Source organism: Poromitra crassiceps, assembly GCF_964638095.1.
Source record: "Poromitra crassiceps genome assembly, chromosome: 6".
Classification (NCBI taxonomy): domain Eukaryota; kingdom Metazoa; phylum Chordata; class Actinopteri; order Beryciformes; family Melamphaidae; genus Poromitra; species Poromitra crassiceps.
In genome coordinates this window covers 58740265-58965264 of record NC_139627.1, presented here as the reverse complement: position 1 = coordinate 58965264, position 225000 = coordinate 58740265, and the positions used below count along the sequence as shown (strand labels likewise).

The 225000-nt window shown below is 43.4% G+C and overlaps 2 protein-coding genes across 2 annotated transcripts; both read left to right on the top strand.

The window, feature by feature from the left end:
- Nucleotides 1-16768: 16768 nt before the first annotated feature.
- Nucleotides 16769-107243, top strand: LOC310777997 (uncharacterized protein; the record flags this gene model as incomplete). The annotated part of the gene is made up of 7 exons (XM_083638321.1): nucleotides 16769-16825; nucleotides 32848-33025; nucleotides 77946-78050; nucleotides 78746-78808; nucleotides 84503-84664; nucleotides 98216-98334; nucleotides 107238-107243. The coding sequence occupies exons 2-7, from the start codon at nucleotides 32848-32850 to the stop codon at nucleotides 107241-107243; spliced, it is 633 nt and encodes a 210-aa protein (XP_083494447.1). The 5' UTR covers nucleotides 16769-16825.
- A 6028-nt stretch (nucleotides 107244-113271) lies between these two features.
- Nucleotides 113272-118587, top strand: LOC310777996 (uncharacterized protein; the record flags this gene model as incomplete). Its single annotated transcript, XM_083638320.1, has 3 exons — nucleotides 113272-113302; nucleotides 117422-117568; nucleotides 118442-118587. 3 exons carry the CDS (start codon nucleotides 113272-113274, stop codon nucleotides 118585-118587), a joined length of 324 nt encoding a protein of 107 aa, XP_083494446.1.
- Between the last annotated feature and the right edge of the window lie 106413 nt (nucleotides 118588-225000).

Here is a 225000-nt window from a genome sequence, read left to right as displayed (position 1 = left end):
CTATCACCAAATAAATTCATTCATTCATTCATTCATTGAGGGGAAGGTGTGTGTGTGTGTGTGTGTGTGTGTGTGTGTGTGTGTGTGTGTGTGTGTGTGTGTGTTGGTTGCTAGCTTGTTGACTCAACCTCTCTCTCATGAGAACCAACTAGGTCACCTTGCCACAAACACACCTGAAACCACACATGCGCGTACTACACACACACCTGAAATGACACACACACCCCTGAAACCACGCGCGAACACACACACCGGAAACCATGCACGAACACACACACACACACACCTGAAACCACGCGCGCACACACACACCTGACACCACGTGTGTGCGCGCGCATGCACACACACACACACACCGGAAACCATGCACGAACACGCACACACACACATGAAACCATGCTCGAACACACACCCCTGAAACCATGCGCGCACACACACCTGAAACCACGCGCGAACACACACACCGGAACCATGCGCGAACACACACACACACACCTGAAACCACGCGCGCACACACACCTGAAACCACGTGTGTGCGTGCGCATGCACACACGATGTATAAAGTAAAGCTGTATAAAGTTTCAGCATCCGTAACTTCGTAGTGTAGCTATCTGTCTAGCTGTATAACATTTCACAATATTTTATAAATGAGACCAAATAAATGCATTTAGATTTCTCATCAGTGAAACAATATCCACAATTTAAATAAAAGAGTGTGGAAGAAATTCTGCACATTTATTTGGTGACCCAAATCAAATCTCGTGCGACACACCTGTGGGTTCTGACCCACCTTTTGGGAAACACTGTAACCTATGATGCCCCCCCGCCCCCCTCCTGAATGAAAAGTATGCTGCGTATCAGGTTTGGTTGACACAGCAACTAAGGCACATCAGCACATCAGTGTAAGCAGGGGTGTAGTGGATAGTAAACGCAAGTAAACACAGTTTATCCACCTCTTTGAAATGATGCAGATAGTTTACTCACCTATTTTCAGATCACCTATATAAAACAATGAAGGGACACAAGGTGGGTAAACTACTCACCTTGGATAGTTTACCCACCTCTGTATTTACCACTACACCCCTGAGTGTAAGTACTGTAAGTTATTTCAATTCATCTTCTGCCAAGTAGCTAGCTGAGCTTGTCTAAACTTTTCATCACTCATTGTATTGAACTATGCTGGCTGACAAACACTGATCTGGCACTCCATAGCAGGTTAAAAACCAGTGCAAGTTCAGTTCAGGTCAACTTTATTATGATCCAAGAGCACAATTTGTTTGACCCAAAGCGGCACAGCAATAAACAGCACAAAGAACAACACAAAAACAATACAAAAGTTAAAATAATGCAGTGCGTTGTAGTCAGGGGAAAGTACAGTGCATTACAGTAAAGCATTACTACAGCAAAGTGTGAGCGTGTATCTATTTAACAACAAAGGAGTGTTTCCCTCTGTGTTAATCCTCAGTGTCTTCAACAGGAACCTGAGGGAGAGTCTAGAACTCTGAATGTATGGGGTTGTCACATCAAGAAGGATGGCATAGGCTTTCTGCAGGGCTTTCAGTCTAGAACTCTGAATGTATAGGGTGGGCATTGGTCAACATCAGTGTTGGGGGTAACTAATTACAAAAGTAACATATTACATGTAATATATTACTTTTAGCACTAACTCAGTAATATAACTTATTACTTATAGGATTTCAGTAATATTATACCAGTTAAACTCTCGTAACGGGACAAGCCCCGTCTTTTATTGTCACACGAACACCACAATACATGCATGCGGCCACAACACACTCATGCTGACGGTGGCCGGTGAAAAGTGTCCTCTGCATTTAACCCATCCAGGCATGTCCTTTCCTCTGAGGGGCAGGCCAGGAGCAGTGGTCGCTTTCTCGTACAGCGCCCGGGGACCAACTTCGGATGTTGTCGTCACTGGTCGGATGACGATGACGATCTGATCTTCTGCATGTTTTTAGTGGGGGGGTTATATACGGAGGAACCCCCTGGGGGAGCACGGGGAGAACATGCAAACTCCACACAGAGAGAAAGGCCCTTACGACGAGATACCCCACCTGGGCAGTGGGCACTGAAGATATGGGGGGGAACACACAACCACAGCGCCCACAGTGTCCCAGGCGAGAATCAAACTCAGGACCTTCTGACTGTGAGGCGACAGCTCTACCACTGAGCCACCGTGCCCCCTTGAGTTACTTTTTCAAGTAACTCAAGTTACAAATTGAGTTACATTTGATTAAATGAAAGCACAAATTAAAAAAAGATACAATAATTTTCTAATCAAACTGTGTGTTTTTATGCAAATAACCACTATAGATGACAATAACAAAGAAAAAGAATAACATTTAGAATTTTGGATTGTTTACACGGATTTCAAGGCTGTTGAAATTATTTTTCGGGATGGTTCCGGGGCGGCGATGTCATTCTGCTGCTGCTGTTGTTTTGGTAAAAGTAATGCAAACGTAGTGTAATAAGTAACGAGTTACTCTACACAGAAAGTAATATTGTAAAGTAACGTATTACTTTCAAATGAAAGTAACTAGTAATATGTAGTAAGAAGATAATATAAGAGAGGGCTACGACGCTCTGGATCAAAGTTGATAAATTTAAAAAATGTAATTACAGTATAATTACAGTGTAGTATATTACATTTTGAAAGTAACTTGCCCAACACTGGTCAACATCAAGCTTTCTGCAGGGCTTTCAAGATTTCAACATGTTTATTGTCACTCCAGTTACACTCTTGTGAAATTCTCAGGCCAGGAGGCTCCACAGGACATGAATATAGCAAAAGCAACACGCAATGAGTATGAAACATAGCATAAGATAGTAAAAGCACACAGAGCAATAATAATATAAATTTGAAAAGAGACAACAATAAGCAATAATCTTGGTTAAAATTGGCTAAGTGGGTGGCTGTCTGTGGTTGGTGGTCTGGTTCAGTCACGATTGTGATGTCATCAGTGATGCCGCTCTAAGAAGCATCTAAGAAGCATTTTGTCAGTTTGCGATGGTGTTTACCTCTGGACAATTATTTGGGTTAACAAGTATAGGCTACAAGCCACGCCCCCACCCCATCCTGAATTAACAGCACACTATCAGGTTTGGGTGACAGCAATTACTAAGGAATTGTTTGTGTTAGTTTGAGATGAGTGGCGTTTACCGCATCATCAGTTTCAGGTCAGTTATTTTAATTAAAGGCTATTGATCTACACACACACACACACACACACACACACACACACACATATATATATATAGTGCAAACATACATCTGATAGATGTGCCTGGCAAAGGGGGGGCCAGGCTTCACTGTGCAATATGCCATAACCCGACATATTGCACACTACATCTTCTAAATGCAACTGGGATACATCATCAGTGATGTAACCTGGGGTCTTTGGGTGTTTCGGGTCTCACAACATCATACACACTCGCCCAGGTGACCCAGCCGAGGCTAATTACGCCTCTGCGTTTATTAACTTTTCGAAATAAAATATGCTTGGATAAGAGTCACTGATTGGTCTGTCAGGCTACATAGGTGCAACTAAGGTATTTCCCAACATTTGATAAAATTGCCTTGGAAATGATCCAAAAATGCCCCCGAAATATATTTCACAGGGGCAAAAATAGCCCTTGTTTAAAAAAAGTGAATTTCCTACCCTGATATATATACATATACCATGAATCCAACGCCACCATCAGATACAAGGGTACGGCCCAAATTAAATAGGAATAAATAAATAAATAAATAAATAAATAGATAAAACAAACAATTTAACAATTAAAGCATATAAACAATTAAAGCATAATATATATATATATATCACTGATTCTTGAGAGTCGGGACAAAACATGTCCTACATAGAAAAGTCTAATTTATATTAAAAATCCAGAAATTCATCATGATTTACATACTTACAAAGTTAAATCTAAAGGAACTGTGTATACCTATGTTATTTTTTTAGCACAAATTTGTATATTTTTTTAGGTAATTTGTTTAAATGTATGGTCTGTGGTTAGAAGATCCATGTTATTGTACTTGTCCTCAGCAAGAGGTCACAATATTGACCAGCCCAAACAAACTACAAAAAACTCTATAATTGTGAATACATATATATAAAATAAAAAAGAAGGGGTATACATATATAAAACAATGCATGAAATGAATGTCAAACAATATTTTCCGTAAAAATCTCCCTATCAAAGTTGTGTCCTCAGTTTCTGTCAACTCCGTCAGACTTTTTCGTAAACCTTATTAAATCAGGAAATAGCATGGTCAGCTATATCCCTGAGGACCCCTTTTCATCTCCCCACCTGTGCTGAATGCAACACTACCACACATGCTCTGGTAAGTTTTACATTTTTTGATATTTTAGACAAACAATGTCAATATTCCTATGGTCACAGCTGGACCATGTCAACACCATCTCTCCGTTATAATACGTTTTTTTTTAACCATAGTGGATTGAATTTAAGCATTTTAGTGAGGTTATTGAGACAGCTAGCAACTGATGAAAAACCAGCTTGCTGCTGTGTACAATACATGTTTTGGAGGGAAAATACATGCCCTTACGTCAACTCAGTCAGACATCAACTATGTCAGGTTCTACGTCTGACAGAGTTGACGTGTAAGTTGATGGAGTTGACAAATCCACCTATAACCTCTTATGTGCTAATATAATATTATTTGTGAACATAGTAAAGGATTAAAATGTTATTTCAGGGTTTTATTTACACATAAATGTACATTATATAGCATGTATTACATGATTTAACCATACTGTATAACCTACACTTCTGACTTGTAGAGCATGGGTAGGCTGTGGTCTGCTTATTATTGTGTAACTTTCCAAGCACTTATAATACAAAAGCCAGTGTGTAGATTTTTGCAACTACTGGTTGTGAAACTGAATATTACATTGAATGGTGGCCTCTGTAGAGGGACCCACTTCTATGGGCTAACTCTAATGTCAGGAAAATGCAACATTTCTTATTTTCATGGAATTATACTGGAACATGCTTATGAATATTAGCCTATATTCAATTTCTGCTAAATCCATTACGTTTATTTTCATCACTAGATGTCACCAACTGCACCTTTAAGATGTTACATCAATCAATCAATCAATCAATCAATCAATCAATCAATCCAATCTATCAATGAATCGTGTCAAGTAAATTGAAATCTGATTCCATAGTCTTATTCTAATACATTTTTCATTCCTTCAATTTGTATTGTAGGAAAGCATGGCCAGACAGAAATTGTCAGTTGAGGAGCAAAGGAGAAGAAATAGAGAGTACCAACGAAAGAGAAGAGAAAAATTAAACGGTGACCCAGAGAGCAAACATGACATGCAAGAGAAGGAAAGACAAGGTGAAAGAACAGAAGAAAAAGTTTTCAATTAGTTTGGAAGATACACTTTCTCATGCAACCTCTCAAACAGGTTCCCTCAACATGACAAATACACCAGGTCATTGCACATGAGAACAGGATCCACCACAGACAACTATCCTGCTTTTGCAGCGAGATGTTGGTTTGCCAGTGCTTCAGCTCAGCTACCTTCTATTTCCATGGCTACCCAGAGGAACAGCAAAGTGATACAAGCACGGCAAGGAAGAAAATACCTTTGGCCATGTTGATGGAGGATAGGCCTGCACGATATGAGGAAAATCTGCGATGTGCGATAACATTGTTCAATATAGCAATGACGATACGACTTGCGATAAATAAACAAATATTAAAGTAGGCCGCATATTAGCTATACAGTTCCTATGTCTTTCTGCTTTAATAATGCTATTAATTAATACACGGGCAGCTTTAGCTCAGGAGGTAGAGCGGGTCGGCCAATGACGCAAGGGTTGGCGGTTCGATCCCCGCTCCCTCCCAGCTGCTGTCGTTGTGTCCTTGGGCAAGACACTTAACCCTCCTTGCTCCCGATGGTGTGTAGGCACCCTGCGTGGCAGCTTGCCGCCATCGGTGAATGTAGACTATCTACTGATTGTAAAGCGCTTTGGATAAAAGCGCTATATAAATGCAGACCATTTACCATACACAGGACAAGATGTTACTATCCCTTGTGCCAAAATCCGAGGAAAAACACATTTAGAAGCCCAATCCAGAATAAAACAAGCTAACAGGCTAACAAACTAATAAACAAGACACAAATCACCAGTTACCTACCCTAGCCAACAGCAGTATGAAGCATGTCATTGGGGTTTTCAAGTGGGCACCTTCCTTCACCGACGTTTCGTTAAGTTAGGCCCACGACACCTCAAGAAGGCTTAACGGTGTAATCCAGCGTCCTGGAAACACCCCCCTCCATGCTACCACCGCACAACTGCATATTACAGTACCTCACTATCTAAGCCTAGGTATCCAGGTCGGTTCGGTATGACATTCCTGACTACACCACCACTGTCAATGATTCAGCCCTGTTGATGCGGACCGTTAATCATGACCAACAACAAACAATCAATCTGACCTTAGCGAGCTCCCCAGCTAGCATGTTTCCTCCTTATCCACAGCCATTCACTTGCTCGTTCTGCTGCCTGAGACATGTTGCTAACCGCAAGTTTCAGGCTCCGTCCCCGAATGCCCAACTCTGTTAGTAAGGCAATAACGGACTTTGCCACAAAACCACGGCAGCCCACCTCTACAGGCCGCACTCGAGCCCTCCAACCTCGCTGCTCTGCCTCTGCTGCCATTTCAGCATACCTAGCTTTCTTGCGCTCATAAGCCTCCTCAACTCGATCTTTCCACGGGACTGTGAGTTCGATAAAATAAACTCTCTTCTCTACCTCAGACCACAGTAACAAGTCCGGACGTAGCCGGGTGCTAACTATATATGCTGGGATGACTAGCTGTTCATTCAAGTCAACCCTCATTTCCCAGGCTCCACCTACACTTAGCTGCCCTAACTTGTGCCTGACCTTAATAGACTCCAAACATAGCCTGTGCCCACTGAATAAAGAAATGAAATACACACTGACTCTAGCTGAAACTACACACAGCGTGTTTGGGCTTTGGCAGAGGGGCAGAGCGCACTGTTGTAAGGGAAAGGTGTATGCTGGATTTACAACTCAAGACAAAATGATCAGATGCTGAGTGGGAATGCATGGCGCATGTAAATAAAACCACTTTTGTTATTCATTGCGTTTCAGGCAGTCTTTGCGATGTGTTTATTGTGCATGTTCATATTGCGATGACGATGAAAATACGATTAATTGTGCAGCCCTAATGGAGGAGCTGGACAGATACGGAAGGGGAGATGGAGATGGAAGATGTGGAGGAGGAGTTGGATAAGGAGCCTCAGAAAGGTCCTGAGCATTAAGACGTGAAAGTGGAGTTTCTGCATCCCCATGGTCCAACTGCAAAGGTTCGACCTAAGCTTGGCAGGAAGGATGTCTGTTTCTGCCCAGTTGAAGACATCATAGTGAAACTAATGGGAAATGCATCACCAGTCCAATCACGAACACAAGAGATCTACAGCATCGCCCCTGATGTGATGGACTTCATAGAGCGTGAGCATGTCCGACGCCTGTTGCTCAAGGCATGAGTGCAGGTTAGACAAAAATGAAATCTTAAATAAGCTAATTGACACACACCCACTCTCTCTCACCCCCCATACACACACACCCCTCCCCCACCCACACATGCATGCCACTTTAAAAAATAAAAATCACAATGAAGACCAAGCAAATGAACAACTGACAGTATTGAATTGTAATCTATCTGACACTTTTCATTTATCTTTCCAGTTAGTCACAGGACCCACACCAGAAAGGCACCAGAGGACCCACACAGGCTAAGAGGTGGAGACGGAGGATGTGGAGGAGAGGAGAGGTAGACAAGAGGAGAGGAAGAGTAGAGGAGGAAGTGGAGGAGGAGGGGAGAGGAACACAGGTGGAGAGGAAGAGGAGAAGAGGTGGAGGAGAAGGAGGAGGTGGTAGAGAGGTAGATGAACACAGGGGGAGAGGAGGGAAAGGAGATGATTGTTCTTTTGATAGTTGGAAATAGTGTTATTTATAATAGTTGGAAACAGTGTAATTTATAATAGTTGTAAAATGGAGAAAAGGCCAGCACTCTAGAATGTCCTTTATGCGTTTAATAGGTTGAGTACTGCACAGCCACAACGTACGCGTTTCAGCAGGTAGCCTTCATCAGCGTTCCACAACACCTGCTGAAACGCGTACGTTGTGGCTGTGCTGTACTCAACCTATTAAACGCATAAAGGACATTCTAGAGTGCTGGCCTTTTCTCCATTTTATGTTTCTACCTTGGCCCTGCACCTTGATTTACTTTATTTTGGAGTGTGCTCGCTACTGCTGTTTTTTGACATCTATAATAGTTGGAAATGGTGTAATTTACTTATTCTTATGTTTATTATAATTACATTTTTGTTCAAGTTCTTAATCTATTGTCACCTCTATCTGTTTAAAAACCCATTTGTTCGTTAATTAGTAATGCACACACATTTTTTGTCAACACCGTCAGTTTTTCGTCAACACCGTCAGTTCTTTGTCAACACCGTCAGATGTATGTTTTGGTTAATTTTTGAAAAAAATGTTTATTCTTTCTTCAGTTTATGTTGTTTATGTAATAAAGGAGCATCTGATCTACATCCTCTTATGTCTTATTTATTTAAGGAAATTGTTTTTATACTATTAAAATTAAAAACAAAGTTTGAAAAATGCAGATTTTTAGAAATCTGGGTTTTCGGAATAGTGTGAAATCACAACTTAAGTTTACATATTGTATTTTATTACATATCAGAGTAACTAAGCATTATTACAACATACTTCAGAACTTTAGATTCTTGTTGGACTGGGATAATTAAAATTGTATACTTTTTAGTGTGTCTGACGGAGTTGACACAAATCAAGTTCTAAAGGGAAACATGTTTATTTGTAAAAACGTTGTTTTTATTTAGAACCTGTTCCTTTACATGGTTAAATAGCTAAGACTTTTCTCTACAGAAATATATAACTCTAATGAATATAGTGTGGATTAAAAAAAAAAGATTTTTAAAACCTGTTTTGTCCCAACTCTCAAGAATCAGTGATCACTGATTCTTGAGAGTCGGGACAAAACATGTCCTACATAGAAACGTCTAATTTATATTAAAAATCCAGAAATTCATCATGATTTCTATACCTACAAAGTTAAATCTAAAGGAACTGTGTATACCTATGTTATTTTTTTAGCACACATTTGTATCTTTTTTGAGGTAATTTGTTTAAATGTATGGTCTGTGGTTAGAAGATCCATGTTATTGTACTTGTCTTCAGCAAGAGGTCACAATATTGACCAGCCCAAAAAAACTACAAGAAACTCTATAATTGTGAATACATATATATAAAATAAAAAAGAAGGGGTATAAATATATAAAACAATGCATGAAATGAATGTCAAACAATATTTTCCATAAAAATCTCCCTATCAAAGTTGTGTCCTCAGTTTCTGTCAACTCCGTCAGACTTTTTCGTAAACCTTATTAAATCAGGGAATAGCATGGTCAGCTATATCCCTGAGGACCCCTTTTCATCTCCCCACCTGTGCTGAATGCAACACTACCAAACATGCTCTGGTAAGTTTTACATTTTTTGATATTTTAGACAAACAATGTCAATATTCCTATGGTCACAGCTGGACCATGTCAACACCATCTCTCCGTTATGATACGTTTTTTTTAAACCATAGTGGATTGAATTTAAGCATTTTAGTGAGGTTATTGAGACAGCTAGCAACTGATGAAAAACCAGCTTGCTGCTGTGTACAATACATGTTTTGGAGGGAAAATACATGCCCTTACGTCAACTCAGTCAGACATCAACTATGTCAGGTTCTACGTCTGACAGAGTTGACGTGGAAGCTGATGGAGTTGACAAATCCACCTATAACCTCTTAATGTGCTAATATAATATTATTTGTGAACATAGTAAAGGATTAAAATGTTATTTCAGGGTTTTATTTACACATAAATGTACATTATATAGCATGTATTACATGATTTAACCATACTGTATAACCTACACTTCTGACTTGTAGAGCATGCATGGGCAGGCTGTGGTCTGCTTATTATTGTGTAACTTTCCCAGCACTTATAATAAAAAAAAGCCAGTGTGTAGATTTTTGCAACTACTGGTTGTGAAACTGAATATTACATTGAATGGTGGCCTCTGGGACCCACTTCTATGGGCTAACTCTAATGTCAGGAAAATGCAACATTTCTTATTTTCATGGAATTATACTGGAACATGCTTGTGAATATTAGCCTATATTCAATTTCTGCAAAATCCATTACGTTCATTTTCATCACTAGATGTCACCAACTGCACCTTTAAGATGTTACATCAATCAATCAATCAATCAATCAATCAATCAATCAATCCAATCTATCAATGAATCGTGTCAAGTAAATTGAAATCTGATTCCATAGTCTTATTCTAATACATTTTTCATTCCTTCAATTTGTATTGTAGGAAAGCATGGCCAGACAGAAATTGTCAGTTGAGGAGCAAAGGAGAAGAAATAGAGAGTACCAACGAAAGAGAAGAGAAAAAATAAACGGTGACCCAGAGGTGACCCAGAGAGCAAACATGACATGCAAGAGAAGGAAATACAAGGTGAAAGAAGAGAAGAGAAAGGAAGAAGGAAGAAGGAAAAAAAAACTAATGCTGCTGTTGTGAAGTCAAACAAACTGGATGACAGTTTTCAATTAGTTTGGAAGATACACTTACACTCATGCAACCTCTCAAACAGGTTCCCTCAACATGACAAATACACCAGGTCATCGCACATGAGAACAGGATCCACCACAGACAACTATCCTGCTTTTGCAAGTGGCACAGCAGCTGCAGGTGCTGCCATGGTGTATTGCTGCAGCTTACAGTGTACCAGATGAATAAGGTTATGCATGATAATGGGGGAGGGAATGACATCCAGTTCGTCCAACATTTCCTCAATGTCAATGCACCAAAAAATGGAAGAAAATAAAAATAAAAATTGTTCACAAGTCCCAAATCTCAAGTCCAAGTCAAGTATAAAGTCTTTGAGGACAAGTCTCAAGTAAAGTCACTTGAGTGTGCAACTTAAATGGATAGTTCACTTTTTTTTTTTTTTAAGTTGAGCCCTATTTGCTACTTACCAATGATGATGTTGATTGATTGAGTTATTTTTTGGTACATTTTAAAGTAAAAATGAATCAATCTGGTGCACTTTGAGAGCAAAATGCAGAGGCTAGAGAATAAGAAACGCATGTGACTACTTTAAAATAATAAAGTGCATTAGTTCAAATTTCCCCAAAACACCACCTCATGACCTTGGGGGGTAAAAACGTGATGCTGTGTAACACCTTTTGAGATTTGTGCAATTTTGACAGTGTTGACGATTGGATGACGAGCACTATTTTCTGAAAATAGCTCAGAAAAACACACTTCAATGCACCTAGACATCCCATACAATCTTATGTATCTATACGTTCTGGGTCTAGACTAGAGAGTTTAACAAGGCTGTGATTATCCTAGAGCTCAGCTCACAATAGGGCATTTTATACAGTATAAGGTCAAGGAAAAGAAAATGCTGCAGTCCTGCAGCATTGTAGAGCAGTTCTGCTCATTGTCATCAACTGTCTGCTCATTGTCATCAACATTGTCATCAACTGCTCATTGTATGAGCAGTTAATTAAATTAACAGCTCAGCTCACAATAGGGCATTTTAAGGTCAAGGAAAAAAAATGTATTATCACATTTTGAAATGGTTACTATGAGGCCATATTTCATCACACATGAATGTGATTTGTCTGTTTGGCTTCACAAGAGCTTTGTAGCAATAGAGACACTGCGTAACGCGTCATCATTCAGAAACCACGCCCAAGACGGGGGAAAACGGAATCCCCCCCTCCAATCCTGGCGTTCTCCTATGTCACGTGCATGGTTGCGTGTTGCACAAAAAGGATTGTATATACGGAAGATGAACACTCCAACTTACTTCCTTGACAGCTAGATCCACATTTTTCTTCTCGCCAATTCTCAATGGCTTCCTTGTTTTGCTCAGGAGTACAAAAAAACTTTAACTGGCGATTTTTTTTTACATGTGTTGTCTGCGCAGCCCCACCACACAACAGCTTTTAGCTATGTTTAATTCAAGGAAAATGACGCTGGTGTGTGGAAATGAACGGAGCTTTTCCCCCGTGATGGGCGTGGCCTATTTCATGCAGTGTCTCTATACCAAATGTATACAATGCCATGACTGTTTTGTTTTCGGTACCACAGTGTGCAGAAATAGGAAACAAATCAAATATAATGAGTTAGTCTAAATGGTCGGGGGAGCCACTAGGTACCCAATCGCGGGCCACATCTGGCCCCTGGGCCGCGAGTTGAGTATCACTGGGTTAGACAATTCAGACAATACACACACACACTCACACACACACACACACACACACACACACACACACACACACACACACACGCACACAACCACACACACCCACACACCCACACACACACACACACACACACACACACACACACAAAGGAAAAGGAATTCTGATTCTGATAGTTTGAGACGGGTGGCGTTAACATGACACAATCCAAAGTTTGAACCCCAACTTCTGCCAAGTATGTGATCGGCATCATCTAACAGTATGTTGCCTATCAGGTTCAGATGAAAGAGCAATTATGATGAAATAGTTTGTGACGGGTGGCGTTTTCCACATCAGGACAATTGGTTCCTATTTTTATTATCGTCATTATTATTATTATTATTATTATTAGTACTAGTAGTAGTTTAGTATTATTATTTAAGATTTATTTCCCCAGGGAGGGCCATTACCACTATAATCCAAACTATTTCAGCACTTTACCTTGCCGGCAAACCATCATGTGAGTGAAAATCATGCGGTGACCTCAAGTCAACAGTGTTTATCGTGGAGGGGGCAGACCAATGTTCATATGCACAAGACCATGGCTGACCAATTTGGGGCCCGCGGGCCAAGTATAGCCCTCGCTCTGTTACACACACACACACACACACACACACACACACACACACACACACACACACACACACACACACACAAAGGAAAAGGTTTATATTACATGCAGCATACCGTCGTGATGTTACTTATCCTTATGGAATGAATGAATGGATATCATCTCCCCCGTTTCTCGTTTTGACATGACCATATTCAAGTAGCCTAGAATTGTCAAAACATGTTGTACAAGATTTAAAATCTAAGTAGCCTATAGGCTATTAGCCTAATTCATTCCAGGTAATGGCCACGGGTCAGGCTGGCCAATGAAAGAGGCGGGGAGTGGACAGGGATTGAGTTTAACCACTGTGTGGTAGCCTATAGCCTACAGAAGATTGTGGGTGATGTAGAGAAGAAAAAACAAAACAATAAAAAGCTCATATTAGGAAAATTATTTTCGCAGGCTTAACCCTCAGATGGTCTTCGTCTTTTGGTCACACCGAGGGCCTTCGGGTCAATTTGACCCGGCTCATGTTCAACCATTCTAAAGTCGTTATAAACCCCAAAAATCCTACTAATCATAGTTTGTTCTTCATTTTAATAAAGAGCTACTCAAGTTTATATATTATCTCCGCGAGGAGATTATGAGATTGTCGCTGTCAGTGCGTCTGTCTGTCTGTGCGTCTGTGCGTACGTGTGTTCCTGCGTGCGTGTGTTCCTCCCGGATCTCGAGAACCGTTGGTCGGATCTACTTCAAACTTTGGGAGTGTACTAAGGAGTACGTGATGGAGTACAGTGACCTGTTTTCGTGCAATTCGGTATAGCGCCACCTACTGGCAACACAGTGCGTGTGTTCCTTGTGTGTTCCTCCCGGATCTCCAGAACCATTGGTCGGATCTACTTCAAACTTTAGGAGTGTACTAAGGAGTACGTGACGGAGAACAGTGACCTGTTTTCGTGCAATTCGGCATAGCGCCACCTACTGGCAACACAACAAGTGGTTTATCTTGAGAACCCCTCGTCCGATCAACTTCAAACTCGGGGAGTGCGCTTAGGGGGACCCAACGGAGTGCAGGGAGCTGAATTCCAGGCAATTCGGCATAGCGCCACCTACTGGCAACAAATAAAACTTCTTGCAATTCGCCTTAGCACCACCTACTTGCAACAAAAAATGCTTATCTCAACAACTCTTTCCCGGGGTTTCCACCCACACAGGGTCTATGTGCCGACAGGCCGCAGTGCCGACAGGCCGCAATGCCGATAGCCCACAAGCAGAACCAGCTCATGAGCGAGGCGGCGTGCAGCGTGTCGGTGGACCGGCTGGAGCTAACCTCTCCCAGCCCCCACGCCAAACCTAACCTCCCCTCATGCCTAAACCTAACCTCCCCCAGACCCTAACCCAAAACCTAACCTCTCCCACCCCCCACGCCTAAACCTAACCTCCCCCAGACCCTAACCCAAAACCTAACCTCTCCCACCCCCCACGCCTAAACCTAAGGTCGGCATTGCGGGTGGTCGGCATAGCGGGTGGACACCCCACACAGGTGCAAGAGAGGTGACCTGTAGCTAAAAATAGCAAAAAAGTATCAAAACATACTGTCAACTCTGAGTGAACTTTCATTGTGTGCGTGTGTGTGTGTGTGTCAGAATGCAATGTTTACTAGAAAATACCAATATGTCTAACATTTTCAAAGAAAGAAATTTCACTTCTGACCCCTTTTAGCCTCCACTTTCAATGGCCGGGTCAAATTGACCCGAAGACCATGGGTGTTATATGTTGATGCAGGGGGGGGTAGCAAATGCATGAAATGTATCATTTTCATATCACATGTTTAGTACAGTAAATGAGCCAAGCAGAAGAAGTTTCATAGAGAAAAAAATATTTTAACATACTTTTCCTTGATGTTGAAATTCTAAAACGGGTCAGATTGACCCGAAGACCATGCGAGGGTTAACTGTTGCCAAAAAGACCATAATTCACTCATGGTTCACCCCCGACCCCCCATCAGCAAAAGAATGGCTGAATCATTTAAGGGACATTGCCCTCATAGAAAGGTCCTGTAACTCATAAAGCGCGGGCATCAACTGTAGAGGCCTGGGACATCCTTATTGGTTCTCTTTCAAACCCAGACTCTCTTGTTTAGATCTAAGGTGTCACTCTGATAGGATATAAGATCTACACATATACACATTTCTAGTGTCCATATTTTTACTGTACTTGTACTTTTTTTTTTTAATTATTGTTTTGTTTGTCTGCTTCCCTCATGTTTCTTTTTTTTTCTCCTCACTCCTAACATTTATTTTTAATCTTTTCTTTGCAAGGCATTGGTGATATAAATATAGCCCGTCAATTGCTATTTCTATGCATATGACATATGACACTGTCATGATCTTCATTTGACAAAATTGAATAAAAATTTGATCACATAAAAAAGCTCATATTCATAGATTCAAATATTATCTTAAATCAAATAAGCATATAATGCAGGTCATCAAACAACACAGATTTCATAATTGTAGGCTACATATAGGCTATATTTATAGTTCACATTTCTTCATAGGCCTACTTAATAACTATTGTGAGCATCATCATAAATTAAACTGCTCCTATTATTGTTTATTGTTTATTTATCCCCATTAGGTGCCGTCGAAACGACCGCTATTACAATGGTAAATATAAACAATATTCAGAGCATAAATCCAAGTCCATTTGCATAACGTCTCGCGCATTTTATACCTAAATGGTGAATGGAAATATCGATTGCCTTGTTCGGGTGCACTTGTCGCACTCTGTTTCAACAATATTGGATTGGCTCTCCTGCGCCTGGCTGATAGCCTACAACTTCATTCATAACGTTCCACTTCAACGGAATTGTACTGGACTAACGTTTTATCCTTGAAATGGAGTTTGATGAGCAGCGAGATCGGGATATATGGCAGCAGGCATGCAGGCTTGTTTGGTCAGACTGATCGCCTAATCAGCAGACAGGACATGACTGAAATCCTCCTCTCCTCTCCATGCGCAGCGCACAGGACGCACGGAGGCACATTAAACATGGACCTGGGTATCCTGATAAGATTTTTCTGCTATCAAAATTGTGGGGGGATTTTCACTGCACTCGCTGTCCTTTATACGCGCGCATGTGAGAGAGAGAGAGAGAGAGAGAGAGAGAGAGAGAGAGAGAGAGAGAGAGAGAGAGAGAGAGAGAGAGAGAGAGAGAGAGAGAGAGAGAGAGAAAGAGAGAGACGGGGGGGGGGGGGGGGGCAGTGACTGCTGCAGTCACGCTGTGTAACAGTAACACTGACTGATTAGCCAGTCAGTGTTAATTGGCGTGAGAATTGTTTGGGCAGAGTAAAAGGTGAAAGAGTGTGTCACGCCAGAAACGTGTGAGTTGGCAACCATGTAAAGGCCCAGCAAAATAATAATAATAATTGAGCAAAGGCACTTGCATTGATCAGAGGTGACAACAACTAATCAATCCATTGCAACACCAGTGCACAGCAATACTGCCATTTTGGCCTGGAGGAGACACCTCTGATTGGCTGCCACGGTTCGTGTGCTGTTGTCCCATTGGCCAACAGCGGCGCTGTCAAAAGTAAATGTGTCAACTCTTACCTCTTACCTTCAACACTCTTTCAGCCGCCCTAGCCTCCCTCCACCTCCCCCAAAGTGTTTAGTGTGTCAATGTGTAAACAGTAGCTACACGTTAAGTCTGCTGACTGACTGACTGACTGACTGCATGAAAGATGAAGTGGATTTATCCCTCTCTGGCAGTGAAAGAAGAAGAAGAAGAAGAAAAACGTGAAAGTGAACTGACACAAACAGCGGTCAGGTAGGCGAAACGTGTTCACTTCACTCACTCAGTCACCATTGTTGCACTGTCGGTTTGTTGTTGTCACTTCTGCAACGTAGCGTTAAGTTGACGCGCTAACGCAGCTTGTAGGCTATGCATATCTCTCTAGTCTGTCAGTGTTTGCTTTTGCTAACCTAGCTAGCACATGTTTCGACTGCTATACCACGTCAAAATGACAAAATGACACTAGCATTTAGCAACTTGTGGAGATCAGGCAGAAAAAAATTAGACTGGATCATTGCACGCTTGATGGATGGATGGATAGACAGACAGACATGCAACAGATAGATAGATAATGGACAGACAGATAGATAGCCTAAATAGTCAGACAGACAGACAGACAGACAGACAGAGAGACAGACAGAGAGTCAGACAGACAGACAGAGAGACAGACAGACAGACAGACAGACATGAAACTGCCAATTTTCGACTGCTAGCTAATTTTCACAAAAAACACAAAATAGCTTTATTCCTCCATCAATCTCGGTCTAAAGGCTTCAAATCAGTAGTTTGCACCGGAAAATCCGGGTTCCAAGCTTATCTGACATGTTGCCATGACGATCACTGTACTGTATATTTCATGTCAAACTGCATGCAATTGGTTGCTGTGCCAACACTGATCAAATAGGGGGGTGGGGGCAAACACAATAGAAGCTACAAATTTGATGTCTTGACTCGAGCTGAGAGGTGTAAGATCAGAAAAATAATTATTTTTGGGGAAAGTACCTGGGAGTCAAAAAAAAATGTTGTTTCTTTGCAAAATTTACATTGAAACCAATGGGAAAACTATGCAATGGATTTTGAAGGCTTGTAACTCCACCAAATGTTCAACCAACTCCAAGGTTAGATATTAAGGTCAAATTTAAATGTATTTGGTCCAGGACTCCTGCTGAAAAAAATTAAATAAATACATTTTGTAAAAATTTCCTGGAGGTCTCAAAAAGGCGGTTTTAATGAAAGTAATACGGAAGGAGGCGCAATCTGAGGACATCACTTTCTGGGTGTCAGGATGATCTTTTTCTACTGGTGGAAGGGTGAATTACCATCATAAACCAAAAAAAATACCTGGGCTGAATTTCAGATTTTTCCATCCAAGACTTCACAAAAAAACCGACACGTTCCCCCCCTTTAGATCCATCAGCCGGGCCAGGGGGGTATAATGACCATCAAGTATTGCAGCCAAGTCATATAAATCGTATTGGTAACCCTTTATTTTACAGGTACCCTAGTTACCTAATATGAACTATTTGTAATTACACATGAACACCAAATGTATACTGTAAATGAAGTTCATATGTAGTTACATTGTAACAGACCTGTAAAATGGAGCGAGTCTGTTCAACTGTAGTTCATATGTAGTTACATTGTAACAGACCTGTAAAATGGAGTGAGTCTGTTCAACTGTAGTTCATATGTAGTTAAATTGTAACAGAGTTGTAAAATGGAGTGAGTCTGTTCAACTGTATGTAGTTACATTGTAACAGACCTGTAAAATGGAGTGAGTCTGTCAACTGTAGTTCATGAACTTCATATGTAGTTACATTGTAACAGACCTGTAAAATGGAGTGAGTCTGTTCAACTGTAGTTCATATGTAGTTACATTGTAACAGACCTGTAAAATGGAGTGAGTCTGTTCAACTGTAGTTCATAGTTACATTGTAACAGACCTGTAAAATGGAGTTAGTCTATTCAACTGTAGTTCATATGTTACATGGTACAGGACCTGTAAAGTGGATTGAGTCTATTTAACTGTAGTTCATATGTAGTTACATGGTACCGGACCTGTAAAGAAGCTCTGGCCTGGGACAGAGAAAACTACTGCTAAAACCCAGTGGTGGATTCGAACCACTGAACTTCAGATTGCAAAGAAGGCAGCTTTAACCACTCAGCCACAAAGGCTTTCCAACTTTCTTAGTGGAGTTTGAGAGGATAACTGTATGTCAGTCAGATGTAGTTGCCACTTCATAGCTTTGTTATTATAAACAGAGACTTGGGAAAAAATAAGTTAGTTGTAGCTTGAAAGACAGGCAATATTGATTAATATGAATGCATTTCTGCAGTGTGACTGTGTCAGCCCCCCCCCCACCCCCCCCCCCCCACACACACACACACACACACACACACACACATGAGCTGTAAATGGCTCATGTGACTATTTACACCCCAATTCAAAAAATGATTAGAATGTATTAAAAAACAAAAAATAACAAACATATCAATAAATGTTTCTAGAGCACAGTGCATACAATTTATTTAGCAAATTTGGGGGAGTTCCCCCCTTATGCTTCACATCGGGGGGATTTATAGACTTGGGGGGGGGGGGGGTGGGGTAGACTTTGGGGAGAGATCATCCAGGGGTCTGGTGACCACAGGGGTCTTTGAGGGGCTTCGACTGGATCCACAACTAATTGAGAAATTGGGAATTTGATGGGGAAAATGACTAATTTACAATAAGCTAACAATTAGAGAATGTATAGAAGAATGGCTATTTTGATTATAGTTTCACTGTTACCTCTATACCTACAATACTTTTATTTTAATTTCTGTATGGGAATTCTGGACAAAATCATATCTACAACTAACAAAGTATCAATATTTTCCCCAAGTCTCTGTTTATAATAACAAAGCTATGAAGTGACAACTACATCTGACTGACATACAGTTATCCTCTCAAACTCCACCATGAAATTTGGAAAGCCCTCGTGGCTGAGTGGTTAAAGCTGCCTGCTTTGCAATCAGAAGTTCAGTGGTTCGAATCCACCACTGGGTTTTTCACCTAGATCCCTGAAATTACTGACCAGCCTGAAGTGCACTGGTGTTGAACGCCCTCCCTTCCAGATGGGAGACGGCGGTGTGTAGCCCCTCCCCTCCAGATGGGAGAGGGCGGTGTGTAGCCCCTCCCCTCCAGATGGGAGAGGGCGGTGTGTAGCCCCTCCCCTCCAGATGGGAGAGGGCCGTGTGTAGCCCCTCCCCTCCAGGTGGGAGAGGGCGGTGTGCAGCTCCTCCCCTCCAGGTGGGAGAGGGCGGTGTGCGGCCTCTCCCCTCCAGGTGGGAGAGGGCGGTGTGTAGGTGTGTAGCCCCTCCCCTCCAGGTGGGAGAGGGCGGTGTGTAGCCCCTCCCCTCCAGATGGGAGAGGGAGGTGTGCAGGAGGTGGTCGATGGCGTCTGCTGTGCTCCTGTTGGGACTTTATGCAAATTGCAGGGGGTTGAGGGTGGGGGATCATGGGGCAGGTGAGGGATTTAACCAGCCTCTCAAAACACTTGCTGGCTATGAGTGTGAGCGTTATGCGGCCCCAGTCATTGAGAGTTGCCTGGCTGTTGTAATGGTCACTCTACATCACACATACTGTAAATAGCAGTGCCTTATGTACCTTTGATCCCTGCCCTTGTTCGTTCGTTTTAGCTTGTATGTAGAACTTTTCTTTTTCCTGTTTAAGTACATTGAGCGCAACATATACCAGACTCAAATTCCTTGTACTTGGCCAATAAAGCTGATTCTGATTCTGATAGTTTGAGACGGGTGGCGTTAACATGACACAATCCAAAGTTTGAACCCAGGAATCCAGGAAATAACAGGGCCCGTTTCAGAAAGACTAAAACAATAACCAGTTACACTTCGCCTGTCATTCTGGTCTGAGGCCCAGTCAGCATCACAAAATGCAACAAGTTTGAGATTCACATCATGTTTCCTGTAACATAATTCTTGATCCATAGTACCTTTTAAATACCTTAAGACATGCTTTGCTGCCACCCAGTGTTGTTCTCTTGGTTCAGACAAATGCATAGTTATCATCATATTTTACTCCACACTCATAATCTCTGTAACGCCTGGGAGGTCTCCTCTCCCTCTTTGGATAACGTGTTGCCCCACTGCTCTCTCTTTCACCTATGCCTAGATCTGGGGCAGGGGCACACACTTCTGTTTCCTGTTTTATGATCTCAGCCTGTGGTGTGCTGCTCTCCCTACGCAACAACACATCCTCACTTGTGTCCTGATCTGTCTGAGTGTGAGATTCACTGACATGCTTTGTGACAAATTTCACCAATCTGTTCTTCACCACTTTTCCTGACTCTGGGTGAAAAACTAGATATGCCGGGCTCTTGCACAAAAAGGATTGTATATACGGAAGATGAACACTCCAACTTACTTCCTTGACAGCTAGATCCACATTTTTCGTCTCGCCAATTCTCAATGGCTTCCTTGTTTTGCTCAGGAGTACAAAAAAACTTTAACTGGCGATTTTTTTTTACATGTGTTGTCTGCGCAGCCCCACCACACAACAGCTTTTAGCTATGTTTAATTCAAGGAAAATGACGCTGGTGTGTGGAAATGAACGGAGCTTTTCCCCCGTGATGGGCGTGGCCTATTTCATGCAGTGTCTATACCAAATGTATACAATGCCATGACTGTTTTGTTTTCGGTACCACAGTGTGCAGAAATAGGAAACAAATCAAATATAATGAGTTAGTCTAAATGGTTGGGGGAGCCACTAGGTACCCAATCGCGGGCCACATCTGGCCCCTGGGCCGCGAGTTGAGTATCACTGGGTTAGACAATTCAGACAATACACACACACACACACACACACACACACACACACACACACACACACACACACAAAGGAAAAGGTTTATATTACATGCAGCATACCATCGGTGATGTTACTTATCCTTATGGAATGAATGAATGGATATCATCTCCCCCGTTTCTCGTTTTGACATGACCATATTCAAGTAGCCTAGAATTGTCAAAACATGTTGTACAAGATTTCAAATCTAAGTAGCCTATAGGCTATTAGCCTAATTCATTACAGGTAATGGCCACGGGTCAGGCTGGCCAATGAAAGAGGCGGGGAGTGGACAGGGATTGAGTTTAACCACTGTGTGGTAGCCTATAGCCTATACTGAAGATTTTGGGTGATGTAGAGAAGAAAAAACAAAACAATAAAAAGCTCATATTAGGAAAATTATTTTCGCAGGCTTAACTGCTGCCAAAAAGACCATAATTCACTCATGGTTCACCCCCGACCCCCCATCAGCAAAATAATGGCTGAATCATTTAAGGGACATTGCCCTCATAGAAAGATCCTGTAACTCATAAAGCGCGGGCATCAACTGTAGAGGCCTGGGACATCCTTATTGGTTCTCTTTCAAACCCAGACTCTCTTGTTTAGATCTAAGGTGTCACTCTGATAGGATATAAGATCTACACATATACACATTTCTAGTGTCCATATTTTTACTGTACTTGTACTTTTTTTTTAATTATTGTTTTGTTTGTCTGCTTCCCTCATGTTTCTTTTTTTTTCTCCTCACTCCTAACATTTATTTTTAATCTTTTCTTTGCAAGGCATTGGTGATATAAATATAGCCCTTCAATTGCTATTTCTATGCATATGACATATGACACTGTCATGATCAAGGCCGGATTAACCATGGGAGACGGCGGTGTGTAGCCCCTCCCCTCCAGATGGGAGAGGGCGGTGTGTAGCCCCTCCCCTCCAGGTGGGAGAGGGCGGTGTGTAGCCCCTCCCCTCCAGGTGGGAGAGGGCGGTGTGTAGCCCCTCCCCTCCAGATGGGAGAGGGTGGTGTGTAGCCCCTCCCCTCCAGGTGGGAGAGGGCGGTGTGTAGCCCCTCCCCTCCAGATGGGAGAGGGAGGTGTGCAGGAGGTGGTCGATGGCGTCTGCTGTGCTCCTGTTGGGACTTTATGCAAATTGCAGGGGGTTGAGGGTGGGGGATCATGGGGCAGGTGAGGGATTTAACCAGCCTCTCAAAACACTTGCTGGCTATGAGTGTGAGCGTTATGCGGCCCCAGTCATTGAGAGTTGCCTGGCTGTTGTAATGGTCACTCTACATCACACGTACTGTAAATAGCAGTGCTTTATGTACCTTTGATCCCTGCCCTTGTTCGTTCGTTTTAGCTTGTATGCATAACTTTTCTTTTTCCTGTTTAAGTACATTGAGAGCAACATATACCAGACTCAAATTCCTTGTACTTGACCAATAAAGCTGATTCTGATTCTGATAGTTTGAGACGGGTGGCGTTAACATGACACAATCCAAAGTTTGAACCCCCCCTCCCACACACACACACACACACACACACCCTGAATGAATGACACGCTACAGAGAAACTGTTGAAGCTGCCATCTCTAGGGCTGGAGCGTCGTGGATTAGTCTAGCACGGAGGAAACACAGGTAGCCATCGGTTTGGTTTGACCGGCATGCTCACACTGACGGTGCAGGGGCAAGAGGCCATTTATTGAATGAAGCACACACGACATAACCACGCCCCTCAGACAATTGGCCTGAGAGCACATTCAAGAGCAATAGTGTTCAACAGTGTTCGTTTGTTCAACAGAAACAATACACACTCAGGTTTGAGTGAAACAACAATTACTAAGGAATTGTTTGTGTTAGTTTGAGATGAGTGACTCCATCAGAACATCAGTGCCAGTGAGGTTATTTTAATTGATCTTCTGCCAAGTATGTGATCGGCATCATCTAACAGGCTTATCAGGTTCAGATGAAACAGCAATTATGATGAAATAGTTTGTGACGGGTGGCGTTTTCCACATCAGGACAATTGGTTCCTATTTTTATTATCGTCATTATTATTATTATTATTATTATTAGTACTAGTAGTAGTTTAGTATTATTATTTAGGATTTATTTCCCCAGGGAGGGCCATTACCACTATAATCCAAACTATTTCAGCACTTTACCTTGCCGGCAAACCATCATGTGAGTGAAAATCATGCGGTGACCTCAAGTCAACAGTGTTTATCATGGAGGGGGCAGACCAATGTTCATATGCACAAGACCATGGTTGACCAATTTGGGGCCCGCGGGCCAAGTATAGCCCTCGCTCTGTTACACACACACACACGCACGCACGCACGCACGCGCACACACACACACACACACACACACACACACACACACACACACACACACACACACACAGGCTCAGACTACATGAATAAATAGGATTTGCTCGCAGGCGACACATTTTGAGCGTGGGGTCTCTTGTAGTGTGACATCATCAAAAGAGCAGCGCCGGGGCATCTGGGACACCTCACGACACCCCGACATAAACACTGCCAAGTCTTTTCTCAAGAGTCAAAGAGAAGAAGACACTGATGAAGGCTGAACGCTGAAACGTCCGTTGTGCTCTCTGTCCAATGGTGTAATGTAACTAAGTATTAATACTTAAGTACTTTATACACCACTGTCTCTGTCCCATGTGACTGTGTGCTCTCTGTCCAGTGGCGTAATGTAACTAAGTATTAATACTTAAGTACTTTATACACCACTGTCTCTGTCCCATGTGACTGTGTGCTCTCTGTCCCAGGTGGCTGATGAAGGCTTGACGCTGAAATGTCCGTTGTGCTCTATGTCCAGTGGTGTAATGTAACTAAGTATTAATACTTAAGTACTTTATACACCACTGTCTCTGTCCCATGTGACTGTGTGCTCTCTCTCCAGTGGTGTAATGTAACTAAGTATTAATACTTAAGTACTTTATACACCACTGTCTCTGTCCCAGGTGACTGTGTGCTCTCTGTCCAGTGGTGTAATGTAACTAAGTATTAATACTTGAGTACTTTATACACCACTGTCTCTGTCCCAGGTGACTTATTAAAATAGTGAAAGGACATGGTGGAGTGCTGACCTGCTTCTTCCTTGTTTTGGCCCTGCAGCCAAGGTGAACGTTTGCTTTGAGTGTCGCTCGCATTCGCTGAGTTTGGATGAATTCTTTTCTCGCCTAGTTTGACAACTATTATGACGAGTTTCGTTTGACTTCAGCTTGAAGTGCGGAGAAGCACAGAGCGTGCCCTCCCCGTAACCATAGCAACTCACTCAATCTCTACCTGTCTGATAAGAGAGAAGAGAGAGAGCTGCAGCAGCAGCATGCACGCACAATGTCACAATGCATACACGCACAGGTGCGTACGCGCACGCACACACACACACACACACACACACACACACACACACACACACACACACACACACAGCTGGCCCAGAGATCTTAACTCATCACATCGTTTGACAACCTGTTGTTCGTAAGAAAAGTGAATTGGGCAAGGAGATAAGAGCACAATGCATCTCTTGTGTGTTTGCCAAAAGGGGATTCCATTCAACCGCCTCATTGTCTCTGTGAACAGGAAACATCTTCATCGAGTTCCTCATAGTTGACTTCACAGAAGTGAAGTAATGCAGCAGGCTGTTATGGTGGTGTCAGTGTTTTCCAGGTGGCAGTCTTATCTTTTCATCAAACACCGCCATCTTCCCTTGAGACGACCAAATGCCCTCTGCACTGACATCCGTGCCCTGCTGAGCTGGCAGTTCAAGGTTTCCTGTTCAGGAGTTGCATGGCTTTCAGGGTATGGTTTCATCAACCATGTGAGGAGCAGGTAGGCAGCATGGCCTAACACCACCACCGGCACATCTACACCCACAATCCTCTCGGTGAGATTGGGGAACAGTGTGCCACTCTGACCCCTGTCCTAAACGCTGGAATTCCCAAACACTCTAGCGTCATGCACTCTGCCTGGCCGACCCACATTCATGTCCCAGAACCTGAGTCGATGGTCTACCACACCTTGCAGAATGACAGAGTAGAACCCCTTAGGGTTGAAATACCCTGCGGGGGTGTCTGGAGCTAAAATTCCAATATTCAATATTCCAATTGATGGGATATTCCAATATCCGATCAATTGCACCTCCACATTGCGGGAAACCCCAACGGTCACGGAAACCTTGCATGGCGATCTTAAATTCATGAGCAGATGGTGTTTTGATGTAGATAGAGAGCAACTTGTCCACAATTCCAGAGGCAACATGGCTGGTGATAGACCAATACCAAATAAATGGAAAATGGACCTATACTCCACATTGGTGGCCAATCTCCAGATGCATATGGCCACACATGCACGTTGTTCCACAGGCACTGGACTTCTCCACCTGGTTCCATCTCTTTTGAGATGTGGCCGAAGGATGTCAGACAGCTTCAAGAATGTGGTGTTCCTCATACGGACATAGCCATTCTCCATCTCCCCAGGTTGTGATGACATGCTGCCACCACACACCAGACCTCTGTCGAACCCATATGCTCCTGAGATAGAATATAAAGCACACTATTATATTTTTCTATTATTTATGTATTAAGTTATGTATGTACAGGGTCCCTACACATTCCACAGTCAGTGTCAGTATCTCTGTAGTGTGTCTGTCTGTAGTGTCAGTATCTCTGTAGTGTGTCTGTCTGTAGTGTCAGTATCTCTGTAGTGTGTCTGTCTGTAGTGTCAGTATCTCTGTAGTGTGTCTGTCTGTAGTATCAGTATCTCTGTAGTGTGTCTGTCTGTAGTATCAGTATCTCTAGTGTGTCTAGTCTTGTCTGTAGTGGCAGTATCTCTGTAGTGTGTCTAGTCTTGTCTGTAGTGTCAGTATCTCTGTAGTGTGTCTGTCTGTAGTGTCAGTATCTCTAGTGTGTCTAGTCTTGTCTGTAGTGGCAGTATCTCTGTAGTGTGTCTAGTCTTGTCTGTAGTGTCAGTATCTCTGTAGTGTGTCTAGTCTTGTCTGTAGTGTGAGTATCTCTGTAGTGTGTCTGTCTGTAGTGTCAGTATCTCTGTAGTGTGTCTGTCTGTAGTATCAGTATCTCTGTAGTGTGTCTGTCTGTAGTATCAGTATCTCTGTAGTGTGTCTAGTCTTGTCTGTAGTGTCAGTATCTCTGTAGTGTGTCTAGTCTTGTCTGTAGTGGCAGTATCTCTGTAGTGTGTCTAGTATTGTCTGTAGTGTCAGTCTCTCTGTAGTGTGTCTAGTCTTGTCTGTAGTGTCAGTCTCTCTGTAGTGTGTCTAGTATTGTCTGTAGTGTCAGTCTCTCTGTAGTGTGTCTAGTATTGTCTGTAGTGTCAGTCTCTCTGTAGTGTGTCTAGTCTTGTCTGTAGTGTCAGTCTCTCTGTAGTGTGTCTGTCTGTAGTTTCAGTCTCTCTGTAGTGTGTCTAGTCTTGTCTGTAGTGTCAGTATCTCTGTAGTGTGTCTATGTCAGAGCACTGACCTCTGCTCCCTAGTCTTCCTGTGGGGGCCTTGAGGCCAAAGTTTCCTGCCAAAGTCTCCTGTCAATTACACAGCTGTCTCTGGTTCACTCATCACCAGCTGACACGCATTGACTTTGATTGCTTAGCTGGGTATATACTGTAAGCCCCTGTGCCACACTCAGTGAGTGTTGGATTATTTTGTTTGTACCTCCTTTGTTCCTGAGCAATACTGAAAGTAAACTTGATTTCTGAACTTCAACTTTTCTCCTGAGTCCTGTCTGGTTCTGCACTTGGGTCCCTTCTTTTTTTTTTACATTATTTTATTTTGCAATTTTCAAAACGTAAAACCGAAACAACAACAAAAGGCTCAGAGAGAGAAAGAAAAAACAAACAAACATAATTCACATTCCAGTATTACAGCTTGACACTACCAGCCACGTAAGGTCCCCATGTGCCTGCAAGGGATGTGTGTGGGATCCCACGCAAAGGCTCCATGAGAAGTCAGTTATGCGAGTCACGTACTGCTATTAACCTCATCCAAATAGGCCAGAAACGGGTCCCAGATAACCAAGAACTTCCCAAGAGAATTTGTCCTAAAAAACCGGAGCCTCTCCATACGTCTAACCGAGATCATGAACGTCAGCCACAGCTGAAAAGAAGGTGTAGAGGGAGACTTCCACTCCCTCAGAATAAGTCTCTTGGCGACAGTTGTTCCCTGAGACTGTTGTATAGCCGTAGGGAGGAGCAGAGAGGATTCCGAGCAGCCGAAAATGGCGAGTTCCGCCTACGGCTGAAGGGTTGTTCTATACAGTCCCTCCAGGATTTTTTTTTTAGGTTTTTTTGTGATTATTGCGATCATAAATGCTTGATTTTGCGGCTGCTTTTCTCAAAATTTGCGATGCAATTTGCGACATTTTATGTGTTTTTTTGCGGTAAAATTGCGGGAACTGGCAAAAATTGTGGAGTTGAGGAAAAAAATGCAATTTAATTTTTTTATTTTGTATAAAAAAAAATATTTTCCTCCCTTCATCATTTCTCTCTCCTTTCTTCCTCATCCTCAATAATGCTATTAGACGTTTTCTCATACTTTTTGCTTAGTGCTTTATATATTTCCTCTTATCCTTATTTCCTCTTCATGCCTTCCTTTTTAAATATACTTTATTCAATTATTCAATCAGGGGTTACAAACATTTATAGTAAATACATTTTTATTTTTTATAAACAGTAGAAAGAAATAGTTATCAAAAATAAGAAGTCTGTTAGAAGGTGAGCAGGTGCCAGGGTGTGGGTCTCTTTGTTCTGATGTCCAGTGTTCTTTGTCTTTTCAGTTCCGTTATGATTTGTTTATAGACCACTTCACCTGGGATGACGGCTTGGTGGATAACTATAGCACACCTCGTCTTCCACAATTTTGTCACGACCACACAAACAACTGTCCAGAAAAAGTCCTGGTGTGACCCTGGCATTGTTTCATTAAAGACACCATACATCACAGCAACATTAAGCCAAATACTAACCATTTTCCCCCAAACATATTTAGATCGCTCACATTTTATGAGCAGATGTTATAGTCTCATCCTCCTTGCAGTCGTCCATAGGACACTCTTTGGTTTTAACAAAGCAGCTCCACTTGACGACTGCTCGGACTGCTAGTCTGCCAACCGAGACCAGCCACATGATGTCTCTCTTGTTTTCTGAGAGACACTTACTAAATATATTTTTAATACAGACCTGAGAGCTTGCTTCATCTAAATGTTTGTAGGGGAAAACATCACCATACAAGTCATTACACAATTTTACATATATATATTTGCTGGACCTTACATTTCATTCCAAGCAATATTCATGTGTGCAAACTTGTTCACAAAGTCACCGTACAAAAGTTTATAATATGGAACTGAGCTCCTTGCTCGTCCAATTTTTTTGGTCCAGCTCAGGGCCTCACCTATCCACATGGCCTTTCGCTCTATGGCTGATGCAACGTTCTTACAAAAAGCGATGTTTAATTTTAACCCCAGATCAACAGCCCCAAGGCCTCCCTCCTTTTTACTCTTATAGAGTAACTGCCTTTGTGTGACCTCCCTGGTGGTTCCCCATATAAAGTTCACTATAGATTTACCAATTTTCTTTAGTGTCTGGGCTTTGGGGGGGAAAACGGTTGCTAAAAACAATAATTTGGATAAAACAAACATTTTTATTATTAATATTCTAGTTTTATAGTTATTTAATTTATTACCCCATTTCTCAAGTTCTTCCTTTATTTCTATTTCTTTGCTGTCCCAGTTTTCATCGTAACAATTTGTATGACTTATTTTGATACCCAATCATATACATCACCTTCATGCCTTCCCTGTCCTCCTCATCCCTTCCTTGTTCCTTGTTCCTTGTTCCTTGTTCCTTGTTCATTGTTCATTGTTCATTGTTCATTGTTAAATATTCAAACAACTAGACCCTAAGCTAAATATGCCACCTGTGTGTGTGTGTGTGTGTGTGTGTGTGTGTGTGTGTGTGTGTGTGTGTGTGTGTGTGTGTGTGTGTGTGTGTGTGTGTGTGTGTGTGTCAAATGCTTCGCCCTAGCAAAGTGGCTGTCCAGTGACGATTTCCGTTTGTGTTCCTCCACGACAGTGTTGCACGGAGTGCAAATTAGTTTGCCTCCACTTTCATGCAAAACATTTGGTAATTGCTGAGCGAAACTATGATGTTGGGAACCGGGAGTTGTTGGCCGTGGTGCTGGCATTGGATGAATGGAGACACTGGCTGGAGAGGGCGGCTCATCCATTTCTCATCTGGATGGACCACAAGAATCTCACATATATCCGGTCAGCCAAAAGACTTAACTCTAGACAAGCCAGGTGGGCATTGTTTTTTGATCGGTTTCAGTTCACTCTGTCTTATCGTCCAGGTTCGAAGAACATGAAGCCCGATGCCCTCTCTCACCAGTTTGGGTCTTCTGAGAGGGATCCTGAGCCCATTGTGCCCAGTGCCTGTATCGTGTCCCTTGTGTCCTGGGCTATTGAGTCGGTGGTCCAGGAGGCGTTGCGACTGGATCCGGGGCCCACCGGGGGGCCTCCAAATCGTCTGTTCATCCCCTTGTCTGCCCGGTCAGGGGTTCTCCAGTGGGGGCACTCCTCCAACCTGGCATGTCATCCGGGAGCTCAGCGCACTCTGTCTCTCGTCCGGCAACGTTTTTGGTGGCCTACCATGAGGGTGGATGTCCGCTCTTTTGTTGCCGCCTGTGCTCAGAACAAGGTCCCTACACAGAAACCTTCCGGCCTCCTTCATCCCCTGTCTATTCCTAAACGTCCCTGGTCTCATATCTCCATAGACTTTGTTACAGGCTTGCCTCCCTCCAGTGGGAACACTGCTATACTCACCATTATAGACCGGTTTTCCAAAGCTGCCCACTTTGTGCCCAACCCTAAGCTGCCGAGACGGCTCAACTCATGGTCACACATGTGTTTGGACTACATGGCCTGCCACAGGATATTGTCTCAGATAGGGGTCCCCAGTTTACTTCTCGTTTTTGGAAGGCATTTTGTTATCTGCTTAACGCCTCTGTCAGCCTGTCCTCAGGTTATCACCCTCAGTCCAATGGCCAGACCGAGCGGCTCAACCAGGACCTGGAGACCACTCTTCGCTGTTTGGCATCCACTAATCCCACAACCTGGAGTAGCCAGCTGCCCTGGGTGGAGTATTCACACAATTCCCTGCCATGTTCTGCCTCTGGTTTGTCTCCTTTCCAGAGATGTCAGCATTAGCCTATTTCACTTACAAGAAGTTAACACAATTAGAGAATGTAGAAGAATTATTATATTTATATAGTTTCACTGTTACATACAGGTAGAAATGGATTTCTGCACAAAACTAAGTATGTCAAATAATACAATCATAGGCGATTCTAGGCTTTCCAAACAGGGGTTGCACCACCAAGAAGGTAATAGGACTCTGACTGGGGGGTATCTAGTGGGGCTGTGGTCCCCCTAGACAAAGACATTTTTTAAATTTTAAAGTAAAATGCATTAATCTGGTGCACTCTGAGAACAAAATGAAGAGGCTAGTAGATATGATATAACTTGTCGCAGACAAACCAACATCAGGACATCCAAGCAAGTTCTGACAGAGAGCAATGCCATTGGACCCATTGGACAAATACATAAAGTGACCACAAAGTAAAGTAACCACATTAAATAAGTGGTGAGCGGAAATAATCATTAGCCTATTCTTAATTAAACATGCAGTTTTGGAACATTCAATAAAGACAAATAAAAAAATAAACTATGACTCGACACCCTAAGTGATACACACGTTATGAGAGTGGTACACAGTATATACCCATCACACTAATATCCGGTTTAGTGTAGAATGGTTAGTTCCTTGCTCTGCTCTCCCCTAGAGTGAGTCACAGTAATTCTTTACATCAGCAGCAGCAGGTGACAGCCAATCCCAATTTAGGTCTCCAATTAAAATCATGTCTTTATTTTTTAAGTCTGACAGTAGAGTTGATAGTGACATCAAGGTGTCTTTAACAGCAGATGGAGGCCTATAGCAACCAACCAATACAATGTGACAGTCAGTAGCAAAGTCAATATCTAATGCAAGTAGTTCAAATTGTTTGGGTATAGATACAGATTTGATCACTGTTGCTCTAAATTTGGTTTTGACATAGATAGCTATACCCCCTCCTTTACCTTGTCTGTCTGAACGAAACACATTATAACAACTCATTGCAATTTCACTGTCAGGAATGCTTTCCTTTAACCAAGTCTCAGAAAATACCATGAAGTCTGCATCTGTTGTTTGAGCCTATATCTTAATCATATCCATTTTAGGAATGAGGCTACGTACATTTAAATGGAAAAAGCCTAAGCCTTTCCTTTGTAGAAAGTCATCTGGAGTGAGCAAACATTTTCCATCAATACGACCTGGGTTTGGTTGTATGTTACCAGCCAACATCAGTAACAGCATTACAATACACTTCAACCTCATGGAAGAGGTGCCCTCCTTTGATATCATGCTTCTCAAAGAGTGAAGATGGGAGCCAAGTGGAGGAACTGTAAAACAGTCTTACGATACAGTACTAGCAAATACTGCAGCTGTGCAAAGTTACAACGTGAATTTGGATGCAGATATGCCATACTTCGACTGTGCCATGTTAAAGGGAAAGCACAGGTTGATTTTATATGTGGGTGTGCAAATTCAAGGGTGTCTGAGAGAGTAGAATTGTCAATAGACCAGTTTGAATCATTTTCAGGATCACATGTCCCTGAAATACTACATAAGAATGATATGATATATAACACTTGTAACATTGTGCTTGCTTTTACCAGAAAAACTGGAATCGGAATCGGATCGGATCGTGGCTTAGCCAGATGGGAGCACCCCTATATACAACTGTATATTATTATCTGTATACTCGCTCTGTGCCTCCATATGTCCACAGAAGAGCTTGATTAGCACAGAGCATTAGAGGTCGTTTTCAGTAGTTAAAATTAGTAAAAACTGGTTAAAATTAGTCAAGTAAAGCTCACTAAAACGATAAAAACAATCAAAACTCAGAGTCAGAACAAACGAATGATGGAGGTACATTCATCATTATCTTGCTCAACAGGTACACAAACATTTCCCCCTCTTGTGTGAAAAAGCAATAACTAAGGAATTCTTTGTGTTGGTTTGAGATGGATTGACAGCATCAGGAAATCAGTGACAGCCAAAGTATTTCAATTCAGCGTCTGCCAAGTACTTTTGATACTTGAGATTGTTTGGTTAAAGTAGAAAGTTGGAATCTTGTCTTCAGTTGGACGTCCCAGCTGTGGGACAGGACACATGATGTGTTCTCAAGGGTGGAGCTAGGAGGGGGAGAGGGGCGGAGCCAGGAGGGAGGGAGGGAGCCAGGTGGGTATTTAACGAGGTGAGTGTCAAGAGAATGATGACCATGAAGATTATGATTGTTGTGTCTCAGATGCTGCTGCTGCTGCTGTGCTGTTATTTCGGGCCGGGGGCTTTGGCCGGGCCCCTGGGCGGGGAGGTCGATGTCAAAACCACCACCGAGCCCGATGTCTGGATGGAGCTAAAAGTGCTGAGAGAGAACTTGCATCTGATGGGAGCCAAGGTGGAGAGGGTGGAGAAGCAGAACACAGGTATGGGGGAGGGGGCGGGGGGGTTGGCGTTTGACAGTTTCCTCACAGCCCCACACATTTTTGGGGCTCATGCAGGGTTAGCGTGAGGTTAAAGCAAGATTCCACATACAGTAGTTTCAACATGGGGGTTATTTGGCTCGTGACCGACATGAAAACCATAATAGAGTTAAACATTAAATAGTTATTTAATGAGTAGCTAAGGAATAATTTGTCATTAGTCAATCACTAGTTAATCATAGTTAATGAGTAGGTAGTCATTAGTTAATGATTAGTATCTAAGTTCCTGAGTAGAGTAGCTAATCAATACTTAATGATTACTAAATGTCAGCTTGTGAATATAGTAGTTAATCATTAGTTACTGATTAGTCGGTCAGTTCCATGAGTAGAGTAATTAATCGTTCGTTAATGATTAATACATGTCAATGCATGAATATATTAGTTAATCATTAGTTAATCATTAGTTAAGGTCGCATTATGAGTATAGTAGTTAATCATTATTAGTTCATGATTAGTTGTTAGTTCCTTAGTAGAATAATTACTCATTAGTTAATGGTTAGTCAATCGTCAGTTTGTGAGTATATAGTTAATTGTTAGTTCCTCATTCTTAATTATTACCTGTCCATTAGTTACTCTTTTTGTGTACCCTATTGTAAAGTGGTGCATCATACTCAGTAGTTTATGAATACTGAATCATTACTTAATTATTATCTGTCAATTAGTTAGTCTTTTTGTGTACCCTATTGTAAAGTGGTTCATCATACTCAGTAGTTTATGAGTACTGAATCATTACCTGTTCATTTGTTACTCTTTTTGTATACCCTAATATAAAGTGAAAGATATCCTTATCAAATACACACTCCAGGTGAGATTTGAACCCTGAACCCCAAGATTGTTAAATTGTAAGTCTGGTTCTCTCTGAGCTAACCAGCCTGTTATTTGGTAGAGCCATACTAGGGGTCTGTAGAGTCAGAGACTAAGTAGTATGTTCTATCCACATACTACTTTCTGTTCAAGTACATATAGTTTTTAAGATATATTCCACCCAAATACTACCTTCTCTCCAAATACTTATAGTTTTAAAGGTATATTCCATCCAAGTACTACTTCATGTCCAAGTACTTAGGTATGTTTCAGCCAAATACTACTTATGTCTAAGTACTTGTGTTTTAAAGCGCAGAATATACCTTCAAAACTATAAGTACTTTGACAGAAAGTAGTATTTGGGTGGAATATACCTTCAAAACTATAATACTTGGTCTCCGGCTCTACATATCGATAGTAGCAACAGGCTGGTTAGCTCAGATGGTAGAGAACCAGACTTACAATGTAAGAATCTTGGGGCTGAGGGTTCAAATCTCACCTGGAGCGAGTGTTCATTTGATAAGGATATATTTCGCTTTATATTAGGGTACACAAAAAGAGTAACAAATGGACAGGTAATGATTCAGTACTCATAAACTACAGAGTATGATGCACCACTTTACAATAGGGTACACAAAAAGACTAACTAATAGACAGATAATAATTAAGTAATAATTCAGTATTCATAAACTACTGAGTATGATGCACCACTTTACAATAGGGTACACAAAAATAGTGCCTAATGGACAGGTAATAATTAAGTAATGAGTAACTAACAATATACTCACAAACTGACCATTGACTAACCATTAACTAATGAGTAATTACTCTACTAAGGAACTAACAACTAATCATGAACTAATGATTAACTACTATACTCACAATGTGACCTTAACTAATGATTAACTAATGATTAACTAATATATTCACGCATTGACATTTATTAATCATTAACGAACGATTAATTACTCTACTCATGGAACTGACCGACTAATCAGTAACTAATGATTAACTACTATATTCATGAGCTGACATTTAGTAATCATTATGTATTAATTAACTACTCTACTCAGGAACTTCGATACTAATCATTAACTAATGCAAGGCCGGATTAGGCATGTTTTATACTGCGATATTTAGGGTTTAGTTGAAGACTATGAGCAAAGCATGTTATTTTTGAGGTTTGGTTTATAATAATAAGATAATAAAATATAAGACTAAATAATTTCAGTGTTTCTGCCTCTGTTGCTGTCTGTTGTAGTGTAAAACGACCTAAAGGGAGCGCAGGTGGTGACATGAAAGTGAGTGCACTGGCGATTATACGTTGGTGCACCGGATGCACGTGCAACCCCTACTGGCCAGATTATTTTTTTATTTTATTTCTACGTAATAAACTATTTAGATGTCCCACATTTGCGCGAGATAGAGCGCGAGAGACCGAAGCAGATAGAGAGGGAAAGAGAGATAAAGAGAGAGAGAGCGAGAGACAGAGGGAGAGCGGGGGAGGGAGAGAGAACCACGGCTGGCACCCAGCTGCTTGTTAACTTAACTTAACGACACTACTGCAGCCTGAAAGACTCGTGAGTAGGCTACTCCCAGTAAAAAAAAATATATAACAATACCAATAGCAAATATAGGCTACTTAACCATAAAATAGGATACCAATATTAATGCAACAGTATCTTCTTTGTACAAAGCTTACCAATGTTGTTTTAGCACAATTGAAGACAGCCTCAAATATTTCTCAACAGCATCCTGTCTTTGAGATGTCATTTGCAGATATTTCTCTACACTGCTGTTACAAAGGACATTTATAAATTCCATAAGCTGCTCTTATTCTTAAAGTCCCTGGAAACCAGAAATATTTCTTTATTATTTAGCATTTTGAGTTCATCACATCACAGGACCCTATGTTAATAAGCCACCAGCCAAATTTGAACGATGATGAACGTCGCAAAGTATATAAATTTAGGTTTGACAGTCATGGCAAAACTCATGAGAATCAATTATTTTTTAGAGAGTATTTTCTCCCGCGGACTGTGTGGGCGTGTCCCGTCTGCAGCAGGGAAATTTCTCTCTGTCTCTCTCTCTCTCGGAGAGAGAGGGAGAGAAGGAGAGAGAGAGAATTTAAGAGAGATTGGGTGAGTGTGTGTGTGTGTGTGTGTGTGTGTGTGTGTGTGTGTTCGCGCGTTGCTCCGCGGCTCTGAGAGGAAGAGATCTCTGTCCGTTCTTTGCCCCCACAGCGCTCGCTGAGTGTCTGTCTCCCACTCTGTGTGCTCCTCTCTCTCTCTCTCTCTCTCTCTCTCACGTCCAGAGAGAGAGATAGAGAGAGAGAGAGAGAGAGAGAGAGAGAGAGAGAGAGAGAACAGCATAGCGCTCGACACAGCCTGGTGACGCGAGGTTACTCACACACACACACACAGTAGGGCGGGTTGCGCGCGTGTACAAAGGTTATATAGAGCTTATGACGTCATAAGCTCCTGCATTTTAGCACCTCGCGCACTGCTCTCTTCAATGAGGAAGTACCTTGTAGAAGCTTGTAGAAAAGTGTCGATTTTAAGGCTTTGGGTTAGCCTAATTTCGGAGGCACACAATTACTAACATAAGACCCTAAATAACATAGTTAGAACGTTTTTGTGGATTTTGGTTTCCAGGGACTTTAATGTTTTGTTCAAATGAACCAGTAATGTAGCCTACTACAGTTACAGTATGGTTCTACATCAGTTTAAGCTATTAGTACATTGTTCTACTAGAAAAGATTGACTAACTTTAATGCTATGGTTGGAAGGCACAAACATGCCATGCGTTTCATATCTGAACAGAAGCCATGAATCCCATATCAGCAACCTGTCTGTTCTGTTTTATTGTAGCCTACACACTTTAGTCACATGTGTTGCTTACTGTTGGCTATTTACATAGCCTGGGAGTTGGGACAGTATCCTTCTCACGGGGTCTTTTTTGTCGAAAAGGCAGGGTTAACACAGGTGCAAGCAAAACACTAATGAGGGCTTCAAACTTCCATGATTGGAAGTTGGAAACCCTCATTAGTGTTTTGCTTGCACCTGTGTTTATTAGACAATTCTTTTTTCATCATTGTAAACCCACAGCACAGTGAAGAAGATATTAATGTGAAGATTAGCCTCTTCCTTTTGCTCTCAGAGTGCATCAGATTCATGCATTTTACTTTAAAATGTACAAAATTTTGTTTCGGGGTAACTAATGCTATTTTATTATTAGTGATCAATATAACAGAGACATGGGAGGATTTAAGCCAGTTTGCTCGACCAGCTTTAGCAAAGCAGAGGCATAATGGAGGGTATACACAGTTTATTCACCTATTTTCAGATCAACTGTATCAATCAATGACTGAGTGAAACAAGGTGGGTAAACTACTCACATTGGATAGTTTACCCACCTCTGTATTTAATACCACTACAGCCCTGTCACATAACGTTTTAGGACTTGCTCAGCTGATTACTATTACTGTAAACGCTACATAGCCAGCTGAGAGCTAGCTTACGTTAGCAACCAAAGTCGCAGCACCTTGGTAATTCAGATTATGCTATGTGCTGTAGCTTGCTAACCCAGCTAGTTAGGTAGCTGTTGGTGGTGAGAGTAGAGTGAGCATGTCCAAAAAGATTGTTTTAATAAACGAAAGAGTGGAGTTTACAATCTGTGGTTAAACAAAGCTAACTAGCGTTAGCGGTCTCTACCTACGTTACGTCAGTGACGATGGCTAAAACCTATAAGCAACTTACATGTTGATGTCCTGATGAGACGTCGCCGTTTCTTATGTACTGGAAGCGTGGGCTGAAAGTGTGTTATCACTTTGTGGACATTAAAAGAGGGCGACTGAAGGTGTTTATCAGTGTGTTCCGCCATTGTCAAGCCAGAGCTCGCCTCACGTTAGACTCCCCCCAGCCCCTGACGCTATGACGTAGCGGTTCTTTAATCTGATCCAGGACAGAAGTGGAGCCACTGAAGCACCAGTTTCCAGCGCTGAGAGCCAGTGTTTAGGCTGTTGAAACACAAAGAACTGGTTCAAAATTAGGCTCTGGCCCAGAACCGGTCCTGAAACTAGGTCGGTGGAAAAGGGGTATCATTCATCCAGTCAAAAGATAGTTCAAAACGACCAATATCTAAAAACTGACAGTCATGTGACTTGAAAAAGTAAGAAAATAGTCTAGAATCAGACAATTGGACTCGAGTCATAGGGACTCGGACTCGAGTCGACTCGAGTCGCAAATTTGACGACTTCTGACTCGACTCGGACTTGGAAGGTAAATACTTGAAATTCGACTCGGACTTGGAAGAAAATGACTCGAAACTCGACTCGGACTTGTGACAAGATCAGCCGAGTGCACCAGCTGGGCGTACGCCTAGGTTTACACGCTACGTCCGAGCAACAAGCACGTATTAACATGAACGCGCACGTCTGCAGCCTAAATAATCTCTGCCTTGTCATTTTTTCTAACCTGTGACTCGACTTGACATAACCTGTGACTCGACTCGAGACTTGACTTGAAATAACATTGTGACTAGGGATGCAGGGGTTAACCGGTTTGACTATTAACCGCGATTTAAAACGTCACGGTTATATAACCGCAGAGGCTCCGCTACACCGAGTGTTTTGTTTCACAACAGTTCGTCAGTTTAAAACTCCCGTGAAGAACCTGTCTCTCTCGCTTCGTTTACGCACGGACTATTTAGCGGAGGCACCAAACACAGGCAGCTGCCATGTCTCCCAGTAGTAGTCAGTCGGTAGCCTAGCCATGGACGCCAGCACCAAAATAAATGTTGCAATACATGTCCCGCAAGGTTTCTGAGATTAGGGGAAAGTCTGAGCTGGTGTTACGTTAAACCAAACGTGGGTAGGAGGCAGCGGATTTGTTTACCGTTAACATACAGTCAATGACGTTAACGTTAGCTGTTGTGGCTAATGTTAGCTAGCTGGCCATGGCCTAGCGTACATAGTTCAACAGGCAGCGGTCCTCGAGCTCGTTGTGACCAAACATCCCCGCATTTAAAGCACTTCATGCTCCCAGAGCTGGCGTAAACCATAGAGAACCTCATGCTTTACACAAAAAGAAACATCAAGGGTTTGTGTCAACTCCAAAATCAACCCGCTAACGTTACATGTAGGCCTAATAACGTGAAGCTAACGTAGCTAGCTGCTTGGCAGTCATGATCTGACTGAGACAACGAAAACAAATGTGCACATTTACATAACAAACACCAGTCAACACCACAGAGTGTCCTTTCTTTAATCTAGAGGGAGCATTTTCCAGTAAAAAGTGAAACGACACATGATGGCTTATAGTGAGGCTTTCCATGCCTGCCCCATCATCACTGCAATAGAACTGACCGCAATACAAAATTCAGACGGCCCATTTAGTTGCCAGTAACATGCCAATAAGAGTCTAAGTTACTATGCCTTTTGTGTTTTTTCTGCAGACTAAGCAGCTATAGACTTTCGCTTATAATAATAAAATATTTTTTGTATTGACTATTGAGTGATACACTTTACTAAAACAATCATATATCAGAAATGTTGTTTGTTTTATGTTCACAATAGTGATGTCAGTTAGATTTGATTAGGTCAGAGCCATGGGATATTAAATCATCCATCTTTGCTGAGTACATCTGCCCTTTCTTTCTTCTTTTTTTAATCCCAGGTGTGCATAAAATACAGGTTAAGAACTTATTTTTTTAAATACAAAAATGTGAAAAAAGTAACATAGTATGTTTATCGTATCGGTTATTGGCCAGGATAATATTTATCGGTTAGCGTAAGGGACCGTTCGTTATTTAGGGAAGGAGCCACTGGAGGAAAATAGGGGAGGGTAATCTTGTTTTGAATTTAGTTTGAGGGAGGGTACATTCTCTTTAATTTGAGTCCAGGGGAGGGGTATACAATTTTGATTAGATAAAAATATATAAACTTTTTGTTTGTGTGTAATGTTTGCTTTTCGGACTTCAACAACTACTGAGTTGCTTCATTTACACCCCTCCTGTCCAAACTGTTTGGTATGTCCCGGTGCATTGTTTCTCTTTGGCGGTCTGATCTGTCGATCTTTGTGCTTGGCCTATCCAGACAGTAGGCGTGTACAGTATCTGGCCAATCAGTGGGCTCTGTTTGCCTCTACGGAGGGCTGGGGTCTTGTACGCACTGCTGGGGTAACCTATACGTTCATATCAGCGAGGCTGCGACAGGCTGGTGTGCTGTTGCTGCTTTCTTTCGGGAGTGCGAGTGGCTGACTCATTGTGATACTAATAGTTTGATTTGATTGTATAACTTAGTGTAAGACCACCATCCTGCGGGAGCCCTTACACGTAATTATTGTTGCTGCGTGCTATCATGACGTGGTGATATGTAACAAGTGTCAACCAACCTGTGCTGTGATGCTATGAGCTGTTTTAATTAAAACATATATATATTTTTTTGTCGATAATAAAGATTCCTATTTTAATATTAAGCTGCTTCTTGGTGTGTGTGCCTTAACGGCGTTGGAGCCTGTGGCTGTGGTCTCTAGGTGCCACAATATGGAAGTAGGCTACATTTCCAGCACGAAAAGTCGAGCAAACAAACAGACATGGCATCACAAAATATATATGGGCTCTATCGTTAGGCCAGATAAGTCTAGGAAGTCACAGTAGAACCGAGTTACGGCTCACTCATCTCCTAAATTACGTAAAGTCTACAAGGGATATTTATACCACCAGGATGACATATATGTTTCACATAGGGTTGTGTTTGATTTCGAGATTTTATTTTGTCCAATATTGAAATGTTCGACAATTGCATGTTGTGTTAACATTATTTCTATCTACCTTTCTATCTATTTAGGCTAATTTGGATGCTATTTGTTATCGAAATGTACCTCAATGGATGCTGGGAGATTTTACATGTGTGGCTTTGTGCCTGTCTGCTGAGGGAGTGAGAGAGAGAAAGAGAGGGGGGACAGAGAGTGGAGAGTCCGCCACATAGAACCGGCTAACTTTTTTCCATCAGTCATTCACTGCTATTTAAACACAAATATTGATATACACAGACTGAAGATTGTTTCACAAGCGAAAATAGCATTATGTAGCGACCAGAGGAGGCGGTCGCTCTGATTGGTGACAGTTCTGCTCTTAAGAAGCGCAAAGGATTATGGGAGTTCATGTTCTTGTGGGAAGCTTCTTACTGTACAGTTAAAAACGTGGTTTAGTGATGTTGTGCTCATGTTTTGATTGCATTATGTGGTATTATGGCAATGTTTGTGTGGGATATGTTTAGTTTTACTATCAATGTAGCCACCACGACTGAGACTGTTAGTGTGTTTGATCACCTCTGGCCGGAGTTTCTGGAAATGTTAGGTTAAAAGTAAGATATCTGTGTCAGTCTGCATTCTTCCACGCAAACTTGCCACAATATTGTTTGGGGAGGGTTAATTATAATTTTCAAATCGCTTCGGGAGGGTCAAGGAAAAATATATTTTGATCAGGGAAGGGGCACAGCTTTTTATTTCAAAGCACACCAAATTCCTCCAGTGACCCCCTTTCTAAATAACGAACGGTCCCTAAGCCTATACTATCGGCTGTAAAAAATCCATATCCTGCATCCCTAATTTTGGTTACTGTATTATTAGTCTTCCGGAAGGCAGCAACTGTTAAGATTGTGGGGGAAATACAATAAAACCTCTATTTAAAGAATGCTCATGTGATTTTTATACGTCCATAACAATAATCGTGAAACCGTGATAATCGTGGTTTTTTCTCAGACTATAATCGTACATCAAAATTTATAATCGATGCATCCCTAATTGTGACTTGACTTGACTTGACTTGCCGACAAAAGGAAAGACTTGGGACTTGCTTGAGTCTCGGGACCAATTGACTTGAGACTCGCTTGGGACTCGGATCAGAGGGACTTGGACAATTGTCTGTCTAGAATTGCCCGGAGAATCCAAGTAACAGCTGGCTCTGTGATGATGACATCGACAAAAAGCGAGTTGTTCTAACTGTGAAATATATATATATGACTGCTGGTGTATTATAATACAAGTCTGGCCTAAGTCTCCTGTTAGAAAGACTGCAGCATTCAAAGTGTTTCATTAACCGTCTTTAATGTCCAGTATGAATAAACATTCAGCCATCCATGTGTGGTTAACGTGTGGTTATCTGGAATGATATAAACAAAAATATATATCCTTGAATAAACAATATATCTACATATATACACATACATATACACATAAACATATATACATACATATACATACACATACACATTTATTCAGAGGAATAAAGAACAAAACACCAGGGCCATCTGCTGGGAACTGTCAATTAAACAGCTATTGCTGAACAGTACTCGAAATGTCCCCATGAGGTCGCTATAGACCGCTACTAAACCCAAAGCACGTGGAACATGGCGAATGATGCAATACAGGACAACGCAATAGGATCACACAAAGCCAACAGTAGCACGTTTACTGTGGAGTCCCGGATCTGCTATATCAATAAATAAATAAATAAATAAATAAATAAATAAGCAGATAAATACATATATATGTATCATAAATATATGTAAAAATAAATGTAGGCACACATTAATTAATATGAGTGACATAAATGTGTATATATATGTGTATTTTTCTATTTTTGTACGTTTTATATATTTATTTAATGATTTATTTGTTTATTTATACATTTATTTATTTATTTATAATTTTATTTATTTATTTATAAATGTATTTATTTATTTATGGCATTTATTTATGTCTGTTTTATTTACCTCCCATTTATTTCTGTGCCTTGTATTTAGTGATGTCTCCTTTGTATTTAGTGATGCCTCCTTGCTTCCTTTCCTTTTCTGTATGCATTTCTGCCTACTCAATGCAAATTAGGGGGCTGGCCGTCATGGGCTCAAGTCTTTGCCTATTGGCTCGAATGCACATTGTCCTATCTGCTCAAAACTTGTCATGCATGATAAGTGTCCATGCCTGAAGATATCTGCACATCAATATCCATGGCATTTACACTCATAGCGCCACCTACTGGCAACAGGAAATGACATGTTTTACACTTACATGAACTGCTGAGTGGGTTGAACACATCCACCTCGGATGTGGTCAGAAAATCCTTTACCACCCAATGCAGCTTCATTGTGATGATTATGAGTGCTCATTGACTGGCATGGGCGTGGCGCCATGGCGAATGTTGATGTTTCGCCATCACACAGGAAGTTGGAGTAACTTCATTGTAGATTGTCCAATCTGCTCCAAACTTGTCATGCATGATAACTGTACATGCCTGAACACATCTAGATGTCAATATCCATTTATAGTCATAGCGCCCCCTACTGGCAAGACAGAAAGTGCTTTGTAACTTGGCCCTACATGCTCACACGTGCACCAAACTTCACATGTTTGATGAGCATCCCAGCCTGAAGACATCTAGATGACCATTTGGAGTTAGAGGCAGAGCGCCCCCTACTGGCCACACAGAAAGCGGTTTGTAACTCGGCCGTACATGGTCACACCCGCAACGAACTTCACATGTTTGATGAGCATTCCAGACTTCACACATGTACATGCCAATATAGCATTATAGGCAGAGCGCCCCCTACTGGCAACACATGAAGTTGATTGTAACTCAACTGAACGTTGTCCTATCTGCTCCAAACTTGTCGTGCATGATAAGTGTCCATGCCTGAAGATATCTGCAGATCAATATTCAGTGATAGTTACAGCGCCACCTACTGGCAAAAGGAAATGACACAAGTTTTACACAAACATGAACTGCTCATAGTGGGTTGACCACATCCACCTCAGATGTGGCCAGAAAAGCCTCAAGCTCTCGATTAACCGTCATTGTGAGGATTATGAGTAAGACATTGATATGTCAATATCCATTTATAGTCATAGCGCCCCCTACTGCCAACACATACATCGTTTTGTAACTCGGCAGGACATGGTCCCCCGCGCACCAAAATACACATGTTTGATGACCATCCCAGCCTGAAGACATCTGGATGACCATTTGGAGTGATAGGCAGAGCGCCCCCTTCTGGCCACACAGGAAGTTGGAGTAACTCCATTGTAGATTGTCCAATCTGCTCCAAACTTGTCATGCATGATCAGTGTACATACCTGAAGACATCTAGATGTCAAGATCCATTCATAGTCATAGCGCTCCCTACTGCCAACACAGACAGTGGTTTTTGTAACTTGGCCCTATATGCTCACACGCGCACCAAACGTCACATGTTTGATGAGCATCCCAGCCTGAAGACATCTATAGGACCATTTGGAGTTAGAGGCAGAGCGCCCCCTACTGGCCACACAGGAAGTTAGAGTAACTCCATTGTAGATTGTCCAATCTGCTCCAAACTTGTCATGCATGATAAGTGTCCATGCCTCAAGCCATCTATATGTCAATATCCATTTATAGTCATAGCGTCCCCTACTGGCAACAAAGAAAGTGGTTTGTAACTTGGCCCTACATGCTCACACGTGCACCAAACTTCACGTTTGATGAGCATCCCAGCCTGAAGACAGCTAGATGACCATTTGGAGTTATAGGCAGAGCGCCCCCTACTGGCCACACAGGAAGTTGGAGTAACTTTATTGTAGATTGTCCAATCTGCTCCAAACGTGTCATGCATGATAAGTGTCCATGCCTGTACACATCTATATGTCAATATCCATTTATAGTCATAGCGCCCCCTACTGGCAACACAGAAAGTGGTTTGTTACTCGCCCCTACATGCTCACACGCACACCAAACTTCACGTTTGATGACCATCCCAGCCTGAATACATCTAGATGACCATTTGGAGTGATAGGCAGAGTGCCCCCTACTGGCCACACAGAAAGCGGTTTGTAACTCGGCCGTACGTGGTCACACCCGCAACAAACTTCACATGTTTGATGACCATCCCAGACTTCACACATGTACATGCCAATATAGCATTATAGGCAGAGCGCCCCCTATTGGCAACAGGAAATTACATATTTTACACTTACATGAACTGCTCATTGTCCCAGCCTGAAGACATCTATATGTCAATAGCCATTTATAGTCATAGCGCCCCCTACTGCCAACACAGAAAGTGGTTTGTAACTCGGCCCTACGCGGTCCCACACGCAACAAAATTCACATGTTTGATGACCATCCCAGCCTGAACACATCTACATGACAATTTGGAGTGATAGGCAGAGTGCCCCCTAGTTGCCAGTAGGGGGCGCTATGACTATAAATGGATATTGACATATAGATGTCTTCAGGCTGGGACACATATGAAGCACGTGCAGTTTGGCAGAGATTGGACAATCTCCAATGGAGTTACTCCAGTGACGAGTGACGGCGAAACATCAACATTCGCCATGGCGCCACGCCCACGCTCAATGAGCACTCATAATCATCACAATGAAGCTGCATTGGGTGGTAAAGGATTTTCTGACCACATCCGAGGTGGATGTGTTCAACCCACTCTGAGCAGTTCATGTAAGTGTAAAACATGTCATTTCCTGTTGCCAGTAGGTGGTGCTATGACTGTAAATGGTTATTGACATATAGATGTCTTCAGGCATGGACAGTTATCATGCATGACAAGTTTGGAGCAGATAGGACAATGTGCATTCGAGTGACAGCGACTTTGTGTGTCATGGCGAGACATCGATCTTCGCCGCGTAGCCACGCCCACGCCGTCCATGGTAAATGCAAACTTTTAATAACTATTCATCATTGGGGTCTCTTCTATCTGCTGTGCAAGTTTGAGGGTGATCTGATGAACCCCGTAGGAAGAGTTTGTTAAAGTCTGACCCCTGGAAATGGGTGAAATGTCTGAAATATTGCACAGTAAATTCAAAATGGCTGACTTCCGGTTGGGTGTGGATCCTGGCACCAAGAGACTTTTCCGTCAGTCTGGCCATGATACATGTGCCCTGCAATTTTTGTAGCTGTAGGTGAAACTTAGTGCGAGGGCTATTCCGTTTATAGATTGTAGGAGGCACTATGGAGGCATTTAGCCACGCCCCTGGCCAAAAACCTTGAAATCTGACATTTTTCGCCACCTGTGACGGATGTGCAAAGTTTGGCCACTTTTTGTGCATGTTTAGACCCTCAAAAATGTGCGCAAAGTGTAAGTATAATAAGAAATATAGCCGCAAGCGGCGATGGCCGGGGTTCAAGCCTTGCGCAGATGACAAAGCTTCTGATTCTGACTAGGACATCCTCCTTGATACAGCTGACAAGTTTCGCGATCATTGGACAAACAGTTGTGGAGTTACAGCCTTTTTTATGTTAAGCCACGCCCATTTCTGGCGTTTATGGCGCCCCCTTTTGGTCGAATTGCACAAAATTTGACACACATGGTCTAGGATGGTCTCCGAAGACCTCCTGCAAGTTTCGTGAAGATTCCTTAATCGGTCATGAAGTTATGACAATTTAGCTGTGAGGCCACGCCCTCTCACAACTTTAACGATCAATATCTACGAAACTAAAGTAGATTTCAAAAATCCACCAATCACGATTGTAGAGCTTGCTCCATAGATGCTTCCTGGCGATTTTGGTGCAAATCGGTCCAACGGTCTAGGAGATGTCAAAAATGTGTTTTCCAAACTTTTCCAAATATCCCAAAAAATTTCCAGACGGACATTGAGGGTCCTTATGGCAAACTTGTAGAGCAGGTTCACCTGAACATCTGGAAAAAAAAAGTTTGAAAATCGGACCAACGGCGTGGAAGTTATGGCCTTTAACGTAAAACCGTCGATTATAGCGCCACCTTCAGGTCGATTCGAAAAATCTTTGTTGAGCAGCTACCTGCCAACAATATCTGTCATTGGACCAAATTTCAGGTCTCTACCATTTACCAACTCACGGGAATTTGCGTTGAGGCAGATGAACAACAAGAATAATAAACCGGCACAAAAACAATAGGGTTTCAGCCCCTTCAGGGCTTGAACCCCTAATAAATATAGCCGCAAGCGGCGATGCGGGGTCCAAGCATCCGGTGACTTGGGGGATATATGATAAATAAACACAAAATAAGGCACATTTATTCAGAGTTGGTATGTGCACAAGTAAACAAAATTTGGTTGAGATCCGGTGACCTGACAGTTTCCAAGCAGTAGTAGTAGTAGCCTAGTAGTAGCAGTAGTAGGAATAGTAGTGTTGGTAGTAGTGGGACTGGTAGCAGTAGTAGCAGCAGTAGTTGTAATTGACCGGTGAATGAGTTGTGGGCAATTTAGTGTCGGGGTGTGTTTCATTAAAAGTTTAGAGATTTATCATTTCAAAACTGTGTGATTTGGCCAAACGATCTAGGAGGAGTTAGCAAAAGTAGGTTTTTGATCAAATTCAAAATGGCGGAAAACTTAGGCAGACGCAAATGGGCACAGCCTACATAGATAGATGCATATTGATCCAAGGAATCCCTGAGAAGTGAAATTTTGAGTATAGGACACATGGTTCAGAAGATATGGAGCATAACGCGAAATGGTCTGTTATAGCGCCACCTCCTGGCCGGTATGGGTATTTTTTTGTTTCTGAGTAGTGAGGCACATTTCCAATCTATGTGCCCAGTCTGGCTACGCTGAGCAGTTTCTGCTGTACATACAGTTTTACCGGAGAAAATATATATAAAAAAAAAAAAAAAAATCAGAACAGATACAATAGGGATCCATGCACTTCGTGCTTGGACCCCTAATAATCGGAACAATTACAATAGGGATCCACGCACTTCGTGCTTGGACCCCTAATAATAATCCTTTGGAATACAATAGGTCCTTCGCCAACTGACCATGCCGGTGCTCGGGCCCTAATTAAAGCTGCAGGCAGCGTCGTGGGCCCTCGCACCCACCGCGCGTCAGGGTTCGGAGCAGATAGGACAACGTTCAGTCGAGTTACAATCAACTCCCTGTGTTGCCGATAGGGGGCGCTCTGCCTATAATGCAATATCGGTGTGTACATGCGTGAAGTCTGGGATGCTCACCAAACATGTGAAGTTGGGTGCGGGTGTGACTGTGTACGGCCGAGTTACAAACCGCTTTCTGTGTGGCCACTAGGGGGCGCTCTGCCTATCACTCCAATTTGTCATCTAGATGTGTTCAGGCTGGGATGGTCATCAAACATGTGGATGTAGGAGCGCGTGGGACCGTGTAGGGCCGAGTTACAAACCACTTTCTGTGTCGCCAGTAGGGGGTGCTATGCCTATAAATGGCTATTGACATATAGATGTCTTACTCATAATCCCCACAATGAAGGTTAATCGAGGGGTTAAGGCTTTTTTGACCACATGTGAGGTGGAGGTGGTCAACCCACTATGAGCAGTTCATGTAAGTGTAAAATATGTAATTTCCTGTTGCCAATAGGGGGCGCTCTGCCTATAATGCTATATTGGCATGTACATGTGTGAAGTCTGGGATGGTCATCAAACATGTGAAGTTCGTTGCGGGTGTGACCACGTACGGCCGAGTTACAAACCGCTTTCTGTGTGGCCAGTAGGAGGCGCTCTGCCTATCACTCCAAATTGTCATCTAGATGTATTCAGGCTGGGATGGTCATCAAACATGTGACGTTTGGTGCGCGTGTGAGCATATAGGGCCGAGTTACAAACCACTGTCTGTGTTGGCAGTAGGGGGTGCTATGACTATAAATGGATGTTGACATCTAGATGTCTTCAGGTATGTACACTTATCATGCATGACAAGTTTGGAGCAGATTGGACAATCTACAATGGAGTTACTCCAACTTCCTGTGTGGCCAGTAGGGGGCGCTCTGCCTCTAACTCCAAATGGTCCTATAGATGTCTTCAGGCTGGGATGCTCATCAAACATGTGACGTTTGGTGCGCGTGTGAGCATATAGGGCCGAGTTACAAACCACTGTCTGTGTTGGCAGTAGGGGGCGCTATGACTATAAATGGATGTTGACATCTAGATGTCTTCAGGTATGTACACTCATCATGCATGACAAGTTTGGTGCAGATTGGACAATCTACAATGGAGTTACTCCAACTTCCTGTGTGGCCAGACGGGGGCGCGCTGCCTATCACTCCAAATGGTCATCCAGATGTCTTCAGGCTGGGATGGTCATCAAACATGTGTATGTTGGTGCGCGGGGGACCATGTACTGCCAAGTTACAAAACGATGTATGTGTTGGCAGTAGGGGGCGCTATGACTATAAATGGATATTGACATATCAATGTCTTACTCATAATCCTCACAATGAAGGTTAATCGAGAGCTTGAGGCTTTTCTGATCACATCTGAGGTGGATGTGGTCAACCCACTTTGAGCAGTTCATGTACGTGTAAAACTTGTGTCATTTCCTTTTGCCAGTAGGTGGCGCTGTAACTATCACTGAATATTGATCTGCAGATATCTTCAGGCATGGACACTTATGCACGACAAGTTTGGAGCAGATAGGACAACGTTCAGTTGAGTTACAATCAACTTCATGTGTTGCCAGTAGGGGGCGCTCTGCCTATAATGCTATATTGGCATGTACATGTGTGAAGTCTGGAATGCTCATCAAACATGTGAAGTTTGTTGCGGGTGTGACCATGTCCGGCCGAGTTACAAACCGCTTTCTGTGTGGCCAGTAGGGGGCGCTCTGCCTCTAACTCCAAATGGTCATCTAGATGTCTTCAGGCTGGGATGCTCATCAAACATGTGAAGTTTGGTGCACGTGTGAGCATGTAGGGCCAAGTTACAAAGCACTTTCTGTCTTGCCAGTAGGGGGCGCTATGACTATAAATGGATATTGACATCTAGATGTGTTCAGGCATGTACAGTTATCATGCATGACAAGTTTGGAGCAGATTGGACAATCTACAATGAAGTTACTCCAACTTCCTGTGTGACGGCGAAACATCAACATTCGCCATGGCGCCACGCCCACGCCGGTCAATGAGCACTCATAATCGTCACAATGAAGCTGTTGGGTGGTAAAGGATTTTCTGACCACATCCGAGGTGGATGTGTTCAACCCACTCTGAGCAGTTCATTTAAGTGTAAAACATGTAATTTCCTGTTGCCAGTAGGTGGCGCTATGAGTGTAAATGCCATGGATATTGATGTGCAGATATCTTCAGGCATGGACACTTATCATGCATGACAAGTTTGGAGCAGATAGGACAATGTGCATTCGAGCCAATAGGCAAAGACTTGAGCCCATGACGGCCAGCCCCCTAATTTGCATTGAGTAGGCAGAAATGCATACAGAAAAGGAAAGGAAGCAAGGAGGCATCACTAAATACAAAGGAGACATCACTAAATACAAGGCACAGAAATAAATGGGAGGTAAATAAAACAGACATAAATAAATGCCATGAATAAATAAATAAATACATTTATAAATAAATAAATGTATAAATAAATAAATTTATAAATAAATAAATAAATTTATAAATAAATAAATACATTTATAAATAAATAAATAAATGTATAAATAAACAAATAAATCATTAAATAAATATATAAAACATACAAAAATAGAAAAATACACATATATATACATTTATGTCACTCATATTAATTAATATGTGCCTACATTTATTTTTACATATCTTTATGATACATATATATGTATTTATCTGCTTATTTATTTCTTGATTTATTGATATGGCAGATCCAGGACTCCTTAGTTTACATCACTATCTCCCATCACCCATCTGTAACATTGTACCTGGCATGCTATTGACATCAAATTCGGTGGGGCAAACTAAACCCACAACAGACATTACAACCGGGTAGTCTTATTATTAATAATGAATATATCTGGACTGAACAGTAATCTATCTACGTTTGGTCATTTCCCAATTAACATGCATCAAAGTAAACTGAACTATAAGTGACATTATAGTGAGGAAATAAACACTGACTTACAGTTGCATTCACGCACAGTATACAGCACACACAAGATGGAATGACTGACGGACTGTCCAACTCCTTCCTCGAATGTTCTGGAAGACTGATTGAGTGTTGCGCACTGTGGTTGCGCAGCGCACCTGTTGCGTAACGTAACAGTCCTGTAAGTGCGCTCGACAATTACACCGATAGTCCCCGCGGGGCGGGGGGATTCGGACTAGGGAAGTTTGCACACTAACCGTCTGTGTTATTTGATATAATATAATAAAATTCTGGATTTTGAGCACTTTTGAAAAACATTTGGGATAATGTAAGTTCATAAATAAAGAATATATATAACATAGGTCTACTCGTTTTTAGACATTTTAATGCTATAATAATATAATGATAATGCTAAAGGTTACATTTAAAGCCCTCCTCCACTCAGTTTTTCCTACCTGTTTCACGTTGATGTTAGATGAAAACGTACATATAATAATGCACGCGCTGTAGCAACGCATTGGAGCCCTAGTGGATGCTGCTGTGCGCGATATGCATGGCCTTCAATCATGCGTGAGCGAGCTTCTCCTCCCCTCTCCCACTGCTAAACCCCCGGTCCCTGCAAACCCTACTCCCTCCCCCCCCTAGTTTGTTTTCAACGGATGTTAATTCCTTACATGTAACAACAAATGTTTATGTATTGTATAATATTCAAGCGTGCCATTATTCCTATCAATCTAGAAATAATGTAATAGTCATAATTCGAGTATAGAAGGTGATTCCCATTCGTGTGTGTTTTTGTCTCTATGTTGTACGTTGAGGACCACAATGGAAATAAGCCGCCAGGCTTTCTTGTGTTTTTATCCTCGGTGGACTGTCTGTTCCCTGTATCTGTGTTGACTTTTTCACCAAAATAAATCAATCAATCAATCAAACGCACGTCACCATTTGTGCCAAAAAGCTTACATTGATAACAACCGAAGACACTTTGTTCCACTGAAGCAGAAGAGCGTCTCCTCTTGTCTTCAGTATACTCTTTGTCTGTGATAAAACCAGTGGACCAACAGAATGGGGGAATTTCTGAGGCCCATCCTGGAATTCCATTAATTCCAAGTGACGACACGTACATTGGCTTCAATTGAAAAATGAGCCAACTTCTCTCTCGGTCTGTATCTTAAATAAACATTTTCCGAATGAGTTTATGGTCTGAATAAACAATTTCAAGTATTTTTCATGCTCTCCTGGGCTCCGTTTTCTAAATTATGGTCCCATTTCGAGTAAAAGAGACGATAAAAATGATAACTTTGGGGGCGGGATTTTCCTTGATTGACACCAGCCACAGGAAACCAGATGATCCCAACCACAACACAACCAGTTGCCAAGGCAGGCTAGCTAGCTAGCAAGTAGCCATAGATTAAAAGTAAACTACCAGAAACAGCGTTACCTTTATGATCTTTTAATGATGTTAGTAGACACAGTAACAGTATAGATTCCCGTTATGAGGTCTGTTGATCAAAATAACACCTACAGAGGTCTGCAGAACCAGGGGGAGGTGACGTTGCCTTTTCCGGTGTGCCGCTTTGATGAAAACAATTAGGCTGCAGTAATATTTATTAGACGATAGGTGGCAGCAGATCACCTGAATCTGCTGAATCACCTGAGAAACGATACACTGTGTGACCACAACACGGTTAAAATGGCAGAGTGGCGCTGTCCACTATTTCTGTTCATTGACTCCACAGGTGCCTGGAGTGAACCAAAGAAGAAGAAGGCTGTCTAATAACGTTAATAAATAAATAAATAAATAATAGTATTTTATGCCACGCAGCGCTGTGGAAATAGGCTACAGTGTGTGCTCATCCCTTTACAAGTCCAGTCACTATCCATCAACTTTGTAACACAACAGTGAAGGTAAGACATCATTTCTGATTATGGTAGTAGCCTAACAGAAAGGAGATGATGTATCATGGGCTTGTTATCATTTTATAATGTTAAACTCAACTACATGTACAGGTTTGTATAGACTCGCATATGCTCCCCAAACAAATGAATCTCACGGCAGTTTAACAAGCGTGTGGCAGGGGCTTTGAAACTACGGTATGCTATAACAACTTTTTATTCATTGGTCATTCATTGTGATCTAAATTAGTGACATTTTCCCCAAAATACTCATGGTTCTGTGCTGTTGGTAGCCTATCTGATGCCTGCAGTGCGGCGCCGCGTCAATTAACGATAATGGCTGAGTTTCCCAACAAAGAAGCTTCTTAAGAGTTAAGAAGCTTCTTAAGGAGTTAAGAAGGCTCCAAAGAAGTGTTTCCCAAATGCCTTCGTAACAGAAGAGAAAAATAAAAAAAATAGAAGGCTCTTAAGAAGCATCTTAACTGGAGCTGTCCACCATCGCGGTGCTGAAAACAAATCAATCTATGCCAGGCTAATCGATTGATCCACATAATGACATGCTCCCAAATGAAGTGGCGTCCTACTCACCCCCATCAATAAATAATGCTAAAAATGAACAAGCGGGGAAACGAGGCGCCCGAACGCAATTAGAATACTAACTGCGGGCTGAATCCCATTACCCTGCTGTCCTGCCTACCTATTCCAAGTAGGATAACGTTATGTACCATTAATTTGCAATGTGTATGTAATGTGCTAAACAAATTAAATAGCCTTGCTCGCATTGCCCATTACAAATATGAAACATCTGAAAACGTCAACTAACTGACGCAAATAATGACCAATGACCTGGATAAAATCAGACAAATTACATACCTATAACATAACTTGGAGGCGTGCATGGGGAAAATAGATATGCAAGGATAGCAGTAGTTGAAGCAGGTAGGCTAGAAATAATAGGCCACAAAGGACATTCAAGATGGCACAATAAACTGCCTGCATGTATAAGCAACAAGGAAACCCAGGTTATTATAGGGCGTGGTGTGTGCCAGTGGTGGAGGTGTGGTGCAAAACACAATGAGCAGGACAACAACTTATGGAATAACAAGTGAATTTATTAACCAAAAAACATAAACCACAGGGAACAAGGTGAACTTAAAGAAAAAAAACGTAAATAAAGTGGTGGGACCCCTCCCATCAAATGGGTCCTGCATCTGCGTCACCTGCAATGGAGGGAGGTTAATTAGTGAAATGGAATGAGATAGATTGTGGATTCTGAGAAACATATGGCAAATGTCACCTACCCGAATCCTACGGAAGGATGATGGGAACGGAGATGCTGGGTCGGTTGAACTGCGCCTCGGCCAGTACCAGTTGTCTCCGCTGCATCTCCAACTTCTCCCGCTTGATATTCAATGCCTCCTGCTGGAGAGCATTGGAGGCTGGCCAGCATTTCCTGCTGGAGGGCACCAGAATGCTAAATTTTTGCTGCAATCCCCCGCAGCACCGTCAACTTTTCCCTCTCTGAGGAGACCAGGTCCTGACTGCAGGAGCAGGGAACTGATCGCCAAGGTGGCCGACTGATGCCTCCCCGCATACGAACACCAGGCCGGCCTGCTAGTGCATGGCGCCTGGTCAAGGGTGGGGGGACGTCTCCGCTGGTCAAACTGGTGTCGCTGGGGGCTGGGGAGGGTGGTTGCGCTGTCGTGGCCCCGCTCCCGGATGGCTCATCCTCCTCCTCCTCCTCTTCCTGAAAACACTGTGATGGAGTGCCCCCAAACCCTTCCAACACCCCCTCAATCCCTTCAGAGGCAGTCTTGCCAATTATGGACAAGACCCTCTCTTCATCAGGGGTGATTTTTGTGTCGCCAGGTGCACCGCCACCCGTGCCCTGGCTCTGTCTCCTCACAGTCGCCCCCTTCCTTTTTGTCTGGCTGGCGAACTCCTGCCACTTTTTGCGGACTCCCTGCCAGTCTCGCAGCCCACAGGGACTGGAGGGGGGCCATGCTTTTGGCAATGGCCTGCCAGATGTTGTTCTTGGCCACAAGGTTCTTGGCCCCCCTGGTCCCACCAAATAAGAGATTCCGGTGCCTCTACACCTCATCCAGAAGGATGGCCATCTCTCCTGGGGTGAAGGGTGGCGATCGTTTGGCCCGCGCTTTCTTGGTTGCCATTCTGTCTCAATGTGTGCAACTACCCAGGGATCCTTATGTAGTCTGCATTAATCATAATTGGATGTGATTGCCACTTGGGATACACCTGTTGTCTGTCATCACACACAAATGAGCAATGAGGAATTGGTGCATTGGTAGCAGGCTACCATGTGTTGGCCATGTATTCATACTCTATCAACTGGACCATTAGTCCACACACTATCACTCACACACTCTCTCTCACAGCCACTCACTCAGTGTGTGAACTGTGTATCCGCACACTTGAGCCAACTCACAATCAGTGCAGCACCCATCAACTCAGATGTCATGCTTGGGCAGGAGAAAGTATGCAGCTAACCAAATCTGAGCTTTGCTGCTAGCCTGTTCCAGCCCTAAGCATAGCTGATATGATGCGTGCTGCACTGCACAGTGGCAGTGGGCTTATTTCATTTGTTTATTTGGGGGTGGTGGTGGTTGAAGGGGGCGGGGTGGTGTTCAGGTGCTCAGTAGACTGCTTGGTGACTGCAAGGTTGTAGTAGTTTTCCTTTTTCTTTTTTTGTGACTGCAAGGTGAAAGGTTAGGGAAGTGAAGAAGTCTGAAATCAGAACAGGTTGATGAGCTCCTGTCTGGCCTGGAGACCGGCTTGGTGGAGTGCTGCTCGGGGTTCGTGGGGGAGGGGAGGTGGTGGTGGGTCATCGTCCTCCTCCTCCGACGAGTCGTCCTCACCATACACATCAGGTGGCTCTTCTGCACCAGCACGCACAGCTATGTTGTGTAGCATAGCAGTCACAATGATGACATTGCTCGACTTCAGAGGTGACATGCGCAGCGCACCCGACGACCGATGGATGCAGCGGAAGCGGGCTTTCCACCTGCCAAACACCCGTTCAACATGTGTCCTGGTGTATGTGTGAGCCTCCTTGAACCTCTCCTCCGCTGGTGATGCTGGGTTAGTGACCGGGGTTATTAGGTAGCTGCGCAGGGGGTAGCCACTGTCCCCGAGGAAGAAGCTCCTCCTGAACCCTCCCCTACCAGCCGCCTGCCCCACACGAGAGTTCGCCCAGACAAAGCTGTCGTGGGTGCCTCCTGGCCACCTGGCAACGATGTCGGTGATCAGGCTGTCATGGTCCACCACCACCTGTGTGTTGATGGTGGAATAATGCTTGCGGCAGATCCAGCTTGGGTCCACCAGGGATGGGTTGTGGAGCGGGATCAAGGTGCCATCCACCACACCTATCACCCGGGGGATCCCAGCCATGGTGTAGAATCCTTGGTGGACCTGTCGGACTTCCTCCCTCGTGGTGGGCATGTAGATGTGCCGATAGGCATGGCGCAGGAGGATCGGTGTCATGACTGCCACACTCCGTGACACAGACGCCTTGCTGAGGCCGGTTCCGTCCCCAACCACCTCCAGGAAACTCCCCACTGCGTAGTAACGCAGCGCAGCAAGGAGCTGCACCTCTGGGCTGAGGGCGAAGTTGCGGCGGGTTGCCCTCCGGATGTGTGGGGACACAAGCTGGATCAGGCGCTGGATCTCAGCGCGGGGCAAGCGGTACTTCAGCTGGATAGCGCGGTCTGACAGCACGTCGAGGGGGCTGAAGTGCTCACGCAGATATGCATTTATATACACAGTTTGGCTTCGCTCACGGCGATGCTGTTGGTTTCACGCAATAACAATATGCTGTCTAGCAGCCATGGTATCTCATACATGTGTGACTGGGAAACTGCTTTATATAGACTAGCAGGTAAAGCCTCCCTTCATTACTTTCCAGCCATGTTCAATGAGGCTACATGTGTCGGCCTGATGTAAATCAGTCCCTGATTGTCTCTGTCAAGTATCCTGTCTCTCTGTCAAGATTTGGAGAGTGCCCATTTGTTGATGTGATTTGTTTGTGTGTGTGCATTTGATGGGGATGAACTACTGTATCTCATACTCTTTGTACATGCAGAGATGTGGGATGAACTACTGTATCTCATACTGTTTGTGCATGCAGAGATGTGGGATGGTTGTAGAACAGGAGATTCTTAACCTTTTTTCATTCAAGGCCCACTTCTGATTGTTAAAAGATTTCTGAGGACCACCTTCCCAAATAAATGATAGGTTATCATTGTGATATCTTGATGTGATGTCCTCTGCGGCCCACTAGATGGCACTCTGAGCCCACCAGTGGGCCACGACTCAGTGGTTGAGAAACACTGTTGTAGAATAACCTAATCATGGTCATGTTAAACTTTATTAAACATTATTTATTTCAGACATGGACTGCAGTTCAAATTGCTTTATATACACAGCATACAACAAAACAGAGAAACACTACAGAATTTAAGCGACCTTGGGTTCTGTGAAAGGTGCTATATAAATCCACAACATTATAAAAGGAATCCATTCTGATTAGAGGAATATAGCCTACGGTAAAACATTTAAAACACAAGTAACCATACATAGAGGGGAGATTTTCAAGTGTTCCCCAATTTTAAACACTAAAGGGTGCATGAAAGAAAGGAAAAAGGGAAAAACACAAGAGGAACAGTGGACACAAGTATCTCCTTTTGCCTGACGCGGCTGGATCTGCCAGTGTTTTGTCATTAAGAAGGTGTTAAGAATGCCCCAGACCCTTCTTACAAAACCTTCTTAACGAAAGATCATCTTAGCGCTAAGAAGCTTTTGGGAAACACAGCCTTCTTAACGGAAGATAATTGGAAGATCATTTTAGGCTAAGAAGCAATCGGGAAACACGTTGGCTTCGTACGGGAGCCTTAAGAAGGGTCAAAGAAGCTTCTTAGCGCTAAGAAGCTTTTGGGAAACGCATGCCTTCGTAAAGAAGCAATTGGGAAACGTGTTTGCTTCTTAAGGGGGCCTTAAGAAGGGTTAAATTAGCTTCTTGGCGCAAAGAAGCTTTTGGGAAACCCATGACGGGAGACTTGCGCAGATGTATTCGCACAGATTTTCAGTCCTAAATATCAAACATGTTTGATATGAAAGCATTCATATTGACTTAAAATATTTTGTTCATATAAAAACGTGTAGGCTATGTTATGAAAAAAGTATCCATCGCTGCTGTAATTTTAAGGAAAATAAAATATATATATCTATATATATATAGCTATATATTTCCTATCTATCCCTTGCTGCCACTGGAAAAAAATAAAAATAAAAAAATAAAATAAATTCCCTACCGACCATCACCTCAACTGACAACCAACAGGAACCAAACTTTATTATTTTTTAGGCCTAATCGGCCTCGGCTGGGTCTACTGGGCGAGGGTGTATGATGTTGAGAGACCCGAAACACCTTACAACCCCAGCTAACATCACTGGCTATTACAGTACATGCACACAATATTCCGCTTTTTGCCCATATTCGGAACATGACAAGATTCTGACTAAATGAATAATCCACTAATATTTATATGCAGCTGTAGCTGTGAATGTGTAAATGTGCCAATTTGAAAAAACCTGCGTACCTGTGAGTAGCCTACTGATTCTACTCCAAAAACGCACTACATTTTCCATTTTAATGCATTTCCTTTTCATTTTAATTGTACAAACACCATGTAATATCCACCAACAAATATACTCTGAGATCATAGTAAGGCAAATCAAAAATATTTTTATTATGCCAATGCGTTATGATACATACTGTAGCGAATCAGCAGTACACACATAGTGGTGAGCAATGGTAGTGTCTCCGCTACAGATAGGAACTGTGTGGGGGAGTGTTATGTTGGGGAGCACTATGCTGTGGGACCACTTCCTGAGGGAGACTGAGCATGCGCATCAGTCTCCGCGCACTGCCTGAGGGAAAGCTGCTATCTATGAGCATGACAACAGCGGAGAGTTGTAAATATGAATAACTGTGAATAAAGAACCTGTACCAGCAAGAAGCCTCTGCCTCGTGAAGTACTAAGAACGTTACATTGGCGTCAGAAGTTTAAAACGGTGAATTACCTCCAGAATCGGCAAGATGGTTAACAAGTTCCTGAAGAAAGAGAAGCAAAGACTCAAACGGGAGGCGGGAAGAGAAAGAGCCGGGGCGGACTACCAAGCATCCGAGGAGGAAGAAGACTGGGTAGACGCGGCCGCTACCACAGAGATCCAGGCGGGGATAGCAGCAGCAAGACTGGGGTTTGTGATGATAAAATCCGAACTAAACGGCGATATCCCCGTAGCCACGGAAGCTACCCCGCGGCTCAAAGAGGCTAGCAGGCAGGCTAACGAGGCGGCGGAGAGAGCGGAAGAGCCGAGGCCGGTGAGAGTGAAGATCGAGCGGGTTGACAACACCGCTGTAGCCATGGAGGCTGTGCCACAGCCCGGTGAAGCTAGCCGGAGAACCGGAGACAAAGACGGGACACGGGTCGAGGAGACAAAGGACGGCGGGCGGCGAGGAAGAAAGGAAATCACCCCGCCAAAATTCAACGGTAAAGGCGAATGGGAGCCATATTGCACAATGTTCAACGTAGCAGCGGAAATGAATGGCTGGTCGAGGGGAGAGAGAGCCAGTCATCTGGTAATGTCACTCGAGGGTGAAGCTATAACATGTGTAGCAGCAATGGCAGATACCAAAGACTTAGACGTGGTGATGGCGGCCCTGAGGAGGCGTTTCGGACGATGCAAAGAAGAAGGCATTATGGTCGCAGAACTGTGTAACAGGCGTAGACGACCAGGGGAGTCGCTGCGGGCGCTAGCCACAGACATTGAGATCCTCAGCCGGCGTGTATACAGCCGGCTGCCGCCAGAAGCACTGGACGAGCTAGCCCGAAACTACTTCGTCCAGGCTATCGCGCCGCGAGGGCTACGAGAGCAAGTAATGCTGCAATGGCCAAAGACACTAGAAATAGCGCTAGAGCTGGCGTTTGAAAGAGAGACAGTGGAGGGCTGGGCCATGAACAGCGAAGAGGGGAGAGCTGTCCCCGTAGTGAGAATGGCAGCGGAAAGTCCGATACAAGAAGAGCCAGCGTGGAAGACGGCTTTGGCAGAACAAGGCAACATGGTGAAAGAACTGTCCGAGTCAGTACAACAGCTCAAAGAACAACTGCTCCGCAGAGCGACCCTGCAGCCCAACCCCGCTCGACAGCCCACCCAGCGGAACAACAGCTGGGCTAGAGGGAGCATGATCTGCTGGGGATGTGGGCGTCCCGGTCATCGGGAAGCAGACTGCCGCCGGAGAGCGTGGAACCAGGGAAACGGTACGGGGCCCGTCCAGATGGGGCGAGACGGGTCTACGATGCCACAGTCCCCGTAGCCACAGCGTCGCAGGAGGGAGCCCACCGACAGCAACAGAGAGGTGGGGCTCCGCCGTGCCCCGAAGTAGACGACATCGCCGGAGCTGTCAACATGCAGAGCGGGCCGCGCGCGATGAACGGCTGCCATGTTCCAGCCTACCTACAGGGGAGATACTGCGCCGCCCTGGTGGACACGGGGTGTACGGCGACGCTGGTGAACGTCAACATGATGCCCGAGGGGATGCGCCTGGAGCAGCCAGCAGCACAGCTGCTAAGAACAGTGTCCGGTGAGTTAATGCCAATGAGGGGGAGGGGACACGTAATGATAACAGTGGGGGGACAGACAGTGGACTTTCCGGTGTGGGTGGTAGAAATGGCGGGGCCTTGCATCCTGGGGGAAGACTACTTAACGATGAACAAATGCACAGTAGACCTAGGAAAAAGCACATTGACATTTGCAGAAGGAACGGTAGTCCAAATGAGCCACCCGCCCACCGTTCCAAGGGAACGGCCTAACGTTAACAACATCACCGTGTACCGCGTCACCGTAGAGCATGAACCCCACCTAGCAGGCCAAGCCCCCCCCCAAAACCACGCCCCTAGCCCACCTCCAAACACTTGCCCTCAGCCAATGCAACAGGCAGAGGGAGAGAGAGAGAGGTTAGAAATGCTCAGGACACTACACCAACGTCAGAGCGAGGGGTTAGAACCACAACAGAGCGACGAACTGTGGAGAGTACTAGAAGAGTACAAAGACATTTTCGCGATGTCGGAAGATGAACTAGGCTGCACTCACCTGGTAGAACACCAAATAGACACTGAAGGGGCGCGGCCCATCAGATCATATCCCCGTCGAATTCCAGCAGCAAGAAGAGATATAGCGAACGAAGCTGTAGAAAACATGCTGAGGGCAGGGATCATCGAGCCGTCAGAGAGCCCATGGGCATCGGGAGTAGTGTTGGTAAAAAAGAAAAATAGCGCAAAGATGCGATTTTGCGTAGACTATAGAGGGTTGAACAAAGTGACAAAAAAAGACGCGTACCCGATGCCCGTCATCGAGGAGCTACTAGACATAGTGGGGGAGTCAGCCTGGTTCTCCTCCCTAGACCTCCGCAGTGGGTACTGGCAGGTGCCCCTCTGCGACGATGCCAAGCCAAAGACCGCCTTCCGCACCGAGAGAGGACTGTGGCAGTTTCGAGTACTCAGTTTCGGGCTGTGTAACGCACCCGCAACGTTCGAGCGGTTAATGGAGAAACTGCTGGGGGACATTCCCCAAACAGAATGCGTCGTATACTTAGATGACATGTTGACACACGGGGGCTCGTTTCAGGCAGCGGTGGGAGCATTACGAAAGGTCCTACAGAAAATAGCAGCGGCGGGTCTAAAGCTACACCCAGATAAGTGCCACTTCCTGAAGAAGAGGGTAGAGTTCTTGGGACATGGCATCGGCGAGGGGGGCATCCGCACTCTAGAGGAAAAAACACGGGCAGTCTCAGAATGGCCCACCCCCAGAGACAAAAGTGAACTCGAGAGCTTCGTAGGGTTAGCATCCTACTACAGGAAGTTTGTAAAAGGATTTTCTGACATCGCAGAGCCACTGTTCCGGCTTAAAGAAAAGAACACAGACTTCAACTGGACAGCAAAATGCCACCTAGCGTTCGAAACCCTCAAGAAAGCGCTGACCGAGACCCCCGTGCTTAGAGCACCAGACCCCGCACTGCCGTTCCTACTAGACACTGATGCCAGCAATGGAGGTATGGGGGCCGTGCTGTCCCAGGCAGGGCCGGAGGGGGAGCAGGTGGTGGGGTACTTCAGTAAGACGTTTGATAAGACAGAAAGAAACTACTGCGTCACACGCCGGGAGCTCCTAGCAGTCGTAGAAGCACTGAGACACTTTAGATACTACCTCCTGGGACAGCCTCAGTTCACCATACGGACCGACCACTCAGCGCTGCAGTGGTTATGGTCCTTCCGGGAGCCGGAGGGACAGGTGTGCCGCTGGTTAGAGAGAATGGCGGACTATAACTTCACCATAGAGCACAGAGCAGGGAGAGACCACGTAAATGCAGATGCCCTGTCACGACGACCCTGCGCGGAAAGGGGGTGTGTGTACTGTGAGAAGAGAGAGGGGAGAGAGAGAGAGCTCCAAGAAGACGCTAGAGTCTGCCCTAACCACACGGGAGATGGGCCAGTGTGTAAGACACTGCGGATGGCAGAAGCAGCAGATTGGAAGGGCCACCAGGAAAACGACAGGGAGCTGTCACCAGTGCTGCAGTGGGTAGAAGCGGGCCAGAAGCCGCAATGGGAGGAGGTGGCGGGGGCCACCGACACAACCAAAGGGCTGTGGGCAGGGTTTGACACCCTGAGATTGAACAGTGGAGTGCTGATGAAGTGCTGGAAAGAGCCAGCAACGGGAGAAAACAAGTGGTGAAAAGTAGTGCCAACGACACTGAGAGATGAGGTGTGCAGGAGCTGCCATGGGACAGTAGGGGCGGGCCACTTTGGGGTGAGCAAAACCCTCCGTCGCATCAGACAAGGCTTTTATTGGGGGAGGATGAGGAGAGACGTACAGGACTTCTGTCGGCGCTGCGACCTCTGCGCGGCGTACAAAGGGCCATTAGACCAGTCTCGCGCCCCGCTCCAACAGCTAGCAGCAGGAGCCCCCATGGAGAGGGTAGGGGTAGACGTGATGGGGCCGTTTCCACGCTCAGAGAGTGGAAATCGATACGTCCTAGTAGCTATGGACTACTTTACAAAATGGCCAGAGGCATACGCGCTGCCCGACCAGGAGGCGGGGACGGTGGTCGACGCACTAGTCACAGGCATGTTCAGTAGGTTCGGAGCACCAGAGACCCTACACAGTGACCAAGGAAGAAACTTTGAGTCACGAGTGTTCGCCACCATGTGCGAGAAACTGAACATTAGAAAGACACGGACCACAGCATTGCACCCCCAGAGCGATGGCCTAGTAGAAAGATTCAATAGGACACTGAAAAAGCAGTTGGCCATCCTCACGGAGGAGCACCAGAGAGACTGGGACACGCACCTGCCTCTCATCCTCATGGCCTACAGATCCGCAACACACGAGTCCACCTCCTGCACACCCGCCCTGCTCATGTTAGGTCGAGAACTGCGGACACCAGCAGAAATGGCGTTCGGCAAGCCACCGGATGCACTGGACGCTCCCCCGGGGAGAGAGTACGCCAGGAGGCTACAAGATCGATTAGAGTCCGCTCACAACTTCGCTCGGGACCAGCTAGAGAAAGCGGGCATGAAACAAAAAAGGAACTATGATGTGAGGGCAAAGGGAAACCATTTCCAGGGGGGGGAGTTGGTGTGGGTGTACACACCCCGGAGAAAAAAAGGGCGTAGCCCTAAACTGGACTGTCACTGGACAGGCCCATGCAGGGTGATGGAGAGAATGGGGGAGGTGGTGTACCGAGTGCAGATGCCACTTGGTGGCAAGAAGGTACTCCACAGAGACAGGTTGGCCCCATACCGGGGGGGGTGCACCCTTCCCCCAGATCTCGGCCGCCCAGCGGTTTCACTTAGACAGAGTGAAAGAAGGAATCTGTTTCCACAGAGAGGGGCGTCCGGCCATGACCGGGCGGGCCCCACTCAGAGACTTGAAGCACCAGAGACACTGCAGGTGGGGTCAGGCCCACCGGCAGATTCACAGAGACTAACACGGCCACGGAGAGAGCCAAGGGCTCCAGGACATTTGAGCAACTTCGAGTTGTACTAAAAAAAAAAAAAAAAAAAAAAAAAAAAAGGAGGAGATGGTGGTTGGAAGTGTTATAATGGAAAGTGAATGGATGTGTATGGCATGAGATATTGTGGGGAGGAGACGTGGGAAAAGCCTGAGATGGAAACATAAAATGTGGTTAAAAAACAAAGAACTGTTAAAAAGAAAAAAAAGATGCTGGGAGTGTTGGTACAGGGGAGGTGTGATGTGGTGTCAACGTGGGCGTTGACCTTATTGTTGGGCGGGGAGTATGTAGCGAATCAGCAGTACACACATAGTGGTGAGCAATGGTAGTGTCTCCGCTACAGATAGGAACTGTGTGGGGGAGTGTTATGTTGGGGAGCACTATGCTGTGGGACCACTTCCTGAGGGAGACTGAGCATGCGCATCAGTCTCCGCGCACTGCCTGAGGGAAAGCTGCTATCTATGAGCATGACAACAGCGGAGAGTTGTAAATATGAATAACTGTGAATAAAGAACCTGTACCAGCAAGAAGCCTCTGCCTCGTGAAGTACTAAGAACGTTACAATACAATAGAAAAAGGTAATAACTAAGCACATTCGGTTAGGCTACATATAAAACTAAATCCTGATCCAAAATTATTTATCCTAGGAATTCCAACAGAAACTCAAATGGAAAAAAATAAATTGTATTTAGTGAGGACCATGCTTTTGATATAAGAAAAATATTACAGAACTCATTCTATGGCCGGCCGAGTTGTAATATATTGTCATGTCATGATGTCTTTGGGTAATTTATAAACGAAATTAATTCAGCTTTTTTTTTTTTACATCTATTTGTTTTTGTACTGCTATTTTACATTGAAGTCAGCGGAGTGGCCGGGCACACTAAATACATTCATTGGTGAGAAGCATGACAGGAAAAAAAAAATCGATAGCCTACAATGGCTACGTCGGATTAGGTGTCAAAAAATCAGCAGAAACGAATATAAAAAGATCAGAACGAAAATGTGCTCATGGCAAAAGGATTTACACTTTGAAAGGCGCATAACTGGGCCTCCAGTGCAGTGTTTCACTGAGTCTGTCTGCACCGAGGCTGCTGCGACAGTCCCGCACGCAGCCTTAATTGATTAACTGAGAGGCAGAAGAAAAATACATCTCAACAGCGCTCACATTTTGCAATCTGTGGAAGCATTTCTATAAGAAGAAGGCTATATTGTCGTTGTGGTCTAGGCATTGGGCACAAGACTGTACAATGAAGCCAAATGTCAGTAAATAGCCTAATCCCAAGCCACACACAGGTTTCCCTGTGCTTCCAGGCGAAGTTTTGAGGGCTCATTATGCTATTGTATTGTACAATGGTAGCTAATAGTGAGAACACCTGTGAAAAGTCGCAATGAAACACTATTATGTGCAGTACTGAGTGTGCTTTCACTCTCAAACGACCGTACATCAGCACATGAATTAATCACCAAACTTGTTTTTACTGAAAGCCGTTTCAGTTCTCAGCCCTGATAGCCTACTGTGGTAACTTCTGCTTGAAAAGACCACTTAACAACTTAATGTGCTCAGTTGTACTTTATATAAGAACGGCAGAAATAATATTTATACACAGACAGTGGCACGTCTTGTATATGCAGGGAGCGGACCTGCAGATCCCAGAACAGCGGAAGTCAACCCCGTATCCCCAAAATAGGATCTGTTTACAAACAGCTACCCCTAGCGGGCGCACAACTGTATTTACCATTAGCAATACATTAATATAATGCTCACATTATAACACCTACTCTGTGCTGCTTTTAATCTCTCTCAATCATCCTCTCAACACAACACATTTACTTGGTGAAATGACTAAAAACGAACAGTTGCAAATCAAAGTTTAGCCTAGCACATGCATGGGTCAAGAAATGAGTTGAAAACACAGCTCAGTGTTCAGGGCTACAGTCTGGAGCTGAATCAGGAAAGGTTATCATGTTAATGTAGATGCATCTATCGATTTTGTCTTCAAATATTGCCATTTTATAATGCATTTATTTATAATATGTAAGCCTTTTATCAATTTTACCAAAATTGTACGTGCCTGATAGTTAATAGATAAGCTACTATAATAAAAAAAAATGTTTTATTGTTTCTGGCTTGTTGATGTATTCAGCCCCCATGCATGATTCATTTTTTGTTTTTATGTAGGATTGTTTTACCGCATAATGGCTATTAGAATTAGTTTTGAGGCAGATGCAAATAATATAGGCTACTGAAAAGTAACTAGAAATTAGCATGTAAAGCAAATATCTTTAAATATTTTGTCCTGGGCATATACATTTTTTATTTTTCTTAATAAAAAAAAAACCCTGTACCTGTTTGCACCCCTGAACATTATTTTGGATGTGGGGTTGTATGATGTACTTGCTGACAGTCAGTGTACTACATGCAGTAGAATGCAGTATGAGGTACTTGCATACAGTCAGTGTACTACATGCATCGGCGCTGTCCCAGTTTAGAGTAATGGCCGCGTGATGTGAGTAAAGCTGTTTGCTGAGTGTGAAGGGGGCCATGAGGTAAAACGGAAAAAACAACAGAAAAAATAGATAAAATGCTTCCATACTGCTCACCTGGAGTAATCAAAGTCTCCACAAGCCCTGAGATGCCAAGTTGACATGAAAATACATCATTTACACCCTGTTTTTAGCTGAAATCCATGCAACTGTCACCACACAAAATCTTCCAAACAAATCAAGGTCTGGAAAAGTTATGGAATTTTATTTGAAATTATTGTGAACCCTGTTTAGTCATTTTAGTAGGGGATCTAACATTTTCAGCCTGGGACCTAAAATAAAGCCTTACCCTCGAACCCAGCCTATTTCATAATACAGTAGAATTATTTTTGATACAATGACCTGTTAGTGTACATACTGTAACCAAATAAAGCTGTGTGTATTGTCATTATATTACAAACAAAAGGTGAATGAGGTGTTCATGTAATATCCACCAACAAATATACTCTGAGATCATAGTAAGGCAAATCAAAAATATTTTTATTATGCCAATGTGTTATGCTACATACAATTCACCTTATTCTTTGCTCACACATGGACGCTTCCGCATTACGTCATTTTGTAATAGTATTTCCGTTTTGACTTGCCAAAAACTCTGCAGGCAAGATGGCTGCGCACAGTCCGCATTTAAACTGGCAGAATTACTCCGCCATAAACTAACATATCTTGGCCAATACGTATGTAACATGCAAAATAAAACAACCCGTAATATCTTAATTTTATGTAGAATGCAGAGGATATGTAACTGTTTAGTTAAACTTGCATTCCAGGAATATTGTGCTCTTAAGACGACGTTAGTGGAGTGGACGTTAGGTTGCGCACCAATGTTAGGTTGCGTAACCTATGTGCGATTCGAAATAACGCATCCGAGATAGAAACGTTATGAATATAGCCACGTTATAAACAACAAACTAACGCTGGTGATCCGTATGGAATCAGTGTTACTCGAAATGGTTAACGGTTATATCAATTTGGTCATTCAGTGGCATTTTACTGCCATATAACATAACTAACTAGTGGCTAATATTATTAGCCACTAGTGGCCTTCGCAACTAGCACTGAACCGGAAGAACAAATACGTTTGCGTTGAACGCGGAAGAGAGAAAAAGTGGGCGTGGTGAATAAGGTGAATAGAAAAAGGTAATAACTAAGCACATTCGGTTAGGCTACAGTATAATCACATTATTTTATAACCACATGCAGACAACCACAATAGAATCGGGTGTGAGTAAAAAAATATATATATATGAAAGTGGGCCCCTAGGATGGAAGTTGGCTACATAGCAGTGGCATATCCATTCATCCGAATGACCTGCAGGGTGACAAAATACATTAAAATATAATACTGTATACAGAGAACTGGTAAAAACTCGCCAGAGCTCAGAGATGTTTTGTGTCTACTCACCATTGGCATAACTTTATTCAAATGGTTAATGTAGTTGTTGCAAGTCTGTTGGGTGAGTTTATCTCTCCAAAACGTTTCTATCTCCCGGATTAGTGCCTCCCTGTTGTGTGGCTGAATGTCGCACGTGCTCCTTCATGGCATGCCAGACAAGCTCGATTGGGTTGAGATCAGGTGACCTACATGTACAAATGGGAAAGTTAAATGTTTGCCTTCACACAAAACCACACGTCCAACTGTAATAAAATCTTACTGTAAGTTACTTACTCTGGTGGGGTTCGAACCCAATTAATTCCCTCCTGCTCGATACTGGCTCTGGGTCTCATTGATGTATGTTTCAGATCGTTGTCTAAAAGAAAAAGAATAGAAACACAAAGAGAAACTTTGTCAAACTTACAGCCAATGCTGTCACGCTTTGTATTTGTGTTGTAAACATGTGGTTTCTCACGTTGGAAAAATTGATGCGTTGGCAGGTGGAAATGATCCCTCAAATATGGCCCAGCTACTTTGCAGATGATCTCTTCGGCATAAAACTGACCGTCCATAATTCAATCATGAGAGGCCAGTTGGTAGGATTTAACAAGCTTTATTTAGCAATCGGCATGCATGGCAAATACTTTGGCGCATGACTCCATTAGCCAGTGGCGCTGCTCTTGAGGCAAGAGGACGGCATCTGCATAGGCTAGGAGATCCCCCCCCCCCCCCCGTGGGGGATCAGGAGTCACGACTCGTTGGTGGCGGACTGGGGAGGTGGGTGGGGCAAAACAATGCTTCGGAGGACGGCTTCAGGGGAGATGGACTGCCGTGAAGCTAGCTGCTGCTATGATCGGCCAGAGAGAGAGAGGTGACGTAGAACCCTTGCTATATATATGAGAATTAACTGACGTCATATCTGACGTCATTACAGACGTCATACTAAGACTTTGACTGACCACGTCATACTAGAACTTGACTGACGTCAGGGGGTGATCGGATTAGATTATGCACGAATGGCCTTCTGCTTGAAATATGGTCTAAGACCTCACTTCAATCATGAGAGGCCAGTTGGTAGGATTTAACAAGCTTTATTTAGCAATCGGCATGCATGGCAAATACTTTGGCGCATGACTCCATTAGCCAGTGGCGCTGCTCTTGATGCAAGAGGAGGGCATCTGCATAGGCTAGGAGATCCCCCAAAAGGAAGATCTGATTACCGGAGGTTAATTGAGATCTGCGGGCACCGGTAGTTGATTGTACTTTTCTGGCCTTCGACCTTTTAGCGACTTACAGCTATTTGCGGCTGGCGCTCCCAACTCGGTCGGGCCTTCGATCTTGGTACATTAGTAGTTGATTGAACTTTTCTGGCCTTCGACCTTTTTTAGCGTCTTACAGCTACTTGCGGCTGGCGCTTCCCAACTCGGTCGGGCCTTCGATCTTGATCCCCCAAAAGGAAGATCCGATTACCGGAGGTTAATTGAGATCTGCGGGCACCGGTAGTTTGACTGTACTCTTCTGGCCTTCGACCTTTAGCGACTTACAGCTATTTGCGGCTGGCGCTTCCCAACTCAATCGGGCCTACGATCTTGGTACATTAACGTTTAACTTGGCGCTTCCCAGCTTGGCCTACTTGGCACCTCACGATTTAACCTGGCGCTTCCCGGCTTGGCCTACTTGGCCGCTTTGGCGCCTCACGATTTAACCTGGCGCTTCCCGGCTTGGTCTACTTGGCAGCCTTGGCACCTCACCATTTAGCTTGGCCTCCTTGGCCCCCGACTTGGCGTGCACCGCTCAACCTGGCCTTCTGACTGACCTTGACTCTCTCTCTTTCCTCTCTTCCCCCCCGGGGAAATGAACCGGGAGATTTACTGCGCCTTACTGGGCGCCGTGCTTTTCGGGGAGCCACCACCAACGATACATTTTTGGCACGGAAGTCCGGGACACTGTTCGTTGCCATGCTTGCCAATGAAGGGAGGAGGGTTCTTTGGGCCGCCGGTATGGCCGCCCGCTCCGGGCGGATGTAGCTGGAGAATGCTGATGAAGACCGGCGGCCCATTTGCTGGAGGGAGGCGGAGGACACTCCTTACACGGCGGCTGAGGTGGCCGCCCCGATCCCGAAGGAGTGGCTGGAGTAGTTCTTCATCGGGAGGTTGCCATTCTGGAGCGTCCGCTTGAGGTGCAGGATGAACCAGGATCTTGACGTGTGGTGACGAGGTGCGATGAGGAACAGGGGAGCCGGGGCCAGTCTGAGGCCTGAGCCTGATGTAGCGAGCCATGGGGAGTAGATTGTTTCCAGGAGTTAGGATGACTTAGGGGTTGGTGACTTAGTGACTTAGGGGTAGGTGACTTAGTGACTTAGGGGATGACTTAGGGGTTGGTGACTTAGTGACTTAGGGGATGACTTAGGGGTTGGTGACTTAGTGGCTTAGGGGATGACTTAGGGGTTGGTGACTTAGTGGCTTAGGGGATGACTTAGGGGTTGGTGACTTAGTGGCTTAGGGGATGACTTAGGGGTTGGTGACTTGGTGGCTTAGGGGATGACTTAGGGGTTGGTGACTTAGTGGCTTAGGGGTTCCCAACTTGGCCTCGGTGACTTAGTGACTTCCCGACTTGGCGCTGGACTTGGATGACTTAGGGTTGGTGACTTAGTGGCTTAGCGGATGACTTAGGGGTTGGTGACTTAGTGGCTTAGGGGATGACTTAGGGGTTGGTGACTTGGTGGGTTAGGGGATGACTTAGGGGTTGGTGACTTAGTGGCTTAGGGGTTCCCAGCTTGGCCTCGGTGACTTAGTGACTTCCCGACTTGGCGCTGGACTTGGATGACTTAGGGGTTGGTGACTTAGTGACTTAGGGGTCCCCGACTTGGCCTGGGTGACTTAATGACTTGACTTGGCGCTGGACTTGGATTACTTAGTGGTTTGTCTGGTGAACCGAATTGTGCGATGAGGAGTCCAGAATCCGAATCCGGAGCAGTCATCACATGATGAGATTGATGAGCTGAAAATAAATATGACACATGGACAGGATCGCTAGGTGGAGAGGCAGACATGATTCACCCGATGCGAAATTCTTATAATAATAGCTTCAACACTTTTTAGCCCTTTCAAGGACAAATTATTTCAAGATTACATGCCAATAATTCATGGGAATGCAAGCATTATTAGTAGCTATTTGCATGAAAAAGATACGGTGACGGCCGGTGATGATGTCATCAGATAGCGACCATCTCCCCCGGTTATATAACGGTGGGTTTCGCAGCCTCTTGTTACATGACTAGCATGTCACTGTATTAACTGTTTTAGCTTTGGTATTATTTATGGTCAACAGGAACGCCAAAGGCGTTTTACCTTGAAATTCGTTAACAGGAAGTGGTGAGTTAGGACTGGGTAGCTTGACGCGGAAAAACGTGAAATAAGACAGCCAGCGTGAATGTAGACGAAGACGCTGTTACTGTCAGAGTGGTGATAAACAACACGGCCTCAATGCAAACGTTTCAAGCTTTGCTGTTAAGAAAAATTATGATGATCTGTCAACATCCCCTGGGCCGTCTGACTCGGTCTTAAGGTTATGATTAGCTAACACTCAAACTGATGCCCAGACGTGCTCCATGAGCCAAGTTTTTTTTTTTTTTTTTTTTTTTTTTGATGATCTCAACAACATGCTGACAGAATTATGGATGAAATATACAATGTGCGGTGATAACATCACCGTCATCAGGCAGCGACGTGACATCTTTTACTCACGCAACCTCCCGTTTATTTACGGTTAAAGTAAAGACTTAACTGCCCGGTGATAGCAGAGGGATCCGCGCCTGCCGTGCAACTGACCACAAGCGACGTGGAATGGAACGGCCTGTGATGCCTGCTTGGAGAAGAAGCCTGGGTGCGGACGCAGCTGGACGCTGACGCCTGAACACCTGGGACAGGATCGGCTGCTGAGCTGTGGCGCGGCCCGTTGCAGTGGCGCGCCCCGTGCCTTCTCGTCGTGGCTAGTCGGTGGCCTGTGGCACGGCCGCTTCGCCGGTGTCGTCAGGCGTCTCGGAGGGCAAATACGCTCCGTGGCTGATCCGGAACAGGGTATCGTTGTTTAAGCTGTCGTCACTGTCCATGGACTGCTCTGGCTCGGGATCCGACATGCCAGGAGTGGGGTGGGGAGCGTTGAGAGATCCGCGGGGATTATCCACGGGTAAAGAGGATTTGGGGGTGCTGATTCGGTCTGCAGATGTGGTGCAAAACAGCCGCAAAACAATGCTTCGGAGGACGGCTTCAGGGGAGATGGACTGCCGTGAAGCTAGCTGCTGCTATGATCGGCCAGAGAGAGAGAGGTGACGTAGAACCCTTGCTATATACAGTATATGAGAATTAACTGACGTCATATCTGACGTCATTACAGACATCATACTAAGACTTTGACTGACCACGTCATACTAGAACTTGACTGACGTCAGGGGGTGATCGGATTAGATTATGCACGAATGGCCTTCTGCTTGAAATATGGTCTAAGACCTCACTACCTGCGGGTGAAATAACATGTTGCCAACATTACTCAAAATGTTTGAGAAGTTTTTTTATGAAGAAGAAGAAAAAACATTTGCTCCACTCAACACAGTAGCCTACACACCATCAAAGATCAGAAGAGGCCCCAGTCCTCCTCGTGATATACCTCCCCACACGTGGAGCTTAAGGGGGTGCTTGGGAACCTGGATCATTGGATTGAAGCCTTTTTTGCTGTAGCTGCGTTTTGCAAATGGCTCCAATGCCACTGTGGATTCATCTGTGAACAGCACGTTATCGAACTGTTCGCCAGTCTCTATCCATTCTTTTGCTTGTATCATACGCAGCTCTCGGTTTTTCTCTCGGGTCATTGGAACTGTTCTGTAATTGGAATATGAAAATCATAATGTTATGAAGGATAATAAGGATACATGTTTTCTTTAATCAGGTGGAAGCATTTCTCTATTAAATGTGAAACGAGTGTGTGTGTGTGTTTACTTTGTCTCGCCATATTTCCATTTCAGGCTCTGCACGATTTTGCTCACTGTGCGCAAACAGACGGTGATGTCGTGCTTTGACTGAAGCAGCAGTTTCACCTTATGTGCTGGGAGTGCCATGTTTGATTCCAGGATCTTGTCCACTGCTTCCACCACCTGACTGAATAGAAACAGATACATTTTTACACCAAGCATTATACAGCCAGGTATAAAAACTGACTGAATTTAACGTTAGTGCGTTTACATGCAAACAATAAACGGATAACTGAGAATAATCAGTTTATGGCAATAATCTGATTTCTGCGTTTACATGCACCTTAATAATCCTACAATAGGAAAAAACCAGGTTTACATGATTCTAGCTGAGTAGGCTACGTTTTCTTCATATAAATCTTTTTAATCCGTCATCTGAAAAAAATCGTCACACACAGATCACGGCTTGCACACTGTGCACACAATGCGTTTGTATTAATGCGTCGTTCTATTCGCAATTCGAGACAAATATTCGTTTGTTGAGTTTATTGAGCAGCGCGAGTCTCCAGCTGCCTGCTCTCCCGCAACGTGTACATGCGCAGATGTATAAACCCGGAAGAAAGCTGGTTAATGCTGTGCAGTATACTGTACATGCAGAGAGAAGACCGATTATTGGCCAGAAACCTAGGTGTGTTAATCGGTTTTCTCTTAACCCGTTTATGACTATAAACAGATAAAGCTTATCGGTGTAGGCTGTTTACATGACCACTTGAATAATCAGGTAACTCCAGAAATCCGCTAATAAACAGTTTATTGTGTGCATGTAAACGCACTCTAGATGCCCGCAAATATGACCGTAAACACTAAACTGGTAGCTTTATACGGCTTTCGGTTCCGCTTCACCCAAAGATCATTTCGGCTTCCATGAGTGCGGACTATCTTCATCGATACATTAATCAACTTTCGCCAAATTATCAACGATGTATCTCGTGGTATGGCCGGCTTTCCACATGTCTCTGATCATTTGACTGGTTTGCTGATTGATTCGCTTGCTTATCCGTGCCATCCTGTCTTCAGTCATGTGCAGCAGTAGAATAAAAGATGCTGGCTACTACTGTACTGCTATACAGTAGGCCTACTTCCTTCCGCCTGCTCAGTCTGCTCACACGTGCCACCTGGCAGCTCTTTTGCGCACTGCAGCTGCTGGTGAAAAAAAAAACTCCGGGAGGCCGCGGCAGGCCACAGGAGGCCGCTGCAACGCCGCAGCGTTGCGTCTGCCTGGTTCTGCAGACCTCTGTAACGCTATGTCGAAATCGGGTTTTAGTGGACGGGCAGCGACCATACAAGCTGGGGCTTCAGACCTGATCTGCGGCTAGCTAGCAATGGAGCCATAGATTAAAAGTAAACTACCAGAAACAGCGTTACCTTTATGATCTTTTAATGATGTTAGTAGACACACGTAACAGTATAGATCCCTGTTATGAGGTCTGTTGATCAAAATAACACCTAACGCTATATCGAAATCGGGTTTTAGTGGACGGGCAGCGACCATACAAGCTGGGATGATCACCTTTGGACACATTTTACGGCAAAATTATCTGATAAACTGGTCTGCAGCTCTGTGGTGATCAGCTAATGTCTTCATAGCATTGTGATTATGATTTAATGCACTATCGAAGATAAATGCTGGTTTAACATAATGAAAATAATTCCCTACCAAACATGTAAAGTGACGCTTCTGGGCAGTAGACCATTTGAGTATAACGTAATGTGACTTGTGACATGATCACCACATTTCAATAAATATAACGTTTTTGCACATTTTAATGCTGCTGGTCGTTTGTTTAATGCTGTATATATTGGACATTTAAAGCTGATACACAATTGTGTTGAGGTAATTCCACAAAGCTCAGTTAAAAATATAACGTGTAACACTTGAAACAATCAAATGTAACTTTTTCACAGCAATACATACAGTCAAGCCCACCATGGTATGGTGAGCTAATTGTTTGAATTATATCGAAATATATTTGCATGGTGTAGCATAATGCAGTCTGTATTCAGAAGTTACAATAATATGACAATATAAGCCAGTTACCCTAGCTAGAGAGAGTAATTTCAGACCACCAGATATCACCATATTTCATTTCAATAAATATAAAGCATTCATTGATTGAAGCAGACTGCTGGTCGGTTAAGTTTCTCCGTCGTCATGTCCTCTGGTCCAATCTTCGGTTCGTAGTTTGTGTTCACTCGACATCAACAATCTTATACATGATAATATACAACAAGGCAATCTTTGTTGACAATGTTTATTGACAAAAGCATTAAAACAAGCAAATATTCTCCGGTCACTGGCAGATACTAGCTACAACTTGTTCAAAGCAAATCTCTCATGTCAGCATTTGGCTTGTGTGTTATTGCAATTTCCTATGTTGAAACAACTGATCAGCAGTAACATGTAGTTTAGCGTTAATCTCAGGAGAACAGAATATTATAGCTTTGATCTTCACAAATCATGATCCTCTGTTGTGTGTCCCATCACTGGTACTGGACGGCGGCTACCCCTGGAAGAAACAAATTAGACACTGGTAATCACTGTATAACGTTAACGTTTGCTTACCCAACACTACGTGCGATTGGTAAATACTGTAAATGCAGAGGTGGATAAACTATCCAGAGGAGTTTAACCCCCTTGTTCCCCCTCATTGATTGATAGTTGATCTAATGTTAGCTAGATATATAACGCTATAGCTGGTAGATGAGTATGCTCTGAGTCTGCCTCATCTCAAAGAGGTAACCTAGGTAAACAGAACTGCGTTTGTTTTCTGTCTACGTCCGAATCTGTGCAGCATGCAATACTGTTTAACGTTGTATAACGTTAACCTATGCTACCCTAGTAGTCTAACCTTAGTCCTCCTGTAATGACAAATGGACATGTAGCTAGCGTTAATGTCATGCTATGCAATTAGCGTTACATTAGAACATAAGATTACCTCGATTTTGTGGAAGATAGGAAAATGCAAGCGGCAGGCTGGTGACGCCGCGCAAGGTCTGGAGGAAATAATACTCTGGTTTTTCTTCGGGCTACTGTATTCACTGTGAGACCAATGGAGCAAGGCTAGCAATAGCAACTAACGTTAGCAACATTTGTTAGCCAAGCTAACAGCTAGCGGGGAAAACAACTTGAACAAGATGGATGCCGTGGCTAGGAGGAAACCCTCCCCCGAGTCCCGTCCACGCTCACGCCCCTTCCTGTTTTCCCGGCTCCAGGCTTGAACAGATTTCCCACAATGCAACAGGAAAATCCATTCATCCAATCAAACGAAATCAAACAATATCGGGAAGTGAACTTCATTTTGCCGTGTCAAAAACATATAGCTCAGGTAGTCCATTATATTTAATGTCAATGGATAAAACGGACATTTGTGCATATGACATCATCAGTGAGACAAAAATTTAAACAGACAAAGTCCACTTGCTCCCTCTTATATTGGGATATAGTAATTATAATATTTATTTATTACCTTTTTTTGAACTGCAAATGATAAATCAATCAATCAATAAATAAATAAAATGAAATAAAATACAACTTTGTCTCTTTTTATCTCTTCACTTGATCTCACTTCAATAATGTTTATTTAAAGGTCCATTCCGTCAATTGTCACTGTTACTGACGCCGGTGGCCGTTAAGAGTAACTGCAGGCAGCGTGTGAACGAGCTGACGTGCGGGCACCATACTCACACGCGCACAAGCAGCTGCCTCGCAACAGCAGAGGTGTTGGTTGCTTTGCTCATAAAATTCACTTGAAAACGGCAACCTGGACAATTTATCGGTCAGATCAGCCTCGAGATGCCCAGGATGGATGAATTATCGGACGTTATTGTGGCATGTTTGGCCGTGTTTTGGCTTACATTGGCTGCGGGGAAATGGATAGGATATTCACGTTACCGTGAGCCAGGAACTACCCTGCTTCCCCTGTATGTACGGTACCGTGTAATGCCTGGAGTTGACCAAACTGAACAATCAAACAATGTTTCATAAGCATAACAGTAACGTTAGGCATATTTACGACTGTTACATTCATTATCCACACAAGAGGGTAACATTATTAGTGGAGCTCGGTGGTAATTTCTATAAATGTAAATTAATATTAGTTAGCCGCGATTAGCATCAAGCTAACATTACTATGTGCAGTCCCACTGCAGCTAACTGCAGTCAGAGCCTTCTCCACCGGTACGTCTTGACCAAACTGAACAGTCACACAATGTACCGTAAGCATAACAGACAGTAGGCTAACGTATATTTCCGATTCAACACAAGACAGTAACGTTTCTATAAATATAGCTAAATCTATTAGTTAGCCGCGTATAGCATGAAGCTAACGTTATGGTTATAATAGGCAGACTCATCACCGCAGCTAACTGCAGTCAAACAATAATGTTCCATGACCATAAGCATAACGGTAGTAACGTTAGGGTTGTATATTACTTCACACAAGACGGTAATGTTAGCAGAGTTTCTGACCAGGTGGTCAGATAGTTGTACTACGGAGTGACAATAAAAATCTTGAATCTTGAAAATCCATTAGCAAGCAGCTAACGTTATCTGGTCAAAACCACATTACAGTAGCTACAAGCAGCAAGTTCCCTTCATGAACCGAAAACACAGTCCTGACTCTAGTTTCCCCCCAATGTCGGTCACATTGCTGCTGTCTGGCCAGATGGGCTTCATTAGATAAATATTTATTTATTTATGTGTGGACTTTTTCTGGAGTCTGTGTTGTTGTTTCATTTTGCTAGCAGCTAGCGACGAACGTAATGTTAGCCATTTCCTGTTAGCCGTCTTCTTCGTTTACGCCGGAGCCAGGACAAGAGGCAGGCTCGTGAACGCGCAGACGTCACATCCTCTAGCTCACCTGAAATACTCACCCCTTCGAAACTGCGGTATTTCCATGTATCTTCTGAACGGCTGGTCGGAGAGAAACGCCCCTGGTCCCCATTTTTAAGTTACGTCAAGGCGCATTCACTCATTGCCAATAAAAAACACTTTGTGCACATTTATTTCTCGCCATAACCGACGGAATGGGCCTTTAATAGTCATAAAAGTCATAAATGTTGCATGCATGATGTACCTGATAATGTATATAATAAAATATTGTGATACTTGGCTGTGTGTATCGATATAAAATAGCCACACAGAATATTGCGATACTATGCTGTATCCCCCCCCAGATGACATTTGATCGAATTAGCTATACTTTCTTTTACACAATGTATTTTATACAAATGCTTCTGTTTGGCAATAATTACATTGATGTTAATTTGTATTTGAAGAAAGCTTCTTGTTGTGTTCAGTGTTGGACCACAGAGTGACAGAGGCAGAGGAGAGGGCAGCATGTCTTGGAGCCAAGCTGCAGCTGCAGAAAGAGAAGGCAGAGGATCTGGAGAGGGAGAACGCAGGTGGGACGCCCAGGGAACTGCACATCACAGCTAGTACTTACTTACACCTAGTACTCTGTGGAGTACCGATAGTTTATCCCAAAACGGGTACATTATTTTGTTGTGGTTTGTGTAATATTTACTAGTGCTGAAACTAGTCTGCAATTGATTGATTGATGAATTATAATGGTGAAAATCGATTAACCGTTTTAGACATTTATCAAGTACAAATACCAAGTTACAGCTTCACAAATGTTAAGATTGAATACATCTCTTTCATATCATAAGAAAATATGTATTCATTTATTTATTTTGGTCTTGTCGTGGCCCAGCAAGAAACCCCAAAGAGCAGGTACGAAAACCCAGACAGAATTCAATGTTCTTTGCTGAGAGTATTTACAGATGGCCCAAGGGTTGAATTATGCAGTGCAGTTTGTTAGGTTGGAGGAGGCTTGAGGCTTGCAACTTGCTTGTGTCTTGTTAACATTTATTAAGGGTTTACATGTTAATTAAGGTACTAACAAATATTAGTAAATGGTTGATGATGTTAATTAACATGTACGCTATGAAATTGAGGTTTGCTGGTTCCTTCATGTGGCAGGATGTTTTCAGCCACACTGGAAGAAGACAACACACACACACACACACACACACACACACACACACACACACACACACACACAAATGATTGTTGTGATTTGTCTCTGTGCTTCCAGCTCAAGACTCTGAGCTGAGCATGCAGAAGAAGAAGGTGGAGGATCTGGAGAGGGAGAACACAGGTGGGATGCCCTGAGGAACCACAGCTAGTACTGTGTGGAGTACCACTACTGAAAAACTACTGCAGTACCTGGCTTGAGACACTTTATTATAATGTTTCCCCCAAAATCGGGACTTTATTTTGTTGTGTTTCGTGTCAAATTGACTAGTGCTGAAGCTATTCATTTTGGTCACGTTCATGCCATGATCAGTGTATGTGACATCCCTGATGTCACACTTGATAATGTGACATCAACGTGGCAGTGGTGGCCCAACAGTTCGAGAAGCGAGCGAGCTTGTGACTATCCCCAGACCGGCAGGATAAACCTGGGTGGGGAAAGTGAACACACAACCTTCTTCATTTATTTCAAGCTCTATTAAACACATCTAACCTTATTAATTTCACACTCTATTAAACACATCTAACCTGATTCATTTCAGACTCTATTAAACACATCTAGCCTTATGCATTTCACACTCTATTAAACAAATCTAACATTATTAATTTCAGACTCTATTAAACCCATCTAACCTTATTCATTTCACACTCTATTAAACACATCTAGCCCTTTTCATTTCAAGCTCTATTAAACACATCTAACCTTATTCATTTCAAGCTCTATTAAATACATCTAACCTTATTCATTTCAAGCTCTATTAAATACCGTATTTCCCCAAATAATAGCCCGGCAGCAAATACGCGCCGGGCCCCTAATAGCCGCCGGGGGTCTGACCCCATTTTGCGTATTAAACGCCGGTCCGAGTAAACGCCGGGGCGATATTTGCATTATCTTAAGGTACCCTCGAAATTACTACGTTGCTGACAGCACTTGAAGGCAACACCAGTGTTGCGCAATACATGAAACAGCATGGAGAAACACGTGAAAGAAAACGCTTATCGAGGGAGCTCAACTTACGTTACCAAAAGCAATGCAGGGAAATTGATGGCATGGAAGCATTTCCACGATGTTTGGATTATGTAAAGAGTTCTGTTAACAACGGCTACCGCGGTCTTCACTTGAACTGAAGTCCCAGATGAGTTCAAGAGATACGAGCTATTGGAAATAGACACGTCAATGGTAAGACTGAAATTGTGTTATATTTATACCGATTACGTGCGTAATGATTGTGTGTGACTATGTTTAATCAGCACCCGCCGTGGTGTGTGTAGTGTTTTTGCAAGTTGTTGTAGTGTTGTGTTTGGGATGTGGCTATGTTCAGACTGGTCGTAGCCTATTTGCTGGTGTTGATAGAATTGCGTCATCTTCACTCAACGTCACGCTGGTTTATTTGACCAGCGTCAAATGAGCAGGAATTTCTGAGCAGGAATTTCTTCTAGTGTAACCATGGCATCTATTATTCGGGTGCAAGAGAAGTAGAAGACGACGTGTGTGTGTGTGTGTGTGTGTGTGTGTGTGTGTGTAGGCTACACGGTAGGTAGCCACGGCTGATTGCTGATTTTTGGTATCCTCCAAGGTGTGTGGGCTGACGGTGGCAGTTGATGGGAGTGAGGACCTTTGCACTAAAAAACATGCTGGACAGGAACTGTCACCGAATAATGGCCTGGTGCAGGTCGGTGCAAAAATAAATAAACGCCTGCAGCAAATAGCCGCCTGGTTCTTTTAAACGCCTGGGGTCCAAATCGATTCTGCGTATTAAACACCAGGGCTACTATTTGGGGAAATACGGTACATCTAACCTTATTCATTTCAAGCTCTATTAAACAAATCTAACCTTATTCATGTCAGACTCTATTAAACACATCTAGCCTTATTCATTTCAAGCTCTATTAAACACATCTAACCTTATTCATTTCAAGCTCTATTAACACGTTAAGTGCCATAGCCGAGATATCTCGTCTTACATAATCCAACGCTTGAGTGCCAGAGCCGAGATATCTCGTCTTACATAAACATTTTTTTTTTTGACGGTGGGACATCAATCAACAACTTTTACATCTTCGAGATCACTATTGGAGCAAGAGAATGTGTATAATCTATTTTACCGACCACTAAGTGGCGACAGTGCTCTCCTGACTAGAGGAAGGCAAGCATTTTTTTTAACTTGTCACGCCATTCTCACCCCAGCCATTCTCATGAAAATGGATGGGGGAAAACGCTTTCGTTTTCACGCTGATTGCTGGCGATGCGGGATTGCAAATTTACATAATAGATTACAGGTGGAACACACTTTGAAACACGCAGCATAAATATGACCAGAATCGCAAAAGCTTCTCTCAACCAAAACTCCAAGAAGCGAGCGAGTCCATCCCGACTTCCTCAAACAGTGGCCGCGCAGCCACAGGCACAGGACAGCAGCAAAGCACTGTCAGACTGGTGACAAGCTTGTGACGGCCGCTGCAGCCAAGAAGAACGCCCACGGAGGGAGGAGTTGAAGCAACTCTCCCTCTCGCTCTCTCCCTCTCTCTCTCTCCTGTCTCTCTCTCTCTCTCTCTAGAGAGAGAGAGAGAGAGAGAGAGAGAGAGAGAGAGAGAGGAGAGAGAGAGAGAGAGAGAGAGGAGAGAGAGAGAGAGAGAGAGAGAGAGAGACAAGGGCAAGAGTGGGAGACAAGGGCACCCATAATCACAGGCACGTGAGGTGGTTCTAAAAATCCATTTATCTCCAAACTCTCTGAAAATCTCTGAAACCATGCTGTACTCAACGGCTAATATCTACATAACTACTAACTCTGCAAACTAACTCTTTTAGACAGAGAAAGCACACATTCTATTAGTTATTTTTAGATGATTGGTGTTCATGAATTCTTAACAGAAAATAATCCTCGGCTCTTGTAAAATGAGCCAGAATCCTCAAAAAAAAACCTGGCACAACTTACCTACAGGATGAAAAAATGGCTGGCACTCAATGTGTTAAACACATCTGACCTTATTAATTTCAAGCTCTATTAAACACATCTAACCTTATTCATTTCAGACTCTATTAAACACATCTAACCTTATTCATTTATTTCAAGCTCTATTAAACACATCTAACCTTATTCATGTCAGACTCTATTAAACACATCTAACCTTATTCATTTATTTCAAGCTCTATTAAACACATCTAACCTTATTCATTTCAAGCTCTATTAAACACATCTAACCTTATTCATTTCAAGATCTATTAAACACATCTAACCTTATTCATTTCAGACTCTATTAAACACATCTAACCTTATTCATTTATTTCAAGCTCTATTAAACCCATCTAACCTTATAATAATAATAATAATAATTCATTTATTTTATATAGCGCTTTTCAGAACCCAAAGACGCTTAACAGTAAACAAAAGACAAGCAACAGAAACAGGCAACAGGTACAGGTAACAGGTACAAATAACAGTGGTGATTCAGGGCAAGGTTGTATGGAGAAGCAGAGGAGAGGAAGAGAACAGGAGGGAGGGGCAGGGGGGAAAGGGGGAAGGAGGGGGAGACGGAGGGTGGTGGTTAGGAGGAGGTGGTCAGGGGTAGGGGAGGTTGTAGGCTTGGGAGAACAGGTAGGTTTTAAGTTGAGTTTTGAAAGTGGGGAGTGAGGGAGAGTCTCGGATGGTCTGGGGGAGGGAGTTCCAAAGTCGGGGTGCGGCGCGGGAGAAAGCACAGTCACCAAAGGTTTTGAGTCTGGATGGGGGGATGATGAGGGTGGCAGTAGAAGAGGATTGGAGTGTACAGGAGGGGCGATGGGTTATTCATTTCACACTCTATTAAACACATCTAGGCTTATTCATTTCACGCTCTATTAAACACATCTAACCTTATTCATTTCAAGCTCTATTCAACACATCTAACCTTATTCATTTCAAGCTCTAAACACATCTAACCTTGTTCATTTCAAGCTCTATTAAACACATCTAACCTTATTAATTTCAAGCTCTAGTAAACACATCTAACCTTATTCATTTCACACTATTAAACACATCTAACCTTACTAATTTCAAGCTCTATTAAACACATCTAACTATTCATTTCAAGCTCTATTAAACACATCTAACCTTATTCATTTCAAGCTCTATTAAACACATCTAACTTTATTCATTTCAAGCTCTATTAAACACATCTAACCTTATTCATTTCAGACTCTATTAAACACATCTAGCCTTATTAATTTCACACTCTATTAAACACATCTAACCTTATTCATCTCACACTCTATTAAACACATCTAACCTTATTCATTTCAGACTCTATTAAACACATCTAACCTTATTCATGTCAGACTCTATTAAACACATCTAACCTTCTCCATTTATTTCAAGCTCTATTAAACACATCTAACCTTCTCCATTTATTTCAAGCTCTATTAAACACATCTAACCTTATTCCTTTCAAGCTCTAATAAACACATCTAACCTTGTTCATTTCAAGCTCTAATAAACACATCTAACCTTATTCATTTCAAGCTCTATTAAACACATCTAGCCTTATTCATTTCAAGCTCTATTAAACACATCTAACCTTATTCATTTCAAGCTCTATTAAACACATCTAACCTTATTCATTTCAGACTATTAAACACATCTAACCTTATTCATTTCAAGCTGTATTAAACACATCTAACCTTATTCATTTCAGACTATTAAACACATCTAACCTTATTCCTTTCAAGCTCTAATAAACACATCTAACCTTATTCATGTCTAGCTCTAATAAACACATCCAATCTTATTCATTTCAAGCTCTAATAAATGCATCTAACCTGATTCATTTCAGACTCTATTAAACACATCTAACCTTATTCATTTCAGACTCTATTAAACACATCTAACCTTATTAATTACAGACTCTATTAAACACATCTAACCGTATTCATTTCAGACTATATTAAACACATCTAACCTTATTAATTGCAAGCTCTATTAAACACATCTAACCTTATTCATTTCAAACTCTATTAAACACATCTAACCTTATTCATTTCAAGCTCTAATAAACACATCTAACCTTATTCATTTCAAGCTCTATTAAACACATCTAACCTTATTCATTTCAAGTTTCTTGATGATCTACAAAGGTACAAAAAATACAATTTATGGATTACCAGGTGCCACTCTTTAACTCTGCAAGCATAACGTTAGGCTATATACTCCACGGAGCAGTTAGTAAGTGAATACAATTTCATTCAATTCTAGAAGTAAGTCACCTTAAAGCTAATATCCCATTCATCTGTTTAAACACCATGGCGGCAGTCGAAAAATGTTGCTCCTTATTTAGCATTATTTACTTTGAACTGTGTAGCGCTATTTACTGTAGGCTGTAGGCTATGTTTTGTGATTGACAAAATTGGCCCTTCTGGCCAGTAGGCATGGAAAGTTAATTTTCAAAGTTTTGTGCAAATCCGTTCATACTTTTTTTAGATATAAATATAAAGACACAGACAAACGGGGGTGAAAACGTAACCTGACCAACTCTGCTTGCGGAGGTAATTATACAAAACTGGGACCCTTATTTTACTGTTGTGGATCCATATTTGGGACACATTGAACGTTGAACTGTAAATATGCAGTATAACACCTTTTCCTAATTATTATACCTCTAAATCCAGCCCATTTCACCTTTTCGTTCAGCGAACAGGCAGATACACACTGCAAAGAATAGCACAATGACTTGGACACGCCTCTAAATGCACTAATTGGCCAGCACCACCACTGCGGCGAAATTAGACAAATATGGGCTAACATACAGGCTTCTATATATTTGTTGTGACTTATCTCTGTGCTTCCAGCTCAAGACGCTGCAGTGTCGTCCCTCAGAGACAGAGTGAGCGACAACGAGAGGGAGGTGGAGGAGCAGAGGAAGGAGACAGCAGCACTCAGATCCCAGCTGAACGCCTCCAACAATGAGCTGCAGAAGAAGAAGTTGGAGGATCTAGAGAGGAAAAACGCAGGTGGGACGCGGGGATGATGTGTGATGTGCGGGGAACCGCACATCACACAGCGAGTACTTACTTACACCTAGTACTGTGTGCAGTACTGCTACTGAAAAACGACTGCATTAACTGGCTTGAGAAACTATTATAACATAGTTTATCTCAAAACCCGTACATTATTTTGTTGTTTTTTTATCTTAATAGAAATCTCACACGCTCGATTTCTAGGGTGGAGACTGGAGAAACTACCTTTTCCCCTTAACTCACCCTTCTTCTGTCCTCTTCTCCCTACTTCTTCTTCTTCTAATGGCTTTCTGGCAGACTGGATGCCTTGCGGCACATTGCTGCCTCTCACAGTTAGATGGTCTGACTCTAGACCTGGTTCTTCTTCTTCTTTCAAGTTTCCAGTTTCTCACACCTTCTCAATCGTGGCTGTTGCGCCTCGTGTCATGTTCCTCCGCTCCTCGATCATCCCCCCTGAGCGCCTTCATCTTCATGAAGGGGTCCTCCGTATACAGATTTCAGCCCAGGGGCGGAAGCCATCGTCTGGTTCCTAACTCTCGGTCTTCCTCGAGTACACTGTGTCTCAAATTGAAGGCTTCTTCTTCTTCTTCTTGTGGCTTTCCGGCAGACACAATTGTCTGAGTTTGCTTAAATGCATCCCTCAGTATTTCATCTACCTTTGCTTCAGATACATCCACCTCTAGTGACCTCTTAACAGCGTCAACCCCGATCCCATTCCTCTTCATCTTCCCACTCAAACCAGCAGCAGTTATTTTTTCTTTACAATATTGTACTTTCAATTTTCAGAACAAAGGCAAAACAAACACAGACACAGACACAAAAAAACACAAAACACACCAACATTACAATATGGTGCTACCAGCCGCATAAGGTGCTTAAATGCTTGTAAGAAATGCTGTACATAAAATCCTGTGCAAGGAGTCCATGAGAAATCAGCTGAGCCAGTTATTCGTCAGTTCTAATCTCGTCAAAGTAGGCCAGGAACGGGTCCCAAATAGCCGAGAACTTCCTAAGTGAGTTGGTCCTCAGCAACCTGAGTCTCTCCATACGAACAACCGAAATCAACTAGCGGTCGGATTAGTGAGATTTTCGTTGTGGGGTTAACGAGCTGTCGGACTAATGAGATGTCTGTCCAATGCGTCATTTTTCGGACTCGTGAGGTGTGGGACTCCTGAGGTGTCGGACTCGTGAGGTGTGGGACTCGTGAGGTGTGGGACTCGTGAGGTGTCGGACTCGTGAGGTGTGGGACTCGTGAGGTGTCGGACTAGTGAGGTGTCGGACTCGTGAGGTGTGGGACTCGTGGGGTGTCGGACTAGTGCCGACCCTGTCTGTAGTGGTGTGTGACAGTACTGAGGCGTGATTAAGCGGGCTGCGTGTGAAGCTCACAAGCTGCAACCATTGACTGTATATGAATGGACAGGATATGAGCTCTCTACAGTGAGGCCAAAGCATCTCAGATCGCCGCCCTGGTGGTCGGTCCCCGTATAGCTCACAAGTCCCGCCTCTGCCATGTTAGTGGATGGGAAATGACCCAAACTAAACAATCAAATATTTTTTCCACCAAAGGTGGTTTCTATCATTTTAGGTAGTTCTCATCATGCTAATGTATGTCCAAGTGCCTATTTGTTCTGATCAGTGTGTTTTTAAGTAGTTATTTGGTGATATAAAAAAGGCTGATTGACAGCTGTGACAGCCAGTCTAAAGCCGTCACTGACAGCTCCTCTCATGAAAGCCCTGCGTACTTGTGCTCGGGAATAGCAACAGTTGTGTAACGTTAGGACCATTCATTGACTGTATCATTAGGCCGGTCGTATACGTTACTTTTAATATAGTTTCTGCTACAATTTCACGTCTGTTCGGGAGGTACCACAATAAAAAAGGAGAGGGCTTGGAGAAAACAACATTTCCATTGCAGAAGAAGCTGATAGGATGGTCCACAATTGTGGAACTTCCAAACGTTGAGACCTGGAAAATATGCAATTCTTATTCCAGACATCATTTGCAGACCTGTGTAGGAGGCGGCAACAGCAAAACAAATCCATTAACTCATTCCCTGCCAGGGTTTCTGACCATTTTCACTGATCTTCCGGAACCCTGCGAATATGTTCTTCTATGACTATGTAAACACTGAATATCTCAAAGGAAAGAAGAGAGCCTCTACTTTCATCTGTCTTTCTTTAGTTATGCCCCCCAGACCTGACGAGAATTTGCCCCATTGTGGCGAAGATTCCCCCCTCCCGACTATCTCGGGAGTGCTCGCGATTTGGGCCTCGTCGGGACCCTAAGCTGCTGTTAAGAAGAGCGAGGTGAAGCTCGTGTGATGAAACGTGTCTTGCGAGAGGAAAGCAGGAGGGGCGCGTCTACATGATTGAACGGATCTCTGGGCTCTCAGATCAAAGGGTTGCTGGGTTAGGTGTCTTTTACTCTCTCTCTCTCTTTTGAGAAAGGTAGCTCACAGCAGACACCGAACGCAGAATTCAGGCATTCGAAAACAAGTGCTACAGGAGGATGCTACACATTTCATATCAAGAACATCGGACAACAGAATTTGTTAGGCAGCTAGTTACCACCCGTGCTAGAGAACAAGAACCATTACTCTCAAACGCCGCAAACTGACCTGGTTTGGCCACACCACGTGACATACACATCCCTGTCAAACTGACCTGGTTTGGCCACACCACGCGACATACATCCCTGTCAAATACCATCCTTCAGGGGACAATAGAAGGCAAACGTAGAAGAGGCAGACAGAGAACGTTTTGGGTGGATAATATCAAGGAGTGGACTGGCTGCAGCTTTGTACAGCAGAAGATCGAGAGCAGTGGAGATCCCCGACCGCACAAGCATCCACCATGACACCCCTACGGCCCCCTAGGCCACGGGCTGAGATGAGATGAGATGAGCGTGTTTTGCTCTAAAGTCACGTTTAATCACGCGACTTTCTGCGAGATCCCAAGTCCTGCGAGGTGACAATCTTCAGCGTAATCGTCAAGTGTGCGGGGTTGCGTCTGAACGGGAAGCGATTGTGTGTGCGTTCCAAGATTGAAATGTAAAAAAATCAGTGATCTCTGTCGTGAGGTGTGTGGAATCTCAAGATTTTGAAAATCTTTGGGTGTGGGGAAGGCAGTGTCGACACTTACATGTATGTAGGTTGGTTTCACCGAAAACGCCCGTCTGTCCCCAGAGAGCCGAGAAAAAAGCCTTATTGTGCAGCAGAGTGAGTGAAAGATTCACCCTGCACTCAGAGAGTGGACATGCCGGGTCACACTCTCGTCGTTCCCAGGGGGCCGAGGCTTCTGGAGCTCGAGGTCTGGGGGCATGTCTGACGGCAGAAATGTACATGATGTGATGGTTCACAAACCAGATTACTAATCTACCTGACAGGAGAAGTGATTTGTGTGCGTTTACCAGCGTCTGGTGAAAAGAATCCTTCAGCTTTGAGTGACTGTAGCGGGTCCCTGTGACAACGCGTTGAGCCTGGAGAAAAGAGCTCGTTGCACCACTTTGAGGCACCAGGCTGGAAATGTTGATTGAATTTCTTTGACAAATTAAAAAATAAAATACACCAACAAGCATACAGTATAAAATAATTCATCAGGATATGACAATGAAGTCGTTAAACTTATTTCCATTGTGGTCGTGAGGTCTTGGCTGGAAGGCAAACAGAAAAGGGAATGACGCTATCTGTATCCCATTTTACAATAATACACATGAGAAAACATGAATATAGAACAATCAAGAATAAAACAAGGCTAGGTCGAAACCTAGCATATGGCCGGTGTGGTAAAGCATGCACATATCATGTTTCTCATAGGATGATTGCAGAATTGGATGTTATCTGGAGGGGAAAATGTAGCCTAAAAAAAGGAAGTTTAACATTAGGCTACTTGTCTTGTGTTAAATGAACCTGCCGTTCATCAATTATAAACGTCATGCAGCTCTTTATTTTCTGTGGAGCAGTGCTGTAGTGGTCACGGGTCAAAAAAGTGGATAAACTCATTTCTGAGGCAGTTTTCTCACATCGTGCTGTTATCTAAAAAAAGGTGGATAAATAAACTTCAGTCGCCCATATAGGCTACGAGACTATGAGGCTAGAACAACTGAAACTGAATCATATATCCCTAATATCATTTTATTCTTATCAGCATCATCAGCATCATTGTTTATTTTGTGGTTTTCTGGCACGTTGGACTTACCCTGCTAGCCGGGCACAAGGAGCAGACAGAAAGTAAATGCTGGAAGAACGCTGGTCTGCCCGCAATATGCAATTATGCAGATTGAAAACAACGTTAGCTCAGCAGCTGGAGCTAGGGTTGCCAACTTCTTGAAATGGAAATAAGGAACGGTCCGGGGGGCAGTCAGTAGTGTGGACTTATTAACAATCACATAACTGCAATTGCTTCAACTTCAACCATTTACCCATTATTATTAAGACAAGCAAACCTGAATTTGATCCGTTTTTGCATTTTTGCATCTAGCCTATTCCTAGATTATCAGAATCAGAATCAGAATCAGAATCACTTTTCAAAATTCAAGAATTTTATTTGGGCGTCACAAAACAGAAGTTTCTTATTCTTAATAGCCTAAAACAGCTGCATTTAAAAAACAAACAATAAATAGTAGTGTAAACGGTATTTTGATATAGCCTACCGGGTAATGCAACTTTGCATACTCATTCAATTTTATTTTAACAGTGCAAACAGCAACGTTACATATTCTTTTGAATAGAACAAACCTGGTATTATGAAAGATTAAATCATTAGTGCAAAAACATTTTAGATTTCAGATTAAATCTTCTGAACACAACAAAATGGCATGTTACTATGTATAGATACAATGTATAGCTTACTCAATGTGCTGTCGTCAGTTTAGTTGAATCTAGCAACGCTGACGGTGCTTCTCATCGTGACTCACAACAATCAATGAGAAGCGCATTCTAGGGTAGTTGGACGTAACATGACACCACACAGGCTGAGGAGCAGAGCAGCTGCAGCGGCTATGGAGTTTCTCACTCAATACAAATAGCCTGTCACTCTTTGCACTGCATTGTTTCTTCAATACGGGACAAAGCGCGTCCCGTATCAGTTCAATACGGAACCCATCTTTTTGTTTACAAATACGGGACAATTCCGTATTTTAAGGGATGGTTGGCAACCCTAGCTGGAGCTAGCTTGATAGCTACCAGCTAACAAGTTAACACGCTGGTCCGCCCGCAATATGCAATGAATTAAGCAGATTGAAAACAACGTTAGCTCAGCTGTGGGATGCCAGCGCTGCCTTGGCACAACTTTCTCTAACGCTCCCAACTTTCTCTCGTCATTGCAAACAACTGGAAAACTGAAGAAGCTGGAGCTGTGGAAAAGAAGCTCAGTGGACACACTCAGTGGACACACTTACCGTGGCAACAACTTGAATGCGGAGTACAGCGCCGTACAGCGGTGACCAGTGGGACGACCAGACCAGGATGGGCCCCAGGTCGGTCCCCAGGTCGGGCACCCAAATTGTATGGATGAGTGGAGATGACAGGCCGCCGTGGCGCATGCGCACACACCGGCCAAAAAGAGATACAAACCAAGACAAGTTCAAAAACCAGTCATAGAAAGGTTTATGTTTTATGGAGCTTTCTTCCTGCTTTTCTCTGCTTGCTGGTTTTGTGGGACAATAACCCTGGCTTCTGGACAACTTTAGGAGTGAAGTAGCACTTAATGAGGTCTATCGCATGGCGGTGAAAACACGGATTGACGTCATATGACGTTAATTCCGGGAAATGAGTTAAATGTTTGTTGTGATTTTGTCTCTGTGCCTCCAGCTCAAGACTCTGCAGTGACGTCCCTCATAGGCAGAGTGAGCGACACAGAGAGGGAGGTGAAGAAGCAGAACAATGACACAGGAGCTCTCAGAGATGATCTGAGCGCCTCCAAGGCCGAGCTGCAGCTGCAGAAGAAAAAGGTGGAGGATCTGGAGAACAAAGGTGGGACACCCCGGGGAGCAGCACAACAGGGCTGTAGTCAAAACTGCATTGGTCAAGTTGAGTCGAGACCGAGACCACAAAACTACCAGTCCAAATCAAGACCAATACCAGAGCAATGTGTTATCCAAGGCTACCATTGTATTTGACTAAAATAGCATATTTTTGGTTTATTACCTAATATAGAAAACAAGTCTTTTTTTATGGGGCGTTACTGGGTTTTTATTCTGTGATGGACAAAGCTGGAGCAGTTTATCACCATTTGTGACTTGTGTGTCACTATCATGTAAAAAATTAATTTAAAGTTTAATCCTATAAAGCTAAATCAATCACGTTAGAAATAGACAGAATACAGGAAGCTAGGCCTTTTACCTTCAAAATAAAAGCAGCAATATATAACTGGGTGAGTAAAAAAAAAACAGGACTGTCGATTCACTACGGGTTAAGATTAACTTTTAGTTGTCTGCTTTCTATGTGTTCTGTGTATTTGATCACACACAAAAACAACTTTGCAACATGCATCAATAAGGCTATAAGTTTATTTAATTGCCATTATTGTGAAGACTGTAACCAGAAGTTTCAGTTTTATTCTGGCTCACTTGACGCGGCTCTGAGTTTTTTGCAGCTTCAGTCTGCACGCAAATCGTTATCACAAACGCTGTCTATAAACGCGAAATCAAAGGCAAGAATGCAATGACAGTTTCCTGTTTTATGCAGAGACCGTTGTTGTGTGAACATGGCCTACTGTAAGCTTACACGTCTCGTTCAAACAGCCAGTAAGATCATACTATGATCAAATTCTGTGTCTCTATCGTGTGGAAAATTCATTTAAAGTTTAATCCTATAAAGCTAAGTAGACAGAATACAGGAAGCTAGGCCTTTTTATCTCAAAAATAAAAGCAGCAATATATAACTGGGTAAGTAAAAGAGAAACAGGACTGTCGATTCACTACGGGTTAAGATTAACTTTTAGTTGTTTGTGTTCTGTGTATTTGGGATCACACAAAAACAACTTTGCAACATGCATCAATAAGGCTATTAGTTTATTTAATTGCCATTATTGTGAAGGCTGTAACCAGAAGTTTCAGTTTTATTCTGGCTCACTTGATTGATTGATTGAAAACCTTTATTTATCCCCGTGGGGAGATGCAGGTGTCTAAAACAGCGACAGGGACAGAGGTTAAAAGTACAGAGGTCAAGATATAAATAAAAAGCATAAAACAATAAAACCAACAAGAGCAATACAATTCAATTGACGCAATTGACGCTGTTCTGAGTTTTTTGCAACTTCAATCTGCATGCAAATCATTATCACAAACGCGAAATCAAAGGCAAGAATGCAATGACAGTTTCCCATTTTATGCAGAGATTGTTGTGCCTAAGCTTGCACGTCTCGTTCAAACAGCCAGGAAGATCATCCCATAATCAAATTGCCTGACAGGGATTGACATCATATCACGTTAATGGTGGGGAATGAGTTAAACGTTTGTTGTGATTTGTCTCTGTGCTTCCAGCTCAAGACTCTGCAGTGACGTCCCTCATAGGCAGAGTGAGCGACACAGAGAGGGAGGTGAAGAAGCAGAACGACGATCTGAGCGCCTCCAAGGCCGAGCTGCAGCTGCAGAAGAAGAAGGTGGAAGATCTGGAGACGGAGAACAAAGGTGGGACACCCCGGGGAGCCGCATATCAGGGCTGTAGTCAAAACCGCTTTGGTCAAGTTCAAGTCGAAACCGAGACCGCAAAATTACCAGTCCAAATCAAGACCAATACCAGAGCAATGTGTTATCCAAGCTACCATTGTATTTATTGACTAAAATAGCACATTCTCTGTTTATTACATTACATTACATTACATCATTTAGCAGACACTTTTGTCCAAAGCGACTTACAATATCACATTTTGTCACAGTACAGAAAGCAAATATGCAACACAATCCATGACAGCTAAGACATTTTGATGGGTTAGAGTAGCACTTTGTAGAAAGTAGTTTTTGTAGTTTATTACCTAATATAGAAAACAGGTATTTTTTTATGGGGCTTTACTGGGTTTTTATTCTGTGATGGACAAAGCTGGAGTAGTTTATCACCATTCGTGACTTCTGTGTCACTATCGTGTGGAAAATTCATTTAAAGTTTAATCCTATAAAGCTAAATATATCCATTAGAAGTAGACAGAATACAGGAAGCTAGGCCTTTTTATCTTAAAAATAAAAGCAGCAATATATAACTGGGTAAGTAAAAAAGAAACAGGACCGTTGATTCACTACGGGTTAAGATTAACTTTTAGTTGTCTGTTTTCTATGTGTTCTGTGTATTTGGGATCACACAAAAAAACAACTTTGCAACATGCATCAATAAGGCTATTAGTTTATTTAATTGCCATTATTGTGAAGGCTGTAACCAGAAGTTTCAGTTTTATTCTGGCTCACTTGATGCTGTTCTGAGTTTTTTTAAACTTCAGTCTGCACGCAAATCATTATCACAAACGCAAAATCAAAGGCAAGAATGCAATGACAGTTTCCTGTTTTATGCAGAGATTGTTGTTGTGTAAACCAGGCCGCCGTGGCGCATGCGCACACACCGGCCAAAAAGAGATACAAACCAAGACAAGTTCAAAAACCAGTCATAGGAAAGGTTTATGTTTTATGGAGCTTTCTTCCTGAAGGGAGATTGTTGCTTTTCTCTGCTTGCTGGTTTTGTGGGACAATAACCCTGGCTTCTGGGCAACTTTAGGAGTGAAGTAGCACTTAATGAGGTGGCCAAGAGCGCCATCTATCGCATGGCGGTGAAAACACAGATTGACGTCATATGACGTTAATTCCGGGAAATGAGTTAAATGTTTGTTGTGATTTTGTCTCTGTGTTTCCAGCTCAAGACTCTGCAGTGACGTCCCTCATAGGCAGAGTGAGCGACACAGAGAGGGAGGTGAAGAAGCAGAACAATGACACAGGAGCTCTCAGAGCTGATCTGAGCGCCTCCAAGGCCGAACTGCAGCTGCAGAAGAAAAAGGTGGAGGATCTGGAGAACAAAGGTGGGACACCCCGGGGAGCCGCACATCAGGGCTGTAGTCAAAACTGCATTGGTCAAGTTCGAGTCGAGACCGAGACCACAAAACTACCAGTCCAAATCAAGACCAATACCAGAGCAATGTGTTATCCAAGGCTACCATTGTATTTGACTAAAATAGCATATTTTTGGTTTATTACCTAATATAGAAAACAAGTCTTTTTTTATGGGGCGTTACTGGGTTTTTATTCTGTGATGGACAAAGCTGGAGCAGTTTATCACCATTTGTGACTTGTGTGTCACTATCATGTAAAAAATTAATTTAAAGTTTAATCCTATAAAGCTAAATCAATCACGTTAGAAATAGACAGAATACAGGAAGCTAGGCCTTTTACCTTCAAAATAAAAGCAGCAATATATAACTGGGTGAGTAAAAAAAAAACAGGACTGTCGATTCACTACGGGTTAAGATTAACTTTTAGTTGTCTGCTTTCTATGTGTTCTGTGTATTTGATCACACACAAAAACAACTTTGCAACATGCATCAATAAGGCTATAAGTTTATTTAATTGCCATTATTGTGAAGACTGTAACCAGAAGTTTCAGTTTTATTCTGGCTCACTTGACGCGGCTCTGAGTTTTTTGCAGCTTCAGTCTGCACGCAAATCGTTATCACAAACGCTGTCTATAAACGCGAAATCAAAGGCAAGAATGCAATGACAGTTTCCTGTTTTATGCAGAGACCGTTGTTGTGTGAACATGGCCTACTGTAAGCTTACACGTCTCGTTCAAACAGCCAGTAAGATCATACTATGATCAAATTCTGTGTCTCTATCGTGTGGAAAATTCATTTAAAGTTTAATCCTATAAAGCTAAGTAGACAGAATACAGGAAGCTAGGCCTTTTTATCTCAAAAATAAAAGCAGCAATATATAACTGGGTAAGTAAAAGAGAAACAGGACTGTCGATTCACTACGGGTTAAGATTAACTTTTAGTTGTTTGTGTTCTGTGTATTTGGGATCACACAAAAACAACTTTGCAACATGCATCAATAAGGCTATTAGTTTATTTAATTGCCATTATTGTGAAGGCTGTAACCAGAAGTTTCAGTTTTATTCTGGCTCACTTGATTGATTGATTGAAAACCTTTATTTATCCCCGTGGGGAGATGCAGGTGTCTAAAACAGCGACAGGGACAGAGGTTAAAAGTACAGAGGTCAAGATATAAATAAAAAGCATAAAACAATAAAACCAACAAGAGCAATACAATTCAATTGACGCAATTGACGCTGTTCTGAGTTTTTTGCAACTTCAATCTGCATGCAAATCATTATCACAAACGCGAAATCAAAGGCAAGAATGCAATGACAGTTTCCCATTTTATGCAGAGATTGTTGTGCCTAAGCTTGCACGTCTCGTTCAAACAGCCAGGAAGATCATCCCATAATCAAATTGCCTGACAGGGATTGACATCATATCACGTTAATGGTGGGGAATGAGTTAAACGTTTGTTGTGATTTGTCTCTGTGCTTCCAGCTCAAGACTCTGCAGTGACGTCCCTCATAGGCAGAGTGAGCGACACAGAGAGGGAGGTGAAGAAGCAGAACGACGATCTGAGCGCCTCCAAGGCCGAGCTGCAGCTGCAGAAGAAGAAGGTGGAAGATCTGGAGACGGAGAACAAAGGTGGGACACCCCGGGGAGCCGCATATCAGGGCTGTAGTCAAAACCGCTTTGGTCAAGTTCAAGTCGAAACCGAGACCGCAAAATTACCAGTCCAAATCAAGACCAATACCAGAGCAATGTGTTATCCAAGCTACCATTGTATTTATTGACTAAAATAGCACATTCTCTGTTTATTACATTACATTACATTACATCATTTAGCAGACACTTTTGTCCAAAGCGACTTACAATATCACATTTTGTCACAGTACAGAAAGCAAATATGCAACACAATCCATGACAGCTAAGACATTTTGATGGGTTAGAGTAGCACTTTGTAGAAAGTAGTTTTTGTAGTTTATTACCTAATATAGAAAACAGGTATTTTTTTATGGGGCTTTACTGGGTTTTTATTCTGTGATGGACAAAGCTGGAGTAGTTTATCACCATTCGTGACTTCTGTGTCACTATCGTGTGGAAAATTCATTTAAAGTTTAATCCTATAAAGCTAAATATATCCATTAGAAGTAGACAGAATACAGGAAGCTAGGCCTTTTTATCTTAAAAATAAAAGCAGCAATATATAACTGGGTAAGTAAAAAAGAAACAGGACCGTTGATTCACTACGGGTTAAGATTAACTTTTAGTTGTCTGTTTTCTATGTGTTCTGTGTATTTGGGATCACACAAAAAAACAACTTTGCAACATGCATCAATAAGGCTATTAGTTTATTTAATTGCCATTATTGTGAAGGCTGTAACCAGAAGTTTCAGTTTTATTCTGGCTCACTTGATGCTGTTCTGAGTTTTTTTAAACTTCAGTCTGCACGCAAATCATTATCACAAACGCAAAATCAAAGGCAAGAATGCAATGACAGTTTCCTGTTTTATGCAGAGATTGTTGTTGTGTAAACCAGGCCGCCGTGGCGCATGCGCACACACCGGCCAAAAAGAGATACAAACCAAGACAAGTTCAAAAACCAGTCATAGGTTTATGTTTTATGGAGCTTTCTTCCTGAAGGGAGATTGTTGCTTTTCTCTGCTTGCTGGTTTTGTGGGACAATAACCCTGGCTTCTGGGCAACTTTAGGAGTGAAGTAGCACTTAATGAGGTGGCCAAGAGCGCCATCTATCGCATGGCGGTGAAAACACGGATTGACGTCATATGACGTTAATTCCGGGAAATGAGTTAAATGTTTGTTGTGATTTTGTCTCTGTGTTTCCAGCTCAAGACTCTGCAGTGACGTCCCTCATAGGCAGAGTGAGCGACACAGAGAGGGAGGTGAAGAAGCAGAACAATGACACAGGAGCTCTCAGAGCTGATCTGAGCGCCTCCAAGGCCGAACTGCAGCTGCAGAAGAAAAAGGTGGAGGATCTGGAGAACAAAGGTGGGACACCCCGGGGAGCCGCACATCAGGGCTGTAGTCAAAACTGCATTGGTCAAGTTCGAGTCGAGACCGAGACCACAAAACTACCAGTCCAAATCAAGACCAATACCAGAGCAATGTGTTATCCAAGGCTACCATTGTATTTTACTAAAATAGCATATTTTTGGTTTATTACCTAATATAGAAAACAAGTCTTTTTTTATGGGGCGTTACTGGGTTTGTATTCTGTGATGGACAAAGCTGGAGCAGTTTATCACCATTTGTAACTTGTGTGTCACTATCATGTAAAAAATTAATTTAAAGTTTAATCCTATAAAGCTAAATCAATCACGTTAGAAATAGACAGAATACAGGAAGCTAGGCCTTTTACCTTCAAAATAAAAGCAGCGATATATAACTGGGTAAGTAAAAAAAACAGGACTGTCGATTCACTACGGGTTAAGATTAACTTTTAGTTGTCTGCTTTCTATGTGTTCTGTGTATTTGATCACACACAAAAACAACTTTGCAACATGCATCAATAAGGCTATTAGTTTATTTAATTGCCATTATTGTGAAGACTGTAACCAGAAGTTTCAGTTTTATTCTGGCTCACTTGACGCGGCTCTGAGTTTTTTGCAGCTTCAGTCTGCACGCAAATCGTTATCACAAACGCTGTCTATAAACGCGAAATCAAAGGCAAGAATGCAATGACAGTTTCCTGTTTTATGCAGAGACCGTTGTTGTGTAAACATGGCCTACTGTAAGCTTACACGTCTCGTTCAAACAGCCAGTAAGATCATCCTATGATCAAATTCTGTGTCTCTATCGTGTGGAAAATTCATTTAAAGTTGAATCCTATAAAGCTAAGTAGACAGAATACAGGAAGCTAGGCCTTTTTATCTTAAAAATAAAAGCAGCAATATATAACTGGGTAAGTAAATGAGAAACAGGACCGTCGATTCACTACGGGTTAAGATTAACTTTTAGTTGTTTGTGTTCTGTGTATTTGGGATCACACAAAAACAACTATGCAACATGCATCAATAAGGCTATTAGTTTATTTAATTGCCATTATTGTGAAGGCTGTAACCAGAAGTTTCAGTTTTATTCTGGCTCACTTGATTGATTGATTGAAAACCTTTATTTATCCCCGTGGGGAGATGCAGGTGTCTAAAACAGCGACAGGGACAGAGGTTAAAAGTACAGAGGTCAAGATATAAATAAAAAGCATAAAACAATAAAACCAACAAGAGCAATAAAATTAAATTGACGCAATTGACGCTGTTCTGAGTTTTTTGCAACTTCAATCTGCACGCAAATCATTATCACAAACGCGAAATCAAAGGCAAGAATGCAATGACAGTTTCCCGTTTTATGCAGAGATTGTTGTTGTGTAAACCAGGCCTAAGCTTGCACGTCTCATTCAAACAGCCAGGAAGATCATCCCATAATCAAATTGCCTGACAGGGATTGACATCATATCACGTTAATGGCAGGAAATGAGTTAAACGTTTGTTGTGATTTGTCTCTGTGCTTCCAGCTCAAGACTCTGCAGTGACGTCCCTCATAGGCAGAGTGAACGACACAGAGAGGGAGGTGAAGAAGCAGAACGACGATCTGAGCGCCTCCAAGGCCGAGCTGCAGCTGCAGAAGAAGAAGGTGGAAGATCTGGAGACGGAGAACAAAGGTGGGACACCCCGGGGAGCTGCACATCAGGGCTGTAGTCAAGACCACTTTGGTCGAGGTCGAGTCGAGACCGAGACCGCAAAATTACCAGTCCAAATCAAGACCAATACCAGAGCAATGTGTTATCCAAGGCTACCATTGTATTTATTGACTAAAATAGCAATTTTTCTGTTTATTACATTACATTACATCATTTAGCAGACACTTTTGTCCAAAGCGACTTACAATATCACATTTTGTCACAGTACAGAAAGCAAATATGCAACACAATCCATGACAGCTAAGACATTTTGATGGGTTAGAGTAGCACTTTGTAGAAAGTATTTTTTTTTGTTTATTTCCTAATATAGAAAACAGGTATTTTTTATGGGGCTTTACTGGGTTTTTATTCTGTAATGGACAAATCTGGAGTAGTTTATCACCATTTGTGACTTCTGTGTCTCTATCGTGTGGAAAATTCATTTAAAATTTAATCCTATAAAGCTAAATATATCCATTAGAAGTAGACAGAATACAGGAAGCTAGGCCTTTGTATCTTAAAAATAAAAGCAGCAATATATAACTGGGTAAGTAAAGGAGAAACAGGACCATCGATTCACTACGGGTTAAGATTAACTTTTAGTTGTTTGTGTTCTGTGTATTTGATCACACACAAAACAACTTTGCAACATGCATCAATAAGGCTATTAGTTTATTTAATTGCCATTATTGTGAAGAATGTAACCAGAAGTTCCAGTTTTATTCTGGCTCACTTGATTGATTGATTGAAAACCTTTATTTATCCCCGTGGGGAGATGCAGGTGTCTAAAACAGTGACAGGGACAGAGGTCAAGATATAAATAAAAAGCATAAAACAATAAAACCAATAAGAGCAAAAAATTCAATTGACGCAATTGACGCAACTTGACGCTGTTCTGAGTTTTTTGCAACTTCAGTCTGCAAGCAAATCATTATCACAAACACGAAATCAAAGGCAAGAATGCAATGACAGTTTCCCGTTTTATGCAGAGATTGTTGTTGTGTAAAGATGGCCTAAGCTTGCACGTCTCGTTCAAACAGCCAGGAAGATCATCCCATAATCAAATAGCCTGACAGGGATTGACATCATATGACGTTAATGGCAGGAAATGAGTTAAACGTTTGTTGTGATTTGTCTCTGTGCTTCCAGCTCAAGACTCTGCAGTGACGTCCCTCATAGGCAGAGTGAACGACACAGAGAGGGAGGTGAAGAAGCAGAACGATGATCTGAGCGCCTCCAAGGCCGAGCTGCAGCTGCAGAAGAAGAAGGTGGAAGATCTGGAGACGGAGAACAAAGGTGGGACACCCCGGGGAGCCGCATATCAGGGCTGTAGTCAAAACCGCTTTGGTCAAGTTCAAGTCGAAACCGAGACCGCAAAATTACCAGTCCAAATCAAGACCAATACCAGAGCAATGTGTTATCCAAGCTACCATTGTATTTACTGACTAAAATAGCACATTTTCTGTTTATTACATTACATTACATCATTTAGCAGACACTTTTGTCCAAAGCGACTTACAATATCACATTTTGTCACAGTACAGAAAGCAAATATGCAACACAATCCATGACAGCTAAGACATTTTGATGGGTGAGAGTAGCACTTTGTAGAAAGTAGTTTTTTTAGTTTATTACCTAGAAAACAGGTATTTTTTATGTGGCTTTACTGGGTTTTTATTCTGTAATGGACAAATCTGCAGTAGTTTATCACCATTCGTGACTTCTGTGTCACTATCGTGTGGAAAATTCATTTAAAGTTTAATCCTATAAAGCTAAATATATCCATTTGAAGTAGACAGAATAAAGGAAGCTAGGCCTTTTTATCTTAAAAATAAAAGCAGCAATATATAACTGGGTAAGTAAAAAAGAAACAGGACCGTCGATTCACTACGGGTTAAGATTAACTTTTAGTTGTCTGTTTTCTATGTGTATTAGGCTTGCACGTCTCGTTCAAACAGCCAAGAAGATCATCCTATGATCAAATAGCGTGACATCATATGACGTTAATGGCAGGGAATGAGTTAAACGTTTGTTGTGATTTGTCTCTGTGCTTCCAGCTCAAGACTCTGCAGTGACGTCCCTCATAGGCAGAGTGAACGACACAGAGAGGGAGGTGAAGAAGCAGAACGACGATCTGAGCGCCTCCAAGGCCGACCTGCAGCTGCAGAAGAAGAAGGTGGAGGATCTGGAGACGGAGAACAAAGGTGGGACACCCCGGGGAGCCAGACATCAAGGGCTCTATTCCCTCCCTGGCCTTAGGCGCTAAACTGGCGTTAAACGCAAAAAAACACACTTTGCGCCTGCGTACCCCTGACTCTAGAAGATAGCATCATGTTTTTACGCCTCGAAATGCACTTGACGCTGAAGAGGCGTGTGGCGCAGTGCCAGAATAGGCCAGAATGGGCGTTTCGGCCTTAAATACCAGCCTAAAGCGATCTTCCCAACTGCCGTTAGTGCTTCTCAAAACCAGGCCTTATTCACTGCGCCGGCTCCCCTACCCAATGCCACACAAGACACACATGCTTCTCTCCCAGCATGCATTGAGGCTAATACATTTGGACAAGAGAAAGCAACCAAATCAGCCTAAGTAGGCTAAGTGGTAGATAGAAATAATATTTATGTTAACACAACATGCAATTCTAGAACATTTCAATATTGGACAAAATAAAACATAAAAATCAAAACACAACCCTATGTGAAACATACATGTAATCCAGGGTCGTGTATATATATCCGTCGCAAATACAACGTGGTATAGCCGAGTTACACATGTTGTAACATTAATGTTACAACATGGCGCTACCAGCCGCATCAAGTGCCTATGTGCTTGTAAGAAATGTGCGTGGAATCCCGTGCAAGGGGTCCATGAGAAGTCAGCTGAGCAAGTTACTTTTAGCTCTTAACCTCATCTACTGTAAGTAGGGTAGAAATGGATCCCAGATAATTGTAAATTTCCTAAATGAATTGGTCCTCAGAACCGGAGTCTCTCCATATGTATAACCAAGACCATGGGCCCTATTCTCCCACAGGCCTTCGGCGCTAAAACGGGCCTTAAACGCAAAAAAACGTGCCTTGCGCCTGCCTCGGGAAGATATCAATATGGCTTTACGCTGCCAAATGCGCTTTAGGCCGAATGGGCGTGGCGCAGTCCCAGAATGGGCGAGAATGGGCGTGTCGGCCTTAAATATCGGCCTAATGATATCTTCCCACCTGGCGTAAATTTAGCGCTTTGCGCTTTTGAAAACCAGGCCTATTCAGTGCGCCAGTTGCGAGGAGCGCTCTTCTGCCTCTCCCCTGTCACCCTTCTCTGTCTCTCTCTGACTCCCTCGCTTAGACAGACACAACACACTTCCCATAGGAAAAAGAAGTTGCAAGTTCACTGCCTGGCATGTCCCAGCATGCATTGTGCTGCTCCATTTCGCTACTAAATAGCAACCAAATGAGCCGAAATAGATATAAAAGGTAGATCTAAAATAATGTGTAATGGTAACACAACCTGCAATTGTAGAACATTTCAATATTGGACCAAATAAAACATTGAAATGAAAACACCACCCTATGTGAAACATATATGTCCTCCTGGGCCTATATATATCCCTTGTCGATTTAACGTGATTTAGATAAGTGACAGCGGAACGCGCATCTACTGTCATGCGCTATAGCCTACTGTGATGTCCGCTCCAATAACTTGGCCCTACTTCACATTTAGTTTTACAATAAAAACACATTTATGCAATGACTTTACATAATGTAGGGTATATTTATGTGCATCATTCTACCTGCAGCAGGGGAGAGAAAACGATATCTTTCTGGACAAACTTTCACCAATCTAATTCATCTCATCATAGGGATAGGCTATATTTTTCTAGCTGATGCATTTAGAACATTCTTTTCACTTTGATCTTGCTATAGTGTAGTGTATTTACATGCTTGCAGTATTTAAACTGCAGTTAGATTGGTTTGAGAATAATATGGAATAATAGCCAGACAGACAGAGGGGATAAAAGGGGGGGGGGGGGAGATCAGAGCCCTCGGCTTTGAAGCCGGACTGGATCGCTCCGTGGAATTGGAGCTGAAAAGTGAAGCATGTGATTCGTTTATTGCACTTATCCAATGAGCATGATGGTGCATAATTTTATGCTTAAAAGGCATGGTTGTAATGCTTTAGGCTGCGTGTAGCGCCAACACCAAGATATCAAGTGCGCTGGTCCACGCCCACTGCGCCAGGCGCTCGGCCTATTTTCTACGCCGATGCAAAGATAGGGGCCCATGTCCGTCAGCCACAGCTGAAAAGAAGGTGGAGAGGGGGACTTGCACTCCTTCAGAATGAGTCTCTTGGGGGGTACGGTGGTGCAGTGGTAAGTGCTGTCGCCTCACAGCTCGAAGGTCCTGGGTTCGATTCTCACCTGGGAAGCTGTGAACGCTGAAGGAATGCGTGCCCGTCCGCATGTCCTCGAGGGCCCACCGCCCGGGTGGGGTCGTCAAAAGGGCCTTTCTGTGTGGAGTTTGCATGTTCTCCCCGTGCCTCCCGGGGGTTTTCCTTCATATAGGAACTCCCTTCACCAAAACATGCAATATCCTGGTTGCTAATGTGGTTCCAGCTCCTCTGGTCGTTAACTCATTCATGGCCAGTTTAGGACTGCCAATATTTAGCACAGGCCAAAGATTTTCATAATTGTTGGTCATCTTTCAAGACCCACAGTAAATTATCTATTAGCACCAGAGTGATTTGCAATACCTCAAAATGAAGATGTACGTCTCTGGGTTCACCAGGAAAAAAAAAGTGAGCTTTTAGCATGTTCTGTACTCTACTTATATCCATTTATATACACCCTGTTTTCACCCAAAAGGTCTCTCTGAGATGACAAACAGGAGAAAAGGCAATTTCTGTAAAATACACATTCTCAAGCAGAACTCGCTCTCAATTCTTTTATTTTGAACTGTATTGACATCAGACATGTAAATACTATTCGTTATGACACAAATGAAAAAAAAATATATATATATATATATATATATATACACATGAAGTGCTTTTTTTTTACATTCAACAATACAGCAGTGTGAGTGAGTGTGCAGACAGACACACAGACAGACAGACAGACAGACACACCGACAGACAGACAGACAGACAGACAGACAGACAGACACACACACACACACACACACACACACACACACGATCCCCCTTCGTTGCGTGATTTCTAACCCCACATAGGATAAGCAATAACCACGCCCTGTGGCGCCGGGATTGGCCAGGAGCAACACTGGAGGGCACGCAGCCCAGCGATTTCATGAACCAACTGAATAGCTCTTGAGAACGGACAGCGGGCTGCTGTGACTGCCTTCTGCCCGCTGCTGCCTAGCTGTGTTTATTTTGTTTTGTTCTGGTCCACCCGTCCTCGTCCATGTCTCCCTCTCCTATCCTCCCTGCTATTTGATCGTTCCCGTTTTCCCCTCGGCTATTCAACACGTCCTCACCGCCCTCTGATCGATCATTTCCTCATTCCTCCGATGATCAAACACATCTCTGGATTACTTTCTCCTGTTTTCTCCCGGCTGGCACACAGGAAAGCGACCAGCTCCTGCAGCGCGCCGAGTGGCGTTTCAATGGCGTTTCTCCTGTCTGCACAAGGAAGCGTTTTTTATCCGTTTTCTGCTTTTCCTCCTGCTCAATTTCAAAACAACAGCTGCGGTATGTGTTTGTTCACGTGTTGTCTTAGATGCTAGGGACCTGATACTATGTCACAGGCTGAGGAAGTGTTTGAACTACGCGCTGCAGTAATAAAAACAAAAACACGTCAAACACGTCATTGGCCCTCTGGGCTATTCCTGATAACACGTCAAAGACGTCATTGGCCCTGAATGAGTTAAGGGCGCCTGTTCGGAGGGAGGGGAACCGGTTGGAATAGCGTGAACCTCCCACGTGCTATGTCCTACCAGTGAAGCTTCCCCTGTCAGGTGAAAAGAAGCGGCTGGCTAACTGCCCATGTCTCGGAGGAAGCATGGAGCCAGTTTCGGCTCTCCCCAGATCGGCAGAGGGTGGAGTAGAAACCAGGATAAGTAAAAGTAAATTAGCACCAAGGGGGATAAAAATGGGATAAAAAATCAGGGGGGGGGGAATATAATAACAGAATGAGTCTCTTGGAGATAGTCGTCCCCTGCGTCAGAGACTGTTGTACAGCCGTAGGGAGGAGTAGAGAGGATTCTGAGCAGCCGAAGATGGCGAGTTCCACCTCCGGTTGAAGGGTTATTTTATAGGCTTTAGAGCAGTGGTTCTCAAATGGGGGTCCGCGGACCCCCAGGGGTCCGTGGCACTTTGCCAGGGGGTCCGCGAAAAGTTTTCAGGTGAATAAAAAGAAATGCTACATGTTACTCATTCCTTCTCAAACTACTTCCTACATGGTGCTAGTCTATCAAAATATCTTGGCTGTCATTGATTGTGTTGCATAGTGGTTTTCTGTACTGTTGACAAATTGTGATATTGTAAGTCGCTTTGGACAAAACAAAAGTGTCTGCTAAATGACGTAATGTTAATGTAATAAATAAAAAAAGTCAAGCACGTTACCGTGGAAATAATTACGCTTAGCCCAAAATCACAAATCAGAATGTGGGGGTCCCCGGTATATTTTCTATCTTGTAAGGGGTCCTTGGCTGAAAAACATTTGAGAACCTCTGCTTTAGAGTACCAATCAAATATTTTGGCCCAGAATCCAGATAGTGAAGCCCAAAACCAAAAAGCATGGGATAGTGTACCCTCTGACACCTGACACCTATCACATAGTGGTGAGACAGAAGGGTAGATATTGTGCAACCTGGACTTGGAATAATGAAGACGATGAGTGACCTTAAATTGGATCAGTTGGGGCCCTATCTTCGCAAAAGCGGTAATTTAGCATTTACGCTCGTTTAACGCCATGCGCAATGCAAATTGGGGGCGGGCACAAGCGCATGCCTGTTATAATTGTACTGGGCATACTGTAGGTGTGCTACATGCCAAAGCAGGCGCTTCAGCGCTAAAATGTGGGGATAGATGGCATTATCCTATCGTCAGCAGCGTGCAATTACTTTGGGCTAAGAGCTTTGAAAAGGACCTCTTAGGCTAAATACCTCGCTGCGCTGGAGCGCACCATAATATCTGTGCTGCGCAGCGCAGTGCAGAGTAATTAATTTCTTTTGGATGTCATTACGCACAGCCTTGCCACGCCAGCACATCAAATTCTGCTGCTAAAATTGGGTATTAGCAGATAATTCAGTGAGGCAATCAACTATAACTCCCTGAGAAACTTTTATCACATCGTAAATAGGGAAATTAATTGAGAAAACCTGTTGGACAAAGGACATAGGCTATTCACCTTCACCTATCCCATAACCCGGAGGGTCGTTGGCACCACAGATGATCTGTCAATAAGCTCTCTCCATCTCTCTTTGTCCTCAGCAGGAGTGAGTCCACTCTATTACGCATGGAGAGAATTACTGCATATTGGATGCCTCGCGCAAACAGCGATCGCGAGGAATGTGATTGGTTTTGATTGAAGTAATGCCCAGCATTGTCTGGCCACACCTGTGAATAATTCTGGTAGTTAACACATTGAGTGCCACAGCGCTTCAGTAAAATTGTCTGGAGCCTGTGCCAGATTCACTTCCATTCAGTTGAAAACAGCTATAGAATTTTTTCTATTAGGGCTATATGAACAGGGTTCATCAAAATGAAACATTGGACACTCCTACTTCTTTCAAAGAAGAAATTTTGTTTCTAGACAGTTCCATTATGAAATGACAGCCTCTGAAAAAAGCGCACTTTCAAGGGTTTTCTGCTGTCTTTTTTTACTTTTCGAAATAAAGTCACTTTTATGAATACTCTAATTTCAAGCGCATTCACTGACTCTGGCTGGTGTTTTCTGATGTAGTGACATGGTGTGGTTCTGTGTGCAGCCTGCGTGCCCCCCCCCTCTCCACCCCGGAGCTGCGGGCTCCTCCCCACACTGTCTTCGCAGCCTCAGTTTTTGCCCCGGGCGGATTTCAGTGCAACGAGGAAATGGCAGGCGGGACTGAGGGAGAAGGTTTAGCCGTTCGGCTTCGGGCTGCCTTTCTGGCGGGTGGTCGTGTGGAGGGGCTGTGTGCAGGCGGATAGACAGCGGCGGAGGAGCTCAGTTGTGGGCTCGGATCGCAGCCAACTGTGGCTGCGGACAGAGCAATCTGTGTGGCTCTGGCTGGCTGCAGCATGCGTCGGTGTCTCTCTGATCACGGCGTTCTCCGTTTTCTCCTGCACAAAGTGAAGGATCTGAGGTGGGTGGCGCAGCTCCCGTATAGAGTTTTAAGGTGGCGCCGTGTGATCCCTTGAAGGGATTCATGCTCACTGGCTGGGTATGACCTTAAACAGCAGAATTATGGAATAATATGAATTATGATTTTAGGACGTCCACAGACGTCCTTGGCACTCCTCGTTACTCTTTTTGGCACTCAATGTGTTAAGACCGCCCAAATCCCGTTTGCGCAGGCATTTTGGGTGCAGATGATTTTGGCACGGCTCTAATTTGCGCCTGCGACACGTGCCGTGAACATTTCCGCATCCCCGCCGAGAATTGCATCCCTAACATATGGGATGTCATGTCTACCAAGACAATTATATAACTTTTAAACAGTTACATTTCTGTATAAATCATTACAATATGCTCCCGTGAGGTGGGGATGTTGCCGGGCGAAGGTGCAAAACTCGGCATAACACCTGGACAAATGCGCAAGGCAGACGGGTATCTTCCCTGCCTTAAGGCACGCGCAAACAGGTGCGCAAGCGTAAATAGGGGATATCGCCTGTATGAAGAAGGGCCCTTTGTGTCTGCTGTTAATTGAGCAGAGCTAGACTATAGATAGACTCCTGTCCCATACAATTTCAAACAAGTCAACACCAAGTTCCTCCTGCCTGCCTCCCTAATCCTTTCGAAACTATTGGGCGATTAATCGATTAATTCTAATTTTGATAAAGAATTAAGTGTTTTAGGCACGATTCTTCAAGCAAAAATACCAAAGATTTCCTGGTTCCAGCCTCACAAATGTTAAGATGTTCTGCTTTTCTCTGTTTCTTATAATTACAAAACAAATACTTTTTTTCTTCTTCTTGTCTGTTGGTCCCTGATTGATTTGGAGAGTTTGGTTTTCAATACAGTTGACATCGTTTGTCCTCTTGTCTCTACTATCTAACTGCCACATCATGGATGATGACGCTTATTCTTCATTGACAAAAGAGAGAGACAGAGATGACAAACGTTTAAAGAAAAGAAAATGTGCAGCTGCATGTACATCAGAAGATTAGAACAATATTTTCCCATAATTGTGGAACTTCCAAACGTTGAGACCTGGAAAATATGCAATTCTTATTCCAGACAACTCCAGACATTTGCAGACTTGTGTAGGAGGCGGCAACAGAAAAACAAATCCATTAACTCATTCCCTGCCAGGGTTTCTGACCATTTTCACTGATCTTCCGGGACCCTGCACATATGTTCTTCTATGACTATGTAAACACTGAATATCTCAAAAGAAAGAAGAGAGCCTCTACTTTCATAGAAACAAATAGTTTGTTTCTGCCTTTCTTTAGTTATCGACGCTTGAATGTAGGTCGTTTTCACCGAAAACCCCTGTCTGTCCCTAGAAAGCAGAGAAAAAAGCTTTCTTGTGCAGCAGAGTGAGTGAAAGATTCACCCTGCACTCAGAGAGTGGACATGCCGGGTCCCAGGGGGTGGAGGCTTCTGGAGCTCGATGTCTGGAGGTCTGGGGGCATGTCTGACAGCAGAAATGTACATGATGTGTGTGTTCACAAAGCAGAGAGATTACTAATCTGTAAGTATCTGGAAGTAGCACTTAATGAGGTGGCCAAGAGCGCATGGCGGTGAAAACACGGATTGATGTCATATGACGTTAATTGCGGGAAATAAGTTAAACGTTTGTTGTGGTTTTGTCTCTGTGCTTCCAGCTCAAGACTCTGCAGTGACGTCCCTCATAGGCAGAGTGAACGACACAGAGAGGGAGGTGAAGAAGCAGAACGATGATCTGAGCGCCTCCAAGGCCGAGCTGCAGCTGCAGAAGAAGAAGGTGGAAGATCTGGAGATGGAGAACAAAGGTGGGACACTCGGGGAGCCGCACATCAGGCCTGTAGTCAAGACCGCTTTGGTCGAGGTCGAGTCGAGACCGAGACCGCAAAACTACCAGTCCAAATCAAGACCAATCCAAGGCTACCATTGTATTTATTGACTAAAATTGCATATTTTTTGTTTATTACATTACATTACATTACGTCATTTAGCAGACGCTTTTCAGAATCAGATCAGATCAGATCAGAATCAGAAAGACTTTAATGATCCCCGGGGGGAAATTAGGACAAGTTACAGTAGCTCGTATAACTGTAACAGCTGTATAACACACATAGCATAAAATAAAATAAAATAAAATAAACAGTAGTAAAATATACATAGTATACATAGTATATACATAGTAAAATATACATAGCGATAGTAAAATAAGCAGAATAAGAAGAGTAGGAACACAACATAGCATGGAATAAACAGTATTAAATGCGATAGGAGCAAAATAAGTGGAATACGTCTAAGCTCTTTTAAGAGAGGCATTAAATAGACCAATGGCCACAGGCAGGAATGATTTCCTGTGCCTCTCCGTGTTGCATCTAGGTGGAATCAGTCTCTCACTGAACGTACTCCTGTGTTTGACTAGCACGCCGTGGAGTGGGTGCGAGTCATTGCTCATGATGGAGCGTAGCCTGGACAACGTTCTCTTCTCTGACACCGCAGTCAGAGAGCCCAGGTCCAGCCCCACAATGTCCCTGGCCTTACGGATCAGTTTGTTGAGTCTGTTGGCATCCGCTGCCTTCAGCCTGCTGCCCCAGCACACAATAGCATAAAGGAAGGCACTAGCCACTACCGACTCATAGAACATCCTCAGCATGGTGCGGCAGACGATGAAGGACCTCAGCCGTCTCAGAAAGTAGAGATGGCTTTGAGACGGCTTTGTCCAAAGCGACTTACAATATCACATTTATTCACAGAAAGCAACTATGCAACACAATCCATGACAGCTAAGCCATTTGGATGAATAGAGTAGAACTATGTACAGTGGTAGACAGATCAATAAGCGTGTCTTACCGCAGCGTGGCATTAATTCTGTTTGCCGTTAGTATATGGTATCAAAGTGGGACACTAGGGGGCAGCAGCGCACAACTACCTACTGGAGCTGGTTTCCAGAGGGAATTATCGTCAGACCAACTCGACAGCTAGGCCTATATAACCTACTACACAGGCACAGAGCCTTCCTCCTGGCGCATGATTGTATAGGCTACTTTTTTTACTTTCACTGTCCTTGCTGCATGAGGGGATTTCCCCTGTAATTTTTTATGAAACATTCGCACTGTTCCGCCTTGCTGCTCCGACGCTTTCAGGTGGAGGCGGGTTGTCCGCTAATACAGCGCTGTGACAACCTTTACCCACCAACGCGCAGAGTAGCTACTTTATTTATTTGTGTATTTATCTATTTGTTTATTCAGCAGCTACGCATTGTGTGTGTGTATGTGTGTGTGTGTGTGTGTGTGTGTGTGTGTGTGTGTGTGTGTGTGTGTGTGTGTGTGTGTGTGTGCGCGTGCGCGCCGTGCTCATTGTCTGAAAACATATTTTTATCAAACAATATAGGCCTACTCTGGTTAATCTATGTAGGCTCTTTCACACCAGCCTTGAAAGCCGAAAATGCACGGAAAAAAGGAATATAAATCAGCTCTGTGCATTCCCTTACAAAAACTACTACTAACGCTCTCGCTCTCAGCCTATGAAATCGAATCAATCAATCGTGTTTTGTCTCTCCCCTTGATGATTAAGGTGTAGGCCTATGGGATTTATTTATTGTATTTATAATAATACAGATATTTATAATAAAACAGATTTATATATGTTTTGTTTTGTTTTGCCAGGCCCAGGATTCCATTCTTATTCTCCACAGGGTTAGGGTTAGGGTTGCAACCCTGCAACCCAACGCGGCCACGTGACATTTTTCTGCCGCAGAAATGCCAAGCCTTACAGACATTATGTTATTTTCATAATAATAGTACATTTCACCATATAGCCTTCACTATTTTATATATAGCCTATTGTAATATAGGCTACTGTATCCTCATCGGGACTGCCCCCCCGGACTGCCCCCGTTCCTTTATTTCCATTTCAATAGGTTGGCCACATGAGACAATAGACTTGTGAAGCTGCAAGGCTGCAGTGCAGGCGGTGGCGCTTGTCATAGTGCTGCTGACTTGCATCCTGCTCAGTCCAGCAGAGGATTGTTCCCTCTGCTGTGTGGAATGTGAAACATTCCACCCCCATCCCAAGTGGCTCTTAAATTACAAACGTGTTTGCATTTTGACTGTGTGTTTTGACAACAATGAGTCTGTCGCCGGGCGCTCAGGGCCTCTCAGCTCCGTTTCTCACTCACACAGAAACGGAGAAAATGTCAACATAAAAATAGCCTTCTAAACACAGAGCAGCAGCAGGCTGAGAGGCCTCTCTATAAATAAAACATATTCAGACGGTCCGAAATTAAATTAACATTATAGGCTACTTTTTTATTTTATTTTAACGCTATATTGGGGCCTATTTAGCTGGCGTAATTACCTGTTTTCTTCCCGGCGCTCCACCGCTCCCCACGCCTATAATAGCGTATTGAAACACACAGACAACGAACCAAGTAGGCTACCAACTCAGCTCAAATTTAAGGTTATTTCGTTTGTAAATGATTAAAAACAGTCAGACACCTCAGGCTATCATTGAAAATGTTTTTAATTAGGCTACATGAATAAACAAACGTCTTCAGTCAGGGTTCCATATTCCAGTATTTGTCTCAGTCAGGATGCTCTCAAGGAATAAGATATAACAGAATAAGTTTTCAAAAAATTTTGGGGATAATACCAATCGACTCTAAATCTTCTCCTTAAGGTTAAACCTTTTAAGGAAAACATAAGATTTAAGGGTGTTTTGTGCAGCCGATTCTATTTTATGGACACCTTAACTCTGACTCTAAGGGAAATCTTAACCTAAGGTGCTTTGTGCAAGTGGGCCCAGATCTTATCGCGTCATAAGATTGAATCGAATCACACACACGCATGCATGCATGCACGCGCGCACACACACACACACACACACACACACACACACACACACACACACACACACACTGACACACACACAGTAGCATAACATTAAATGATCTCTGTCAATTTAAAATAAAGTGCAATTTAAAATAAATAAAAATAAAAATAAATAACAGTCTTTCTTTACAGACTATACGTTATAGTAGCTAGTCTATAGGCTACTATCCTTCTATAGCCTTGTCAGCTGACAAGACAAATCCATCACCCTTTTCTAATAGCGCCCGCAGTCCATGTAAATCATTTTGAAAAATGATATATCCGTCACGGTTGGGCCTTTGTGTGCAATGAAAAGTAAGTAACCGACCAGCATATTTATTGTTGTTTTTAACTGAGCAGCCTACTACTACTAGCCTGCAGTTTGAGTCGCGCCTGACTCCGTGACATGACATGTTTGTGAATGCGCATTCGCAGCGGTGCCGGGCCGGGCAGCCAAACAGCACCGCAATGACTTCATAAAATTTAATCAACCCCCCCTCCTAATAATAGCCATATAAGACAAATAAAAATGTTACTATAATAAACATAGAAATAAAAGAAACAAGGTGTTTCCGTACAAGAACTTTTTATTTGCAAAAACACAACCCTGCACATTGGGAAAACCTTCATCATTTCTCACACACAAAATAAAAAATAAAGTAGCCTGGTAAAAATTTACCAGTAGATATTGCTGTGTAAAATAAATAGACTACAAAACTAATTATGCAATTATCTTAAATAAACGAATTAAGCATGTATCGAACTTGAGGAATTGTTGTAACAAAACTAAGGTGTTTCCTAACAAGAGCACTTTCTATTTGCAAAAACGCAACCCTAGTGGGACATTGGGAAAACCTTCATCATTTCACACACAAAAATAAAAATAAATTAGCCTGGTAAAATTAACCAGTAGATATTGCTGTGTAAAATAAATACAAAACGAATTATGCAATTATCTTAAACGAATTAAGCATGTATTAACGAACTTCAGGGATTTCAACAGCCCACCACACGATCTTATAAACTTAAAGGAATTCGAAATTAAACATTTTGGGCTTGGTTAAATAGGCTATAGGCCTTTAGCCATTAGCCTTCTTGCTTCGTTTTACCATTACAGGTTTCTGGCCAAGAACATCTTTACCTTTTCGCGCAATAATTTGCTTCGGAGTGGCATTGCAACAATCCCTGCTGTGCTGAACACACGCTCGTATGGTACACTGGTGGCACAAATACACAAATATTTCCGTGCCATGCCGGCCATGAGTGGAAGCCGTGCCTGGTTATCTTTCCACCAGGCTAGTGGGTTTTCTTCTCCATCGATCACAGGTTCCTGGTCATCTCGACTTTGGCTCTCTGATCAGTAGGGACCGCGGCTGCTGCTGGGGCTGCTTTCTTTCCGAGAAGGCTGCCGAGGGAAGCTTTCTTTTTCTTTGGCACAGCTCCAGACGTGGAAGCACCTGACTCGTCTTCTTCACCCTCCACTCTCACGCGTGCAGCGGGGCCGACTGCTGCCACAATCTCTGCTACCAGCTCAGCTTGGGTATCACTTAGATCGGTGGGATCCATGTTTTCCGCCCGGTATCTTGGGTCCAGAAGAGTTGCTTTCCGCATAATCCTCTGGGTTGCATCATTGTCATATTTCTGCTGCATCTGCTCCAGGATGCTCAGGAGCGCATCGAGTAGTTGCACGTGGTGGCAATTTAGCATAATCCGCGGCATGCAGTGCAAGCAAATGGTCGTGCATATTGGTTGTCTGTCCATCTTTAACGCGGATTATTTTTGCACAAATCCTGCACACGGCTTTACTAGTATCTTTGGGTTGTCCATCCTCATCAGGGTGAAATCCAAAATGCTGCCAGATAGGCGAAGTTGTGCCTTTTTTTGCGACAAGGTTCGTCTCCTCATGATTGAAGAAGGGCAAGTTTCCAACAAAGCCTCTAGTTTCTCTTTCCCGAAATTTCCACACCAGCCGCTCCCCCTCCTTCCCTCTCTCTGCTGGATGGCGCTAGTCTTACTTTCGGTTTCAACACCTGCCCCGCATTTATTGCTGTTTAAATGTTATTTCTGAACTAAATTCAAACCTGAACCGAATTAATTAATGAATTAACGAGTGGTGAGGCTCACGGCTCTTTCCCTTTGCACTGCACGCACAGACCGCGCACTGCGTGCAGACCGCGCACTGCGTGCAGACCACAGTCTAATTATTTTGAAACATTAAAACATATTTTATGTTTCAATGAAGATTTTGTTTGCTAAAAATATGTTATGTATCACAAAAATGATTACATCGATTTTTCTTTCTTTATTGTCCTCGCTTTTCTCTGCTTCCTCAGCCTGCTGCAATTTCATGACATTGTACTGTGTGTGTGATTACGTGATGGAAAAAAAAGAGGAAAAAGTCCGCACACTAAAGCTCCCTTTATGTGCATTTATTTAGCACCGATAGGATGTGATAAATAAATGCACATAAGGTCGGAAAAAGCATCCCCGAACGTCCCGTCAATGAAACTGGCCCGGCAACACTTAATCTCAAGGATGCTCACAGATGACACCTGGTGGTCAACGGTGCAACTACACCTCCCTGGGTTTTAATGCCGCCGCGCGTCAATACACAGCTTGCGGTAAGGCACGCTTATTGATCCGTCTACCACTGTAGAAAGTAGTTTTCTTTTTAGTTTATTAGGCTACCTAGTAAAACAGGTATTTTTTATGGCGCTTTACTGGGTTTTTATTCTGTAATGGACAAATCTGGAGCAGTCACCATTTGTGACTTCTGTGTCACTATCGTGTGGAAAATTCATTTAAAGTTTAATCCTATAAAGCTAAATCAATCCCATTAGAAATAGACAGAATACAGGAAGCTAAGCCTTTTTACCTTCAAAATAAAAGCAGCAATATATAACTGGGTAAGTAAAAAAAACAAGTACCGTCAATTCACTACGGGTTAAGATTAACTTTGAGTTTTCTGTGTTCTGTGTATTTGGAAACACACAAAAACAACTTTGCAACATGTATCAATAAGGCTATTCGCTTATTTAATTGCCAACATTGTGAAGGCTGTAACCAGAAGTTTCAGTTTTATTCTGGCTCACTTGACACGGCTCTGAGTTTTTTGCAGCTTCAGTCTGCATGCAAATCGTTATCACAAACGCTGTCTTTAAATGTGAAATCAAAGGCAAGAATGCAATGACAGTTTCCTGTGTTTATGCAGAGATTGTTGTTGTGTAAACCAGTAGCCTGTACTACGAAGCTAGTTTAATGCCTTATCCGAGTAAGTTTGAGTTTAAACCTGGTTTAGCCGTACTACAAAGCAAGTTAACTTTCAATCACCATGGCAACTGACGCTGCAAAGCTAACCTGGTCGCGACCAGGTTAGCTTCAGAGGATAAGATCAAAATCCATGACAGACCCATATAATCGGCTCTCTGGAGTCACTCACCCTTCATATAAGATCGCCATATGAAAAATAGATTGCAGTCAACTGAGAATATAACAAGAAAAACATTTGTGGCTCTGTAGGCTACATAATTAAATTAAGCCTACTTACCACTTTATGTCTTAACTCATTCACCGCCAATGACGTCTTTGACGTGTTATCAGCAATGGCCTTCCCCGCCAAGGACGTGTTTGACGTGTTTTTGTTTTTATTGGTGCAGCGCCTGCAGCAAACACTTGCCCAGCCTGTCACACAGACACAGGTCCCTGCCTTCAAAGGGTAGCCGACAGCACGCGATCAAACACATACCGCAGCTGTTGTTTTATAAATTGAGCAAGAGGAATAGCAGAGAGCGGGTAACGCTTCCTTGTGCAGACAGGAGAAACGCCATTGTAACGCCGAGCTGGAGTCGCCTTCCTCTGTGCCAGCCAGGAGAAAACGGGAGAAAGTAATCAAGAGATGTGTTTGATCATCGGAGGAATGAGGAAATGATCGATCAGTTTGCGAGGGCGGTGAGGACGTGTTGAATAGCCGAGGGGAAAACGGGAACGATCATAGATATGACAGGGAGACATGGACGAGGACGGTGTACCAGAACAAATCAAAATAAACACAGGAACAGCTAGGCAGCAGCGGGCAGAAGGCACTCACAGCAGCCCGCTGTCCTTCTCAAGAGCTATTCAGTTGGTTCATGTAATCGCTGGGCTGCTCGCCCTCCAGTGTTGCTCCTGGCCAATCCCAGCGCCACAGGGCGTGGTTATTGCTTATCCTATGTTGGGTTAGAAATCTAAAAGGGGGATCGTGTGTGTGTGTGTGTGTGTGTGTGTGTCTGTCTGTCTGTCTGTCTGTCTGTCTGTCTGTCTGTCTGTCTGTCGGTGTGTCTGTCTGTCTGTCTGTCTGTCTGTCTGTCTGTCTGCACACTCACACCGAGTAAACTATTGTTGAATGTAAAAAAAAAGCACTTCATGTGTGTATATATATATATATATATATTTATTTTTTTTGTCATTTGTGTCCTAACGAATAATATTTACATGTCTGATGTCAATACAGTTCAAAATAAAAGAATTGAGAGTGAGTTATGCCTGAGATTGTGCCCTTTTACAAAAATGCTTTTTTCTCCCTTTTCTCTTCCCAGACAGGCTTTTTTTGGTGAACATGGGGTGTATAAAAAGGGTTATAAGTAGAGTACAGAACATGCTAAAAGCTAACTTTCTTTTTGGGGGTGAAAGTAGAGACTTAGATCTTCATTTCGAGGTATTGGACATCACTGTAGTCCTAGTACAGAATTTACTGTGGGTCTTGAAAGATGACCAAACATTATGGAAATACTTGGCCTGTGCCAAAAATGCCAGTCAGATATTGGCAGTGAATGAGTTAACAGCTCAACGATGCGTGGAGAAATATGATCACTATTAATCACCGCGGCGCATATCATGAATGGACCCTCAAATGGAGTGAGGGTGATATTCTCCTACATGCCAGAAAAGCCTATACATATAATATAGATATGGGATAAATATGGATAGCCCCAATACTAAATATGCAGGCTATTCTTGCATCTTTCAGCTGGAAATGTCCTGTAGGCTGTATGCCAATATATGAGCAAAAATAGGCTAGTTTTTATCAATGATAATATGCCCGCATCGTCTCAATTCAGTTCAGCAGTTTTCTCTTTTATAGTAGGCTATTAGGCTTTATACTAGGCTATTTTATATATGAATTATTCGATCAGTGCAACCACACACATGAGTGATAGAGATCATTATTCATTGAGCATGCGTTTCTAAATCTATGGTCTAAATAGGCTTACAGATTGTGGAAATGTATAGACTGAGACTGCTGTATCAATGTATGCAGCTGTATCAGACAGAAATCGCTGATCAAAGTAGCCTAAATCAAATGACTGATGTGAATACAAGCTGCTGCTTTAGACAGCCCTTCAGCAGACTATCCAACGCGGATTTTCATTCTGACATTAAATCGCGGATACATTAAATATCCGCTAAAACTCTGATCATGCACTGCCCTTTCATGGAACGAGGAAATGGGTGTGGAAATGGGTGTGGGCGTGGATCAACTCAGCTGTTCATAATGTGATTGGCCAGCGCACCTCTTTCGCGTGGACGCGCGCCTGTGCACGAGCGAAAAACGTGCGCGTGCACAGGCAGATCCCAGGTCCACTTACCTAGTAAAAAACCAGCGTCGTAGTATCAGTTAACTAGATAGCTTTGATCCTGTTCAGTCAAACCAGATCAAAGGGACTTATCGCGGATCTGTTAAACTAGTTTCGTAGTACAGGGCTCAGGCCTAAGCTTGCACGTCTCGTTCAAACAGCCAGTAAGATCATCCTATGATCAAATTGCCTGACATCATAATAATGGCGGGAAATAAGTTAAACGTTTGTTGTGATTTGTCTCTGTGCTTCCAGCTCAAGACTCTGCAGTGACGTCCCTCATAGGCAGAGTGAACGACACAGAGAGGGAGGTGAAGAAGCAGAACGACGATCTGAGCGCCTCCAAGGCCGAGCTGCAGCTGCAGAAGAAGAAGGTGGAAGATCTGGAGACGGAGAACAAAGGTGGGAAAACAACTGACTGGCTGACTGACTGACTGACTGACTGACTGACTGACTGACTGACTGACTGACTGGCTGGCTGGCTGACTGACTGGCTGGCTGACTGGCTGACTGACTGACTGACTAGCTGGCTGACTGACTGGCTGACTGACTGACTGACTGACTGGCTGACTGGCTGACTGACTGACTGGCTGGCTGACTGGCTGACTGACTGACTGGCTGACTGACTGACTGGCTGGCTGGCTGACTGACTGACTGACTGACTGGCTGACGCAGTCAGTCAGTCATGTCATCATGGTGAAGCAATAATGTAAAGGAGAAAATCTATCCAATCTTTAACGTTAGAAAAAGAACCCATCCCCAGGCCAGCCCAGCCCCTGCTTCCAGCCATGGTGAGGTTGGCAGTGCAAGAGCTACAGTAGGTTATGGCTGAGGTTAGATTCATGATAGGCATGGATAGGCTATTTTTTCATGGAAACCAATATTTTAATTGTATAATGATCATCAGTATAAAAGGTATTCTCTGTGAAGTGATTTTCTGAAATAAATGGGCCTTGATGCTGGGAACAACTAAATAACTAAGATCAGAGGCGTCATGTCAATTGAATCTGAGTATTGTATTTTATTTCATTTTCATAACATGCAGTTATGATCATTTTATATCATTTTATAAGGAGTAAAACATATATGTCTAAATATGTCATAGATCATATTTAACACACACACACACACACACACACACACACACACACACAAGCAGGGAGAGAGACAGATAACCATGATTATATTTCTATAATATTCGTATAATATTTCTATAGTGTGTAGTAGGCTACTCGATATGTCAACTCAATACAATGATTTGTCTCTGTCTTCCAGCTCAAGACTCTGCAGTGTCGTCCCTCAGAGGTGGAGTGAACGACACCCAGAGGCAGGTGGAGGAACTGCAGACAGGTAGAGCTGCTCACACTGTTTCACAGCATTTTGCTGTTGGAGGTGTGAGGTTATCTTCTGGAAGGATGTAGGTTAAGAGCCATGTTGCACTCTTGTGTTATTCGACATCTTCTTTTTATTTAGCATTGTTTTCTTCAGATATATTTTATTGCCCTTATTATTTATTTATTTTTTATGTTTATTTATTTATCTTGTATTTTGTGTTGTTTTGTATTATGTATTACTATTGTTTTAATTCAGAATATTTTCTGTGAAGCACACTGAGCTGCTTGTGCATGAAATGTGCTACATATTTAAAAACTGACTCGACTTGGCAAATATGTACCGTAATTTAAAATAAAGGACTATAAGGCGCACCTGAATATAAGCCGCAGCAGCTAAATTGAATGATGTGTACATATATAAGCCGCACTGGACTATAAGCCGCAGGTGTTTTAATGCCTGTAACAGAGATCTCCGTGTCTTATCAGCGGAGACCGTTTTGAGTCCTTACCCTCATCGTCGTAACACAGCCAGTTCTCCATCTTTTGAAACATGATGTTAGATTACAACGAGCTAGTTGTGTGGCTTAGCCTTCCAAAATGTTGCCGTTAATTTTTTAGAATGTAATACATAGAATTGGGAACATTACATTAAATTTCATTCAGACTGTCTTTCTGGCTCAATCGCCGCCATTTTCCCCCCGGAACGAGGAAGGGTGGGAGGAGGGAGGGTGTTTTACAGTAGTGGCTGAGAGAGCGTAGTGGCACAGTGCTCCAATCAGGTCGCGAGGCACATTTTTTGCAACATCATCCAATCAGGGTCTCGCTCTCGTAATGTCTGTCTGTCTTGCTCTCGTTCTGTCTCTCGTACCAAAATCCATAGATTTAGGAGGTCCCCTAGTGGCCGTTAGCTGTAAAAATCCATAGATTAGCCGCACCGTTATATAAGCCGCAGGGTCGAAAAATGGGAAAAAAGCCGCGGCTTATAGTCCGAAAATTACGGTATATCACCAAGCTGTCAACTGTTCATCTTCATCACCAAGCTGTCACCTGTTCATCTTCATCACCAAGCTGTCACATCTTCAGAAAGGATCAGAATTACTTTCATTTTGTGCTCTCAGTGATTTTGTCAGAGCAGATGTCATGTTTGTTTTTCAAATGACAGATGTAATTTCTGGAACCAACCTGCACGTGGCTGCTGACACAACACTTCACAATTAGCTTGAATCATTTCCTTTCAAAAATACTTTCATTTGACCTCAAACTCATCTGTCAATGTTTCAACAAAACACCTGAGGCCTATACCACGAAGCAAGATTAGTGGCTTAGCGAGGTAACTTCAGGTTTAACCCTGGGTTTGCCGTGCTACGACGCTAGTTAACTTCTTACCGACATATATTTCCATAGCAACTTATGCTTCAGGGTTAACCTGGTCCAGAGCAGGTTAAGTTGCAAGGATAAGATTAAACCTTAAAAGGAACCACCCAAGAACCAATGAGCTTCCTGGAAAAGGAGAGAAGAGTCTTTTGCGACCGCCAAGACCCATTTAATCCTATACGTCTCCAAAGTGCACCGGACAGTGCCGGTCCGCCCTATACACTCACTACACAGCTTGCTTAAGGCCTCCAACACTGTAAAGGCCCCGCAAAATAATAACAATAATTGAGCAAAGGAACTTGCATTGATCAGAAGTGACAACTAATCGATCCATTGCAACACCAGTGCACAGCAATACTGCCATTTTGGCCTGGAGGAGACACCTCTGATTGGCTGCCACGGTTCGTGTGCTGTTGTGATTGGCCAACAGCGGCGCTGTCAAAAGTAAATGTGTCAACTCTTACCTCTTACCTTCAACACTCTTTCAGCCGCCCTAGCCTCCCTCCACCTCTTCCAAAGTGTTTAGTGTGCATCAATGTGTAAACAGCCAAAGTGTTTAGTGTGCATCAATGTGTAAACAGTAGCTACACGTTAAGTCTGCTGGCTGACTGACTGACTGAAAGATGAAGTGGATTTATCCCTCCGTCAATAAAAGAAGAAGGTGAAAAAAACGTAAAAGTGAACTGTGACAAACAGCGGTCAGGGAGGCGAAACCTGTTCACTCCGTCACCACTGTTGCACTGTCAATGGTTTGGTGTTGACTTCTGCACTGTAGCCTAATGTTAAACGCAGCTTATCTCTCTAGTCTGTCTGTCAGTGTTGGCTTTAGCTAACCTACGTAGCTGCACATGTTTAGTCTGTCTGTCAGTGTTGCTTTAGCTAACCCAGAGCCATATAATAATAATAATAATAATAATAATAATAATAATTCATTTATTTTATATAGCGCTTTTCCAGACCCAAAGACGCTTAACAGAGAACAAGAGACAAGCAACAGGGAACAGAAACAGGCAACAGATACAAGTAACAGGCAACAGTTACAGGGAACAGATACAAATGACAGTGGCGGTTCAGGGCAAGGTTGTATGGAGAAGCAGGGGGGAGGAAGATAACAGGAGGGAGGAGGAGGGGGGGATGGGGGGGCGGGGGGTGATGGTTTGGAGCTATGGTTTGGAGGAGGTGGTCAGGGGTAGGGGAGGTTGTAAGCTTGGGAGAACAGGTAGGTTTTAAGTCGGGTTTTGAAAGTGGGGAGTGAGGGAGAGTCTCGGACGGTCTGGGGGAGGGAGTTCCAAAGTCGGGGTGCGGCGCGGGAGAAAGCACGGTCACCAAAGGTTTTGAGTCTGGATGGGGGGATGATGAGGGTGGCAGTAGAAGAGGATCGGAGTGTACGGGAGGGGCGATGGGGGATGAGGAGGTCAGTCAGGTAAGGGGGGGCTAGGCTGTGGAGGGCTTTGAAGGTGAGGAGGAGTAATTTGAAGTCGATGCGTTGCTTAACGGGGAGCCAGTGGAGAGAGTGGAGGACAGGGGTGATGTGATCGCGGGACCGGGTGTGAGTGAGCAGGCGAGCAGCTGAGTTTTGAACCATCTGGAGTCTATGGAGGGAACGGGAGGTGATGCCAGTGAGGAGGGAGTTGCAATAGTCAAGGCGGGAGGAGATGAAGGCATGGATGAGGGATTGAGCAGCAGGGGGGGAGAGGCAGTGTCTGACTTTGGCGATGTTGCGGAGATGAAAATATGAAGTTTTGACAACGGAGCTGACATGGGGATCGAAGGAGAGGGTGGGGTCTAGGATGAAACCAAGGTTGCGTGCCAGGGGGGAGGGGGTGATGGTGGAGTCGTCAATGGTGAGGGTGATGGGTCCGGTTTTATTGAGGGTGGATTTGGTGCCAATGAGGAGGAGTACAGTTTTGTCGCTGTTGAGTTGGAGGAAGTTGTGGGTTAGCCAGGTTTTTATTGCGGATATGCAGTTTTCGATGTGGGTGAGGGGTGGGTTCTGGAGGGATTTGGTGGTGATGTAGAGCTGAGTGTCGTCGGCGTAGCAGTGGAAGTCCAGGTTGAATAATAGAAGAGTTCCGACATCTCCATTCACTCCAATGGAGCAGTTTTTTACTCTCAAGAGTTCCAGGAAGTAAGGTTCTGGATTAAGCAGCACTGTCGAGTTGCAGCAAAATAGACAGTTTGTGTTGTACTCTGAAAGGGTTTTTACTAGAGATGCACCGATTGCCATTTTCTTGGCCGATTCCGATTTCCGATTTTTGAATAGTCTCACTTGCCGATACCGATTTTTGCCGATTCCGATTTTCTCTCTAAGAACAACAATTGACAGCTTACACAAACGTTTTTGTAACTTTGTTTGAAAATTAAGATTCATAGAACAATTCTTATCATTTGCATGAAGTAGGACCATCTCACTCAAACACATCTCAAAATAAAAGTGTTCCAGGTTAGGCTACTGGACAGAGCTTTTTTTGTGCAAATACAATGAATACAAAAATTTTATGAAATCCAATAGCCTATATCCCACAGCTATCATGCATTTACTTTTCCAAAAGAAAACAGGTGCAACAGAACATCAAAATGATCCATGGACAAGGAGTGTATAGCCTGGCTCCAGACCAGTCCTCTTGAGTAGAGGGGAAATTAGTTTATGAGTTACAGTAACGATCTTCAGTCTGAATATCAGGCAGAGTTTACACACAGTCCGAAGTTTCGTATGCGTTTTTTTTTATCTGCCATCCGAAAAAAGATTGTCACGCACAGAAAACCTTGCATACTTGTGAGTCCGATGCATTTTTATTATTATGTCCGGAATGGTTATACTGGACACAATGCTTGCGTTCACCTCGCCAAGCCGGCTGTGCGCGGTGGCGGGTTGCTGCAGCACTGCTTCCCGGGGAGAGAGAGCAGAGAGAGAGGGGCCAGTGAGGTGAAGCGAGCCGCTCAGACTCGACTCCAGCCGAGCGGGACTCGGCCGCTCTGTCTCCACGGCTTATTTTCGACTAGCATGTGTGACAAACTGCGAGCTTTGTCTACTTCACTGATGGTGAAAAAATTCCACAACGAGGAAGGTATGCTGGCATGTGTGGTGTGGTGGCTGGGTGCCTGTCTCGGTGCTTTGGGGTGCGCGCACGTCATGTGAAAATCGGCTCACAGAATCGGCTATTTAGAGTGACCGGCGCAGATCACCGATCGAGGCCGATCACGTGAAAATCGGCCATTTCCGGTCACGTGCCGATCGATCGGTGCATCCCTAGTTTTTACCCCCTTGAATCAAATTGTACATTATCAGCTTTATTTTAGCATGCAAAAGTAGAGCGAGACCCATTCCTGACTGTTCATTGGCTAATGAGTCTCGCATTTTGGTCCTCCGCTGACGCCACTCTCTTACTAGAGGACACTAAGCTAACCTAAGTAGCTGCACATGTTTAGACTGCTATAAATAACCATGTCGTGCGTGCAGGGCACAAAATGACACTAGCATTTAGCAACTTGGGGAGACCAGGGAGAAAAAAATAAGACTGGATCATTGCATGCCTGATGGATGGCTGGATGGACAGACAGACAGACAGACAGACACAGACAGACAGACAGACAGACAGACAGACAGACAGACATCTATCTATCTATGATAGATAGATGCTAGATAGATATATTATCTATCTATCCAGACAGACAGACAGACAGACAGACAGACAGACAGACAGACATCTATCTATCTATGCTAGATATATGCTAGATAGATAGATTATCTATCTATCCAGACAGGCAGACAGACAGACAGATAGATAGACAGACGATAGACAGACAGACAAGCAGACAGACAGACAGACAGACAGACAGACAGACAGACAGACGATAGACAGACAGACAGACAGACAGACAGACAGACGATAGACAGACAGACAAGCAGACAGACAGACAGACAGACAGACAGACAGACAGACGATAGATAGATAGATAGATAGATAGATAGATAGATAGATAGCCTACTGCATGATGGAAAGCAATGGATTGACATTGACTAAATAGCTATTGATTAGTATTGCAGCCAAGCTATATTTAAGTCTTTTATATTTGAACATGTATAACAGGAAATCTGGGGGAGAAGAGTTTGAACAGGGTCAGATGCAACTGATCAATATAATAATAGTGTTCTATGATTTGCAGGTTCTACGCTTAGGTTTGTCAGTAAAGGAGATGCTGGGTCATCAGCCAGTACTAACACAGACCCAGTACAGTCGGCTTCAGCAAGTACTAACACAGACCCGCTACAGCTTCAGCAAATAATACCAGGGGCCAGTTGCACCAACTGGTCTTACACTGGTCTTAAAGGGATAGTTCGGTTTGTTTGAAGTGGGGTCCTATCAGCTAGTTCGATACACTAACGTACAGATGCAGCCAGCCAAACTGAGACCACTCCCCCGCGACTGTCCTGCGCGCAAGGTGCGGCAGTGCTGCGGTGGGAATATATTTTTTTCACCTGTAAGTCCACTTCTGTTTTCACCCACCAGGAGGCGCAAAAACACACCGTCTGATTAGCTTTCTGAAAGACTGACTTCGCCCTGTGATTCGCCTGCCTCTCAGAGCAGTCCACCGTCAGTAGCCTAGTACACAGGAAAAACTGGAGGGTATTTTTCCCAGAGTAAATATTATTTTCCTCTCAAATAGTAATATTTAATCCTTTTGGAGCATAATTATTACCTGCAGGCAATAGAGTGAGCGCAAAGTTCCAGACAAAATTATATTGGAGTAAACAGCATGGTCACGCCTACTAACGCCCACTTTATTTCCGATTCGGTCGCCATTTTTCTCCCCCTATAGCCTACAGTAGCGTTAATATGACGGACATAATTAAGCAGTTGGGAAGCCCTTTTCTTCACTTGATGGATCAAATGCCAGGTAAGTTTATTACTATTGATTAACATGTGTCAGGTTAAACTGATTTGCAACATTACAGGTAGTAGTAGTTACCTACATGTAATGCTAGCCATCTGTTGAACAGGCTGGGCTGATAACATGCTAACGCTACGTTAGCATGCTAACGCTACGTTAGCATCGGACTGACTAATTAAACCTCTTTGTAGTGGTTTATCGACAGTAAGTTATTAACGCCAGGTGGGTCGGTGCAACACGAGTATTAAATTGCTAGCGGACTTTGAGACACGTGTGTTTTGCTCTGAACAGAGCGTGGGTAGGCGACTTTTGTTGCAGTTTTGTCACGTGTGGTTGACTGAGTCTATTACAGAGGACTGTAGGGTGACAGTTTTACTAGCGGCAGATGGACATAAACGTTAATTTGACACACTGGTCGGTCCAACGCCTGAACGGAGAACTGCACTGGGTTGACTAACGTTTTACTAACGTTAATGCCCACTGCAGCTGTGTCTTAAGTTAGGGTGTAAAGTCCACACTAACTGCTACGTTCAAACTAGCTTACGTTTCAACTTTGCACAGCTGGTGCAACCCACTGCAGAAGCGTGTATTGCATGGTGTACACAGCACTGTGGTTCCCAACCTTTTTTGTCTTATGTACCCCTTGAGCTGTTTTTCCATGACAATAGTACCCCTCACTCATGCGTGTTGATGATTACATACAAGTAAATCTATACAAAATATATGTTTCACTGAACTGCCGGTGTTTGGGCTTTTTAGTTGTTGTTTTTTGCCATTATCAGTAGCAGAACAGTGTAGCAGTTGACACTTGCCAGCAGAACTAGTTGCGGCACACACATCACATTTTAACAATGGGCTTATGAAATGACTTGGAATATATATTTATTTATTTATCATTTTGGAGGTAAAATGTATTCCCCAATCATTCCAAGTACCCCCTGCAAGCTGCTCAAGTACCCCTAGTAGGTACAGTACTGTATGTGAACTAGTAACTGTTAAAATGACTAAATTGCTGTGTATATTTGTGATAATGCAATTGAAATGATCATTTATTAATTTATTTGCCATCAAGGATGCAGGCTGTACGAGAGAAGTTCCAAGAGCGCCAGAAGTGGCAGGAAGGCACGCTGTACAGGAAGCTGGGAAAAATGGTAGGGCTGTCCCAGAGTCTATTTTTCAAATACAAATAGACTCTCGGTTCCCAGATTGATTCAAACATAATATTTTGAATGCATTCCCCCCAGCTGGAGAAGCCGGATATAAGCTCTTATTCTAACAGCTGAAACAGTGTCTGCGTGAGCAGTGCGTGTGCGCTGCAGAACTGTTTTTAATTTTGGCCCCCATGTTAACAGGTATATCTTGTCTGCAGATTGAGCAGGATTTCACTCTGATGTCTCAGAGACGGAGAGAAGCCAGAGCAAGCCGCCGAAAGCCACGTCCCCGCCGACAGCAGAGGAGGAGCAGTGAACCGACACACACTATATCTACTGGCCTCATTGCCGTTACTGGGAAAGGCTGGAGCCTTGTTACGTTAATCTGCATTCTGCAATCACAGTATTGCAGTTTTCTTACTGTGGGATTCGACACCCGTACTCACCAGCCTTTCTCTTTTTAAAGGCCGCCTCTGAGGGAGCGGACGGCGGCGGAGCTGTGGGTCAGCGGATCGCCTGAATGCTGGTGCCCGCGTCTGTTTTCACACGGCTCGCGCTCCTCTCATCCCCCACTGCACGCCCGTTCATACCGAGACAGCTGTCTCACCCAGCGGGAGGAGGCAACTCCGCCCGGCGGGCAAGCTGTCAGACAGGGCATACAGTAGTAGCCTATAGGCTACACTCATGGTCCCTCTCTCGTCACAGTGTGCGTGCGTGAAAATATGATCGTTTCCAGCTAAGCAACACCAAATAATAGTGTCGAGTGACAACAAAGATCTGTGAGAGACAGACAAAAGTGTAGAGAAAGAAGCATTTCTAAATTGGGATAAAACTGAAGGAAAGGGGAGGCAGAAAAAGACGTGAGGCTTTCTCTAGAACAGTAGGCTATTTACAAAGCTATTGAAAAGCTCAGCTTTGCAAATGTTATAGGCAGCTAAAATTAGTGCATGTCAGCAATTTGAAATTGAATGTGACGTTCCCAATTCTATATATTAAATTCTAAAAAACTACCCTCAACATTTGGGAAGGCTAAGCCACACAACTAGTTCGTTATAATCGAACATCATGCTTTGAAGGCGACTTTACGATGATGAGGACGGTGAGGACTCAATCACAGCAGATATCCACTGATAGCCTACCACGCAGATCTTACAGGCACAGGCAGCAAAACCCGACGCGCTGATAGAAAAATCTCCATGGACGTGCCGCGCTGCGCTCAGGCCTCGCCCCCCGCCCCCCCTCGCTTCCCACAAAGAAAAGTCTACCGTAAAAAGAAAAATAACTCCCAATTAATTTAGCTCTTTTTTGTTTTTATTTCCCAAAATGTTTCAGTGCGAACTTCAGTGCAGTCATAACTGTGAAACAAAATGTGCATTTGTGAGGCTTTGTTATAGTATGTGAACGGAAACGCACTCAACACACATTGGAGGTGGAACTAGAGATAGAGTGCTTTTGTTGTACAGGAAGCTGGGGAAAATGGTAGGGCTGTCCCAGAGTCTATTTTTCTGCTCTACCGCCTGAGCCACAGCCGCCCCTGCATGTACACGTCGTTTTTAACAATGGAACAGACGAACTCTTGTTACTTTTCACATACAGTATAGTCACGCCGAGGGACTTCACAAATAGTCAACATAAGACGCTTTGGATATGTCACATTCATAAATTTATGTCACCTGAAAGAAGAATATTTTTGTGTTTCTACATTGTTTTTCAGAGCCTGCCTGTAAGCAGTGTCGTCCAAAGCAAAAAGAGTGGCAAGATGGTCTCAAAGCTCTGAGGGAGCGGACGGCGGCGGAGCGGAGACGGAGCCAGAGCGCTGTGGGTCAGCGGATCGCCTGAACGCTGCTGCGGTACTGTGGGCGGCTGGTCGGACCCCGCCCGGGCGTGGAGGACACGTCCACAGCCACGTCCCAGTCTGTGTGAGTACCTCACCTTGATACTGTATAGTGTCACTGTCTGTCTAGTCGGGAGTTCCTGCAATAAAGCCACAAGTTACGTTAATCTGCATTCTGCAATCACAGTATTGCAGTTTTCTTACTGTGGGATTCGACACCCGTACTCGGCAGCATCTTGAAATTGAATGTACATGTAACGTTCCCAATTCTATATATTAAATTCTAATATGTGTGTCAGTCTTTTCCAGTTTGAAAAAGACTGATATATTTCTACTCTGTTATCCCCCCCCCCCCCCCCCCCACACACACACACACCAGGTCCAATAACACAGACAAACCCACGCTGGATGATGTCCATCGAAAAACAGGTGCTGGTTGAACGGCCTTTGTGCTTGGGCTGGCTGTAGTCTTCTCCTCCTACTATAACTTCAACCTGCAGTACCAACATGATGGAGCATGCATTCTGGAGAGAGGTACAGTAGGACCTTCTTCTTCCTCTGACACAAGAACATTGGCACAGCAGTCTGAATGAAATTGAATGTAACGTTCCCAATTCTATGTATTAAATTCAAAAAAACGACCCTCAAAATTTGGGAAGGCTAAGCCACACAACTAGCTCATTATAATCTAACGTCATGCTTTGAAAGGCGACTTTACGACGATGAGCCAAGGCAACGCTGAGTCACATTTTCGAGCAGCCCCCGTCAGCCGACGGCGCCCCCTCCCCGTAGGACGGCGCTCCACCCGCCGTCATACGGGGAGCACGTGGCGAGGCTCTGACGGACGACCATGTTTAGGCCTTAAGAGTGACAGGGTTGTCTTTACCTTTCACACGCCATGTGAAATGTACTGTACAACATTTTCATTGTTTTAAGCCTAACCTAATTGCTAACCCAAACCATAACCCTTAACCTTAACCTTAAAGAAGAACTCACCCAAAAAACTACTGATTTCTTTTGCACATACTGTAATCTGACACATATCTGAGAACTGTAAACATGCACTAATTACACACATTCCACATGAACTCAGAATCAACTCTCAATAACTGTCAAACTAACTGAATGTCTGCAAAACTGTTTACAGCCAAATAAATCAGCATTGTTTTTTGGTGGACTGTCACCTTAACCAAATTGTTTTACTTGTCTAAACATAACCAGACTATTTTAGGTTTTTACAAATAAGACACTTCCTATATAGCCACGAAGCTCTCGAAAATATCAAATCCCCTAGGGCAATAGAAACGCTGTTGATCAGTCTCCAAATTAATAACTCAGTGGACAAACCCATATCCAGCATGTAAAATGGAATGGTAAAATGGACTGCATTTACTTTTCACATACAGTATAGTCACGCCGAGGGACTTCACAAATAGTCAACATAAGACGCTTTGGATACAGTATGTCACATTCATAAATTTATGTCACCTGAAAGAAGAATATTTTTGTGTTTCTACATTGTTTTTCAGAGCCTGCCTGTAAGCAGTGTCGTCCAAAGCAAGAAGAGTGGCAAGATGGTCTCAAAGCGGCATCAACAACTGCCATGTCCATGTAAATTAACCACTCAACAGTCAATGTCTCTATGTCCTTCCTTGAGTGCCTGCTACATTTCACTTTTGTGGGGAGAAAATTAAATAAATTTAAAACTAGTCAGATATGACTTGATTTGTTTTTGTTTGGTTACAAATTCGCTAAAGCTGTTTTTGATAGATGCTACTGCGAAAAAACGGCTCATATCCAGTTGTTTCTTAACAAAGACCCCTCATGTTTAGAGAGGCAAAACCTGAAAATATCCTGTTCTCTCTAGCAGGACATGATCCAGAATTCATGATTAAAAGGCACTTAAGATGTTGGCTTTCTTATTATATCTAACAGCCAATCTACAGTAACAGCCAATGTCATTTTTATGGAAACTTGTACAGTATGACTCCTGTCTCCTTAGTGTGAGGTGGCTATTTGCTGTGAATAAAGCTTGACTTTTGAACTTGATTTGCTGATCCTTTCTTGATGATGAAACAACTGTAAAAAAATAAATAAATGAATGTGGGTTTAGAGAAAACTTTATTTCAGATTACAACATTATTTCCCAGGGGGCCATACTGACTTACATCAAGTAAGTGAAGGGCCACACGGTATGTTCGGAATGTACACTCGTCAGCCCCACCCAGCCAGGTGTTTTCCTTCTCAAAGGCCATGATTGTCCATGTAAATTAACCACTCAACAGTCAATGTCTCAATGTCCTTCCATGAGTGCCTGCTACATTTCACTTTTGTGGGGAGAAAATTAAATAAATTTAAAACTAGTCAGATATGACTTGATTTGTTTTTGTTTGGTTACAAATTTGCTAAAGCTGTTTTTGATAGATGCTACTGCGAAAAAACGGCTCATATCCAGTTGTCACAGTTATCAGCACATCAAGTTAACCACCCCCTACAATAAATTGGTATCTAGGCGCTGGTGCATATCCTACTTTAGGCTCATTTTCAGGACCTTTACTCATGTTTTATGAAGGTATGTTTGGTCTAATTAAAGGGTAGACTCATAGGTTATTTTAAGCACAGTTGTGAGTTTGTCTAATAAACATAGAGGTCACATGGGCTCTTCAAATTGTCAACAACATCCATTTTTCCATCCCTTTTTTTTTTCTCTCCCCCCCCCCCGATTTTTTTTATTCCATTTTTATCCCCCATTAGTGCTAATTTAATTTATTTATCCTGGTTGCTGCTCCACCATATTATATTTGTGATAGTGGTGATGATAAAGATCATTGGTTAAATAAATGAAAGTTAGAATTCTTGATTCTTTTCTATCACATGTTCTGTTCAAATAAAGTGACACGATTGTCTCTTTCTTTGGATCAATGTTTGGTGTCATTGTGGGTTAACTGTGACTAATAACATCAAGTAAACATGTCATTATGAACATTAGCTGTCAATGTTAACTGTTTAGTGAAAAACAAAACTCAAACTGTTCCTTTTCTATTTTTTCTTTTCACCTAGAATAAACAATGAAATTAAATGTGCAAGATTATCTTCACTTTCTCAGTTTATTTGTTTGGGGGGGGGGGCGTGGGCATGGGGCGTGGTTTTCAGCGCCAGGTACAGTAGCCTTATAAATAAGCAGCATTCGTCATTGCCACGCATCCTTCAAGATCTGTTACTAACACTTTTGAAGATGCCAGCGACAAAGAGCTTTTACACCAGCCAACCAGCAACCAATAAGGTATGTTTTCGTATATATTTACATTACCCCGCTAGCCGGGCGCTTCTGGCTCATACGAGCGCATTAGCAGCGCCCGGCGAACGTCACGCATTTTCCTATTTTACACTGTGACATTTTCACGTCTAGGTGTAAATGCATATTTACAATGCTATTTGTTTTCACATTTTCAATATATTTAGATGTGATAATAAAGGCTTCGAGGGCCTGGTTTAAGTACCTTGAAAGTGCTTGAATTGTACTCTTAAAAGCACAAACCCTGCTTACAACAGTCGCTGATTGTTTATTCTACAGTATTTTTTGTTGTTTTTTGTTTACAGAGAGCTTTGTGCAGTGTGGATCGTCCAGGGCTGAGTCCGGCTGCCGCAGCCAAAAAACCAAAGATCACCACCCGTCTTGTAAAGAAAAAAGCTGTAAGTACAGTTTTCCTTTCACACACATGCGCACACACACACACACACACACACACACACACACACACACACACACACACAAAACTGTCCGCCTGCAAGTAAATCCATAGAGAAAATAAGTAGCAAAGAGCGTTCCCATCTGCAACGAAAATTACTTCCTTGTTTGCCTGAGACGCATGTGTACCCATGCGCTCAGGCAAACAAGGAAGTGATTTTCGTTGCAGAGAGGTAACCCTCTTCGAACCACTCTTGCTGGTTCCTCTCGCTATGGATTTACTGAAAATGAAAATGACAGTTTCGCGTACTTTGGATTATTATTTGATGATCGCATGGTGAGTACACAAGTCACAACATGTATGTGATTGTTTCTAGCGCTGTTGTGTGTGCTTTTGGGGGAATGAACGGCGGTAGCATATTAGAGACTGCCACACTACTGTACTATCTAACTAGCGTTAACAGTATTAGCCCCCATGTATCACTGTGAAACGCACTTTCTAATGCACGCCACGCACAGTGAAGATGTTGGCGGCGTGTCCCTTCGCTACTGACACACACACACACACACACAAAGTAGTGTAATAAGTAGGCCTAATGAGTTACTCTACACAGACAGTAATATTGTAAAGTAGGCTAGTTCATTACTTTCAAATGAAAGTATCTAATAGGCTAGTACAGTATCACATTTTGAAAGTAACTTGCCCAACACTGCACAAAAATTATAGGCTTTTTTGTTTTGAATATTCATGTATACATATGTTCATGTTTTTCCTACAGGCTGTCGTAGTGCAGAATACCGAGAACCTACCCCCTAGCCATCTGAATGAACAGGATGCGGCTCTTGGACAGAGCCGCAACAACGCCATGATGGGAGTGGATCTGAAAATTCAACAAGCAATTGGGCGAGCAACAGATGGTTTCCGCAAACAGTTGGAGGACTTCAAAGTCACGTCCACCAAAACTACAGAAGATCTCCGCAAGGAGATAGCTGACTTGAAAGTCACGTCCAGCAAGCAACAGACACAGCTTGATTTGCAACACGGGCGGCTAGAAGACTTGACTAAGCAGCTCGAGGCCCGCAGAGACAACTGTACTGTACAGGCTCACCGGCCCTCAGCAAGTTCAGCAAGTTCACGCGAGCTTTTCAATAGCCCATTACAGCTCAGTTACACTGAGCTTCTGTCACCCGCTGTGAGAACTGAGCTTCTGTCACCTGTGAGAACTGAGCTTCTGTCACCTGTGAGAGACACTTTCCATTTGGCACTGTCGCCGACGCCGACGCCCACGCCCACGAGGAGAAACACTCGACATGCGGCTATTGAAACAATGCCTGACATCACGTTGCAGAGTATTACAGTGGATGAGGAGTCGGCATTGTTCAATCAGTACCCACAGAACCCGGACGCATATGCAGCAAACATATTCATGCTACTGGTCGACTCCCAGCTGGCACACAACGTCATTAGACGTTGATCTTTGGTTGGATGGAGGTCGTGACGTCCGTGACCATAATCCAATGTCAGTCCAACGTCTAATGTCAACGTCAGGTTGACGGTTAATACTGACGACATCTGACGTTGATATTATGTTGGTTTTAAGTTGTGTTTTTAAATAACCAAAATCCAACGTCTGGTAAACGTTGTAATATTAACATCCACACAACGTTAAATTCTAACATCATCAGACGTTGATATTTAGTCGATTTTAAGTTGTGTTATAAAGTAACTAAAATCCAACGTCTTCTAAACATCCCAATATTAACGTCATTATAACGTAAAATCCCAACATCATTAGACATTGAGATTATGTTGATTTTAAGTTGTGTTATAAAGTACCTAAAATCCAACGTCTTCTAAACATCCCAATATTAACGTCAATATAACGTAAAATCCCAACATCATTAGACGTTGATATTATGTTGGTTTCAAGTTGTGTTTTTAAATAACCAAAATCCAACGTCTGTTAAACGTTGTAATATTAACATCCACACAACGTCAAATTCTAACATCATCAGACGTTGATATTTAGTCGATTTTAAGTTATGTTATAAAGTAACTAAAATCCAACGTCTTCTAAACATCCCAATATTAATGTCATTATAACGTAAAATCCCAACATCATTAGACGTTGATAATATGTTGGTTTTAAGTTGTGTTTTTAAATAACAAAAATCTAACGTCTGTTAAACGTTGTAATATTAACGTCCCCACAACGTTAAATTCTAACATCATCAGACGTGGATATTTAGTCGATTTTTAGTTATGTTATAAAGTAACTAAAATCCAACGTCTTCTAAACATCCCGATATTAACGTCATTATAACGTAAAATTCCAACATCATTAGACGTTGAGATTATGTTGATTTTAAGTTGTGTTATAAAGTAACTAAAATCCAACGTTTTCTAAACATCCCAATATTAACGTCAATATAACGTAAAATCCCAACATCATTAGACGTTGATATTATGTTGGTTTTAAGTTGTGTTTTTAAATAACAAAAATCTAACGTCTGTTAAACGTTGTAATATTAACGTCCCCACAACGTTAAATTCTAACATCATCAGACGTGGATATTTAGTCGATTTTAAGTTGTGTTTTAAAGAAACTGAAATCCTACGTCTTTAAACGTTCCAATATTAACATCAATATAACGTAAAAACCCAACATCATTAGACGTTTATATTATGTTGGTTTTACGTTGTGTTTTTAAGTAACCAAAATCCAACGTCTGGTAAACGTTGTAATGTTACTGTCCACACAACGTTAAATTCTAACATCATCAGACGTTGACATTTAGTCGATTTTAAGTTGTGTTATAAAGAAACTAAAATCCAACGTCTTCTAAACGTTCCAATATTAACGTCAATATAACGTAAAATCCCAACATCATTAGACGTTGATATTTTATTGGTTTTAAGTTGTGTTTTTAATTAACCAAAATCCAACGTCTGTTAAACATTGTAATATTAACATCCACACAACGTTAAATTCGAACATCATCAGACGTTGATATTTAGTCGATTTTAAGTTGTGTTTTAAAGAAACTAAAATCCAACGTCTTCTAAACGTCCCAATATTAACGTCAATATAACATAAAATCCCAACATCATTAGACGTTGAAATTCTGATGGTTTTAAGTTGTGATTTTAAGTAACCAAAAATCCAACGTCTGTTAAACTTTGTAATATTACCGTCCACACAACGTTAAATTAGAACATCATCAGACGTTGATATTTAGTCGATTTTAAGTTGTGTTATAAAGTAACTAAAATCCAACGTCTTCTAAACATCCCAATATTAATGTCAATATAACGTAAAATCCAAACATCATTAGACGTTGAGATTATGTTGATTTTAAGTTGTGTTTTTAAGTAACCAAAATCCAACGTTTGTTAAACGTTTTAACATTAACGTCCACATAACGTTAAATTCTAACATCATTAGACGTTGATATTTAGTTGATTTTAAGTTGTGTTTTAAAGAAACTAAAATCCAACGTCTTCTAAACGTCCCAGTATTAACGTCAATATAACGTAAAATCCCAACATCATTAGACGTTCATATTTTGTTGGTTTTAAGATATGTTTTTAAGTAACCAAAATCCTACGTTTGTTAAACATTGCAATATTAACGTCCACACAACGTTAAATTCTAACATCATCAGACGTTGATATTTAGTCGATTTTAAGTTGTGTTATAAAGTAACTGAAATCCAACGTCTGTTAAACGTAGTAATATTACCGTCCACACAACGTTAAATTCTAACATCATCAGACGTTGATATTTAGTCGATTTTAAGTTGTGTTATAAAGTAACTAAAATCCAACGTCTTCTAAACATCCCAATATAAATGTCAATATAACGTAAAATCCCAACATCATTAGACGTTGAGATTATGTTGATTTTAAGCTGTGTTGTTAAGTAACCAAAATCCAACGTTTGTTAAATGTTTTAACATTAACGTCCACATAACGTTAAATTCTAACATCATTAGACGTTGATATATAGTTGATTTTAAGTTGTGTTTTAAAGAAACTAAAATCCAACGTCTTCTAAACGTCCCAGTATTAACGTCAATATAACGTAAGATCCCAACATCATTAGACGTTTATATTTTGTTGGTTTTAAAATATGTTTTTAAGTAACCACAATCCTACGTCTGTTAAACATTGCAATATTAACGTCCACACAACGTTAAATTCTAACATCATCAGACGTTGATATTTAGTCGATTTTAAGTTGTGTTATAAAATAACTAAAATCCAACGTCTTCTAAACATCCCAATGTTAATGTCAATATGACGTAAAATCCAAACATCATGAGATGTTGAGATTATGTTAATTTTATGTTGTGTTGTTAAGTAACCAAAATCCAACGTTTGTTAAACGTTTTAACATTAACGTCCACACAATGTTAAATTCTAATATCATTAGACATTGATATTTAGTTGATTTTAAGTTGTGTTGTAAAGGCTCTCTGCGTGCGATAGGTCTGCTCTGGGCAAATTGCCGGCGAGACGATGAGGGAGACGGCCGCCCTGTGAAGCATCTGGGGCTCCTGCCTCACCGTCCGCAAAGGCATGTCCTCTGGCTGGCCTGTAAGGGCCAGCTGCTGTGCTGCTGGATGTAGGAGCACGGTCCACTCTGAGCGGTCGTCCATTATGGCGTATGTGTCCAGCCTCTGGTCCCCATGTTGGGTCACCACTTTGCAGACCTTACGGAGGGCATGACGGTTTCCCCATGGAGGTTTCCCAGTGTAGTCGCCCCCCCCCCCCGGTTCCCCCTGGGGGAGCAGGGTGGCTTGATCCGTCAGGGGGAGCCGGGTGGCCGCTTCTTTCTGGGGGAACGGGCTTGGGGCCCGTTCTTGGCTTCCTCTGCTCGGACTTCTTGGCATCCCTAGAGGCCTTGGCTGGAGTTGTCTCCATGAGCCCGGGCAGGGCCAGGAGGTGAATTCCGGGAATAGGTAATCGTGATGGCTGGTCCCGCCCTCTGGGGGGGTCCCAGCTGTCGTGTCCGGCTATCTTGTGGGAATGGTTGACGCCGGCCGGCTGACTGTGCCCCGTGCTGTTGGTCCCAATGTTCGCCATGCCTACCTGAGTGTGGTGTATCCCAGTGGCGGGCTCGGCGGAGCCGTGCCCGTTGCACTCTATTGCATGCTCAGGGTCGGCGACCTTTGTTGGCGGACGTGTCCTGGGTGCGGGTGTTGGTGGCATTGGCAATGGCCGTTGCCCTTGTCTGGGCAGTGGAACCGGGGGTTGCGTAGTTTGGGTCATTGGCTCTGGGGCTGCCGTGCTGACCTGACCCTGGTCGTGGGAGGTGCGAGGCACGGGTGAAATGTTGAGCCGGGGTGCGGGCACCGGTAAAGTGGGTGGCGCCCTCCGGGGTGCTAACCCTGAGGCCGGTACGCACGCCGGCTCGAAGGACCAGTTTGTAAGGAAGTTTATGTGCTTGCCTTGTGTGAAGTGTGAAGTTGCTGGATCTTAGGTAAGGGCTCACGGGCAGTGGTCGATTAGAACCACAGAGATGTCTTTTCAGGCTTTAATGAAATATCAGGCAGATAGGAGCAAGGCAGAAGCCACGTATATAGCTTACAGATTGCAGAAAGGGGAATAGGACCAAGAAGCATATCATAACAGAACAACACCTTTTTATACCCCCCCACATTCAGGGTATGACACCGTTGGTGATGTCACAACGTCCGGGGAGGTATGACATCATCGGTGACCTCATAAAGTCACGTCTGCCATCACAGTCAGCCTAGACCGTCTGCCATCGCTGATGACCTCACAGGTGAACTCTGACATCATCATCGCTGATGTCACGGCGGTGTCATCATCATTACGTCGTTGGCTCTGGAGCTGCCGTGCTGACCTGACCCCGGTCATGGGAGGTGCGAGGCACGGGTGAAATGTTGAGCCGGGGTGCGGGCACCGGTGAAGTGGGTGGCGCCCTCCGGGGTGCTAACCCTGAGGCCGGGACGCACGCCTGCCTCTGGTCTTGGGAGGCGGGAGGCACAGGTGGAACTGCCTGCTAGCCTGAGTCGTTTTTGAGATATAAGCTTTTACATATTACATGATAAAGCATGCGCGGTGTACACCAACATATGCAGGGTGAACACGGCTGTTTCTCAAGAGAGGTGAGGGCTAGAAGGCTGATCTTTTGGTATGTTTGTGGCACCCCCTGCTACTCTACGACCACCAAGTGTCAGCCTTCTAGCCCACACACAGCCCGCCCACATGCCACCAGGGCTACTTACTATCTAAATTGATCTCAGAAGGGTGGGGGGTGACGCCCCTTGGCCTCGCCCACTTCCATTTAAGGTTATCATTGTAGTTCAGGACCTCCGGCTGAACAGACGTGCAAAGAATTTAGTCATTCTATCCATCCGTTGCAATGCTATGGCAAATTAGCTGTTCCCCGGCCTTCTGAGCGACCCTGATTGGCTCTCATCTTGGCATGGCTTAACGGAATGAAGCGATATTCGCTACACCAGTTCAGGACCTCCGGCTGAACACACGTGCAAACATTTTAGTCATTCTATCCATCCGCTGCAATGTTATGGCAAATTAGCTGTTCCCCGGCCTTCTGAGCGACCCTGATTGGCTCTCATCTTGGCATGGCTTAACGGAATGAGGCGATATTCGCTACACTAGTTCAGGACCTCCGGCTGAACACACGTGCAAAAAATTTAGTCATACTCTCCATCCGCTGCAATGTTATGGCAAATTAGCTGTTCCCCTGCCTTCTGAGCGACCCTGATTGGCTCTCATCTTGGCATGGCTTAACGGAATGAAGCGATATTCGCTACACCAGTTCAGGACCTCCGGCTGAACACACGTGCAAAAAAATTAGTCATTCTATCCATCCGCTGCAATGTTATGGCAAATTAGCTGTTCCCCGGCCTTCTGAGCGACCCTGATTGGCTCTCATCTTGGCATGGCTTAACGGAATGAGGCGATATTCGCTACACTAGTTCAAGACCTCCAACTGAACACACGTGCAAAAAATTTAGTCATACTCTCCATCCGCTGCAATGTTATGGCAAATTAGCTGTTCCCCAGCCTTCTGAGCGACCCTGATTGGCTCTCATCTTGGCATGGCTTAACGGAATGAGGCGATATTCTCTACACTAGTTCAGGACCTCCCCCTGAACACACGTGCAAAAAATTTAGTCATTCTATCCATCCGTTGCAATGCTATGGCAAATTAGCTGTTCCCCGGCCTTCTGAGCGACCCTGATTGGCTCTCATCTTGGCATGGCTTAACGGAATGAGGCGATATTCGCTACACTAGTTCAGGACCTCCGGCTGAACACACGTGCAAAAAATTTAGTCATTCTTTCCATCCGCTGCAATGTTATGGCAAATTAGCTGTTCCCCAGCCTTCTGAGCGACCCTGATTGGCTCTCATCTTGGCATGGCTTAACGGAATGAGGCGATATTCGCTACACTAGTTCAGGACCTCCGGCTGAGCACACGTGCAAAAAATTTAGTCATTCTATCCATCCGCTGCAATGTTATTGCAAATTAGCTGTTCCCCGGCCTTCTGAGCGACCCTGATTGGCTCTAATCTTGGCATGGCTTAACGGAATGAGGCGATATTCGCTACACCAGTTCAGGACCTCCGGCTGAACACACGTGCAAAAATTTTAGTAATTCTATCCATCCGCTGCAATGTTATGGCAAATTAGCTGTTCCCCGGCCTTCTGAGCGACCCTGATTGGCTCTCATCTTGGCATGGCTTAACGGAATGAGGCGATATTCGCTACACTAGTTCAGGACCTCCGGCTGAACACACGTGCAAAAAATTTAGTCATACTCTCCATCCGCTGCAATGTTATGGCAAATTAGCTGTTCCCCGGCCTTCTGAGCGACCCTGATTGGCTCTCATCTTGGCATGGCTTAACGGAATGAAGCGATATTCGCTACACCAGTTCAGGACCTCCGGCTGAACACACGTGCAAAAAATTTAGTCATTCTATCCATCCGCTGCAATGTTATGGCAAATTAGCTGTTCCCCGGCCTTCTGAGCGACCCTGATTGGCTCTCATCTTGTCATGGCTTAACGGAATGAGGCGATATTCGCTACACTAGTTCAAGACCTCCAGCTGAACACACATGCAAAAAATTTAGTCATACTCTCCATCCGCTGCAATGTTATGGCAAATTAGCTGTTCCCCAGCCTTCTGAGCGACCCTGATTGGCTCTCATCTTGGCATGGCTTAACGGAATGAGGCGATATTCTCTACACTAGTTCAGGACCTCCCCCTGAACACACGTGCAAAAAATGTAGTCATTCTATCCATCCGTTGCAATGCTATGGCAAATTAGCTGTTCCCCGGCCTTCTGAGCGACCCTGATTGGATCTCATCTTGGCATGGCTTAACGGAATGAGGCGATATTCGCTACACTAGTTCAGGACCTCCGGCTGAACACACGTGCAAAAAATTTAGTCATTCTTTCCATCCGCTGCAATGTTATGGCAAATTAGCTGTTCCCCAGCCTTCTGAGCGACCCTGATTGGCTCTCATCTTGTGCATCTACGGTAGTCTTGTAGCGAAGCTTGTGGGCTTGCCTCGTGAAGTGTGCTGGATCGAAGTTGAGGGCTCACGGGCAGTGGTCGATCAGAACCACAGAGATGTCGGTCCTCGGATGCGGTTGAAGGAATACCACTCGTGACCTGGCTGGTTGTAGGCAGTCGGTCACCAGGGCCTGGCTGGTTGTAAGACAGCCAGGGTTCAGCTCGGGTTCGGATTTGGTCGTGGTAAGGGTAGACATTATGAAGTAGAAAAGAAGTATATAAGAAGTAAGTATACCGGATACAGCGTCACAGAACACCTTGTATATATATGTTATGTCTGACATCGCCGATGACCTCACAGGTGAACTCTATGCTATGACATCATCGGTGACCCCGTAAAGTCCCGTCTGCCATCACAGTCAGCCTAGACCGCCTGACGTCGCCGATGACCTCACAGGTGACCTCTGACGTCATCATTGATGATGTCACGGCAGTGTCATCGTCATTACGTCATTGGCGCGCCGGTTCGCGAGCATCGACTGCCCCAAGAACAGGCCTAACGGTGGGCCATTATGGACCCTTTTCTACAAGTCTATTGAGGGTAATCTTCAGCCACATCAATCACATGGTTTCCTCCCGGTGTGCAGGGACCATATTTTCCATTGGGTAATGTGGGACGTGCACACGGTGACCTTGGAACTTTGACCCCACATGCCTGTCACTCTACTGAGGGATGGTACGCTCATGTGTATATTACAAGTCTTTGGTGTCTAAACATGATTATGAAACAATAAACTCCCCAAGTCCTTCAGGAAAAAAAGTTCCTTTGATCAACCTCTGCCCTGGGGGCCTGACAGCCCTTATGCCGCTGAGTCCAATGTTAGCAAAACGTTCTCTGAACATGGTAGCACTCCAATCTTTTAATATGTTGTATATGGGTCCCATATGAGTAGATTTGTGTTGTTTGGTGCCAATCGCTTTTCTCGTTTCAAGATTGCGGGCGCTGGAACATACACAGTCGTGCCAAAATGAAATGGCCGCCATTCAACCAAAAATGGATGAAACGACTTGAAACTTGACATAACACCTCATTTCTATGGGTGAAGTAAACCGCAGGACAACACACTGCGGCCCCCACGGACCCCGCCCGCAGCAAAGCACCCCCGACGTTCACTTCACATCAAAGATACCTTGCCACAAGCAGAAACCGCAGGAGCTACGACATGCCGCCCCCACGGCGGTATTCCTTGGTGAGAGTGTGGCCAGAGCACTCACACCGTTGGAAACCCTTCTACATCCTCAGCAGGTATCTCAGGGTCACCAGCGTTTCGCCCCCCCCAGCCTGTACGCCTCGCCTGAGTGGGGCTGCGAAGATTAATCTTCGTCTGTAGAAGGGCTCCAACTGCGAGCTCTAGTCAGCAACACCCATCTTGCACCCCTTCTTCTTGTGCTCTGAGCAGGTTGAGCAAAGAGGTCCAGGGCACTGTGGTTTAACTCCTGACCCCGGTCCTCCGCCGACTAACAAGCAGTACTAATAAACCCAGAGATAACTCTCTGGATAGTATCAGGTGCTTTGCGTTGCTGTAGCTGCTCTTTGCACTTGGTCTTGTACTTGTAGCTAGCTTGCGCAGTGCCTCAGGGTGCCAGCCCTAACACTGTTGCGTGCCGTCTTTCCGAGCTGTCATCCGTTCTTTCACAGATGTCCGTGGGTCTTCCCCCACCGCCAATCTATACATATATTATGAATATATACTATAGTCAGATTTACATTCAAACATAAGTTGCTGCTATTTGGGCTACTTGGTGTTGGTGTGTGCTGTCTGGGCTACTTAATAATATATAATAATAATCATAAAAAAGGTATTCTGAACAAAGTAGCGCTCCGCCCTTTTAACCCACATTTTTTCTTCAAACGACACGAAACGTCAGCATCTGCATCGTTAGACTGTCCTACACAAAAGTATCAAACAGCTTTTCGATTGGTCAAAAATTGAGCCCACAGTGCATCAAAATGCACTGCCTAAACAGCATCTTAATTACCCTAATTAGGTTGTATTTGTGATGTCATCAGTCACTCGAGCAATTGTGATGCCATCAGTGATGTCACTCGAGCAATTGTGATGTCATAAATCCTTCCTGGCTCACCCTATATAAGTGGAAGCAGTGTGTCCATCCTGGCTCACCCTATATAAGTGGAAGCAATGTGTGTTTTTACATGCAAGCATCCAGTCCCATAAAACACCACTATTATGTTTAGGTAGAGGCTAAATAATCACACCATGTTGCTTGTTTCATGCTCTTTACTTCCCTGCCGTAAACCCACGCTTTTACAACAATGCCGTACATCGGGTGCAGTAACTCTTAAAGGCACAGTAACATGTACCTAAGTTAACAAGGCCAACCAGGCCGTAACATAACGTTATCAGACAACATTTTCTCCCCCCACCCCCCTTTTAAAGAACATAACATTCAGTCCACAACCCCCTGTGTCCCTTATCACCCAGTCACATAGTCTCCATGCCAGGCGGGCGGGACCCTCACTCTGAGGGCGCGCAGGCTGGGGAACAGCCTCTGGCTGTGGCGGTAGGTTACCCCCCACCCGATTTGCTCCTGGTCTGGGCTGCCAGCCGAGCGCCGTCGCTGCAGACAGGGGTGGTGCAGGTGCTGTTGGAGCTGCGACTCTGTGCAGGCGGTTTGCGTGCCAGCGGCTCCCGTTGTCCAGTCTGTACGTGGCCGGACCCAGCTGCTGATGGTGCGTTCCTTTATCGCAAAATAACTGGGATGTGGAGGCTAAATGACATCACATCCGTTTTGTTAGCGTTCCATTTGCAGAAAACTTGAGCTGGGAAGTTCACTGTTCATTGGTCAGATCCAGTCGCTAGCCAGGCTAGCCATTGTTAGCCATTGTTAGCAATAAAATTGACAACATGGCATTTCGCGGCAATTTGCGCATACAAACACTGCAGCCTCATGTCCACACAGATAGATGTTAGGCAGTGCTGTGTGTACAGCTGATTTAATGAGACACAAACAAAACAGAAGTGCTAAACAACATTACTACGATTATACTACTACTGTTGTTGCGCGGCGCAGCCATCTTGGATTTTTGAGGTTGGGGCTGCTGAGACTCCTACGAGTTTGGAATGGGACATACCAGCTCTGATGACGTCACCGCCCAGCTCATGACCTTTGAAGTCGTAAGATTACCAGTCCCCAGTTATAAAGGAATGCACGATGAGTCACCTGGAGGGGTTCAGACCAGAATGACTTCAGCTTGTTCTGGCGGTGGGGATGTTTAATCCTGACCCAGTCCCCTGCAGACAGTGTGGGGGTCTGTACTCTGCGAGAGGCATCAAACCTCCTTTTCATCTGGGCCTGTGAACCTTGGACCCGGGCTCTGACTTTCTGGAGCCCTGGCCTCTCTTGTGCAGGAGCTGGCTCAGCTCTCAAACAGTCCAGTGGTTGCTTTAGCTCGCGCCCGATCATGAGCAGTGCAGGTGACACCCCCGTGGTGGAGTGCTTGGATGCCCGGATGGTCAGGAGAGTTTGGTTGAGTGCGGCACTGAAGGTTTTCCCTTCCTCCAGGCAGGCTCGGATTCCATTTTTGAGGGTTTTATTTAGTCTTTCCACCCCCCCATTACACTCCGGGTGATACACTGCTGTCCTGATGTGTCTGATGGACCGCAGTGCCAGGAACTCTGATAACTCTGCTGATGCAAATTGGGGCCCATTGTCCGTTGTGATGACACTGGGTAGGCCCCATCGCCCAAACAGGTTGGTGAGGCGGTCGATGACTGTGTGTGTGGTGATGGAGCTCAGTTCGACAGCCTCCGGCCACTTCAAATGCAGGTCATGCACCACCAGCAGGTAGCGCGCATGTGCGGGCGCCCCATGGAGCTCCCCACAGAGGTCAACCTGGATATGTTCCCATGGTGCAGATGGCCAAGGGATTGGAGTGAGGGGTGCTGTAGCCGGCTGGCCTGTCTTCCCGCTCAGAAGGCAGCAGGCGCAGTTACGCACCAGCTCCTCTATGTCAGAGTCTATATGGGGCCACCACACTGTATCTCTGCAACGTTGCTTCACCTTGACCACCCCCAGATGCCCCTCGTGCGCCATGTGCAGTATTCCGGCCCTCAGAGTCTCCGGTACAATGGTGCGGTGGCCGTGAGCGAGGCACACAGCCCCCCAGCAGGAGAGCTCATCACGGACCCGGTGGTAGGGAAGCAGATTGTCGTCCACCGTGGCAGGCCAGCCATCTTGGACATAAGCCCGGAGGGTTTTGAGAGTCTCGTCTTCAGCTGAGGCCTGCTGCAGCTCTGCCAGGGTGACTACCGTGCTGAGGGGCCCATGCAGAATGTTGACCCAGTCTTCGTCGTCCTCCAAATCGGGTGTCACCCCACCCGTCTCCTTCGTCACGGAGACCGCTCTGGATAGGAGGTCAGCCGCTGTATTAGCACGCCCCGGCACAAACTTAAGGCTGAAGTTGTACTGATTCAGCCTATCAGCCCACCTCAGCAGTCTGATGGGCCTGTGCCCCGAGCCCCGGGTTGCCAGCAGTGCCGTCAGCGCCTGATGGTCCGTGCGGATGGTGAAGGTACAGGGCGTTCCACCCCCTCCTGGACCTGGGAGAGCACCGCACCAAGCGCCACCCCAGAAGCATCACAGGTGACCAAGGTGGGCGCGCTCAGACTGAAATGCGTCAATGTGGGTGGGGACGTAAGCTGCTGCTTGATGGCATGCACAGCCTCATGGCAGGCAGGGGTCCACTCCCACACAGCATCCTTTCTGAGCAGCTGGCGCAGGGGGGCAGTTGAGTCAGAGTAGTGTGGTATGAACCGCAGATAGTAGGTGGCCATCCCCAGGAAAGAGGAGAGATGGGATGGCGACTGCGGGTCTGGCAGGGACAGAATGGCTTCAGTGTGGGACATGATCGGGGCAATACCGTCCTTGGAGAGCCTGAAGCCGAGGAACTCGACCTCCGCAACTCCAAACACGCACTTTTCAGCATTAAGTGTGACCCCCTGCTGTTCAAAACGTTGAAAAACCTGCTCCAGGCGAGCATCGTGCAGCGCGGTGGAGGGTGCGTGTACCACTACGTCGTCCAGGTAGATGGAGACCCCCTGGATTCCGGCCAGGATGAGTGACATCTTCTGAAAGCAACTTGGGGCCGATGACAGTCCAAACGCCATGCGTTTATATCTGAAAACCCCCACGTGCGTGACAAACGCTGTGAGGCTCATGCTGGCAGGTGCCAGGCGAGTCTGCAGGTAGCCGTGACGTAAATCCATCTTACTGAAGACAATGGAGCCGTGGAAATGACTAGTAAGCTCCTCTGCCGTGGGTAGAGGGTACTTATCCGGGATGATGGCTTTGTTTACATCCGTCAGGTCGACACAGAGGCGCAGCCCGCCCCCCCGTTTCTTGGCTATCACCAAGTTGGACACCCACGGTGATGCGTTGATTGGTTCAATGACATCCCCCTCCACCAGGCAGCGTAGCTCCGCCTCCACTGCATCACGGAGGGCGAGGGGAATGCACAGCAGAGGCTGGATAACGGGGCGGACAGACAGGTCAACAGTAGGCCGGTGAACAAATCCAGACATGCAGCCCAGCCCTTTAAACAGATGTGGGAAACGGTCGGGCCAGGAAATGGCGACCTGCAGGACATGCAGGCCCCTCGCATCAGTCATAGTAAAGCCCAGGGCGAGGAACAGATCAAGACCCATGATGTTGGCTCCCCTCTGTGTGATGTAGAACTTGGTGTCAGGGGCAAATTGTTGGTCATATCTGACAGGAAGGCGGGCCACACCCAAAGTGGAGATGGGGGAGTGGCCATAACCCGACAGAGCGTTACCTGCTGCTTCCAAAGGCACGTGTTTGAAGAGTCAATCATACGTGCATTTGTTCAGTATTGACACTTTTGCCCCCGTGTCCACCAGGAGCGGTACGCTTGCTCCACCCACACGACATGTGCAATGCTTGAGTGAGGTCTGTGGGCTCTGTATTGTGTTGATTGGAACAACAGCTGTATCTGAGTGGGCAGGAGGGGAGCGACAGCAGCGTGCAAAATGATTCATCATGTTGCAGTTACGACAGCGCTTGCCCACAGCAGGGCATGACTGATCTCTGGTTGCATGTCTAGAGGAGCCACAGTTATTACAGCACTTGGGCCCGCCCTCTCTAAGGCCTCTGTCCACTCTCTGTACATCCCAACTGTCACTCACCACGTCTGCAGCAGCGGTCCCTGCCGTCTCCTGAGCCACAGTCTGAACTGACGGGGCGAATGACGTCACAGGCTCGTGCACAGCGCGGCCCAACTTGCGCACCTCCGATAGAGCCGTTTCCAACTGCTTCCCAATCACTAACGCATCCGCCAGTGTCATGGAGTCTGGCTCCAGTAACAGCCTCTCTCTCAGCTGGTTACAGGACGTTTTCTCTATCAGTTGGTCCACTATAAGTCCATTCTCTAAAACCCCAAAGTCACAAAGCCTAGCCAGCTCGCGCAAGGCAGACACAAAGTGCGCGACCATCTCACCCGGCTTCTGAGCCCTCTGACGAAACTCAAAGCGGTGCATGCGTCGGCTCCTTCCCGTGCTGAAGTGAGACTTTAGGGCCGCGGTAGCTGTAGCATACGAGCCATCCGTTAACGTGAGTGTGGCGAAGATCCGCTGTCCCTCCTGGCCGAGGCAGTGGCGGAGGAGCGCGCACTTCCTATCCTCTTCCAAATCGAGTGCCCCAAAGCCAGCAAATAATCCTCAAACGACCTCTGCCATTGATCCCAGGGAACAGCTGGGTCACTGGGGACGGGTAAAAAAGGTGGCGGCGGCGGCAAAATCAAGTCAGCCATCCTCGCTAAATAGGCTAAATAATCACACCATGTTGCTTGTTTCATGCTCTTTACTTCCCTGCCGTAAACCCACGCTTTTACAACAATGCCGTACATCGGGTGCAGTAACTCTTAAAGGCACAGTAACATGTACCTAAGTTAACAAGGCCAACCAGGCCGTAACATAACGTTATCAGACATAACAACCACCACCAAGCATCCAGTCAGCAATGGGTCGTGCCCGGCCACAACCCATTGCTGCGCAGCAGCTATAATTTTAATTATATTTTATTGGGGATACTGTAATCCTTTAAGGGACCACTCTCATTTGTTTTGAAACCATGCAGTAGCTATAGTAAAGATAAATAAAAATGTGCAATGTGTATACAGTGTTCCTGGCCATGGCATAAGGGGTTATCATACCAGTTTTTTATAAAGCAGGCTCTGGTAATGTTATACCTTCAAGGATTTTAGTAACCACATACTACTACTGATGTTGTAGAGGTTTTAAAGGCAGCCGTGGGGGACCAGTTCCCACCATCAGCTGTCTCTCTCAAGGGCCTGGCTCAGGTCTTGAAGCTTGCGTTGACACGGGTGTGTCTGCCAGGACACGGTCTAATAATCTCTGAGTACTTCTAATTATCCCATCCTGTTCCGGACTGCTATTGGCTTCGTCTCCTGAATCACTCTGCATGGGGCGTGGTGTTCGTGGCATAGTTAAGAAGAGCTCATTCTACTTGATGTCATACATCGTCGGCAGGGGCATCACATCTGTCATGATGTCACAGGGCAGCATTGTGATGTCATGGATGGACTCAGGGATGTCATGTGATGGACTCAGAAGGCCCAGAATGTGCCCTGGGAGCTGGCCGGCCCCTGGTGTTGATGCGAAGTCTCCGAAACAACTGACATAATTATTGTTATTGTTATTATTATTGTTATTATTATTGTTATGATTGCTATTATTGTGATTACTATTATTATTATTATTAGTATTATTATTATTATTATTAGTATAATAATAATAATAATAATAATAATAATAATAATAAAGTCTGACATTTAGTCATTTCTGGTCATATCAAAATCAAGACTGAGCAATTACAACATTTTGATCAAACACAAATATAAGTAAAATGAATAACAAAAAAGAAGTCAGAGGTCTAATCATAAATCAAAATCTGATTGATTGTCTGTACTACCAACAGGAAAGACAGATCCTCAAGAACAGATTGGAGAGCAATCGAATCAAGCTGGAGTTAAAATAAATATTGCAGTTGAATTCAGGGAATGTGGGGTATAGGGATATATATTTTTTTAGAGGAAACTGGACGAAATAGAAGAATATAGTCAGGATAGTGTTTTAGAAGTCCGTTCTGATCCACACTCCATTTCAGAAGGTGGCGGTAATGCACCATAAGTTGTTTGCCAACCGCCATAAAACACTACTAGAAGAAGAAGAAGCTGGCCTGAGTTTGAAGTTCCTGCGCGGGTTAAAGCATGAAGATGTTCACTTTTTGGCTCTCATCGGATGGTCTCATGGGATTAGCAGTATATTCAACTAAAGTAAGCAGGAAAGGTAAGTCCACTACTAGTAACAAATGAGGTTAGACCAGCCAAATCTGTGTTTTTAAGTCGCGCAAAGTGACGCTAATGGCGTTAGCATTAACGTTAGCATTGAGCTAACGCTGATGTACCACAGCCTGCCAGTTAACTTTCAGACCATGTCCGGCTAATTTGAATGAGTTTAGACTTATTTTAGTTTAAAGTGTGTTGTTACTAGTTCGCTTGCTAGCTAGGAGTTCTCTTCACAATGCATGGCTTGCAGAAATGGAAATTCTGGGCCAAACTCAATTTATTTGGTGCAGGGTAATGGATAGCACAACTTAGTTGTGTCTTCTGATTTACTTCTCAACATGTGCTCATTAGCTCAGTGTCTATCAAAGTGTTTGTATGCAAAATGAGAATGTAGTGGGTAGCTTCAGCAGCACACATTGCTGTGTATTAATGTGTAAATGTATTCTTGTTAAGTTAGCTAAGAAAGCAGTATGATGAAACAGTATGAGATTTTGGTTGATTAAATTGATTGAGGACAAGGATGTTTGTACTCTATAGACCAGGAAATAACTGGGAGCCTGTAAGATGTTTCCCACCTGCTGCTGCAGTGTCCTCCCTGAAATCCATCCACAGCTTTCCCCCACCTGGATTTCATCTGTCTCCCTCTGCCTCTATGCTTCAGGTAAAATCTATTAGACTTCTGAGTACAAACTTGCTTGAATGATTCATAATTCACTGTATGAGAGAGTGACTGAGACGCTTTTATAGAAATGTCAGAGAAACCTGTATGTAAGTCATGCCTTTGCATATCTTTGCCAACAGCTACAGTGTGTCTAGCCACATATGTTCCGCTGTTCTCTGTTCCTCTGTGATCCACTCTGAACTCGCGTCACACAGCATAGCATAAGGAAATTGGGGAGTCAAGTGTTCAAAACTCTCTGCTACCAGTAGGGCTGCACGATATATCGTTTACACATCGACATTGCGATGTGCGCATGCGCGATAGTCACATCGCAGGACGTGCGATGTCAAAAGCAAATTAACTCGTCATGTTGCTTGATAAACTCTCACTTTAGGGGAGGCTACTGAGTGAAATGCAGGCTCTCTCAAAGGAGAGAGACGCCCCGCTACTGTACTCACTCATTTAGTGCTTAGCTTCAACACAACAAACATGCACAGAGAGCTCAATTGAATTATCTTTTGCTTATGTTGCGTTGCTGACAGACAGTAGCCCGTCTGTAAACGATGTGGTTGCGGAGGCGGACTTGTCCACAGTTTGCAGCGCACTCGCATACAGCAGGCTGGCTGCTGTAACTCAACATGTCCGTGGAGTGGAGATATTTACTCTTGAAACACCAAAAAGCAAGACCGCAACTTATGACACGAAGGCTGATTACTGATAAGTTGTCCGTGTTATCACTGTGGCTGTCTCTCCCCTTCAAGTCTCTGATGTTGCATCACATGATAGCAGTAACGTTACGGTAGAGTTAATCATACATAGCGACTCATTTACACAAAACATGTCGGTGAAAATAAAAAGAGAAGAGGCATATCTGGGCAATTAAATGTATATTTATTACTTTTAACGAATGAATTGTTTGTCACCGGTCGGCTGCATGTGAATCCTCGTCTCTCTGTACTGCCAGCCTTGCGCTCAAAAACCGGAACTCCGCAGATGCGGAGTGTACCACTTGGTCGTTTCTGGAGGGGGTTTCCGGGAGGTCAGACCAAGTGTGTAAAGTGGCAGGGGTGTTTCATTGTTGATTTATTGAAACGTTAGAAGAACGAAAGAAGTTGAAAGCAGTGATTATAATCAATGAAATCTAATGTTTTTCTGCAAATAGCATCATTGGGAGGTAGATTCTGGCACTCAATATTAGGGGTGGGCAATATATCAATTGTATATCAATATTGTGATATGAGACTATATGGTCTTAGATGTTGGATATGGTAATATGGTGATACAGCATACATGTTGTCTTTCCCTGGTTTTAAAGGCTGCATTACACTAAGTGAAGTGTAGGCTAGTGACATTTTAAAGTAGAATGTCATAACTTACTCACTTTTTCATGTATGTAGCCTAAGTCATGGAAATCCATTGGTCAAAATGTGTATGCACCCTGATAGATGACGCTCTGAGGCCTACAGTATAGGCGACAGCCCAGTGGTTGAGAAACATTAAAATACCTAATTTCCCCTCCAAAATCAGATGGACTCCTCTACAAAATCATCCCAATCATTCTAGAAGTATTCTTTTCTTTAAAATAGAGCTATTCTGGTAATCTGGTGAAAATCTGTATTTTTTCATATCGCAATATATATCGCAGGGGCAGGGAATATCGCAATGTCAGTTTTTTCCAATATCGTGCAGCCCTAGCTACCAGTCTCCGACGTCCAATCACAGATCCAAAGATATAATAATATCCCTATGGAAGCCAGTAGTTTAGGCGGCGGTTTTAATGATATTCCTGCATGAAACAACCTTTAAAAAGCAGTCTTTCCACAGCCTGTGCTGAATTTACAGCAGGGTGTTTGATCTCACTATCATGGTGCATGCGTCTGAGCAAACATACAACATTGCAGTCACACGGATACGGCAGCACATTGATCAAATCATCAAATCAAGTGTTGAACTTGAATGATTTGTGTCTTGTAAGGACATACAGGCTAGGCACCACAAATATGGTGCATGACAGAAATAAAACTGATCTATCTAGTATCTATCCAGTGCACCTGGGAAGTAAAACTTCATGAAATATTATTATATCTTTGGATCCGCGATTGGACGTCGGAGACGGGTAGGAGAGCGTTTTGAACACTCTACTTCCCCAATTTCCTTATGCTACGCTGTGTGATGCTAGTTGAGAGTGGACCACAGAGGAACGGAGAACAGTCAGGCTGGGGACCTTCAACCTGCCTCTCGTCTCAACATGATGGAGCCCAGCAGATACAGGTAGAGCTGTTGTGTGGTGTGTTTCATTTCATGTTCACATGGATGACCAACAGAAGTTTGATGACCACTATTGACAAAGGCGCATTATCTCACAACACTACTATAGACGGTTTTCACAGAATGGCCAGTCCTCCACTTTAATGATTTTTTTAATGCAACAGGAAGTGAGCTGGGGTTCAATTTAGAATGTTTTTGTTGTCAAGTTAAAACCATTTATAATAAGGCATTATGACTGCATACAACCACACATAACATTACACTGCGTCATTGTATGGTAACACACTTGTCTGCTATCTTGTCTCTTGTGTCTGCTTCCAGGGCCAACCAAGTGATGCATCTGCCTCCCCCTCTGTCCAGCCAATGGACACGTCCACTGCCATCCACTCCAACTCCTCACACCTCTTCTGCCCAGTCTGAGGACAACAGCCCATGCTGGACCCAAGTAAGAAAACATCTGCATCTCACACTGGATATGCAGTACAAGCAACTTAAAAAAAAAATCTACTCCAAATTACAGGATTATTATTAACTTGTTGGATTAAATGTGGATGCAGGGGAATGTGATTGGCTCATTGTTGTTATACAATCTCTTTACTTCCACGGTGATAGACAGCTTGAAGTCTGGCATTGTAAGCGTGTATCTAACTTCTGTATCATGATGTACTTACTGCCGGGCACATTATAGAGAGCCAAAGTGAACGTCACTTCCTGCCTTTCTCTCGGTACGAGCATCTGGAAAAATATGAATGGGGGTGAATGGTGAGAGACAATACTTTTTTGATCCCGTTTGAATTCTGCCACGGGGTACACATGTACATTTGTCAATTTAAAAGATAACTTTGCAAGTCAAGAAAGTCGCAGTTTGTTCTGAAACTGAAACGTAAGGTTTAGTTTTGTCAATCAACTACATCTCTCGTGTCTCACAATACGTCACACCATCAACAACGTGGACTGGCAGGAGAGATGTCACTTATGCGACTGGTTGTGCATAGTCTTTCTGATTTTATAACTTATAGTGGCACAGTTTTACCACAAACTGCGACTTTCTTGACTTGCATGGTTATCTTTTAAATTGACACAAAATTACATTTGTACCCCGTGGCACAATTCAAACAGGATCAAAAAAGTATCGTCTCTCGCCGTTCACTCCATTCATATTTTTTCAGATGCTGGTACAGAGAGAAAGGCAGGAAGTGACGTTCACTTTGCCTCTCTATATAATGTAAATCCAGCTTACAGTCCCTGGCTGGCTCACTATGCTGCTTCCCAGCCGGGGAGAAAGGCGCTGCCGTCATGCCGCCAGGAATGAGCCATGAACCGCGGATGGGACATTGTGAATAGCGATATTCTAGAATGAGAGTTATGAAAAGCCAATTAAATTACATAGGCCTTTGCATTAACATTAATCCAAGTAATCTTTTGCATGCTTATCTGCACAGATATGGACATTTCCGGTGATCTGTGCCTCCTTGTGCTGTTTGATGCCTGCCCGGTAGTGATGCGCGGGTAGGGATGCAACGATTATAAATTTTGATGTACGATTATAGTCTGAGAAAAAACCACGATTATCACGGTTTCACGATTATTGTTATGGACGTATAAAAATCACATGAGCATTCTCTAAATAGAGGTTTTATTGTATTTTCCCCACAATCTTAACAGTTGCTGCCTTCCGGAATACTAATGCACGATATGGATTTTTACAGCCGATAGTATAGGCCTACGCTAACCGATAAATATTCTCCTGGCCAATAACCGATACGTTAAACATACTATTGTTACTTTTTTCACATTTTTGTATTTAAAAAAATAAGTTCTTAACCTGTATTTTATGCACACCTGGGATTAAAAAAAGAAGAAAGGGCAGATGTAGTGAGCAAAGATGGATGATTTAATATTCCATGGCTCTGACCTAATCAAATCTAACTGACATCACTATTGTGAACATAAAACAAACAACATTTCTGATATAATATATATATATATATAATACAAAAAATATTTTATTATTATTTTATAGACGCGAAAGCCTATAGCTGCTTAGTCTGCAGAAAAAAACACAAAAGGCATAGTAACTTAGACTCTTATTGGCATGTTACTGGCAACTAAATGTGCCGTCTGAAATGAATTTTGCATTGGGGTCAGTTCTATTGAAGTGATGATGGGGCAGGCATGGAAAGCCTCACTATAAGCCATCATGTGTCGTTTCACTTTTTACTGGAAAATGCTCCCTCTGGATTAAAGAAAGGACACTCTGTGGTGTTGACTGGTGTTTGTTATGTAAATGTGCGCATTTGTTTTCCTTGTCTCAGTCAGATCATGACTGCCAAGCAGCTAGCTACGTTAGCTTCACGTTATTAGGCCTACATGTAACGTTAGCGGGTTGCTTTTGGAGTTGACACAAACCCTTGATGTTTCTTTTCGTGTAAAGCATGCGGTTCTCTATGGTTTAGGCCAGCGCTGGGAGCATGAAGTGCTTTAAATGCGGGGATGTTTGGTCACAACGAGCTTGAGGAACTATGTACGCTAGGCTATGGCCAGCTAGCTAACATTAGCCACAACAGCTAACGTTAACGTCAATGACTGTATGTTAACGCTAAACAAATCCGCTGCCTCTTCCCCACGTTTGGTTTAACGTAACACCAGCTCAGACTTTCCCCTAATCTCAGAAACCTTGCGGGACATGTATTGCAACATTTATGTTGGGCATCCATGGCTAGGCTACAGACTGGCTACTACTGGGAGACATGGCAGCTGCCTGTGTTTGGTGCCTCCGCTAAATAGTCCGTGCGGAAACGAAGCGAGAGAGACAGGTTCCTCTCCTTCCAGCGCCGTCTGCGCCGCATGGGAGTTTAAACTGACGGACTGTTGTGAAACAAAACACTCGGTGTAGCGGAGCCTCTGCGGTTATATAACCGTGACATTTTAAATCGCGGTTAATAGTCAAACCGGTTAACCCCTGCATCCCTATGCGCGGGTCACCCAGAACCCGCCGGGTCCCGCGGGCTGGGCCGCCCCGCAGGCGGGCTGGGTTGGCAAATTATGAAAATATCGCGGGTGCGGGCGGGGCAGGCTCAGAACGTGACAAAGCAACATTATTAAATAATTTAGAGCAATGAAACACGCAGAGTAATTAACCTTAAAGACGTTAACTCTCTCTCGCATGTAGGTACACACAATCAGACAGACTCCTGCTGCACTCTCTATAGCCTACATGGAGTAAAGAAACGCTTCAATGAGGTAGCCTATGTGCTCTCAAAACAAACACTTTGGAAGGATTATTCGCTGTAATTATTATTTGAAGTGTCCATATAATGCCACCGCAGATTTTCTGTTGTGGACTCGACTGTGATCTATTTGTCAATTTTACTGCAACGTGAGTAGGCTGTGAACAATTGAGTGCGCATGAGGTAATTAAAAGAAATCAGACAGCGAGTCTGGCCGTATCTGCAAGCCGTGTGCGCACCTGCTGCACTACTACGTTTAGTAGCCTACTACTGCAACAATTGAGAGCGCATGAGGTAATTAAAAGAAATGGGGAAGAATAAGAACTGTTTCTGTAGCCTGCCTAGTGCCTACCTCTATACCTGCTACCTCCATTTGAAACACTGCGCGGTCACGCCATCCGCACTTTGGGGAAGCGTAGTCGGTCGTGCTATCTGAAGACCATGGATTAATTGAAGAAAGACCGACATGAAAGCAGCAGCGCAACTCATCCAGAGCAGGCCTAGGCTACAACTGTTGTCGCGCAGGGCAGCATGTGAGTGTCTGTGTGTGTGTGTGTGTCTGTGTGAGAGAGAGAGAGGGGGGAGAGAGACAGAGTTATTAGCTGCTTTGCACACCTTGGAAGCTCTGCTGTGCTCCTCCTGCGTCCGGAGACATATTACATTAAATTGGCCGTTGCGGGCTGCTGGGTTGGGCTGGGTTCGGAATTTTCAGATATTTTAACGGGGCGGCCGGGGCGGGCTGGCTCCGATGACGGGTTGGGTTGGGGCGGGCCTTAAAAAAACCTGACCCGCGCATCACTAGAAAGTAGACATCATTATTGTAGTAAGCTAAATTATTTCATACTTGTAAAATAAAACTAGAGAAATTATTCCATTTTCGATTTGGGTCTTTTGAGAGGGGGGTGGGTCGTTCTCGCGTGGGATCCTTACGTCACCTGACAACTTGGTTTTCACTTTGAAAAACATGTCAAAGAAGCTGTCTGAGAGAGCCAAGTCATTAAAAAAATCGATCCTAACCCCTAAACTAAAAAGATTATTGCTCCTAAGGGACCCTAAAGCTGCGTTCACACCGACCTATTAAAGTTTTTCGCTGGCATCGAAAATACGCTCTCCGCCCGGGATGAAATATCCCAGCTCGAGCTAAATTACGCTGGCATCAGTCGCTCCCTGTTCAACGCTGATTGGCTGCCGTGTGAGAGAGTGTCAAATATCACACTGGCTTGGAACAAACCGCTGGTTATTGTGTGGCAACAAACCGCATTGACAGCTGACATGAAGGCTACGTTCACACAGCCAGCCTTAGTGCTTGAATCTAATCTTTTCCCACCTAAGTGACTCAGGTCAGTCTTTTTTATGACTGTGTGAACAGTACAAGTCACATTGAAAGTTACTTTTTTAAAGACGACCTGGGCTACTTTCAAATGTGGAAAAACATCAGATTCGAATCTGAACAGACATCTTGCCCATATCTGACTTAATGCTTCAATGTGACTTTTACGTCATTCCAGAGCGACATTCGTCACTATTCTGCACTGGCGGGAGGAGGGAGGACCAGATTGTGATTACAAACATGGAGGACAGCTGCGAGGGAGGTAATCAGTGGAGGAACAGTGAGGTTTTAGACCTCATAAGTATTAGCAAGAAGTAGCAGCTATTGCTCCACAGAAAGCCATTATTAAAAAAAAATCTAAAGGCTCTCTTTCTCCTCTTCCTCGCTATCATCTGCACCTATATGACGGCACGGTGGCTCAGTGGTTAACACTGTTGCCTCACAGCAAGAAGGTCCCGGGTTCGAACCCCGGTCCGTCCCAGGTCCTTTCTGTGTGGAGTTTGCATGTTCTCCCCGTGTCCGTGTGGGTTTTCTCCGGGTGCTCCGGTTTCCTCCCACCATCAAAGAAAGACATGTATGTTAGGGTTAATACTCCTGGCTGTCAGTGCCCCTGACCAAGGTACTGGCAAAAGAACTGGAGTTGGTCCCCGGGCGCTGCACTGCGGCTGCCCACTGCTCCTAGTTCTAGGAAGGTTCCTAGTAGAGGATGGGTCAAATGCAGAGGATGGATTTCCCCAAGGGGATAAATAAAGGTTAACTTAACTTAACTATATTCCCTGTCTTCCACTGCACAATAACTTGTAAATTGAACCGTAAACAACAGATGAAACAACATCGTCAGCTACCGCCATGTTTACTGCTGTCTTCTTCTGGGTTTATGTAGAACAGCAGTGTGCTGCACATGCGGGTCACTTCAGGTCCGTGACCTGTTCACACTGGAGTCTGATATGGGCCACTTTTAAAAAGTCTGTGTGAACAGCCACACAAAAAATCAGATGTGAGCAACAAGTCAGATTCAAGCACTAATGTTTGCTGTGTGAACATAGCCGAAATGAAGTCTGTACTAGCTCACGTTAGGAGCACGCTGATAGGCTTAGCTTGTAAACAACTACAGTGGCTCGTAGTGGACAAATATCATGACATTGCGTAACGTTATAGCCCCCAGATGTCCGTCAATTATTGTGCCTGTTGACGAGCGATTTAAACAGAGCGACAGAGTGATTCCATAGGGTTGAATCAAGCGACAGAGAGAAAAATAAATATCTCGGTGTGAACACAGCTTTAGGAGCAAGAAATAAATGAGCACAGAATGATTAAAAAATAAGGAGGCTCTAGTTAGTCTCAAGAGATCAGAATGAGCAACAGATTTTTTTGCTATGGTTAGATGGATAACAGTGAAACTATGATCAATATAGTATTTTTTCTATGTTCTCCAATTGTGTTAACTATTAACTACTACTAACTTAACTACTTTATTCAGAATTGACATCACAACATACGTTTACTTGCATTTCACTTATGGTTATCCGCTTGTGTAAAGTAAAGTAAAGGTAAAGTCCCACTGATTGTCACACACCTGAGTGTGCGAAATTTGTTCTCCGCATTTGACCCATCCCCTGGGGGAGCGGTGAGCGGCAGCAGCACCGCGCTCGGGAATCATATGGTGATCTAACCCCCCAATTCCAACGCTTTGATGCTGAGTGCCAAGCAGGCAGGCAAATGGGTCCCATTTTTATAGTCTTTGGTATGACTCGGCCGGGGATCGAACTCACAACCTCCCAGTCTCAGGGCGGACACTCAAACCACAAGGCCACTGAGCTGGTGTAAGCACACAAATTGAAATATATCATGAAACGACAATGGTTTAAGCAAGTGTACTCAAACTTTTGACTGAATAATGGCTAACTTAAGTTCTGGCCAAGGGACAACAGTTGGAAATTAGCCATCTGGCTAACACTGTCACATTGACAGTGATGTTATGTGCACTGTAGTGCGAAAGCATGTGAACTAAGCACAAGGCCAAAACACATGCTGTGTGGCACTAAAAATCATTTTCCAAGGTTGGCAGGTCTGCTGTAGCAAGAGTGAGCAAAATCTCAGAACACTGGCAATTGTACAGGAAAGAGGAAATGTCACAATTAAAAAAAAAAAAAGATAGTGGAATATCCTCAACTGTTATGTACACAAGGCTGAATTAATTCAGTGATAAGCTCAGTGTCTTCTTGCCCCTAACTGTAACTTCTGTTCCAGCTACTAATGTTGGAGAAGACTTGCTGCACTCACTCTCCCGGGATGAAATCAACAATCTTTTTCCCGGTCCTGAAAACTTCCTGAGGCTGTATGGCACCTTGTGATGTGAGACAAAAGGGTCAGTGCAGGGAGCACGTCAGTGCAACACCAGCCCCCTGCAGGAAGCACCAGCACCCCAGTGCAACACCAAGATCACAGTGATAACATGTATGTGGTATTGCATTTAATATACTGTATGCATCTGTGAGTCTTTGGATGAAAACGTTAGGCCACGCAACAGCTTTAGTGTCTGTCCAGGGATCTTAGTATTCCATTCATTTGTAAGTGTTTGGAAACCTAATATTTCCCAATACTTTTTTCTTCTGATGTAACCTGCAGCCAGCACCCAAGTGCCATGCCGATCTGAAACCAGCAATGCCAGTCACCTGCAATGAGCACCGCAGAGCAACGCCAGGATAGCAGTGATGAAACATGTATGTATTTTTTAATACTCTGTATGCAATATTGCAACTAGGGATGCAACGGTATGAGTTTTTGACGGTATGATAACCTTGGACAAAAATACCACGGTTTCACGGTATCGCGGTATCGCGGACCTTTATGTGTAAAAAATGCCAATGAACAAAATTTATTTTATTTTTAACAGTTTGCTGAATTGTGGACTGAGAAAAAATGTTAATGTAACCTCCAACTGTAATTACAGTTAACTGGCAAGTAGCTATGTGTTAATATAGTTTGTTATTATACTATGTTAATATAGTACTGTTCTTACTTATAAATGTAAACGATTTAATCTAATTAATTTGATGTGAAACTAAAACATCATAATAATATCAAATACACGCTTCTCTTTTGTAATGGGTGAACACTGGACACAATTATTGTTTCCTCACACACACACACACACACACACAGCCTCTGTCCCTGTTTCTGTCTCTCACACACACAAAGTTTGTGCATACTTTTCCACTGACAGGTTGGAGGAGTCTTTCGTCATTCTCTAATGTTACTTTTCTTCAGTGCAATACGTTTTGATAACGACCTGCTGTACAGCGCCGTTCGCTCAGTCAACTAACGTTAACTTTAGTGGAGAAAGATAGCTGGTGTTAGCTAGCTAATTAGCCATGTTAGCTGCCTCAGTAGGTAACGTTAGCATAGAGAGAGCATTTATCTGACGTTTGTTAGCTACTCCTCAAACCTGCGGGTGGAAATAGTTTATGTCCAATGCGATGTATGTTGAAGCAAGACAACGTTTTAATGTAGCTTGAATTTGACAAATAACGACGGGTCGTGCTCACGCAGATCTAAGCCCTGGCCATCCTAGGCTCAACGCGAGACTCATCAGTCATTCTGATGAGTCTCGCGTTGAGGCTATGGCCATCTGTGATTTTACAATAGCCGAAATATTCCCATACAGCCGACGTCGTCTTTTTAGATGGGGGGAAAGTTCAGGGGGGTCCTTCCTTGCGTTCTCCTGCTTTATCACACACACGGTTGTAAACACAGTCAGGGACAGCTCCTCACAGCTCCTCACTACTGTGCGTCTAGGTAGGCATGCAGCAAGGGGGAGGGGCCGCGTAAGCTGCACTCTGCAAGCAACCGGCACGTTGTTTTGGGGAAACAGCTGATACCGTGGAGAAGGTATGACGGCAAATCTTAGTGGTTTTGATACCGTGACTTTTTCAAACCGGGGTATACCTTCAAACCGGAAACCGCTGCATCCCTAATTGCAACAATACATTAGCCCACAGTCCACATACCTTTTGTTTTTGGGTCATGGTTTCACTACGCATTTTATGCATAAGGAGAAAAAAATGCTTCCATTTCTAAAATGGAAGCATGGAAAATGGAAATGCTTATTAGCAAAAAATCTATTTCTGGTCTATAATATGAAAGTATAAAAAAACACTTGCAAATGTAAAAGTGCTTCTTAGTAGGGCTGAACGATTTGGGTAAAAAATCTAATTGCGATTTTTCTGACCGATATTGCGATTTCGATTTAATTTCGATTTTTTTTTTAATCAAGTTTCAGTGCAATATTAACTGTAATAAATGTAAAACACAATGGAGCATTTGCCTACCACATTCAAACATCACAATCAACAAACTGCTCTATATTATAATGCAAGGATGAGAACTTGGATAAGAATTCCTTCCAGCAACATTTATTTGCTTTTAAACAACAGCTGCAATTCTCTCTGTGTCTCAGTCTTTAACAATACAAACAAAACAAAAAGCACCAGCATCGCTGCAGCTCTTGAAGTAACTGCCCAAGGATCGCTTGGCCTTTTTTGCAGCCGATGGCCTGGCTCCTTCCTGTGCTGCACTTTGAGGCACAGCAGCAGCATCTGGGGGTGATGGCAGCCCTCTTCTCCTGCAAAACACAGACACAACTGTTAAGTTTCACATTAATGCAATTCACAGCACACACATTCATTCACACATCAAATACGGGGCACAGGGCAGGCTATATACACAAGCAGTGTTTCAGTGAAGCCCTATTTTGCAAGGAAAGCCAGGGGAGAGAGGGGGAGGATAAGGAGAGAGGAGTGGGAGAGGAGAGAATTAATGCAAGTTACCTTTAGTGCCACCTGCACTTGTTCCATCTCTCTCTTCACCCGGGCCTTGATTTGTGGGACATTCTCTGCACTTATGTAGCTTGTTCGCAACTTTTCTGAAAAACAAAATAATTAACCAAATTATTCTATAAGTACTACATGGCTGTATTGCATTTTTAAGATTGGAACTAATTATAGATGATGTAGGAGGGAGAGAAAGTAGGGAGGAGAGATGGGGAGGGAGAGAGCAGAACGCTGGGAGAGAGGACATTAGCTACTACAGAATCATTCCATTTCCCAGACTGACAATATATTGGCTATATAATATATTGGGGGAGGTGAAGAGGGGCATTTAGACATTACTGTAGGCTTACCCAGGGCCGATCCTGGCCATTTGGGTGCCCTAAGCGTAATTGTTCTGTGGTGCCCCCCCCCCCCCCCCCCGTAAAACTTTCAATAACTGTCAAACGAAAGACTGCAAAATCATTAATTATGAACGATACTAGTGTATCTCACATTTCATTACATTTGGGAAACAAACAATTGTTAGAATTACTGTACATGTCAGCAAACAAGTGATTGTTAAACTGTACATGCAAGCAGGGGCGGACTGGGATCATAATTCAGGCCGGGCATTAGATACCAAGCAGGCCAGGCCGATACAGGCCGACGTGCGTGCCGGCGTCCGAAGGGCGGCGGCGAAAAATTTGGGCTGTTTGAAGCCCAATTTGGGCCGTTTGAAGCCAGATTTGGGCTGTTTGAAGCCAGATTTGGACCGTCTGAAGCCCGATTTGGGCCAGTTGAAGCCAGATTTGGGCCGGTTGAAGCCAGATTTGGGCCGCTTGAAGCCCAATTTGGGCCGTTTGAAGCCCAATTTGGGCCGAGTCCAATTTTACAATGAGATGCACCCTGAATAAAGTAATAAAACCACTAGTAAACCAGTAGGCGGCGCCTGGCCTGCTGTTCAGTGAGTGGCCTGACTGAGGGCACCAAAAAAAAAAAAAAAAAAAATTTTTTTTGGTGCCCTCAGTCACGTGATGCCCTACGCAGTCTGCGTACTCTGCGTAATGGGTTGGAGCGGGCCTGGGCTTACCAAGCTAACGTTACAATACAAGTAGCCTACTGCATTCAGGCAGAGTCAGACTGATAATGTTAAGTGAGAGGGGAAGAGGACATGTAACGTGAGCTAGCCAGTTAGGGCTAGCAAGCTAACTTTACTAGCTAAATGAGCTATCTCCTTAGGGAGAGAGCTAGCGTTAGTAAAGTTAACTTGCTACGTTGCTAGCCCTAGCTGCTAGGCTAAATAACGTACCGATGGCGAGGTGTAGTCTGTGGTGAAGCACTGGAGTCTGGTCCATCTGTTGATTTCCATAGCTTTTATGACGTTTGAAGCGTTGTCGGCACCGCGCTTGCTTAACACTGTCTAACTAACCGATGCTCTAAATCCAAAGTAGTTCCAGCCTTTCTTCGGTGCTAAATCATCCGGCGGCCGCTTCTTGTTCTTGTTCGGCTGAAGCTATTACACTTCCGAGTCTTGTTAGATAGCTGCCCTTCCATTGTAGAGAATCCAGTCAGTGGCGCACTATTAAAAATCCAGTCAGAGTGAATAATGTGTCAACTTTTGTAAAGTTCGCTAATCGGCTCGCTAGCTATATTCTGCAGACTGCTGCAGCTAGGTTTCTCCTCCTCCATCCAGGCACGTTTGATGCTGGTGCTGCTGCGTAAACATACGTCCGTCTACTACGGCGTGCTGCTGCTGCGTAACGACGTCACGTAACGTGTACCTACATGCAGTCATGTCACATGTTAAATCGAAGCCTTTGCGATTAATCTAATTGCGTTGTTTCAAATCTCGGTTTCGATTTAAATTCGATTAATCGTTCAGCCCTACTTCTTAGCCATGACTACTTGTAGGATAACCTAGGTAATAACATTACGAGACATTGTACATTTTATTTTCGAAGCAAATAGATAGCCGGAGCTACTTTCCTGATAAAACAGGAAATGTCAGGAAAGTCGTCTCTTATGGGGTTGTGTTTCTGTGGCTTTCTCTTTAAAGCTGGAGTGAGTACATTTACAATTGCTGGAGTGAGTACATTTACAATTTGTTTATATAAACAAATGTCCATTACGTTCAAGGCATTGCCAAACAAGTTCCCACAATGCTGTATTTCTCAATATACCAGAGTTTTCAATCCGACACAGTCGTGCCCGACAGGTAGAAAACTCAGGTATACTGAGAAATGCACAGAGAGAGTTATGTGGTGCAGATAGGCTTAATCAGCATTGTGTGAAGTCGTTTTGCAATAGCTGAATATGTGCATAACATAAACATTCGTTTATGTTATGCACTCCAGCTTTAAGCAGCGAGGCCCAGTTCCATGTCTTTACGGTGGGACTTGTGCAGTATATTGGATACTGCATGCCTACATTATGTTTTGTACTTTGTCATTTTCACAATGACATAAGGAGAAGTGTTCACACTGTGATTTTTGTTTTAAGAGTCGCTTTATTGAAACTTGGTTTCAGTATCTGGTCAGCAAAAAAATTATACAAAATATTTTTCTCCGATTTGATGTATAATGATTGTTTTAACTGTGATGGTTTTTCTAATTGGTAGTTTTCTAATCTTTTACATTGACTTTTGTCATCTAGGTTTCAGAAGACCCAAACGGTTTCCTGCGCCAACAACCTCTATCATCTCCAGTTGTGGTCATCAGTGAGGAAAACTGCATGATCGCCATGGGAGCATGCCAGTGGCGACCTTCGAAAGAGATCGGTTGAAAGAGGGACTTGTCTACCCGATGGCATATTATTATGTCCTACACCTCACTTACTCCAAGTGTGACTCAACAGTGCTCTCAGTACTGCAAGCTGAGATCCACCATGATGCCATCCGTGATGGACATTCAACCCCTTCCTACAAAAAGCCTATGGGCGAATGGAAGGCCTTCATGAGTGAGGTGAGTGTGAGAGAGTGAGGGACAGGCAAATGGAAGGCCTTCATGAGTGTTCTTTTTTTGGAGGAAAAATATATATTGGTCTGCCATCACTGTAGAAATGTCTTAAAACCTTGTCAATTGTTGTCTGAGCTTCAGTTCTGTGTTGTAACAGTCATGTTCTGCCATTTCACATTCAAGACCTTTTAAATGTGTTATTTTCTCGATGTGAATATATATGTTCTCAATCATGATGTTCATTTACGCTGAGTTAAAAATAATTTGCGTGCTTTTAAAAGAAATAATTTTATGTTACATGCATGTGACATTGTGTCCATGTGGGGGTGTGCGAAGAGTGCTCCAAGTGGTGCTCTGCTTTAACTCCCTGTCGTGGGCGTCCCCCCCCCCCTCCTCTCTTTCACTCATTCAGAGCTTCAACACAACAAACATGGCTGCTGTGAGCCCATACGGTCTTGTCTTGGACATGGACAGAGCGAAATATGGGATTATTTTGCTTACGTTACATTGCTGACAGTGACAGGGACTGACACTACATAGCCCGTCAGTAAACAATGTTTAAAAGTGCGGAGGCGAACTGGCGAAGGGAGCTGACCAAACGCCGACAAACATCCCGACTTAAAAGAGCAACAGGTTAGCGAATGTGATCGATAACCTAATTACATTCCCTCAAATAAGTTTTTTATTTTGTGACGAGCAAACATTTTTCACCGTCAGTTTGACGAGGAAATGTGCTCAGTACGAGCGACCCTCTGCCAAGTAACATTATTGAGTCATGACGCTGTTTATTTAATAGGGTGATCTGGTTGTAAAAATAAAACATTTACATCAGAAAGACATTGAAAGCAGTGATTGATAAATGAAATCCAATGTTTTTCTACAAATTGCATCATTGGGAGGTTGATTCTGGCACTCAATATTAAGGGTGGGCAATATATCGATTTTATATCAATATTGTGATATGAGACTAGGCAAGGCTGTCCAAACCCTTTTGAATGGGGGCCAGATTTGATAATGTGAAAATACCTGGGGGCCAGCTACTTTCTGTTGTATCTGAATTCTGTTGAATTGATACAGTACATAGAAGTTATGGCAAACTTAGTCTCGACGCCAGACCCATGAGAGTTCTTACGCTGATACACTAGGTTACTGCATGCTGCAGAGCTCTCTCTGGGTCTGGGACACTTTCCCTCAGAGGGCTGGTTATGGGAGGGAACCGTTCACTTGGCCAGTCATATGCCAGTGATGGCTTCAGTCCTCTCCAATCAGTAACGACTTTGCGATCAGACAACACGGGAGGCGCAGCCCATTTGCTCTCTCATCGGTGCTACGACCTGTCACTCATTCAATTTCAACCCGCCTTCAAAACCAGCAGTGGCTGTTAACTGGCACAGACTCACTTATGTAGTATACGGAGCGCAGCGATTCAACGTAATATTTGAGTCTGGGGAGAGACTATGGCAAACTAAGACAGATGGAATTGAATGCTTATGGGAGAGGAGAGTGACTGCTGTGAGGAAGATGTTGAAGATGATGATGGCTAAGACACATCCTTGTTTTACTCCTACTTTGACGTAGAAGGGTCAGACTGTTGTCCACTTATTTGAACGTGGGCTTGCATGCCGTCATGAAATAGCTTTAGAATGGAGAGGAATTTGGGTGGGACTCCAAATCGACTGAGTAGGTCCCAGAGTAGCTTTTGATTTACTGTGTCGAATGCCTTCGAGAGATCAATGAAAGCCATATACAGGTCTTGCTTATGTTCTCTGCACTTCTCCTGGATCCAGGCAGTGGTGGCCGATACAAATTGGCACTGACCTCAAACTATCCAATCAGACAAAAGTTGACATTTTCTCGGAAACGGAAGGTCAGATCGAGATGCCTATAAAGGACTATAATATATTTTCTCACCCCAAATCCATCCATGAGTCTCTACGAGTTACAGTTGCAGAGATACGTCCGCCCTGCATGCAGGACTACAGGAGAGACATAGAGGACAGCGAAGTTGGGGGTTTAAGTCACTGATCAAACACTCGATTTCAGTGATTGCTGTCAGAATATAGAGCCATTTAACACTTATTTTAACACAAAAACATTGCTGAATGTACCTTTAATGTGATAATCTAATTTCTTACGTTCTGAAAATAAATCCTGTTTTCTAAAATTCTGTATTCAATGTTGATTTTTTTCTTTTTGTGATACGAAAGTTTTGACATCAACCAGATTTAAATTTCTACCCATGTCTAGCCAACATTGGAGGCTGATGCCTAGCCAACGTTGGAGGCTGATGTCTAGCCAACGTTGGGTTTTGATGTCAACCCCAACCAAAATTCTGTGTCTATATAACGTTGGAGGCTGATGCCTGGCCAACGTTGGAGGTTGATGTCTACTCAACATGGGGTTTTGACGTCAACCCCAACCAAAATTCTATGTCTATCCAATGTTTGAGGCTGTCTATCCAACGTTGGAGGCTGATGTCTAGCCAACGTTGGAGGCTGATGTCAGCCCAAAGTTGGGTTTTGACATCAACCCAATTTTCATTCTCAACCAAACTTCTACATCTATCCAACGTTGGAGGCTGATGTTTATACAACGTTGGGGGCTGATGTCTGCCCAACGTTGGGATTTGATGTCAACCCGATTTTAATTTCCAACCAAAATTCTACATCTATCCAATGTTGGATGCTGATGTCTAATCAACGTCAGAGGCTGATGTCTATCCAACGTTGGAGGCTGATGTCTTGCAAACGTTAGGTTTTGACGTCAACCAGATTTTCATTCTCAACCAAAATTCTACATCTATCCAACGTTGGAGGCTGATGTCTATACAACGTTGGGGGCTGATGTCAGCCCAACGTTGGGATTTGATGTCAACCCGATTTTCATTTCCAACCAAAATTCTACATATATCCAACGTTGGATGCTGATGTCTAACCAACGTCAGAGGCTGATGTCTATCCAACGTTGGAGGCTGATGTCTTGCCAACGTTGGGTTTTGACGTCAACCAGATTTTCATTCTCAACCAAAATTCTACATCTATCCAACGTTGGAGGCTGACGTCTATACAACGTTGGGGGCTGATGTCTGCCCAACGTTGGGATTTGATGTCAACCCGATTTTCATTTCCAACCAAAATTCTACATATATCCAACGTTGGATGCTGATGTCTAACCAACGTCAGAGGCTGATGTCTATCCAACGTTGGAGGCTGATGTCTTGCCAACGTTGGGTTTTGACGTCAACCAGATTTTCATTCTAAACCAAAATCCTACATCTATCCAACGTTGGAGACTGACGTCTATACAACGTTGGGGGCTGATGTCTGCCCAACGTTGGGATTTGATGTCAACCCGATTTTCATTCCCAACCAAAATTCCACATCTATCCAATGTTGGATGCTGATGTCTAACCAACGTCAGAGGCTGATGTCTATCTAACGTTGGACGCTGATGTCTTGCCAACGTTGTGTTTTGACGTCAACCCGATTTTCATTCTCAACCAAAATCCAACGTCAGTTCAACGTTGGAGTCCAACGTCGATATGACGTTAAACTGACGTCCCGTGCCAGCTGGGCTTCAACGTGTACCATCAGGATTTCGTTCACAAAGTGAACTGGAAGGGAGGTCACGGCAAACACGCATTGCCGAAGAACCTCAAGGCAAAGGTGCTTGACATGGTGAAGGCGAAATACGCGACTTATGTTGTAAAACATATTCGTGATCGGATCAATGAACGTCTCCGTAACCCGAGAAACGTAGATCCGAGGGCACGTCACGACCCCCTCCGCTAAACAGACTGACTGTTTTACTGTTGCCTATACTGTACAGCCTGATACTTTTCTGATAGCCTTTTCACATGGCATTTTTTTTTTAGGCCTAAACAGGTACAGAGAGACATTTTTTTTGTGATAGGCCTACTGTACTCAATTGTACTGTACTGTACTACATTTTTTTTTCTCTTACGTTTTAATAAAACTTTAGTAACATAGCAAATGTGTTCCTCGTTATTTATTCTAACTGCATAATGTGTATTAATGTCTAGTAGTGTGTACGAGCAATGTACATACAGATTTGTATTAACTGCACACACACACACACACATATCATAATAACTACATAATACAATGACACAATAGGCTATTAGCCTTTTGAAAATGGGACTTTTATGTTCATTTTATATCATGCTTGTCAAATGCAAGAGATCACTGCATGGCATGCTATCAAAACGATTTCGATTTATGTAGCCTACTGTGTGTGCGTGTCCTTTGTGCGGGGGGGGGGAGGGGGGGTGAGTGATGCATCTAATTAGCTGATCACTGTATGCTGTGTGCTGTGTGCAGAATAGCAGTCAAACCGGTTCTGAAAGGTAACAGTAACACGTTCCTGCTTCCCCCCACAAATTTCATTCTTGAGGCTGCGGTTACATGAGGCCTTTTAATTCGAAATGAAATCATTCGAATGAAATCATTCGCATTGATCGTTATTTCCTGCGAGTTTACAAGAGAAAATAGTATCCAATCTCAATCCTCTAACTCACTGCAGTCTTTCTGCGCATGCCCGTTTCACTTTTGACTGAAAAATGATGCCTCTAGATTAAAGAAAAGACACTGTGATGTTGACTTTTATGTAGCCTAAATGTGCGCATGTACTGTATAGAAAAATACTTCAATCGCATTGAGAAACGAACTACACCACCCCCTTACATCGAATTTGACTTCACATCGAATTGGCCGTTTTCATTCTGCTTTAGGTGTTTACAAGATAAATTTGAAGAGGATTGGGATCGAATTCTGAGTTAAAGAGGATTGAAACTGTCCATGTGTCCATGTAACCACTTGTCACTTGTCAACCCAGTTGATGTCACAATGTGCATGCACGTGGTCTAAATACGCTGCGCTGATTTGCTCAATGGATTTTTCGGCTTCCGCAAACAAACAGCTGTGGTGCTTGTTGCTTGTTGTCTTGGAAACATGAACTTTGAGCGCTTCCTGAATGGGTCAACCAAGGAGCAGGCAAAAGTGGCTTTGCATCCCAGCAAACATTTTCACGTATAACGACCGTGTGCTGTACGTCAAACCAATGTCCATCTGTTTAAATGAATTGTGTATGATTTTTTTTTGCAGGAACACTGACAATATCAGATGGTAGTGGGCAGGAAATCAACCCACAGATCCTTTTGATTGTACAAATGTGACCGTTTTGACAGAACTTGGTGTGATGATGCATGTTTTAGCACTGTGTGTGTGAATTTATGGCACTTTTTCTGGGTTTAGAAAGCTTCTTCTGTGACAAAGCATTTGATATACAGATGTCATAAGAGTTGTGACGATTCAAGCTCATTTATTGTTCCATATTAACTAAGGGTTAAGTAACAATGACAGAGCTTTAAAGACATTGGAATATCTATCAATGGCTGATGTTAGATAATCTATAATCCTCTAACAGCCTGGATAATCTCATACACTGCAGTGTTTAGCAGAGCCCTGCCCAGTGCCCACAGAAGTTTACTTAAACTCTATAATTATTTTATCTTCATTTATCTACAGACCAACATTTACAGTATAGATTCTCTTTCACATTTGACCTATTTCCCTGGGTTGGATTAATAAAGTTGTTGATCAATTGATTGACTGACTGAATGATGGTGGTTCATGTACTGTATGCATAGGCTAGTGACAATGAATAGATACCAGGGGAGAAATCAAACTAGGCTACTCATACAGTAAATCCTCCTATTTCAGGGTGAAAAGTTTGGCTGTCAGCTAAAGGTGACTAGTCGGTATTAATACAGTATTGTGACTAGCTTTTCGGATGTTAGGTAGTAAAGATCTGAATGTATATCAACCTAAAAGCTAACATCTCCCCACTGTCATAACGAGATGGGTCCATGCTACTGTAACGTTATATCAATTCGAGAAAAACTAGCTACTGTACAGTAGTTAGAAATGGCTGCAGGCCAATTCTAGATTCTATTCACAGATCGTAGTGTTTGCTAGCTAGCTAGCGCTAAGCTAACACTGATTCAATGTCACCATACAATATGCTTGAACCAAATTAAAACTTAACGCCCACACGTATAGTGACGCAGCTGCAGCTATCATGTTGTTTTGTTTAGTGTACTGTACAATAACGTAACGAACGTAACGTAACGATAGGGCACATACTGTAGGTTGGCGTTAACCAGACAGTATATAACGCATCCGAGATATAAACGTTATGAATATAGCCACGTTATAAACAAACTAACGCTGGTGATCCGTATGGAAACATTGTTACTCGAAATGGTTAAAAGTTATATCAATTTGGTCATTCTGTAGCATTTTACTGCCATATAACATAACTAGCAGCTATGTTAGTAAGCCACATAGGACAACTACTAGCGCTGAACCGGAAGAACAAATACGTTTGCGTGGACTGTGACCCCGCAGCTTGAAACTGCTGCAACAGTGAGAGACACATTATGGTACTATGAGGGCCCCTAGTGGTTGAATGCCATTATTCACATCTCAAACCATCTCAAAAACGTCACCGCATCGTCAAGCACAAGGTAATGAAAAAAATCTGTCACGACGGGAGTGGCTGCATCTGTAATTAGGTACAGTGGTCTTGAAGCGGGGCGCTGCGTCTAACGAGATCCGGCACCCCTAGCAGCAGCCTCACCAGCTTTTTCTCTCTCAGTACTGGGGGTCAACAACTAAAACGTAATTTAGCCACCTCAAACAACGCCCAGCTAAACAAATCGATATCTGTGTACATGTAGGCCTACGCTCTATTTTGAGAATTTTCTGCGGTTTACTTTTCCGCCAATCAGTCATTTCATTCGGCACTGCTTTTTCTCCCAACCGTATCACTACCGTATTCCTCCGCTCAAAGCCTGCACAGAGCTGCAGCACTGGATTACTCCGCAGTTATTTGGGGGTATTTTATTTCTCCCGGTTAGAGGAATAGAATACACGAACGAAAATATGAGTGATTTTGATAGCGAGGATGATATGCCATTCACCTTGGTGGCAAGAGGATACAATTATGAACCAGAGAGAATACAGAAGAGGAACTTTTGCAGAGAGTGAACAGGCAGAAAGAGAGATCATGCGCCTGCTGCCTAAATGCAGGGGTGCCCTGGCTGCAGACCTTTTTCACCATTCCCAGGATAAATTGTGGAAAACGTCCCAGACCAGAGAGGCCAGGTGACTTGTTGTCTCTAAAGTAAGTCAGTGTTTTATCTCTCTTCTAAGCCTTCCTGTTTTGTAAACCGCGGCTCTGTGCTCTGTGCAGGCTTTGAGCGGAGGAATACGGTAGTGATACGGTTGGGAGAAAAAGCAGTGCAGAATGAAATGACTGATTGGCGGAAAAGTAAACCGCGGAAAATTCTCAAAATAGAGCGTAGGCCTACATGTACACAGATATCGATTTGTTTAGCTGGGCGTTGTTTGAGGTGGCTAAATTACGTTTTAGTTGTTGACCCCCAGTACTGAGAGAGAAAAAGCTGGTGAGGCTGCTGCTCTGGGTGCCGGATCTCGTTAGACGCAGCGCCCCGCTTCAAGACCACTGGACCTAATTACGTTAGTGTATCGAACTAGCTGATAGGACCCCACTTCAAAGAAACCTAACTATCCCTTTAAGCTAAGTTGGTCGTAACTTTATGACCTAACAGCTACGCCGGTTGCACCAAGACGGCTTAAGCCTTCTTTTCACTACGACCAGGCGTAACTCTTATGACTGGTATGGAGGAGGCGTAGTGCCTGCCTGTAACAGAGATCTCCGTGTCTTATCAGCGGAGACCTTTTTGAGTCCTTACCGTCATCGTCGTAACACAGCCAGTTCTCCGTCTTTGAAGCACGATGTTAGATTATAACTAACTAGTTGTGTGGCTTAGCCTTCGCAAATGTTGCGGTTAATCTTTTAGAATTTAATACATAGAATTGGGAACGTTACATTCAATTTCATTCAGACTGTCTGTCTGGCTCAATCGCCGCCATTTTTCCCCCGGAGCGAGGGAGGGTGGGAGGAGGGAGGGTGTTTTACAGTAGTGGCTGAGAGAGCGTAGTGACACAGTGCGCTCCAAGCAGGTCGCGAGGCACATTTTTGCAACATCATCCAATCAGGGGGCATTCCCTGGCAATTCACATGGACGCGCATTGCTACGACCGGCGTAGTTAAGACCAGACGTAAGCCGTGTTGGTGCAACAGGCATAAATCCACTCTAAAGACTGGTCTTAACTAAGACCGACATAGGAGTTACGACCAGGCATAGTTAAGACCACTTGGTGCAACCGGCCCCCTGGTGTCCAGGAGGGAGGATTGTAGTGGAGCACTGAGGTGTCAGGTGTGACTGTGTGGGATGGCAAATGGCCAGGTAGGAGGCGTATAGAGGAATCATAAACGTCTCCAAAGTGCTCTGTGTGCTGCTATTTTTATAGGCTATTTTTTAATTCAATGAAAACTACGCCCGCACTGTGTTGATTCAGAGCCTATATTTCTAACGTTAAATCTATGATCTAAATAGGCCTACGGATTTTAGAAATTTAGACTTCTACTTGCAAAAAACTCATTGGGTTTTATTGAGTAGACCTATATTAACACATTGAGTGCCACAGCGCTTCAGTAAAATTGTCTGGAGCCTGTGCCAGGTTCACTTCCATTCAGTTGAAAACAGCTATAGAATTTTTTCTATTAGGGGTATATTGACAGGACTGGACTCAAATGAAACATTGGACACTCCTGCTTCTCTCAAAGAAGAAATTTTGTTTCTAGACAGTTCCATTATGAAATGACAGCCTCTGCAGGAAGAGCACTTTCAAGGGTTTTCTGCTGTTTTTTTTTACTTTCCGAGATAAACACACTTTTATGTAAACAAAGGTCACAGAATGAATTCTGCTTCAAGTGTGATAAAATGCTATACCTAAATGAAAGGTTGGAATGTCTACTTTACCTTGGGGGAAAAAGTATGTAAAAAGAATGTTTCATTGATTTTTTACAAATATTTGAACACCGCTTAGTCCAACTTCAAGACGCTGCTTTTTATGGCATCAAGGTGTATGTTGCAGGCCATCTCTCCATAAAGAAACATGATATCAACTTTTTTTTTTGTGATGATGAAAGTACACTTCCTAAGCTTTCATTTGGTGTGTAACAATCAAATATTCCACCACAACATTTCATGCAGTGTATTCTTTTCTTCAAAAAAACCTTCAAAGTAGTTTGCAAATAAAACACATTTTTATGCATAGTATTTTCATAATAGCCCACAGAATGAATTCTGCTTGATAAAATGCTATTCCTAAATGAAAGGTTGGAATGTCTACTTTACCTTGGGGGAAAAAGTATGTAAAAAGAATGTTTCATTTATTTTTTACAAATATTTGAACACCGCTTAGTCCAACTTCAAGACGCTGCTTTTTATGGCATCAAGGTGTATGTTGCAGGCCATCTCTCCATAAATAAACATGATATCAACTTTTTTTTTTTTGATGATGAAAGTACACTTCGTAAGCTTTCATTTGGTGTGTAACAATCAAATATTCCACCACAACATTTCATGCAGTGTATTCTTTTCTTCAAAAAAACCTTCAAAGTAGTTTCCAACTAAAACACATTTTTATGCATAGTATTTTCATAATAGCCCACAGAATAAATTCTGCTTAGAGTTGAACAAAATGCAATACCTCAAACGAAAGGTTGGAAACTCAACTCAAGTCAATAACAACAAGTATGTGAAAAGAATCTTCCATTTATTTTCTACAAATATTTGATTCCAGCTTTTTTTTTTTTTTTTTTTTCAAAAGAACCAACACATTTTATGAAAAAAAGGCATACACATGACTGATGCTATTACTGTGTTACAACTGCTACTATTCTTGTTACAGTAATGACACTGCTATTGGACGGCTTGACAACAGTCAGACAGCAGGCAGTTTGTGTTTGGAGGTAACGTTACTGTAGTCTTGAAGGACTGAATCCCGCTACAGCTTTCTCTCCAGTGTCTCTACTTTTCAACTGTCAAAGCAAATAAACATACTAAAGCTTGATGGACTGCCCACACACTCGTTGACACTAACTAAACTAAACTAAACACTGCATCACTGGCTGATGTCTTCCTTTGCGACTGGCGTCTTCCTCCGAGCTGTGCTCCAACTCTGAAATTGAATATTTTACATGGTATTATTAGTATGCTAACGAATTGCAGGATCGTTATTCTTACCAAGCTTTGTGTTGACGAAAATAAATTGATGAATAATAAAAGGTGTGTGTGGGTGTGTTTATTTTTTACATTTCTACCTCCTATTTTTCTCCTGCTTCTTTTTATTATTAGACATTACATTACGGCATTTGGCAGACGCTTTTATTCAAATCGACTTACAATATCAGAACTTACAATATCACATTTTTGTCAACAATCGAGAAGTCATCTATGCATACAATCGTCTGGCATTTACAGCTTTAGTAGTAATAGTTTCCTGTAAAGGATCAATAAAGTAGGCTATCTATAGCCTATATGTAGGTTCTAACCTCTGGAAGCCGCCTCGTCCAAGAATGTTCGCCTCTTAGGTCCAGGGCCAGGGGGCTGCCATTCCTCATCTCTGGCGTCATCAGGAGATGATGAAGCCGTCTCCTCGGGCTCATCCGTGTCTGTTTCAGGGAGATCTCTCTCCCGAACAGCACGGCTGAGAGCCTGTTGCAGTGTGAGCTGCCCACCACGCTTACGCCTGGCCTTGGGCATGACAGCTAACAGCTAACTAACGCTAGTCTAACTGTACACTAACGCTAAGACTAACGCTAGTCTAACGCTAGTCTAACACTAACGCTAGTCTAACAAAACAGACACACAAGACAGACAGACAGACAGAGACACACGGACAATTTTTTTTTGTTTTTTTGTTTTTTTGTACACAGATTCTATCTACCCTGACCTAACTAACGCTAAATGCTAACTGCTAAATCTAACCCAGGCACACTCGCTAGCACACTCACACACACCCGACACAACCCACCCACGCACGCACTCACCTCACACCAAGCACTCGAATCCACTCACTACACAATCTCACAAACTAATCTAAAATCGCTATGCTACTAAATTCTACTAAATGCTACTAAATGCTATAAATCTATTCTCTTCTTCTGCTACTGATACTGCTAATGCTAATGCTACTGACCAACCTACTCTACAAGAGACTCTGGGCGTCGCAAGGTTTTAACGTGGCTGCACTGCGCAGCTGCGATGTGATTTTTAAGGTGGCGCCGTGTGATCCCTTGAAGGGATTCATGCTCACTGGCTGGGTACGACCTTAAACAGAAGAATTATGGAATAATATGAATTATGATTTTAGGACGTCCACAGACGTCCTTGGCACTGAACGTTACTTTTTTTTAGGACGTCCACAGACGTCCTTGGCACTGAATGTGTTAATGTGCTGTATATAGACACTAGGCAGAAACGGCAGCAGAAAACAAATGACTGATGTGAATAAAGCGGTAACTTTAGACAGTCCTTCAGTAACAGACTCATATCCAACGCAGAGTTTGATTGTGACATGCAGTAACGCTCCGTTAATTAATACACTTTGAAGTGGCTTTTCAATGAATGAGGAAATAGGCGTGTCTGACGCTGTAAAATCCAGAGCTGTCCATATTGCATTGTGATTGGCTAGTTGTTACAAACCACGCCTCTATCGTGGGCACGAGCTCCTGTTCACGAGCATTTTCAGGTGCAGGAGCTCAGAGCTGATAAAGAAATCCTGAATTAACAGATCCAGCTGATAACTGGCGTCGTGCTACAGAATAGCTCGATTGTTTTGATCTGGTTAAGCCAAACCAGATCAAAAGACAGATCCTGGATCTCCATTTGTGGTATAGGCCTCTGATCTGTACTCAAAACAAAACAAAACACAAAACAACAAAACGATTACGGTTTCATTTCTAATTGTTTTTTCCTGACACACACACACACACACACACACACACACACACACACACACACACACACACAGACAGAACCAGACAGCAGGTGGCGTTCTCTGCCTCGCTGACTAGTGGAGGCACAGTGGGACCCTACAGCGGAGACACAACGCTGATCTACAAGAACATCTTCACCAACTCTGGACACTACAGCTCAAGTACAGGTATAGTGACCCAACACACACACACACACACACACACACACACACACACACTAAACAGACCCCCCCCCCCCACACACACACACACACACACACACACACGCAGAGACACACACAAGTGACAGACCCGCACGAACACATACACACACACACACACACACACACACACACACACACACACACACACACACACACACACACACACACAGACACACACAGACACAACAGAGTGGAGTTGACTTCATGGAGACTTTTCTTTTGGATTGTTTGTGCTGCAGGCATCTTCACAGCACCGGTGAGAGGAGTCTACTACTTCAGATTCACCGCCTTCAACTGGAACACTGATAAATATACAGGAGTGATGCTCTATAGGAACAACGAGCAGCTGATGTTGAACATAGAGAGCCCCACTGACAGCAACGACATCCACACCTACTTCTCCAACGCTCTGGTCCTGCAGCTGCAGCCTGGAGACACAGTCTACATGAAACTACGCTCAGGGAACACAATCCTCGACAATCCAGACAACCACTCCACCTTCAGCGGCTTCTTAATCTATACTTTGTAAATGTTCACTTTGAAAATGCATCTCAGCTCTCCCTTATCCTCCAATACAACTGTGTGTGTGTGTGTGTGTGTGTGTGTGTGTGTGTGTGTGTGTGTGTGTGTGTGTGTGTGTGTGTGTATACAGGTCTGTCTATTGTGTGTGTGTAGGTGTGTGTGTGTGTGTGTGTGTGTGTGTGTGTGTGTGTGTGTGTGCGTGTGTGTGTGTGCGTGTGCGTGTGCGTGTGTACGTTTGTGTGTATGGGCTATATAAACAGACTCTGTTCTTTCTTTTGATATATTCACTGTTTACATTTTAGAACAAAAATATTATTGTTTTTTTGATTGTCCTCTTTACAACACAGCTGAGATCTTTTCCATGTGCTTCTAAAAGGAGAGAGAGAAGATGAGTCCAAGAGAGAGAGAGAGAGTGAAAGAGATAGAACAAGAGGGAGAGAGAGAAAGAAAGGCAAAGAGGGGGAGCGAGAGAGTGAAAGAGAGATAGAAAGAGGGGAGAGAGAAAGAGAGATAGAAAGAGGGGAGAGAGAGTGAAAGAGAGATAGAAAGAGGGGAGAGAGAGAGTGAAAGAGAGAAAGAAACGGGGAGAGAGACGGAGAGAGAGATAGAGAGAAGGGGAGAGAGAGAGGAAGACAGAGAGAGAGAGAGGGAAAGAGGGCCACAATACACTGCACATGACATCACTTTCCACCCCGCACAGTCATACAAACATGATGTCACAACACAGCACATAGCCATACATCCAACCAACATGATGTCACAACAAAGCACATAGCCATACATCCAACCAACATGATGTCACAACCCAGCACATAGCCATACATCCAAACAACATGATGTCACAACACAGCACATAACCATACATTCAAACACCACGATGGAGCATACAAAATAATAACCCCACACAGAACAAACCTCCTTATAGAATCTTTACATTTAGAATGAGATAGACAGCTCTCCCTCATCAACAGTGCACACTGCCCCCTGCAGGCACCACACATTTTGAAACCCCGGAACATCATTGACCAAAGAGTAGTATGCCAGTTCTGCCCTAAGGCGAGCAGAGAGCCCCTGAACATACCGAGCCTGCTCCCCTGCACCTTGTTTCTCCTTGTCAGACACAAAGACAGTTCTGCCTGACCCAACAAGAAGTTGATCAACACACGTTTGGCCCTCTTGCTAAAAGCATATTTTGGTCCCAAAATAAACAAAGTTTCCCTCAACTTCCTGCACAAAGTGGTCAAAACCTTCAAAACAGGTGCAACACGATGACATCGCACAAATACATGTTGAACAGATTCAGGCAGATGACAAAAAGGACATCCCACCCCCACACTCAAGTCCATCTTAGTCACCCGTGTGTTCGTTGCTATAGGCCCCATGCAGGATCCTCCACTGTAGGTCTCCTGACCTCTTATAAAGCAGCCTCCATCTAAAGCCTGCCATGCTCTGCTCACCCAGCATCTCCTGCCACTGATGCTCCCTGACCTCCTGGAGAGCCCTGATGTTCCTGACCTTGGTTTGGTTACTGCCGCGTACAAGTGGACCCTCCCCTCCAACTCCCCAAACATCCCCAGACTCTCCCCCTCTCCCCCTCTCCTCCTCCCTGCCCCCAGTCTCAGCTGACACCAATAGAGAGCCTCTCCCTGAGGCTTGGAGGGGAGAGAGAGAGAGAGGGAGAGAGAGAGTGAAAGAGATAGAAAGAGGGAAAGAGGGTGAAAGAGAGATAGAAAGAGGGGAGAGAGAGAGTGAAAGAGGTAGGGAGTGAAAGATAGATAGAAAGAGATTAGCCTGGTTTACAGCTGTGAAGAAAGTGATTGCTACGTGATGGAAAGCTCCTCACTGTCTGAGCTGCAGAGCCTGGCTTCTAATGTATTTAGATGTAGTGAACGTACAGCCTGGGTACATGGTGCAAACCAGTCAATAATGTATTTAGATGTAGTGAACTTACAGCAATCTACAGCCAGGGTTAGTTGGAAAACACTTGCTTTGAATCTCAAAGGCCTTTGAGAATGATTGCCTTATAGGGGGGGGGCAGTTTTGTTTTAATCTCAGTTTAATTTGAGGGTTTGTTTGTTTGTTTGTTTCTCTTTTTGTTGTTGTGGTTGTTTTTCCTTCCTTTTGTGACCTTAAATGTTTTCTTTGACTTAATGAACAGAATGTTATACATTGTTGTCTATTGACACAGTTTTTTCATTGTTACCTGTTTCAAGACAAGTGATAATAAAAGAAAAGATTTGATCACACAAAAAAAGAGAGCTAGAAAGAGGGAGATAGATAGAAAGAGAGGGAGAGAGAGAGTGAAAGAGAGATATGAAGAGAGAGAAAGAGGGAGAGAGACTACGCTGCATACTGACACTAAGACAAAATCCTCCTATGTGATCTACACTGTATACTGACTGTTAGAGCCAGTTTCCAATTTCTCTATTTAATTATTCAAATTATTATATTATTCTTGTTTGATGATTATGATTCATTGTTCTATTGGGTTTGAATTATTTGTCTAAAGTCTAATGTCTGATTTGGTTTATTTACTATTGGGTCTAATGGCCAATGATTTGGGGAGCCATAAAAGGATCTCCCCCTGCTGTCCTTTCAAATGTATTGCAGACAGCTAAGCCAATATATGTTATGTGAAGTGATTGCAGGTGTGTTGGACAGACAGGTGTGTGCTGATGGTGAGATGGGGAGCGGTACAGTTTTTTGACCACAAAATTGCAAGTTCTTTGTGATCATTTTTTGTTTGGAAATAGTACATTTATGAATGTTTTGCTGCACGCCTGAACTGCAAATAAATATGATTTGAAGCAACTTTAACAAGGACCTCTGTACCTAATTGTTATCGTGAACCCACAACCCCGTCAAAGGCAAGTGGCTATAGAGAGCCGCAGTAACGAGTCCGGAAATCATCGATGCTAACAGCCCTGGTTCAACACAGTTTTCGCCTATGGGAGTTTTGAATGGGTTTTTGGCGCGATGCTTCTAATAAGCTCTCTGGGCAACGCTGGCTTAATCAAACGCGAACCAGATGGTAGTAACATCATCTGCACACATGAAGACCACTTTTATGAGTTTTGAAGCTTTTATGTGCCGTTAAAAGGGTGGCTAGCTAGCAAATGGCTAAATGAGACTACACTTTTGAGTCGATGGGGATATATACATCAATAACGTCACCACTTCAAAGGGCGAACACGGAAATTCTCTTTCCCTCACCTGGTTCAGCCCCGTTCAGCGCGGGGTAATCAGTGCACACATCAACAACAGTCCAGGTTGAGTGCTGACGTGACGTGGAAGCCTATGCGACAGTGTGTAGTTCTGGATTAGCTTAGCTCGAGCATTTTACTTCTAGGGCTCGCATTTACGCTACAAAACTCATGAAAGTGGTGCTCATGTGTGAAGATTATCCGACGGAACTCTGGTTCGCGTTTGATTAATCTTGCGTTGCCCAGAGACCTTATTTGAAGCATCGCGGCAAAAACCCATTCAAAAATCCCATAGACAGAAACAGTGTTGAACCAGGAAGTTCGGGACTTCCGCATTCAGCCTACAAAAATACGTCATCCCTGCGGCTCTCTATTGAACTAATGTTTGTTAAGAAGCCACCACACTGACACTAAGACAAATTCCTCCTATGTAATCTACACTGCATACTGACACTAAGACAAATTCCTCCTATGTGATCTACACTGCATAATGACACTAAGAAAAATTCCTCCTATGTGATCTTGCATATTGTGGCAATAAAAGTGATTCTGATTCTTATTTCTGGTAGTAATGTGAATCTCAGAGTTTGTTTCTTTTTTTATGAATGAGATGCTTCCTGGTTCGTCGGCTCACACCTTTTCAGACAGACGTTGATTCAGCGCTGTTACTACCTCCACTGGTGGAACGAAAGGTGTAACAAAATGACATATTATATTATATTATTATTTATTACTATGTAAAACAATATATATGTTAGAAAATATAAACAGTACAGCAGCATTAAAATAATGAGTGAATGAGAAACACACAAGAGCTAGAGATTTGATTCAGGGATGCAAACTCATGTATGGTGAAAAAAGAGAGATACGGGGGGGGGGGGGGGCACACTGCACCATCACAACAGTTATTTCACTATTTCTCTATCAAACTAGTCCATTGGAAATTTCTGCGCTAAGTGAGTGAATATTCAACACAGCAGCATTATTAACCTATAAACATAGTGCAATAAGGAGAACTGTGGAGCCCCCCAGGGGTCGCAGCTGGTACAAAAACAACATGGTAAACTAGTGTGCACAGTTTTATTACAATTTACAAATCTGTGCACATGATTTACTAATCCATGGATTAGTAAACCATGTGCACAGATTTGATACTGGTAACATCATAGAGGGACTTTTAGGCCTATATACAGTGAGCCAGAGCCATTACACACAGCTGTTGATTGCCTCACCGAATAATCTGCTGGTTACCCAATTTTAGCATCAGGATTTGATGTACTGGGGTGGCACGTCCGTGCGTAATGACGTTTCTGCGCTGCGCTGCGATTATGGTGCGGGATCCAGCACAGCGAGGTATTTAGCGCGTAAGAGGTCCTTTTCAAAGCTCTTAGTGCAAAGTAATTGTGCGCTGCTGATGATAGGATAATGCCATCTATCCCCACATTTTAGCGCTGAAACGCCTGCTTTGGCATGTGGCACGCCTATGCCCAGTACAATTATAACAGGCATGCGCTTGTGCCCGCCCCCAATTTGCATTGTGCACGCGTTAAACGAGCGCAAATGCTAAATTTGCGCTTGATACTACTGTATGGGCAGTGTCCCAATGAAATATCTTCTTAGTGAGTCTTTGGTCAGACATTCTCACAAGTCTATTCTATAGTCGAAGGATTTTAACTCTGTGTCTGATGCTTGGGGATTCCCAACCAATATCTCCACTAATGGCCAGAACTGAGGTGAATTTATGAACTCCTAGAAAGCGGATGGCTCTGTGATGCACAGTGTTACAGCTTGTATGTTCACAGAAACCCCAAACACCAGAAGCATATAGTCAGACACAGGACAGACACATGAGTTATACAGTTGTGTGTAAGTATGTATGTACCTCCTGAGCTTGAAAGCAAGCAAGTTTTTTCTTTTCTTTTGCAGTTTTAAGAATATCTCAGTTTAATTTAGCATTAGGATTAGACTGTTGTGATGTCATTATTCAGTTTTAACCATCAATAATTGTTCCTTTTCTCATCATTTCATTTCTCAGAGTAAATACTGTATATTTATTTCGAGATTTTGTCAATTATTTGTGCTGTTATGGTTATTATTAGCTTAGTTACTCACTTCTACACTAGCTTAGATTGTGTTAATTATGGATGGAATTATAGTGAAAATAGATTATCCCCCCTTTTTGCTGGGGACCCCCCTTTGAAAACCACTTGCTTATAGGCTACAACTGTTGTGAGAAGCTGGTGAATTGTTGCACATTGATTAAACAATCTGCATTATTTAAACAAACAAATTAGATGATTAGATAATGTACACATGTCAAGTGTACATTGGTGCATTTTAGGCCCAGGAGAAACAGAGTTGATCTGGGAATAATTTCTGGCTGAGCAATGCAATGCACCTCAAAATAAAGTAAGCTATTTACAGTTAGTTTGTCAGTAAAAGGTTTGATGAATAAATCAAACAAAACCACTCCGCTACTGTACTGTTGACAGTAGCTGTCGTAAAGAGAGGGGGAGTGACTATATCAGCTACAGCGTTATTTACCCCCTTCCCGACATGCTAGGTTGACATGCTTGGTCCCATAGATTCCTTATTTCTTCTACTTTCATATGGTATAAAGATTATCACTCTAGCTTTAAAAATGAGCTCCCTGTCAGCCGTGGATTTTCAGGCCAAATTCAGTTTAAAAATGTGAGAGTTTAAGGTCGCCGTTTTTATTTGGAAAAATGACAGGCTATGCAGCATGAAACATATTAATACGAAACAAATAGCGCTGCTTGGTGGACCATTTGCATGCCGGATTTACTAGAACACCCGGATAACTTGATTGGATCCGGATAACGGATTGACTTACTTGCCCATCCATGCCGTCTGTAACCGCGTGCAGCCGAGACGTTGCAGTATCCCAGTGTTTGCGGAGATTTCAGTCTCCGCGGGTACCACCTGCTCTCAACTCGTGTTGTGGAAAGTCCTGTTGGCTCGCGCATCGCGTAATACAATGCAACGACTGTGAGCTACTGCTTGATCAAAAGTAAATAAAAAGAAGAAGGGGAAAATATAGCTGCTACTGTCGTGTAAATCTATCTATTACTGTCAGGTCATCACATTAAAGTGGTATCTTGATGTCATCACTTCCTGGACAAATGGAGCTGGATTCAACAACATTTTGAGACTCATTCATCATTGGACAATACAATGTCAATCTTAGCAATCTATCCAATCAACAACCAATTTGGTTGAATAAATTAATTGATTGGTAGTGATTGGTGAGGGCGGTTGAGGCTTCACTGTTCCCTGTGAATTGCATGTGTTTTTCAACCAATCATAGATTAGCATGAGATAAATTACCAAGGAAATGAAATGCCCAAGGGGGTAATGTTAATGTAGGGTACCTGAAGGCACATACATGCCGCTCTCCTTTCCATCACTGCCCTACAGGTGTCACTGTTGAAGAATTTTAAGAATATCATGAATACCATGAATTTTATTAAGAAAAAACACATTTGATTGATATTTTATTAAAAAAAATATATATATATATATAAAATCCCCCATCTAAAAAATAAGGGAGGCTCATTCTCCCTTCCATACATTAATAACCTCCCCTGATATACACATATACTTATTTTCAATTTTATGACTAAGCATGACTGAGGCCCGTCCATATATTCCCCTGCATTTGGTGAGTTTGTCTATCTATGGACTACCAGGACAGCACATGGACCACAGATTCGCTGCTACCGCTGCTGCCTGCCCCAGCCTGCTTTTGCTGCTGCAACGTTCCTCCACCGTGGGTGAATTCCAGTCACAACAACACAACAGTCAAGTGTGGACAACACTAAAAAGCATGCGCTCCAAGAGGGACCGCTCACGACCAGCTCTCTACTCTAAGTAAGTAGGCTATGGCTATGCTTTTTCCTTCTCTGTCCTACACACGTCTACTTCAGTCTCACATGACAACATACGTCTGCTCGCTGGAAATCAGACCTGAGAGTAGATTATATAGCCGAGTGCGGCCAATCAGCGTGCAGGCGCTATTGCACCCAGGTGGTGCTAGTTAGTGTATAACTCCGCCAATAATGTTGGTTCTACTATAATTTAGTTCCCTGCATGCCAGATATATGTATTTAGTTGCTAACATCTTTTAAAAATTGTCTTTAGGTCATGCTCTAACATTGTGCCAATGCTCAAGCTTTTATCATCAAAGGCACAATTCCCTCAAATATTGCACATATCTGCATGCCGGGCTAACCGGCATATATTTTGATAAAATGTATTTTAGGTAGGAATACATTTTAGAGACAGAAATAAAAAGAATTGCATGGCATCAAATGCATTTTCAAAATGTATTTTGAAGATCCCATCCATTCTAAATGTAGTTGAAATGCATTGTGGCAAAAATAAATAATGTAAAATATATTTTGTTTCCATATGGGAGACATGTTGAGATGGGAATCGTTCTCCATGTGTGAATGTCTGTAACTTTTACTAAGATCTTCCAATGGATTCCTTCAACTCAGGTAAACTGTTGATGTTTAGCTTAGTTTTGTTTTGTATGAATGTATTCAATACTACATCTCCAAATATATACGCTTTATTGTAACATGTTGACAGAAATTAAATAATATCAAACATGAAAATTTGTTCAAACAATGTACCAACAAAACATACAGACACAAAGTAATAATGAATGATACACTCACTATGAAACTGTGATGCACAGTCAGTTTTAAAGACATGTTGCATATCAGGGATTGACTGATATGGGGTATTCGAGGCCGATACAGATATTTTCCAGTATGTTTAAATCTCAGTACCTTTAAAGAGGAGAATAGCAAGCGACTTGGACAAGCCTCCAACTGTACTAACACCTCTCCACTGAAACTAATGAAATTATACAGGATAACTCACCACACCTATTCAATGGGAGGAACACTCTTGGACACATAGCCATTTAAATGCAGAATTATGTTGCAAAAACCCAACTGGTTAATTAAATTAATAAAGTATGCAAATAAAATAAAATGTCATGTCCGCTTTTCCAGACTCTTTAGCTGTGTTCAGGAGGAACCTACGTCTAGGTTTACTTGAGTAAGAGTAAAAAAGTATCTTGTGAAAAAATTACTCTGGTAGTGAGTAACTTTATGAGTAACTAAAGATGCGATTTATTACGGTAACGTTACACGACGGTCTGTTGTCGTTGGTTTTCTTATACTGCTTATTAGAGAATGAATTTTTATTTTTTATTTAACCTTTATTTAAAGAGTGAAGTCTCATTAAGACAGGGGGTCTCATTCTCAAGAGAGAGCTGGTCAGCCAGCAGCAGCGAGACACACAGGTCAGACACACAGGACATCCAAACAAGGTAGAAACAGCTCACAAAGTGATGAGTAGAAGTGGTCGACAGATTTTAACTGCTAAGTACAAAGCAACTGCCCACAGACGCTAAGTACAAAGCAAACCCCCACAGACGCTCTCTCTCTTGCTTTTGTAAAAGTCGTTTCAAATGTCTTAGGGAAATTGAGCTGTACAGCTTCAATTCCTGTTGTAACGTGTTCCAGGTTGAGGGGGCAGAGTAGGAGAAGGCCTTCTTACCCATTGTACCCTAAAGCATGGCACCCATTCTATTCTAAAGCACGGCACCCATTCAATTCTAAAACATGGCATATCCTCCTTTCCCTGTTCTCTCCTCCCCCATATTCCACCCCCCTTTCTCCTCTTCACTCCCCTTTTTCTATCATATTGCTCAATGTGTTATTATTACTACTGTAATTGCTACTGTTGTGTCGGCTAGATTTAGCTAGACATATTTTCTGTGAAGTCCTCTGAGACATGCTTGTGAATTAGGGCTATACAAATAAACTTGATTTAACTTTTTACAAGTTCTGTATGGACCGAGGGGGTGGAGACATGATGAAGCCCTGAGAGCGTAAAGCTACACTGTTTACTGTGGACAGATGAATGGGCAGCAGTCTAAGGATGGGATTTATAAATAAAGATGATGATTTTATAATAAAGTGTAAAGTTACGTGCATGGCCAGTGATGACCAGTTGACTAAGGAATAGAGAACAATGGTGTATGAGGGGTTTACAACGGGTTATGAATCTCAGGGCTCCGTGTGAGACAGCGTCCAGCAAACGCAGTGAGCTGACGCATTCACGTACAGCACATCCCCATAATCCAGGAGAGGCGAGAAGGTGGCAACAACAAGACATTTCTTAGAAGAAAAACAGGATTTGCTCCCGAAAAAGAAGCCCAAATTTAATTTTAATTTAAAAGAGATTATCAATTATGATGAAAAAATTTCTTCATCAATTGCGATAAATTGCCTAAATATTTGTAGGTGGTCACAGTCTCAATAGGGGTACTGCACCGGCATGACACATGGCACTTTCTTTTTGTTGGAAAACAACATGGCCTTGGTTTTGTCTCCATTTAACACCAGTCTGAGGTGATACAGGTGTCAAATGCAGACTCTGAATCTGAATGATTCAGATTATTACTAAAACATCTTCACTGAAATCATTATAGTCATGAAACGCTGAACCTGCATTTAAACACCAAAAACTCTCCATTCAAAACCTCTTCTCCTCAGAGTGACGGCTCCAAGTTGAAGCAGCGTGGAGCCCTAAGCCTAAGGTGACTATTCAGTGATGGATACAGTCTTCATGCAATATTTCCATAAGGAACTTTAGCAGCGTCCATGTTGTGAGGTCTGGCAGGCAGGACTCTCACAGCTTCCGTCCGCGAGTGCACGAACTGCAGAGTCTGCCAGCAGGAAACACACAGCTTCAATACAGGAAACAGAGCTTCAATAGACCAAATCACCGTGACGTCACCATGTAAACAACATTTACTTCCGGGTAGCACTTCGGGAAGGCGCCAGGTTTAAATTTGCGTGTTGTCAAATAAATGCTGTCAAACTCTCGTTGTTTTCGGCCGACTACTTTCAATTTAAATGTTCAAACGGTTGGTAAACATGCTTGTCCGACGTATCTAGCCTTTCTTCTGTGTTTGTTTTATGTAGTGTTAGCTAGCTAATAACGTTTGTTTACAACTGTCAAACTCTGTGTTTTTTTGCAGACTCATTAACCTTACGTTACAGACAGAGGCTACTGACGCCGCTCGGATACAGCTCGGAACCCAGATGTTGTAGCTGTAGTAAGCCTGTGCCGCCGAATCCAGAGTTCTCTTTGCTCATGTTTGCCCTTTGCAGAGGGAATTCTGAATAATCAAAATCTTGACCCGCTCTTTATGGTCACTGGACACCCAACAACACAACACGAACGAACCATTTTCGTCTTCTTTGTCTGTTTTTTGTCTTCAACACGTCAGTTTGTGCGGAGGTAACCGGAACCAGGGGTAACCGGAAGTAAATGTAAACATCCCCGGTGATTTGGTCTATAGAGAGGCAAACTGAACGTCACTTCCTGCTTCAGCACTGTACCAGAGATTTTTATCCGCCATTTATTTTCCCATCGACATTTCGTAATATCCTTAGAAAAATAGTTTTACTTCGTCAAACCAAACGGTGATTTAGAATCGGGAGAGATCATAGAACATTTCATTCGGACCAAAACTAAAAAAACTACATAAAAAAAATATTTATTTAAATCCCAGTGAAATGTTATATGGTCTCTCCTGTTTCTAAATATATCTGAACCGTTTGGTTTGAACAAGTAAAACTATTTTTATAAGCATTTTAAAAAATGTCCATGGGAAAATAAATGGCGGATGAAAATCTCTGGTACAGTGCTGAAGCAGGAAGTAAGCGGTCACTTTGCCTCTCTAGTCTGCCAGCAGGAAACGCACAGCTTCAAATTGTTAGTTTGTTTTCAACATGTTATTGTTTTGGTTATGTCACAGAACCATACCATTACTGTACTACAACAATGCTGATAGTAATAGCCACCATGTAAATACAGAATGCTCTGACCTGGAAGTAGATGATGATGATGAGGACGAAGAGCACCAGCATAACAAAAAAAAAAAAAAAAACTCTTTTCAACTGAGCATGCAGATAATTAAAATAATGGTGCAATGCGTGCCTTTGCACCCCCGTAGAACCGGGCCTGATAGTGTATCAGCACTCTGTCACACACATGGACGCTTGGATGTAGCACGTCTGGGTACTTGTATTATGGAACACACACGGACACACCTGGTCGGGATGAGGCAAAGGTCAAGTTACGCTGTGGGGTTACCTTGGAGACCCTAGCTCTAAGCCCCCCCCATCATATCCAAACCCTAACCCTAACCAAGTGGCTACCAGTGCCTAAATGTAACCCACCTCCCCCCGTGTGCCTAACCCTAAGAGACTCTTGCCCAACGCTTAAACCTAAGGCCCCTCAATCCCAAGGCCTCAACCCAACCAGGTGCACAGTGTCCATGAACGTTGATCATATTTGCACACTGCAAGGGTACTGTGCACGTTCCATCCAGTGCACAAGGTGCATGACAGAGCGATGGTGATGCGGCCGGGAATGAGAACCTGTTGTAAATTCAATCAACCAATCAATCAACCAATCAATCAATTTTTCTTTTCTTTTAGCCACAACAATTCAACACACTATAACACAGGGAGTGGTTATGGTTATGGTTGTGTGTGTGTGTGTGTGTGTGTGTGTGTGTGTGTGTGTGTGTGTGTGTGTGTGTGTGTGTGTGTGTGTGTGTGTGTGTGTGTGTGTGTGTGTGAGAGAGAGAGAGAGAGAGTGTATCTTACCCATTACATGGATGAGTGTGCCGTTGCCGGTGAGCCTCAGGTACGCTGGGGGGTAGAGGACTTCTATCACACAGCGGTAGATGTCAGTGTCTCTGGGTTTCAGTCCTGACACTGTCAGCTCCACAGCACCCCCTGTCAGCCGGCCATGGCACTTCACCTACACCACATGGTCAGGAAGGAGACAAAGCTTTAACGGTTTAAAGAAAGCCCAAAGACAATAATAACTATAGGAGACAAAAAGTAAAATAACAACAATTAAATGGAACAATAAAAGACAAAAACAGAATGAAAGCAAAATAAAAGCTGTTAATAAAACAGATAAAACAGGTAAACAACACATTTATGTCCTCCCACTTCCTCTGCACCTCATTAATACACTATTCAAATAAGCCCCTCCCACTTCCTCTGCACCTCATTAATACACTATTCAAATAAGCCCCTCCCACTTCCTCCGCACCTCATTAATACAGTATTCAAATAAGGCCCTCCCACTTCCTCCGCACCTCATTGATACAGTTTTCAAATAAGCCCCTCCCACTTCCTCCGCACCTCATTAATACAGTATTCAAATAAGCCCCTCCCACTTCCTCCGCACCTCATTAATACAGTATTCAAATAAGCCCCTCCCACTTCCTCCGCACCTCATTAATACAGTATTCAAAAAAGCCCCTCCCACTTCCTCCGCACCTCATTAATACAGTATTCCAATAAGCCCCTCCCACTTCCTCCGCACCTCATTAATACAGTATTCAAATAAGCCCCTCCCACTTCCTCCGCACCTCATTAATACAGTATTCAAATAAGCCCCTCCCACTTCCTCTGCACCTCATTAATACAGTATTCAAATAAGCCCCTCCCACTGACGCTGCATGCCCTAACTCTCTGCTTCCTTAGGAAATACATCAATACACGGAAGCAAATCACACTATCCAAAATCCTCTTTTCTCTCGCCCCGCCCCTCTTTTCTCTTGTCCCGCCCCTCCAGAATAGATCATTTTCTTGCACTTTGTTATTTATTTAAATTAGTTAATCATTTCCACACAGGAACAAAGCAGTTTATCTTTGTTATTCATGGAGATAATATGAGTCTATAGTCAATAGACCACGGTCTTGTTGCTGCTGTGCAGAATAAACTTTGTGTAAATCTACTTGTGAGTGCTGCCGTGGTCTATTGACTATAGACTCCTGTTATCTTCATGTTCTACTGGGCCGGCACCGTAAGGATTTAAAGACAAGAGTTGAGCGCACCATTTCTTGGACTTGATATCTTTGTTATTCATCCATCTCCCTCCTTCTATCTATCCATCCATCCATCTAGGCATCTTTAAGAACTTTTAAATTACTTCTACTTTTGTCGCTTTTATGCATGTGTTATTGTCCACTTTTAAACTAGTTTTGTTCTTACTCATTCAATGTAATTCACTACTCTACTCAGTTACTTAATGTAATGCACTACTCTACTCAGTTACTTAATGTAATGCACTTCTCTACTCAGTTACTTAATGTAATGCACTACTCTACTCAGTTACTTAATGTAATGCACTTCTCTACTCAGTTACATATGCACTTCTCTACTCAGTTCCTTAATGTAATGCACTACTCTACTCAGCTACTTAATATAATGCACTACTCTATAAACTCTATACTATAAACTTAGACTTGATCTAATTTAATAATATGGCATCAGCCGATCCAGTAGCTCAGATAGAAAATCTAATAGCTGGTGAATAAACTTAGTCCTGAACTGCTGAGCGGGCTATCACAAGCCAGCAGTATCAGTCTAAACTTAGACCTAGACTACCTAGAGTCTAGGTCTGAATTAGCAGTATAGTATTAGTCATCCTAAATAATCCTAATAAATTTTGATTTGACCTAATTTTATTGTTGTCTATAGAGTTAGTTCCACCTCTGCGCAGATTCCCCCGCTCTCTTCTCTCTCCCCCTCAGGTGTCCTTCATTGGCCTGACGTACACCGCCGCCGCTGCAGCCCTAGGTCCGGCCGTCATCGCCCTAGCCACCTGTCGTCACTCTAGGCCAACTACCCACTACTCCTTCTATTGTCTGACACCCTGACACCCCGGGCTCATCACCACCACCGGCCCCTATCCTCATCATCCTGGTCACCTGCCAGGGGGTGAGGGGACGCCGCTGTGTCCCGGCCTGGCCTTCTCTCCCACGCCTTATGTGGGCGGGGGCCGGGGCGGGGGGCATCGGTGCTCTTCATCACTGGTCGAGGGCTGCCGGTTGGTTTAGAACAGCTTAGGTAGGCGATAGATTAGCTACAGCCTAAGGCTGACCTGTTATAGTGTTCAGGCAAAGATCAGACTAGAGCAGAGTAGGATAGGCCAGATTAGACTGTAGATTAGCTAGATCCCCTATGTCCCAGTTAGCTCTGGTTAATGCTTAGAGTAGTCAGTTGTCTGATCTTCTCCCCCCCCCCCTCTCTTTCTCTTTCCCCCTTCCCCTGCTCCTTCCCTTCTTCCCCCTTCCTGTTCTCCCCTCTCCCACATTTACCACCCCCCCCCCACCTCCTCTCTTTCCATGCTCTTTCCTCCCCCACATCCCATCGCCCCCCCCTCCCTTCTCCTGCTCTCTCCTCCTTCTCCCCCTCTCTGCTCCTTCTCCTTCTCCTCTTCTCCCCTATTTTCCCGAATCCCTGCCACTTCCTGCTCTCCCCTCTCTCACATTCCCCCTGCTCTCTCCCAGACAATTGGACTCGAGTCATAGGGACTCGGACTCGAGTCGACTCGAGTCGCAAATTTGACGACTTCCGACTCGACTCGGACTTGGAAGGTAAATACTTGAAACTCGATTCGGACTCGGAAGAAAATGACTCGAAACTCGACTCGGACTTGTGACAAGATCAGCCGAGTGCACCAGCTGGGCGTACGCCTAGGTTTACACGCTACGTCCGATGTAGAACTCAAAGTTACGACTAACTTAATTTTATGACTAGTGCACCCTGTATGGGCTGCGTCTGTGTATGGAGCAGGCGTAAAAGTTTTTACACCCAAATGCGTAGCTACTCACTGACAGCTGTCTCATCTTGATCTGCGCGTGATGCGGCCGGAATCTTCTCCAAAAATATCGATCGATATGTGCTGTAAATAGACGCATCAGCAATGTAATGCAGTGTAATGTAATCAGCGTCTTGGTACAAGGCTAATGCGTCGGAAGATCTTTCAATTTTTTCCTGACTTCGTCAACTGCCCGCAGTGCGCAGTCTGCCATCGCATTCAGTACTGATTGCACTTGTGATCAAACTGCTTGTGTTGGCGCTGTTAAATTGAGCTGTGAGAACGTTTCTATGCTTTGAATACAACTCTATAAGTTTGAGCTGAGTTGGAGCTGTCTGTCAGCTGTCTCGAGCTGAGAGCTCGTCTGAGAGAAGTGTGTTGCTTGGCAACAAGCACGTATTAACGTGAACGCGCACGTCTGCAGCCTAAATAATCTCTGCCTTGTCATTTTTTCTAACCTGTGACTCGACTTGACATAACCTGTGACTCGACTCGAGACTTGACTTGAAATAACATTGTGACTTGACTTGACTTGACTTGCCGACAAAAGGAAAGACTTGGGACTTGCTTGAGACTCGGGACCAATTGACTTGAGACTCGCTTGGGACTCGGATCAGAGGGACTTGGACAATTGTCTGCTCTCTCCTGCTTTCTCCTCTTCCCGGTGTTTCTTCCTCTTCCCCCCTTCCCCACTACTCTAAAGCATAGTACACATTCTACTCCAAAGCATGGCACCCACTCTATCCCCTCCAATATTTCGCCACTATTTAAAGCATGGCACCCATGCTCTTAGTATTTCGCCACTATTCAAAGCATGGCACCCACTCTTCCCTAAAGCAAGTGTAGATAAATAAATCTTACCCCTGTTCAATACTACTCCAGGGAGATAGAGGGCGCTGTGAACTGCATACACAGTGTCTGGGCGGAGCCTAGATCAAAGATTATAAAGGAGCAGAAGAGCCTTTGTTCTGGGTCATTTGTCATCTCCAGGAGGTTGTGTGAGCAGGCAGTGATCCGGATCCGTTTGTGGACTTTTGTTTTTGTAAATAAACTATGTTACAATTTACTCTCTAGAAATGGACTTATTTAAAGGTTAAAACGAAATTCCTCACCACAGCAAGGCACCCATAAGCTCTATATGTGAACATGTGCTTATTTGGCAAAAGGACTCACTACTAAAGGCTTGCAGCGAATTAAATTAGGCATAGTTTGGTTGCTAAGAAATTGACATATGTCCGTTTGCAAGATGTGCGTCTATATTTCTCATTCTCTCCCCACCTCCTCCCTCCCCCTGCTCTCTTCTCCCCCACACACCCCCCCTTCCCCTCTCCTGCTGTCTCCTCTTGCTCCTTCCCCACCTCCTATACCCTCCAACATCTCCCATTCCCTCCCCACCCCATCACTCTCTCACATTCCCCCTGCTCTTCTCCCTTCTCCTGCTCTTTCCTCTGCTTTCTCTTCATTTCTATATTTTCTATATTATCAATTGTTCAAATGTTATCTTTATTCTGTATATTCTTGTTACTGTTGTGTCAGCTAGAATTAGCTAGACATACTTTCTGTGAAGCCCTCTGAGACATGAAATGAAAAGCCAGGAATGGGTCTTGCGCTACTTTTGCATGCTAAAATAAAGCTGATAATGTACAATTTGATTCAAGGGATGAAAAACCCTTTCAAAGTACAACACAAACTGTCTATTTAGCTGCAACTCGACAGTGCTGCTTTTTTTACTCAAGAGTTCCACTTTCTACTTCCTGGAAAAAAACTGGTCCATTGGAGTGAATGGAGATGTCGGAACTCTTCTATTATACAGCTCTGGGAGGGACTATTTTATATCGCGGAAGACTTTGACTTATGAATAACAGCCATTTAAACAGCCATTTACTTGCCATTGCTTTATTTATTACACATGGAAATATAAATGACTGGTCTTGTTTTGTTGGCAAGTGAGTCGTGACCATGGTATAAGCAGGTTAATGCACTTCGAGGTGTAGATTATCACTTTTTAAGGGACTTCGCTGAAGCAACCGGTCCTCGGCTGTGCCTCGGCGCGGTTCTCGCTTCAGCGTCGTCCCTTAAAAAGTGATAATGTACACCTCGTCGGGCATTAACCCTTATGTATGAACTAGTCACCAGCATATTAGCCCCCTTCACACATAGCTCTCTGTTGCTGGCAGATGATTGTTGTTAAATATATTTACAGCTCAGCAGCTGCTGTCACTGTATTCTGTCTGCACGTGAAGCAGCCTTATATTCACATTACTTTTATTTGTAGTGTAACATACTTGCACATTCTTAAATACATTATATTTGACTTTTACTATATTTATAGATTCACTAGTGTATACTGCTCATACCTGGCCCATGGTGTATTCATATTCATTCATTATATACCACACTTACCCCACTGCCTATACTGGCAGAATCTTCTATTGTAGTCATAGTTGAACCCTAACATTGAATCAGTAGGTATACTCTTTGCAATCATAATAAAATTGAATGTTGTAACCATATTCTTGCAAAATCTGTATATGTGACAGTATATAATCAGATCATTGCAGCCCTAATATGTAGTGCAAGTATCTCAAATTAAATAAACCATGTATGAAAGGAAGTGTAGCTGTATCACCATCATTATCAGTGTTGGCATAATTGAGATTAGTTGTAACAATATAAAACAGGCAGAATGGGATTTTACAGGAATTCAAATTAGGCTTATGCAGAATATTGGATTCATTTATTTAACAGAACATTCACACAACATATGCCAACCCCAACCCCAACGTGCCCATCCTGCGGCTGTTCCTGGATGGGGAGTCTGACCTCCGCCGTGACCTCCGCCGTGACCTCCACATGAGCAGGGAGTCCATCGCTGCACTCACAGCTGCTGCTCTGACCCTTGAGGCTGACCATGGTTGGGTCAAAGACATCCACGTCCTCATCTTCCTCTTCTGGCTTGCCCATGCAGCATCATATAGGGTCGTGTCAACGGATTTTGACATCCCCAAAACGACGGTCCATAGGAGGGTCCACAGAGTCACCTGGACAGTGGTTGGGCTCCTGAAAAGGATCGTTCACTTTCCTCAAGGGGACGAAATAGATGATGTGGGTGATGGCTTCGCCCGGTTGGCATGATTTGCTCAATTCAATGTGGTAGTCGGTGCCATTAACGGGTGCCACATTAGAATAAAGCCCGTACAGCAGATGAGAACTGTTACCTCAATAGGAAGCTGTTCTACTCCATCCAGCTCCAGGCCATCTGCGATCATCGTGGAAAATACGTGGATGTCTGCTGTGGGTTTCCAGGCTCTGTCCACGATTCACGTGTGCTGAAGAACAGCCCTGTGTACCTCCAGCAGCAGTACCCACCAGATGGACGGTGCATCATAGGGGATGGCGGGTACCCCTGTCTGGCTGCCCCCATCCGCTTGCTGACACCCTACCGTGCACCTAACCTGAATCCTGTGCAGGCCAGGTACAACAGCGTGCTGTCCAGGGCCAGGAACATCATCGAACGGTCATTTGGCATGATGAAGACGAGATGGAGGTCCATTTTCTTCAAGACCTTGGAGGTGAGCCCCACCTTTGCCAAAGCTGTCATCACCTGCTGCACCATCCTGCACAACCTCTGTGTAGACAACGTTGACATCATGGAGCCTGAGGAGGATGAAGCAGGGGACGATGGGCCAGGGCCAGAGCCAGAACACAGGGCACAGGAGCCTGGCCAGCGTGTCAGAGATCTCCTGGCTGCACCAGTGTCTGCCCCTCTCCACTGCATTCCAGCTCTGCAGGAGCATGATTATTAGTTTATATATCCTTATATTACCTTACCACAGCCAAACCTATGTTAATATGTTTTTGTTCTTTGATAGTATTTCAATTAATTAATTAATCAATTAATTAATGGCAAGATGGTATTATGATTTATGGTATGATGTTTATGGAAGGATATTTATTTCCCCCAATAACCACTATGCATGATTTTTAACATGCAATTATTAATTATCTTCCGATAATCAGTCATGACTTGTGTATTGTGTTCCATGTGATCCATGCTTCACTTTGTCCCACATCTAACCTTGAAGTCATGTCAACAGTTACAGCGTTTCAGTGCCCCTGTCAATTATTCAACACTCAGTACACAGTATATTGACTGAGTCATAATGGAACACATAATAGATAGGTGAGTTGAGTAAACAATATTTATGCAGTGAAATGCATAAATGAAACTGTTTCAAAAAGGAAACATAAAAACATCAGCTATGTAAAAACGTTTCTTGAAGGAAACAAAAAAATCAACTGTGTTGATTGAAAGATACTTGAAAGGAAGCTGATGAACATAAACTAGCTGTTTAATTTCTTTAAAAGGAACACATGACTTAAATAAATAAATAAATGATCATAAATACATCAAAATTTATTGGACAACGCTTCCATCAGGGCCAAGAAATGCTCCTCTGTCCTCTCCTCTCTCCTCCTAGCCTCCTCATCTCCTCTCATACCACTTCCAGGACGCTGCTGTTGTCTCTCCTCCCTCTGTGTTTATCCCTGTTTTGGGAGACTTCAGATCCTGCAAGAACAAGACAATTCATGTTACTAAAGCATAGTCAATAATAATCAAATGCAAAAACAGAACCCTGTAACTGACCTTGTATTTCTGCTTTAAATTCTCCCACTTTTTTTTCACCCAGCCAGGCTGGACCTTCTCCTGGAGGCTGTTGTTAACTACAAACGTCCTATGAGGAACCCAACAAGATTAAAGATGTATATTGTCACTCCGATTATACTTGTGTGACATTATTTTGCTGGGAGACTGAAAAGACAGTGAGAAGTGTAGGATGTAGCATAGACAGTGAACAAAACAGAGTATGAATTATATGAATTAGCTGTTAAGCATATGTATATAAGGTATGTGATATAAAAAGAAGTAGCAGAAAGTATGAGGTATAAAGCAGTACAGTAGTATTATAGCAGTATGAGTCAGGCTGAGTGATACTGATTAACTGAACTGTAACAGGCAGTAGTGTGTGCCATGAATAATTGGCTTACATGCATAAAATGCTCCTTTTATCACATTTCAGCACATAATAATGTCACTCACTCAAATCAGTAGTAGTGTAGGGCTAGCACCCCTCTTAAAGAAAAATAATAATAATTTTTAGAACTTCCTCAAAAGGGTCACTTCCGCTTTTTTGAAAAGGGGAAGTGGTTTCTTTTTGGGTAAAAATCAATTTCTCAGTACTTCTGCAAAGTGTACTTCTCCATTTTTTTTGTCTTGTGCTTAAAGTCATTTTGCGCAAAAAATGCTTTATTCCACTTGTTCTCCAAAAGGGTACTTCTGTTTTTAAATCACTTTTCTTTTTGAAAAAGTGATTATTTCAAAAAAAGCCCTCCAAAGGCTACTTCCCCATTTTACCCCATAACACAGCTCACGACAAATACCACCGTTTTTTTTGGATCTCGGGGGAAATACATTTGAGCAATCATTATGCAAACCCAGCTGGATCATTTATACTGTCTACAAAACACCTCTCTTTTGCTCGCTGTTGTTATGGACGCGGCTTGTGAAACACCAACGACTTCCGCAGCACGCACCACGTCTCTTCGTGACAAGAGACGTGCAGCACGCAGCACGTCTCTTGTCACGAAGAGGCGTGCTGCGTGCTGAACGCCTCTATGACGCAACTCCACGACAGGAAGCACCTCCCTTTATAAGGACGAGGGCGATCAGCTGAGTACAACCACAAAGCCATAGCTGTTAGTTTTTTGAGAGAAGCAGTGAAGGCAGAGCGCAGCAGCAGCAGCATTTTTGATCTCAACTAACAACAATTTTTTGATCTCGGCCAAAATGCATTTTGGGCCCATTTTAGGAGCTACTAAACTAATATTTGTTAACAGCGGCGACCATTTTTTTTATCTCAATCAATCTCTATCTCACCCCACCCCAGGTTGTCCCTCCCATCCCATCTCACCCCCAACACCAACGACAGATTCCACTGTCTGTTGATGTTTTCTCTGACTCAACCGGCCCCCAGGTTCCCCTTTCCACCCCCTCACCCACGTGACGTTGTCTATTACCACGGCCGGTGTTCTGTCGATTTCACAATCTCACCCCCACCCCCAGGCTTCCCCTGCCACCCCATCCCACCCCATCCCCCACGTTTTTTATCACTTCCGTTTTAAATAAACTTGTTTGTTTTTGACCGTCAGGTGGGGGGCGTTCCCGGCAGCACGTAACGCCCCTTGAAAGCTACGAATAGCTGCGAGATCAGGTGGGCGTTCCCTGCAACACGTAACACCCCTTGAAAGCTACGAATAGCGACGAGATCAGGTGGGCGTTCCCGGCAACACGTAACGCCCCTTTGAAAGCTATGAATAGCTGCTTGCTCACGTATTTCTCTGACTCACCCATAGAGGCCCCACAGTTTTTTCCTCCCATGCCCCGCTTATATGTATGTACAATACAATGTACAATGTATCCACCATTCAAATATTCCATATTTGCATGTTGTACATGCAAATATTCCATAATTGCATGTTGAGCAGGCTATCTTAGCTAGTATAGCCTACTAATGTATAGCAAAGCATTCTGGGTATTCCCTACGCGCAACACACACACACACACACACACACACACACACACACACACACACACACACACACCCACCCACCCACCCACTCACACACACACACAGACAGACATATTCACAGCCAGCCCCCAAACACAGCCACAAACATAGCGCGCGTTAGATTGTGGGCAGGTTTTCTCATTGAAACATTCCAGATCACATCCCAGGTCACAGATTTTTCCCACTCCGGATCCAATTGTGACATCACCATGATGTTTTTTTGATAGGCTATAAGCCTATTAAGCTTTGAATTAAATATGATCAATACAGATTGAGGTTTCAATTTCAGGTTTGAATTGAAAACGATTGAATACAGACTATGGTGTATGACTATGCCGTTTGCCCTGTCTCCCTTATCGCCGTAATGCATTATGGGTAGTCAGATACTACCGGTACTTTGGCTAATGTATCAGCTAACGCTACTTACTTTGCATTACAGTAAAACGCCACTGAATGACCAAATTGATGTATTGATAAAAGTTAGTTTGTTGTTTATGCGTATGCAATAACGGATGCGTTATTATATTTACTGGAATACATACACACGCCAGCCTATGTGTCCTATCAGAGTTTGTTACGTTATTGTACAGCATTTGGTTCAAACACAGCTGCATCACTATACGTGTGAGCGTAAGTATTAATGGTTTACAACTTGTTTGTGTTGTACAGCATTTGGTTCAAACATATGGCGACATTCAATCAGTGTTAGCTTAGCGCTAGCTAGCTAGCATACACTACGATCTGTAGAATTGGCCTGGTCTTGGTCGATATGACCAAAAATTGATATAACGTTTCAGTAGCATGGACCCCTCTCGTTTTTTATTACAGTTGAAGATTTCACAAATCTCAACCACTCTCAATCTTGGTACAACCCAGACCCCCGGATATCCGTGACCTACGGGTATTATTTCAAAATATGGATTGAATATGAATCTTGGAACGTGAACAAACATCTTAGTTTTATTTTTCGTATTTTTATATGATTATTTTAATAGTTACTAACTATATTATTATATAACTAACTAGTCCTCCTCACAGAATTGGTTAATTTACTGTGAGACTTTATGTTTTGTAGACAAGCACCAAGTATATATAATAATGGTATATAATAATAATAATCTTTGTAATACAATTGTTATAAAATTAAAACGTATAGCACACTTACAATATGTTTGTTGTATGTATTACAACTTAATTCAACTTGGTCTCCCCCCACATCTCCTCTTCTCTCCTCTCCACACCACACCTCACCCCCTCCTATCTCCTCCCCCTCCCCCTCTTCTCCTTTCCTCCCCTCTCCTCTCCTCTCCTCTCCTCCCCTCTCGTCTCCTCTCATCTCCTCCCCTCTTCCCTCTCTTCTCCTCTCCTTACAAGCCTATAGATGAGGGATTTCAGACAATGTGCCCATTGTTACAATATGTTTGTTGTATGTATTACAACTTAATTCAACTTTTCTCACTACACTTTCCAAACATTAACACACATCAAACACAACAACTCTTTTCTTACTACACATTCCAAACATTAACACACATCAAACACAACAACTCTTTTCTTACTACACATTCCAAACATTAACACACATCAAACACAACAACTCTTTTCTTACTACACATTCCAAACATTAACACACATCAAACACAACAACTCTTTTCTTACTACACATTCCAAACATTAACACACATCAAACACAACAACTCTTTTCTTACTACACATTCCAAACATTAACACACATCAAACACAACAACTCTTTTCTTACTACACATTCCAAACATTAGGCGTTTTCTAAGATGTGGGGTCAATATCAATCTAGAATCTAGATTGATTTGATTCATTAATTTGGCGTTCTCTCATGCAAAATATCCAACATCCAATATCCAGAAGTTGTGATTACTACACAGAAGTAACTTTAGTTCCACCATTTGCTCTTTGCTTCAACCATAATTTGGATCAGTTGTAACTTTGACCATTTCTAACAATTTCTAGACAGTGAATTTACACAAGCACTTGAGTGAAATTCATAGTACCTATAGGGACTGTGATTGAATGAACGCAGATTGTCAGATTTGTTTACCAAACCCTTATCCTGATGCCTGCAAGGGATCGTCTGTACCACTAATGTCAGCCACTATGTGTTACAATATTGGGCTGGTGTCATAGACCTGGCCCAAAAGTACATACATACATGTTAGTTAGTTAGTTAGTGATAATAGTCAAACATGGTTTTTCATGTTCTGACTTGCTGAAATGTGTGCTGCATATATACATATATGCCTCTACCGTATGGGTTAGTCATAATAGTCAAACATGTTTTTTCATGTTCTGACTTGGTGAAATGTGTGTTGCATATATACATGTTAGTTTACACATAATAGCCAAACATGGTTTTTCATGTTCTGATGTGCTGAAATGTTTTACACGTCACGTAAAACAGTTTTTAAAACAGTTAATTAGCCTACACAATGTGTTATTTCAGGTTATTGTAAGTTATTGCATAGTTGCAATCTTTCATACTTACATACTTACAAGTGGGTTGTTTTTTAATGGCATGTGATTTCCGGTACTAATTAACCAATGTGTAAGGTGATTGTCAATTGTCAATTGTAAATTGTCAATTGTGTAAGGTGATTGTGATGTCAGGTGATTGTAAGTGTGTCATACATACCTACAAGCCACCATATCAGTTGGCTGTGCCAATGATTTTCTGTACCTCTTGGTGCGTCAGCATTGTCTTTGTCAGGCTTAGAAGCAATGTCTAAACAGTAAACAGTTTATGACAAGTGGTGGCAGCATGCTATGCTACTACACAAGACGTGTTATGGTACATAAATAATATGTAGCGTGTAATAATCTGAAGAACTCTGTCAGAGTTCTACTCTGTCATTATTTTTACATTTGACTTTGAGAACTATAATGAACTGTTAGTCTCTGTACTGATGTACAAAAGTAACAAGATTGAGGTTGTGAAATCTTCAACTGTAATAAAAAAAACTGGATATAATATAACTGAATCAGTTAGGCCAAACTATTATCAGTCAGGTCGGTAATGACCGGGGGAAATTATATGATTATTGTCCATTGTGTGTAGGATACAACTTTGTTTATCATTCTGCCCCCTCACACTATACAGTCTGTATTTAACTCAACACACTGTACCTGCCCCTTGACCTCGGAGGGGCTCTTCTGTCAACGGACCTGAGGCAAGGTGTGGTGATCACAAGCATTGGCATAAATATTGTGACAATGAAATTGGTAAATTGGTTAAGCAAAGCAAGTAATGCTTTTGCAATGAAGTTTGTAAGATGTATTTTACAAGATATTTTCTGAGATTTGGTTATATTAACTTATTATTTATATTATTATTCTAATTATTATTATTCTAATTATTATCTACTATTATTCTAATTATTATATTATTATATTATTATTATTATTATTAGGGGTTATTATGTATATTAACTATACATATTAAAGTATAGATGATTGTTTTGCCCACCTTATCAAAACAAATGTACAGCATATTAAAGTATAGATGATTGTTTTGCCCACCTTATATGGTTGCCTTATCAAAACAAATGTATAGCATGTTAAAGTTTTAAATAAAGTCAAGTCAAATCCAACAGGTCTTAATGTCAATTAATTTAGCTTTAACGTGTTTTTTTGAAACACACACACACACCCACACATTGACCCCTCTCATATATACGTAACTGCCTATAACTGTACATATATTCCTTTCACACACACACACACACACACACACACTTTTCAAAAATAGACACTCTTTCATATTGTGATTCATAGTGATTCTTGTTTGTTTTATGTGATCCCGGTTTTTAAGCAAACCGGATCCAGTTTCCTTGTATGTGTACATCCTGTACAAGGTACATCCTGTACAAGGTACATACTACATTGGACTCAATGATCCACAGATGTATCAAACAAATGTATGTTTTACTGATACAAATGACCAAATTACCACAAATTCAACATGTAATGCCATTTTCTCAATAATTTTGGTCAAAACATTTGGTGTGACCCAGATCAGTCCTTGTAACGAGGACCTTCACTGGTGTATAGCCAGACTTGGCACATTTGGTGTGACCCAGATCAGACATTGTAATGAGGACCTTGTTATCACTGGCGTATACCCAGACTTGGCACATTGGATGTGCCCAAGATCAGACATTGTAATGACTTGATCAAAAATATTACAGACAATATATATATATATATATATATATATTTATATATATATATATAGTAAATATAATTGTATAATATATTCAAAGTATTGTTAATTGTTAATTATTATTATTCAAAAACCTGAAAATACTGTAAATACTGTAAATAAACTAAAACTAAAACTTGGAACTTGTACTGTGTGTTAATTTAATGTGTTTTTGAAACACACAACCACATATAAAATCTCAAGTGAGATTTTGAGAAAGAAAAAAGAGAAAAGAAAAAAAAGTTTAAAGTATATAAACCCCTCCTAGCTATGTGATTATGTCTGACACATAGAGGCGAAACATGGTACTGAATTGGCTATCCAAATAGCCCGTGGTAAACTAAGTACTTATCAAAAGCAACTTATCAAACTCTTCATAACATCCTGACTAGTGTAATAGTAGTAATACTGACAGGCTACAATTAGTTCAATTAGTTCAATTAGTTTAACTAAAACCAAGAAGAGAGGTCACATAACTTTACATCACATACATTTCACTGTTTTTTCCTGATTTTCACTGATTTACCTTTGTTTATTCTTCATGTGTAAAGCGCTTTGGGGTGCATTTTATGTATGAAAGGTGCTATACAAATAAAAGTTTATTATTATTATTATTATTATTATTATTATTATTATTATTATAAACAAGCTATTTTGTGCTGGTCTCTATCAAACTTTAACTTTAAAAGTACACTTTGCGTGGAAAACAACTCTTCTCGAGCAGTTTGTGTAATTGTAATTGCATTTACCCACACTGTCCCACAATCAAACCTCTGAAAAATCCTGTCCCACCCTAAACCCTAAACCCTAAAACCTAACCATGCTTGGTGGAGTCCATTGACGTATATATTAATGGACCAAAAAGGAGCTCATTGACTTTGACACAGCAAAATGAAGCTCACTTCCGGATATTGTTTCATTTCGCTTGATGGGTTGAATGAATTAAATTGAATGAAATGCTCCCCCTAGCGGCTGCCGGGGTAGTTTCCGAATTTGCCCTGTCTCCCTTATCGCCGTAATGCATTATGGGTAGTCAGATACTACCGGTACTTTGCCTAATGTAGCGGCTAACGCTAACTTTGCATTACAGCATTGCATTACATTGATTTAACTTGATTTTTGATCTAACCCCGGCGCTGGTTAGCTGTTTATAACGTGGCTATATTTATAACGCTATAACGTACTCTGTTTTCTGGGGCTGAATCCAATGGTCTGAATACAGAGTTAAATCTGAATACGTTAAATGGTCCACCATGTTATGGACGTTAGATGTGTGGTATATATATATATATAGTGACGTGTGTCTACTAACATAAGATAACATATGATAATTTGCTCGAGTATTACTTGCTACCTGATGCCTTGCGGTGTTCTTACTGTTCTTACTGTTCTTATTATCCGATGTTTGTCGTCAATTTTACTCGAAATGGGGGAGGGCCCGTTGACAGAAGAGGCCCGTTGGCTGATGGGGAGGAGTTTGACTGTGAATAAGTAGCCGTGCCCCTATACGATTTCTGCACGTTACTAAGCATGGCATGCATGGAAGGACACGGATGTAACTATGAAAAACGCCACATGCATAGTTTCTACGTTAGGAAGCAGAATAACGTCAAAACGTGGGGACATTCGTGCGGAAAACCCTGTACCATCGAGAAATCGATACAGCAGCTGAGAGTCGGCGCCAATCCCTCTGGGTTGTATCCTCTGATTACCAGAGAGGATGGAAGCATGCTAGCGCCACATGCTCCTTGTGGTGTAGTCAATGTTGACGAAACGCTCACCATCAAGCTGATTAAGTTCGATGACATACCAAAGCATTCTGACAAGCTGCTGTACCCCGACGAGCCGTTGGATAGTTACGTCACATTCTTTGTGAATGTAACGTGGAAAGACAAGGGGCGCCATATGCTAAACAGCAAGGTGTTGAGGAAGATGTCCCAGCGGGAAAAGCTGACTCTGCAAGTGTATGCGCTAAAGGGAGAAAAGCTTCAAGAGGCATTGAATCGGGATGGCCGGTTCACCGACCAGGTGAACCATACCGGGTGTTATCTGAGGGAGGAGCGAGGAGACTGTTCAATATCCCTTTGGGAGTTGGGATGTTTTGTCGACTTTTCCCAGGACCGGCACTACCAATTCTATTACGAGGAGGAAAATATAAAAATAAAAGAGAAAAAAGAAAAAAAAAGAAAAAGAAAAGAGCTGACGCAGGCTGACGCAGCCTCTGTGGTGACAGCGACCGATGAGCAAGGAGGAGAAGCTCAGCGTAACTGTACGATTATGCCCATGGTGTATTTGAAGACGTAGGTTTGCACCTGTGGTGGCAATATTTTTATATGCAATATATTTTTATTGTATACGGTCCCTGTTCAAATAAACAATAAAGATAATAAAAAGAAATAACTCTTTTTCTGCGTTGTTTTGCCGTCGATACCCCAAACCTCTGGAAATCCCTGACCCTGATCCTGACTCTAACCCTAACCCATGACCAGTTCCCATGGGTAAATGGAGGCTGTGTACGTACAATGGTGAACAATGAGAGTCTGCAACTTATATATTAGAGGAGCAATATTTAGAGGAATATTTAATTTTAAATTAACATTAGGATTATATTGTGTAATAATGTTATTCATTATTTCATTACAACAGACATTTGTACAACATTAATATTATTAAGGAAAAACCAGATTATGATGAGAATCAATTTTATTTTTATTGGCACAATATATACAAGTTACATACAAGGAATTTCTATTTATATTTCCCTCAGTTCATACAGAAAAGCTTCCGAAGCATCCTGCACTCTTGAAGGGGGTAGCATGCTGGTGCAGGCTTTTATAATGTTCAGAAAAGTAAAACTGAGCAGTCCATCTGGCTGGTCCAGAGTCAGGGGCGAGTTCGGAGGAGAAGGAAGGTCTTCCGGTGAGTTAGGTGGGGTGGGGAAGAACATTGGTGACGACGACGGGGAACATCCGTACATCAGACGGTTCAACTCTTCAAGGTCTACCTGTGAGGAAGGAGGTGAGGTAGGTGGGGTAATGAAGAACAAGGGTGATGACGACGCGGAACATCCGTACATCAGACGGTTCAACTCTTCTTCCTCCGATTCAGAGTGGCTGTGAGTTGTAATGAAGGACAATGGTGACGGCGACGGGGTCTCCATGATGATATCTGTCTTTTTTATTGTGTAAAATGGTATGAGTCTCTTTTGAACCCGTCTCTTTTATCCTTATGTTGTGATGAGGAGGAGGAGCTAGGTCTAGGGGAGGGCGTGGTGTAGGGATATGGGAGGAGATCATCAAAAATGGCGCTGACCGGAATTTGTTAGAGAACAAATGTGAACAAATGTGAAGAAAAAGTAAGATGGAGGGCGTGGCTTTTTAAAAATTGGGTCCTGTTAAACGTTCGGCTAAATCGCCCCTCCCGATCTTCCGTAAAATGTGTGCGGTTATGTCCATGGCATATTTCTCGCCGTAGTTTTGTTGTATTTGATCTATTGTGGCCAGGATGGCTGCCTTCTTCAAACATCTTCTAGGGATGGTTTGAATTATGTCGATATCATCAGGTAACGTTGCGATAGCAGCTGCCTCATCACAGTCCTCAGGATTCCTTTCTGTATTGCCATCTACAGCTACAGCTGCAGTAGCAGGGGAGGGAGGCCTACGAAAACACTGAATGAGTGTCGTTTGAGTCGTTTGCTTTCGCTTCATTGTGTACCTATCAAATACGGCATCTCCTCCCCTGAGCAACTGTTTTGGTTGGGAGCAAGCAACGTCACAGTTACGTCACGCTCGTCATGTTCGAGTCGGCTCGACGGAAGCCGCTAGGGTTCAAAAGTCTGCGCTTTGTAACACCGAGCGCACAGGGTGAATTTTTCTTTTCTCTTTTTTCTTTCTCAAAATCTCACTTGAGATTTTATATGTGGTTGTGTGTTTCAAAAACACATTAAATTAACACACAGTACAAGTTCCAAGTTTTAGTTTTAGTTTATTTACAGTATTTACAGTATTTTCAGGTTTTTGAATAATAATAATTAACAATTAACAATACTTTGAATATATTATACAATTATATTTACTATATATATATATATAAATATATATATATATATATATATATATATATATATATTGTCTGTAATATTTTTGATCAAGTCATTACAATGTCTGATCTTGGGCACATCCAATGTGCCAAGTCTGGGTATACGCCAGTGATAACAAGGTCCTCATTACAATGTCTGATCTGGGTCACACCAAATGTGCCAAGTCTGGCTATACACCAGTGAAGGTCCTCGTTACAAGGACTGATCTGGGTCACACCAAATGTTTTGACCAAAATTATTGAGAAAATGGCATTACATGTTGAATTTGTGGTAATTTGGTCATTTGTATCAGTAAAACATACATTTGTTTGATACATCTGTGGATCATTGAGTCCAATGTAGTATGTACCTTGTACAGGATGTACCTTGTACAGGATGTACACATACAAGGAAACTGGATCCGGTTTGCTTAAAAACCGGGATCACATAAAACAAACAAGAATCACTATGAATCACAATATGAAAGAGTGTCTATTTTTGAAAAGTGTGTGTGTGTGTGTGTGTGTGAAAGGAATATATGTACAGTTATAGGCAGTTACGTATATATGAGAGGGGTCAATGTGTGGGTGTGTGTGTGTGTTTCAAAAAAACACGTTAAAGCTAAATTAATTGACATTAAGACCTGTTGGATTTGACTTGACTTTATTTAAAACTTTAACATGCTATACATTTGTTTTGATAAGGCAACCATATAAGGTGGGCAAAACAATCATCTATACTTTAATATGCTGTACATTTGTTTTGATAAGGTGGGCAAAACAATCATCTATACTTTAATATGTATAGTTAATATACATAATAACCCCTAATAATAATAATAATAATATAATAATATAATAATTAGAATAATAGTAGATAATAATTAGAATAATAATAATTAGAATAATAATATAAATAATAAGTTAATATAACCAAATCTCAGAAAATATCTTGTAAAATACATCTTACAAACTTCATTGCAAAAGCATTACTTGCTTTGCTTAACCAATTTACCAATTTCATTGTCACAATATTTATGCCAATGCTTGTGATCACCACACCTTGCCTCAGGTCCGTTGACAGAAGAGCCCCTCCGAGGTCAAGGGGCAGGTACAGTGTGTTGAGTTAAATACAGACTGTATAGTGTGAGGGGGCAGAATGATAAACAAAGTTGTATCCTACACACAATGGACAATAATCATATAATTTCCCCCGGTCATTACCGACCTGACTGATAATAGTTTGGCCTAACTGATTCAGTTATATTATATCCAGTTTTTTTTATTACAGTTGAAGATTTCACAACCTCAATCTTGTTACTTTTGTACATCAGTACAGAGACTAACAGTTCATTATAGTTCTCAAAGTCAAATGTAAAAATAATGACAGAGTAGAACTCTGACAGAGTTCTTCAGATTATTACACGCTACATCTTATTTATGTACCATAACACGTCTTGTGTAGTAGCATAGCATGCTGCCACCACTTGTCATAAACTGTTTACTGTTTAGACATTGCTTCTAAGCCTGACAAAGACAATGCTGACGCACCAAGAGGTACAGAAAATCATTGGCACAGCCAACTGATATGGTGGCTTGTAGGTATGTATGACACACTTACAATCACCTGACATCACAATCACCTTACACAATTGACAATTTACAATTGACAATTGACAATCACCTTACACATTGGTTAATTAGTACCGGAAATCACATGCCATTAAAAAACAACCCACTTGTAAGTATGTAAGTATGAAAGATTGCAACTATGCAATAACTTACAATAACCTGAAATAACACATTGTGTAGGCTAATTAACTGTTTTAAAAACTGTTTTACGTGACGTGTAAAACATTTCAGCACATCAGAACATGAAAAACCATGTTTGGCTATTATGTGTAAACTAACATGTATATATGCAACACACATTTCACCAAGTCAGAACATGAAAAAACATGTTTGACTATTATGACTAACCCATACGGTAGAGGCATATATGTATATATGCAGCACACATTTCAGCAAGTCAGAACATGAAAAACCATGTTTGACTATTATCACTAACTAACTAACTAACATGTATGTATGTACTTTTGGGCCAGGTCTATGACACCAGCCCAATATTGTAACACATAGTGGCTGACATTAGTGGTACAGACGATCCCTTGCAGGCATCAGGATAAGGGTTTGGTAAACAAATCTGACAATCTGCGTTCATTCAATCACAGTCCCTATAGGTACTATGAATTTCACTCAAGTGCTTGTGTAAATTCACTGTCTAGAAATTGTTAGAAATGGTCAAAGTTACAACTGATCCAAATTATGGTTGAAGCAAAGAGCAAATGGTGGAACTAAAGTTACTTCTGTGTAGTAATCACAACTTCTGGATATTGGATGTTGGATATTTTGCATGAGAGAACGCCAAATTAATGAATCAAATCAATCTAGATTCTAGATTGATATTGACCCCACATCTTAGAAAACGCCTAATGTTTGGAATGTGTAGTAAGAAAAGAGTTGTTGTGTTTGATGTGTGTTAATGTTTGGAATGTGTAGTAAGAAAAGAGTTGTTGTGTTTGATGTGTGTTAATGTTTGGAATGTGTAGTAAGAAAAGAGTTGTTGTGTTTGATGTGTGTTAATGTTTGGAATGTGTAGTAAGAAAAGAGTTGTTGTGTTTGATGTGTGTTAATGTTTGGAATGTGTAGTAAGAAAAGAGTTGTTGTGTTTGATGTGTGTTAATGTTTGGAATGTGTAGTGAGAAAAGTTGAATTAAGTTGTAATACATACAACAAACATATTGTAACAATGGGCACATTGTCTGAAATCCCTCATCTATAGGCTTGTAAGGAGAGGAGAAGAGAGGGAAGAGGGGAGGAGATGAGAGGAGACGAGAGGGGAGGAGAGGAGAGGAGAGGAGAGGGGAGGAAAGGAGAAGAGGGGGAGGGGGAGGAGATAGGAGGGGGTGAGGTGTGGTGTGGAGAGGAGAGAAGAGGAGATGTGGGGGGAGACCAAGTTGAATTAAGTTGTAATACATACAACAAACATATTGTAAGTGTGCTATACGTTTTAATTTTATAACAATTGTATTACAAAGATTATTATTATTATATACCATTATTATATATACTTGGTGCTTGTCTACAAAACATAAAGTCTCACAGTAAATTAACCAATTCTGTGAGGAGGACTAGTTAGTTATATAATAATATAGTTAGTAACTATTAAAATAATCATATAAAAATACGAAAAATAAAACTAAGATGTTTGTTCACGTTCCAAGATTCATATTCAATCCATATTTTGAAATAATACCCGTAGGTCACGGATATCCGGGGGTCTGGGTTGTACCAAGATTGAGAGTGGTTGAGATTTGTGAAATCTTCAACTGTAATAAAAAACGAGAGGGGTCCATGCTACTGAAACGTTATATCAATTTTTGGTCATATCGACCAAGACCAGGCCAATTCTACAGATCGTAGTGTATGCTAGCTAGCTAGCGCTAAGCTAACACTGATTGAATGTCGCCATATGTTTGAACCAAATGCTGTACAACACAAACAAGTTGTAAACCATTAATACTTACGCTCACACGTATAGTGATGCAGCTGTGTTTGAACCAAATGCTGTACAATAACGTAACAAACTCTGATAGGACACATAGGCTGGCGTGTGTATGTATTCCAGTAAATATAATAACGCATCCGTTATTGCATACGCATAAACAACAAACTAACTTTTATCAATACATCAATTTGGTCATTCAGTGGCGTTTTACTGTAATGCAAAGTAAGTAGCGTTAGCTGATACATTAGCCAAAGTACCGGTAGTATCTGACTACCCATAATGCATTACGGCGATAAGGGAGACAGGGCAAACGGCATAGTCATACACCATAGTCTGTATTCAATCGTTTTCAATTCAAACCTGAAATTGAAACCTCAATCTGTATTGATCATATTTAATTCAAAGCTTAATAGGCTTATAGCCTATCAAAAAAACATCATGGTGATGTCACAATTGGATCCGGAGTGGGAAAAATCTGTGACCTGGGATGTGATCTGGAATGTTTCAATGAGAAAACCTGCCCACAATCTAACGCGCGCTATGTTTGTGGCTGTGTTTGGGGGCTGGCTGTGAATATGTCTGTCTGTGTGTGTGTGTGAGTGGGTGGGTGGGTGGGTGTGTGTGTGTGTGTGTGTGTGTGTGTGTGTGTGTGTGTGTGTGTGTGTTGCGCGTAGGGAATACCCAGAATGCTTTGCTATACATTAGTAGGCTATACTAGCTAAGATAGCCTGCTCAACATGCAATTATGGAATATTTGCATGTACAACATGCAAATATGGAATATTTGAATGGTGGATACATTGTACATTGTATTGTACATACATATAAGCGGGGCATGGGAGGAAAAAACTGTGGGGCCTCTATGGGTGAGTCAGAGAAATACGTGAGCAAGCAGCTATTCATAGCTTTCAAAGGGGCGTTACGTGTTGCCGGGAACGCCCACCTGATCTCGTCGCTATTCGTAGCTTTCAAGGGGTGTTACGTGTTGCAGGGAACGCCCACCTGATCTCGCAGCTATTCGTAGCTTTCAAGGGGCGTTACGTGCTGCCGGGAACGCCCCCCACCTGACGGTCAAAAACAAACAAGTTTATTTAAAACGGAAGTGATAAAAAACGTGGGGGATGGGGTGGGATGGGGTGGCAGGGGAAGCCTGGGGGTGGGGGTGAGATTGTGAAATCGACAGAACACCGGCCGTGGTAATAGACAACGTCACGTGGGTGAGGGGGTGGAAAGGGGAACCTGGGGGCCGGTTGAGTCAGAGAAAACATCAACAGACAGTGGAATCTGTCGTTGGTGTTGGGGGTGAGATGGGATGGGAGGGACAACCTGGGGTGGGGTGAGATAGAGATTGATTGAGATCAAAAAAATGGTCGCCGCTGTTAACAAATATTAGTTTAGTAGCTCCTAAAATGGGCCCAAAATGCATTTTGGCCGAGATCAAAAAATTGTTGTTAGTTGAGATCAAAAATGCTGCTGCTGCTGCGCTCTGCCTTCACTGCTTCTCTCAAAAAACTAACAGCTATGGCTTTGTGGTTGTACTCAGCTGATCGCCCTCGTCCTTATAAAGGGAGGTGCTTCCTGTCGTGGAGTTGCGTCATAGAGGCGTTCAGCACGCAGCACGCCTCTTCGTGACAAGAGACGTGCTGCGTGCTGCACGTCTCTTGTCACGAAGAGACGTGGTGCGTGCTGCGGAAGTCGTTGGTGTTTCACAAGCCGCGTCCATAACAACAGCGAGCAAAAGAGAGGTGTTTTGTAGACAGTATAAATGATCCAGCTGGGTTTGCATAATGATTGCTCAAATGTATTTCCCCCGAGATCAAAAAAAAAACGGTGGTATTTGTCGTGAGCTGTGTTATGGGGTAAAATGGGGAAGTAGCCTTTGGAGGGCTTTTTTTGAAATAATCACTTTTTCAAAAAGAAAAGTGATTTAAAAACAGAAGTACCCTTTTGGAGAACAAGTGGAATAAAGCATTTTTTGCGCAAAATGACTTTAAGCACAAGACAAAAAAAAATGGAGAAGTACACTTTGCAGAAGTACTGAGAAATTGATTTTTACCCAAAAAGAAACCACTTCCCCTTTTCAAAAAAGCGGAAGTGACCCTTTTGAGGAAGTTCTAAAAATTATTATTATTTTTCTTTAAGAGGGGTGCTAGCCCTACACTACTACTCAAATCCTTTCATTGCAGCATTTCTTTTGCCAGTGAAGAGTTCCTCGTTCTCATTCCTCCACTTTCTGAGGAGCTCAGTGTGTTCATCCGACCATAACAAAAAAATTATTATTTTCCAGTGAGAAAAGCCAGATAATGTTGATGACCGACTAGTAACTTGTTTAACAAACTGGCGAAATTACTTAATATCCGAGTGCATCATCACTTAATGAGGTGAATTGGTATATCTAACAGTCATACATTTTATCATCTTAGCTTCGTGCAACAATAGTATATTAATGTATTAGTCATACACACGAGCAGTAAATATGTAAAATAGTAGCCTACTTACACTTGACTGCTGTCTGTCATGTTTTTGTCGCTAAATCTTTTTACTTCATGTCAGCTCTTGCTGCGTCTGCTGTGAGCGTTCTGCTGTGAGTGCCACGAGTGTTCTGTTGTCTTCCGTGTTGACTGTGCAGGTGTGTCGGCTGCGTGGCCAACACACACTCGTTCTCTACCTGGCATTCAGCACGGTGGCAGAGACTGGAGCGGCTATCACACGCCAGCCCAGTAGCCTATATTTTTCTGTCCCGAAAATACACGGTAGGCACAGGGATTCCGTTAGCCGGCAATTGCCGGCTTTTAGCCGGTATTTGTTGCCGTGGGCCGGCAAATTGAAAGGTCACCGGCTCAAGTGGCCGGCTGAAAATATGCCAAATAAATAAATTCCTTATATAAAATAGCCTAATATTGTGTGACCTATAGCCTATTTTTTTTATTTTTATTTTATTTTACCTTTATTTATACAGGGAGAGTCCCTTGAGACCAAGCTCTCATTTACAAGGGAGCCCTGGTGTACAAAGAACATATACAGCAGTTACAAAATTACAGGTTAACACAACAGACAATAACAAGCATCAAGAGCATAATTAAATAATTTCAACGAAAACATGAACACACCCTACGAGGAATGCTTTCTAAAAGTGCTTTAAAAGAAGCAAGTAGGATCAAGTGATCCATTTTTAAGTTTTCCTGTTGGGGGCGAACCAAGAAAAAGCGGCCTTTCCTTGTTCGGTTCGCACCCGTGGGACAGACAGTCTGATATAGGACCGCGATCGTGTTTGATAACCTCCACTGTTACAAGAAAGGAGTGAGGATAAGTAAGGTGGAAGTTTCCCAATTAATGCTTTATAAATAAATATCAGACAGTGCTGATCTCTACGCTCCGACAGGGAGGACCAACCCACATTTTCGTACAGAATACAATGATGTGTACTGAAAGCATCACCTGTAACAAAACGCAGAGCGCTATGATATACAGCATCAAGAGGCTTTAAGACGGATGGAGAGGCATACATGTAAATCACATCACCATAATCAAAAACTGACATTATCAAAGATTGGACAACAGTTTTTCTGGCCAATAGTGAAAAACAAGACTTGTTTCTATACAAAAAGCCGATTTTTCTCCTCAAATTCTTTGTGAGATGTTCTACATGTACATGAAAAGAAAGTTTGGTGTCCAACCAAGCGTACGGAAGCGTACGGATACACAAATTATCATTTCTGTTTAAAGATCTTGAGAACAACATCCACTTTGTCTTAGTGGAGTTCAAAACTAATTTAAGATCGAACAGGGACCGTCGCAACGAATCGAAAGCGGCCTGCAAAGATAAGACGGCCTGTGCCGGGGTGGGTCCAAAACAATATAAGATTGTGTCGTCCGTGTAATAATGGACATTGCAGAGATCAGAAGGAAGAAAAATGTTATTTATATAAAGAGTGAACAGGATAGGCCCGGAAATGGAACCTTGGGGCACGCCCTTCCCAACGTCCAATGAAATGGATTTGATATTTTCCGCCGTTACAGACTGTTTCCTTCCAGTCAGATAGTTAGTAAACCATTTGACTGAGGGGTCATCTAATCCGATGGCGGACAACTGATCAATCAGGATGTTGTGATCTACTGTATCGAAGGCCTTGGAGAGGTCTACAAAGAGTAGACTTTAGTAGATTTAGTAGATTCTGAGTAGATTCAGAATGTTATTCAAAACAAGGGATGTGGCAGTGACCGTGCTATGGCCGGGTCTAAAACCAGATTGATGAGGCTGAAGAATGTTGTAAGTATCTAGAAATGCACGGAGCTGTACGTTCGCCAAGGTTTCAAGCACCTTGGCTAGGCAGCACAATTTAGAAATGGGACGGTAATTATTTAGATCGCTCAAGTCACCACCTTTAAAGAGGGGTGTAACTTGAGCAGTTTTCCATATGGCCGGGATCTCGCCCGTGACAAATGTTAAGTTAAATATATGGGCAATTGAGGGGGCGACCAGGTCAGCGCCAAGGCGTAAAAGGAACGGTGGAATGTCGTCCTCACCCTTGGATTTCCTGTCATTCAATTTGGAGAGAGCCTCATAGACTTCATGACTACTTACTGGTCTGAAGGAAAAACGGTCGTCTGAGGAGGCGGGAATCGCCATCGGAGGCGGAGAGTCAGTAACGGAGGCGAGGGTCGCCAACGGAGGCGGGCAATCGCTGATGGAGGCGGGGGTCACCGGCGGAGGCGGAGAGTCGGTAACGGAGGCGAGGGTCGCCAACGGAGGCGGGCAATCGCCAGCAGGGGTCGCTAACGAGGGCGGACGGTCGCCAATGGAGGCGGGGGTTGCCAACGGAGGCGGTCGCTCGTTTACAGGGGCGGGGGTCACCAGCGAGGGCGGTCGGTCGCCAACTGGGGCGGGGATCGCCAGCGGGGGCGGGCGATCTCCAGCAGGGGTCGCTAACGAGGGCGGACGGTCGCCAATGGAGGCGGGGGTTGCCAACGGAAGCGGTCGCTCGTTTACAGGGGCGGGGGTCGCCAGCGAGGGCGCTCGGTCGCCAACTGGGGCGGGGATCGCCAGCGGAGGCGGGCGATCACCAATGGGGGCGGGGGTCGAGGGGGCCGTGTTATCAGTGAGCCTCTCAAACAAATAGCTTGCGGATACAAAGTGCTGGTTAAAAGTATTGCACATATTAAGTTTGTCTGAGATTATTTTACCATCAACGTTTATCTGGGGGGGGAGAGTAGAGGTAGGTGTGGCTTTGAGAGTTTTAACTGTTTTCCAGAAGTTGGAAGTGTTACAGCTAGAAGCTAGATAATAATCCGCTTTGGCTTTTCTGATTAAATGGATTTATTTCTCATTTTCCTAAAGTGAAGCCAATCTGCAGGATCACCAGTGGAGTTAGCATTTGCCCAAGCGGAGTCTTTAAGTCGCAATGCTGATTTGATGACCCCTGAGAACCAAGGACTGGAGCGATTTTTTACTCTCAGTTTTTTGTAGGGGGCGTGCTTATCTGCGAACAGATTGAAGACACAAGAAAAATAATATAATGCTAACTCAGGGTCAGGAATCAGACACGATCTCTCCAGGTCAGAATAAAATAAATCATGTAAAAAGGCTTGATCTGAAAAAAAATTAAAATTACGTTTTCTTATAAACTTACCACTAGATTTAAAACTTTTGGTCAATCTGACACAAGCTATGGGCAATGATCACTGATTTCCTGCGCAAAAACCTCTCTCAGAGGGTACTTAACTGGTCTATTTGTCAGGATGACGTCTATGAGAGTGGATTTAGATGGATTTTTTACATTCGGTCTAGTGGGATGTTGGATGAGCTGGGATAGATCTAATTCAAGGCACAGATGTTTCAGACTGGCAGATGTTTCAGATAACCAATCGGAATTTAGGTCACCCAACACTAACAGTTCACCTGCAGTGAAGTTGGATAATATTTTTCCAAGATCTTCAAAAGCTGATTTCGGTGCGGAGGGTGGGCGGTATACACCAGCTACTGAAAGGTGAATATCGCCCCCGACACAGACATCTAAAATAATACACTCAAAACATTTTGGGACAGAGGAGGCAGTTAGAACAGAAGCTGTTAAATGATCTTTTACAAAAATCACTACTCCTCCCCCTTTAGCCTTCCTGTCAATTCTAAAAAGGTTAAACCATTTATGGAAATATCCGAATCCGGGGTTCTGCTAGAGAGCCATGATTCTGAAATGACAGGTATCAATGGCAAAGTATCATTAATTAATACATTGATAAAATCCATTTTAGGCAGCAAGCTCCTAACATTGAGATGCAGGAATGTCAGCCCCGAAGTAGCATGAAACTCCTGAATGGACCATAAAATGGGACTATTTGAGAGGACAGAAGGGGCAGGAGAGATGGGTATAATTTTCAGATTGCCCTTCGTGACTCCCCTTGGTCTTGAAGAGCGGCGAGACAGTCGTACCATACACGGGAATAGAACAGCAATATTATATGATTCACACATAGCAATATTATACGAATCACACATAGCAATACTATACGAATCGCACATAGCATTCCAATCAGAACAGTCATTATTAATACAGCCATTTGTAATAGCAAAACAGCCATCAGCACTAGAAGATACATAGCTAGATAATGGGTCTAGATATGACTGTTCTGGGTTTAACAGTAACCCAAGCCCGAGCTGAGAGAGTGCGAGAGACTGATTGGTTAGGAGGCTTGGATGTGAGTCCAGTCATTTGGTGTCTGGCTCCCATCTAAAGGAGACCAGTGTAGACTTGATGTTGGCAGACAGCATTTTAGCACCTTTTCTATTTAAGTGGAGTCCATCCTTGATGAAAAGATCCTGCCTATTACAGAACAGAAGAAAGTTATCAATGTACGGGATATTCCAATAAGCACAGATCCCTTTAAGCCATAAATGAAGCTGGCGAAGACGACTGAACTTCATGTCTCCTGAGTATAAACACGGCAGTGGGCCCGAGATGATATAGTCTTTACCAGTCCAAGTGAGACATTCAATCAGGTCAGTGTACGCTTTTTTAAGTAGTTCAGATTTGCCATCTGCAACGTTATTTGTGCCAGCATGGATAACCAGCGTGCTAACCCGAGATAAATCAGGTATGATCTGCGGAAGCATATCGCTCATGTCTGCCACCTTGGCACCTGGGTGGAATCTGGTTTCACAGTCTGCCACGGAGACATGACGTAGAATAGAGTCTCCAATAATAAGAGTTTCACATTACATTACATTACATTACATTACGTCATTTGGCAGACGCTTTTATCCAAAGCGACTTACAATAACACATTTTTTGTCAGCAATAGAGCAATCAACTATGGAGCACAGTCTATGACAACTACAACTTCTGAAGGAACAGTGGTACAAGTTTAGGTTAGTGGTACAAGGTTGGTTAGTTTTTTTTTTTTTTTTTTTTTAAGAAAGAGAGAGAACGAAGTTAGATCAAGAAGGGCCCAGATGGAGCCTGAAAAGGTGTGTCTTTAGTCTTTTCCGAAAGATCGGCAGTGATTCAGCTGTCCTGACCGAAGGTGGAAGCTCGTTCCACCATTGAGGTGCCAGGGACGAGAAGAGTCGAGATCGGGATGAGCGACTTTTGAGCCCCCGTAGCGAAGGAGGGGCGAGGCGACCTGCACTGGTGGAGGAGCGAAGGGAGCGCTGAGAGGTTTGGAACCTGACCATGGATTGCAGGTACCGGGGAGCTGACTGGTGTACTGCCCTGTAGGCCAGTACCAGTGTCTTCAATTTGATGCGGGCCGGGATGGGAAGCCAGTGGAGCTCCTGGAAGAGGGGAGTGACGTGAGAGAATTTGGGTTGGTTGAATATCAGACGGGCTGCAGCATTCTGAATGAGCTGAAGCGGTCGGATGTCGGTGGCAGGTAGGCCGGCCAGGAGCACGTTGCAGTAGTCCAGGCGGGAGGAGACAAGAGACTGGACCAGGAGTTGAGTCGCTTCTCTTGTGAGAAAGGGACGGATTTTGCGGATGTTGTAGAGAGAGAACCTACAGGAGCGCGCTGTAGCAGCTATGTTGGCAGAGCAAGACAGCTGGTTGTCAAGGATCACCCCAAGGTTCTTAGCTGTTTGGGAGGGCAGTACAGTGGTGTTGTCAATGGAGATGGAGAGATCTGCGAGAGGGCAGTCTTTTCCTGGGAGGAAGAGTAGCTCGGTCTTACCAAGGTTGAGCTTGAGGTGGTGGGCAGACATCCAGTCGCCAATGTCTTTGAGGCATGCAGAGATGCGAGCCTCGATTTGAGTGTCAGAGGGGGGGAAGGAAAGGAAAAGCTGGGTGTCATCAGCATAGCAGTGATAGGAAAAGCCATGAGAAGAGATCACATAGGCAAGAGATCTTATATAGAGAAGGAAAAGTAAGGGGCCCAGGACTGAGCCCTGGGGGACACCGGTGGTAAGAGGACAGGATCTGGAGAGGGACCCTCTCCATGAGACCTGGTATGAGCGGTTCGAGAGGTAGGAAGCAAACCAGGAGAGTGCGGAGCCTGAAATGCCGAGGTCAGACAGAGTGGAAAGAAGGATTTGGTGGTTGACTGTATCGAAGGCAGCAGACAGGTCAAGGAGGACAAGAACAGAAGACAGGGATGAGGCCTTAGCAGTGTGAAGGGCCTCTGTGACAGCAAGAAGAGCTGTCTCAGTGGAGTGAGAGGCCTTGAAACCGGACTGCAGAGGGTCCAGGAGGTCATTTTGGGAGAGATAGAGAGAAAGTTGTTCGGACGCTGCTCGTTCGAGGGTTTTGGAAAGGAATGAGAGAAGAGAGACAGGTCTGTAGTTGTGAATAGCAGTAGGGTCAAGGGAGGGTTTCTTAAGCAGAGGCTTGACTCTTGCAGTCTTTAGAGCAGGGGGAGATGATGGGGGGGCGGGTGGGAACGACATCAGCAAGTGCGGCTCCGCTCCTCCGTTCTCCTGCTGTGTCGACCGGCCTCGGGATTGGTGAGACATCACCGTGGCCCCCGGGGTGGAGGTGGGGAGCAGGTCCGGGTTCGTTCTCGGGAGACGAGACAGCATCCGCGGCAGCCGGAGCGGGATCATTCCCGGGAGATGAAACAGGAGCGTCGATGGTGGACCCTCTCTCCGGGCAGGCGGGCGACTGCAGCTCTAGGACGATGGGTGTATTCCGTCTGTGGTGGTTCTTTACTGCAGACTCCAACAGCTTGCGGCGCGCGGATCTGCTGTTCGGGTGGCCGCCTTTCTCATCCGAGGGGTGGGCTGGGGGGGTGGGATCCAGTGCAGAGTATCGGTTTGTTAATTCCACATCAGGCTGTGATCTGACCAGTGGGTCTGGCTCAGCAAGACTTGAAGCATCCTCGACCAAAGAGTCTAAAAGCCGCTCATCGTCTTGAATTTGGTATAATAAGGAAATCCGCTTTTCCAATTCAATGATTTTCCGACATATCTGATGGCAGCCAGAGCAATCTGACAATAGCGGAATCGGCGGCATCGGATAACAAAAATAAAGTGAAGAGAGATAAGCACTTGGATGTACTATGGGTGCGGCTAGCAGCCGTGGGTAGAGGCTAGCAAGCTGGTAGCTAGCCACTGGACTGATAGACTAATACCTAGACCCAGGGTTACAGACAAACCCAGCTAGGATTAGCAATGAAGTAAAGCACACGCGTTCACTGTTAAGCGTCTTTTCTGGGGCACCAGCACTCCGGCGAGTGTGCCTTCTCTGATATGCGTCTTTAGTTTGAGCAGGCTAGCTAGACGGCTAGCTTCTCTGATATGCGTCTTTAGTTTGAGCAGGCTAGCTAGACAGCTAGCCTAGCCTCAGCAGGAGTGATGTTTGCGAGGGTAGCGGTGTGGCTCTTGGCTATGGCTCATCCAGGCCACAGATATATATGTCTCTTCAACAGCTGCACTTAGGCGCTAGTTCAAAGTAATAGCAAATAGTGGTAGCAAGAGAAGACTGTAAAATTCCTTACGAAGTCGGCTGGGAGCCGAGGGGCGCTAGTAGGCTACTAAATGATGTTGCCAATAACCTACGACTTAAATAGAGACTTATTACATCAGATTTTTTCCGCCCCCCTGTATGTTGAGTGTTTGTGAAAAAGAAAAAAATAGCAGACGCTTTTGTTACTGTAGAGCGCCGTTTAAAAGCCGCACAAGCAGCAGTCCCGCCGCCCAGCGCTGGACCCGCTGTGAGGAAACACACAGGAGGAAACTGAAATGTCAAAACAGACATCCCTTGCTAGGCCAGTCCTTTTTTTAATCGAGATCATGCAACAAGTAGCCTACTTCAGCCGAGGCCAGCAAGACGGCAGCAAAGAAACAGAAGCGTGCCTGCCGCCGTCAAAAGCGAAAGAGACCCGACGTATAGGCTGTCAATTTAGCGGAGGTAAAAAGCCTTTTTAGCTACGGCGGGCGAATCAATCAATCAATCAATGGCTCGCGCTTGTTGCCCGACTCGTATGATGAGGAGATGAATCAAAATGCTTACCACAAATAAAGCCACATGGGAGCCAAGAACGAGTGCAGGAGAGCTGCGGCAGGTGCCAGGTGTCGAGTGGGAAAGATTAAGGTGCGTAGCCTATTGCTGGAGATTCAAGTTGTGCGCTGCTGCACTGACACTGTCGCACTTATTACTTTTAGCTAACGCTACATTGTTTTTATCATCAAGTCAATGTCCAGAAGATATGGGTTCATGAGGGTCTGCAAATGCAGATAGATAGGCTACAGTAGGAGCATGCATGCATGTTGTCTGTTTCAATAACGAAAACGTCCTTACCGAGAACGACGTGCCGACCAATTAAATATTCTTGCTGTGACATCGGCCTCTTAATGACAATAGTGGCCGGTAAATATTCGATATGGCCGGAATTTTGGAACGTTACCGGCTGCACTGGCCGTCTGGGAAAATGTCTAGCGGAATCCCTGTAGGCACCAGCTATTATGTACCTTTACGTCATGTACTTTCACGTTGCTACTGGGGTTTACAGTATGCCTTTGGTCCCCGCTTTACAGCGGCTTCTACAGTTGCCCCCGTCCAGCGCGGCAGGGCTGCTTGCTGTGAGAGGAAGCGGCCGTCAAGGTTTACCTCTAGAGCGGGGCGGGTGCCTGGTTTTCCTCAACCCCGAAACCTGGTGAACCTTGGCGAGCCTTGCATGAGGCAGCTCGCTTTGTCGGGTAAGCTGGTTCATTCTGTACTTAATTGGCTTATATTTCGCCCATAGGTAATATAACGTTGCTGTGCTCTCTGTTCTGCTGTATAGTGGGTAAGCCACGGCTGTGGTTCCCACGTTCCCTCCCCTGCCCTGCGGGAAGCTGCATCGGCGTGGGCCATACATACCTCAGTGGCCACCGGGCCGGCGTCTGCTGCTCTGTCTCCAATCTCTATACTGCAGGCGCGGACTGCATAATCGGGCACGTCGGGCAAATGCCCGGTGGCCTGGCCTGGCCTGGCCTGCAAAAAAAAAAAAAAAAAAAAAAAATTTTGGTGCCCACAGTCAGGCCACTCACTGAACAGCAGGCCAGGCACCGCCTACTGGTTTACTAGTGGTTTTATTACTTTATTCAGGGTTAAAGTAGGTGCATCTCATTGTAAAATTGGACTCGGCCCAAATTGGGCTTCAAACGGCCCAAATTGGGCTTCAAACGGCCCAAATTTTTCGCCGCCGCCCTTCGGACGGCGGGACGCGCATCGGCCCGTATCGGCCTGGCCTGCTTGGTATCTAACGCCCGGCCTGAATTATTTTCCCAGTCCGCCCCTGCTATACTGTATGCTGTATAGCAACTGGTGCTCCAACCCAGCAACACCACAACTTATTAATTAAGTTCCATTAGTTTGTTTCTTTTTCTTTTGTTGTATCTGTGGGCTGGGACGGTGTCCTATTATAATAGCTCTACTCATACGCCAACCGTGTGTGTGTGTGTGTGTGTGTGTGTGTGTGTGTGTGTGTGTGTGTGTGTGTGTGAGGAGTGATGGAATGATGTCTGTTTATTTTCTGTCTGATATATGTCAAGTTGTGAGTTGTATTGTCTGGTTCAGTCACATAGGCTATTACAGCACACCACTACTTAAAGCTGTGGGCTAATTGCTCTTTCCTCTCCTTCACAGGCGTTTGGGCACCGTAAGGCAGACTCAGACTTTTGGTGGCAGCACTGTTTCCCCTTCTACTCGTTTGGTAAAGCACTGGGTGGTTTGATTTGTGATTTTGTTGTGAGTGTTTAATTTTGATCTGCCTTTTCTGTAGTCTGACCATGGCGTGTAAGCCCCTTGCGCTGTGTATCTCCAGGAGGTGATCGCTTAGCCTTTACCTTCGCTTGATTAACGTGTTAATTATAGCCTATGGTGTAACCCCAACCAGTACTGAACAAAAATAAATATATTTTTGTATGAAACTGTTTTATTGTGTCTCTCTGGAAAATAAACTTTAAATTATATTTGTGGAAGTCCGTCTCTTGTCCAGTGTGTTTTGAATCTGTTTGCCCTTTTGGTATCCAAGTGTACATTCAGTAAACCATTTTCGGTATTTCCTGGGGCGCAATTCCCCAGGTGGCGTTGTCGCTCTTTTATGACCTGGTCACATTTTGGCGTTGGTCGGCAGGACAGAGACGTGACTTCCATTGTTTTCCTTTGACTTGTTTTGCTCTACATTCTACATTTTGTGTCGTAACATTTTTTATTTAACAGGTTTGGTGTGTTGGTTTGGAGGCAGCAGTGGAGACAGAGCAGCAGGAACCGTGCCGGTTTCGAACGCGGGACCCTGGTTTGAGGTTTTGAGGTGCAGTGCACATTCACGCGGGTCACGATGGGAGAGGAAGTACAGCAGCTCAGAGGGCTAGTGGCACAGCTTAAAGCGGACAATGACCGGCTGTCTCGAGAGAGAGAGGGATGTGTCTCACGCAGGCTCAAATGGAGCCGGCCCGTTCCCCGCACTTCAGGTGGTTTGGCAGGTGGTGGCCCTGCTGTCGCTGAGCGGATGGTAGTGATACCTAGAGGAGAGAGGCCTGGCTCAATTAGTGGCAGCGGCAGGTTTTCTGGCAGCAGATACTGGCAGCAGTTGTATACGGTGCTATTCAAAGTCTGTTTGAAGTGGCTGGTGCCTGTGATATATTTCAGAGTATGGTCAGGTTTACGGGGGCCGGGGGGGGGGGGGGGGGGGGGTGGCAGTCAAGCTCCACAATACCACTTGATTAAAAAAAAAAGTGCTTATGTGGACTTTGTGTTGGACTCTTTGTTGTGGTGGGTGCCGGTGGTGCTCCGCCCATCAGACCTGCTCAGAGCCGGTACAGGTGTAGGTACAGGTGTAGGTACAGTGCTCCGCCCATCAGACCTGCTCAGAGCCCAAATAAAGACATTCACATCCATGGCCGTAACTAGCTATGAGCACGGGGAGGTCCGGACCTCCCCTAATATTTCAGAGCTTTTTTTTTTTTTTTTTTTTTATAAAACAATCTGCATGGAAAAGCATGAAAAACACGGGATCGCTTTTATTTTGAAACGAAAGGCAGGTCAGGCAGGAAGTCATCTGACGCCGCGTCCGCGGTAACTTGATTCCGAGAGAGCAGCAGCATGGTGGTGAGTGATGACTGTCTGTCTGCCTGGCGAGATAATTGAAGGTGAGCGAGCTGCGAGACAGTGAGCGAGTGAACGACAGACAGTGAGTGACACTGACAGATTTTTTAGCAACAACCAAGAAAGTAAGTGTCTAGTCTGTCTCTTAAGTAATGTTACCTGTGTGACACGTTGGGATGCTACTGGCTAATCATGCATGATGCCAATTGCCAAGCTCCCGAAGTCAGGTATGCATGGTTTCAGTTTCATGACCCAATAAGTAACAAAAAGAGGTGGTGTAAAGTTAAAAACAACATAATATATTTTATTTTTCAATCGTTCCTATCAGGAATAAATAAATGTCCCTCTGTATGTTTTTTTTATTATCGATGATGACTTTGTGTGTTGTGTACCTGTGTTTGTAGGTGTCATTTTGATATGAATTTGGCTAAAACAGTTTGTGTTTGTTAGTTACAATTATGTTGACAGGAGAGCTGAGCAGGTGGTGACATGAAAGAGAATATACTGAATAATGACATCACAACAGTATAATCCTAATGTTGATTTAAAATGATATATTACTCTAAATATGGCTAAAAAAGGGGGGGAAAAACCCTCAAATCTTTTTTCGGCGGCGCCCTTGCGGGCGCCACCGAAACCGCCTCCCCTTGCTGGACCTCCCCTATTTCGGAACTCTGGTTACGGCCCTGTTCACATCCAGCAAATACAAAACTCCACGTACAACCACATACAGTAAGGTCAGGGAATTTTTGGACAGTAACACAATTTTCATAATTTTGGCCCATACGCTACCACAATGGATTTGAAATGAAATGATTGAGATGCAATTGAAGTGCAGACTTTTAGCTTTACTTTGAGGGTATTTACAGGGTATACAATTTTCATACATAGTCCCTTCATTTCAAGGGCCCTAAAGTAATTGGAGAAATGAATATAATCATAAATAAAATGTTCATTCTCAGGTTTCCTCAAACCTTGCAAAAACTCTGTATCGCTTTTTGTCCACGAGTTCAACCAAGAACTTTTCATAATCATCTCTTTCTTGAAAGACAAAAGTAAAACGGTCTGCTGGAGTATCCTCATCATCAAAGTCCTGCAAGTCCTGGAAGGCTTGAGTCAGCTCCTCTTTGTCCATCGAAAGGATAGCGGGAACTTGAACTCTTCCTTCAAATTTGGATTAATTAGGGGACGTTATTGTGGCATGTTTGGTCGTGTTTTGGCTTGCGTTGGCTGCTGGGAAACCCTTTTCGAAACCCCCCCACTCCGAAGATCGACCTCCATTCTTCGTAATGGAGGGGTTTCCCTTTTTTTTTTTAAAGGCACCGCTATTCCGAATGGGGACATCCCCTCCATTTCGAAACCCCCCCACTCCGAAATTGATTTTCAAGTCCATATTTCTCCGAGTTTCCTGCATCAAACACTGCAGCCAGCTCTCCGGCCGCAATCGCACAATTCGGAAATAAACTGCAGCCAATTACAAAAGCTTAAAATGAACGTTCAACTCATTGCTTTTTATTGAAAATATGCATAGGCGGCGTTAGACCATCGGGAATGGGGAAGCTACATTTCCTCAGATTTTCATAAGACAAAATCAGTTCAACCCGACTGGCATTCACAAATAAGAACGTCCTCATCTTGCTAATATGACTCAATGGTCCTTATTCAACTGTGAGCATTTGACTCAAAGTTACAATTATTTTTTTCAAACACTTTTCACGGTATGAATGTGGGCGTG